Here is a 245,564-nt window from a genome sequence, read left to right as displayed (position 1 = left end):
GTCAGGTTAAGGTGAAGACTTTTTTAATGGTCCACTGGTGCACAACTTTGTTTAACCTGTAATAACAGGTAATGTAACCTGCTGCTAATTAAAAAATAAGAAATAATAATACATATATTATACATATGTAAGCAGGATGTATAGTCACTTTATACCAAAACTCTGCTACCTGGGTATATTTACGGGTGAGTTCCCCACTAAGCAAGCCATTATGAGTTTTGTACACAACTTAAACAATTATATATATTATTATGTGCTTAACGTCATTTGAAGTACTTTTTTTTAATCTATTTCTGCTTTTAATTTTTAATAAATTACTAAATCCATTTTTTATCCATTATTACGTAAAAAATAGTTTGTAACCAAGTTACTATTATGTAATTTTATGCTACAAAGGATATCTAATTTATTAAAATTTATTAGTGTAATTATCATTAATAATTCTAAATAAAAAATCAAGTATTTGGATAATATCATGACCTCGATCAAAATATTTGTCTTTATCTTGTCTAAGACATCTTTCATTGTACTTAGACTAAAGTAATTTGACCTTGATTTAAGTCAAAGCATTTTTATATTTGTTTTAGACAAAATATTTTTAACTCGTTCATAGTCTTAACTAAAATATCTTCACCTCAACTTAAAACAACATAATTTAAACTTTGACTTCATTGGAGTAAGTTTACCTCAACTTATGTTGAAGTATCTTTAACTCTACCTAGAACTAGGCATTTGGGTTTGGACCCATGGGCACAGCTTCTTTAAACTATAAGATTTTAGTCGGATCCGTTTAACCCATAGGTTAAACAAGTTTTATTTGTGAGCTTCCATGGACTTTTTATAATTTAATATAACAAAATACAATACTAATAAATAATGGGTGTAAAATAAGTAATTTTGTTTTAAAAGCATAGAATTTAAGTACTTTTAATATGGTTCAATGGTTGGTGAATAGTGATAATATCTTTGATTTAGTATAGAAATATAGGTTAAGTAAACATGATGTAGAAAAATATTTTTTAGGTGGCTTAGATGTAAATTATATTTTTTAGGTGGCTTAGTTGGTTTTTAAATGATTTAAAATTGATCAAATTTTACACTTTAAAATATAAGTTTCTATTACTTTTTTTTTGTCAAATGCGAGTCAAGCCACTAAACTTATGGGCTATGTAGAGCTAGTGCGGACTAACTAAAAATGAGCTCGTTTGGAATGCGAGCTTCATGGGATGTGTTTTTGTGGGTTGTGAGCTTCGTGGGCAAACTTACCTGCATGCCTAACTCTACTTTTACCTTAATAAAAGTATATTTAGCTCAATGCCAACCTCAATTAAAGTATCTTTAAGACTTTAACTTAGCCTTAACCAAAGTAATTACACCTTTGCCTTAGGTAAAGTATATTGACTTCAACATAAGTCGAGGAATCTTCACATCTTCCATTACCAGTAACATACTACTTGTTTTAGTTGTGTACAAAACTCATAATTGCTTATTGGGAAATTCATTAGTAAATATACCTAGGTAGTAGGGTTTGAATCCCAATTCCTAGGTGGTCCTCTTCTTTACTATCTTTCTTTCCGAAATAAATAGATGAACTTTAAAAAAACCTAAAACCATGGCTGAGAGGAATCGAACCTGAAACCTAGTCGAAACGAAAATCAGATTTACTACTACACTATAATAAAAGATGAGTGGTTTCAAATCTGTTACACGTCATATGAAAATCAACTTAGTTTTCTACCATTTTCAACAATGGACAAAACATTTCAAATCACCAAAACTACACATTTCTTATTGATTTCTAATTTTATTTTTTATTAAAAACATTTGAAACATAATACCCATACATCTATTTTCTACTCCTCCATTACTGAACTACAATTTTTTTGTCACCACTCGCCAAAAGGATATCCTTTTCCGGTAGACACAACTGTTAATCACAAAAAAACTTGATTAAAACATCACACACACAAACGTGCGTGCATAACTCAAACCATAGAAGGGGAAAATAGGGGATCTGCATCGAGTTCAGTGATACACTGTAGATGGGATAAATAGGATAGATGAACTTGTATCTGACTTTCTTTGCTCGAAGTTAACAAAGAGGTACAAAGTATAAAGGCACAATATAAAGTGAGTATACATTCTGCTTACATATGTATAATACATGTATTATTATTTTGGCTTAATTGTAAAATTCGTCCCCCTATTTTTTAATTCACTATTTGAATTTCCTATATTTCAAAATTCATTATCTTAGTCCCAAAGCCCCAAAGCTGATTTTTACTTATTGTTAAATTTTAAATATTGATTAGACTAGAAAGTTGATCAATATTTTCTTAAAAAATAAAAATTTTAGAAAATGTTTGAGGAAACACTAAAACCATGATCTTTGGAGTGAATGACACATTCTTTTATCACTACATCACATGACCATTTTAAAATTTGGTACAAAATATAATATTAATATAAGTTTTATGCGAAAATAGTTCAACATTCAAACTTTTTTTTTAATCTAAAATCTCACACTAAAATATATCAATATTCTAAAGATAACAAATTAACAATGACAACCTAAATTAAATATCAAGATCTCAACATAGTAAATTAACAATACTTGCACATTGGATTTAGACAAATTATGCTGGTAGTTTGTGACCCCTATGTCTACAAGCTTAATGAATCGATCTCAAAAACTCAATATAACTATGTAAATTTTTTTTAAAAAATAGGATCGTTATCCGCAAGATCCTAGGACTTAACCAGCTAATCCACAAATATGAGTTTGTATACCCACTCCTAATTGTAGCATTAGTTTGCTTTACCTTCGTAACAATTGTGTGAATGAAGTTATTTACATCAATATCTCCAAAAAATAATATCACATTCGATGTTGATTGAAAATAATTTTGCACATAAATAAAAAATAATTATGAATGAGGTTTGCAAAATAGCCCCAACCTAATTATTGATTGAAAATTTCCAGTTTGATCAATTTTGATCTATTAATTATTGATTGAAAAATTCATTGAATTTTAAAAACAATAAATAAATAGTTAACCACCCATATAATAGATGAATGAATCGGATCAAATCCATTTTCATTTGTAATGGATAAATTTATTTAGGTTATATTTGATAAAGAGAAATAATATATCAAAAAAATTTATACTTTATTTCATAAAATTTACATCTTATACACTCTATTTTAATTAATTTTTTTTCTTCTTTAAATCAAACACACCCTATTATAATGGGATGAAGAATGGTGGACACCCTAGCAATGGGGAGTAAAAAAATAAAAACGGGGTCGTCTCATTCTGACTGATTTGAGTGTGGGCGTTGGTGCGCACGCTAATGTTGGGAGTTATCGGAGCTGGAACGTGGTTGCGATATTCAAAGGCCCTTCTTCAACCATGGAAGGTAGGGTTCTCCTCTTTGTCCGCTGTCGACGGCCGGAAACACCACCTTCTGGATTTGCAGGAGATCGAGACGGTTCTCACCGACGTTAAAGCTGACAACGTTAAGGTTATACCAGTTCCCAAGCACTGCGATTGGGCTGATTTCATGGTACTCGCCACTGGCAGGTCCACCTGGCACGTCAAGAACATCGCCCAAGCCCTAATTTACAAGGCAATGCACCTTCCTTCGTTCCTTTACTATCAAACTGAAAATTACTTTTCATTTCATTTTTTTTTATCCCCTAACTTTTTTAATTATATTTTTTGTGTAAATAACCAGGCTAAGCAGAAACAGAGAGGAGTTGAACGAATGATGCTACCAAGTGTGGAAGGTCAAGCAGGAGGAAAGTGGATCGTCATTGACTCTGGTTGTTATCTCATGCTTTTTTAACTTTATTTTTTTGTTTTGTTTTGTTTTGTTTTGTTTTGTTGAATTTGGAAATTCCACTATGTGAAACTCTAAGGAAGCAAAATGATAGTAATGAGAATCGCCTGTAATTTATACAATATCATTCCTTAGCATCTTGAAATGTTGTATGATGTCATCAGTAATACCTCACACCAAGAGCTACTCATGAAGTTTAAGTGGGGGCTCATATTCTTTCCAAATTAATTACACATGCTAGGTGTTACTAGTTAGAGCATGTTTGGAAATCAGGTGAAAAATTACTTTTGAGGCAAAAATACTTTTGCGAGAGGATCAGGACCCTCACTTTTGCTTTTATCCGTCTGATCTGCGTTGAAACGTGTGCCACAACAATTTCAATTACAAACCAAACATGCACTTAATTAGTAACACACTGACTATTAACATGTTAATTAGGTTGTTGACTCTGTAACATTACTCGAGCATAACATTGTGTATACTACTTGTATTTAAGCACATGCTACTTTTTGATATAAGATATTCATTCAATCAATAAGATACTGAGTTTATTCTCGATATGGTGTTAGTTTCCACCTTGTGCAACCTCATATTTTGTTTCCACTCTATTGCTTTTTTTATCGTTTTCTATCTGGTTCTTCCATGGAATCCATGGCTTCGAACCCTGTTCTTGAGCTTCAGAATCCTTACTTTCTCCATCTAAACACAAATGTTGCCCTCATTCTCATTTCTTCACCATTGAATGGAGCAAATTACCATTCTTGGGTGCATGTGTCATACTCGTGAGTCATGACTCTTATTGAAGAGTAAACTGAAGTTTGTCTGTTACAACTACTCCAACATTGTTGTTTAACCCTATGTACCCACCACGGGGGTGTTGAAATATAACAAATCTTTCATGGATCACTTACATGTTCATTCCTTCCAATACTCCATTGCTCAGAGCATCTTGTGGTTCGGGGAAAAGAATCTTTTTATTATTTGATTTTAGGTTTTAGTAGTTCTTTTCCCTGTCATTTTCCAGCTAAAGAGTAGTTTTTCTATCAATCTGTTATTTTTAGATGATGTATGATATTCTAGATTAGTGATCATTTCTTATATTCTGTTATGAAAATGTCAAATTGATTGATTTATAGTTCTAACATGCCTTTTCCATATTGATTCATTTCTTTATGTTTAGGTAAAGTGATAGTTCATGCACTTGATGAAAAGGCTAGAGCTTACTACAATTTGGAGGGTCTTTGGACCCCAGGGACAATTCAAAATGAACGTGAAGAGGTAAGTACGAGGCTAGCTTATATTGGTCTCACTTGTAAGTTCGATTTAGTTATGGTATATAAGTTTAATATTTAGTCCGAGATATTTGAAGTTTGCTGAATAATTTTGGAAGCTACTATTTTACATTTGAATTTATTAAGTTTTGCTCTATTACATTATCAATAGGAAATTATTATAAATCTTGAGAACTGCATTCATAAATTTAGGCTTTATTACATTTTTGATCCATCTACTATGACCAATTTTTTATGATACTTTGTAAGATGTGAGATTTGGGTTATAAAGAGGGAGGGGGGAGTTTAGATTTTTTTATTTATTTTGGGTAAAATATGATACTTTGACTGGTGATTTTGAGCAAAGAGGGTTTAATCAGTTTAGTTTATGAAAAAATTGAATAAAGAAATAGATTGGATTAGTTGGGATTTATATTATGACATCTCTATACCAAATCTTAACTTTCATTCACTACTTGGATTTATATTATGATATCCCTATACCAAATCTTCCAATGGATGAGTTGGGGTTAGATTAGATGATGGTGTCGACTACTGGGCAAGCATTTAAGTTTATGCCTTGTGAATTGTGATTGTGGCCAATTCTCGAGCCAGTTGACTTAAGAGTGGTTCAAAATGATGTGAGAGTGGCTACCAACTGGAAGTTCTGCTTGGTGGAGGTCTTGGGGCAGGCATTTGTATGCTTAGGCAACCGGGGCTAGATTTTGAGTCATCTGGTTAGGCTTAATGGCTTATAGTGGACGTCTTGGATGAATATGGCTTTGAGGAATTACACATGTAATTCTTTATTATTGTTGTTATGATGATGATGTATTCTTGAGATAAATTTTGTAGCATGACTGATTCGAATGATTTACATTTTTCTTTCTATGTTTTTAGGATTTACAAAAAGCTTTGGTGAAGGTTCGTCGGAAAAACAATTCAAAGAAACCTGCACAAAAGAATGCTTAATTGGTGTTCTATGCTAGAGCCTAGAGGGGCTAAAGAGACCTGCACAAAAGAATGCTTAATTTGTGTTTCTATGCAAGAGGGCTACAAATACCATTTAAAACTATGGTTTCTGACTCTGCATTAGATGTAGTTTTACGTGTTCTGAATTACAATTTTTGACAGGTTATCTTGCTGCAATGTCAAAGTTAGAAAAGAGGTAAAGCTGAAGTTTTCATGTTATCCTACTATCGTTTTACGGGATTGGTCATAAAAAAATTTCTGCAAAAAATAACAGAAAACTGAGATAATTGCGAGCTAATATACAACGGAAAACTGGAGCTTTGCTTGGACTTTCTTTATATTCATAATACGTGAATAAAATAAGCTTTTGGTGGCAGACAGAAAATTGAAAATTACTCTATAATTCCTTTATTTTATTAAACAATAGATAGAGATAGATGTATACGTATTAAACATTACCGCTGCTGTCATATTCTTTAGCTAAATGTCCTGGGCAAAATCCCCAGAACCACGACCGTTGCTATCATATTTCACAAATTACATTGAAGATAGACATTTTTATGTCGTGATCGTTAACATCTATCTTGTTTTAGAGAATGACTAGGATGCTTTCATTTCATATAAAGAGTGTATTTGGAAGTGGAATTTTGAAGAAAAAGAAAGGACGCTTTTATTTTAAAAAATAATTATATGTTTCTAAAAATAAATAAAAAATAATATGCTAATATTTTATATTATAAATTAGAATATTTATTTAATAAATTATAAGGGAAGTACATCATTTGCGGTATTTTTATAAGTATTTATTTATTATTAATTTTAATTAATATAAAGTAAATATTTATCTTTTGTAATGCAAGGACTAAAACACGTTTTTTCTCATACATTTTTTTTTATTATTGACCGGATTTGTTTTTTAAATTACAAAACTTTATGTCTCTTTTTAATAAGTTTCACTCATAATTTTATAAATTTTAATCAATAATAAAAAAAATACAGTAAAAATATGTATTTTTTTAACTAAACATATTAATTAATTAAGGACTGTGCCATAAGGATTTTTTTTATTATTGAAAATAACAAGCAAGTGTATATTATTGGTGGGTGAGACACGGGTGTAGGTTAGTTTTAATTTAGGTGAACAGTGTATCTTCAATTTTAATCTACATGTTTCATTCACTATGAATGAAAGCGATGCTCCCAAGTGGAAAGAAGACCTCCATTTACACTTTTACCCTCGACATGCTCAAATAGTCTCGCACGATATTAGGGCCCACACGGTAATTGCACATCCTTCCCACCCCAGTCCGCACTCACAGACCACACTCCCTTCTTCGTTACCATCGCCCTCTCACTAGCAACATTCACACTCTGCGGAGCTCCCAAAGCAAGCACTAATCTAACAAACGCAATTTAAAAACCGCAACAAACTTTTCTCTCTTTCGTTCACACACTTATTCTCTGGCTTCTTTTTCTTCTTCCATTTTCGCTTCTCGTAGCATTTTCGGAACACTCATGGCTTCCATTGCCGGATCCAGCTGCGTCGCTCTCCGAACCGCCAATTTCGCCTCCTCCGATAACCGGAAAATCGGTCAGATCCGGCAATGGTCTCCAATTCTCACTAATCTCCGTCCTGTTTCCGGTCTTCGCCACCGATCAAATACTCCGTTTAGCTCCTCCGGTACCGATTTCTTTTCCTTTCTTTCTTTCTTTTTTTTTTTTTGCTTTTCGATCATTATGTTAAGCTTCTGGTTGATTTTATTCGTGTAAGTGTAGGTGTAAGAGCACAGGTTGCTACTCTGGAGGAAGCAGGAACCGGAGCAACTCAAAAAGTGGAATCGCCGGTTGTAGTGGTGACCGGAGCTTCCAGAGGCATTGGAAAAGCGATTGCACTGTCGTTAGGTAAAGCAGGTTGCAAGGTTTGTCTTCGCAAATCCTTGAGCATAATCTGATAGTGAACGATTCACTGTTGCAGTAAAATAAGATAAAATAAACGGTTGACGATTGTTTTTGGTGAATTTCACGTAGTATATCTCAAATTTCTCAATATGCGTATCTCGTTTGCAAATTGTTTTCAACGTAGCGATTTAAGTTGCTTTATATTACTTTTGGTTAGCAAAAAGGAATTGTTTGCAATTCAAGTTACTTAAACTTATTTATATTTAAAATTTAGAGGTTAACTGTCATACACTATCTGTGTAATTTTTTTTACAATATCAACTAACTAGGAATCATACTTGAAATGACTTTTAAGGTAGTTGTTATAGAAGTTAACAAACTTGTCATGATGATTTGACATTGAAGGATAGTGTAAAAAAAAACCTTTATACTGTGCATTGAAATTAAATTCTAAAATTAAACACATAAGAAATATGTTTCTGGTGATAGTGATGCAATGCTGAAGATCAAGTTATTATGTGATTCTCTTTTTGTCAGTTTCTGTCACGATATGGAGCATTCCATGGAACTTTTTTTATAAAGTTAAAGTTGTCTTCATTGCTGTAATACTGTCGTGATTTACTTTGGGATTCTGATGTTTAGTTTCACTGGCCTTATATTGCAGGTTCTGGTCAACTATGCAAGGTCATCCAAGGAAGCTGAGGAGGTTTCCAAGGAGGTAAAATTTGCCTCCTGAAATTTGTGTGATTATTAAAAAAACAAACTTGTGCATTGTTGCTTTTTATGTCATAGTTTTCAGGCAGATCTCATCTTGGGGCCATAATGTAGACTTATTTACAATGTCTGAAATGAACTTATGTGATTACTTTCAAATTTTTGTACATTTTCTTCATTGGCAATGTACTTGAGACTGGGATATCCTATGACATCAACATATCTGTTAGTATAACTGTTAGCAATTTTGTTGTGTCTCAAATGCTTGTTACGATTATAAGCTGGCAGTACCACGCTAGATGCTTGTCTATAAATTTTACACTTTGATGCTCATCTTTTTCTTTTACCAAGGAGAAAGGAGTGGTTGCCTGAATTACATTAGTTTGTGTAGTTACCATTATTTATATATTATTTTACTTGTGCATTAATTTGTCTGACTATTTCCTTGTAGATTGAGGAGTTTGGTGGGCAAGCTCTTACATTTGGTGGAGATGTTTCTAATGAGGATGACGTGGAGTCTATGATTAAAACTGTGAGCAGCTACTCTTGAATCATTAGATTGACCTTATTCTACCCTGGCTGCTTCATGATTTTCACATCTGCAGGCAGTTGATGCTTGGGGAACAGTTGATGTATTAATAAACAATGCAGGTAAGTTGGAAAGCTCCTGTGCTTGAGCTCTCTCTCTCTTTCTCTAATCATTCTCAAGTAGTCATATTATGATTTCAGGAATAACTAGAGATGGTTTATTAATGAGAATGAAGAAATCTCAATGGCAGGATGTTATTGATCTAAATCTCACTGGTGTTTTTCTTTGCACCCAGGTAAATATGTCTACAACCTGAGTTTATGTGAGATTCTTGTTTAGTTTAAGAAAACATTTTCTGTTTTCTCATATAAAATTTCAAAAATGACACCTTTTTTTCACTTAATTTATTGTTTACAAAGATTTGTACATGAAAATTGAAATAGTAAAAAAAGTCCTGTTTACAGTGTTTACTACACAAATCTTTGGAAACAACAAGCAAAATTAAAATATGTAGGCATTTTTGTAATTATTTGTGAAAACAAATAAAATCAGAGAAATGTTTTCTCAAACCAAACAAGCATAGGTTTTTCTTTTCAATTGGATCTGAGATAGTTTATTTTTGCAGGCTGCTGCTAAGATTATGATGAAGAAAAGAAAGGTAACATACCACTTCATTGTTCTTTTATGATTTTTTTTTTTGAGAAATTCTTGGTAAAAAGTTCAATTGACAACTCAAGTGGTTAATTCAATGACTGGTTACCCATTAACCATTGTAATATCATTAATCTGTTTAGTGATTAATTATTCCCATAGTGAAAATATTTTTACCAACAATTCCTTTTTTGTAAATTTTAGTGTTTTTAGCATTCATTCTATTGCTAACTTGATTCACGATTTGCAAGATGACAGCCAGTGGTCACTAAGATCTCTACTTTTATGATACTTGTGTTTTTGCAGGGAAGAATTGTCAATATTGCATCAGTTGTTGGTTTGGTTGGCAATGTTGGACAAGCCAATTATAGTGCTGCGAAAGCAGGAGTAATTGGCCTGACAAAAACTGTTGCAAAGGAATATGCTAGCAGAAACATCACTGTACTTTTCTAAAAATCTATGCATTTCTTTCTAGCATCAAAGGTTTGCAATATCAGTTGATGGAATTAACTTAAACCTTGTTTTCCTTGCCAGGTTAATGCAGTTGCTCCAGGGTTTATTGCATCCGACATGACTGCCAAGCTAGGACAAGACATTGAGAAAAAGATTTTGGAGACGATCCCATTAGGTGAACATTAGAAATACTTTAATGGAAGTTTTAATTTGTTGAATATGTTGTTAACTTGCTATTTTCAACTTGGATTCAGGAAGATATGGCCAACCAGAAGAAGTTGCCGGACTGGTTGAATTCTTGGCTCTTAATCAAGCTGCCAGTTACATCACTGGGCAGGTCGTTTATTTATTCTGCTATAAAATGAAATAAAAAAGGATCACCTGGTTAAACTAGCTAACTACTAGTTCTAATCCATAAAATTATATAGACATTATGACTCATTTGGATAAATTTCTCCATTAGCACTTGAGAAATTATGAGGTAAAAGGAGTAAAACTTTTTTTACAAGTTAAAATTAAGTTATGCACTTCAATTTTTAGAAAAGTTAAATGAGAGTTTTTAAATGACTAAGGTGCATAAGTTGATTTTAACTTAAGTTTGATTCATTTTTATCTTTTTATTTTATTTCCTCCTATAAGTGCTTGTTAAGAACTTTATCCAAACATTATCATTCTCAAGTTTATTAGTTGGGTCTAATAACCTGTCCTGTCCTCTCATCTCAGGGTTCTGTTGTTTACCTGTATTTCCTTCCCTTTTATTTGTTTGGGTAAAATCTGTAATTATCTTCCAGGTATCACTTAAAGTGTTTATTTATCATAGAATTGCTTGTTGCAGGTTTTCACCATTGATGGAGGTATGGTGATGTAAATCAGCAACCTGTTTACCTGGCAACATGAACTTTTGCACTTTTGAACTACTCTTGTACTATGATAGTTTGTTCTTTGCTGAGTTTTGCTTAAAGATAGTTTTACCATGTGATTTATCGTAGAATCTCAGTTGAGCTTACTGATGAAATGCAAGGTGTCCCGCTTCTTGTAGCATTTTGGTATTCATGGTCATGTTAGCAGAATAGGCATAATTCTTGTAAGCAATTCAGTCACATTTGGCATTAGCTTTTCTTTCTTGGATGTTCTTATAAGCATATCTCATTTAAGCAAGCATTATGTTTATTGTCTGGTTCCCCGAAAAGGGATATGCTCTTAGGCCATTTCCTATTGCCGAATTACTATTTGCTATTAGCTATTTTCTCGACATATATTTGCAATCGTGCATAATTGTACCCATGATTTTTCCTCACTCTCAAGCTTCGATTTGCAATAATGTTCATTCGGTTGCGTGGTTTGCAAGCTTGGAAATTTTTACAATATCTTATGATTGAGTTACTGCAAAATTATTCATATGAAAGCTATCAGGAGACGAAGCATTTTTATATTGCTAAAATCACATTCGACCAGTCAGTTCGGTTCAATCGGAGAGCTAACGAATGGGTTGGGTTCAATCTATTTGTTCTCAGTTGAATAATACCTAAAAAACATTCACTAATTAGAAATCTACAAAACTCCATTAACAGGTCCAAATATTGACCGATTTCATTTGAACCCGTTATTTTATGTTACTTTTGGTAATCTATAAAATATTCAATAAAAATATTCTTTAAAATAAATAAAACATTAAGTGATAAAATCAGTCAATATTAGGACTATTAATGTATGAAATTTACTTATTGTGATTATTAACATTTTACTATTGATATTTTACTGAATAAATGGTTATTTTATATTTAAAACTTACTGAATAAATTGTATTTTGAGTTATCCTCCTTTTTTTATTCCTCTATGAAAAATTATGTTCACTTTTAGTCTCTAAAAAGTTTGTCCAATATTGATTCCTCTGATTTTTAAATGCACTATTTTTTTAACTTTCAAGTGTTATTTAAATCACTTTTGACCCCTCAAAGAGTCATCTAAACTACATGAAAGACTGATGGTGGTGCATTTCAAAATTAGAGACCAAAGTTCTAAAAAAAAAATTATAGGAAAAATTAAAGAAAATCCTACAAAAAAATTGTAGGACTAAATATATTTTACTTTTATTTAAGTTTCATCTCCATTTTTTCAAATTAATACATGGGGAAATAAATAATTTAAAATATATATTTAATTAGCAACACACATTTTATTGTTTGAAATTTCTTGAAAATTAAAAGAATGAGTCTCATTTTATTTAATGACTCTCATGATTTTATAGTTTTCAATCAATTTTAACCTAAGTGTGTTAGCCTTAAATACAAATTAACATTAACCACATTTAAACAATGTGCAAATAAAACAAAAACTATACTATACTTGCAAATAAACAAGGCATGACTTCCTGAAAAATCATAATAAAGACTAAATTTATAGTATAAAAGTGAATTGTTCTTAACTCATTTTTTTTATTGGAAGTGATCAAAATTATATCGACTTCACCTATTCATACCAATTTATATGGCTGTTGAAATGAGAGATGCAAAATGTTGTTTAATCAGTAAGAATTAAAGTATTAGAAATTTTTAACCTACTAAGCTATATCCCTTAGTAAAGATATGCCTAATTTGATTAAGCTCAAGAAAAATCAGCAAAAATCTCCCTAGTAAATAAACTGTAACTAATGTCTTCGTCAATTAAATGGCTGGTCCGGCCTGTGTGGTTTTTTGTAGGAATTAACTTTACAGTTTTCGTTTAACTTAAATATTACGCAGATTACAAACTATATAATACAAAGGTGCACGAGTCATAAGCAGTTTCTGTGCCTCGGCGACTATAGCTAAATTAAGTGGTTACCTTAACAAAAACGCATCTCCAATTTTCATATGCCAACAATTGAAGCGTTAATTTGGTCGGAAGCCCCACAGTAATCAAGCTCAACAAAAGTTCCCCCTCCTTCTCCCTTAGCTAGTCTTCCCGGATTGATAGCTATGCATTTCGTGTGGTTTATCCCTTCATTTTCGCTACTAAGCACCTGTGCAACGGTGAATTAATTTCTACATGTTCCATCATAAAATAGAATCCATCACTCTTTTCAGACAGCCCTGATTATTTGATAGTTTTTAAAAGAAAATGATGCGTATAATAGGTGAATACAAATCATTTTACCTTGACAAAGTACTTGATGTCGGAAGGTAGGATAAGTATGTCTGGAACAAACGAGAGTTGAAGGGCTTCTGGAGCAAGCGAAAAGTCCAAGGGAACACTTTCTGCTGGTGTGTAAAGTGGATAGAAGCTGGCTCAAAAATTGAAAGACATTCTGATCATTTCTGAACCCAACACAAAGCACAAAGATCACAAGATAACAGTATTACCTTTGTTGGTTAAGAATATGGTTTGCAAGTCTACTCAAGCGATCAATGGGTTTTCCATCTGCAGCAGTTCGTGATATCTCCTCCCCACTGATTTGCTTGAGAATATCCACGGTGCAGCAGCCAACCTTAACCTGGAAATCAATCAATAATGATCTATTTCTCACTTGCTCCTCTCCAGACACAGCATCCACCTAAACCCTATGACTTAACTTTTTGCTTTTGTTTGAAAGAAAATCAGCAAGTGGAAAATAAAACCTACAAGAACTTTCTTCAGTTCCTTGAACAACATGCTGTGTACAACAGATGTAAGAGTAGTGACATGGACAAGGTTAGAATGAGAAGTCATTCAAACTAAGACTAAAGTTTTGTTACAAAATATATTTCTCGTGTCATCCAGATTTTTATTTATACAAAACCCAAAGGTATAATGCAGAACTCAAGAAAGCAACATGGGTAAGTAACAAAATGTGACTACCAATGCTATACCTTATTTGCCTCAAAGATTCCGGGATTACTGAGACTGACTATCTGAATAATAAAACAAAATTATGTAAGAAGCATCACGTCCAAATTGTGCAGTACTGAATAATATTCTTCTAGTTCAAGGAACTGTTCTGAAGATGAATTCTACCTGAGATTTGATGTCGAATGCAGGCTACAAAAACAAATGATTGAAATCAAATTTTAGATCTATGATTAAACTGATACACTAACTAGAACAAAAATAATGATATCCATATTGATTCAATTAACAATTACTTGAGGAAAAACAAAATCATGGTTAGCATCACGTATAGATGGAACAAGAAGGACACGTGTAGCTGAATCTACATATTCTTCCAACTGGAATTGGCATAGTGCACCACGGGAGAAGTTAGAGGAGAAAAGAGAAAATTCCAAAAACAAATCCAATCATTTAAGTTATTACCTTCTTCAGGATTTCCTCAAATATTTCATCAAAACTAGTGTCTACAGTTCCTTTCTTAATGTCTGGGTGCTCAGAGTCAACAAATGGTCCCAGCTGAGACAAAACCAGTTGTCAACATCAACTTTGCACCCTTACATGATCTAGCACATAGTGTCTAAGGCATAATAAAATAATAATGATAAAAAGATGCATATTGCAGTATAGGTGGTATTTACCAATACAAGCAACTGTGGTGGTCTTAGTTTTGCATGTTTCAGCAGTTCTATAAGAGGCTCAAACAACAAATTGTCTGTTGTAGTAAAGGGGCCAGCAGCAATAATCTGTGAAGCACCAAGAGCTCATGTAAAAGATAAAATACTAACAGACGCGCAATATGTATAAAATTATACCAAAAATATTTGAGAAAGAGCTGGTGATCTTTTAAAATCTGAAATAGCTCAAGTGTCAACTGTAACATAATGAAGACAAGATTGCATGCATTGCTTGTATGCCTTAACACAATTCCTTAGCTAGCTAACTAAGATGTTAGGCATTTGATCATTGTTAAGAAATGAGCCTTTGGTAGTAAAACTGTAAGAGCAAAATTTCTAAATGTCCTGGCAATTCACCAAAATGAAATCTAGTGCAATATAGTTCAGAACTCATAAAAAAGGAGATGCATTGTGCATACCATTGATAACTTTCTTTGTTTACAAAGCAGATCAGTTGGCTGATTCTCCTTATCAACAGCTTGCTTCTTTGCAGGATTTGAATCCTCATCAGCAACGGAGGTAGGTATAGAATCCACCAATTTAGTTGCAACGAAGCAATGCCCACTGGGATTATGCCCTCCAATACCAACTATCTGTCAAGATGAAAACTACCTTTTATAATTTGTAAATCTGATACCTTTCACACATTTTAAACCAGAATTTTAACGCATCTTTTGCATTGCTCACCTGGCCAGGAAAAATTGAATAATGGCTTAACCGTTGCAAGTCTAGGCGAACACATTCTCCTCCAGAATGCTCAATACTGTCAAGTTATTAGAAAACAGACCCATGTATGATAGATAAAACTGAAAAGATAAAATGAATCAAATATATGATGTGTAATGTCACCCTTAAACATAGTCAATACCTCAAATGATTTAATGGAACAATATCCACATTAATACCCAAAATAAATAATGGATCACAAAATATTAAGAATTGTACATGACACCCCTCTCATTGACATGAGCTCTGGTCAAGTTGAATAGACTGACTTTGTTTAACACAAATATGTGTTCCATGTTGATTAATACATCCAGCACACCGGCACAGACACATCAGTCTGATGAGATAATAGATACATGCATATTAATGATATTTGGAGATCTAGTAGCTATTACCTGCTCTGCAGCATGACAGACTTCTCATTTAAACGGCCTTCTCCATCACAACAAATCATGCCAACAGCAAAAATGCTTCTCTGACAAATTATATTACTTTAAATTATTAGACAATTTATGCTTATGCAAAGATTATTCAATGCAATCACAGACCAGATAACCAGAAATGATGGCCGAGTTAAACATAAAACAGCATAAGAATTTTGTTAACCAAGAGCCAATAATTAAGTTGCTGTGTATGCATAGGAGAGAGAGAGAGATGCATTATATTTACCTGTGAAGCAGTTGTAGGGTCTGTTGGTTCTTCATGGAGCCCAGAAGCTACAAATGCCCTTGTATGTTTCCTAAGTCGGTTTTCTATTGCATTAAGCTAAAATAACAATAATCAGATCTCAACAAACTAATGTAAAAGGTTAACAACTAAGAGTCGCGCTATATATCACATACCCTATCCTCTGTTCTATCATACAAGAATCTGCAACCTGGTTTGGGTCCTGATCCGTGAATGGACAATGAACTCCTTTCAAAGAGTGGAACTCTTCTAACAACATCATCTTCATTTTCATCATTCTCTACATTAGGGACAGTGTTGATGCTAAATTTCACTGCAAACTTATCTGTTCTTTTTGAAAAGGGTGTTACTAGTTTTGATTTTGATGGTTTTCCAGAAGATAAAACATTCTCATACATTAAAGATGGTGTATCAGGTGCAGGAGATAAAGGATCTTGATGATGATTTATTGGAGTTCCGGGAGTATTGTCCTTTGTATCATCATCATTATTTAAGATCCTGCATATAAGGAGTTTTCATTATAATAAATTGTGGTTAATAGCAATAGCACTTCTTCTAAACTAACAAAAAACAGTTGTTGGCCTTATCAACTACATAACCATACAGGACACAGTGAAAATCAAATACCACTAGAACCAGAGTACTTGGCTTAATATACCAATATGCATGTGCTTTTATATCAAACAAAAGGGGTAGACAAAAGAGCAAAGGCAATTCCAAGGAAAAAAGGGAAGGAGGTTGACAACAGATTGAAGTTGGTACAGATGCAATGACAAAATCATTTACTTCCACAATTACATTATGATGTGATCTATAAGGAGGCATATGCAAACACCATTTACGTTATGCTTGGGAATAAGTTGGGAAGAACCAAAAGCACATTCAACAAGCATCAATCATCGATGCGAATTTGTTCAAAACATCATGTTTCTAGATTATGCCTTAAAAGGTACATATGACAATAAGTAAATGAATGCAGCTTTTGCATTTAGTTGAAAAATTACACTAAATTTTACCACAAAATTGCTTGAGATAAAAGTTTTCAAGCATAAATCACTTCAATTCAAATTCAATAACCAAAATCAATTTTAAAATATCAAAGTGACAAAAAATAAAGTTTGCAACTGCCCTCCCAAACACAGATTAGTGGAGTTAAATTATTATCTTCCTTATTTCTGTGCACTTTTCTTTATTATATGCAGAAGAATTTGTTCATAGAGCTGGGAATTTCCTGTTCTGCAAATGGATTAAAAAATAATATCCCCCAAATTTAGTTGTTAGTGCAGCCAAATAGATGCAATTCAAGCACTGATCGTGAAAGAACCATGGAAATAAATACAAAAACCAAGGACAATATGCTTACATTTCTACGTCTCCGATAGAGTAAATATGCAAGCCAGCTTCCTCCTTCTCCTTTATAACATCCTCTTTCTTCTCATTTTGTAGATGCAACAGAAAGCCATCAATTTCAGCATTTTGTACTACTGGTTCGTTCAGCTGTCTGTCAAAATAATCGTCCATATTCAAACCATAAATTATCTAGAAAACCAAAACACCTATCTCCAAGCCAAATCGTTAAATGAACACTTCCACTTATAAAAAAAATATATATTGGAGTTAGTGCGCATGACATAAACAGTTCTTTGAAACGTTTATTTCAAACTACAGATTATCTAGCAAACCAAAATACCTATCTCAGAACCGAATCATTAAATCAACACTTCCTCTTATAAAAAAAATAATAGAGAAATTCATATTGAAAAAGTAAAGTATTGGAGTTAGTGCGCATGACATAACACAGTTCTTTGAAATGATTATTTCAAACTACAGATTATCTAGCAAAGCGAAACACCTATCTCCGAACCGAATCATTTTTTTTTTGGAGAATTTCGAATAGAATCGTTAAATCAACATTTCCTCTATTAATACAGTTTTTTTGAGATGTTTATTTGATTTCATGTTAAATAAACGACGCATTATTGTCTCCGGAAACTCGTTAGCAACGTAACACGGATCACAGAGTATATATTCTTCTAAACTAAAGAATCACAAACTGCGAGGGCATAACACTTAGTGAAAATGCTAAACGAAAACAGCAGAATAAGACGCAAACCTATTGAGGTAATAAACTTCCCAGCTTGAAACGAGATCAGAAGGAGTGAGACTGTAGTTGATGCAGAAAGTGACACCTACACATTCTCAAAACATTAACAGATAAACTATATCGTGCGTGAATCGAAGAGAAGAGGAAGAATCGCTTACATTTGCTTAGAATCTCTTGTTCGTCTTCGAGGCCGAAACCGCTTCTTTTGAATTCGGACTTGATTTCCTCTTCCATTGCTCTCTCTGTTTCTCTCTCTAGGGTTTCTCTCACTCGAGTTGAAGTGCAAAGAAAGAATGGCGGGAATTTTGCCGGTTTTGGGTTTATAAAGAACATTGGCTTGGTTTTATTACGATTATGCCATCTTCACCGCGCCATATTAACAGACCCACGGAATATTACCGCCTTATCACCATTTCCATTATTTTCTTCTTTTTTCTCTTCATAGGTGATCTTTTTTTAAATATATATACTTCCAAAAGAGATTAATTTTGTGAATGAAAGTTCTTTATAGTAGAAAATTTTGAAATTTCATCTAAGAAATCAATTGTATATAATTTAAACCAATCATTTGTTGATACCGTTAACACTAATTGTTTAAATAAATAAATACACTTATATATAAATGATTTTACGTCATTTAAAATCAAATCAATCTTCTAAATTATTGGTTAAATTGATCCACATGTTCCCATATTTTTTATCAAATTTTTTATTAGATCTCTATTATTTTTTCTTTTGATTGAGTCTTTTAAACTTTTATTTCTTTTTAATTAGGTCTTTCCGCTCAATTGCCTTTATGAAAAATTAACTGCATGCACTTAAGAGTTTTATGCAAAGTTCCAACATTCTGCAAGTTAAATAATTGTGAGAGACTTGAGTTTTTATTTTAGGAAAATAGTTTTAAATTAGTTTTCACTTTTCAGATAGATATAAACGTGGGATTACAAATGGTCCTAAATCTAACAATGATACTTGATAATTAATGATAGGGACTACAACAACAAAAAAATAAAATGCTTGTTTATAGACTAAAACGTGGATTTTATAGGTACAGAAACTAAAACGCAAAATGTGAATAAGTATAAAGACGAAATACGCAAAATGAATAAGTATAAAGACGAAATGGATAAATTGAACCATTAATTTATGATATCATAAACTATTGACGTGATGAATAGAAATGCAGCGTGTGAAAATTTGTAGAGTTTTATAACATATTTTGATGCATGGACTTGGTGAAATACTGTGAAAATATGATCCAATTGTGTGCATTTTCGTAGAGTTGTAGTTAGTCATAATTTGTTTTCAAAAGTTATAGTCTTTGTCATGACACAACATTCTTCTATTTTTCAAGTATTTGAAAACAAATGATATGATTCTTCAATGGTGTTGACAATTATTATCATAAAAAAATGATTCAGTGAATAACATGATTTATTCTAATTAGTTAATTTTAAAACATAATTAATAGAGTTTTTCGTAAAAATATGTTTAACATAGATACCATATTTTTTTATAAATTCACAAAGGTTCTTGATCACATGTGAAATTGGTGATATATTATAATTTGTAATTTTGTGTGTTTAGAAAAAAAGTTTAATTCATTTTCTACGTAAATATATTTTTATTACATCTTCTAAGATATTTTGAAAAAACGCATAATTAGGAATACTTTATATAAAACACATAATTATGAATACTTTGTATGAATTTTGATCTTGTAATTTTTTTCTAATTAAGCTCACCTAAGGAATGCTTGTGTTTTTGCCCACTATTTAGTGGTTGTTTTATTTCGTGAAGGCAGGGTCCATTTTGAAAGTTGTTTTCGGGGGTTGGTGATGCTGCTTCTATAGTAGTATCGGTTCTTGTATATGGTCACTTCTTGTGGCCATTTTAAATTTCTTATGTTTAATGAAATTTTTGCCATTTCAAAAAAAAAAAGCTTTACCTACTAAGGATTTAATGGTAAAGTAGTTTTGTAAAATTGAAGGTCAATTACGTGATTAGAAGAAATTTAGGTTTGAGAAATATTACATTAAGGGATAATTGATTTATTATCAAGAACCAAAAATTAATTATTTATTACTTTATTCATCGCATCAAGAATTTCAGTCTTAATTAAATCTGAAAATAAAATAAAAATTATTTGTTACTTAATTCATTACTTTACTCGATAAAGAAGGTAATTAATCGATTGCATCGGTTATTATACTACAAAATCATAAAAGCAATACTATATTCACTACTTCATTACGGTTACAACCGGTATACTCGTTCAACCGTGTCTCCAATAATGATCTACATTCTACATAGTGAGCAAGATAGTTGCTTCAATTTTGTGCAAGGCTAGTTGTGTGTCTATCACTTCTACAAATCCTATGAAGCTATCTATTATCTATATTCTATGCATAAAGCATGTATGTAAATGCTTTCTTGTTATTTAGTTTCACCCATCTAACTTTTAAAACAGTTGGGAAATCAATGATTGCATCAATAGTCTACGAGAAGAACTTGTAGTTCTTGGCCGATAGTATGATATTCCTTAGAGCACCAATTGGAGATAATATCATCAACACTACCCCAAGAATAATGCAGATCTGAAATTTAAAAGATGGAGAAGAAAATTATTTAAAGCTTTAACAATTTGATAAATTGAAGAGGTGTCTACTAAAATGACAATTAACATACCCAGTTAATTGTCCAAGACAAGCCAAATTTCTTGGGCTTTTTAAGCTTAAGCCATATGATACAGGGCAACTGCAAGTAGGATAAAAATAACACTACATTAAGCAAGTGCATTAATTGGATTGATAATACATATTCTCAATGATCTATATTCAATAATATATTTTAAAAGTTGAGAAATAAAAAATAAGTATGTTTTCTACTTACAAAATATGATGTCGGGGCAAACGCAAAGCCTCCAAGAAATCCAAGAAGAGAGCCAAAGAACGGAACACATATGCCAATTAACATTGTCACCGCTGAAAAAACAACAAGTATTGACCAATTGTCCAAGCCAACAATCTAGCCACTCAAAAGAAAGTGTCCATAAGCAATCACTGATAATAATCACATACCAACATAAATAGTGCGAGTTGTTACTCGGAGTGCAGTAGAAGGTGGAAAATTTAATTTTGTAACCATGCAGGTTTCGATCATATCAAACACTGGCATGGCAAACACCTGTGTTTACAAAGAAAACACAATGAGAACATTGGCTAGCTAAAAACAACAACAATAATCACTAAAATTGAAAGTTGAAACTTTCCTGGTAGCCTCCAACAACGTGGACAAAGACAAAAAGGTTAGCAGCGGCAATGAGCCAAGCGGGGCGTTCTAGTGTGATGAGGATGTTATCATCAACTGAGTTTCCAAACATATAGTATCCAATGAAGGCAACAGGTAAGTAGCAGAATGCAACTCCTATGTATGCCAAAATAACTCCTCTCCACATGGGTTTCTTGGAAGGTGTATCTTCAGATGAAGGCATGGTTGCTTGAATTTCCAAAACCACATTATGACCTGCATAGGCAAATGCTACATCACCCAAGGCAGAAAAGAAGTTGAATACAGCATCAGCAGTGCTAGTGGCTCTGGAGCCATAATCCACATTTGCGTCAATCCCCTTGTTTATAGAAGCACACCAAGCGATGGTTGAGTATCTGTTTAAATTAAACAGTTCACCCTCAACATTAATCATTTGCTAATAATTGTAAGATTAGATCAAGGACAAAATTTGGCTGTAATTTAAGTGTTGTTCTCCTATCATAATGAGAGTATCACCTTAGTAGCCTATGTTGATTTTTAGTGTATATATATATACATTGTTCCCGTGTGAAAATTAGAGTAATCTATACCTCAATAACCTACATTGATCTTTAATGCAAATCCTTATTATGCCAATTATTGAGATGATGCCCTAATTATGATTGGAGAACAACAGAGGTAGAAAAGGAGTTTGGTTACATCAAAGACATGACAGCTGCAGCAAAAGAGATAGCAGAGATGTCGTTTAAGTTGGGGCATTGCGCAAGAGCGAAGTTCACAGAAGCGAAGATAACAATCCAATATGAGGTCTTAATATCTTTGCAATCGGGACAAAGGGTATCATGAACTTTCTTCAATGACTTGCCCCCAGTAACCATATAGACAATGCACGTGCCAACTTCAACAACAACTTGTTGGGGAACCACAATCCAGAGACCTAGTTTTTCTCCGAAGGCATGTTGTCCCAACTCATGGTACCTATCAAATCTTTTTCCGGGCACCATTTCGTGCATCTCAACCATTTGCCACAGGGTGTAGAGGGTGATTACCCATGACAAGATAAGCACGGTGGAACCGGCACCCCTATTATTTTTAAATGATGATAATAATGATTAGAAACACAAGTATGTTCAATTAAAATCAAATGGAAGAAGGTTTAAGAAAAAGTAATTCATGATCCGAACCATGTGATCCTAATAAATCTTTAGGTGACATATAATTGTATTTTTTTTAAAATTTATGAAAAAAAAGAATCACGTAGAGATTGATTGGAGCATATTACTCAGTTTTAAAAAATGTGACTTGAGGGAGAAATTCTTATGTGCCCCAATAGCACCACATACTATTCATGGTTATGTGACACCTACATAACATAATATTTTAAATTGAAAAAGATACCTTCAATCAAGAATAACATACTTAATTTTTGTTAGATAATTATTAAGTGTATCATATATCTTTAACTCTCTCCATGTCACGTGATTATTGGTCGAGATTATGAATAACGCAATGGTTGTGGACTTAATAATTTCTTCACTTTGAGTTTTTGATTTCCCAAAATTATAGGTTGCGAAATTTAGTTTCCCATGTTTAATATGGTTTTAAAAAAATAACATTTTTAGGAAAATAATATTTTCCAAAAATATTTTTAATCATTTTTCTCCAAAATTTTCTCAAGAGGTGAGAATCTTATTTTCTTGAGCTTAATTTTTTATTTACTACAATAAAAACATAATGTTATTCTTTATTAAATTATATAATATGATAAATAATCAAAATATTCAATAAAAATATACATAAATTTCAAATTTCTTAAAAACTTGTCTAAAGATTCTTAATGTCAATTAAACAAATTTTATTTTTTCAAAAAATATAATTCATAAGATTCATGATTGGTTATAGATTGATTGGGACCTACGACTACATGGATTCGAAGTATATAATAATTTCTCAAAAGATAGGTGATATTAAAGAATGCATGTACCAGCCCATATTTGACATGGCAAAGGGAAGGCTGAGGACACCTGCACCAACCATTGCTGTGAGATTGTGGAAAGCTGAAGACCACCATTTGGCAGTTCGGGAACCAGTGACTGGAAGCCAATCATCAATTGCCTTCTGCTTGGCAGCAACATCACTATTTTCCTTAGAGTGCCCCATTTTCCCACCCCCACACGCAGTATTTGATTAATTTCTTTGCCATTCACTTGAATTCATATAGCAAAGAGTAATGTGTCTGCGTGTTTTTTGGGGGAGGGTGGGGGTTACGCAACGAAATCTGAACAACGAACACGGTTTTATAGAAACTGAAAGGACAAATGTGAAGCAACTATAATTAGAAAAGTTTAAGTTGGTTTTTTTACTAAGAACGTCGTTTCTGATTTTTCTTTGGCTCTAAATACTTTCTCGGTGGATTCTCACCATCCAGATTATGGACATCAAATATGGGGTGTATATTCTTTTTGGTGGAAGTCTGGTTTGAATTGAAATAGAGAAGAAACAATACATTCTACTTGTGGTGGCTTTAACAATAATGGTATATTCCTGAGAAGGGTTTATACAATATAGAAGTTTTTTTTTTTTTTTTTTTGTTACAAGAGTATGGAAGTTTACGTAAGAATTATTAAATCAATTTGACTATACATTCTAAAGAACTAACCAAAAAATTTGAAGATGCAACATACTCTTGCACCAAGTACGATTGATACATAGAAGTCAATTTTTTTATAAGTAGATGTCCAATTGTTTTAGGAGTGTTAATAATCATTCACCCTTTTTGGGGAGAATTTATCAAGTGGTGGTCTTTATGATTTCAATCAATGTCTACATTAATACATACTTAAATTTTATAATTTACGATGAAAAATAATATCACTTGATTTTGATGATGTGTTATGTAAAAATTAGTGTAAACTAATAGCATTTAATAATTTCTCAAGACTTAATTAAAGTGAAAGATGAGAGAAATAAGGAGAAAAAAGAAAAGGTGGTGAGAGAAAAAAATATAATAAGTGATGGATTGAAAAAGGAAAGAAAAAAAAAGAAAAAAAAAATCAAAATCAAATAAATAAATAAGTAGATGTATATTTATAATATTTAGATAAGAGGGAGTACCACTTTAGCAGATTATGCGAGGAATTTGATTTGTAGTTTTATACTTTCATTTCATTGTCAGTCGTGTAATCGGAGCATGTTACACCTTGAAAAGAGTACAACATACATTGCAAAAAAAAAAAATTGTAGCAAGAAGATCCAGAGTAAATAACATATGTCTAACAAGAAAGCAACACAAACATGTTACACCTGTGTGCATATTTGTGCCGTAACTTTTACAAACTTGTCATTACAAGCTAAGTAGTATGTAATCTATAGTTTTCATGTTCTCACCAAATTGATCACAACCGTTAGGCAACTATGGAACTTAAACGTTTGTAGCTGCTGTTTGACTTTGCGCAGCTATTGGAATCTTCAACAGCAAGGCCCTGTGCTCCAAAAGAAAAATACCCATTCATCAATTTCTTATTGAAGGAACACTGTTTGTAGTTCAATAGAAGTGTGCCGTCATCTATTGATCGATTAGAGCAAGAGGGTCCCATTATTTCAACACCCTTTTGTTTCTTGATGTATGAAAGAGAAGACACTGATAATTCCTGGAAAGGACTAGGAGTTGAATGAGCAGAATGTGGCTTTAGCTGAATTACACCTTGCATTAAGCCTGCACTGAATTTCACATTGGAGGATGGGCTAGGAAGAGAAGTCCTCATAGGTTGTGTTCTTTTGTTGTTTGGAAGGGAGCATGGTTGTGAGTATCTTTGCCGCAACGGGATTGGAAACTCTTCCAGGTTTCTACTTGAACTGAAAGGATCATGAGAATCATCATCATCTTCCAATTCTGAGGCAGCTGCTTTTGTCTCTCTTCTCCTAGGCCAGTGGAGACGAAACTTTGAGCGCCTTGCATTGACAGAATTAGACTTCTTGTTATGTGGGGAATTGGCTGAGTCAGAATTGTTTAGTTCGTTTGAGCAGGAATATGATTCCACACTTGCTTGATCATAATTGGTGGCGTCTGATGAATTCTCAATGCCAGTGTACAAGAATATCTCTGCATCTGGTATTCTAAATGAAGTTCCAGGACTGCCTCCAATGACATGAGCTTTTTGATGAGTGCAAAGGGCATTTCCTGCCACAACATCCAGACATTTAGAGACCCCTCCAGAGGAAATCATTTGCTTGATTAGAATATCAGATGATGCTGATCGCGCCCTTTGCTTTAAAAGATCCAAAGGGGTCATCCCATCAGCATCACAAATGTTCAAATCAATTGATGACACAGACATCAACAATTCCACTTGTTCACATTGAATATTATCAATCACGGATACATGAAGAGCCGTTCTTCCATCGTTGTTCTTAACATTGATAATGTCCCGTAAGTTCACAATCTTTCCACTTACCAATCGCTTCATGAGCTCAGTGTGCTTGTCCAGTCTACGGAAACCGGGACTTCTGAAACCAGCCACCGCCATATGAAGAAAAGTATCTCCGTAGTGATTGGTAAACAATGCTAGCGAGGGAGACGCAAGAATCAGAATCTCAACCACTGGTAAGTGACCCCCGTAAGAAGCTATATGTAATGCTGTGTTCCCTTGATCATCTGTTAAGTTTACAACATCAAATGATGCAAGTAGATTTCTCACCACCTGCATCATTGAAATGATTAAGATAAGGGATAGTGAAAACTGAAAATGCAGGACGTACACCAGTTTGGACATATTGAACTTCTGTAGAATTAACTATGACGCACATATACGATACCTACCTGATACAAATATAATATGATTATTCTAAAAACCTATAACATATGATACGAGTATGATACATGTTTAGATGCAAATAAAAACTTATAAAATGTAGTAAATATATATAATTGAATCCAAATTAAGACCAAATTTCTTACATTACTAAAAACAAAATTATAAATCATTGTTATCATGTCTTATATGCAATTATATTAAATTTTAATAATTTTTTCAAAGACTTGAATACTTCACAGTGAAATATCCAAAAATACCAGTTTTGATACACATACATATTGGATTACGAATAGGTAAAGTAAATAAAAGCATTGGTACTTCACAGAGGATTAACATTTAATGAAAACTTTTATCAAGCAGACTACTAAGATGAAACTCTAATTCTTGATAGAGAACAGTAACAAAAAGCATCCATAAAACTACATTTTGTGCAAATGTCCAATCCGAATGCAAATCAGCTTAAAGCAAAAAGGGTAAAATGTAGGATGAATTCACCCAAATATGGATAGTATAATTTGAACAGTATACTTGATATCTTATATTTAATACTCATCATCCTCGAGGAATCAGATATAATCTGCTAATTATATTCATTCAAATCATAGAATGAAAGGATTAAATTGTATGAAACAAGCTGGTCAAGATTCAGAGTAAAGTAAAGTAAATGTCTCACCTCAACCTGTCCTCTAGCAGCTGCAGTATGAAGAACAGTGCATCCTTGAGTATCTCTAAACCCCAAAACGCCAGAACCGTTCCTCACAAGCCGTTTCAGCATCTCCCAGTTCCCTCCTCTGGCAGCAGCATGAACCGCTCTATTCATCATGTCCCTCTCATAAACATCCTCCATTTGCGGCGGCGAGAGAGCAGAACGAAGCAGAAGCTCAAACACCTCGCAAGAATTGCTCCTCGCAGCAGCATACAGTATATCAGTGACTCCATACTCTCCTTCACCAAACACGAGAGCAGGGTACTTCCCCAACAGCTCCTTAACGAAATCCACGTCACCGGCCGAGGCAGCAGTGTAGAGTAGCCACCCGCCGTAGCCGGCGCGAATGAGAGAATTGTGTGCTCTTCCTGCCTCGCATTCCAGCATCAGATTCCTGGCAACCTGTGAGCGGCATTTCGCGACGTCCTCGAAGTGTTTCTCGTCGTCCCACACGGTTTCCAGGCGGCGGATTCTGCGTAGGGAAGTGAGCTTGATGAGGAGGTTAGCGTCCAGATGGAGAAGCTCCACCACCAGATCATAGTGGCCATTCGCGGCGGCGCAATCAATGGGAGATGCATACCACCATTGTTCTCCCGTACTCTCCCACCGAAGAGGCAAATAAGGAGGCATTGCACATTTGCAATTCTCGCGCTCCAAAACACACCTTTTAAAAAATAAAACAAAATAAACCTGTGCAAGTGCAACACACTATTATCTGCAGCAAACTTGAAGTCAGAACTGGTGGTTGTTGTTTAGCTAATGGTGTGATTGTGTGAAAATTGTTGGTGTGAGAATTCAGATTCATAGAGTCAAGTGTGTGTAAAGGTCGGTGGGGATGGCATAATTAATGGCGAACATCAACCTAACTACCGTTCTCTGCTGAATTTGATGGCAAAATGATGAGAAAAAAAAAACAGAGTGAAAACACATGTCACACACGGTGTATGATGTTAAGATGACCAGGGTTTTGTCTCTGAGTGACGGAGACTTGTGTGTCAATGCTGCAGAAGAAAAGTTGAAAAGAGAGCATAGAAAGATTAAGATTCTCTGGTCCGTGAACATATGGCCAAAGGGCATTTATTTAATTATGATTATCTGACCCCAGTAACCAACTGGTAACATTTAACAATCTTGCGTCTGTGTCTACCTAAAATTAAAATCTTGCGTGTAGAGAACAGACTCTGTGTAAGCATAGTTAATTAAAAAAAAATCAATTATATTAAAGTAATTTTAGCATGGATTAACATCAAAATACGAAAGTATTATTTAATGTATCTTACACTTTTGATTAGCACAGTTAAAATTTATTGTAATTTAAGCTTATGTAATGATCTCTTAAGTGAGTCTGTGCTGTCAATTTCAACATATCGCTCGCATCCTGTCCCATAATATTGAGAGTGTCTCTATGCTCTGTCACTTTTCATTATATAAAAAAAAGGACTTTTGATTAGGTATAGATATTTGGTTAAGGAAGGATTGCTCTGAAAAGTTGTTTAATTCATTCACTTTAGGAAATTTCAAGGAATTTGTCACACCTGAAACCCTAGATTTGGTACAACATTTAATTGGGTGCAGAGAGACAGAGAGGTTGTGGGCACAGACTATTGAGGCAAATCAAATTTTTCATACATGATTTTCATTTGCATTATTTGCTCTGCAAAGAATAAAGATTATTGCAGTGCTGAAAGCCATAAAGCAAACAGCTATAAACTTATGTGAGCATAAACATTTGCTTGATAGGAATAGAGATGTCAGTCAGTTAAGATTGGGACAAACCCTATAGCTACGGCCATGTACTCGTTTTTTACTTACACCAGCTAAATGCTGAAAACTATAACTTGAAAAAAAAAAAAAAGAATGAGGTTTCCATATCATTGTTTGACTTTTGTTGATTGAAAAAAGTGCCAACTTCCTTAAATTCTCACTTCTGTTTCTCTTTTTGGGATGTTTAAACTTTTCAAAATTTGACATCCTTGCTTAAATACTAAATAAATATAGTGATAATTTTTAACCATAAAGTCATCATTATTCATAACTTAAATTGCTGTATAATTTAATATTATTGTCGATCTCAATTGGACGGAAATGATTTAATTGCTGTAATTTTAACGATTGAAGGATGTAATTAGAATATTTTAAAATTTGGAAACGATACTAACACATTTTAAATAATTTATAATTTAGTAATCAAATTGGTAAGTAAGCCTTTTTTTCTTGAAAATACTTCTTGCCCAAGCAAATTTAGATCATGACGGGTGGCTGCCATCTCTATGGAGTTTGGAAGTGGCCTAACCATTGGGATAGATCCATAAAATTAATTGCCTGGTTTATTTACTTATTTTAAGGGAAACATATCATGATGGAGAGGTTGATCATTTTAATGAAAATGAAAGAGCACAACACATGAGACAAGTGAAAGTGGCTTACGATTTTTCCCTTTATTTGCTCTTCTAGATGGAAATGGATGAATTCAAACACATGGGTTCATTTCTCCATATGAGGAGATTTTTCCCATACGTAATGTAAAGTATTTTTAACTTCCATAAAAAAAATGTAAAGTGTTTTTTATAATATTATTTAACTGAACAGAAATGTCATATGTTGAAATTAACATTAAAGTCTTTATTTAACTTTTTTACAACATTAAAAATGTATACGCTATAACCAAGGGGGGCTTTCGTTATTTTCGACAGAAAAAAGTCATATTTGTGATTTGTGAAACCAAATTTAAAGATGTCATAACAATAAAAAGTGTAACTCAGTTGAAAACATATCCTGTTATTCACTCAAGCTTCTCAGGCTATCTCTGTTAACATGATTATGATTAGGCATTTGTTAGGCCTTCAAATCCAATGAATCTAGATTTTCAAGGATTATAAACTGCTGTAAAATGCAGCTTCTTCAAAGGCCACTGACAATTAAATGCAAGAAAAACTAGCTACATGATACATGGTTGAAATAAGTGGGAAGAAAAAGGAAATTAACTATATGCTACGTATATTCTGGTATACAACTATACACATGCACGTGAACACAAACCTTTATTATTTCTCTCTTCCATCACCATCAGTATATTGTATTTTCAAGGATGTCTTGCAGTAGCTGACTCTTTGAAATCTTGTCCTTAGCTTTTTGAAGGACATGAATGAACTGAAAAGAGCTGTATTAAAAAACTGATACAGTGATACCAGCCTCTTATCTCTATGTGTTGATCCCAAATTAATTACGATGAGTTAAATTTTAAAAATTAAACTTAATTAGTGTATTTTTTATTTCCTACATATTTCTTCTCTAATTATCTCTTCTTTTTTTTGGAGAGACTCTAATTATCTCTCTTTTATTTTCATCAACAATGTTTCTCTCCTCAACCAAATAAAGTTTATGTAATCAGGCACACGTTACATTTGAGGGGAAAAAATGACAGCATGAAATTAAAAAAAAATGATGAGAAATGTGATTAATCAAATTACGTAGTAAATAGAAAATGGCTCTCCTTTGTCAAAAAAGGAAAAAAAAAAAAGAAAAGGGTTCTCCAAAAAGTTTTTGAAAGCATATGTAGAAAGAAAAATAATAATGAAAACTAAGAAATTATAATCTTAATAATGCTTTTTTTAAAAAATTGTTTGAAAAGTTATCTCTTTTTTGGATTAGATTATATCAAGTCTAATGTAGGAAGGAAAAAATATTGATCCAATTAATAAGAATTAGATTTATATATGCATGATAAGAATAAAAGTTCAACTTAATAAGAATTAGATTTATATATGAGAATCTTGTTAGATAATCTATATATATCTACATTTATAAGTAGTTTTTGAACTAACTTCAACTCTACTTACTTAAGAAAAAACTCTCAAGTATGAGAAAATAAAATAAAATTTATAGTACATTTAAAAGTTATAAATCATCCAATTTGGACCGCATATTAAACTGCGGGGCATCGCAATTCAACCCTTTTCACGTGGAAGGTGACTCTGGCGAAGGAATCGAGGAGCAATGTGGGGCTTCTTCACTCACTCATCTATATGTTTCTGTTTCAGCATTTCTATTCAACTGCTAGATCTACATCATGGGATCACCATATTTGATTTATATATCTGTCTACCTCTTCTTTAATCAAATCAAATGAGACGTGCATCATCCATGTGCCACCGCCATATAATCATAATATCAATAGTGCAACAAGTCTTAAAACAATTGCGTAAGACAAAATCTGGCTTGGCAATTCCAAAAAAAATGGATCAAATTAACATTATTTGTTCATAGATTCCTACTCCATAAGTATATTAATGAGAGATAGATCAGCTTTACTAATTTCTTTCGAGAGTTTAATGGTCGTATCGATGAGTGTAATATTATTTTATATTATTAACCAATTATAACTCATAGTATACATAACTTTAAAATAGGTTTTGCCGTCAATGATTTTATTATTTATGTCGATTTCTGATAAAATGACAGTGAAATTTTTTAAAAAATCTTTGCATAGTTGGTGTATGAAGTTCTTTTTCTCTTTTCATTGAAAGCTACCTTTTAATTTGTAAAAAGAAAGAACATGGTTTAATATTACTTCCCAATAATACCTTTTTCTTTTTTTCTGGGAGGGTATCTCTTAATAGATGTTTAAAAACTTCACTTTTGTAGTTTTAGTTGTTTTCTTATCCGTGTAAAAAACGCTCATTCGTTTAAATATCAAGTAGGAAATTGGAACAAAACCCAATCAGAAGAGACAAAGCTGGTCTGCTGTGGTAAATTAAACGAGCCCAACAAGAGTACACTGCTCTTTTCTATTTTTCATTTTTGTAATTTTGTTCAGTGAGGATATTTTAGTAAATTTTATATTACTTTATATGTGTTGTTCATGGTCTATCAAGAAAAAAAGTTATCCTGTAAGTTAAGTATTTATGTTGTGTTATTCTCCTTTTGTGATGTACCTTTGTGTGTGAACCTTGGTTTGGGGCTTAGTTTTTGCTCTTCTTGGGTTTTGAAAAATGACAAAGGGCCATTAGGTGCGGAACCTCTCCCATTCCGCACACCCGTGTGACCCAACTACCCATTTTATCCCTTCCCGGAAACAAAATAACCAAATATTAAAGGAAGGATATTTGTTCAATTGTACCTCTCTTTTCTCTTTACACTCCCGATATTTTTTTCTTTTGGTTTTTAATATTTTTAAAATAACTTCCTCTCTCTCCCCCTTTTCTGCTGGCTCTGCACGACCTTCCTTTCCATATCAACTAGGGGTGTTTTTGACCCAATCCATCTCATTGATTCGATATGCTTCAAAGAAACTTTTGACAGGTTTATGTTTGAGAAATTAGACAGTTTATTTTTAGGTAGGTTTTGGATTATACTTCGGGTCATTTCAATACATATTCCTTCCCGTCCTTACAAATAGGCAACTTACTTAATTTTAATAATGTCAGAAATTAAAAAATTATTTAAAAAATACTCAGAATTAAATGATTTACGTAGTAACCATAATACTGCAATATTTAATGTGAATTAAGACCAACAAAATGGACTCATGTTTTTTTTTTCTTCATGTAAAAAGACCGAAAAAAGTATTAAAATTGACATAACGTATTCTCTTTTTTATTTTAAGAAACATAATACATTCTAGAAATAAGCTTCTAGAATTTTTCCAAATATACTAATTGCATTATGAACACTAATTTTCGAGATATCTACAAATTCCTTAATATATTTTCCAGAAGTTGATTTTTAGAAGGACAAAATACATTTTAGAATTAAGTTCAAGGCATCTAAAATTTTCTAAAAATTGTCCTATAACTCAAAGATAATTTTTTACAATAAAAAATGAAGGATATGAACAGAATGAGTCAATAAAATGAAATGTATTCACACCCTCACTCCTTCCTAAATCCCAATAACCCCATAATAAAAAGGGCTAAACTACAAATTTTAGCAAATTACATAAGAAAAAACAGTAATATGTTCGATATGACTTTGGTTTGCCACAATAACAAGTATTTGGTCATAATAAATATCAAAATATTTCTAATGTCAACAATATTATTATCTTATATGATAACAAAAGAGGGAAGAGTGATCGAAGAGATATGGAAAACAAAATAATGTTGCTTATATTATGATTGTGATGACGAAACAGAATAGTCAACCGTCCCTTACAAGAGGAGGAAAAACCTAAGGCCGTCTATCAAACTCAAAAATATAAATACAAATATTGCACTGTGTTTTTCAATGATATCACACACAGCAACACATGTGTTTATTCCGAATTCACACTAAAATAAACTCGATTAAGATAAAAATTTGGAACGGTTTAGCGATGATATCCAAGATCAGCCTCAACTGTTTAAGCCACGGATGCAATGTGGGCAATTAAATCAATCACACGGGAACTGCAAAAAAAGAAACAAAATTGTCCTCATTAGTCATTACTGAGTAACAAAGAAGAATAAAAAAGAACACATTTCCTCGTCCTTGTATTCAAGGAGAGATTATGAGAACAAGGTATAGAGTAGTTTACCTGTAACCCCATTCGTTGTCATACCAGGAAACAAGTTTTACAAAGTTTTCATTCAAAGAAATTCCGGCCTTGGCGTCAAATATGCTAGACCTGCAGATGAAAGTAACATTCAACATGGTAAGTCATTATAGACTAAGAGAACACCAAAAAAGTGATCATGATAGTTTATCTTCCAATGTTGCTTCAAAACACAACATCACCTGTTATCACCAACAAAATCAGTAGACACAACATCATCTTCGGTGTATCCCAAAATACCCTTCAGTTTGCCCTCTGATTCCTCCCTGAAATTTGAACACAAAGAGTTGTTGGGTCAACGGGGAAAAAACATGATTCGATTTGCCAAATGCAAAGATTTTCAAAAAGGTTCAAAAACTTACTTGATAGCAGCTTTGATTTGCTCATAGGTTGCTGGCTTCTCTAGCCTGACAGTTAGGTCAACAACTGAAACATCAACAGTGGGGACTCGGAAGGACATTCCAGTCAATTTACCATTCAGCGCTGGAAGAACTTTTCCTACAGCCTGTTGTTCATCCCAAATTCAACATTCAATAAAGAACAAAAAGCTTTAGAATAAAATTTACACCATCCAACTAAAGGAGAAATGTATGTATAATTTTAAATATAACAATTAGGTAGTACCTTAGCAGCTCCAGTGCTGCTAGGAATTATATTGAACGAAGCAGCTCTTCCACCTCTCCAGTCCTTGTTTGAAGGACCATCAACAGTCTTCTGAGTAGCTGATTCATCACAAAAAAAGTGTAGATAATGAATACCAATTTCATCTTAAATTGAAAAAAGATCAGAGATTAATTCAAGAAGTTGATAATATAGCCAAGTGGTAAACCTGTGATGGCGTGAACAGTGGTCATAAGACCCTCCACAATTCCAAATCGGTCGTTGATAACCTGTGCAAAATTAAGATTAATAATTTCATTTTAAAAAATGGAAGCAGAAATAAATAAATATATCACAACTACAAGGGGTATAATAAAACAAAATAAACCTTGGCGAGGGGAGCAAGGCAATTGGTAGTGCAGCTAGCATTAGAAACAATGTCAAGCTCTGGCTTGTACTCCTTCTCGTTAACACCAACAACAAACATGGGTGCATCTTTGCTTGGGGCAGAGATGACAACCTTCTTGGCACCACCCTGATCATAACCCATTAATCCAAAATTATATACTCATTTCATATCACTAATTAATATTCCTAGACAGGTGATTAGTATTCAAAAAATCAAAAGATCCAAAAACCAAAAGACAGAAATATGAGAGATCACAACAAACCTTCAAGTGAGCAGCAGCCTTGTCCTTGTCAGTGAATACGCCAGTTGACTCAACAACATAATCAGCACCAACCTCACCCCATGGAATTTCCTCAGGGTTCCTGAGGCAACAAATTAGATCAACGAATTAGATTAAAAAAAGAACATGAATCATAGGCTTAATTAAAACACAAGAAAGAGGCATGTTTTACCTGAATCCAAAAACGGTGACGGGCTTCTCACCGAAGAGAAGGGTCTTAGAGTCCTTCAGCTTCACATCAAAATGCTTCCACTGCCCATGAACGGTGTCGTACTTGAACATGTATGTCTGCCAGAACAATCAACGTAACAACGTTTAAAACATTAAACAATGCACATTATTAGAAAAGCTACTACTCTAGTATGCAATATTTTAACCCTTGTTTTTACCATGTAATCAGTGGTGATGAAAGGATCGTTGACAGCAACAAGTTCAACGTCATTCCTCTGAAGAGCAACCCTGGCCACCAAACGGCCAATCCTTCCAAATCCTGCATACACAATCTTCTTCTTCTTAGTACAAAAACAAACAAACAAACACTGAAAAAGTCACATGAAACAAAACCAATTCATTACCGTTGATGCCGATCCTAATCTTCTTGTCTGATGCTGCTCAACAAAAAAAAAAAAAAAGAACATTAGAAAACGATGGATTAAGATGTTAAGAAAATTAAAATAAAAACAAAAAAAATGAAGCTGTGAATGAGTAATAGACTAGACATGAGTGAGTACCCATGAGAGTGTTTGAACCGAACGAAAATGAGATAGAAAGTGTAATTAGAGCGTGATTTGGTGAGGAAAAGAAGGGTTAAGGAAGGGGTATATTTAAAGGGGTTGTGTCTGAAGATCACGTGAGGGTCATGACCGCTTTTTGCTTGGGGAAAAAGAAAAAAAGTAGCTTCGAGCCGCTGATTTACTAAGCATTGAAAAAATGAAAAACGAAAACCAAGGCTTGCCCATGGTTCGTCAAAAGGGTTAAACGTTGGGTGAGCTATATAATGCGTTATATTAGCATGATTTTGGACCTTCCTAATTAATAATATTCATTGCTTTCATTTAATAAGAACTTCAAAAAAAAAAAAAACTCAATCATCTATTTAACATGTTAAAATTTAGACTTTTTATCTACTGTTTAAAATATTTTATTTGTTATTTAACATCTTTTTAATAATAATCTTTTAATAAAACTTCTAAAAGCATATGGCAATGGTTGCCGGAATTGTAAATTGGAATCCGAGAATATTCGGGTGTTGAGCTGTCTCTATGCTGAGACTTGTCAAGTTTTAATGGTTTTTTTTTTTTTTTTACCTTTAGCTATTGTTGTTTTCTAATAGGAAGTTCATAGTAAAGTAAAGTTTTTTTTCTAGCTTTATGAATAAATTCAATTAAAATTGCAGTTAATTTTATCACTATCAATTCCTATTCGGTTTGACAGCATAGCTTCTAGGTTGTTCTATGGCGATGACATGTACAGAGAAGAAACAATGTTTTATTTGGAAAAATTAAAGAAAAATACAAAAAATTGACATAATCGATGTATTTGGGGGATGTCTCAACAAATGAAGCCTTACAGCCTACAAGGATCATCCATAGTCCATACTACCTTCAACTTCAAGTGTTATAAAGCAATAGTATTAGATTTTGTATTTTATAAATTATAAAGCAATTTTTATAATTCAAATCATAATTAAAATTATTAAATAAAATTCAATTAAAATTCAAGTTAATTTTATTACCATCAAGTTGCTTTTTATAATAATATAAAATTGCTTTTTTTACTAAAATTGTATAGAATAGAACTTATGACACAAATTCTCATTTAATCTAATTTTTACAAGTATTTTACATTAAAGATATTTAGGTTTACATTTTTAATTTATTTCAAATTTAATGATTTTGTGTATTAAATGTAAATTGAATATATTGCTTATAAAAAAATCAATACGAATAAAAATATTATTATCTTATGTTATGTTCAACAAAACTAACTCAAAAGTTAAGTGTAAGTTGAAAAAATAACTTTTTAAATTTAAGTGTTTGATAAAATCAACGGTTGAAGTAGTTAACAAATGTAAAATGACTTAAAAGCAATAAAATCATTATTTAATTAAAATGGGCAAGCATGAATTTGATAAATATATTAAGGTCATGTTCGGTAAGATATTTTAACAAACTTCTAACTTTTTTTTACTAACTGAAAATATCATTTGATTGTTCGGTAAATAATTTTTTTTAGCAGTTTTTGTGTTTTTTGAAATACTACTTAAAATAATGCTTTTTAAAGAATTAGCTTCTAACTTTTTTTTCCTTTTCATCCTTGATATATTTATCAAAAAAAAAAATTCTTACCCTTTTTGAATAAATCCTTGTTTTATTGTTTTCAATCATTTTATACTTTTTAGTTACTTCAACGATTAGTTTTATTGAACACTTGTAATTTAATAAGTTAACTTTTCAGTTTTCAGCCAACTTGTGAGCTAGTTTTTCCAAATATAGCCTAAGGATAAAAAATGAAAAAAAAAAACTAAAAGTTAGAAGCTAATATTTTAAAAAATATCACTTAAAGTAACGCTTCAGACAATAGTAAAAACTATTAAGAAGTTACTAAAAACGTTTGTTTACTGAACAATCAAATGAAAATTTAAGCAAATCAAATTAATCATAATCTAGTTTAGTATGGTTTTTACTTGTCACAAATTGTATAGAATATAACTCATCACACAAATTCTCATTTACTCTAGTTTTTACAAGTATCTCATATCAAAGATATTTATGTTTACATTTCAGTCAGTAAAAAAAAATAAAAATGAATTAAAATATCTTATCGAATATAATTATAATCTTTCATTCACCTTACTATATATAGAATATGATATGATTTGGTAGGACAAAACTTAAGCAAATCAAATTCCTATATATGTTTGTTGAACTATGTTAATGAATCTCAAAATTTTTTATCATAACAAATCATAGTTTTAATGGAATTCATCATACAAAAAGTAAGTTAGGTCAAGAAAAAAATGTTATATTTAAGATTGTTTTAATATTTTTATTTGATTAACAATGTAAAAAAAAAGTTTACACCAACAATATATAAAAATTAAATTAAAAAAGAAACTTAACACGCGAAGCAGAATAAGAAAAAGTTTATGAAAATAATTACTATTGCATGTACCAATGAGGTAAATGAAATTAATTACTATTATATGTATCAACAAGATGTATTTTATTTTCGAGAGCTCATGTCTCAATGTCGGCAAGGTAAAACATGTTTTATTAGGGTAATTTTGGGAGAAATGACCTCTTTGAAAGTTTTATGTTAACTTGCGAGGAGGATGTTCATGATTTTGATAAATTTAAGATTAATAAATATTAGACTTGATATATTTTGAAAACATGTGTTAGTTATACTTTAGGTCATCTAAAACCAATCTAATGTTATATATTCTTTTAAAAGGTATAATTTTTAAAAAAATTATGTATTAATATGCATGTCCTTAACTTAATAAACAATGACTTCTCTAAAATTATATTATAATGACAAGATATTTTAGTATGTTTAATTTTATAATTTAGTTATATATAATGTTAAACTTAATATATTGTGCCAATAAGTTGGGCTCATTTAGTATCATTCAAAATGTTATCAATTTTAATTGAGACAAATTTAGATTCATATAATTAATCCTATTAAAATTTTGAGTCATGTGGGACCTAAGTTAACCAATTCCACAAATATCCCTATATGTTAGTGAGGGAAAAATATATTTAAAAGATTTCATATTGATTTATGAATCACATGACATCATATTGTTTTAACTTATTATTTGCAATTTGAATGTTTGAAAATTCATTTGCCTCAAAATTTATTAAAATTACTATTTTATTCAATTATTTTTAATTCACATTCGAACTGTTATGTCTAATGTACCATTCATATATGAAGGTCTTACAAAGACTTTAAACTACTCCGTGCTTCAACTTAAAATAGCTAACTACTAAAGCGCTTAATTACATTGTTTGTTTGTTTCAATTTGTAATTACTTGTTTGGTTGACTCCTTTGTATTCCATTATATTCGCCTATTTTATGTCATCGTGTATATATTGAAATATGGTGAGGCCAGGCTTGAGCGTGATGCTTGACATCAGTCTTCACGTTCTGTTAATCAATAATCATATGCTTCAAGGTTCAATGCCTTACTAATTATTTTATATGCTAGTTCAGTATTTATATACCAAGATAGGAATACCAAGGTTATGCTGCATGCGAGGCATGGAGCATGAACTCACCAGTGAAACTCCCAACTTTATTTAAATATATTGTGCTGGGATCATAAACAATTGAAATATTGAATATCGGTCAACAAATACAGTTTTTCTAGATCTATGATAAAATAGAATCAAAGTCAAGCAAGGAACTGCTTTATATCAATTTTCCATCCCCTGATGTACATTTTAGATCGCCCAATATTTGACAACTGTATCGTGACTAAAATTACATCTCGTGAATTATGTGATGGGTTGATTTGTATTCAAACGAATCAACAAAGGCTAGTACAAAATTCAAAACATCCAGAAGGTCCTGGAAAAAAAATAAAAATCGAGAAGATCGAACTCTAAGGATGATTTGATTTTGAACTTGGAAAAGAACCAATGAAACTCAATAACTTTCATCATAAAAAAAAAGAAAGAAAGAAAGAAACTCATTAACCCAGTAATTAAAAAAAAGAATCATTACCGATAGAGTACCAAAATATTAAAGAGGTATTCGATGTCACAGAAATGTTTCTCTAGCAACTACACCACGACACCATATAAAGAATTTTCTAAAACGTCCTTATATGTTTCTTTATAATTTAATTACGCCATTTTATTTTTCTGAATGTCACAAGCGAAAGTGTTTCTACTTCCCGCTAATACATCCCTACTTTGGAATTCACTTATCTTTTTTGATAAAAAGTTTCATTACATTAGAAACATGAGTTTAAGTTTTTTTTTTTCTGGTAAGAATTGAATACCATATAAGTTAGATCCTCTTGATCAGATGAGTTTAAGGTCCCGTATGGTTATAATAAGAATATAGCATTAACTAAGTATAATTTATAAGATTGAGTGGCATAGCTATATAATGTTGTGTTTATATGTGAAAATGACATGTAAACACATTATGAGCGTGTTTGATTTTATTTTTTTCTATGAATTTTTTTAGATTAGTAATATTTATATATTATGAACGAAATATCTTTAATTTAATGAATTGAAAACATTTATAATCTCTACGGAAGACACAAAAAATAACATTACTAATTATACATTGATTATTCAAATATTTCAACTTTTATAATTGTTCCAAACATGCCCGTTCCAATTAAAAATTATAGTAAATATAAATTTTATGAAAATAATAAATTTACCATATATAATAATTTCTTATTAATTGATAATATAAAATATCTTTAGACAATCATAGACTATTTTTATTAAAAATATAATCATTCAAATATTTGAGTTAAATATATATTTTTTACTCTTAAATTTGAGTCGCTTTTGTGTTGATATTTCAAGTTTAGATTTACTTTTTTAGTCTTCAATTTTAAAAAATATCATTTTTATTTCATCTCCATAAAAAAAACAAACTTCCCAGTTATCCAAAATCAATTTGAGTTTTTTTTTTATATAGATGGAATATTTTATAGAAATGGTTAAAAAGAATATTTTTTTAAATTAAGAGATTAAAAAAATAAATTTAAATTTGAGACACAGAAAGAATTAAAAAAAAAATAAGTCATAAACTCTTAATAAAATATGCATTAAAGATTTATGATCATGGCAGTTATGGAAACATTTAAAAATACATAGCCGGACATTTTATAGCAGTTGTTTGATGGTCATACGCACAGACAGGCTGTTCAAGTTGGATTCTTCCACCACCTTGGTCCTCTCCTCACGCATATTTAGAATGCTGCACTTTGACGCTTTTAGAAAAAAGTTTACAAAACGTATTATTATTCAAAAGGAAGTGTCACTTTGGCCAATAAAAAAGCAGTAATTAGGCACATACTAAAATACTACTACTAATAATCAAGATCTAAAAATTAAAGAAAACCATATTGCAAAAAGGAAGGGCCCAAAATGAACCAAGAAAGTAGGAACCCGACCATTCATTTCATTGATTCACAATTCAACAAAAACAAGTAAGCGGCGGTGACACGTTGCTGACCAATTCTTTGAATTAATGGAAGTCATCTTTAGGCATCCCTGCACATATGGTTACCGAATTTCTCGGGTTATTACATTAACCCCGTGATTTTCGTATCAAATTCACACTTATAAACATGCCCCCACATTCCTCATTGGCACATCACTTTATTGCTCCGCGTCCTTCTTGTTTCACAAGTTTCCTTGGAAGCGGAGCGTATTACCCTCTCTCCCTTTCTTCTATTTTCTCATTCCTGCCTCTCTTCTCAACATGGCCGCCAACAGATGGTTGAAACCTGAGGTACTTAATTTCTTCTTTCTTGTATTGGTATGCATATTAATATACACCTCAACCCTATGAAGCACGCATACTCCAGCCCCTTGTTGTGTCTGGTGTCCGACACGCGTCCGTGTCAGTGTCCGACACCGACGTGACACCCGTATTACATTCTATATTTTGGATATTACAGGTATCACGTATTTGTGTTCGTGTTCGTGTTCGGTGTCGGTGCTTCATAGTCTCAACCTATAAAAAGAGAATTTGTTACTATAATATACCATCTTGGGTTTCAATCTCATGTATAAGCAACAAGTTATAATATATTTTACAGTTTCTTGTGAATAAGACCAGAGAAAATACACCAAATTAACATAATAGAAATGCTGACATACAAACAATACTTGTGTTTTCTCCCAAATAGCATAGTAAATTTTGTTTAATATGTGAACTGTGAAGCATTTAAAATTTGATGTGAATGTGATGATATCCTAAACGGGTTTTGTTGCGTGAATAGGTATACCCACTCTTCGCTTCAGTTGGTGTGGCTGTTGGAATCTGCGGTATGCAACTTGTTAGGAATATAACCACCAATCCTGAAGTCAGGTATATATGGATCTTTCATATTTGTATACAACAAGTTGTTGGTTTGGACTTCTTTTGATCTTCATTGTCCAAATCCAATGTTTTCCTCTATCAAAATACAATTCCACATGTAAATTATTGTCAGACATGTAGCTATGTATAATTGCACAATAATTTTTTAAAACATGCATAATTCTTTTCTTTGGATCTATTCCCCATATTATCGAAATTTATTGATATCTAGGTATACTTTATGTTATTTTTTCATCATCAGCAATAGAACTATTTGAATTAATGCAAGAAAAAATGTATGAGGGAATGAAGATTGAGATTGAAGCTAGGTACATGTGTAAAAATATTTGCTTATTTTGGAACTGCTCTTATCTGTGTTTATTGAATTTGATTATGCTCTCAGGGTGACCAAACGGAACAGAACTGCAGGAATTCTTGAGAATTTTGCAGAGGGAGAGAAATATTCACAACATAGCCTGAGGAAGTATGTTCGCGGCAAGCAGCCTCAGATTATGCCATCCGTCAACAACTTCTTCTCTGATCCATCAAACTAAAGCAAATGCCAAACTTTTTGTTCTTGAGATTTGATTTCTGGGATTAAATTTTTTGCTTTCCAGTATTGGGAATTGAGAAGTAGGACAACGGGATTTGATTTTTCAGATAAAGATGTACTATGATTCTGTAATTTGTTGGTGGATGACATTCAATCTGTCTAATAATAAAATTCTATACTTTCACATTTATAAATGATCTTCATCAGTTTTCTACGATGCTGTTAATAGAAATTTTCACGCAGTGTTATTTCCTCTTAAAATTTCAATTGATAATTTAATTTAGATAATAAAAATAAGAACTTACTAATAAACCCAAACATTGGGTCATGACTCATAAGTAATAGTTTTTAGTGAATCAAATAAATATGCCATCGTTTATATTAAACTACTAAACATATGAGTTGCATGCCTATTGACAATATTGTTTCAATATACACCAATAATTTCTTCACTAGATAAATTCTAATACGAACCTCCAAAAGTTCTTGATCTGAATGTTGTTTATCTATTAAAATACATAAATTTTATACTGTTTTAGAGGAACCAAGTTGTCCTCACATGCCAAACTTAGATCTTAAATCCAGCAGAGTAATTTTGCAAATATTTATGTGATCAATAAGTATCCACCAATCAGAGCTTCCTGCAATACGACTCAGTAATTCACACATATAAAAGAGGGCTTTTGATCGTTAGAGGGTAACTTTTTTTTGGAATTTACCAAATAAGGACTAAGTCGTATGAATTATTACGACTTCAAATATTGAAGTCTTTTGGGACTTCTAATTTATTTTTATTTTTTTTAACGAAGTTATATAAATCATCGCGACTTTTATTATATTTTTTTTTATAAAATTACTTATGACTTTGAAGATGTGTGTAACCTTCCCATTTCAAAGTCGTGCACTTATTTTCCGTTTTTGCAACTTATTTATTTAATGATATAAATTATTATTTGTAAGGGAATTAAAAAAATATAAACAAATACTTTAATTTTTAAAAAAAGTTAATGCACATTGATTTTTTTTTTAAAATAGTAATAGTGAAATAATGTCCCACAAGTTCTTCTAGATATATAATATGGTTTTCTCCAATTAAGTGAATTGAGATTTAATATTGTGTGTACTTTTTAATTTTATATTTGTGGTTAATTTGTATTTTTTATTTTATATTAATGTATTATGTTATTTTTATTTTTAGAAGTTTATTTTTCTTAGTTTAATTCAGTTTAAATTATTTTATTTTTCTCAGTTTAAAGTCTTGTACGCCTATACAACTTTAATGCATTGAATTAAAAAATAAATATAAAATAACAAAAACTGAGATCACACAAAGCATATGACTTGTGTGCTTATAGTCGCAATCATCCATACCAATTACCCCATTGGCAAATAATTCAAAATCTGTCCCCATTTCTTAAATTAAAAAAAAAAAAATTGTCCCCTAAAAGTTGAAACTTATACAAAATAAAATTTACTTTTGTTCATTGTTAGTTCATTTGTTTCATGCACAGTGGATTCAAATATTCAAGGCTAAAAGCCGCTGTCAAATCATTTTCCCTTCTAATCGGCTTATTGGGAAAGTAGCAGACATATTTAAAAATAACATAATTAAAGTTCAACAACAAAATCGTAAATCCCGACACTTAATATGACAAAATAACATATTTAAATATAAATTTATATTTTCAAATATTTATAAATTTTATTCTTTAAATTTAATTTAGATTTCGGATTTTGTCAAAATATTAATTTGTAGCTTAGCTTTTGAGTTATTAATTATAGCAATATATTAATTAAATAATTTTAGATATTGACATTATTAAATAGTATTTAAATAATTTGTTTTTTAACTTCCAAGAATATTATTGAACATTAATGTAAAAGTTTTTAAATATTTTATTTTTTAAAATTAATGCATAAATCTATTTAATTAGTATTATATGATAATATATTTTTAAATAATTTGAAATTTAATATGTATTAATTAATATAAGTTTTTAAATCTTTAAAATTTAAATTTATATATTTTAATACTTTTATGTATTTTTGTTATCAATAAAAAAATTATGTTGATTAATTATTTTTTTAATATTTTTATTTTTATCAATACATTATTTCATTGAGTGAGGCTATTAGTTTTAAACAAAAATTTAATTTAATTTAATTTTCTTATGATATTTTAAAACTAACAAAATATATAAATTACTAAATATTTTCTATATTTTTTTAATGCTCTTATTTGAGCTTAATTTAATTTCGAAGTTACTTTTATGCACACAAAAAAGTAAAACACAACTGAAATGTATAAAATTATTTAATAATAAATTACCTTGTAATAAAAAAATGTATTAATTATTAAAATTTCAAATTCAGAGTAATTTTTTATTAAATTTTTATACACTATAGGGTAAAAAATTTAAATTATATACAAAATAAAAATTGCTATAATTTTAATTTTTAATAACTAATACAATATTAAACTTTAATGAGCTATTATTATAATTTTATACTTTAAACTAATCAGAAAAATATTATTAGAATAAAATGTAAATAATTATTCCATAAGTTGACAAATTTACCATTACATTAATTTGTGAATTGGGATTGAATGCTAGTTTACATGCACTATTTACTCTAAAAATTAAACTCATTGAATTTGATACAATTTACAAACATAGAAATGAACTTAAGTTAATGAGATGAGAGCATTTTATAATTGATTAAAATTTATTGAAAATTATAAATTTTATTAAAAGACTCATATGAGAAGTGAAACTCAGGAGAATTTATAATTTTTAATAAATATTAACAAAAATAAAGAATATATTTAAAATATTTTTTTACTTCATATTTAAAGTCATAAACTAGCATTTCTCAAATAACATATACAGTAATTTGAAAGGATTTATTTTCTTGTCATAATTATAAATTCTAAAATCTATTCTATTCTATCATCTAAATAATAAAGGAGTATGCTTCCAAAATAACATCATTAACCTATCTAAATAAGTAATGGTGAATGACAACAAAAATAATAAATAATTTTAATAAAGTAAAAAGTAAATGAATATAAAATTCAAAACATTATTTTTTATTTAAAATAATCTTTTAAAATCCTAAAATTCTATACACCACCTTAGTATAAAATAAAGCACTAGTATGCAAAAGTACCCACTTATATACCCGTAGACTTGCACTCAAAATTAGTGGGAATCTCAAAAGGCAAATTCCTTTCACTTGACCGTTAAATAGGCAGATTTAAAATAATATTGTCGTTGCCATCATGGGCCAACAAAGGCCCAATAGAAGCCACCAAAAAAAAAATCAAACTAGCCGTTATGACGCTTCCCCATCAAGTTTCATTCTTTCCACTTCCAATCCCTAATTTATTGCCATCATTTCCCCCTTTCCAAAGCAGTTGTTCAGTTCATTTCGCTCACAAGTGCTCCTCCGAAAACCGAAATAAAACCGTTCCCATCGTGCGAACAAGTTCAATCGATTCCAAAGTCTAAAACTGTGAACGTTCTTTATTGTGAACTCTCTGATAACCGAAGAAAAGGACATGGCCTCAAGAACAGTTGCAAAAGACATAATCACTCTTCGCGGTTCCGCAGCAATTGTTAGCGAGTTCTTCGGTATTCACATCCCTCTTCTCTTTTTCCTTCCTCGTTTTTCTCCGATTTCTTTCATTTTCGCATATTTGTGTATTTTCTTATGAACTTTTGCCTGATTTTTGTTTACTGGTGATTTTTCAAATCAGGATATGCTGCTAACAGGTTTGATCCTTGTGTCCTGCATTTTTTGAATTTTTTTTATTTTGGGCCTTATTTTTCGCATTGCAATTATGTATGTGGCCGGAAAAATTGTGATATTTATAAGTATTTGAATTTGGGAATTTGATCAGCATTCTTTACAACCGTGGAGTTTATCCAGAAGAAAGCTTTGTGAAGGTTAAGAAATATGGCCTCCCCATGTTGCTTACTGAAGATGAGGGTGTCAAAACTTTTTTAGCCAATCTAACTGCTCAGCTCTCTGGTAACTAGCACCCCTAATTTGTTTCTTCTGTTGTGGTTCTCTTTTCATATCTTAGAAGCTGTAGAGAAAAATGTCAATTTCATTGTTTACTTGGGAATTATTGTTTTGGATTAATCTATTCATAGTATAAAAGTTCATTTTAAGAAATTGTTTTGAATTCGTATCGTTTTTTAGATTTCCTTGTTTATTGTAATGCTTTAGTTAGTAGCAGTTCAGTTGGTGTATCATTGTTGATCATTGCTTTTGAATTTTGAAAAGAATGGCTTGAAGCTGGCAAGTTGCAGAGGGTTGTCCTTGTTATAATGAGCAAGGCCACCAGTGAAGTGCTTGAAAGGTGGAACTTCAGCATTGAGACTGACTGCGAGGTTGTTGAGAAGGGGTGGGTAACTTGACATAACTAAGGCTCTGTTTAGATAAACTTCTCTATGAACACTTATAAAAGAAGGAGATAATAAGGTAAATTAAGTTGAGCTTCTCCCATAAGTTAAAATTGACTTATGCACTTAACTTGTATATAAACTCCCTCATCTAATTTCTCCTAAAGTTGAGGTTCATAACTTGATTTTAACTGGCCCGAGAAGCTCATTTTACCTTTTTATTCGTCTAAGTGTATGGAAAAGTTTATTCAAACAGTGCCTAATCCCAGACTTAATTATCTTCCTTTAAAACTCCCTTGGTTTATGCTTTTCATTTTTTTCATTTGCTTTTTTTAATCTTTCAGTGTCTCGAGGGAAAAGAGTGACAAGGAGATCATGAGAGAGATACAAGCCATTATGAGGCAGATTGCTTCAAGTATCACTTATTTGCCATGCCTGGATGAACCTTGTAAGAACCACGTGCTTTGCCTATGATCATGAGTAACAGTTGTCATGCCCTTGCATCTCATCTCTTTCTACTTTTCATCTCTTATTCCTTTAACATTCATTTTATCTCCCAGCTAAGCATATCCATCTTGTTTCAGGCATTTTTGATGTGTTAGCGTATACTGACAAGGATGTGGCAGTTCCATTCACATGGGTTGAGAGTGATCCAAAACTCATTGCAAATCCGCAAATGGTGAAATTGCATTCCTTTGATACTAAGGTGAATTTGGACTTGCAATTTGGTTTATTTATCTGACTCACATACTTTGTTTAATTAAGCTAATACTAGTATTTCTGTTCTGGCTATTGCAGATTCACAAGGTTGACACACTTGTATCATACAAGAATGACGAATGGGATGAGCAGTAATGGCAGTCCGTGTCTTGTATTTTTTTGTTCAGCTTCTTGCGTTTTGTTTCTTCAGGTCTTGAGTGAATTTCCTGTTTTGTTAGACCTGTAAATTGTGAATTTTCTATTCACATTGTTAGATGTGTGTACTACTCTGGGATTCAACGGGTATTTATTATTAATCCTCCCTTTTGTATGTTTGACTTGTTGTGGCAGTAAGAATTGCCATGTGGGATCTCAAGAAATCTCCCTGTTGTTTTCAGAAGGTTGGATTTATCAATCATTTCAGTCTTATGAAACAAATGCCGCATTCCGAGTATTAATTCACTTCTGGTCTGGTTGTTGAAACTCTAAGCATCATCTAAGTAACGTGGGATCATAAATAACAAATGAGGATTGCATCCAAAATATGATAATAATTAGTGAAAACATGTTCGAAATGATTTAAGTTCTATGAATGTTCTATGACAAAAGATTGAAGGACAGTGAGACTATATAAATAATATAGTGGGGGGGGGGGGGCAGAGATGGGTTTTCAATAGAGGCATTGTTGTTTACCATAGATGAGGGGAATGGTAAATTTTAGAATATCACCTATTAGTATTTCGATGCAGTTTCAAATTTGACCTTTAAGAAAGGATTAAGAATGAATGGTAGAGAATTTTTTTAAATCCTTCCATGAAATACTTACAGTTGGAAACGTTCTGGAGACAATAATCAGCAAACCTAGTTTCAGCAATTGCTTCAGCAAAACTAATTATTATTTTAATTATGTAATTTTTTATTAATTATTGTCTTCTATGCCGTGTTATTTTTGTTAGGTTAGCTATTTTTATCATTTTTATTAAAATAATTTGCTTTTTTCATTATGCCAATTTTTTTAGGTAATAATAGTCTAAATATTTTCTTAATTAATTAAAAATTAATAAGTTATTAATAAAATAGAATGATGTAAGCTTTTTAGTGGGACTCATTGGAAACAGCTAGAGAGAGTTATTTCATTATAGAAATTTACATATTTAATTTTCAGGTGAAAAAGTAATTTTGAAGTTAGCTTTTTAATAAAATATGATGAAATAAGCTTTTTAGTGGGATTCATTAAACACACTTAAAAGAGTTATTCCCTTATATCCCTTATAGAGATTTACATATTTAATTTTTAGGTGAAAAAGTACTCAAGGCAAAAATAAAAATTGTTAAAAAATCAGAACGTTTTCATTTTTGCTTTTAATTTATTCATTGAAATTACATTGGAATACACATGCACACCATTTCTAACTTCAATCCAAATATTCATTTATCATTTAGAAGGGCTTGTATTGGAAAGAGTAAAAATAAATTATGTGTACAAGTGAATCCAAGCACCCAAAGAGGATTGTTCCATTGTGAATGCTCTAAATGATTTACCTTTTTAAACCAACTTATGTTTTTGCAATAACAAACCTAAAAGAAAAGGCAAGACACTATTTTTTTTAATATTTTTATACTATATTTTAAGCTGACTTTTCTAAAAAATGATATTAATGTGTGCCCGTCCATATGGAAGTATCGATTCAAGTATTTGAGTTGCGTAAAGGTGAGCATATTTTTTAATTGGACACCTAAAAGAGTTGAACAAGAAAGGTGTGTGCTTCATAATATGCATCTGTCCAACTTAGCTACATAGAGTTAAGAGTGATGAAAATGATCCACTATAAAATTAGACAATATGTTCTCACTGCAAATGCATATTTACAGACATGTTAAGGCCAATGATTGGAACGGAATTTGTGCAAAGGGACTACTTCCTTTTCCTATATAAAACTATAAACAGCATTATCAAAACTTAAAACAAATACAATTCCAGGTTAGTGCCGCACATACATCAAAGATCTGAACAGTCCCCACCACAGTTCTCCAGACATTTTATGGTAGCTGAACATTGACCACACCATGTACCTGCTTTCAACTCACACCACGATATATGGCACCAGGTCGAAGATCATCCATGTTGTCAATATTTCTGTAGCTGTCAAATTCTCTTAGACATATCCAACCCCGGCGGGTCAGAAAATCACGGAAATCGTCTTCAGTGTAAAATATCTTATCTTCAGTATGCACAGGTATATGGTCAGGCTCATCATAGAGAGGTAATTTAATGGCCATTCCTGCAGTGATAATTTATAATTTAGTGTTATAGCAATCATACACTTCAAATATAAAGGGCATGAAGGATGCTTTCTTAATATTTAATCACAATGTTTGAGTAAAATATAATTTATCCCCTGTATTTAATGAGGAAACCAACATGTGAACCTTAGAACTAGACCAATTGACTAAAGCTCCTTAGACATTAAAATTAAAATGAGACAATTAAATTTGTATAAATCACAAAAATAGCTAGAAGAATAAAGTGAATCTAACCTTCATCAATGTGAAGAGTGTAATTTCCTAAAGGCATTTCACGGTCAATACTTCTGATAATCTGATCTTCATCCTCCAACCAAAATGTACGTTTAGTTCTCAACCTAAAAGCAGCCCTAATTGCTTCTTTAATGGCTTCTGGGGTGCCATCAATACCTATTCGCCTTGTATAATCACCCCATTTAACTGATATAACCCTTCCACAACATGACTGACTTTCTCCACCTGCCAAAATACAAAGAATTAGTTGCAGAAATAAGAAAGCAATTAAACTAAAGAGGGGGGATGGGACTAAACTTATTCGTTTCCATAATTTGAGGTATGGAATAACTAAATTTATTTTACCATGTTTTTCAGGTTCTACAAAACTTGCTTCCAAAAATTAACCAAAGCTGCTGCCATAAATACCAAGACAAAATGATTGACCTTTGTGTTCTTTGTCATTTTCTCTTTCATGGGTGAGCAAGCATGCATCAAACTATGAAGCTTTACATAGCTTACCGTTTCCAGGAGTCTCTCTCCAATTCCAAGGAGGGACTCCACTTGCTGCAACAGCATCAGCTGTGGTAATGGCAAGAGGATGTCCATCATGATCCAAACTTCTCTCAAGATTCAGTGTTGGTCTTCCAGTAGCTATATGCCAAGTATTCGAGAATTATGGTAAACATGAAGTAGCAAAACTTCTATGGAAAGAATGAATGAGCAAACATCTAAATGAGATCAAATGTACATCAAGATCCTTATCAATAAAGACTCCCTCTCCTGAAATGTTAAGGATCTGTTGACTTCAGTTTTCATTTCCTGCTTTAACTTTTAATTACAAAATTGTCGACGGGTTTTCAATTTGTTTCCTTTTTTCAAAGAGTTGTATAGGAAACAAGGAAAAAAAATGTTGTTTCACTGTTTAGTGTACAAATATTTGAAAACAAGGTGGCATTTTTGTAATTAAAAGTGAAAACAAAAAAACATTTTCTCAAAGTAAACTAACTGGCCCTAAAATCTTCATTTTCATTTCTAAAATGTTAAAAATACTAATTTTGGATTAAAATGCTGCAAAAGATAGACACTAGACTATAGAAGAACTGATAATGCTAAGCAGCAGTATGAATACTTCCTCTCACCATATGATCAAAAACCGGTTCGGTAAAGAACCCAAACCAAACCATTTTAACAGGTTTGGTTCTTAAAAATCCAAATGTCTGAACTGTTTTAGAGAACCAGTTTGAAACCAAACTGATTTTAAAGAACTGGTTATGAATTGAACAGGTTCTAAACCGGTTTCGAACTGGTTTAAGAACCGAACCGGTTTTCAAACTACTTTTTCTATTAAAACAAAAATAAAACTGATTTAGTAGAAAAACAGTCTGATTAACCAAACTTGTTTTAAAAACCAATTCAGTTCGTTTTAATGTCACTGGTTTGACTCCAAATGGGTCGGTTCAAAACCAGTTTGACTCTTCTATATGAATACTTCGCACTATATGGATGCTCGACATTTTAATTAAGTGAAACTGAAAAACAATAACCAATAAGCAACAAGAATATTTTTTTTCCCACCATGTGCAGAAATAACTATCTGGCCACACATTACGGTATGAGTTCCTAGTAAATAATGATAACCAGAGCATTCCTAAAAAGTACAGTGTTTGAACTATCATTTTCAATATTTTATGGAAACATATGCCCAAAAGAAACATAAGAATGGTGAAAAGTTGCCTATAGTAGTGGTGGTTAAATTTCCATGCGATGCATGTGACTGCGTATGTACATTAGCAAAGTTTTTCATACAGTAGTTTAAAATTCCAAAGTTATGTCTTAAGTGACTTGAATGTGGTGTATATTAGTTACCTACCAGTAGAAGAATCAAGATCTAAACCAAAACACCACATGGAAATAAAATCCCACAGGAGTCATGAGCTATGAAATTTTAAATAATCAAGAACACAAGTGAACAACAATACAGAGTAAGTACGAAGCTGAAAGCTGGATTACAATGACATACCTTCGACAGGCCCAAAAGAGATACTGGTATCGTCAATACCTGCATATCAACATAACCAGTCAAATTATTGTTCCTAAAGATCAAATAAGTGAAATTGTAACTTTGGCATATATCCAATGTCATGACCTAGGAATGACAACCCAGTAAAATTTACCAAGGCTTCACTTGAGAGCAAGGTTTTTAAAACCAGACCGGTCAAGGTACTGATTTAAGGTTCAATGGTAGTAAACTGTGGTTGAACCGGTATTAATATTATTTTTATTTTTTAATATTAAATAAAAATAATATATAGTATGATAATATTTTTACACTATAGTGACTATACATTGTATGATAACATGGTATAATAATATTGACAATAGTTATCCATTGATCTTTTAATTTAATTATACAATTACTCCATAACAAAAAATGTTGAATTCGGTAATTCCATTTCTCAAATATGCACTCTGAAACTTTATTTCAATAGAAAAAAAATGATTCTCATAATTTTCTATTAAATGCCAAATAAAATTACAATGTAAGCTTGAAATTGGTGCTGAAAAAAAAAGCTGAATTTATGATCTCTTTACTGCACCATTGTACTTTTATAATATTATTATACTAAGATATTACAGATTTGGGGTTAAAAGTCTATGAGGTCTACAGGTCGACGTGACAAGAGCCTGCCACTTTTCAAAATAGATGTGACTAAAATTAATTAAAAGTAAAATAATACTTTTTTAAGAAAAGGAAATAACTTCAGAGACACATTTGTATTTCAGTTTTCACCTAAATGAACAAAGAAGTCACCATATTCTCTCCTCCTCCTAACCCCGCACCATGGCAGTCATTGAGACCCACCATTTCAATTCCTTCTCCATGTGCATTATCAGGAGTTTTCTCATCCTCTGACGTCTTTGCACTGTATCACCACCATGGTATTTGCCATCAAAGTTGCAACTAAAGATTTTTAAGATTTTTTTTTCGTTTCCCTGCTTTGCATATTCATCTTTTTTCTTTGTCTAAGTGTCAAACTGCTTCCACCCAGAATAACTAGTCAAAACCGGTTTTCACCGGTTTCAGTCCGTTTTGTAGCGAGGCGGTTTTATGGTTTATTTGGACAGGAGGCCAGACCGGTTCCGGTTCAAACAGCCAGTCCGGTCCAGTTTTGATTACCTTGCTTGAGAGTGACAGTTTAACAGTATTTCATAGGAGTTAAATCCCACTTTTAAATTGTTGAGAATTATATGGTCCTTTGTCAAAAAAATCAAATGCATAGAGACAATACAGCTATCAAGCCTATGATCCATGGATATAAGCTGATGCTGCCCACTAAAGGGTGGGGAACATCGCATTCGAACTCGTAGAATTGTACGAGTCTACGTACGATTCTAAGGTGCTGCTTCGCGCACGTCCACACATGGAGTTGGCTATTGGTGGAATTGTCACTGAATCAAACTCGTGGGAACGGTGTCTCAATACATGCTTGAACGTTCACTTTAGATGGGTTAAAATTGGGATTTTTTAAGTCTTGGCCTTCTAAAACTTTAAGCCCACAAGACCAAACCTAAAACTTTTTAGTTGCTGCCCGAAACACCTAATAAAGTAATAAACTAATAATATAATATACCCCTCGAACTTGCGAACGCCAATACGTCATTATTTTTTAACTAATACCACTTACAGAGTCTCTTCCAAACAAACAATCAACACATCCACATCAGATATCAAACATCCCCACTTCCTCCCAAACTCAGAGATACAGCTTCACAAGCAATTTGCTAACAAAGGTTGTCCGATTAATATTCCGGAAGAATCCTCAGACTAACTTACTTCAAGCTCTTTTTAGGCCCAACCCAGTGCATGGTTGTAACAACAAGCACAGTAACCTAACCAGTTAAGTTTAACTCCCTGCCAGTGTAAAAAGATTTATGATTTAATTAATCATTTGATCCCTATATCTAAACATTCTCTAGCTTTTAGTAAAAATTATCCGTTTTAGTCTCTACACTTACTTTTTAATCTGTTTCAACCCCTACAATTTTGTACAGCAGGACTATCACTGATCATTAAATCACACATTGCAAAAACAAGTTTGACTCTCACTGTGAATTAAATTACTTCAGGAGTCAGATTCCCAACCTAAACTGTACCTCAGGCAATAAAATCAAACACCAAAGCATTGATCCAGTTGAAGGAATCCCAAACCCTAACACTTACTAGAAGTGATATAGATACACTTTTTAATCCGTTTCAGTCCCTAAAATTATGGACAGCAGGACTATCACTGATCATTAAATCACACATTGCGAAAACAAGTTTGACTCTCACACTAATTAAATTACCTCAGAAGTCAGATTCCTAGCCAAAACTATAAAATCAAACACCAAAGCATTGATCCAAGCGAAGGAATCTCAAACCCTAACCTAACACTTACTAGAAGTGATGAATTAGAGAATTGAATGATTTACCTTTATCAGCAAACTGCATAAAGGAATCAACCTTGGGCGGAGGAGTAGGGCTTTTATACTGCACATTCTTGCTCCTCTCTCTGAGGATCTCGTCAATCTCCTTGTAATACGACATCTTGGCGGAACCACTCCCTCGGTCCTGGTGCTTGGCCTTCTTGAACTCCTTCAAGAGGTTGCGCCACTTATCGGTGCACATGGTTGGAGAACGATCGAAACCTTTCTCCCTCATCTTCGCCGATATCTGCTCCCACAGGTGCTTGTTGGACTTGGAGGTGTTGAAGAGCGCGTCCATCTCGCGGCGAAGGCCAATGAGAGAGCGCGTCTCGTCCTGGACCCAGGTCTCGGCGCGCTTCTTCGGGGCCTTGATCTCGACCTCGGGGTCCTCGCCGCTGCTCTCGCCGAGAATCATCGGCGGCGGCGGCGGAGGAGGAGGGAGGTCGCCGTTGGAGACGACCTCGATCATCATGTCGCGCGCGCCTTCCTCCTTGTAGAAATCGATGGGACGAGGCTTCTCCGATAAATACATGGTTTTCTTGCTTCGACTGAGAGGGGATTGGATTGGATTGAGGAAGAGAAAGAGAGATGGTAAATTCTAATAGTAAAATTGTAAAAGTTGGGGATTTGGAAGGGTGAAATTTTGAAGCGAAGTGAAGGAGTAGTAGTGAATGGAAGGAAGGAAGGAAAGTTAGGGGTTTGTGTAGTGTGTGTCAGCGTGAAGTAAAAGCTTTTCGATGCGGTGGAATGGAAAGAAAGAGGAGACGAAGGAAGAGGGGGACGTGTCTGTCTCTTCCTGACAATTTCATTTTTTTTAACAATTAATATTAATAATATAGTCCTTTATTATATAAATTTTATTTTTTCTGTAGGCCTCCTCTTCACCATAAAAAAGCACCCTTACTCATTATCATTTAAGGAAAATTTGATTAATACTCATTTTTATAAAAAATTCAATAAATATTATTTAAATAATTTAATTTTAACTTTAACACATTAATTACTTCTATTCAATCATTTGGTTATATTTTTCTTTTATTTCTATATAAAGATTCATGAGAATATTAATTTTTTTCTCAATTAATAATGATACATTTTTGTGATTGTTCAAAAATCAGAAGAGATTTTCTGAAGAAAAAAAAAATTGAATGTAAGTTATTTTATAAGATTTATTTTAGTTGAAAATTTAGATTATGAATATTGGAATGTTAAAATTTTAAAAGTAAGTTAGTAATAAAATATAGTAAAAAAATTATCTGACATAAAAGCTCCATGAAATTACTTTAATTTAAAATTAATTTTGGACACAAAATTAATTCTTTATCAAGGAGTCTAACTTGTGAGAATATTACAAACCCTTGATAGCATTTTTAATTCTTACACATCAAAAAATATTTGGGTATCATGTAATTAGTGTTTAGTTTTTTTATGTTATCCAAAATTTTCAGCTGATTTTATTTAAGAGAATAATGAAACGAATCAATAAGTCAAGTACGCGTGGAGTTAGACACGCATGGTCTTTGAACTATGACAAGAAAAAATATTTTGTTCTAGTAGGTTTTTTTTTTTTTTGGTTCTGAATTCCTTTTCTATTTGAGCCTTGGTTCTGAATTCAAAATAGTAAACAGTCAATAAATATTTTTTAAAGAACATCTTGACATTTTGATTAAGTTTTTTTTTTTTTTGAAAATAAACAAATTTAAACTCGTTTATGCAAGAAGTCAAAAACGAAAATTTTCTATCCAATGTAAATAAAGGTAAAAAGTCTTTACATTTTCTTTACATTGCACTAAAATGAAGTCTTTATTACTGTATAAAAAAAGGAGACAGAAATTTAGTATGTTCTTTGTGCTTGGTACATGATATGTGCTGCCACTAGGTGCAGGAGATCTAGACGGGTTGTTTGTCCCTAATTGGTTGGTTCTTCCTAATAATAAAAATGGGTAATGAGTTATTTATCTCTTTAACCTTGCAAGATTTAAAAGGGTAGCATGTTGATGATTGGATCTGCAATGGCCCATTCAATCATGATCCTATCCAAAACAAACCAATTACTATTATATAAGCCACCCATTCATTTCTTTGTCAGCCTCGATTGAAAGGTTAATCACTTCTTTGCCATTTATTTATTCACTCATTAATCTGTGGAATACCTAGAGTCCCTACGTTGTGGACCTGCTAGGCATATATTTGGCCTTCTATAAAAATTAAAAAAACCAAAGAACCACGGAACTGGTGAACCACCTTATCTAATATTCAACCATCCTAATTAAGTTGATAGAAGCAGACACATTAATTAGAACCATTTGTACAACCCACAAGAGTTGTTGCCCAACCACACACTGATTCACGTAAACTTCCCTGTTAGTGTGGATGCTTTACCCACAAGCAATAGTCCAATGCAGCCTAACCCCATTGACAAGAAAGCTCTACCAGACTACCAGTAACCAAAAAGCTTCCCACATAACACAAGTAACAAGCCATATCATGTTATAGTTTTTTTATTGATAAATGTTAGTTTTTTTAAAAAAATATGAGTTTGAGGGATTTGAACCTATGGTATTTTTTCTCTTCCCACGGACTCTCCTCTTTTCCTTTTTTCTTCCTTTCAACTACTGGATCAACTTTATTTCTCCATTGTATCATGCCATAGTATTCCATTAACATATATCCGAGTTTAAAACTCGTATGAGATGTTAATGCGATTGTAGCTAATTACTTTTATCATCCCTCTATTAACACTTGTTCAATTTTGTAGCAAAACTAATCAACCATCAATGCTAATTAGATCATAGCCCTTCGCAATATAAAATGGGATTTGAGTGGCCTGTTTGTTAATTTAGGAGGGTCTGACGTAGAATTTTACTGCATTTGTTTATTTTTAAATAGCACCTTCTAATTCTAAGCTAATTTTCCATTTAGAGAGTGGAGACACTTTTCTACTACTTATGTACGTAGTAATATTGTGTTATGTGGTTATCTGGGACTGTTAGAATTGTTAAATTCTATTTTCTGAAGTAATGGCATTAAGTTTTTGCCAAGTTAGGACTTATGCGTAAAATTGAAACACTATTGAACAGTTTCATTTTGTTAATTTCAACTATCAAGAGAAAGTTAGCATACATGTATTGTTTATCAAATACCAATTAATGTTGTTCAGGATAATCTAATAATGAACATTTTCTTCTGAAATTAGATCAGCAAAAATGTTGCTGATTGGCATCAAGTATGGATTAATACCAAAAACAAAATCACGTCATAAGGTGAGCTAAATGATAGAGATTTGCAATTCATTCAAGAGTTCATTTTGATATGGTTTTAGTACTTCCTCCATGGTGTTAGTGAATACTGGATATGCTTCCTGGGAGGTTGGATATTGGAATTCAAGTATTCTTATAATTAACAAGGTTTTCACTTCTACTGATCCACCTGCAATGCAATGAAATATTGACCAAATATGTTTTGGTGGTAAAAATAGTTAAATGATATACATAAAATTATTGAGAGTATTGTATATAAAAGAATATATGTTTATTTTTTTATAAAAAAAAAAAAACGGGAAAGGAGGGGTGGGCATGGCGCTAGCTAGCTCTCCCATTCTGAAGTAGTCAATACCGCATCTTTTGTTTTTACACGTCAAAGGAGATGGATTGATTCTTTAAAAAACAGGATTACAAGGTCAAATTAAGAGCTTAAGTTAAAAAAAGAGGCTAGCTTTAACTTGAATTTAAGAAAATAAATTTGAGAAAATCATAATATGTGAATTATTTTAACTTGAATTTAATGAGTTTTTATTGAATTAACGTATGAGATTTATTCACGTGATATTATATTTGACTTGAAATATTAACCTTAGCATCTTTGGATAGGGAAAATTAATATTATAATTTTTTAAGTAATAAAATAGTAGAATGTGAGTGAGTATCCTCCCCAAAAGAAATAATGTTAAATGGGAAGTAAACCTTCTCAATTTCATGAATTTCAATATTTTTTTATTAATAGTGTGTGCTAGCAAATGCTCCTCTGGTTTATTAGAAGCAACAGGTGTAACCAAGTTCAACCATGGAATCATTTTTTTTTCCTTTCTACCCTTTGGTTTCTATTATATTTCTCTAATTGTCAATTTAAACAGGCAGAACATTTCGTATTTAAGGTTTACTAGAGGCAACTTGTTGTCATATTTCATCTCCAAAGCAACATTCATAGAATGTGATGTCATGGTGCCCTCCATACGAATGTAAGATAAATAAAGGAGGAAAGAACTTATGCTTGCAATAAGACTTGGTCAATACAGTATATATTATTATTAGTCAAGAGAAAATAATCTAAAAAGTGCAACCATAAAATTATATAGAGTTGTGTAGTTACGTACTTCATAAATAGATACGCAATTAATTCATCCATCCACAATGACACAGGTGATCGAAATTTAAGGACAACATAAATTTAAATGCCATCGAGTTTAATTTAGATAAGGTGTGTCCCAAATAAGACCATCCAACTTAACTTTTTACCAAAAATATTCATTGGTTCATTGGAAAGGAAATGATCCATCACATCCTACAAGAAGGTATAAATATTTCTCAAAATTGCAAAAAGTAAATTTTTCTCTGATAAAAAATAACACAAAGCGAAAAACATGGATTCCGGCATGTCCTGGGCTGATCAATGGGACAACAACCCAGACCCTTCTCCTGCATCAGACAAAGACAAGAAGGGAAAGGATGGGTCAGGCAAGAACAATAAATTTGGGAAGACTATGCTGAGCTTCAAATGGGTGAAAGAACTCCGCAAGAAAACTCAAAAGTGATGAAAACATTGTGATGGTAATTATTAATATTATTTAAGAAGCCTTTGGCTCTTATAAATTAAGAACGCTGTAATGTAATTGACTTTGTCATTATCTCAAACTACCTTGTTGAAATTAAATAAATTCCACCTTCTTTTTCTTTAATTTGTTGCCATAATATATTAAAATCTTAATGCATCTTTTATCTTTTATCTTTTAGTTTATACATGCAATTTGTTCTCGTAGTGTTATAATAAAATTTTGGCTATAGTTTCCCAATTAATTTTTTTAGATACACTATAGGATATAATAATTGCTGGTTTTAACTCTTCCCTTGGTCGTGGTTTTTTTTTCCTTTGTGTTACGTAATGAAATATATATGATCATTGGACAAGAATATATATATATTATATGCTTAGTCGGAAAATTCAAGTCAAAGTTAGAGTTGGTACCGATAAAATGAATTCAAGTCATTGGATTGGCATTTGGCACATGTTTGGGTGGTAGTTAGATACTTAGATTTGCTTCAGCGTTCATGGTCTCAACACATAAGCAATGCTGTGCATCCTTTTGCCAACATATGTTTGCGGATTGAGAATGATAACACAAACATAATCATCTAAATATGATAAAATGGATTATTTTAAAAAAAAAATGATGAAATGGATCTGAGACAGGTTGAGTTGTTATTTTTTTAATATGACCACTTTCTTAATGTTGTTTTTTTAGCAATTCATAAGTCATATTTAACACAATAAAATTTAAGTAATATATATATAAAATATATAACACTAAAATACATAAAATTAAATCTTGAAAATTATAATTTTTTGACAATTTTTTTTAATAATTACATATCAAACATGAGAATCATAATTTTTTAATCTAAGATTCTTAGAAAATAAAAATTTTATATCTTAGATTAAAAAAATTATGATTTCCACATTTGATATGTAATTATTAAAAAAAATTGTCAGAAAATTATAATTTTTAAGATTTAATTTTATGTATTTTAGTGTTATATATTTTATATATATATTACTTAAATTTTATTGTGTTTTATAATGAAACTTATACAATATAAATAACTTTTTTAGATGATTTTTTAAGATATATTTGATTTAAAATAAATAAAATTTGACAGATTTTTATTATATAATATTTAGAATATTAATAAGTTTCTTTAGTTGTGGTTGTCAAATTTTTTTAATGTAACTTAATTTAAAAGATGAAAGAAAATATAAATTTGAATAAATTAATATTTTAATAAAATCAAACCTTGTTTTGATTCAAATTTTATTTTAAATAAAAATTGAACTAAAACAATTTTATTATTTTAAATTTGATTCGGATAATTTTTTTATAAAAAATTGAATCAAAGTCACCAACATGTACTTGATGGACGTGAATCTCGAAACTGAGAGAAATGCTCCATTGTCATGAACTCAAAACACTTTCATACACAAATTGTGTAGCAAGTCATTAAAATCATTCATCTTAGTAGAAGTTATTCATTGTAACTTATGCGTATAGCGTGATACATTATGATTTTAATGTGTTCCCAAGCACATGCTAAATGTGTGTTTGGAAATGCAATCAAAACACAAAATTATGTTGAATTTTTTTAAGAAAATTAAGTTGTATATTTTATAATGTTTATTATAAATATTTATTGAAAAATTCTCATACTCGTCAGCACTTAATAACATTTAACACAACTACACAAGTACACAACTGACAAGACCAACATTCACCGACAAAACAAAAAACTGACAAGACATCATTGTTTGACAGCATTAACTACATTTTTAGTTTTTTTACTATTACTATCAATTTTGCGAGATTTTCCATTTTTCCGTCACTGCCCACCATTGTACAACTACAAACATAATAGTATAATAAAATGTTATGTCAAAATTTGAGTGGATTCTGTGGTGGACCATCAAACAAGTGCTCCACTGGTGGATCATCATTTAGAACCATTAGATATATTATATAATATTCAACGTACCAGATTCAAATATTACAAATTTTATAATCAATTCTTATTACTTAATTAAATATAATTTATCCAATTATCCATAAGAAGAATTAGGAACACACTCTTCTCTCTCATTTTGTTGTGTCTTCTGTTGCCCTCTTCGTCGCCAGCAACAACAACAGGTTCCATTTTTCCTCTGACCACAATCTAATTTGCTCCTTCTGTAATGCACGACAATCCATTTCCGTTGGCTTCATAATCCCCCACTTTACGCTTTGAACGGGACAACGAAACAGATACATCCACATCCGGATTTTAAGAACAAAGAAAATTAGAATAATTAAACCCATTGTCAAATTGATAAAAAAAAAAAACACATAAGATATAATGAAAACAGAATATAATCACAGACCCAAAAATGAAAAAGCTTCAAGCATCAAACATATAAGATCCAATAAGTCACAAACTTAAAGACCCATTTGTAGATACATCCTTGTGTTAACGCTCTCCCTAATTGAAGATCTTAAAATTACAAATTTTGCTCTGATTCAGTGACTTTGAACGCAGTGTCGAGGAGGGGCCCAAGGGAGGTGAAGAAGAAGAGTGTTTATGGTCTTTGATTTTCAGCGCACATCTGGTAGAGGAAACTGGGAAGCAACTCGAGGTTTGAGGCCGGAAGAGAGAAGAAAGATTAATGAATTTAATTGCATTTAATCAATAAATAATAACTGATTACAAATTTTATAATTAGTTGAATCTGATACATTGGTTTTATTATAATATATCCAACGGTGACTATAAGTGGTGCACGGGTGGACCATATGTAATGGTAGTCCACCACAGACTTCAGCAGATCAATAATTTTAGATGTTGAATTAAAAGATAGGAAACTAATTTCGCAAAATAAAAATACGGATAAACCAAAGTTGATGTAACTTGTAGGTCCTTTTCATATTTCGTGAATTTCGAATGCGTCATCTCATTTTTCCGCCCAAAAACAAATCCTCTCTTCGCGCCCGTCGAGGGAGAGAAAGAGAAAAGAAAAGAAGACAAAACAAGCAGAGGAAATGACTGAGTGAGGGAAAGGGTAAGAAAATGGGCAAAGAGAAGAGACGTGGAATCATCCTCGCCTTCACCGGAGCTGCGGCGGTGCTCGCAATTGCGGCGAACCTAGCCATCACCGCAATCAAGTACCAGAAGGCAAAAAATGCTAAGAAGAAAGGTACTCCTTCTCATTCTCAACTCTTCAATTTTCTTCTCAATGTGTGCTTAGTGAATAAGCTTTTAAAATTTCAAGATCGTTTCACTGAATCCAGTAGTGGAAACTTGCAGATCTTGCAGGTTCTATGGTGCGCGTTAATCTATCTGCATCTGAGATTCTTAAGCTAGCAGAGCAAATCATTGCTAACTCAAACAAGGTCCATAATTCTGTTGCGTCGGTGCCTCTCGACAAGGTATTATCGATTTGCATCTCTATGCTTCAGTGGATACTGATCTCATTTATTTACTGAATTAATATTTCTTACAAATAAAAAGCATCGTCGCATTTGTTAAGAAACGTCGGCATTCTCTCTTTCACTGGAGAAATAATCTTCCAGCTATTGAAGCATTTTGCTCGTTATCTAATTTTGCAATTGGATCAAGGTGAAGCTGCGTCAATTTTTTTTAGTAGGCCACCGTTTTAGTCCCTGAAAGTATATAACACTGGCATTAGTCCTGAAACTAAGTAAATTACAAATAAGTGTAATATGTCAATCATGTTAGTCCAATTTTTTTTTAAAAAAGTGTGATTTAGGTAATAATATTAATACATGTTTAGGGATCCAAATAGCAGTTGGTAACAACCGGAAATTTTCTTAATTTCAAGGACTATTGTGACAGTGCGTTATATTTTTAGGCACTAAATGGCGGCTTACTCTTTTTTTTTTTTTCAAATCATATTTTGATATGCTATGTATTTACTGTTGCTTGTGTTTGATTATTTGATATGTATTTTCCTTTGATGTACTGTTTTTTTGAGATGATTGTCTTCTGTTGACAATAAGTGCAGGTTACGCATGCAAATGTTATATCACCTCTGGCAGAACTGCAAGCGCAGCAATTCCCACTGGTCCAGTGTGTTTCCGAAGATGGTATCTACTCGGGAGGATGTACGCAAACCAAGTGCAGAAGCAGTGCGAAGACTAGATGCTCATTTTGATACGTGCAGGTTTGCTAACATTGATTTATAATTTCTTATACTATTTATGATTTCTTTGAAGTTCTTGCCATGTGCTTTTGATGGGGCAGAAATGCCCTACCAACTCAGGGAATATATGGTGCATTTGACATTTGACAATGATTAAAGCTTGCTTACTCTTACTGGTTTCAAAGTTTTCTGAAAGCAAATAATGAGGACAGTGAGTAAAAACTCACTACACTACTTTTAAGCTGCATGATATTATTAATTTGTTTGTATCACCTGCCAAAAGTGGTTTAATGGTTATTGTTTGTTTGTCTTTATGAGACCACATGTCTTTTCATTTCATCAAATTATGAAACTTAATATTGTGTTGTTCCATGCAAGTGGATCAGCAAACGTGAAGATGTGTATCTTGTCATTAAAGCATTTGCAGTAAGTGGGGAGTGGATGAATGCTGAAGCCAAGCTTTGTTCAAATTCTGGTAAGAGCTAAGAACCAAGGAGTTCTCTGGAATGTAGTCTTGTTTTAATTTATTTTTCTGGTGAGAGACTTGTCTGGAAAAGCAATGGCCTTAATAAAGTGATTAATATACTTTTCCATGATCAGTATGAAATCCAGATTTGATTCTTTTTTAACCAGTGACAGGTGAGAGACTTTGAGCGAAATGGATTGAACCTCACAGCAAGCAAAAGAGAAGAGTTGCAGCGTCTAAGGGATCAGATTGATGAATTAAGCTTTAAATATATCCAAAATCTCAATGATGATAGCAGGTTTATTCTCTTCACCAAGGCAGAGTTAGCTGGATTGCCTCCAGAGTTTCTCAAGGTTTAGTATGATTATTCCTCCCTTCAATTAAAAAGAATTTAGAGGTCAATTATTTGTCTATAGATATAATTTGCAGCAGAACATTTTGGCATCACTTCATCCATGTAGCCAAGCCCATCTTGTCGGAAAAGGCTTGGCTGTGTTGTTGTATTCTTCCATCAATCCACTTAACTATGAACTTTGAAGTTTATGGCTTATATTATTGAATCAAATGCATTTCTCCACAGGGTTTAGATAAATCGGACAATGGAAAATTTAAAATTTCCCTGAGAAGTCATCATGTTGCAGCTGTACTTGAATTTTGCAAGGTATGGTCAATGAATATTAACTAATAGTTGTACATTTATTAGCTAAATAAGTGCTATATTATGGAGTGAGATGAAATTGGCTCTTGCACCACCTGTAAAATAATAGTGAGAAGAAGCAGAAATTCAGTTGTATATGGTTTAATATAATGGCATTCTTGTCTCAGTAAAGGTTTAAACTTAGTGAATTGAACATGTGACAAATACTTTCTGTGGGAGTTTGATTTGGAAAAGGCATAGATCAGGAAACTAGAATGGTGTCCTTCCCTTTATGATAAAATCATTTTTTGCAAAGAGCTACTGTGTTTTTATTTTGTCGCAATGGTTTTTTATTTTTATTTTTGATTAATAGTTCACAATGAATGATCATTTTTTAATTATTGAATTGGTTGCAAAAATTAATTAATTGTTCTTGTTGCTTAATGTGACACAAAAAGAAAGTAGCTAAGCTGCCAATGGATTTATTACATGGAACATATTGGTACATTAGACCACTTGAATATTTGCATAGGCATAAGCACAGATATCAATCTTCTCAGAACATCAGTGCTACATCATAAGCACAAATATCATTCTTTTCGGAATATCATTACACAAATATCACTAATATTACTACATTAGGCCACCAAAATATTTCTATAGAATGTCATTTTTTCTCCTACGGACTTGGTAGATCTTTTGTGTATATTTTCATTTATTTGGGGAAACTATACTAACAAGGTCTATAATTCTATATTGATCACATGAAGGTTGGAACCACCAGGCAGGTGGTATCAGGGGCATATGGGAATCGGTGTGGAGAAATCAATGTCTCTATCTTAGAAAGACTGGTAAGTTTCATTGATGACATTACTCTTTAAGGAGTAAGGACTCCACTTATTTATGTACTATCAAATACTTCTATCCTGATTTCAAGCAATAACTTGAGAAATTATCTTGTAATTGGACTTTGAAACAGGTCATTGACAATTTGACATGTACTCAACCTCTAGTTATTTTACTTCAATTAATAGTTTGGTAGAAAGAGAATAGTTCCTATGTAATTTTGTAGTTCTATATTTTTGCTAAATTTGTATTAAGACAGTTGAATTTATTTGTGCTACATCATAAGCACCAATATCATTCTTTTTGGAATATCATTGACAATTTGAGAAATTACCAATGAATAATGATTATTAAGACAGTTGAATTTGTTGTATTTGAATGGATATAGTTCAGTTGTAAATTTGTATATGACTATCAGATTATGACAAATATTTCTTGTAGGTTTGTTATTCAGCTTAAATCTTATAATGTTTATGGGGTTTATTTTGACATCTTTCATATTGCTTTCTATGGTTCTTGATTTTGTTAATTCTGGACATGTCTATTGGCATTAATCATATTAAAGTTTGTTCTTGTTGATATTTCATTGGCATGATTCAGGTGCAACAGCGCCATAAATATGCTCGTTTACTTGGCTATTCATGCTATGCAGAGTATGTCATCGATGTTAGAATGGCGAAGACACCAAAAAAGGTTGGTAATTTTGTCATAGAGATGTAATAATGTATTTTTAATCAGAAGCACTAGAAGTCTAGAAAGCTAGTGCCACAAATATGCTCGTTTTGTAACGGATAATGTGGGAGGGTAGCAAGGATCAGTAGTCAGTAATTATCATAAAATAAAAATGGGTAGTTTTCTGAAATAATTATTTTAAATGAATATCTGAAAATTGTAACGTAGATTGTAATAGCTTACACAAAAAGATGTACCAGATGGTCATGACTAATTGTGAAACAACTATATATGATAATCACGCACGAGATTCATAGGAAATTCTTTCTAAATGTACTCTTTTTGGGTTTGGTTATGATGACTACCAGTGTGGGACATCTCTAATTTAAAATTAAAAGAAATGTTTGACAAACTTTCCCAGCTCAGTCTTGTCTAATAAGTAATAACTGTGCCCTGCTGATTGATATTGGGAAAACAAAAAATGAAATTATAATTGGTGATGCTGTCTTGTTTCTTTGCCATAAACTCAGTGTATTTTGAGAAATTACTATAGTTAATCTTGTACTGTATATACACTCTGTGTGATGCTGATATATCTCATTTTGGATTTTTTTTTTTAATTTCTGAATTTCATCCAGGTGTTTGAGTTCCTGAAAGACATATCGACAAGTTTAACTGGCTTGGCCTTGAAAGAACTTAATATCTTGAAAGATGTGAAGGTTTGCACATTTTTGCTGTATGTTGTTTGCTTTAATTTAAATTTCCCTCATTACAAATTTATTATGACATCAGAAGAAAGAGGAAGGGGAGTTTCCATTTGGAATTGAGGACCTACTGTATTATGTAAAACGGGTTGAAGAGCAGGATTATGATTTGGACTTTGGAGAGATCAAGCAATACTTGCCAATTAGTGTGGTTTTATCGGGGATCTTCAAAATTATCCAAGATCTATTTGGTAATTTTATATCTGACAATTTATTTGTCCTTATGTTTTATTGCCTCGATCATCAGATATTCAGTTAATGTGCAAAAGTGCAAAGTAATTGGAAAGAAATTCATGATAATATATGTTCAGTTTAGGAATAATGAACCATTCAACCGGTCAATAACGTTAATACAATAGTTCACGGCTAACCATTTGCTGACTCGATTAGCTGCTTGGGTTTTTAATTCTTATTTGGCTGAAATATTTTTTATTTTTAATTTTGAATTTTCTGGTGTTTGATTTCTCTGTCATAGAATGTATATTGATACTTATTCTTTTTATTTTCACGTAGGCTTAAGGTTTGAGGAAATTGCACGAGCTGATGTTTGGCATGGTGATGTTCGTGTTTTTTAAGTGCTGGACTTGGGTTCTGGTGAACTCTTAGGTTATTGCTACCTTGATTTGTTCTCAAGGTCAAGCTTTTTAGCTATTTGTGCTTCATCAATTTTTATTTGCTAGTGAAAAATGAAAACTTGTTCATATTGTTTATTTTTATTACAGGGAGGGAAAATATGGTCATACTTGTGTGTTGGCTCTCCAGAACAGTGCATTAACAAGCAGTGGGGCACATCAGGTTTCTTTTAGTGAATCTTTTAATATTCTGATTGTAAGCACCATTTCCTATGTATTGTAAGATACTTTTCCAACATGAAAGGACACAGCCAGGATTCAGTAAACTCAAAAAAGATTATTTCACAAGATGTGGTTGTAATCAATCCTATTGAGAACTGTTGTCAAGAGAAAAAAAAGTTGGACTTGAAGTTCTAGTCTTGACCTTAGAGGGCATTTCTCTTTTCTTATAGTTTAAGTCTTTAAATTGAGAAAGCACTTTATAGATGCAATGTTTGCTTATTACTTAGAGCTGGTAGATCTTTTATGCATGCTGGCGGTGAGGTATCTCTTTAGTTTTTGTTTTGTTTAAATCCTTATGGTGGCTATGACACTATGTTCTTCATGCACGGTTGTTTATCAATAAGTTTTGGATCTTGGAAATAGTATGAATAAAAAATATGGGTTTCTTTCTCTTTCTTAATTTTTGCCCCTTTTTAATGTTTATGTAGATACCAGTTGCATTGCTAATATCTCAGTGTCAGAAGGATGCTGATGGTAGTTCTGGATTATTACGGTTTTCTGAAGTGGTCAGTCTTTTCCATGAGTTTGGCCATGTGGTATGTTTTTTCTTTTGCTTCCATGAAAGTGATGAAACATGATTTCCTAATGAGAATTATATCTTTATCTATTATGATTTGCATTATAATTCTCCTATTTGCTTGTCTGGGTCTGGGGAAAAGGTAAATAAAATGAAAGTTGTGTATAACTGAGATCTTTTTTGTAAAATGAAACACTCAAGTCAACTCACAGACTAGTTTGAGTTGTCTAGGTAGAGACATTGTGTTAACTTCCTTTCAAACTCATTTCTCTATTAAGTCCATTAGACTTGGTAAACTTGTGCAAATTTGTGTATAATTGCATATCAAGAGGTGGCTTTAGGGTTGAAAGCATACTATTGAACAGATGAAAATTATATTTCTTTGGGAGAATTAGGGTAGAATAGAAATTAGAGAAATGAAGGTTCATTGGATTTGTGAGGCAGAGAATGTACATCATTTACCTTCGTCCTTTCTTCTGAAGTTTCTTTAAAATCACTGTTAGGTTCAACAAATTTGCAACCGTGCATCATTTACCAGAATTTCTGGATTATGTGTTGATGCTGACTTTGTGGAAATACCTGCTCAACTGTTAGAAAACTGGTAACAAAATTAATGCATATTAATCGTAGATTCATTCTATCAAAAAAATAAATTAAACATAGATTCATTCTTCCTACTTGTGGAAATTGTAGGTGTTATGAAAGCTATTCTCTCAAGTTGATTTCGGGATTTCATCAGGTGAGTTTCACCAATTGTTTGCTCCATACTCTTCTGAAATTATGTAGTCATTGTTTTTTGAGGTCAACTCAATCTGATACGTCTACTTTATGCTTCTTTGAACTAATTAATATATTAATCGTCACTTGCAGGATATTACAAAACCGTTAACGGATGACATATGCAAATCAATTAAAAGATGGAGGACTTCTTTTTCTGCACTTAAATTGAAGCAAGATATTCTATGCTGTATGTTTTACATTTTCATTGTTACATTTGACCTCAATATTTCCTAAATTTTCTTATACTTTTACTTTATACTACTTAATGCTTATTCAGATTATCTTACTCTGCTATGGGGAGTCAATTACACTATAAACTGTAGTCCCTTTTAGATGGTAGTTACATTGTCATATACATAGGTTTGACCTCAACAAAGCAGGGAATAATTCTTATTGGCTGGGATTTGATATAGAGTCTATTAATTTTGATTCAAATTTACATTTTTGTTGTGAAAAATCATTGTGTTTGGTTTATATTTTGGTTCTCAACATGAATTATACAGCAAGTAAATTAGATCTTGAGAGGAGTGAAGATTTCTAGCTTTTCTAGTAATTGGAAATTGGAACTGCTTTTGGTTGTGGAGCTGTTAATATTTTTTTAAAACATCTATATTTTTATCCTTCAAAAAGTAACTTTACCATACAAATAGAATAAATTTTTTTAAACCTACTTTTAAAATATTACTCCTAAACATAAATTGATTTTTTAAGCATAATTTCTTTCAAAATCAATTCTACTAAAATCTAAACCAAACATATCAGCTGGCTAATATTTCTTTTGGGTGGGCTAGGCTATGGGGCATGATTGATGTTTACAAACATTGAACATTCTAGTTGCTTCGCATCATTTTAAGATCTGCTTCATTTCAGGTCTTTTTGACCAAATCATACATTCTGCGGATAACATAGACATTCAGGAATTATTCAAGTATCTTCATCCCATGGTAAATGATTTAACATCAGTTCTAATTTTAAGTTCAATGTTTTTGATAAAAGAGTGAAAGGAAATTCTATGTAAATTTCATTTCCCAGGAGATGTTAGGCTTGCCGATATTAGAAGGAACCAATCCAGCGTCATATTTTCCTTCTACTGTCGTTGGTTATGAGGCAGCTTGCTACAGTCGTATATGGAGTGAGGTTTGAATAACTCGCTACTTCTTTATGTGATACGCTTGTCAAAATCAATAATCAGTTTTCATTTTCTAGCATCTTTTAATTTGCGATCATTCATGGGTAGTTTTCTCACTTTTCTGATTATTTGTTTCTGGAGAAAGTCTTCCCTGATCATTGAATTTGAAAAATAAACCGAAGCCTAAAATGTTTCAGGTTTTTGCTGCTGATATATTCACCTCAAAGTTCTGCAACGATGTTTCAAACCAGCAAGCCGGCATGCAATTCAGGAACAAGGTTAGTGATGACAATGACATTCTGCTTTTCGCCCAGAAATATATTAACCATCTGTTTATATATCCCTTTAAAAATGGGAGTCGAAAAGCATAAAAATTATATGAAAAATTGTAAAAAATAAATAAATGCATTCCTATATTTCCATTTCCAGTCATACGGTGTTCTAATTGTTTGTTCTTGGTAATAACGATCGCATGCAGCAATATATTGGTTTGTTAAAGCAAATTTCAGAGAAAGCAATTGTAAGTTTAGTAGTATTTATTTGCATACTTTGATTTAAAACAATTGCAGGTATTGGCCTCGGCAGGAGTGAAAGATCCTATTGATGTGTTATTAGACTTCCTAGGAAGAGAACCATCAATCCAAGCTTACATTGAGAACAAAGTCAAGTATGTTTTGTAAGGCATTATGGCCGGAGATGTACATTGACAAATTTTTTTGGCAACATTTAGTCTATAGTATTGACAGTTTATTGTTTTATTGTTTTTTTGGAATGGGTCAATGTAAAAATTAGTACATATTATTTTTATTATATAAAATAAATGAAAAATGTAATATACGTGTAAAGAATTTCACTTAATTAAAGTCGGTTCAAATCATAAGCTGCTATAATAAAAAAAATATAATGATTATATACTGAAAATATAGAAACTTTACATTATTAATCAATAAGAAATTGTTTTTAGTATAACTTTTAAAATTATTATTATAAAAATTAATAAATTTATCAATTTTTGTGATTAAACATAAGTTATTTTCTCCTTTTTTATATATGAAATCATATTTAGTAACCTTTATAAAAAAAATAATTAGTGTCTAAGATTTGTTTATGTTAAAATATTGTCTAACATTTTTTAAGAAAAAATCAAAATAAATGTGAGAATTTTATGGTTTAACAATTTATGTAGATAGAAATGTGTGCATGTGTATATATAAAAGGAATATCAAATATAAGGTTGATAGCTAAATTAATTAACTTTTTTAAAATTTGAATTAATTAACAATTTCTTATAATTAGGAATGCAAGGTTTAAAATAAGAAAAACGAATTTTAGTCATATAATTACTATGGATAAGATTGATTTTGATTTAAATTAATACTTTTTCATTTATTAAGGTGACATTTTTAAGAATGTTTTCTTTTTTTGAAAATTTGCTTCTATTTTAAGGTCATATTCACGCACAATTTAAATAAAAACGATATTTGAAAATTTTCTCTTTTATTTTTTACACAATTTAGAAAGTTTTCTTTTATTTATCTACATTACTGTAGCACTACTATATCAAAACGTTTGTGCTTAGCTGATCTATTATGCTACTGACCACTTGAGCTAGTCAGTCTAACTACATGTATATTTTCCGAGAAAGACACCAAACAAGTTACCTCTTATTTCGACAGCCAACAACTCATTTCCTTGGTAATGGATAAGTATTTTTCTCGTAATTTCACATATTAAAATCGTTCATGGAACAAACTAGATAAAAAAAAAAAAAAAAAAAAACATATTCCACGAGGAAGGAATACAAAACTGAGTTTATGTAGATCCCAGACCCCTAATTGTCACTGATAAAATAGTCCAAAGTAAAATTTAACACATTTTCCTGCCAAAGGATTAAAGCACATGACCGATCTTGTTAACAACTTTATCCATATCATAAGATATGTCAAATCAAAACATCCATTAGCCAAAATAACAAAACATATGTGCAGGCTCAAACTCAAAAGAGGTTTAAAAGAGAAACCCTAATCCTAAAACCACAACACAACAAAACAATTGATACTGCATATAAAGATTGATTCAATCGAGGTCCTTGACGATCTTGATCCCCATGCTGTTGGCGGTTCCAATGATGGACTTTGAAATGGACTCGAGAGGCATGTTCTGGAGGTACGGATCTGACTGTTTCGCCTTCGCGATCTCGTACACGTGCCGCACGGACACCGAGGACGAGGTCACGTGACCGGGCCGGCTGCTGCCGGATTCCACGCCGGCGGCTTTCTTCAGGTACCACGACACCGGCGGCGACTTAACGGCGAACTCGAAGGTGTTGTCCTTGTACGCCGTTATCGTGACGGCCATGGGCGTGTCCGCCTTGTACTTCTGGGTCCGCGCGTTGAAGTCCTTGCAGAACGCCATCAGGTTCAGCCGGTACTGTCCCAGCGCCGGTCCAACCGGTGGAGCTGGCCGAGCCCCTCCGGCCGGCACCGTGAGCCGGATCGTCGCTGCCACTGCCTTTGGTATGCTCATCTTCGTGGATGGGATTTCGGAGGAGCAGTGAGGGTTTAAGCCTTAAGATTCTATTTCATGGGCCAGGTCTAGAAACAAAGAGGGGTTATTCTTGCTGCATCATTAACATATTTTTTTAACTTTCAAACCTTTATCCTTTTTTACTTCGTTCCTTCTCTTCTGGTTTTTTTTTTTTTTCCTTATCTTCGGTTACATACGGATTGGGTCGGTTCATCTGGCCCAATCCTTCGTATGTTGATATGAATTCTTAAAAATATATTTTTATAAAATAATTTAAAATTAATAATTTATACATGTTTTAAATATGTGACTTTTACGATATTTTAACCAAATTAATAGGTTAATTATATTAAAAAAAATAATTAATGTTATTATATATAATACTTAAATTTTTAATATATATTTAATAAATATATAAATTTATATAATAAAATTTATAATTATTAATTTTGATCTAATAATTAATTTATTAGATCAGTTCTTTAAAATATTATGTTAATAATACCAACTATTTTGGTAATTCATATCTGATTATATGTATGGGTATTTTTAATTTTTCCTTTTCTTATTATAGAATGTATTGGAAAAGTGATAGGTGCACAAAGAAAATCCAAAAAAAAATAGTACTAAGTAGTTTTGTGGGCTACGGAGGAACAAGTGAAAAGAGAGTCTTGGGAATTGGGAGGATTTTCATTATTAAGGAGTAAGGACTCCACTTATTTAGGTTAATTTAATCGGCAGGTCTTGAATTATTTGACTGTTTTTTTAGTTATTTTATTTAATTAAAAAATATAATTTTGGAAACTTAGTTTAAAATTGTCAAATAGTTTAAAGATATGCAAATTAATTTAACCAGATATTTACTACTATCAAATATCAGGAAAAAAGTTTTTATGTATATTTTTAATCAAGAGTTTATTTAAATGTAATTTTAACATGTTTTAAATTTTAGTTCTCATAATATCGTAAATATTTTAAAAAAATGGTAAGAGGGGTACATCTTTCAATTTTGAGGTCGGGTATATTTTTTTTTTTTGGTAAAATTAACAGTGCTTTGTAGTTCAATTTTATACAAAAATATTTTATGCTGACAAATTAAATTTAAAAATTTATACTAATTACATAATAATATGAAAGTAAATTTTATAAAATTGTCATGTAGAATTATTACTTGACTTCAAAACTTTTTATTGTTTATTCAGGCACACTTGAACATAATCCTCACGTCGTGTTTGAACGCGTTTTTGGTTGGTAAGAGTAAGAGTATATTTTTAGGAGTAGTTGATCGTTTTCTGGTGATGGACAATGAAGTCCGGAAGATTCTTCCGATTTTGTTGAAAGCAAGGGTGAAAGCAGTAACCTTTTTTAAATAAAATAAAAGAGTAATGTCAGTAATTTTATGTTAATTAAGAGTACACTTTATATAAATCGTTTAAAGTTGTTACACATATATTAAAAAAATAATTAATTTATTGTATTTAAAAAAAATATTAATGATTTTTTAATATACCTTTTATCTTTAATTAAATAGTATTTCTATTCATTTACTCCCATTTCTTATTAATAGTAACAAATTCCTATAGAAATTTGATGAATTAAAACCTTGATACATCATCTAATTCCTTATATCCGGTGGTGTTACCGGTGGAAAAAAACAAGTGATTTTTAAAATTAATCAGCCATATAAATGCATGAATAAATACTAATGATTTAAGAAAAAAAATTCATGAAAAAAAAATTGTTGTATTAATGCATGAAATATTGATTGAGGGCAATTTTGAAAAAAAAAAATACTTAATGCAGTATTTATTTTTTAAAATAACTTTTTTTCTCTAAAATTACTTTTATTCTAGAATAGAGGAAGTAACTTTGTTTAGATTTTTCCTAAAGCAAGTTCTATACTGAAAGAATAAAAAAAATTTGAATGTAACTTTAAAAAAAAAACAACAAAGGAGTTAATATGTGGTTGGTACAATGATAGGTTCGAAAGTGGACTATTATGAATAAAAAAAATATAATTAATAAGAGAGATTTAATAGAAGTAGTTAACTAAATTTTTTTAAAAATTACTCATAGAGTTGAAAAAAATTTCACATCAATGGCATGATTGTCCAATACATAATAATTAATAAAGTAATATTAATTATTATCTTGGATTTTTTTTTATCCATTTCATAGTAATTGTATAAGTGAAGTGAGAGAGTGTATTAAGGGAGTGCATTGGAATAAGATTTCAAAAGATTTTTCTTTTACAATATTTATAAAAAATATTGTAGTATTAACCAAGATTTTTAAATAATATAAATAAATCTTGTGGTATTTAATTAAAATTTTTAAGATTTTTTAAGAAAAATAACAAAATTTAGTGGTATTCAATTAAAATTTTATATAATTTATAAAAAAATCTGTTGGTACTCAATAATATACAAATTTCAATGGATTACTTTTTAAGAAGGATTTCGATGAATTTCATTAGACTTTTTAGTATAAAATATCTATCAAACAATCTCACCCAAACCTTTGAGATTTTGTTAGATTTGTTTCTTTCTTTTTCTATTAGTTACCGGATTTTCTTTTCTATCATTAGACATGCCTTATTTTTTCTTTAATATTATTCAAGATGCGTGTGTTATATATATTTTCTCATTAGAGAGTGCTTTATCGTTTGTTTGAGTTTCATATTTTGGATAAAATACTGTCACGTTGGAAATTTCATAACAACAAATAGATTGTGCTCATTAATCAATATTGTACTTATTATTATATTTATTCTATCTTATGTTTTTTTTTCTTATTTTTTTAAGTGTTTATTATAATGTTATGCTTGGAAAGATAAAAAAGGGAAATATAAAGAATAAATTATATTTTACCTTTAAATTAAACGAGATTTGAAGTTTGAAAAATTAGTCCATTGGAAATGTACTAACATTTTGGTCCAATGGAAATGTACTGACATCTTGGTAAAATAAAAATTATTAACATTTTGGTCCAATAAAAAATTACTAACATTTTGGTTTAATGGTAATTTATTAACATTTTGGTTCAATGATAATTTACTTACATTTTGGTCTAACTTATTAGTAATCATATTGACAATTATTTTTGTGATATTTTTGTCTCTCTGTGTCTCCTAAACTTTTTCATTAACGATAACGGATGTAAGTTAATGAATAGATGAATTTGTCACAAATTTTTTATTCTTAGAGACTAAAATTTGAATTTCCATCTCTAAGAGACGAATTTGTGTTCTACGCATTTAGGAACGAAAACGACTATTTGCTCTATATTTCTCATATTATTTTGGAATAAAAAAATGTCTAGTGTACTCTTTCTCTTTGTACTTTTTTTCTTTGTTTTCTAAATTAAATTAATGTTTGTCTTATGTGTTAAGACTAACCATTTTTGTTCTTATACTGATTATGTTCATCACATGTTCAATGCAATATTTTCGTGACTATCATCCTTAATTTGTCATTTACACAACAGTAATCCTCCTACCAATTTTTCTCCCTTACTACTCCCTTCTAATATATGTTTATTATCACACTCCATTTAAACATGTCATTAGATTTATTATAAAATAATTATAATAATTAAAAAAATAAAAAAATTAACATATAACTTTAAATTTATCTAAAAACCTCATCATTTCTTATTATTTTTTTCCACTAACTCTTATTATTTGAACGTGTTTTTAAAAATTCACATACTCCTCTCAAATCTTATAGATTTATAAAATCCTTTCAAATCCTTTAAATTCTTATGATATAAATTTATTAAAATTCAAACTATTATAAAAATTTTATAAAGAAATCTATTAAGTCATAATATTGCTCCATAAACTTTAAAATTTACAAGAATTCTTTATACTAAAGTATTTTTTTGATATCTCTTAATATAATAAAATTTATTTGTCAAATATATTTATGATTATGTTAAATTAACGGCATTTAATGATTTTAAAAGTTTGTATGGAGTATTAAATATTAGCATTTATTAACTTTGAAAAAGATATTCTTAATTTTGTCAAACTACCTTTGTCTATTTTATCAATAGTATTCCATTTTTTAATAAAAAAATGTAATATATAAGATTAAATTAAAAATAATATTTATTAATTATTGAATATTTACTTAATTTAAAAACAATACATAAAATGAAATGTTTTTTTTAATAATGATATTGTACGGTAGATGAAGTGGTTTATATATAACTCACATAAAGAGGTGGATATTTTATATAGTAGAGAGATAAAAAGAATACACTAAAGTTAAACGTATTTAAATACTAATATTTTATCAATTCTATAAAATCATAAATAAAATAAAATATCGTCTTTAAAGTTACTGATAAAGCTGATGAAATAATTTTATAAATAACATAATGATTAGGATCACGAATGAAGAAAAGCTTACGGTAACGGTGAAATTTATATGTTACGGGACAAAAAGCTTACGAATAAAGCATGTACAAAGTCTAACACTTAGCTATCTGCGATCGAATTTAAACTGAAAAGTGAAAATCTTGAAAAGACGAGTGGATTTTTTTTTGGTTGTTGTCAAACAGTATTGTGCAATTAACGAATTGTTGGTTCAGAGTGATAATATATTTTATTTTTTTAATCAAAATCTTAAATTCAAATTCAATATTATAAATGAAAAAATAAGATTGAAAAAAAAAAAAACCCACTAGAGGTGCTGAGCATAATTGATTGGACAAAATCCAAGATATTTCGTAGCAAATAGTATGATAACACAAAAATACTGTTGTGTTGTGTGGTCAAATTCATTCATTGTAATTTGTAACGAAGGCTTACGACGTCGTTTAGGCATTTGACATGTTCTGGTGCCTAGCGTATGGTTTGGGTGCAGACTTCAAGTTGGTCGAAAATATCACATATTGTAATTGTACAGACTTGACTACGTCTCTGGAATTATCATTATAATTAAAAACACAAAATTCATAGGTCAATAAACAACCACAAAGACCACAAAACCGTGTTTGCTTCCTTTTCTTTTATTATTAAGGGTTTTGAAAACGCTGATTAAAGACTTTTTCACTTTTGTTTTTTAATTAACACCTTGCAAATGTTAGTTAACATTTATTTTATTAAAATTTTAATCATTTTAATAAGCATTACCCTGTGTTTTTACCTTAATGTGAGTTTCATTTTTACATAAAAGATTATTAAATTTAAATAGGAATTTTAAAATAAAACTTTTTTTAGGGCGTCGTTCGGTGTTTGTTAAAAGGGAAATTTTCATGTTAAAGAGAATTGTGATTTCTAAAAATAATTAAAATCTGTTTAATTAGTGGTAACATTTTTTTTTCACTCAATTGGTCATAACATTTTGTTGAATGTTGATTAGTACATGTTTCATAATAAAGAAAAAAAATTATTTATTGCTTTTATTAAAGATAATTGTCTTATGACTTTCAATGATGGGATATCTTATTGTAAAAAAAAAATTAAAGGGCCAGTAAATGTTTCTACAGTGTTAAATCTTTTCTCATAGATAAGTTACATTCTCACCTCCCTTTAAAAATAATTATGTGAAAAATATTGGTAGAAAATATTATTGAGAAACAACATTTCTTGGAAATGTGTTTTTATTTTAAACGATAAACAAAATACAGAAAATATATATTTCCAACATTTCATTTTAATTGCCGTATAAAAAAAATAATTTATCCTAAAATAATTATCATTTTAACTTTTTAATATAATAATGTTTTTTTACTTATATTTCTTGTATATTAATTTCTTATATATTAATGATGAATTATAAAATTTATAATAAATTAATGATGATATAAGATTATTTTTATAAAATTAATATTTTTTAAAATAAGAATTGTTCTAAGTTATTTTATGAAAACCAAGAAAAATTAATATATAAATGAAAAATAATAATAGTTTTACCTAACTAACTTTATTAAATAAATGAAAAAGAATAATATTAATATTAAATTCAAAAACTAAAATAACATTTGTTTGGATTGGTAGACAAGAACAATTAATATTATATTAAAAAGTAAAATATGACATTTATTTTTTACCAAATATTTTTCTCATATATAATACTTAATATAAAATGTTTATTGACTTTGGTAACGATTAATTTCTATTAAAAAAATTCATATGATTATTTTTAATAAAATTTCTCCTTCTAACATCTTTTTTTCATCAACAATGTTTAAACTCAATATATTATTTAAAGAATTTGAGTTAATGCCACTTTAATCAACAACTAATTGATAAACCCTTCATTAATATAAAGACTTTGATGGAAGTCTTTCAAAATATTTAAAAAGATAAAATAAATAATTTCAGTCGATAAAGAAAAAAAAATCTATTAATATTTTTATACATTTATGATTTACTATGTATATGCAAATAATATTAACTGTTTCTTTTTTTTTTTTTTTATCGTCAGTGACTATATTTACTTACTTGTTTTTATCATTTAAGGCGAGTTGCTCACTCAGCGATAAAAACTAACAATGTTAGTACTATATTTGATAATTTATATTTAGATAATGTTATAATTATTTACATTATCAATTTATTTTAATTAGATTCTTAGAATAATTACAATAAAATTTATATACGACAATCTATATAAAAAGACTTTAAAAATTTCAATATTTCAATACATTATAATTAAATCATATTTCATATTATATTTTTAATATTTTTCTCAAATAAACAATAAATACAAATATTTAACATTTTTTTGACAAATTGTCATAGTAACATTTAAGAACACTCTTCAACTTTAAGTTTAATGGCAGAATTCGACTTTGTGTTAAAAAAACTGGGAGTTTTTGATTTAGTTTTAATTTCATTGGATTTGGTCTAACTATATTCTAATTAAATTCTGTAATTATTATTTTATTTCTTCTATTTTTCTGGTGATTATTAATTCGCAGTCGGTATATGCTTGCCCCGCATGTGCTTTCGATTTTTATCCGACTTTTTCTTTGTTTTCCAATTATTTTAATTTTATATTATCTACAAAACGCATACAAAATAGTTGGATTTGACTTTTTCACTGTTTTTTTTTATATTGTTCTTTGTTATGTTATTTTTGTATTGTTCCATTAAAATAATAATATATAAAAATTATGTTAATATTTAATAATAATATTTAATTTTAAAAATTATGAAAACGGTATAATATTAAAAACCACAAGAACAATATAGAAAAATACAATAGAGAAAGTAAATGATAAGATCACATATGCTTCCAAGTTGAAATTCTCATTTATTTATTTTTTAAGTTAAACCGAATTATATATATTCGAAAAAAACAAAAAAAAAAAAACGAAAAAGGGAAATCTGCAGAACATTCTTTGTTTCGCTCTCGCTTTTCAGGTCCAACAACGCCGAAGAAGAAGAAGATTGTGTCTCCGATTATTATTTGAAGATTTCTGAAACACCAGAGTGTTTCTGATCATCGTCGTCGCTGATCTCTGTTTCCTCCGTTACTGTTTCTGATTGCAGAGGCGAAAAGGTTTTCCGCATCAAAATCGAATTTTGTTTGCTCCATCATCACCATGGGTAGAATCACGAAACTGGGTTTTCTTCTTCTACCCAGATAAGTAAAAGGGTTTTCTTCTTTCTCATTTATTCCGACAAGTGCACAAATAACAACATCATCATCGTATCAATCATCGGACAAGTGCACAGACAAACAACATTTGTGTCTGGTTGGTTATCGTTCCAATTGCGTGATTCTTATTATCGTGTTGAGATTGTGAAGTTAACAAGGTTTTAGGGATCTCTTTTTTAATATTTTTAATTTTAATTTTTGTTCTATATTTTATTTTATTTTATTTCAGATTAGCAGAAAAAGGGGTAAAGGGTTGTTCCGTGTTTGTTTGATGAATTATGTTCAAACAGATATTCAGTAAACTCCCTCGGAAGTCATCGAAAGGTTCCGAACACGGTGGAAGTGGGAGAACACATCATGGTGTTACCACTTCTTCGAAGAGCAGTGATTCCGTTAGTGTTACCCCTGGTGGCACCAAACCCGGGAATTCTTCCTCTGCGGGACAGAATCATGGTAACAGAGTTCCGTTACCGAATGTTGTGAATGAGAACAACATTCACAACAACCCCAACAATGGGAATTTTGGTTCCTATGAGGCATTGCCTGCTTTTAGGGATGTTCCCTCTTCTGAGAAGCCAACTTTGTTCATCAAGAAACTTAGGATGTGTTGTGTGGTGTTTGACTTCACTGACCCCGCCAAGCACCTCAAGGAGAAGGAGATTAAGCGGCAGACGTTGGTGGAGCTCGTGGATTATGTGTCTAACGCGAATGCCAAGTTCGTGGAGAATATGATGCAGGAGGTTGTGAAAATGGTGTCTGCAAATATATTCAGGACGCTCAGTCCTCAGCCGCGCGAGAATAAGATTGTTGATGGTGTTGACATGGACGAGGAGGAGCCTTCTATGGATCCTGCCTGGCCTCATTTGCAGATTGTGTATGAGCTTTTTCTGAGGTTTGTGGCGTCTCCCGAGCTGGATGCGAAGTTGGCCAAGAGATACATTGATCAGTCATTCATTTTGAGGCTGCTGGATTTGTTCGACTCTGAGGATCCGAGGGAGCGCGAGTACTTGAAGATGACGCTGCACCGCATCTATGGGAAATTCATGGCACATCGCCCTTTCATCAGGAAGGCCATCAATAATGTGTTCTTTAATTTTATTTTTGAGACTGAGAAGCACAATGGGATTGCTGAGTTCCTGGAGATTCTTGGGAGCATCATTAATGGTTTTGCACTGCCATTGAAGGAAGAGCACAAACTGTTTCTTGTTCGTATACTGATTCCGTTGCACAAGCCAAAGTGCTTAGCAATGTATCATCAACAGTTATCTTATTGCATTACCCAATTTGTAGAGAAAGACTGCAAGCTTGCTGATACAATTATTAGGGGATTGTTGAAGTACTGGCCTATAACAAATAGTCCAAAGGAGGTTATGTTCCTGGGTGAGTTGGAAGAAGTCTTGGAAGCAACTCAACCCCCAGAATTTCAGCGTTGTATGGTGCCATTGTTTCGTCGCATTGCACGTTGTTTGAATAGCCCTCATTTTCAGGTTTGAATTTTTCAATACTTTCCTCTGGCTCCTTTTCTGTTTCTCCTCTTATTTCATGATGAAAATACACCTGAATTTCAAATTAATTCTCTCTGGCAACTTCCTTCATACTGATTACTGAATCCTATATCTCAATTCACTTCCTCTAGTTGATAAGTTGTTTTAATTAGCAAGAAAAGGACTAACCTTTTTGCATCATCCTATAGCTAAATGCATATTGTCTTATGGTTTTGAAGTGACATAATATCAATGACAAAATAAAGAAACTTAAATCCTTTTGTTTCCTCATGCCTTCTTAAAACATGGAAATCATTCAAATCTATGCTTTCCAATGACTTGGTCTTTAAAATTAAATAATCACATATCGGGAGGGAGTTTTTATGGTTATCTTATGTTAGGATCCAATTGCAAGGTATGGGAAATGTCTCAAATGAGTCTCACATGGAACCATGAGATTTCAGTGTGGGGTTTAAAAGTCTTGTGTTCTCCAACTATAACTGCTAGCTTTTGTAGTGTGGTTCTCACATGGTTCTTATCAATTGGTATCAAAGCTTTCTATCAGCATTGTTTGCCCAAGACTAGGCGAAGGGCTAGTGCACCACTAGCCTGGTGGGTGTCAGGGCTGCTGACTGTTGTGGGACATTAGGATTTATTATCCATTTGGCATTTGCAAGGTATGGGACTTGAATCCCACAAAAGGCCTTGGACTCTTTAACTATAACGGATAGCTTTTGTGGTGTGCTTTTCCCAAGGTTCTTATTAGGTTACTCATGTTAGTAACCATTCCAACATGCAACATTCATCTAGTAATTTGCAATTTAGTGCAGCCTACAATTTAAAAGACCATGTGATGTGAATAGATGCAATTAATAACAGTACTGTTAGGCAACATCAAAGTCAGTGAGTATAAGTTGGTGTTTGTACATAGTTATTAATTCTCTACAGTAGTCCACTCTTCAAATTTAAGTTGAAATCCACTGGTAATGGTATGTAATATGTATCTGATTTGACTTTCCTTTATCAAATTTAGACTCTTATAATTTTGCAGTGATTATTATGTAGTGCTCAACATGTGTGTAGTGGGCTGTGAACAAGATGAATTAATCCTGATTAAATGAGCCTTATAATATTAATTCTTATTCTGCTTAACACTATGATGATGACAATTGACAACTATCACCCAGCAAGTTGAATATTTGGAGCTTCTATTTCATTCTTTTTGACTGGATTAACCGTGTCTTCAGGCATTTTCTCAGAGAAATTAAATACAATTTTACTTCTGTTATGTTAATGGGAAAGGGATCCATCCTTCCCTGCACCCCACCCTCCCCATAAACCTAGTAAATGAAAAGAAAGTGTGTAAACTGTTTAGACTTTAGATGGTGCTTATTTCATTTAGAAGTGTTTGCACAAATGGGGAATGCTCCATAGCTTTCTCACAATATTTTTTATTCTAGTGGATTTTCTGAATTGCTGTTGCATTATCTACTGCAATTTGCATGAGTTTGTTGATACAATAATTCCACTGCAGGATGTTTCAATTGCTCATGTAATGCTACTAAATTAATATTATACATGCATTGAATGATATAGTGTCATGTGAAAGCACCAAATTTGAGTCTTCAAAACTGAACAATGATAAGTTTAGTTTTATTTGTCATGTTGTCTAAGGACAAATCATAGGCGTTGTACTTGAGATGTTTTATGGTGTTGATCTCCAATAGAGTTTGACTTTGGTAACAAACACTGTTTTTTAACACTGACCTTTAATATGCAGGTTACTTAGGTTTCACTCTAATTTTAATTAAGAAACAACACCATAAACCCATACATTGCTGCTCCTAATTCTTGTCCTTTGTCTTGAATTAGTAGAGTTGCAGTTGTAATATTCTATTTCCCCTAGAAAGTCTACAAACATGTATCTTGTTTTTTTTCCCCCTCAGGTGGCAGAGAGAGCCTTGTTCTTGTGGAACAATGATCACATCATGAGCTTGATCAAACAAAACCGAAAAGTGATACTGCCCATCATATTCCCTGCATTGGAGAGAAATGCTAGAAGTCATTGGAACCAAGCTGTCCATGGTTTGACCTTGAATGTGCGGAAGGTTTTTAATGATGTCGATCCCGACCTATCTAAAGAATGTTTACAAAAGTTTGAGGAAGATGAGTCAAAGAAAAGTGAAGTCATAGCAGGGCGTGAAGCCACGTGGAAACGCTTGGAGGAGCTTGCTGCAAAGAAAGCTGCAAGTGGTGAAGCAGTGCTTATTGGTAAGGCACCAACTCGCAACTCTGCAGGTTAGATAGAACTGGAATATATGTATTCTGCTCCAATAGCTTCATTTTTTTTAAACAAAGATTATAGTATTTTGTTTTTTTTGTTTGCATGTGGTGGGTTGGCCAAGAGGGGCAATTTCTTGAAATACTTCTTATTCACTTCTTATAGAAGGCTATGATTAGTAGCAAATATCTCATGCAACGCAACATCCAAATCTTAATTAGTATATACTACATACTATATAGCTTATACTTTTGTACCCAAGAAGCACATTTGGGCACTTCCCCTTTTAATGAATTTCCAATGAACATTTCATTTCAAGACCAGTAGTAATCTGATAATAAAGGTTGAATAAAGAAAAAGAGACAACATCCGATGGATGTGGCTCAGTTGGCAACACGCCTTGAGTTTGAGGAGGAGGACATGAGTTCATTCCTCTCAAAATACATTATTGGAAAATGAACTTTAAGTGACACAAAGATCCTAATTACTGTGATTTTTTTGACAAAAAAGACTACTATTAGAGGAGATGTGATACACCAGCCTGAAGAGTCTCTCTTGGAGTTCAATTTGCCACGAAAGGCAAGTTGAGAAAAACTGAGAAACTAGAAAGAGACAAAGCTATTATAAACTTTGTTTCCACTTGACCTGTTTGGGCCCACAGTGGAGTGTATTGTATGTATGGGTTGAACTCGAATTGCATGTTGGCCTTTCCCGTGGGGCAATTGTGGTTGTGGTTGTGTGCTGTTCCCACCAAGTCTTGGATTGGATAGAGAAATTACATTTCCCAAGGGACAATCCCTTCTTCAAAGATGTGGATTTTTTTGCTTTATTATTATTTTTTAATTTAAAATTTTAGGAGGAAGGCATGGTGCTTGAAAAGTTCAGACTCAAAATATACTTAGAGAGGATTTAAATTACTTCATCCAAGTAAATGAGTAAAGGTTTAAACTCGCAACCTCTCAAGATGTAAGATTTTAACTTGATTCACTCGATTAACCACTTCTAGTTCTATACGCTCAGATGTGATGCAACAAATCTGGTGCAATCCCAGCTGTGCTGCTACTTGTGGCTAAATTGGTATTAAATGGAAACATTGGGTTAGATTGATTTTATAACAACAAAGTCTTATATTCACCAAAAAAAAAATTAAGAAAGTCTTATCTCACCAAATTAGGTAGATGATACAATGTCATTTGACACTATTAAAAATTAAAATTTTCAAAATATTACTTAGTTTAAGATCTTTTTTATGATCTTTTCCGACGTCCTTTTCGTTTTTTTTTCTTTTTATCGGATTAAAAATCATCCAATCTATTCTTTTAATTGATGTCTCTTGTGTTTTTTTTTTTACATGTTCAAACCATTTAACTGTTATTTTATCATCTTTTTTAATGGATGTTATATCAATGTCCTCTCATTTATAAGAGAAAAACAATCAATATAATTTAATCATATTTGTTATAATATCGTTTAAATTAATTTAATTAACAATGTAAGTGTGTTTATTTATTTTAATTTGATATGAATTGGATTGATTTTTTTTTTACCTTAATTCAACAGGATACATTAATACACAAATATACATTCAAAGTATAATTTCAATTTTTGTAAACCCTCGTACATATCTTTCATTTCTACAAATAAAAAGAGTATAATTTCAATTAATTAGCAATCTATCCGAAATACATTGAATCACATTTGATTCAACACATTTTCATGGCCAAAAAACTGTTTCTAGATTTCTTGGATAACAATGTTTTTGTGAATTATTTCGTTTTATCTTTTTTCTTACATGCTTGTGTAAAAAAGTTGCATAAAAATTCTATTTATAAATTTTGTAAAATAAAATTTATCATCACACAATGATATTTAATTACTTGAAAATAATTTATCATCACACGATTTATATATATAAAGTGCATTATAATCAAATATTAATAAGTACTATTTAAAAAAATGATAAAAAAAAGTTTAAATATTCCAAATTAAATAAAACCAAGTTTATAAAAAGTAAAAAAAAACGTAATTAGTATTTTTTTAAATTTTTTTCTTTAAAAAAGTATTTTTTGTATTTATTTTTCGATATTGAGAAGTATGAGTATAAAACTTGAGAAGGAAGCAATTAGAACATTTTAACGTAGGCCGACTCACTAGTGAGTTGCTCTTCTCCTCAATGCTACTAAAAAATTATTTATCGTTGAGAAACACAAGAAACCTAGAATTTTTAAGGAGGAGAATTTCTTATATTTTTGTTTGTAGAAAAAAAAATGGTGTGTGCGTTTCCTTTTGCCACGTGTATGGCCTACTTTCCTCCCAATTATTATTATTTGAATTAAAAAAAAAAAAGCAAGAAAATTGATACGGATAAGGAAGAGTATTCAGTGTCTCGTGTAGAATCATCAATGGAAGTAGGAATGTCTCTGAACGCGCTGGTTCGTCTTCCTCTCTCGAATTCACGCTTCCACGACGATGCTGCTCCGATGATTATTAGGCACTCTCTGTTTTCGAGCCGAAAGCAACAGCAGCAGAGTTATAAGGTTCCACAGCGTCATCAAGTGTTCGTGGTTGAAGCCAAGGGCAAAAAGGGAATGATGTCTCGTCAATTTCAGCGCAATGCTCCTCCTCCTTTACCCAAGATTGAAGACGATGGCAATCCCAAATTCGTCATCTTCATTCGCATGGCCAATGTAATCTTACAATACCTTACCATTTCTTAATTGATTATATATTTATGACTAACCTTGCTTCGCAGGTATACCTTTGGTACCCTCTTAGTATCGTATCAGGCGGCACCACTGCTAAAATAATGGTTGCAGCTAAAGATAATTTTCTCGGCAAGTATATCTACAAAGACACTCTTGATAGAAATCTCGCTGCTGTTATCTACAGAGTAAGATTCACCCCCCCCCCTTCAATTTTTTTATTTTATATTTTATCTCTGTGTGGCTTGTGATACTGCTATATAATGCTATTAATGTTTATTTAATAGGAAATTTGAAGAATTTAATTCATTTAAATACTCCAACATTTTATTTATGTTGATTAGCGTGTTTTATAATTTATATTTTATTGCATTGGTATTTGGTAACCAGAGGCAACTAATATGTTAATGGAAGAAGTGAATTTTTTTTATGAAATTGATTAAAAAAAAAAGAAGAAAGAAAGATGAAAGGGGGCATTCCGAGAATTGAACCTGGGACCTCTCGCACCCTTAGCGAGAATAATCATACCACTAGGCCAATGCCCACCTTGGTTGAAGTGAATTGTTATAACATTGTGAAGCATTTTCTGAATGGAATATGTGCTACCTTTGTGAAATTTACTATTGTCATTTTAAAAATGAATAATGCTTGGTTTGTGATAGCATCAAGCACAACACATCTCATCTATATCTATGTGAGATGGTAAAATTATAGTGCATTTAGGTGAGTGTTTGCAAAATTGATTTTGAAGCAAAATGGTTTATGTTTTCATTCTAAATAGAAGCAAGTTAGCAATAAAACTATATATATAATTTTTTATTCAATGCATAGGCATTTATCTAAAATCATATTAGTTGATATTTCAATGTGATTTTGGATAATTCAAAGTGAATCCGAACATGAACAGGGTGTACGGGTTTGTATGATTTGAGGAGAGATTAACTTTTTGGATGACATTATTCTTAAAAAATTGATGAGTTGTGAGTCCTTTATCACCGGGTTTGGATATTTATTCAACAATGATTTATCACATGACTACATGAGAGTTCATTCATAAGCATAAAATAAGCTAAACACAGTTTATTTTGTTTAATTTCACTGTAAAATTCATTGAAATAAAAGATGAGTTAATAGCAGAGTCAGAAGCTGGTTTCAGATGTCCAAATAAGCTCTCTTTGTAAGTTCTTCCAAACAAAATAGAGATCTTGTGTAATCACTATACCAGTGTGCTTTCTTAGTTTTGTGTTGTCCTGTATTTGTTATCTACCGAGGAAGCTTTTTCCCCATTTTCTGTCTGTGTGCCTACTGCCATATAAAATTACTTTTATGCTAATTTTTCTATAATAGCAACTTTGGGGAAGGGAATTCATTTACAAACATGTTATTTCTGTCTCCCTCTTATGTTGCTAAGCGTTTTTTATATTTTACTTTTGTGTTATATGGCATGGGTCGGAGAGGTAACTAATATGTTAATGGAAGATGTATATTTTTTTTAATGAAATTGAAAGAAAAAAAAGGGAAAAGGGGCATTCCGAGAATTGAACTCGGGACCTCTCACACCCTAAGCGAGAATCATACCACTAGACCAAATGCCCACCTTGAACAAATTAAATTATTATAACAATGTGAATATTTTCTTATTGGCATATGTTCTGCCTCAATTAAATTTACTGTTGTCATTTTAAAAATGAATACTGCTTGGTTTGTCTAATTGTCTCAGTATGGAGCACAACACGTCACATCTATATCTATGTGAGATGGAAAAATTAGAGTGTTGGGTGTTTAGGAAATGAGGTGAGACCAACTAGACATATATCAGGTGATGTGCTCTTAAAAAATTGATGTTTGTTTGGTCCCTTAAGCCCGCGTTTGGCTATTTATTCAACAAATATTTATCACGAGAGCTCATTCATAAGTTGATCAGCATGATCCTGAAGCTTACTAAAATTAGCTAAACAAAGTTTGTGTTGTTAAATTTCACTGTGAAACTCGTTGAAATAAATTAGCAAAAGCCAATAGTAAAGTCATAAGCTACTTTCATGTCCAAATAAGCCCTTTGTAAGTTCTCCCAAAAACACAAGAGATCTTGTGTAATTACTAATTACTAGGCTGTGCTTTCTTAATTTCTCATTGTCTTGTTTTTGTTACTGACTCCTTTGCTTCAATTCAAATAGGATGAGAAGGAGGTACAGAAATCTGCATTCAAACAGTACCGTGTATTGCGAACAGCTACTGATTTCAGATACGGCTACAAACTTGTTGTAATGCACCTATACTTTCTTTTATGCTATATCTCAATAAATGTTTTATATCCAATTTCACTTTTTACAGAGTTGAAATTTTATACATTACAGAAGTTAGAAGACCATTCCCATTTTTTTAACTGTTTTGTATGATGAATTTACAGGAGAATGGCAATATAAGAGCTGCACTTTCTACCACTGATGTTATTGAGGTAACATTCTTGACATGTTTGTTGTTGCTTGTTATAATCATAATGTTTTTTAAAGTTTCACACAGAATTTTAAACCTCTCAGCATTAGAGATGTATATCGTTGGATTTGAGATTTATATTTTTGACGCTTGTAGATTGATAATAGTCTACATTATAAAATGTATACTTTCTACTTAATTGTATGTTTTTTTTATCAAAATATTCGGGAAGAATATTTTGATACTTTCTCTCTAATATATTATGTTTGCATATCTAAATTGAAGCTTCCAACACAAGATAAACTAAAAACCGTGCTTGACAAAGTGAAAGACTTTTTTGGAGATGCAAAGGAATCTTTTGGAAAGATAACATCATTGGGCACTACTGAAACAGAGGAGTCAGAGGAAGACACAAAAGAAAAAGCCAAGTGAGTTTTACATCTTATTGCCTGAAGAGAAACTCTCAATATTGATTATCAGAGGAATTTCATCTTTTTTTTCCCTATTTTCTTCTAGATTTACCTCCACTTCATCATTATGGTGCAACATTTGATGGAGTATATCCAATTTTATGCACTTCTATGAACATGATTCAATTAGTTTTTAAAAAAAAATAACATTATTCAATTTACATGAACATGGTAGGTAATTTCAAAATTTCTGATGGCTTAGATTATTTTTGTGCCAATGCCAGGGTTAAAGGATGAAACTATAGCTGGAAATGATTTGCTTGAATTGTTATGAGTAGCCTGTGGCCCTATGAGATCAGAAAGCTCAATTATGTTTATGGATTGGTTAATGGGGAAACTTCTGTGCACAACAATGCTACTCCAGGTTTTGTTCTTAGATCTGTAACCATCAAAATTGTTTTATATTCTGCAGAGTGAACACCATCTTTACGATACTGATTGATCACTCGTGTATGTTGTAATCCATGATGCTTTGGAATGGATAGCATGTAGGATGACATGTAATGGCACCGTTATCAGTTCAAGAGATTCCTGGAATTGTTGTGTAAATTACGGGTTGTAATATCTATGCATTTTATTTGACAGGAATTTACTTAGAGATTGCATTTCAACTAGACCAATTTACTCTAGAATTGTGATCTTCTAAACTCGATGCAATCTGGAAAATTTGTAGAATTCACAACGTATGTTCGTCTTATGGCTATAGTATTAGCTAGCTGTTTATGTAAATTATATTTGCACATAAAAACGATAAGCTAAAGTATAATATTCACGTGCGATTAACCCTTGAATTTTAAGAACGAGTTATTTACATAAGCTTCTTGATTTTTATTTTTTTTTATTAAACTGGGGAAAAATAACAAGACTATTCTAAGATATCCCTCAGCAAGAGTTTGAGGAGGATCATTTCAAAAACAAAAACGTTGGGTTTGCCGAACCACATTAGAAAGAAAGTGAGCAATAGTGCAGGGCCATTTCTTGATTTGCCTTCTCGTTCTTCTTCTTGTTTGCTAAATAATGGTGGAATAACATATCTTAGGAAAGAATTCTGAAATAATTAAATTTCTATTTTATTAGATAAAAATCTAAAATTAAGTTAAAGAGGCAAGATTTTAAAATTAAGGAAAGAATTATGAAAATAAATTATAAATTATTTAAATGAAAGCATACAATTTATACATGTGCCAATTTAAAAATGGTATATTATAATTATAATTTTAAAATTTAATTCAAAATTAAATTAGCATTAACTAAATTGAAGTAATGGTATTAAAAAAAGAGATACTTAATTGATGATAAATTACGTGAATTAATGAAAAGCTAGTTTCTAAAAATCTTTTATTTAATAATAAATATTGAGATATATTTATAATATGGAAATAGGTCAATTTAATATGAAATAAACCTTTTTGCAATCTTAGAAAAGAATATGCTAAAATATAAACCCTTTTAGAAATTATTCGGATAGCTAGAAGAAATTTCTAGCAGAAAAAAGAGAGACTTTTTTCTTCTTCAGTTAATATGGGAGGTTTCGGTTTGTATCCGACTCTTGCAAATTGTGGTCCAAAATATGTCAATCTTATTCGATTAAGTGAAGATTGAAACACCTCATTTTTTTAGTAAATTGAAACACCTCATTATGAGGTGGAAACCATTATGGATAAATCTTATGTGGCACTGCATTACTGCACGTTTTCAAAATTTAAGTATTTAAACGAATGAGATAAAGTTTAAGGAGGTAGGTTATATTTTATATTAATTTTTATACTTCAATTATTTAAAGAAAAAAAAATGAAAAACGTTATTTTATTATAGTAATGTAAACTTAATTTTTTTATTCTAAAAAATTATTTTTTTTATAAAATTGCTTGAAATTTTAAAAAATCATTACTATTGTATAATAAATTAGCCCAATTTTAATAAGTTTATACATAAAAACTTAATAAGAGAAAAAGACAAGACGGAAATATATATATATATATATATATATATATATATATATATATATGAGTGAAAATTATGTATATATATTTTAATAAGTTTATGTATGAGTGAAAATTAACTTTTTAGAAAAGCTAAAATTATTTAGTATCTCGTTAATGTTAACTTCTACATAAGTTAGTTTTAATTTATAATTTTTTTCATTTTTTTCTATATGTGTTTGTGGTGAAATTTATCTTAAAAAGACTTAAATTGAGTGATTCACTTTAAAAAAGAAATAAAAACTCTCAACAAATCCATAAATTTTTATCATTAGTTCATTTTTATATTAATAATTATAACCATTGTTTCTTATTTTTCTCTTAAAAACAACCATTAATATTAAAATCTAGTCCCTTAATTTTCTCACCAAATATTCGGATTTTTATTTTTCTATTTAAGGTAAAATGCTCCTCACTTTGAGGAGCTTCATTCTAATGTACAAATCAAAATCAGACATGGTATTACCGAGTGTGTATAGTAGATTTGTAGTGAAGATTGGATATGGAACGCCTCTCATATAAAACGTGGTCAAAAGCTTATCTAACAAGATCAAAAGGTGGAAAGGATCTGCTATAAGAATGTCTGGTTCCGGAAAATTCTGGAAAGCAAAATAATGCTTCAAATTGGAATCTCAATGTTAACCCATGACCCCACTTTATGCTGCCGATGATGTCGAGCTTTCCAGAATTCTCTATCTCTCGTTGTCCAAATTTCTATATATTTCATTTCACACCACTCCCACTTCATCTAAACATTGACAACCTTAATAATTTATTCTGTTTGTGGTCTCACTAGCTAGAAACAACATCACTACACACAAATGGCACATACTTTATCCACTAATCTGGCTCTTAACCTTCCCACATCGAGGTATGTTCGTCCCTCGAGACCAACCCAGGTGAAGCCCATGAAGGTCATGATGGGTGATGCAAGAGAAAAGCTAGAACATGTCCATGTGCCTAAACACAACAAGCACCACCAGCCCCTCCCCAAAAACAAAGTTGCTCCTACCCCACCCGTAGGTAATTAATTAAGCTCAATCACTCTTTCACATAAATTATTATATACATTAAATTCTAATTGAGCTATTCAACTTACAAGTAAAATTAATAAAACTCAATTATGTTTCAGCTAAAAATTTGTTTTAGATCTTGTTCACCTTTGGATCGACCTTGAATCATATAATAGTCCTATGTCCACGTATAAGTTGAAATTGTTCTAAACGATATATTAATTTCTGGCACTCTGTGGATTTGTATATGCTATGTTATTGACTAAGTGCAAACTTAATTATTCTTCTTCTTAATTTTCTAGTTAGCACTAAATATATGACTATATACTGTGTATTAATTCAGTTAACATGGGGAATTGAATAAACGCAGGGTTGTGGGATCGATTTCCTACGGCAAGGACAGTGCAAGAGATGATGGAGACGATGGAGAGAATGATGGAGGACCCTTTTGCATTTAGCACACTTGAGTGGCCTTCATCACCCCTTCCAAGTGAGGGAGTGGGAGGGTATCGAAGAAGGGGAAGGGCACCATGGGAAATTAAAGAGTGTGAGAGTGAATACAAGATGAGGTTTGATATGCCTGGGATGAACAAGGAGGATGTGAAGGTGTGGGTGGAGGAGAAGATGCTTGTGGTCAAGGCTGAGAAGGCACAAAAGAAGAAGCAAGAGAATGAGATTGTGGAATTACAACAAGAAAAGCAGCAAGAAGAGGAGGAATGGTCTGCTAAGAGTTATGGTAGGTATAGCAGTAGGATTGCTTTGCCTGATAATGTGCAGTTTGAGAATATTAAGGCAGAGGTTAAGGATGGTATGCTTTACATAACCATACCCAAGGCTACCAGCTACTCCAACATCCTTGATATCCAAGTTCAATGATTCATTTTGTTTTGAGGTCTTTTCTTAGTTTTTTTGTTTTGGATTTTCCACATGTCTCTTCCTTTGGAGACAATCCTGTTAGAGGTATGATCAGATATTAAATATAAACATCTTTTTTAACAGAGATTTAAACATTAATTTATCACTTTATGAAAGACTAACCTCTTCTCTTAGACCTAATTATTGGTCTTTTATTAGTTTGATAGACAACTTTCCTCTAAATAAATAGAAAATATGTGTAGATATTTTTTTTTTAATACTTGTTACTTATCTTTGCTCTGCTAAAGACCCTGCAATGAATAATGTTATGATTAAAATGGTGTAAGTAAGGGATAATTTTCAGTCATAAACTAAAATTAGATTTTATGTTGAGTGAAGTCAACCACAAATTTTAAAACTTGCGCTGGGTAACAATGAATGGCAAAATTTTAGGGAAAAAAAAATCAAATGTGTATTTATTGTTATGATCAGTCAATCAAGACTAATACGAATGAACAACCTAAATTATTATGACGTGCTACTCAAAGAAATTATGTAGATTGCACTTGCAGCATGGGATAACTCAATTGTTAGTTGTGACACTGCCTAACTATTTCATAATCTGGTTTAATCGTATGCTCTTGCAATTTGAAAAAGAACTGAACTGTGATAATTACGAAGAGAGTTTCGCTCTCACTTGAATTGAAATTATTAACTTTTTTAGTTTATATGATATTGAACACTCGATTCACAATACTTTGTGTTTGTAAGAGAAGAATCTGAATTTTATCCTTAAAGAATAATCTCATAATCAATAAAAAAAATCAAAGCTTATGAAAATTTATTGGTGTAGGACTGAAGAGTTTAAGATCCTAATTATAGTGATATGAAATAAAAAAATATGATATTAGAGAGTAATTAATAAAATAATTAGTTGTTTAAGAAAGCAATTATTTGCTTTTCATTTTTTTATTCGATTATATTGTCATACAAAATGTTTTTTTTTCAGTCAGACGGTGGGAATTATTTAATTAATGAATTTGACAAGAATATAAAAATATATCATGTATAAGACATCATGATAAGGGTGTGTTTGATTTATTGTTTTAACATATAAACTGAGATTTATTTCTTAAAAAAAATTACACTTATTTTTTTTTTGGACAAATCATTTTTTGGGATTAGCTGAACGTGATTTTCACTCAAAGAATTTACTTAAAAACTCGTTTTTCTCTTACTTTTTCGTTACTTCAAACATAAATCAAATTACATTAAATTTGTAACTAAACCTAACTGTAAAGTTCAACCAACACATAAAGCGGCAAGGTAATGAGATTATTATCTCAAATTACTCTAATAGACACACCATCTTTATTATGTCAAAGTTAATTGATTTTCAACATAAGTCAACACATAAAGCGGCAAGGTAATGAGATTATTAGAGTGATTAATTTTAAAAAGTCAAAATAAAAAAAAAGATATTTGCATAATCAAAAGCTGATTGTGATAAAAAATTTCTGAGTGATTCATTATGATAATTATTTTTTGGTTTAATTGATTCAACGGTGTCAATCAATTTCTTTAAATATCACAAATGCAGTGATATATATATATATATATATATATATATATATATATATATATATATATATATTAACAAGAATAATATTAGTATAGGGAAAAGAGACACTAAAATTGAATTTAAGTATATGAAAGACTCAATTGATACAATTAAAATATGAAAAACTAAAATTGTATATTTGTGATACATAACAAATCAAAAGTACTAATCAGTTTTGCTTTTTAAAAAAATTAATTTTAATTATTATGAATTTTTTTCACAATTTTTTTATTTTATTTTGCTTTATTTTTTTTAAATCGTAAACAAATTTATTAATTTAATTATTAAATAAATAATTTTAATTTTACTTGTTATTAATTTTATTTAATATGTTATATATTTTTCTAGTGTTTTATTATTTAAAATATATTATTTTTTAAATATTATTTTATTTAAATATTTTTATTTATTTAAAATTTAGATAATATTTTATTTAATATGTTATAACTTATTAACACATTAAACCCTAAAATAATAATAAGAGTTGCAATATTCTAATATGTAATATTATAAAATTTGAAAAAAAAGTAAATAGTCAAGTCATGGAGAGGCTCACGACTTTACTAGCCTCCATGACAGTCCATTCCTCTCCATGCACCAATCCTAGCTGTCCAAATTAAAAAAAATATTATGACTTTGAAGTTACAATACAAAAAAAAAAAACTTTTCAAATTCGTAAAATAAAATAATTACATTAAAATCATAAATAATTTTACGACTCTAGTTTTCTTTTTTAAAAAAAGATTACAACTTTTTTTAAAAAAATTATGACTTCAGTTTAAAAAAAAATAAAAATCATAATACTTAGTACGATTTATTTCTTTTGATAAATAATTTAAAAACAACTCATATGAAAAAAAAGAAAAAAAAATACCCTTTTGGGTAAAAAAGCCGCCGGCACGTTGTTGGGCTGGCCTGGATGTAACAACCATAATTGCAGAAATGGCCGTTGGAGATTATTATTTATCTATACTTGATTTAGATCTACCTCCGCTTATATTTCCTTGGTCCAAATTCAAACTATAATAACAGTCCTACTTTGGTAAAAAAATAAAAAATAACAATCCTACTAAATTAACCATAAAAAATATTATTTAATATGATCTTATGAATTCTTTTTGTAGGAAGCTAATTATTGTTTGGACCGTGAATAAAGTTGTGTTTGTTTAGTCAATACACAATAAACAAATAACATATCTACTAATAATGTAAAAAAACATTATAATGTTATTTCATCACTAATTATCATTTATAACAAGTTTATTTATTAAAAATAATTGATTAATAGTATAATCTCTTACTGCAATCCTATTAAACTACTATTTACAAAATAATCTTTGACCAGTATTGAAACATGTTAACAACATATTTTTATTAATAATTAAAAACTGACAAAATTTGTGAAATGCATTTAATATTTAAGGAGTCTCATTTATAATTTTAACCAATAATACAAAAGTATCTAAGCAAATCTCCATTAGCAAATATAATGTTACCAACCCTCAACTTCTCATTATTGACCAAAACCCACATTTATTAGTAAAGTTCATCACAAATAATTTTTTTCATTTTTTATACATAAGACTCAATTATGTAATTCATCAAAATTAAAAAAAAAATAATTAATTTAGTTGATAATAATAATATTTCTTTTAAATTTATAATATTTTTTAAGATTATCTTTGTAATTAATACTTCTATCTTTTCTAGTTGCTTGTCAATACATTTTATCTTTTATTTAAATTAGGAATATTTTTAATATAAAAATAATTAATATAATAAATATTATAAATTGAGTCTTATAAAAAAATACAATAATTTTAAATTTTTATTTTATAAATAAGAATGAAAGGAGTAATATTTGAAAAAAATGGAATAATTTTTTTTAGTTGAAAAAATGGAATGTCAATGCAACAGGAAAAAAATCTAACGGCCAAAAATGAAAAATAAAAGAAAAAGAAAAAGATTAGGAAAACTAGACGTTAGGGAAAAGAGGATTAGCACAAAATAAATTCAACATTGTGGGCCAAATCCGTAAAATAAAATTAAAAAAAAAAGTGTCCTTATGACACGAAGATTCATATTAGGGCCAGAATCCAGGTCGTGTCCAATTCATACCCCAACCAAGGAGCCTAGTGAGTCAGTAGTATAAATACCAAACTAAAATTTAAAAACCTCAACGTTACTCAAACCGATATAAAAATAAAGCGGTTCCATTTTTTCTTTTCTCCATATGCCATTGAGATTTTGTGTATTGGGAATTATATTTATTGGACCGTTTAATTTGTGATTCACATTAATTTCTCAAGCACCAGAGTTTTTAGATTCACTCTTCTGAATGTGGTTGTAGTGAGAGAGAAAAAAAAGAGGCCAAAATTGTTTGTTTGTTTGTTTGTTGAGTAAGGGTTTTGCGTTGCGTTATGGCTGAATCATCGGCGTGTCTTGTTCGATCCTTCTCCTCTCCCGCAGAAACTACTTGTTACGAGGTGAGTTTTTTTTTTTTTTTTTGGTTTCGTAATCTCAACTTTTTATGTTTTTTTTTTGTTGCGTTGGTTACTGAGAATTGGTGTTATGCTATGTTTGGTTTTTGGTTGTTGAGAGAATGAGAGGGAGGTTGTAGTGTCTGTAACTGCATTTTGTTTCGATTTTAGATTTTTTTAGAATTGCGTTTCCTTCTGCAACTTAACTATTCAGTTAAAAGCGTTGGTATAATTATACCATGCACTGAACTGTAGAACTTCTCGCCGCCTTCATTTTATGGATTCATTTGCCAAAGTTTTGAAAATTTCTATAATTCAATCTCACGTTGTTTTTGTCGAGGAAAGCAACCACGCATGGGTTTCGATGTCACTGGTAAATTCATCAATGCTATTGTTCTGTTATGGATATATATATATATACATTTTTAATTTAAGATTTATATCAATATTACGATTTTGCAGTTTCTTCTGCAGTGTTGAGTCTGTGGTGTGGTGACTTGTTATATATATTGGTATTTATTTATTTTTTATTTTCTTTGTGATTCCAGGGTAACCCCATTCTTGCGCTTGGAGAATCTATCTCGTTTGGGAGGTTTATGACAGAGAGCCTGGATTGGGAGAAATGGTCAACATTTTCACACAATCGCTACGTAGAAGAAGCCGAGAAATATTCCAAGCCGGGTTCTGTTGCCGCTAAGAAAGCCTACTTTGAGGCTCATTACAAAAGAAAGGCTGCAGAGCGAGCAGCTGCTGTGATCCAAGAAGCAAACGCTCAGGCTAATGGAACTTTTGAGGCACAAGTTCATGAAGGAAACTGTGCCGATTCATCCTCTGAGACAAGTTCAAATGTGGAAAACACTGTGGCCGCCAATGAACAGCCGGATAATGAAACTGTTAATTACCAAGTTGTTGAATGTGCTGATAGAGACCAACATAAATGTGATGCCCGACAAAGTGATTTGGACATTTCTAATGTGGAAGGAGCAGAGGATGTGCCGCGTCATCACACTGCTACGGATCTTAATGTGGAAAGTTGCAGATTTGTTGATAATTCTAATTCTAACCAGCTTTATCTTGTTGAGGACAATACAGATATTGCTGTCCCTGCAGAAGAGATGACACTAGATCATGTAAATCTATGCTTTCTCTTCTTTGTTTTTATGTGATTTCCTTTTGTTTCTTCTGATGAGTAAATTTATAATTTTGGCAACTCTTCACATTTATCATACTGATGCTGCAGGTTCCTGTTGATCAGGAAGTTTTGGCTTTGCCTGTCAAGGGAAGAGAAGTAAACTCTTCTCCAAAATTATCAACCAAAACTGGGGTTGCCAATCATTCTCGTTCTTTTGATGAAAGGAAGGCTGCTGTGCCACCCAGAAGTGGAATAAACAGTGGTCCGATGGGTAAGAAGTCTGTTGGAGGCTTAGTTGAGAAGAAGAGACTAACTGCACAGTCAGTCCACATGTCAATCAATCTTCCATCTGGTACCGGTGAAACACGCAAAAGAACTGCTGCAGCTTCACAGTCCAGAAATGGCTTAAACAATTTTTCAACAAGTAAGAAGTCTGTTGGAGGGTTGGTTGAGAAGAAAAGAATAACTGCACCATCACTTTACATGTCAATCAATCTCCCATCTGGTGCCGGTATCACAAGCAAAACAGCTACTGTAGTTACTAAACCCAGAAATGGAATAAACTTTGCTGCAAAAAGTTTGAAGTCTGTTGGAGACTCAGTGGAGAAGGGACCAACTAAAAGGTCACTCCACATGTCAATCAATCTGCCTTCTGGTGCAGGTGAAACAAGTAAAACAGCTTCAGTGTTGGAACAGAACAGAATTAAAAAAAATCATTCCAACATTCCAAAAAATAATCCAGGGGCGTTGCGGACATCGACAAAGGTATTAACATATCCACTTTTTTTTTGTACCTACATTTACATCAGTGGTTTTTCTGGAGAAATTAAAAACATTTGAAATGGTACACTTGCTAGTAAATTATGCTGGTTGCTAAAGATTTTTCCCCCTTCTTTAGGTATCTCATGGTTTGCTAAATCAAGCTTCAGCTAATCCCCCTTCTCGGGATAGAAGGTATGTTGCCTTCTGAGCCTCCTTTTTTTAAAGTTGTGTGTTTAAATATCTTCCTTGTTAGTTATGTATGTTGCCTTCTGAGCCTTCTTTTTTTAAAGTTATGTGTGTTTAAATATCTTCCTTGTTAGTTATGTATGTTGCCTTCTGAGCCTTCTTTTTTTAAAGTTATGTGTGTTTAAATATCTTCCTTGTGAGCTATGGCTTCAGCTGTGTGCATCATTAGAAAATTTCACTGACATAATCAAATTTGTGTATGCCAGGACTGAAAGACCACTTAATAAGTCTGTATCTTTAATGTACACTTTTGTGGGTTGCTAAATTTAATGAATCTCTGTTTGCTGCTCCATTAAGAGCTACAAACTTTTGCTAACAAGCATGCTTTCACTTTTTGAAATTCAGAATAAAAAGTTCAAACATCCATAAAAATATGCGAGGTCTCATTTATACTTTTTTGTTGTTGTTGCATAAATGTGGGAACAGCTGCCTGAAATCTTCAAGCCCCACCAAAAGCAACCCCCAATCAGCTACCATATCTGCACCTTTTAGATTCAGAAGTGAGGAAAGAGCAGTTAAACGCAAAGAGGCAAGTTCTTTTCCTTGCCCCTTAAATTAGCCGTGCAATTTATGGTAGAACTATAGGTCTTACTGGCTTTCCCTTTTTTTTTTCTTTTCTGTATTTCAGTTCTTGCAGAGGATGGATGAAACTAAATCCAAGGAAGAAGAGAAAGTTAAGTTGCAAAGGACTCTCAAGGTGAATAATTTTATAATAACGGTTCTGCTGGTACATGATTTACCTTTTCTCTAGGCAAAACTATTGGTGCCAATAACTGATAGAAAAATGTTATAAAGCTGGAATTTGATCTGATATATAAGCAAGTAATTCTTAAATGTATGTTTCTTTTTTCTTTTGTGCTGATGGCCCTGTGGCACTACAATTTAGGAATAAAGGAGTTAGTCAAGAGTCAAGACATAGCTTCATAATTCATTTTCAACTGCTCTTTATTGCTTAATAAAAAGGCGATTCAACATCTTTAATTTGATGTTGATGCAGGGTAAAACAGAGCATGATCACAAGAAGCTGCAGCAGAGCAGTGGCTCTATATCCAAACTTAATGAAGACAAGCCTGGTGAATCACAATCTCCAAGCAATCAGACTAGAAAGGTATATTTACTTATTACATCTGATGTTGAAAATAACTCCATTGACTAAATGCTATTTAACAGCAACAGCAACCATAATTTTGTTGAACCTTTGATTAAATGATGCCCTTTTGTTGAATCATCTTGATGCTTCTGTGCCGGATTAGCTATAAGTCCTTGTTTGTGGCTTTTTTTTTTTTATATTCTAAAGGATGTTGCTTGTCAATCAATTCTGTTCACTTTACAAAGGCTTTATGACCAATGACCATCACAGTTCCACATAATCTGTCAACCATTAATCTCTGTTGGTTCATTCCTACCTGGAGATGCTTTCAACTTGTGATTTATAATATTGTACTTGCATTTTCTTTGATTTTGGGTGATGCTTTCAACTTGTGATTTATAATATTGTACTTGCATTTTCTTTGATTCTGGGTGATGCTTTCAACTTGTGATTTATAATATTGTACTTGCATTATCTTCTGTTTTGACCTTTTAATTTTATTTATTTATTCTTTTCCAGATCTCGCTTACGCTGCCCCGGTCACCAAAACTTGGGAGGAAAGCAAGTTCTAGTTCTAGCACAGTCCAGGACAAAAGCTTAGGAAATTCATGGAAGCCTCCTATCAGCACCTCCAAGCGTACTACAGAAAAAAATAACCGAACAACACGGCAATCAGTAACTTTATTATCAAATAATACAAGAGAAAATGCTTCACCAAATATTCAGCAATGAGAACAAGGAGCATCTGACTGAGCATGTGATCTGAAGAAAAAAGCTGTCAAAGAGACTGAAAACACTAGTGTTTAGACAGCCTAAAATACCCCGATGTGTTCACATTTAGAAGGATAATTTTGTAGTCTTTTGTTAGTTATATCTAGGACTCAATAAGTTTTGACCTAGGAGCATTAGCATATATGTTGAAACCTAAGTTTGTAAAAAAATAGGTTTAGGCTATATACGTAAAGGTAAATAGGACTTGTATTACCTTTAGTTGCATTCAACTTTGATTCGCCACTTTGTTACGCACCATTCAAATATTAAGCGTTGAGGACATGAATATATTTTTTTTCTGTGAGTGTGTTTTAAGAATTTTACCCGTACATAAAAGAGTGCGGTTCATGGATGTGCTGCGTTCCCTTTTTTCTTTTTGTCCCCCATAGACCAAAAGGTAGTACTTCCTACCTAAAGGGAAAGAGGAGTTCAATGTTTATTCTTGTAAATTTAAGACAATAATGATTTACACTTAGAGCATTTAGTACCCTTATTACTGTTGAGAAAATCTCTTTAAGCTTCTCTATTTAACTTTTTCTGCTCATTGCTTGCCTTCTAAAACTACTCTTCCAATCAATCACTTCAAAGTTTGTTCCCGTGAACTATGCGCACGGCTCCTAATTTTCAGCTAGTACCATATGATTATCATGTAAAAATGTACATAATTAAATATACGCAAGTTCCCTTGAGGCAAGACTTCGTTTACATGTGTTTGGCTAGAGGCAATCTATTATTTACACTTTACACTATAATATGCAATTAGACTATTCCTGCGTCACCCATTTCTTTTAAAAAAAATAAAATCTTGTTTACACGTTCTTTTCATTACATTATTGTTGGTAATTTTTTTTATGCGAGTCTTACCAAATTATTTGAGTCCATTTTATTTCAGTAAAAACTCAAACGAAGTTCATTCAATAATATAATATGTTGAAAAACAGTTTGCCAAATAATGCGAGTTAGTAGCACTTTTATCTTTTTTACTTTAAGCAAGAATAAATAAGAAGGAAACAAGCTTATTAAGTAAGCTCAATACTTGTCAGCACCCATTTTTATACATACTGCAATATATATCTAAATCCTCGATGATTGGAAAAAAGAATACCCCAACCCTTGAGGTTGAAATTCTCCAATAAAGATGTAGTTAGCTACAAGAAACACTAAATTGTCCTTTCATGAGTAAATTTTGATTTTTGTTGAAGATGCAGGAAAGGCAAAGCAGATCATGCTATGAATAGACCTTGATCTATAACTGAGTAATCAGCTGAATCATATAAGTGTGTTGGAGCTTCTGAAATAAGTCCTGGATCATAATATTCAGACATTCCTATATTCTGCAGACTGAAGTTCATATTATTATAGCATTCACCTTGTAGCCAATAGAAATGCAAGTCCTCATCCAATGATGGTGCAGAAGCTACCTCACCTCCCAAAAGAAGGTTGCTTTGGTAAATTTCCAGATCAGAAATGCTACTGAGATTATTATATCCCTGTGTTTTCAATCCAGAATTTGTGGTGGAAATGGGTTCTGAAGATTGACCATTCATAATAAGACTTCCTGGTTGAATAGGAAAGGTGCCAACTGCATTCCCTATTGAACTCACAGAATTGGCATAATCATTCTTGTAATCTGCAAACAAAGGTTTTGGCTCTTTACAAGCAGCAACCTCTTCCTCCGTTATCAAGGGAGCGGAACTAATTGAAGCAACTGATTGTGATTGATCCACTTGGATGTGTTGCTGCTGCTTACCATGTAATGGCAACTGATTGAAGCTATCTTCTAAATGAACAATTGACTTGTGTTCTTCTTTGAGTTGCATGTGTGGAACTTCAGTCCAAGTGTATGGTGTTGGCATGGAACAATCAAATACTGCATGGTTTTCTTCTGACTCCAGAGGGGCAAAAGTTTGATTAAGGCCAACCCTTAAACTCTCTCTCATATTTGTGTCAGCAATGTTACCAGTCAAAATCCTTCCTTTTTTCGCTATGGTGGACTGTGAAACAATTCCCTTGGGATCCGCTTCGTGACTTTTAGTTTCCACATTCTGAAGTTGTAATGATCCATCCGAATGATTGTAGCTGTCAATGGCAACATCGTTTTGTTGCTGGTTGTTTACTGAGTTCTGAAAACCAAAACTTCTCATATCTTTTAAAGGAAAATCTGAATGCTTCAATCCACTTGAGGAAGATCTCTGATCGTTTTCTTTCTGAATCCTACTCAAATAAAGCCTGTATTTCTGCATAACACAATATTTCTTATTAAGAACCTTAGTTTCAAACTTCAAACTTACAAAACATTATAGAAACATACATTTTTTTTCTATGGAAAAAACTTATATACAGTTCTATAGGTTTTTTAATCTAATTAGAATTGCAGTTTCATCTTAGTAATCTGAGTAATTAAGGTTTGCATTAAAGGATTGTGCAAATTATCAAGATGAAACTTCAATTCTGATTAGAAAATAGTACAAACAGCACATGAGGAATTGTATATAAGTTATGTCCCTTTTCTATCCTATTATTTTCTTTATTGAATTTATGAGAGGATCTGCATCTTCTTGGAGGGCAAGTTTGAGTAAGAAAACCTACATTAGATAGAGATGGACATGCTGAGTAACGTGTAAGTTGTAATGTTTCTGAGAAACATTTGTACAGGACCAATGGTTTGGAGGTTACCACTTACACCCTATTGTATTAAAGTGAAGCTTTGTTGTGATTCTAAGTCTACCAAACGGGGATATAAATGAGATGTAATCATGCATACAGTAAAAAATATTAAAAACTAGATGCTCATTTGAATGAAAGATAACATTCAGGTGTGAAATTATAGCATCACCTGCAAGTGGCTAGCAACGTTCTCTCTAGTCAGCCATGGGACATTCATCAGATCTAGTATTTTCTTCGGCCCCACTTCTGCCAAACAAATATGATTTGTTACAATTTTTTGTGTGCGTGAAAGATATAAGATGTCTGCATGCAACAAAAGATAATGCCTGACAGTCACAATTTAATTCATCGATGAAATGTTAATCATAACAACAAGCTTTATAGAAGTCACAGTGATGATTGCAAATAACACTTTATGCAGAACTTTGAAAAGAAACTTACTATCAAATCCAATCTGATTCACCGCTTTAACAAACTTCTGATGAAGATCCACAGACCAGACTACTCTAGCTTTCTTGGTGGATGATGGATCCAAACATTCTTTGTCATCGTGTTTGTTATCTGCATCTTTTCTTTTCTTTGTTGAGGTAACATCTTCTACCGCAAACAGGTTCCCATCATCTGATAGCTCTGATCCATTTCTCATCAAGTGAATGCTCTCAAAACTCTCAAAACTTTCAAATTCTTTGGCCTCATGTATCCTTTTTCTTAAGACATGCTGCCATATGTTTCTCAGTTCTTTCATCCTTATAGGCTTAAGGAGATAATCACAGGCTCCATGTTGAACACCTTTCATCACCCTGCTTGTTTCCCCATCCACAGACATCACTGAACAGCATTGTAAAGTGTGACTTGTCAGAGCTTGGAGTTTCAATCAATGCGATCAAAGGATTACAATGATATCATATAACTAAAAACTTGAATATATTATTAATAGAGAACTGACTAATGACAGGAAGATCCATCTCAAGCCCAACATGCTCAAGAAGTTTAAAACCATCCATGTCGGGCATGTTTACATCGCTGATCACTATATCATATCCATCCTTCCTTTCACGAAGCAAGCTTAGAGCATGCCTTGCTAAACAACATGTAGTCACTGATGCAAATGATAGAGAAGAGTCAGAATAACATTAAGAAATCAGCCATCATAGCAGAGAATACATAAAAAGTTATGTGTGCTTGCTTTCCAAAATTTTCTATTTGTATGAAATCTCATTCATATGAACAGAGAGACAGATCATAGAGGAAAAAGAAAAAAGCACAGATAGGGGACTGAAAATCAGTAAAGATGTTGACATAACAAAAAGTTTTAAAAGTCTCCAGTTACTGATATCTCTCATATTACCTAAGTTCATGATCACTGTTGCATGATGTAAAGACCACATAACCTGAGACATAAGCTCTTACTGCTACCTATGACATTTAGACTAACCCTCAGAGATGTCTCTTCATATATTATAGCATCTTATTGCAATCATAATATTACTCATTTGGATTGTGCTTCTATTGATGTTTTCTTATCTGAATCATATATAACTATATAAGCACTAAAATCTGGACCTTCCATTTATGACAACAACTTTTTGCAATCTACTGAGAACAAATGCTCAATCTAAGTGAGTTTAGTGCATGTTATTAATGGATGAGTGTGGGATTTCCAACATGGAATATTAGTTCCTAAGATACCATAAATAAACAAGGTCAAGAGACAGTAAATTTAGACCAGGAAGAATCAAATTCGACAAGGGAACTTCTTTATGCTACTCTCTAGATTTTTTTATTATTAACAGACGTGGAAGCACAGAAGATAGAAGCGGAACTAATAATCTGATTATAACCTGCCCCATCTAATAATAACTTCGCAATCTGAACTTCTCTGCAATTCAAGTTTTTGCTTCTTGAAACATGAAAAGGGTCCTCCTTTAAAAAGTTGAAATATCAATTTATCAAGTACTAGTAATAGCTAAAACGAACCCAATTATTTTTTAAAAATATAGCTATAAAAAAATGCTGCAAAAACGTGAGTACTTAGCATTAACTAGCTATTTAAAATTTTAAATGTCATCAGTCTAATAGAAGGATTTGTTTTCCCTAAAAAAAGAAGCACATTCCTTAGAAACTGACCCATGACAAATATGACCACAACCTACCACATACTAAAGCTTAAAAAAAAAAAAAACCAAAACTTGGAGACGCATGATCTCTTAGACTGCATAGTAACAGTTTACAAGAAATTTTTATAGATCTTTAGTACATCAAACTAGCTAATATTGGAAACTTAATCAGCACATAACATAAGTGTCAGTGTGTGGAAAAAAAGGAGCCACTCATGAGTTAAAACATACCAACCTTCATAATTGCACTTTTTGAGCATCTTCTCAAGGATCTTGAGCCACGTTGGATCATCATCCACAACTAGAACTCTCAGACCAGCAGGAAAATCACGTCTTGGGGAAGAGAAACAACCATTATCCATTTTTGCGAGAGAGACACAGAATAGAGGGCCAAGCTAGGATCAGTGTGCTTGTGTTAGTGAGTTCAAAAAAAGGTTGAGTTTGTTTGTGGGGGTTATAATAAGTTAAGGAGTTAAAAAATATCAAAGGAAAGACACAGAAGAGAGAGAGAGAGAGCACCAACACCAACGAATATTGGCGCCGCACAGCTAACGGTCCCTGTGGCGTACGTTAGTATATATCCCTTTGGTTTTGTTTGGTCCTACCTAGCTACAACAATTCAGTTCTATACTACTTGTTATAGAATTGCATTACATTAGTATTATGGGAACTAGGAACAGTGATGCAGTTTTTTTTAAGTTTAATGCCGAAACACGTTGGGCGGCTTTAATTTAAATTGAAAATATATAACCTAACTCGATTGACAACCTATATTAAATTTATGATGACTTGAATTTGATATATGCAGAATACACTTTTAGAGAATAATAATAAACTTTTAAATGTGATTATGTTGAGATTAAATATTAATCTGATAATCAATTTAAATATAATCAAAACTTGTAGGAATACCATTTCACCAAAAACATTAATATAAAAGTGAACTGAACTGAGTGGGAAGATTGTTCAGGCATCCCAGGGAAAGTGAGTGAGGCTTCTTGTCAAAATATGCAAAAGCTATTATTATGTACTATTATACTGAGATAACCTAGGGAAAACAAACAGTGCTTCTACTTTCTACTATACTTCTGGAACCTGCGTTGTGTAGTGCTGCGGTGCAGATGCATTTCTAAAAGCCAGTAAGTGGCACTTTTGCTTATTTGAAGTATATATTTTATATGCTTTGGCTTGTATGGTGTTATCGTTTTGTTTTTAAAAAGGGTTTTAGTGGGACTGTTATCTATGTAGAGTGCTATTTTGGTGTATCAGAATAGTAATTTTTCAATTGAGGCTAAAGGACTAAAAAGCCTTGTGGTTTACCTGTTCTTTCTATTATTAATGTTTGCACCTCAATTCCGCTCAATTATTTAGGATTATTGTATATGAGATATTGTTTATTTTAACTTGCATGAGTCTCCTAATTTTAAATCATCTATCTAAAGTGTTATACACTTTAGCTCGTATATGTTTTATAATTTTATCTTTAAAAAATGTCTTTATGAGTTAAGAGAACAATACTTATGAAATACTAGTTTTGATTTTTTTTTGCTGAATAAATATTAGTTTTGATCTCCATTTTTAAACAATGTGATAAAAAATGAATTATAGCAATTTGTTATAAAAATATGTATTAATATATTATTATGACGATGATGAGGCAGGAGAGGTTGCGGTTCATTTTATTAGTGGGAAATTTATGGTTTGCAATTTGCATAGGGTGGGAAGAAAACAGAGAATGAAAACCAGATTCTGTTTTGGAAAAATGCATGAGAAGGAAATTTATGAAGAAAAAGTAAGGGGACAAGAAATATATATATAAAAAAAATCACCTCTTTTTGTTTTGTCAGCTAAGAATTCACTGAAGATGGAATCTTAATTTATTTATGGAAATGAAAAAAAAGGTAAGATGGACAACGTGAAAATTCATTTCATGACTGACAAAGTTATGGTGGAAATGCACGTGGAATGCATTTGAGAGACATGATGGGAAAGTTGGTGGAGAGAAGAGAAATTGTTAGACTTAGACATGCCCATTGCCCAATATCATCTGAACTTGGATCTCCAATTCCAATCACTGAATGATCAATTCAATCCAATTGGGTCCAGACTTCAGAGAAACAAACAACACCCAACTTCCCTTCCCTATTGAACTGGACTAGCTAGTACTACCCTCCTTGGCAAATGTGCTTATGTTATGCACTATGAAATATTTTTTTATTGATAAATATTAATTTATTAATTTTATTCAAAATATAAATAAGAAAATTTGAATTTAAGACCTTTTTTCTTTCTTTTCCTTTATTCTTAAGCCTTTCTTCTCAAGCATCAGGTAAATTTTATATCTCTTCTATGGATTAAGACTATAGGGTAAGAATAAGATTTGGGTGTGGTTTTAAATCTTTAAATTTTTTTTAGATTTTTTTGTTTTCAATTTTTAATTTGTTTTGTTAATTTTAGTTTTTTAAAAAAATTGTATTTATTTTAGTACTTAATTAAGGATGAAAAAAGTAAAAAAAAAATAAAAGTAAGAACTAATAAAAAATAAAAAATATTTATCAGTCAAAATAGATAGAAAATTATACGTAGCCGGTACCACCCTCCCCCGGCATCATGTTGCTTTCCAACGTGTCAATATTAATGGACCCAAAAAAGGTAATTGAATTGAACAAAGACAAAGCACAAAGGCAGAGGGACAAAACATCAGTGTCAGGTCAAAAATAAAAAAAATACCTGAAGGTTCTGTCGCCGTACCATTGGTGCGTGTTTCCACGCTTGGTTAATACTGTAAATAATAACCCTTTCAAAAGTAACCAAATGCCAAATGGAAGTGTTGAGTTAGGAAATTTAAATTTGACAGTGATTATTAGTTTATTTTCACCACAATTTTTTGGGTGAAAAGGTCAAAAGTATATTATTTGAAAGTAAAATTGATTTGAAATCATGTTTAAATATACGTTTCAGAGTAAAATTTTATATGCAAATTCAGCTTTTGAGAAACAAAATTTAGGCTTTTTTTACAAAGTCATTTTGCAAACGTAAATTTAACCAAATTTAAATATGTAAACTTTAATTTAAAGATACACTTAAATTAGTAAGTAAATACGTAGAAATAAGAATTCAATTCTAAATAAGTTAATATTATGTCATTTAAATTATTACAAAAGTTTAAGCGATTAAAAAAAAGGCATATAAAGAGTTATATATATATTCTATAACTTCAACCATTCGTTTACACCCTCATAGTATATGTGGAGTTCAATAACCTATAAGAAAAAACAAATTGATCAAGCTAAACGCCTCACACATTCACTTTACCCACAGAATATTTAAGTAGAAACTGAGTGAAAGAAGATTAAAAAAAAAATAGAGAAAGATAGAATAGAAAAAAAAATTAATGCAAAATAAGATTCAAGCTCTTGAAAACATGAAGTCGTAGGAGTGAAGTGTTTACTTCTTGGAAAGAAGTGACTTGATTGTAAATGAGTGTATAGGATAAAACACCATTGAGATGGAATTATGGACTGGGTTAAGGTTAGGTTGGTGATCTTCGGCAACCACAGAGTTGAAGGTGTTGCTTATACAAGACACATTTGAATTGGTTGTTAAGAATTAAGATTTACAATGTGCATTATGCACTTAGTTATGGTTGCAACAAAGGTTTGAAAGTTGCAATATACTCCATGTGAACATTGTTTTTCTTCAAGGTGACCTAAGAAAAGGTGTCCGTGAAAATGTCTCTAGGCTTTTAATGTGTAGCAACTAGCAGCCAAGCATGGTATATAAATCACTTTATGGGTGAAAAATAATGTCCAACTTATTTGTTGCATTGAAAGGTATGCTTTCAAATAATCTTATTTGGACCATTCATTGTTCAGCTTGCAACAAGGAAGTGTGCAAATTGTTGTGCTTGTTTGTGTTGATGATTTGATAAATCTTGAAAAAGAATCAGTGTCATTCAACAATTTAAAGCTTATTTAAGTGACTAGTTTCACATGAAAGATATGGGAATGTTGAAGTATTTTTTAGGTGTTAAGGCTGCTAGGAATCCTTCTAACATTTTTCTTTGTCAACATATATAAATATGTCTTCAATATCATATATGAAGTTGGGTTGCTAGGAGCCAAATCTGCGAACATTCATTTGAAGCAAAATCATCAATTGGCATTGGCTAATGGTGGTTTACTTAATAATCCAAAAAGATATCATCACTTGGTAAGTGGTCTCGTATATATTTCCTTTACTTGACCTGAATTTATTGTGTTCACACTCTTTCATAATTTATGCCACAACCAAAGTACGAACATTATTAGGAATTGAAGTTGCATTGCAAGTAGTCTACTATTTGAAAAGAAACCTAAGACAATGCATTATGCTGCGTTAAAACTGTGATTTGGAATTGTAAGGATGGTGTGATTCAAGTTGGGCAAGTTGCCTTTTGACTTGGAAATCATTCACTAAGTGTTTCGTGCTCTTAGGAAATTCTACAATTTCTAAGAAGACCAAGAAACAACAAATATTGTTTTAATCATTAGCAAAAACAAAATATAGATCCGTGGTAATAACAATATGTGAATTAAAGTGGTTGAAAGAAATACTATTTAACTTTGGTGTGGCACACTCCACTCTCATGCACCTTTGTTATGAATTTATGATAGTTAGAATACATTCCATATAACTAAAAATGTTGTTTTTCATGAACGAATCAAACATATTGAAGTAAATTTGTCATTTTATCTAAGACAAAATACCGAAAACTAACATCAACACCTAATCAACCTCTGCATGATATATTTACAAAGACATTGGACTAATCACAATTTAATTATTTTCTTGACAAGGTGAATATTGAAAATTCTAATGCAACTTTGAGGGTTATTAAGCTGAATATGTAAATATGTGTGAGTGATATGATAGGTAATATAATTGTGGTAGGAGAATATTTAACACCAGGTATAACAGGTAATCTATTTATTTATTTATAATATATAAAAGTCGAGCTCCTCACTATTATGCCGCCAAGTTAGTAAAATTGATGATTTGGAGAAAGAAGAACATTCTCCTTTTGTGTTTATCATTTCTTTTTTTTTTTCTTCAATGTTACTCACAACATAACAAAACTTATATTAAAACATCTCAATTTAATCTTACTGACCTCCAAATGTTTCGCATGTTCATGACCCTCATTCTTCAATGTTCTATATTACATTATATAACCATCTTCTTTTACATTTTATATATCATTCAAAATTTTCATATTAATAATTTCTAAATTCTAATATATTTTTTGCTTTATAAATATAAATAAAAATAAATATTTCACATCAACAAAGTTCATGATCTAAAATTAGTTTTCAATCTAATCTATAAAAAAAATATGTTGGTTAAACAAAGTTGAAATTTATTTATTTTTCACATTAACCTGTAAAAATATATATTTCACATCAACTTTAACTATTACAAATCTAATTTTATTTACTATCTCCAATATTACATATCACAAAATGTAAAACAAAAAATCACATTAAATTACTTTAAACAAATTTTATATTGATATATTAAATTTATTTAATATTTTTAATTTTAATATGATTTGCACTTTTAAATATATTGTGACCGGAAGCTCTATTACATGTAGCGATACGGGAGAATATAATTTCAAAATTCAATGATATTTTACAATAGGAGAACTTATACACCATATATAATTTAAGAATTATCTCAACAAATGATGCATACAAATCATTTAAAGGAACATTCAAAAGATAATATATAAAAGTTGAGCTCCTTATTATTACGTTGTCACATCAGCAATGATGATTTGGAAAAAGAAGAACATTCTCCTTTTGTGTCTATTACTTCTCTTTTCTTTATTTCTTCTTTCATGTTACTCACAACATAGCAAAACCTATATCAAAACATTTCAATTTAATCTTAGTGACCTCCAAATGTTTTTCATATTCGCGATCCTCATTCTTCAATGTTCTATATTACATTCTATAATCATTTTCTTTTACATTTTATATATCATTAAATTTAAAAAAGCAATCAACATCCAAGAAGAAGGCTCAAAGATAGTTGTAATCACTTCTATCATAGTTAAAAAATTCAAAGGTTTGATTACTTTCACACATTTAAAATCCTTAACAAAATTTATATTCTACACGTTATATATGTTAATACGTTGTTTCTTTTCTTTTCTTTATATATAGATAATTCAGCTAAAAAAATATGGATAACTAGATAAATAGGTGGTTAAATTGTACTTAATGTTTACATTAAGCGATTATCATATATCATTTCACTAAGAAAATTGAAATTATTTTTCTAAATTTAATTTTTATATTAAGTTATATATATATATATATATATATATATAATCAAATCTTTAAATAACATTTAAATAAAAATTGATCCATAATTTTCTATCCCTTTATTTTTATTTAATTTGATATTTATTTATTTGAGATGTTTCTTTACTATCTTAAGCATTATTTTCAATTCAACTTATTTAATAAATAAATAATTTTAATTCAATTAAGTCTATATCATACTTTTTGCTTACAATAATTTTTTATATATTTTATTTACTATAATAATTTTAATTTACTAACAATTATATTCTAATAATTTTTTTCATATGAATATTCAATCAACTCAACTTCAATTACAAGGATCTATATCAACCTAGATAATCTTGATCTTGTAAAGTTTAAGATAGGATAAAATGAACTTCATTCTTTTATTTTATTTTATTTTATTATACACATTTTGTAACATTCAACGAACAAAATCGTTAATTTATTTTAATTCTTTGATTGATATAGTTAAAAAATTATAAATTTTATTCTAAATAACTACTTTGTAGTAAAAAATGAAACTACAAATGAAAGAACTATCTTCTCCAAGTTCTGCCAACACTGATCTTGACAGGAAAATGTCCAAAAATAGAAGATCCTTGCAATATATAATGTCCATGAAATGGGTATGAGAATCACAAATATGCTAACTTACCATGACCTTCATATTCATAATATTCAATAATACTTTATTTTTTCTTAGTTTTAACATATATAAAATAATAGGATAATGTGTTCACAATTCATGCAATAATCAATGAGATCAACGATATGTTTGATGGAATTATGTTGCATGTGAGAAATGCCAAAAGAAAGTTACAAAAGAGGGAAATCAATACACTCGTAGATAATGCAAACAACCATCCAAGTACCAAACAACAAGGTTTAATATTTTGTATATAATGAATTATTTTTTATAACATAATTAAATAAATATTAGCATTTTTAAAACCTTTTTTAGGTTCAAGATATAATTGAAAGTCTCTAATGACACTGGTGTAACAAGATTCACAATGTTCTATCGAGATGCACAACAAATTCTAAACATAACAACGTTTGAACTCCTTCACACCCAAAATGCAAATAAGGCTGACATACTCCAATATTGTATAGTCTTTACAAACACACTTTTATTTTTTGAAATCATACTCACAATTCACAACTTGAAGGAAGGATTTCAAACCTATACTGTCAGAAGGATTTTTATCCCAAAAAATATCATTCAGCATGATCCTCTCCTCAAAGAAATTAAACAGGTAACCATATTTATAATTTATTTTCATTTTTACTTCTTGTACAAAATATTAATAGTTTTATCCACTAAATAATATTTTTATTAAAAAAGGGGTCCACTTCATCACAAAAAATATCATCAGATGATTAGGTGAAGAATTAGTTATAAGTCAAAGTACAAAGCTATAAGCATCCAACAAGTTAAAAGGTGCATCTTTATCATGAAGAAGTTTATCAAATATCATAAAGTCCATTAAAAATCAGACAAATAAACAAACTATTACAAGTCAAAGTCCAAAGTTACAACTATCCAAGAAGTCAAAAAACGTATCTTCATCATCAAAAGAAAAAGAAAGTCCATTACAGAAAAATGTGAAAAAAAATCTATCATAAGTAAAAGTTCAAAACTACAAGCATCCATTAAATCAAAAGATGCATCTTCATCATCAAATGAAGTTTATTCAATCTTAGAAAGTTCATCAAGGAGAAAAGCGAATAAACAAACTGTTTTGATATCCTCTGATGAAAAGTCAATCTTACTTCAAAGTTTAAAAAGGAGCACACAAAAAAAAACAAAAATTCATCAGAAAAAGAAAATAAATACAAAAAGTCTATTTAAATATACAATTTTCGGTGTCTTATTCACATTATTTTTATGTTTTTACCATTATGATTGACTATTTTTCTTTCATTAAATATATTTCTCATATTATGTCAATTTTTATGTTTTTACCATTATGGTTGATTATTATGTCATTAAATATATTATGTCAATTCCACTTGATTCTTATATTACTCTTATAAAATTTATATATAACGCTTACATTTAGTTTCACATTAATCAATTTTAGTCAAGTAGTCAGTCTTTAATTCTAAAATATTTCATTATAAATATATTAATAAATAAAAAATATCTTAATTTATACATAATTTTTAACTTCTTTAATAAAGAATGACATAAAATATGATTAATAATTATATTTTAAATTTAATTTATCAAACAAATAATTTATTTAATTATTTATAAATCCACACAACACACGGGTCTGTCTCTAGTAATTAATAATGTTTAGGAATAATTGTATGAGAATATTCAAGACTAATTATTGGAGACGGTAATTAAGGATTTGCATAAAAAATTATATATAGGGATGATAATAATAATCTTTTATATATGTTGAGCTTATATCAAAGGAAGTTCACATCACGTGCACCTGTTAATGTGTGTGTCTAGTGTTTTGGGTGAAATTGGAAAGTTGAATCACCGTAAATACTAATTAAATATTAATGGAGGTTGCACTAAAAAAAAAAGAAAGATGTGAGAACACATAATTAAATCAAAATCAAAAGGTATCCAATTATGCCATCTTAATGATCTATATTCTATAGAATCTCATAGTCCCATTACGTGCACCATAATGACGTAAGATTACCCAATCAGTGTAACTTGTAACCCAAATTTGATTAACATCAACTTGATAGAGGTCACGATACCCCTACCAATATTACATTTGAAGGCCAAGATAGCTCCATTTGCTGCGCATAACAAGCGATAAGGTGGCATCTTCTTTAAAACTCTATTAAACAATGACTTAATTGAACTAATTATGACTTAATTAAGTTCCATGATCAATAAATGTTTTTTTATTGATAAATATTAATTTATTAATTTTGTTTTAAAAAAAAACAATTGAGAGGATTCGAATCCGTCTGTTTTTTCTCTCACTTTTCCATGATCAATAGAAGTAATGCCAACTTCTTCCTTCTTGTTCCTTTATTTTATCTCACACTTCGATTGGAAGTGCACTTGGTGGTTGAGGTTCATTCACAGAGGGACTACAATGTTACCAAGGAAGAAAAAGTTAGTTTTGGGGGTTTCACTTTGAAGTTTTAACCAAGGGGGTTTAAAGGTAAGCCTGTGTGGTGTGGAGTACATAAGGGATTTTGGGATAGCAAAAGAACTATAGTGAGCAAAAACTAAATGACCCTAAAAGGAAAATTCCCACTAAGAAATTCTTTTTGATAAGGGGAATTATATTTTAAATAAAGGAATGGGTAGTGAGCCCGGGCATGATTGAATGAATACTCACATAATAGAAAAGGGATCAACTCCATGCAACTAATTCAGCTAAGTGGAGCACAGCTTTTCATTTGTTTAATGAAAAAAGTTAAGAAAATGGGTCTGCCTTATTCCCCCCATGATGCTTCATCAGTTGCTCTTTACCTGTTTTATTCTCTCTTTTTTTCTTTCTTGCTTTTTAACTTTACATTGTTAAAATTTTCACTATTTTCCCTGTAACTAGGAGCGGTTTGAGTAATGCAATGAGCGAGTTGCGTCTGGAGAATATGCTTGTGCTTAATCATTTTAGCCACTTGCCATAGCAAGACCCTTCTTTTTTGTCATAAAATAAAACAACACATTTGACATATGTATGTAAAACACACACACACACACACACATATATATATATATATATATATATATATATATATATATATATATATATATATATATATATATATATATATTCCAAAGGATTATTCATTCAACCGCACTTATAAAAGTGTAGGAAGTTTAATGAAGAACATTATAACAGTAGTGCACATAAAATATACAACAACTAATCAGGCACACGTGACATATAGTTTGTGTTTGAATATACTTTCTGACAGTCAAAATCATGGTATGATTATGAAAAATCAAAAACAACAAAAGATTACTTCAATATGACCTTTAGTTAAAGATTATATATATGGTTTTGTTACCTTGACTAAAGATATGGGCTTAGTGAAATAATTTAGTTATTTTTAAAAGGTAAAATTATTTTTGGTGCTTTAGTTGTCTTTAATTTCAATTTTAGTCTTTCTTTAAATTTATTCACGAATTTAGTCTCTAAGTTATGTTAAATGTGGTCTCAAATACAAATTTGAATGTTGACTGTCATAAAGAAACGTTGACGATCATGTGTCACATTCTGATTGTACATGAAAAGGTACGTCCAAGAGCCAACTCTAACATTTTTCTTTTTATAGTCCAATCAGAACGCAACACGTGGTCGTCACCATTTCTTTATGACAGTCAACGTTTAAATCTGGACTTAAGAATCATATTTTTAGGATTTGATATAACTGGGGGACTAAATTCATAAATAAATTTAAAAAAAATTAAAATTGAAATTGAAAACAATTAAAAACAACAAAAATACAATTTTACCTCTCCAAAACATGTTGTAGTAATACTAATAGTCCAGGAGTATAACTGAGTCATTTGGGCTGTTAATGATCTTTGACCAAACACTGGGCCAGTTAAACATAGACCATAACTGCAAAAGGTTTCTAGAAATAAAACCAGCTCAGCATGACATCATCTCTCAAATTTCTTTACTTCTCATCATATTGTGAAAATAGTTACTGTTTAACTGTCTATGATGACTCCGTATACCATAATTCAGCCGTTGATTATTATTGTATTAAAAGCTAGAACGTGTCAATTTCCAAGCCATTCAACGAGAACTTTAGACTTCATAAGTGTAAAAAATTCAAAATATCTATGATGCCTTTCATAGTTTGTGCTTTGTACCACTTCAATAGTATAACAATAAAGCATGAGGCTGCGGTATTAGTATTACATTATCTTCCTACTCACACAGGAAAAGCATGTTTGTATAATTGTATTCTTTCAATTGCATAATAATAATTATAATTAACATTTAGCACCGTTTTTCTTCAAGTTATTGCATGTAATTGAATGTATGTACATGTGCATCCGATATGATTGGAGGCAGAGTTTCAATGTAAAGGTAGAGACATCTTAAATTCTCCTTTGCAATGGTAATCCTGTCAACCACATCACTGCTGCCAATAACCACCCATAAATCTCTAGGATTGATCCTCCTCAGGTTTCCACGGCAAAATGGGCATGATTCTGATCTCATATACCTGAAATTTTCATCTGTTACATTTTGCAATGTCAACGAAATAATCTTCTGTCCTACCACAACATCTGCTGCCAATAACCACCGTTTTTTTTTTTACTGAAAAAAAAAATCTTCATATTATATACTTTGTGTTTCTAAAATATTGCATGCATGTACATTTTTATTTATTATTTTTTTATCAAGTATTAAAAAGACTAGAGATTTGGATCAAGTAAAGTGTGTTAAGGATGAAGAAGGCAAAATCTTAGTGCATGAAAAAGATATCAAGGAAAGGTGGAAGGCGTATTTCCACAACTTATTTAATGATGGATATGGATATGACTCTAGCAGTCTAGACACAAGAGAAGAGGACCGGAACTATAAGTACTATCGTCGGATTCTGAAACAGGAAGTAAAGGAAGCGTTGAAAAGAATGAGTAATGGTAAGGCGGTGGGGCCAGACAACATACCTATTGAAGTGTGGAAAACTCTTGGAGATAGAGGTCTTGAGTGGCTCACCGAACTCTTTAATGAAATTATGAGGTCAAAACGCATGCCGGAGGAATGGAGGAGAAGCACGTTAGTGCCAATCTATAAGAACAAGGGGGATATACAAAATTGTGCAAATTATAGGGGAATCAAGCTCATGAGTCATACCATGAAATTATGGGAAAGAGTGATCGAACGGAGATTAAGAAAGGAGACTCAAGTTACTGAGAATCAATTTGGTTTCATGCCGGGAAGGTCGACCATGGAAGCGATTTATTTATTACGGCGGGTGATGGAGCAATATCGCATGGCCCAACAAGACTTGCACTTGATTTTTATTGACTTGGAGAAAGCGTATGATAGAGTGCCTAGAGAGATTTTGTGGAAAGCTCTAGAGAAGAAAGGGGTTAGGGTTGCATATATTCGAGCTATCCAAGATATGTATGATAGGGTATCGACTAGTGTTAGGACACAGGGTGGAGAGTCAGACGATTTTCCCATCACAATTGGTTTACATCAAGGGTCAACCCTTAGCCCCTACCTTTTTAACTTAATTCTGGATGTCCTCACGGAACAAATCCAAGAGATAGCGCCGAGATGCATGCTTTTTGCAGATGACATAGTCCTCCTTAGAGAGTCGAGGGAGGAGTTGAATGAGAGGTTGGAAACTTGGAGACGAGCTCTAGAAACACATGGCTTTCGCCTAAGCAGAAGCAAATCGGAGTATATGGAATGTAAGTTCAACAAAAGAAGGAGGGTTTCTAACTCAGAGGTGAAAATAGGAGACCATATTATCCCTCAAGTCACACGGTTTAAATATCTTGGGTCTGTAATATAGGATGATGGGGAAATTGAAGGGGATGTGAATCATCGCATTCAAGCAGGATGGATGAAATGGAGAAAAGCATCGGGGGTGTTATGTGATGCAAAGGTACCGATCAAGCTAAAGGGAAAGTTTTATCGGACTGCGGTAAGACCGACGATTTTGTACGAAACAGAATGTTGGGCGGTCAAGAGCCAACATGAGAATAAAGTAGGTGTAGCGGAGATGAGGATGTTGCGGTGGATGTGTGGTAAGACTCGACAGGATAAAATTAGAAACGAAGCTATTAGAGAGAGGGTTGGAGTAGCGCCTATTGTAGAGAAGATGGTGGAAAATAGACTTAGGTGGTTTGGGCATGTAGAGAGAAGACCGGTAGACTCTGTAGTGAGGAGAGTAGACCAGATGGAGAGAAGACAAACAATTCGAGGCAGAGGAAGACCCAAAAAGACTATAAGAGAGGTTATCAAAAAGGATCTCGAACTTAATGATTTGGATAGAAGTATGGTACTTGATAGAACATTATGGCGGAAGTTGATCCATGTAGCCGACCCCACCTAGTGGGATAAGGCGTTGTTGTTGTTGTTGTATTAAAAAGAGAAAAATGCTAGCCGCTATTTGTGACACTCTTTTTAACATTTACTTTGTGATTCGTTAAAATTTGTTAAAAGAATCACAAATTTTGGTGGGCATTCCTCTTGAAAAGATTAATAAGATGATGTTGTAGACATTGTGGCATTTGACAGTACCAATCATGGAAGCAGCTAATGCACAAAGAATGTCCACAATTAGGCAGAACCATCTTCATGCCGTTTTCCATGCATATGCCACATTCCTCATCTCCCTCTAGATCTTTACTGAGAACCTTTTCAAGCCTCTTTCTGCTCAGTTCTGCACAACTGTTTCTTTTATCATTATTAAACTCGCCTTGAAGTAACCTTAATGAAGGGTATATGACAGCTGCAAAAACATATGCCATCATCAAAGTTTAAGAGAAAAAGGCAGCAAGATAAGATACATGTAAATATGTTTTTTATCGGTAAATATTAATTGTTAGTCTTTTAATTTGTTAGTAAAAAAAATCAAACTCGAGATCTTCTCCTCCTTTTTTTTTTCTTAATCACCTGATCAACCTTATATCTCTGATACATGTAAATACGTAACATTATGACATATCATAAAATTCCTTTATAGTTGCTTTCCTTTTTTTTGAGGAAATAGAGGGCATTCCATGTATACCTGGACTAGGACAAACAAAGCACAGCTAAATTCATTTACATTTCCACGGGCAAAGTAGACTTCGAACGGGGGAACATAAAAGAGAAGAAATTAACCAGAAGTGATAGTGACAACTAAATACATGGGCAAAGTGTCTGTACAACTAAAATCCAACCATTCGATCAAGTACAAAAAAATAGGAGCAAAGGGGCTGTAAGATAATTTCATCTGAAAATAGTTCCCATCATAATATCGAGGAAGTGTTGATGCCCTGCATTTTTTTTAAATGTCAATAACATGAACCACAGCTAGCATAAATCATTGATTAGTCACACAAAATATAGCAAGTTTAAATTCCATGTATTGTCAAGGTAAAAAAAATTTATATTATCAATCAATCCTAAATTAATATTGATATAATTTGTATGATAATTATTGTATATCTCAATAAACTTATTATACTTAACAATTTGTGATTAGATAAGAGTGAAAAAATCCTTTCAATCATTGATGTATACACTATAATTAAGATATAATTTTAGAACACACTGGCACTCTAGCAATTTTACAACCCACCGAAAAAATTGAGCAAACCAAAGGAAAACTGTGACATAAGGGGATGGCTTTCCTTTGTAGGTAGTTCTGCTAGATGATTAAAATTGGCATTTCGGGCCATGGCTTGTGACTAAAATTCATTTCTCTGTAGGATACACACACACATTCATATATTCAAGATTGTTTTTTGAATTGAGTCTTGATGGTTCATTTTGATTGTGCAGTTAACACTGGCTCCTCTAATATTCTCAAACTCTAACCAAACTTCAACCATGTTAAATTGTACAGATACCGATCATACCATGTTGTTTCTGTGATAATGCAGCCCTTTAAATTTGTTATCCATAAAATGGAAACAGGAAAAAATGATGGCCAAATGATTCTACCTTAAAAGCGGGAATGAGATAATGTATAACTAAAATATACCCTTGAAAAATAAAATAAAATAAAAAGAACGAGGATCTTACAGGGTATTAGCATGTTGCATATCATCTTCGAGAGCCTTGACGGAATCACTGTAAGAAGAATTGTTGGGCTGATTTTGCCACATTCTAAGTCTCCACAAGAAAAATGTAGCATAAAGTTTGAAAGAAAAAGAGTTTATGGAACCAGTTTGGTTTCTTAAATCAAATTCAAAGGGGATATTTGAAGCATGAAATTAGAAGGAAGCAAGGAAGGAGGGTACTGCACTGCACTGGCATGGTTTTACCATTGACATTTGTATTTTTTTTTTTTTGACAAAGTTCTATTATATACTTTTGTACAATTACTCCATCCGTTCCTAAGTTCGTTTTAATTAATTGATGTCTTTTAAGAAAAGTCATTATCGTATCAAATTTATCGTTTATATTATCATTTTAAAATTATTTTTTATTTTTTTATCCACTTATTTGTTTCTTTCTTATTAATGTTTAAAGAAAAAAATAATAAAATAAAAATATATATGAAAAAATAATTAATATATTTAAAATTAAGAAAAAATATTATAAAAAAAGATAAACAAATTTTAGAAGAGAAAATAATATTATTCCTTGTACCTCACATCATACTGTTCCTTTGGACCCTTTAATAAATGTTGTGCCTACTCTTATTTACTTTTTGATTAGTTTCTCAAACTTTCTGCTACAAGGAACATTAATATTAATGGTGCTGCTACCAGCATTTTGTGGTGAAAACAAGTTTGCTATTCCAACCGTGACCAATTCATTTTATTCCCATGAAAAGGACCAAAAGCTAAAGCTAGACAGCATATCACACACACCCTTTTGCATTTGCAGCGGTAAAACAATTCAGAAATTGCAAGTGGGGAGGTCACGAGACGAGACTGCATGGCTGATATTACATATGCTAAACTTTTCCAAGGCTTAGGTAAATATATAGGGAAAAGCAACAATTTTTTTTCCCCCCACTAAAATTGATAAATTATGTATTAATTGAAACATGATTGAAATGTTATTGTCTTAATTATTTTTTTAATAATGTGATACAAATAATTAAATAACAGGTTGAAAATATATTAAAACTCAAATTATTTAAAGTTAACGAAAAAGCACTTTATCTTTTGTAGTTTTAGTTTCAAAATTTTCTAACTTATTGTAATTTTTTTGCCTCCGAATATTATATATTCTTCGTTAAATTTATATTTAATGAGTTTAAAATCATAACTAAGTTAAGTAAAAATAAGAAAATTTAACTTTTTTTTACTTTAACTTAAATTTATAAGAGTTTAGAAATAATTTTTTTTAAAAATGCAATTTATCCCATAAATTATTATAAATTCTTTAAGTATTTAATGAATATATATATATATATATATATATATATATATATATATATATATATATATATATATATATATATATATATATATATATATCACTTAATATGTATTTTTTTTAAGTTAATCTAATTTATCCGATCAATAAATATTGACACAAGTGACAACAGTATGTATCCTTTAATCAGGTGACACATATTTAAATTAATCTTTAGGTATAAAATAAATTATTTTGATAAGAAAATATTTATCTTTTATGCACTCGTTTCTATATAAATTAATCATTATTTTTGGATTAAATATTGATAACTCGGTCAGAAAAAGAAAAAGAAAAAAAAAACTAACGTCCCCAATAAATATACATCACATCATTCCAAATATGGGCCAAGTCATTGACGTTAGCTAAGGCCCAAATGTTTCAAAGAAGCTAAATATCCATATAGTAACTATTATACTTGTAGGACCTAAGGAGGGAGGGAGGTTCGGGAATGTAGCCATATTAGCATTTTGAACGAAAAGATTGCAGAAATGAGATTATGATACCATTAAAATTTTAATTGTGAATTCTACTATTGAGCTTGGTTAACTTTCTTTACCATCAATAATTTGCATAAAGCAATGAATGCATCATGGCACCACTGTATACAAAATACTAGCACATGGCATCCTCGCAAAGGGGGGTGATGATGCATACAACTACAAGTGATACTACCTAATACATACACTCTAAGTCCCAAACATACCAGACCTAACAATCTCACATTGAATATGATATACAAGAAAGTATCGGCTTTTTATGTTTTGACTGAATGGCGTGCTTCCACAAATTTCAATTGAAACAGAGTAATAATGTAGAGATAGGAAAATGATACTGGTATGAAACTGATGGCTTAACACCTCATTGGGGTATTTATACCATTTTGAGAAAAAAAATGATGCATGATGTGGTGGAAAAAGAAGACACAGATAGAGAAAGGTTTAAAAGTAAAAATAAAAATGTACGGAAATTATGGATGATAGAAGAAGAACAACCCCTAAAAAAAAGAAGTAGAACAAATAAAAGGAAAAATAGCTTCCTTTTTACATTAAAGGTGAACATGGTTAGAAACCTAAAATATATTATAACTTATTTTTAAAAACAGGATCAAAGATAATATTGATATCCTTAATCAATATCATGTAATTAAGGGAGTCTAACTGAACTCAGTTAGTTGAATATAATATGTGAGTGTTATAAGTGTAATAAATTCGTTGATATTATTTTTAATTTTAATGGAAAAAAATTGATACCATTTATTTTTGTTGTTGGTATTATTAAAAGGAAATGAAAGAAGGGAAATGAGATAGATAAGGAATATAAAAAAATATTTTATTTTTGTTTTGAAGAAAAAAAAAATATAAATCAGGGAAAATATTATGCAACCCACTCAAATACTATTTCTTCTGGCGTAAGAAGAAAATGAAAAAAATGAAGAAATTTAATCAAAATGTGAAATTAATATATTTACTTATTATTATGTTTAAAAATATAAAATTTAATTTAATTTAACTAATAATATAAAAATAATGGAAAGTTATTATAGGTTTAAAGAAAAAAAAATAAAAATTAAAGAAGTTGTTTAAGAATAAAATTGTCCATCATTATTATTAGTATATATTATTTTGTTTTTAATCAAATAAGAAGATTGGTTATCTTTGTCTAAATATATTTTTTCTTTTTAAATAAACACAAGGGTACGTAAGATCTAGAATAGGAGCTTGGGAAGTGTAAAGTTTGACTACGAAGATTCTACCGTCTCATGACAATACAGATTAATACATGTGATTAAGGATGAGAACAAACTTTCATCTATCTTATAAATGTAAGTTTAAATTCCTCTTGAAATCACTAAAATCACATTTAGTAACAACTCTCTCGAAAGAGATCCTTTGACACTAGAAGTTAATCAAGTAATTTTGACAGGATAAAGTTATTTATAATTTAGGTCTATATAATTTTTTTAGTTGACTTTTGTTAGTAGCCTCAACATACCATTAGCGCTTTAACAATAATATTGGAGGCGTTTTTTCATTATACCACTATTATTAAAAAAAATGAAACTACCTCGTTGCAATTAAGTTATAATTTTAAATATATATATGCTTAAAAGGTGAAATTTGTTAAAATGTTCTTTTAAAAGTAAATGGATGTACATTAATTAACCAAATAATATTTTCAATAACATTAACTCTTTTTTTTTTCATTTCTCTTCGTTACAATTTGCATAAACTATTTTATCACGCGCTTTTCTTTTTCTTCTTTCCATTACTCTTTTTGTTTTACGAATTTTATATAGAAAAAGAATATAAATACAACCGTGTTTTGTGCTTGTCTCTTCTTGGTGGGGAGAGTTTAAGCAAAAAAGAAAAAAATCAATAGGATCTTTTTCTAAATATTTTAGATGAGTTCACAACGAATAAGAGAAAAGTTAGTTTGTATAAACTTTATGAAAGGATCATCATTCTGATTTTATTCCTCCCAACGAAGATTGAAAAAAAAAACGGATTCTTTTGTCCACTTATATGATACTAGTTGTAAGCATCTCTTTCAATTGTTGGTTTTTTTTTTTTTCTTTCCATATTGTAGTCTGAGCCTATGTTAGAATTTGATACTAGTTGTAAGGGAAAACAAGCTGAAGAAGGCTAGTTGCATTTAATGGACAGAGTAAATCTGTGCATATTGGACCACTGAATTTATTGCATCGAGATTAGAGAGGGGACCGCACAATATCTGTGTACTTTTTCAAGCATGAAAAAGCATAAAGACAACAACATGGTCTAAAGTTGCACCATTGATAAGATTATGCCTTATGCAGTCAGCCAAAGCACAAATTAAATTACATAATGTAATGTAATATTAACATCTCATTAGTTTTGGATTTAGATCTTTAAATAAGATATCAGATTCGAGATTCGTATATAAAAAAAAACATGATTAAAATAAAATATTTCACCAAGTAATAAATCAGATTATCAAAGTTAGTAAAAACTTTGTATGAATATCATGCTATAAAAAAATTACAATAAATTAATAATCCTTCCATTCCAATCATGCACCTGTTTTTCATCTTTTGGCTTTGGCCACTGCTTTTGGCACGTTTAAGGTTGTATCTAACACAATTTTTACAGTAGATAGCATTTTCATACCATGATATCATCTATCGACTTATGTCAATATATTAAAAGGGACGGTACAATTTCAGTACAAAACATTAGTAATACTTAATAACAAAGAAAAGTGGTGGATCTTACCATAATGTGTTGTCGTATAGCCAAAAGACAGCTTATTTTACCCAACTTGTCGTAGCTTCTTCCAATGAAAACAAACTAGTAGGTTCACATTAATTTCCTCATTTTTTTTCCCGTAGAGTGACTGATTGAGCCTGTGCCTTGTGTGTCACACTTTTTTTAAGGGGAAAGAGAAAAAAGAAAAGGAGAACATGAAGTCATATTTTCTTAAAGAAAAAGAAGATTCCAACATCAGATAAAGATATAACAAAGGCGAATGAACAATCAATAAACTCATCAATCAAAAAAGTTAAAGTTAAGTGGGAGAAAGCTGGTTGTGATGCTGAACTCAAACTACAAGCAGTTAATTTTATCCATCACCCAAAATTCTTGATGCAAATTATTACTTTCTGTTCCTCATTTCAATGGGTTTATGTTCTCTTTTTTTGGTTACACTTCTTCTGCTAACATCATTTGCGGTATGCCAACTTGAAGGTATGTTTTCTTTAGTAGATCACAACAACTCAGGTAGTTAGTTCTGAATATATACAATTTAAGTTCAAGCAACCATGCATCATAAAAAACTTCTACTCTTTTTTTATCAACACAAAATTCTCAAGTAGAATATGTTTATTTTCCAAAATATCATGTCATTTTATGACAGAAGGCAGAAGAGAGAAGGACAAAACTCAGATGCAATTCCTCAAGTGCTTTTAGTACTGTGTTCTTCAATTAGAATTGAAGTTTCTTCTCGGTAATCTGCATAATAAATGTTTGTATTGAAGATCAATATAAGATACGAAGTAAGACTCCAATTTTAATTGAAGAACAACACCAAAAAACACCAATTTAATTGGGCTATAAACCTGTGAGATATTTGATTTTGGATTGCAGAATTTATCAGCATTGACTGTGGAGGGACAAGTAACTACACCGATAAAAGCACAGGGCTTGCATGGATATCAGACTCTGGGATCATGAAACATGGCAAGCCAGTGGAGGTACAAAATCCAAGTGGAAACAAGTTTCAGTATCAGAGACGCCGAGAGTTTCCTATAGACAGCAGAAAATACTGCTATACACTTGTCACTGAGGAGAGAAGAAGGTATCTGGTGCGAGCAACGTTTAAATATGGTAACTTGGATGATGGAGACACATACCCTCAGTTTCAGCTCTATTTGGATGCAACCAAATGGGCTACTGTGTCAATCTATGATGCCTCAAGAATCTATGCGAAGGAAATGATCTTCAGGGCACCCTCAAACTCTATTGATGTTTGCATGTGTTGTGCTACCACTGGTTCTCCCTTCATATCTACCCTCGAGCTAAGGCCCTTGAATCTTTCTATGTATGCCACAGATTTTGAAGGCAGTTTTTTCTTGAAAGTGGCTGCAAGAATTAACTTTGGTGCTCCAAGTGAGGATGTTGTCAGGTATGGAACTCCCCCTTATAGTATTTTGGTTTCTACTTCTTCTAAAGTTTTTGGCAAGAATGGAGAGTTTCAAATATTTGACATGATAGAATAAAGTTCTTAACTTCTAATGGAATCTATGTTTAAAATTTTGCATCATTGATATCTTGATTGGAAAAAAAAATCAATATATTTGGTGCCATTGGCTTGATTTGTTTATTTATTTGTTTATTAACAAATATTTTATCAGGTATCCAGATGACCCATATGATAGAATTTGGGAGTCTGATCTTATTAAAAGACAAAATTATCTTGTTGGGGTGGCCCCAGGCACTGAAAGAATTAACACAACAAAGAAAATAGAAATAGAGACAAGAGAAAACCCACCTGTTAAAGTGATGCAAACTGCAGTTGTTGGCACCAAAGGAATACTTAGCTATAGACTAAACCTGGAAGACTTCCCTGGCAATGCTAGAGCTTACGCATATTTCGCGGAGATTGAAGATCTGCCTAAGAATGAGACTAGAAAATTCAAATTGGAGCAACCTTACATAGCTGACTATAGCAATGCAGTGGTGAACATAGCTGAGAATGCCAATGGGAGCTACACTCTCTATGAACCAAGTTACATGAATGTGAGTCTGGAGTTTGTGCTTTCGTTCTCCTTTGTTAAGACCCGGGATTCCACTCAAGGACCTCTTCTAAATGCAATGGAAATTAGCAAATACATGCCGATTGCTTCAAAGACTGACAGGCAAGACTGTAAGTTCTTAATATCAGTTTATGTTTGAGAAAATTGATCTTTTCTTGTATGTCCAAAATAGCTTATCTGAAAGGGTAACTACACCAAAGATCAAATAATTCAAGTTTGATCACTAAGTTACAACAATGTTACAACAATTGCATTGTTGTAATGACTGAACAGGATGCTAACCATACTTTAATTTTACAGCAAATTTTGTAAATGCATTTCGTTTCTTATCTGCTGAAAGTGTCCTGAAGAATGAAGGTGATCCCTGTGTTCCAACTCCCTGGGAGTGGGTAAATTGTAGCACAACTACACCTCCAAGAATTACAAAGATGTAACATCTCCATACCTTTTTGTTGATGCTTCTGTTTTATGCTAACTTCTAGCCTAGTGAATAATTGTCATTCTGTTAAAGAGTCTCTCTGGCAGCAATTTTTATACACACAAGAATGTTGAATTCCAAAAGTTGGTATTAAAGAATGCCAGACACTGGAATAATTATATTTGTAAAACCAATTAGGCAGAAGCAAAATGGAAAATTATTATCAATATTCCATTGTCCACATAACATTTTTCCATAGAAAATATTTACTGGAATTTCAAGCAGTACAAATATATACTAATTGTGATAAGTTGTATCAGAAACCTGTCAAGAAGGAATCTCAAGGGTGAAATCCCAGGGAAGCTCAACAACATGGAAGCATTGACAGAACTGTAAGTAAGCCACCTTCAAATAAACATGTTTTTTTCTTAAAAAAATATTTATTTTGTAAATCATGGTTGTTTTCATAGGTGGTTAGATGGCAACATGCTCACCGGACAACTTCCTGACATGAGCAATCTTATCAATGTAAAGATTATGTAAGTTCTTTAGTTTCACACATAGCCTTTTATGATCGAAGGTTTGGGATGGAATCAATATTTGGCAAACACAATTCTATGTTCCTTTTTTCTTATTTTAATTTTTTCAACTAATGACATGCAGGCATCTAGAGAACAACAAATTGACTGGTCCATTGCCATCTTACTTGGGTAGCTTGCCAAGTTTACAAGCACTGTATGTAGCACTTAACCATCCATGTTTATCATCTCTACTTCGAGAGTTTGAAGCATTTTCCTAGTTAACCCTGAATTTCTCCAACTAAACACATTTGTTATCCTCAGACATTTATGCACCATGCACATCTGTGGGTCTATGACAGGTTCATACAGAATAACTCATTTAGTGGGGTAATACCATCAGGATTACTGTCTGGAAAAATCATTTTCAAGTAAGTATCTTCATCAAAAACATTTTTTTTCCTAGTATCAGGTCAATTTAAGTGAAGAAGCTAAACACCGGATTGAATTTGAATTTGAATCAACTTAAGTGTGAATATAATAGGATGAGGATCTTTTTTTATTAGTTTAGTACCAAGATTGAAGTAACAGATATCTGTTTTTCCTTCCAGCTTTGATGATAATCCTGAACTACATAAAGGGAACAAGAAGCATTTTCAATTGATGCTAGGAATTTCTATTGGAGTACTAGTGATTCTATTAATATTGTTCTTAACAAGTTTGGTGCTATTGCTTATTCTGCGGAGAAAGACATCTCAACAGAAACGTGACGAAAAGGGTTAGTCCACCTAGTCAAATTTATTACTTTTAAATTGACAAATATCAAGTTCTATCATCAAACCATTGTTGTACACTGCAGGTGTTTCTGGACGCAGCAGCACTAAACCTTTAACTGGATACTCATTTGGTCGGGATGGGAATATAATGGATGAAGGTACTGCTTACTATATTACACTCTCAGAGCTGAAAGAAGCTACTAATAATTTTTCAAAGAATATTGGCAAGGGAAGCTTTGGATCTGTTTACTATGGGAAAATGAAAGACGGAAAAGAGGTGGCAGTTAAGACTATGACTGATCCATCCAGCTATGGGAACCAGCAATTTGTAAATGAGGTAGCATTTCCATATTTGAATTCTGATTGAGAATTGGTTCTGTATAATCAATCTGTCAGAATCCTACTAAAGATTTTTTGCTGCCATTCAATTAAAAAGATTGTATTCCTTGAGTTAGAGATACAATAATATCAATGCTCAAACAGCTTAAGAAATTGAGAAAACCTTAATTTTCAGCTCATTGATTGTAGAATCACAAATGCAGGTAGCCCTCTTATCAAGAATTCATCACAGAAACTTGGTTCCTCTGATTGGATATTGTGAAGAAGAATATCAGCATATTCTAGTTTATGAATATATGCACAATGGCACTTTAAGGGAGTACATTCATGGTCTAATTCCTCACCTTTTTGTTCATTTATTTACCTAGTTGTAAAGTTTTTGTCATGAAAATAATTCTAATGTCGTGACAGAATGTTCGAGTCAGAAGCAATTAGATTGGTTAGCTCGCCTTCGAATTGCAGAAGATGCAGCTAAAGGTTGATTAGTAACTAGCTTCTTGGTCCACAAGTAATTTTAGCATTTCACTTCCAACTTAACAGTTAAAGAGCAATTTTCTATTTCTGTAGGTCTTGAATACTTACACACAGGATGTAATCCTAGTATCATTCACCGCGATGTGAAGACAAGCAATATTCTTCTTGACATCAATATGAGAGCAAAAGTGTCTGACTTTGGACTCTCAAGGCTAGCTGAAGAAGATTTAACTCACATATCAAGTGTTGCAAGGGGAACTGTAGGTTACCTGGATCCTGAGTAAGCCATGGTTCTCATGTGTCCTATGATCATCAAAATATCATTTCTCCTTAACTCCTTGAACTCAGGTTTTCCCCATGAACAGGTACTATGCAAATCAACAATTGACTGAAAAGAGTGACGTGTACAGTTTTGGAGTTGTTCTGCTGGAATTGCTATCAGGAAAAAAGGCTGTATCATCAGAAGACTATGGTCCTGAAATGAATATCGTTCACTGGGTATGTTAGCCTTTTTCTCAACAACCTAAAGTTGAAAAAATAGTATCCTCAAAGTTTGCCAAACCAGAAGCTGAAACACGAGCATATGCAACAATAGCATTTGATTTTGAAGCAACTAACTTTGGCTAAAATACAGTCCCTAAGTTTAACAAGTTTAGACCCTCAAAGTTTATGATCTGATAGATCAAATTGAATATTTCGCCAATTTTTTGCACCAATGGTATTACTTTTGACTAATGTGACAAACACCTATTTGATATGGTCTCGGTTTGTCATATTTCACTAAATTGACAAAGGTAGTGTGGTAAACTAATAGAAAGACCAACTTGGTCTTAAAAAATTACACTTTAAGAGAACAAAGTGAAACTCTTAAACTTCGGAAACCAAATTGAAAAAAAAAAAAAACAGACAAGAGACCAAACTAGTATATTTTTGTCATTAATTTTGCTAGGAATGTACCTCTTAGCAATTTTGTTGCATACTTTAATGTCAACCTCGCATGCAAATTTTACGTGTGTTTGCAGGCTAGATCTTTAATTCGTAAAGGAGATGTGATAAGCATCATGGATCCTTCCCTTGTGGGGAATCTGAAAACTGAGTCAGTTTGGAGGGTTGCAGAAATTGCCATGCAATGTGTAGAACAACATGGTGCATGCAGGCCAAGGATGCAAGAGGTAATTTTGGCTATACAAGATGCTTCTAACATTGAAAAGGGGACAGAAAGTCAACTGAAGCTATCTTCTTCAGGTGGTAATTCAAAGCCACAGTCTTCACGTAAGACTTTACTTGCAAGCTTTCTTGAAATTGAGAGCCCTGACTTGTCAAATAGTTGCCTCCCCTCAGCCAGATAATTTTTCTTTTTCTTTTTTCATATCAAGGTGGGTTTTGTACATTACTTAATATCATTACTAATATGTTAATACTAGTGACACTCACTGACTTGTGACGGTATAATCTTCAATTCTTAGAACAAATCAACGAAAGTGTAATATTCTTACTCAATATTTGACTGCCTGTAGGAATTAACAAGTAATTTGAATTTCATTCCGTTATATGGGCAAAAAACAATCAAAATTGATAATTTATTTTTTAACTATATTAATTGGTTAATTAATTTTAAACAATTACTTTACATGTTCATTTTTGTTACTCACATAAAAAATTCATGTGATAAGCGATGTGTATAATTATTAATGGAGGGACATTTATTAAGGAATTTTGTTTCATGCAATCTTTTTAATTTTTGGAAAAAAAAATTATAGTTACACTTTCTTTTACACTCTTTCTAATGATATTCTCTTTTTAAGACTTATTGTTTAGAATTTATTGAAAATTACTATTTTAGTAGATTTTGTTTTTCATTTAATGTTTTTTCTATTGATTTATATATTAGTAAATGAGAAACAAAACTTATGAAAATTAATGATTTTTACTAATTTTAATCGATCTTAAGGAGGAATGTCGGAGAAATTATCAGTAACACTAGCATTTTTCTTCCTCAGAATGTGGAGAGGAGAATATAATAACTACTCCATATTTGAATATTTTTCAGCGGAGGCTCGCTCCAGATCCATCTCTGTCTATTTATTTTATTTCTCTATTTTCTACCCTTTTCTCTTTATTTTCTTTGTATTTGCCTTTTAGATTTTCTTGAGTGTAGATGTAGATTGAGGATGTGTTTTGTTTAGGTTACCTTATTTTCCGATTCCCAGTTGTCACTTACTTGTCAGTTTCTCCATTTTTGGGCCGAAACTTTACATGATTTGAACCATTTGAATAACTTTATTACTTGAAAGTGGAAACACTACCAATAATTCTCCTTCGTCGCTGTCGCATTAATTGAGCGTGTTATAGCATAGCTATAGCTAGAACAATTTATCAGATTATGAGCATTCATTTGAAGAACCGTGAATATTATAACGTTTACTCATCTTTATTATTGGAATAAAATAAAATATGAGTAGATTTGACTTTATATTGATGGATTATACATCGCATAAGCCTAATCTGGGCACCTAAAATAAAATAATATAATAATGTAATATAATGCCAGTTCACTAGCATATTCATCAGTAACGTAATGTTTTCTATTGAGCAGCCAACCCATGCGTGTCTTACAAAAAGATGAGGATAAGAAACATAAATATCATATAGGAAAAGAAAAATATAATTTGAAGATTCATTCAACTTCAACTTGTTTTCAACACCTCCTTTACTTGGGAAGTATTTAATAATGCAACAAGTTTTTAACATTAATTTGAAGATGAATTGATTTTTTTATTTTGAAGAATCGTAAATACGAAATTAATATAAAGAAGTGAGTTGTTTTTCAACACTTTGAAATCATTTTTTATCTTGAAAAAAGGTTTTATAATAGACTTAATTAAAGTTCTAAAAGAGATAAATGAAGAGATAAATACAAAATTTTTATACTAATTCATCTTATCTCAAGACTATGCCTACTCTTGGTACTGTCAAGACTTTTACTAACATATTCTTTAACATAAGTATTTTTAGACTCCAATACAATATGAAAGATAGAGGAATGAAGATGAAAAAAGACGAAAGTATAAAATTACGTGGGCTTGAAAAAAAAATGGATCTCACTGCGCTATATTTCACTACAAAATAAGAAGAAAAGAGATGAAAGTTCATGCAAAACAAAACGAAAAAACAGTGTTGCCAAAGCCTTCTTTTTTACCCTGATCACAAGCTCCTAATGGCCATGATCCGTTATATGATTTTGCTAACCGATTATGGCCACATGCTTTCGGCCTAGACTCATTCAAATGACAGTGGATGGACCATTCTTAATTATACAACAACAACATAATAATAATAATAATAATAATGATAGATATTATTAATAATAAATAATATTGATAAAAAATAATACTAAATAATTATATTAATGATAAAAAATATAATAATATATTTTTATCTAATATTTTTTTCTTATCTAACAAATTATATTAATTCAAATATTTTCTCTTTTTTTAATTTTTTTCATCTCAAACAATCTTATTTCCATCATGTTTTTAATTTTCTTTAATATATTTTTATTCATTTTCATTCTTCACACTTTTATTAATCAAAATCATTTTTTCTTGGCACTTTTTTTTATACTGAAAAGGTAAGATTAAACATACACATATTTACAAGATTATATGTTTAATGATGTATTGCGTTTTACCCTATCGTCTTAGTAAGACGCTTGTATTTTTCTTTCGTAAAAAAAATGCTTCTATCTTAGTTTTTAAAACTTATTTTCTTTATTTATTAAGTTAAAACATTTAATGTACATACTAAATTATTTTTTTTAAAAAAAATCTAAACGCAAAGTCATGTTTAAGCACCCAACTAATCCGATTAAACGAATTTCATCATATATCAAATATTCAGATTCAGAAAATTTTAATATAATATTGGTTGAATCTCTCGTCGAAAAAAAAAAGATCGTATATTAAATTTAAATTAAAAAAAAAACTAGTACGGTGCGATACGACAACGGAAAACCTAGATAAGTTAGCTATGGTCCATGGCCATACTAGGATGAGGAGAGAGAAAAAATAACAACATAAGTACTTAATACAATCGACAAATTATCCAACACGGTGAGATTCCTACCATGGATAGGCACACATTATTTGATCATTGTTTTTATTATCATTAAAGTTTACAACCAAATTTGAATTTGATTTTTCTTTCGATATTTAATGAAATTTATTTATAATTCTGTAGTATCTCTTAATTTACTCAGTTGGCTCTTGAATTATTAGGAATTTTCAAATACATTTCTAAACTAAAACAATATTTGATCTTGTGAATTTTTTAATTGAGTCTTTAGAGTTTTAGACTGTCATGAATTGTATTTTGTTAACCGTTTCAAACTATTTAAAATAATCTGACAGACTTATTTTTTTAGTGTAAAACTCAATTAATATTCTTTTAATTTGGGAACTTATTTACTAACAAACATTTTGGATCAATAGATTGAAGGTTATTTCGATTTAATGAAAAGTTTTAAATTTAAGTTCTATGAAATTATAGTTAAAGAAAAAGTTTTATAGTTCAATAACTACTTCCGTGGAGGCTCTATAAAAAAATTTAAAAAAATATGAATTGAATGAATTAATCATTTGCTATATATTTTATAATTTGAATGAATAATAAAAAATGTACAAAAGTATATTAAACTAGTATGTTTTATTAATATTGTTTCCTTACAAAGGCTAGTTATCTGTTTTAATTTTCTTGTTGTCTGGTATATCTTATGATTCTGTTAGTCGTAGGTGTGATCATATAATGGGAAGACGCATCGTTTGTCTTACGGCATTCCTTACCTCACCCACCGCAACACAATACCCATAAACCAAAGCCCCAACCCGACTCTCTTCTCATTTATCCTCCCTAAAGCTTCAACCTTTGGGACGCCCCTCCCACTTTGTTTTCTTCTCTTTCTTCATTTTCCTTTTCGGTGGGGATTAGGATAACCCTCCTCTATTTTTCAACTCTAATTTTGATCATCATCACCTTCACCCACTTCACTCTTACAAGGAAGAACAACCCTTTCTCTCTCTCTCTCTCTGTTCTGTGTTGATTCTGTGCTTCAGCTTTCCACAAAGTAAAGGGAAAGATGGCAATGATTCCGTACCACCTTTGCCGTTTACCTTACCAGGATTCCCTCAAAGCACTTGAAGCTGATATACAGCACGCCAATGCTTTGTGAGTTTTCTTGTTAGTTTTTTTTTTTTCCTCCCCTTTAAATTTTCTTCACCAATTTATTAACTTTCCCTTTTTTTTGGGTACTAGGAAAAAAGTGGGAATGAAGGGTCTTCTGATAATCGTTGATTATTTCCCTTAATCGTTTTGTACTTGATTAGTTTTGCAAATAGAAGGAACATGCTCAGCTTACAAAGAATTTGTTACTAATAATAAGAATTTGCTTATCCACCTGTGATCAATTTGATTGTGATTTTTTATTTTTGTCCCCACTCTGAATTTGGATTGTGTGTTGTGCCCTCTTCTAGGGCTGCTGCAATTCCCAGAGCCAAGGGTGGAACTCTTCTTCAAATGAAATTGGTTTACAATCACTTGGCTCCTCTCTTCCTGTTATTTCTACAATGGATGGATTGTTCTTGTGCAGGCTTTCTCCATAGGTATCTCAACCTCTTCCACATACTTGTATACAAGGTATCTATCTATCTATTTATTTCTGTTTTACTGTTTTGGAATTTGGATAATAATAATAATAATAATACCTATAGACTATATATGTTTGATTCATGTTTTTCTTTTGATGTTTTTGCTCTCGTATTTTACCAAAGGTACATAATGATGGTAGATCAATCATGTCTACTCATGGAAGGAAGGCTACCATTGGTGACTTTTATGGTGGGTGAATGTTTGACTTTCAGAAAAGAAAAAAAAAATTGTATATTTTTTTTAATAAAAGATGTACTGTAATTAATTTGTGGCTGCCATTGCTGACTATTCCTCACATTGTTTATGTTATATCTGTACGCTGAACTTTTAGCCGTTATATTGCCATCTCTCCAACGGCTTCATGGTAGTTTGGAGAAGTTGGAGGTTGTTGAAGAAGAAGAAGGACAGTCAAGCATAGAAGGTCCAAGTTATGGCAAGAAGGTCATTGAAGGTGTGAAACTAACCACCAATGTTGATTTGCAAAGAGAAGATGAATGTGGTATTTGCTTAGAGCCTTGCACCAAAATGGTTTTACCTGGTTGCTGCCATGCCATGTGTATTAAATGCTACCGCAAGTGGTAACAAATACCAACATTTGTTTATGGTCAACTTCCAAATTTATATGCCATTACCAACAATGGTTTATCTTTTTTGACACTTGTGCTGGACTTATTCAACTTGCAGGAACAGAAAGTCAGAGTCTTGTCCTTTTTGCCGTGGTAGCTTGAGGAGAGTTAATTCGGAGGATCTATGGGTATTAACTTGTAATGATGATGTTGTTGATGCTGAAACAGTTTCTAAGGAGGATTTGTTGCGGTTTTACCTCTATATCAGCAAGCTTCCTAAAGATCACCCAGATGCACTTTTCCTAATGTATTATGAATACCTCATTTAATTTTCTTCTAAATAAGAAGAAGAAGAAAAAAAATGTACAGATAGGAAATTCCGGACTGCAAATGTGAATAGAGTCTGGTACAAAAAGAAAATACTCTGGTAATTTAATCACAGTTGTTATGGTAAGAGAAATTTCTGGTTTTTTAGCCCAGAAAAACCATTCTTCTTACCCCTGTGATATATCTCCATTGTAGACCATTGTTCTTGCTATTAACTTGGAAGTCCTTGCATAAAGGATCCATTAAGTTAAATCTTCTTCTTGTATGTTAGTTGTTGACACAGACTGATATTGAGAAGATGAATCTGTTCTGTGTGATTGTATTGGATGTTGGAAATGTTTGGATAGTATCAGAGGTAAATTTAAATAATTGGTGCTTATAATTTAAAATATATCACAAATAAGTAGTGCATGTTTGAATTTCAAATAATTTATTCTTTATTTATTTTGTGCATTGAAATTCAGAAATATGTACTGGAATTTGTAAAAATCCTTTTTCAAATTTTATTCAACCATAACCTAAACTGTAAGAAAAGGTTGAATTGTATGTTCGATTTTATTATATCTTTGATCTTATTATGTCTTGACTCTTGACTCATGATTTAATTATCTTTAATGCTTTAGCATTTAGGTGTGGAAAGTATGTGAATGCTTTTATATCCAGTGACGTTGTTGTCTTTGAAATTTTGCACAGAAGTTTGAATTGATATTCGTATTGTGCTTTAATACATAGCTGCTTTATTTCCTTTTTAATTTCGCCTGCCCATTTTTTTTTGTTCCCATTCCTACCACAGTACCACGGCATTATTGTTAATGTTGGTGGAAGGCCGAAATGCTTCAACTTTTCATGTCATAACGACTTTTTATATATGAATTTATTCCTTAATTTTCTAGGCTTCAACTTTATCTATATTTTAAAATAATCGTAATAGAATATATATGAATATGATACGGAGGCTTACATCATAACGGAGTTGAAGTTAAAAAAAATTGGCCGTGAAGTTTGATATATTTGATATGAGAGGAGATTTTTCATTATGTAAGCGTGTCATATATTATTATTATTATAATATTTATTAAAGGTGACTTAATGACATTATTATTGAATCATATTTTATAAGCTAATTAATTTTCAACAAGTATTGCATACCAGTCAATCCAATCCATTGAAGTGAAAGCATATGAAAGACAAGACCAGTTACCAAAAACGCCAAAAAGGAAAAAGAGGGAAATGGCCGAAAGAAAGTGTAAAACAATAAACGACAAAAGAGCAAACGAAGCCTTGTCCAACTAAACGCGCGTTTTATCTTTTACATCTAAAATTAATATTAACAAAATAAATTCTAATTCTGTAACCAAAAAATCAATTCTAATTATTCACTACCGAAAAATAAATAATTATAATTCATAGAAAATTAGAAAGTGACGTATTAGGTCAACGACGAGTCTCGCAACGTTGGCGTTTACCAATCCAAAACCATAAAATAAAGAAAATAAAATCTCCTTTCTAAATTTCATTTTTCTTGCAATCCGGATTTCGTCGTCATAACTCATAACAGACAGGTGCGCATTTACAGTTTGTTTGGCTCTCACTCTGCTATTTCAGGTTTTCTAAGTCAATTTCATTTTTAGGGTTTCTCTTATTAAACTACAATTCTTCTAGCTCGTTTGCTTGATTTTAGATTGAAGCGATTTGATATTGAATTTAATTGGTTTTATTGCTTTTTAAGTTATCATTTGCGTCTTGTAAATTTTTTAGGGAAGAAACAGAAATTGCAGATTAAAATCTCGATTTGGAGTGAGGAATTTGAATGTTGAGATGTCTGAGAATCACGTAGCAGAGCAGGTTTCGGATTCTGGTCATGGTGTTGTGCACGACGAATCAAATGTGGATACCGAATCAAACATTGATACTTATAATCAAGATCAGGTACTTACCGGTTTCAAATTATTGATTACCTAAGCTATGAAAATTGGTGCAATGCCAGGTTTTGGTTTTTAAATAATGCGATTGAGTGAAGCAGGGAGAGCGTGCTGATCTCAGAGGTCCTGAAGATGGAAAATCTACAGAGGATGCTGCCAGAGATGACATGTTTGTTGATTGCCCTGATGAGTTAAGCACATTTGATGGTAGGCAAAGGGAGGAAGACGCTGCAGCTGTGGAAAATGAAGATGACCGGTCGGAGGAAAATGAAGTTATGCAACAACAGCAGAGTCATTTTGATAAATTGGGCAATGGAGTGGGAGATGCTTACTCCTCAGGCCAGCTGGAGAAAGTTGTTGCCGAGAAGGAATGTATTTTGAAGGAATATCAGGTTTGTGGTTGTATTAAAAAATGAATAGTTTTAGCTAGCACGGATTGAGTTTGTTATCAAGTGCTCATGCTTTGTTTTTTGGGTGGGTCAGGAAGAAAGACAAACTGTTACTCAAGGTGTGCTTGATCTTCGATGTCAGCTGAAGACTCTCACTGGTCAACATAATGAAGCTCAAGTTGAAGATAGGGAAGCGACTGATGTTCCGTTGAGGGAGATGATAAAGGAATGTTTGGAGTCTGTGAAGACTGCCTCAGAAGAATGGTCAAACAGTGAAACTACTATAAATAATCTTCGCGAACATCTATCTACGAAGGACCGTGAGATAGAAGATCTTAATGCAAAGCTTGCCCAATTAATGGTATCTAATGAAAGTTTGCAAGTTTCATCCAAAGCTCAACTTGAAAAGGATCGTATTGTTGAGATTGTGATAGATAAGACGATATCCTCTCTTGCAACAGTTGTTACTCGAGAGCAAGTATTGGATGATTCTATTAGTGGGAAAATAGTTTATATTGAGGAAGGCACTATGCATGTAGTTGAAAAGTATAATCAGATGCTTTCTGAAATTTATCAACTTGGGCAATCTTTCTCTGAGGTAGGCTTGGAGACTAACGACCAGGAATACGGGAACATACTCGCTGATGCTCGTGGTGGGTTACTGGAGCTCAAAAGAAAGGAAACAGAATTGGTTGAAAAACTGGCTCATTTAGAAGATGAAAATCAGAAACTAGTTGATGAGCTTGACAAGGAAAAGGTGATGATAGGGACATTAAATACTGAACTTGGAAAACTGAAAATAGAACTCGAGCAGGAAAAGGCTAAATGTGCTAATACGAAAGAAAAGCTCAGTATGGCTGTGACAAAAGGAAAGGCATTGGTACAGCAGCGAGATTCATTAAAGAAGTCTCTGGCTGATAAATCCGGTGAGCTTGAGAAATGTTTGATTGAATTGCAAGAGAAGTCAGTTGCACTACAAGCTGCTGAACTTGCTAAGGAGGAGTTATCCCAAAGTAAAAATATGGTTGCATCCCTAGAGAACTCATTACTAGAAAAGAATGCAATTTTTGATCAAGTGGAAGAAATCTTGTCTCGGGCCAAACTTAATGAACCTGAAATGTTTGATATGCCAGAGAAACTAAGATGGCTTGTGGATGACAGAAACACTCTGAAGGAAGCCTTCCTAGAGCTATGCAAATTGAAGGAAGCTATATCTCTAGTGGACCTACCGGAGCCTGTTTCATCATCTGATTTGGAATCACAAATGAATTGGCTTGCAGATTCTTTGCTTAGTGCCCGGGGCAACATGCATACTCTACAGGAAGAAATTTCCACAATCAAGGAAGCATCCCGTGACTATGTTGATCAGCTTAGTGTTTCTCTTTTGCTGGCATTGCAGGAAAAAGATTACCTTCTGTCAGAATTAACTGACTTGAGGTTCAAATATGATGAGCTTGTTAACAAGAACCATCAGATTTCTTTGGAGAAGGATCAGATAGTGAATATGTTAGTCGATCTTTGTGGCCTGAACTTGGAAGATGAAGGGATTGATCAAATCTCTTCCAGCACCTCTATGATCATTGATTTATGCTTTAAAGTTATCAAAGGACAGGGTGGTCCCTTGTCTAGAGCATCCCATATTGATGCTGAGTTGTTTGAAAGGATTCAAAGTCTCTTGTATGTTAGAGATCAGGGATTAATACTCTATGAAGATATACTGGAAGAGGAGATGCTAATTAGATCAGATGAGAATAAGCTGTCAAATGAGTTGAAAGTGGCATCTGAGGAAATTATAGCACTGAAAGAGGAAAGGAGTTCTCTGCTGCAAGATCTTGAACGATCAGAGGAGAAGACTGCCATGCTTAGGGACAAGTTGTCCATGGCAGTTAAGAAAGGAAAGGGGCTGTTTCAAGATAGGGACAATCTAAAAGGTCTTGTAAATGAAAAGAAATCAGAGATTGAGCAGTTGAAGGCTGATTTGCAGAAGCAAGAATCTGCAGTTTCTGAATACAGGGATGAGATCAATAGATTGTCCAGTGATGTGGAAAGCATCCCGAAGCTGGAGGCTGATTTTCTGGAAATGAAAAGGGAGAAGAATCAGTTTGAACAGTTCTTAATGGAGAGCAATAACATGTTACAGAAAGTGATGGAGTGTATTGATGGTGTTGCTCTTCCAGTTGCTCCAGTTTTTGATGAACCAATAGAGAAGGTGAAGTGGCTTGCTGGTTATGTCAATGAATGCCAAGATGCTAAGGTACACATAGAACAAGAGTTGCAGCTAGTGAAGGAGAGTGCCAGTATACTTGAAATTCAATTAGCAGAAGCCCAAGCAACTGTAAAATCCCTTGAGCGGGAATTATCTTCTTCAGATGACAATGTTTCTCAACTTGCTGAAGAAAAAACAGAGTTAGAACATGGCAAAGAGAAAGTTGAGGAAGAGTTACAGAAAGTTAAAGAAAAAGTCGCTGAAGTTTGTAATACGACTAAGTCACTTGAAGATGCCTTATCACAAGCAGAAAAAGATATTTCTATTCTTTCCGAAGAGAAAGAGCAAGCTCAAGTTAGCAGAGTTGCTGCAGAGAGAGAGTTAGAGATTTTTAAAGATGAAGCAGCTATGCAAACAAGCAAACTGGCAGAGGCCAGCAAGACCATAAAGGATCTAGAAGATAAACTATCTCAGGTTGAGGGTAATGCCAATTTATTGACTGAAAAGTATAATGCTGATCAAGTTGTCAAAATTGACATGGAAAATGAATTGAAGAAGCTACAAGATGAAGCTTCAAATCATGCTAGTAAATTGGCAGGTGCCTCTGCAACTATAAAATCACTGGAGGATGCATTATCGAAGGCGCAAGATGATATTTCTGCCTTAGAAGATGCAAATAAAATTGCTAAACAGGAGATATCTTCACTTGGCTTTAAGTTAAATTCATGCATGGACGAGTTAGCTGGAAAGAATGGCAGCTTAGAAAACAAGTCCTTACAGCTCATTGGACTCCTTAATGATCTTCAGGGGCTCATGAAAGACACTACTCTATTTCCCAGAATTAAACAATGCTTTGAGAGCAAATGTGAGACACTGAAGAATATGACTCTCATTCTGAACAAAATAAGAGATAATGTTGCCATGACTGCAAAGGATTCAAAGGGGCAGCCTGTGATGGAGGTAATATTTTTACCACTCTTTTTTGGTTTTATTATTTCCTCTTGTTCTGTGCATTCAATGCTGAATTAATCTATGCATATACTGTCCTAGTCTTCTGACCAATAAGAGATATGTATCCACATATAATTTGAAAAATTTATGGTGATTAATGGATAATGGCTTGAACTTTGAAGTGTCTACTGATAAGAAATTTACACAGGGCTTTTGATATCAGATATGTGACATTTTAAATCTTTTTGTTCTGTTAAATCATTGAGTGTGTGTGTATTTGGTGTTTTGTTACTATGGATTTGTCTTCTTTTTTTTCCATTGTATGTATTTTTCTTAATAGGTGGTGTTGTTTGTTCCAGGAAAATCCACTTATGAGAGAAACATTCTTGGATGGCCCTGAAAATTTTGAAGTTGAACTGGACATTACAGAGATTGATGGTGCTGATATTGACACCATAATCTCATCATTTGGAAAGATTGTGAAAGGATTTCAGTCAAGAAACAAACACATTGCAGATAAGTTTCATGAATTTTCAGATTGTATGGATGAGTTTATTTCTCCTCTCCATGAAAAACTACTGGAAACAGAGACCATGTCAACGACTATTGTTGAGAACATGGAAATTATGAAAATAAAAGCAAATAGCATGGGAAAATTGAAAGAACAGGAAAATATTATTGCCACTTTAGAAAACAATGTCAGTGTATTGCTATCTGCATGCACGGATTCTACCATTGCACTTCAGAGTGAAGTTGACAAGAATGGGCAGCCAGGCTCCATTTCTGAGGTTGAACAGTTAAACCTGGAAGCAGGTGCACAAGTAGAGCATCATGAGAACAACAAATACACGGAAGCCACACATAAGTTGATGAATGCTTCTAGAAAAGCTCAAACTTTGATTAGACAGTTTGGATGTAGAAGTGAGCAAGTAGATGCAACAATTGAAGATTTGCAGAATAAATTGAAAGAAACAACAGTTGCTTTTGAATTAGTCACAGATGAGAGAGACTTGAATAAAAACAGAGTTTCAGAACTGGAGTCTGGTATTCAATCACTGCAAAGTGCTTGCAGTGAGCTTAAGGATAAGTTAGAGGGTTATCGTGCCTTAGAAGAAAAATTGGAGGACAAAGAGGCTGAGATTTCATCGATGCACAATGCTATGTTGGCAAAAGAAGAAGGTAAAAAAATTGAAATATTTCTTGACTTAACCATTTTGGGTATTTTGATTTGATTTAACTTTATATGTTGATTTACTTGTTTATGACTTGATTTCCTTTTTCTGTTGGCAGAAAACTTCCTCCTTCCAGCATCTCAAATGAGAGATCTCTTTGACAAGATAGATTGGATCAAAATCCCTATTGTAGAGTCTGAAGAAGATGATTTGGAGCCACATACTTCAGCCCCTATGAAAAAACTCTTTTATATTATTGATAGTGTTACTAGGTTGCATGATCAAATAAACTCTCTGTCTCATGATAAAGAAAAGCTGCAATCAATCCTTGAAACTAAGGATCTTGAAATTAAGGATCTGAATGAGGAAGTCAAACAACTCGATAGAAATTGTGAAGACTCTAAAATGATCAAGAATGAATTGTCTGACCTCACCTATGTATTAGAAAAAATTATGGATATTTTGGGAGCTGGTGAATGGGTTGTAGATAGGAAATCTAAAGGTTTGAAGGAATTAATACCAGCACTGGAAAAGCATATCATTGCCATTCTTTCAGAATCTGAAAATTCAAAATCCAAGGCCCAGGAACTTGATATTAAGTTAGTTGGAAGTCAGAAGGTTATTGATGAATTAACGACCAAGGTTAAAGTACTTGAAGATTCACTCCAAGATAGGACTTCTCAGCCAGACATTGTCCAGGAAAGGAGCATATATGAAGCACCCTCATTACCTGCTGGGTCTGAGATAATTGAAGTTGAAGAGGTAGTTTTCTAAGCTTAAATTTCTTACATGAATATAAGTAGTGAGTCGGCAGTGCTACTTAAGTTCAAATGTTCAATTGTTTATTCAGTGATTCATAATTTTTTTAAATGACAAACATATTTCCTGTCATCCTTTTCCTGAAATAGATACATAATATAGATGGTTTAATGTGTTATGAATTAATTGCTTCTGAAATATGACAAATAGATATGTCTATCCACCGGTGCCTTTTTTTTTCTTGAACTAAATGCAGATGAACTAGAAGTTTGTTTTGAAGGGTTATTTTTCACCTATACAAATTGATTTCTGGTTGACCATGTCTTGTTTATCTTTTATGAATTCATTAATATTATGGCACATTCTCAAATTAAGTATGAAAGTGATCAAGGGAAATGCATATGTAAAGTGTTTGATTCTTTACACAGGGATCATCACTTGGCAAGAAAGCAATATCTCCTGTCCCATCGGCTGCTCATGTGCGGAATATGCGAAAAGGATCTAATGACCATCTTGCACTTGATATTAGTGTGGAGTCTGATAATCTGATTAACAGGGTAGATAAGGATGACGATAAAGGTAATTATGAGTTTCTCATTTTTGTGAATTTCTTGATTTGAAAATTTGAACAGCTAATTCTAGATTACTTTGCAGGTCATGTATTCAAGTCTCTGAACACTTCTGGATTCGTACCAAAACAGGGAAAGCTCATTGCAGATCGTATTGATGGACTCTGGTAAAATTGCATTTTGTTATATATATTTTTTTACCAATGGTAAAGAATGAGTATTAGAAATTGCTTGTTTTAGCTTTTTAAAATGGTAGAATTTACATGGTAAAAGTGATGGCCATACATTGAAATGTTGAAAGCAGAAGACGTAAAATTAAAATCCTTAAAGATGATACTTTGCGTAGAATCTTAATCAACGCCAGACTGTTGAGTAGTGTTGAGTAGTATGGCCCACAAGATGCTAAAGATCCATGGTTTGGAGTTATTTGGGGAAAAAATTATCTTTCTCATAGTATCAAATCACCATACTCCTAATGACATTTTCCTTGGAATAAATGGGTTAAAGATTTGTTTAAAAACTAAATTTTCGTATTGAAGGTGATTCAGCCCTGAATAATTGAAATTGATATATTGGCGTTGTTTAATTTGTTTAAGAAGTATAAAACTGCTGAAATCATTTAACATGAGAGGTAAATGTATTCAATTGCATTATAGCAACCATTTTTTTAATAAATCAATAAATGATAATTTAGTAAATTCATCTCTATTATCTTAATGCTAATAGTTCCTTTTAATTGAATTTCAATACTTTAAAAGAAAGCACTTTCAGACTTCACAAATTAAATATTTTTGTTCCTTTATCATTGAGAATTCAACACTAAATTTTTGCTGTTGCAAATTTTCATTTATTTTTATTTTGATCGAAACACTCTTAAACTTGGAATTTAATTTCCCTATGCAGGGTATCTGGTGGACGGGTTCTCATGAGTCGTCCTAGAGCAAGATTAGGACTAATTGGTTATTTGTTTATCATGCATATATGGCTACTGGGGACGATCTTGTAGAAAAGTTGTGACCAAACCTACCTGGACTGCTCAACATTGAATGGCCCGCGTCTGCAAATTGTATTATAGATATAAAATTGTTCCTTTTTTATTCATGCCTTTCTTTTTGCTTCTTAATGAAGCCTAACCTGTTTTTCTTTAGTCTCATCAAATTCACTATTTGTTCTCTGCAATCACATTTTAGGGATTCAGAGATTCTGGTCTTCAATGTTTGGGGTCATTTTTTGACAGCCTTCTTTTTCTTTAAAATCGAAGCCCCTCCATTGTATTAGCCTACAATTGTTTCAATATTAAAGGATGTGGTGGGTAGAAAATAGGTAGATGAATTCTTTCGAACGTTAATGTAATAAAAATGTAGAAAGATTTTAAGAGTGACCCATTTATATCTCAAGCAGTGAATGAGAATGAAGATACAAAGATCAATTGAAGGATGACTCATTTCTCTCTCTTTTTGAAGGAAAACTCAAATTTGTGTTTTGTTTGCTGTTTTCATATTATGAACCATCTGAATTTAGTGATTGTAAATAGTTAGCTGTGATTTTGCAACAGAAACAGGTTTTTGGAGAGGTTATGTGTGTGTGTGAGTTTTATCATATAAATTATACCATATATATGATAAAGATTAGGTGGTTAGTAATTCCTATATAGTATTGAATGATCAATGTTTTTGAGTCTTTTTTCATAATTTACCTAATATATATAACTGGTATTTTAGACGAGTTGTTAGCTAACATATTTCTTCATATTTTGTTCTTAGGCATTCATTTATTTTCCTCAATTTCTAGTTTTACTGAATAAGTGAATATTACAAAACTTCATTCTCATAGCTTCAGTATGCATGATCATTTTGTATATATATATATATATAGAAAATAGAAAATTAGAAAGGATTAAAAAAAGAAAAAGCTTCCAATATTTTAGTCTTCCCCAAGCATCTTTTTCTCAAAGATTGGAAGCTTTTTTTTCTCTCCTAAAAAAAAGAAATTATAGAATATGGACATTTTTTAATGTTAATTATAAAGTACAAAATAGAAGTTAAAATTTTGACAAAGCTAAAATTCACGTTTTAGTTTTTTGTTCTAATGTGGATTGCTATATCAATTTATTTACTATATATAGTTAATCGTTATTTTGGAACGGAAACAGGTCATGGGAAAGGGATTCAACATTTAATTTGTGCTATTGTTAACAAAAAAAAATGATGATAATTAAAATAACCCGTGGTTTGGATGAGTTGGCCACGCAAGCCCAACAGCTAATTTTCGTTGCACTTCGTTTCCTCTTCCTGTATAACTTTTATAACCTGATTGCATTTTCACAATATTCAATTTCACTTCTTCCCTTGTGTTTTCATCTTCTTAGGTGTCTATTCAATTTCCTCAGAATTTCCGGTTTTGTTGAATATCACAAAGCTTCAATCTCATGGCCTCGGTATGATCTTCTTCTTCTCCTCCACATTCTCAATCACTATGCATTGCAATGCATGTAGGCCTTTTTTGGTTATGCCATTTCTAACATTTAGAATTCTCCTTCTTTTCTTTAGAACAAAATAGCTAGTCACAAATGATAAAAAAAAAAAAAAACAAACAAACTTCCAATTTTATAGACTCAAAGGATAGAATGCAAATATATGGTTGGATAGAATTTAGCTGGATTCAATGATAGATTGTCTGGTGAAATAAAGAATCAATATTTATAAATAACCATGCTTTTCATCATATTTTTTTTCGAAATTTTATGTTTTTGTTCTTTCTAAGATATCTAGGCAGAAATGAACTTTAGATATAAATATTCTTCCCTTTGTTGTCTAAAGTTAAAGATGATGCGCTATAATATGCATTACGCAATAGCAGAAGCATTCATTAATCAATTAATCATTAATTTGTTTGATTACGTGCATGCAGTACGATGAGAAACAAGGAAAGCCTTTACCCAAGTTTGGGGAATGGGATGTGAATGATCCTGCGTCAGCTGAAGGATTCACTGTTATATTCAACAAGGCCAGAGATGAAAAGAAAATTGCCTCAGCATCAGGACGATTCCCTTCTCAGCGAAGATATGATTCTCGAAAGCACAAGGATCAACAAAAGTGCAAGAGTTCCTCCTCCACCTCAAAGGTAAGTACCTAATTATATATGCTGTTTCTAAACCCTTCTTAATGTACAAGAAAAATATTTTTATTAAACATTGTTCAAGTTTCTGATCATATAATAATCTCTTCTTAATACATATTATTTTTAAGAGGATTAATTTATTTCAAGTATAATTCTTTTAAGGTTATTTTTTTATTCTTATCATTCATTTACTTAAAAAATCTGATTGTAATATGTGAGAAAATGAATGATAGGGATGAATAATTTATAATTTATAATGTATATATTGGTAATGACGACCACCACCACGATGATGATATTTGTGTTCATCATTGTGAGCTGAATTGTATATGCATGGTTTTGGTTGCAGAAAAAATGGTTTTGTTTTGGCCCTTAGACATGGATAAGGACGTGTTTTTTGATGCCACAACTAATATTGATTCTATATCTTTATATGTCACTTAATTTCTTCCAAGGACGTACACACGTACGGCTGAAGCTTGAAGCAGTGCGAAAAGAAAATAGTGCAGCCTGCTCAAGTCTTCGTTTTAGCTTCTAGTTGTTTCATGTATCGTGTTAAATGCAACATCCTAAAACTAATGTAAATAAATGAATCAATGAGAGGCTTTTGTCAATGTCAATCTTTTACTTTTTAATTAATTAGTACATATACAATACTTTCTTCGTACCAAAACTATTTTATGTTTTAATGATTTACACACGATCCAGCACAGACATACCACACATCATTTAAATGAATGGATTTTTTGTTCTTTACTATATAAAAATAAAAAAGCTTTTTTTTTGTCCAAACACGAAACTTAAATTATTGGAAGATCAAAATCATATATTTTATATTATAAAGACAAGAAATATAATTAAACCTAAAAAAATAACTTTCTCATCATTTTCATACTTTCACATGATTATATTTAACAATTCATAATTTATTTTTTCTATATACACAGTGTAGCATTATTTTAGTTGAAAAATATTGATTATTCAGACTAATTAACATGAATTTCTTTTCTCAAGTTTTTCAAAAATTTAAAAATATAATACTACTCTCAATCATCCAAACCAACTCCATGTTAATAAAGTTAATTTAGTTTAGATTTTGATGAGACGTACTGCTATAAAACTAAACTGGATCAATTATTTTAGTGCAACATTAAAAAATTGAATGGAGTTTTTTGAAACACTGAAAAAAGCTATTCATTTACTCATTTATTCAAATAAAAACTATTATGATTAATAAAAGCTCAAGTAGACGTCGCACACGTCTATAGACCCTCTCAAATTCGTCTAAAATGATTGAGTTCACGTTGATTTAGATTTATTTTTTTTCAAATCAACCCTAAACGTACGTCTTGATATTTGCTAACTAATGCCCTTTAATTAAGAAATTTTAAATACATTTTAGTATTAAGTATCAACCACTACTAGTCTCCTACTGCGTGTATTAAGTTCTAATTTTAATATTCATCATCAACAAATACCTTTTTAATAATCAACAAAGTTAAATTTAGAAGAAGTTAGTTTCTATGCTTAAGATTTCAATCTTCATCGAGAAATGTCTATATTTAACATTGACTATACTCCGAATATGTTCGTTTCCAAATTAAGTATAATATTGGAGGGAAAAGAAGTGCATTTTAATCAAAAATATATTTACATGGTTAATAAATCAAAATCTCTTATCACTATAATATTTAAAATAATTATTATAAAAATTAGTATGATAATTTGGAATTGAATGATGATATAAAAATATAATTATTTTTTAATAAAAAAAACTTTTTTCACAACTAAACTAATTATGAAAGTACGGACAACATGAAGATTTATAATAGATTGGTTTATGATTTCCGTACACGTCAAGGTCTTTACTACTAACACTTTGATATGGATTATTAAATGAAATAATAATTATTCTGTAAGGAAAAAAATTATTTAAAAATAAGTGTTGTATTTAATTTTTTAATATAATATTAATTATTTTTACATTAATTTATTTAATAAATGTCAATTTAATTTTTAAATTTAATATTAATATTATTCTCTTTTATTTATTTAATATTAATATTATGTAAAATAGCACTAGAGGATACACTTATTTTGAAACGAAATATTAAAAATAGAGTGATGTATTATGGGAAATTCCGAAGCAAGCAAAGTGTGGTGAAGCAAACATCACGTGGAAGTGAAGGACCATGTTTGACTGCATAATTAACGAGTCACAGAACAGAACATAACCGCAAAGTGCCAGCTTCGATTCAATGCAACTGTTTGAACTCTGAATATCTGTAGATTGTACTGTAGTGTGCCAAATGAAACCAGAATGGTGACCTGTGCCGTGAAAGGAGGCTGCCCCAGTGACTACATAGCCATTGCCCTATCCATTCTTTCCATCACTGTGTAGGTTTCTCTCTTTGCCCCTATCTAAGTAATGGGTCTTTTTTATTCTGCCAAATTGGTCACTATACCTGTTTGATCTTATGACCCTATGAATTTTGAGCTCTGATTAACAAATTATAATCTTAATTATATACCCTTTTCCCCTTGCTTTTGCAAGTTGGTTTCCCACCATGCCCATGAATCAAAAATTGCTTCTTTCCCTCCTACCCGATCTGCTTATAGGTTAAAGGAGTTTCCTTGGTTGGACTCTCTTTTTGATGATTCACGTGATTCCATTGTTGGGGTTATTTAGTTTGTCCTTTAGTCTCATCTTTATAGTTTCATTTGTTTCAATTTTCAAAATGATGTATGTATAAAATAATAAAAACAAAAAACTATGTATGTGACATTTGTTTTCTTATGCATATGCTATTGGTTGGCCTCTATTTTTCAGGCTTCTCTTATGGTCAATTTTTCCCTTCCTAGTTCACAAGGTTCCTCGTACCAAAGGCAGTGGCTTTTGGTTACCTGTAATTCAAGTTGTTGCCAGCTTCAACCTTCTTCTATCAATTGTGGTAAATAAGTTCTTTATGTCTATGTCATTTATTTTCTGTGACAACTTAAAAAAGAATCCCAATTTTTCTAGTTGTTCAGTTTTACTACAGTATCAGCTTAGCATTGCCTTGTTCTCAAGCTTAGTGATTCTATATTTGTTTTTTATGCAGATGTCAAATAATTTCTTGAAAATGGGAAAGAGACATTGGTTGCGGTCATGCTACCTATGGGGAGGTTATCCTTCTTTTTTCCATCTTTTCTGACTTGTTGATACTTACGTATTAAAAAGATGAATACTTGTTAGTATAACCATGTTTTTTTTTTTTGGTGAAAGTTAGTATAACCTGGTTTTTCCTGTTTATTTTCAGTCTGGGTTGAAGGTCCACTAGGGTTTGGTTTGCTGTTGAGCTGTCGCATAACACAAGCTTCACAATTATATTTTATCTTTGTCAAGTAAGTGACAGCTTGATATTGATTTTTTAGGCCACATTGGTGCAAGTTGCTGCTACAGTACCTCTTAACTGTTCAAGTCAACAAGATGGCTTAAGGGTGTGGTTGGATAAACAATTTAATTAATTGCTTATTGGATAAATGCTTATCATGCAAGCGCTTATGTATAAGCTATTTCTGTAATCTAAGAGGAAATAGGATTAAACTCTTTTAATACAAGTTGTAAGTTATTTTCACAAGTTATCATGGAGATTGGAGAGCTTATTGAAATAAGCTGAAAACAAATTATGGAGAGATCATAAGCTATGTCCATATGCTCTCCCAAACACTTATACAAGTTCTTATGTCATAAGATAAGACCAAACAAACTGTAAATAAGTTGTTCTAAAGGCACCTTAAAGTTCGTCATCCATAGCTTAAAGCAGTTAGTTTGTATTTTTCACGACCACAACGCATAGCAAACATGTTGAATGTATTATCATAACATTCTATTTGTCTGATTGGTTTTCAGTGGTGAAGCTATTATTCACTTGAGCTCATGGACGCTTGTGGATTTTTTATGGATTTCATTATTTGTAGGAATTATTGACCATAATTAATTGGCACTTCGCCTGTCACTGCAATTCTTAACCAGTGCTAAAGGAGTTATCATCCATTTATGACTTGTGTGTTCAATTTCCTTCTTTGTTGATCTTTCAGGAGGCGCTTACCATTGATAAGATCATATATTTTTCTTCCACTTATTCTACTTCCCTGGATTGCTGCTGGTGGTGGTAAGAATCTAAATTAATTTTTACTTATTGCTGTAATTTCTATTACATTGAATTTACTACTTGACTTAGAGGTAGGAGGTGTAAATTTATCACTTTTGTCAGTAGAATTGCATTTCCTTTTCTCTCTTTTTATCTAATATTTCAAAAAAAAATTTGGACTTTGTCTCTTCAGTTGACTCAGTTATTAGTTATTACATTTCAAGTGTATGTGCTTTGTGTGCATGATTTTCTCAAGATCTTGTGGAATTTCTGAAAATGATTACCAGAACCCATTCCCCTTTCTTTCCCTAGTCCTGTCTCTTTTGTTTACTTTCTTTCCACTATTTATTTCTAACAAAACTATCATTCACTCTCTAGTTATCCATTCAATGAAGCCTCTAAGCAGTCGCTGTCACATGAAAGCTCAATGGACCATCCCAGTTGTATGCCTCCATTCATTGTATATTGCCATTTTGGTTGGGGTTACAGCTGCAGTTCATCACATAGAGTTCAGGTTTGATGAACTCAAAGACCTCTGGCGGGGAATACTTGTATCAGTTGTGTCCATTGGTACACTTTTTCTTAGATTTTATAAGAAACTCCTTTATTTATCTATATATTTTAAAGTTCCCAGCTTCTTACTAACCTGTGCTCCAAGGCTGTTATTAAGGTAACAAATTCACCATTAAGTCGATAATAATTCAGGTTTTCTGTTTTCAGCAAATAGATTGCCTACCTAAATCTAAATGTGTAACATTCAAGATAAAATCTGATGCCAAAATTATTAACTCATCAATGCATATTTGCAAATGTTATAGATATCTCATATTCTTTAACTAGTGTGCTTAGCAAACTAGTTTTGCAGAAGCTTTACCCTAAATACAATATAGTTTACTTTCTGAGAAGAGATTCCATACTATGTAATCTTGTAATTAGCCACAATTTTTTAATCAAATTTAATTATGGCTTGCTGAACTAAAACCAACCCATTCATTTTGCATTGCATGATCCTATATCCACATAGTTATTTTCAAACTATATTTCTAAAATATGAGCTTGGATATTTTCTGGATGGCTTATCTCGGTGGTCTCTATAATTTATTCTGGCAGCTGTGTGGGTTACTGCTTACATACTAAATGAAATTTATGACAATATCTCATGGATTGAAGTTGCCTCCAGATTTCTGCTTTTAGTTGTGGTATGCTTCCGTGTCACATCTTTTGTTTCATAACTATGAAATGTCAGATATTTTCAATACATTGAAAGTTAAAATCCAAGTCAGCACTTTGTGAATCTCTTATTTATTTCCATCCTATGTTGGTTTTGTTTAAAGGCTAGCATACTTGTGGTGGCTTTCTTTTCAATATCAAGTTCACAACCACTTCTCTCACAAATCAGCTTGAGGAGAAGAGAATCCAGAGAATTTCGCACAATGAGTCAGGCTCTGGGCATACCTGATAGTGGGGTACTAGCAGAAAGTGAACCCATTTCAAGGATAGATCCTAATGAACCATTGGATAAGCTTCTCCTGAATAAGAGATTCCGGCAGTCTTTTATGGCGTTTGCTGATAGGTAAATATTGTTTACTCCAGTATGTTGGCTGACATTTGTACGAATTATAGTTTCTCTAGAGGACTTAAGGAATGACTTATTTAAGAGAAACAATTCTGACAAAATGGGTAATATTTTCTACACATTAAATGGAAGATAACAGATGTTAAATTTGCACAATGTAATATTGATTGAGAAGAATGAATCCTCTTTACTTGTCCCCACAAAATGGGTAATATTTTCTACACATTAAACATCAAAGTTGAATTAAAGAATGCAGAAAAAAAACGTATCTTTGTTTAAACTAAAAAATGTAATATTGTTTTAATATATATACAGTTGCTTGGCTGGGGAGAGTGTGCACTTCTTTGATGAAGTATATGAGCTTAGTAAAATACCTGAAGATGACTGTGTTAAAAGGATCTACATGGCACGACATATTATTGAGAAATACATAGTTGCAGGTTTGTAATTCTAATTCCAGGTGGCTTCCTTCTTTTATCCTTTCCCTTGGTTTTTTCCATGATGCCCAGGTCTTTCCATATTCAAAATTGTAAGATCATTTTTCTGTCAATCCTTTTATGAACATAGCTATTTGATTTAGACACAGTTGCATGTCTCATCTTATGGGGTTCCAGTGAATGAGTTGAAATAGCAAGAGCTATAAAAAAAATCACATGCTTGTGATCGTTTCTTCCAAATTTGGGGTGCTTCGTTTAATATTTTCTAGAATGTAATTTTACAGGTGCGGCTATGGAGGTGAACATCTCTCATAGAAGCAGACAAGAAATTTTATCAACTTCCAACCTCACACGCCCTGATCTCTTCCATAATGCACTTAATGAGATCATTCAGCTGATGAGAACAGTAAGTTCCTTAGATTCAAAACAATTTGACGAGATGCCCTTGATTAAAATTGAGTAATGTTATATCTTCGCATAACATCCTCCTAACACTTTTATAAAGAAAATATTTAATCAAAAGGTACAGACATTTAATGTCTAGTAGAAAACATAAAAAAAAAAAAAAACATTATGTTAAGCGATGATTTAAAAAATTAAAATTATTGCTTAAAATTAGCTTGGCTGTGGTTGTATAGTTTTCATCTAAATTGCACATTCCTCCACTTGTGCAGAATCTGGCCCGAGATTACTGGTCTTCGATGTTCTTCCTGAAGTTCCAGGAAGACTCCAATGTAAGATCTAATGAGTACGAGCTGGAGCAAATAACAGGGTGGAACTTTTCTCCAAGGTTGAGTTCTGTGCATGGTACAGACGATCCTTTTCACCAGGACCATCTTCTCAAGAGCTCAGGCTGTAGCAATGATACAACTAATTTATGACTTGTTAGCACTTATGCACACAGTTTCTCTGGTTTGGTAATGCCTTGCCAAACCAGTTTCACTTGAAAAAATCAAATTACTGATATGCTTTTTTTCCCTACAAAATATATGATTTATGTCCGTAGAAGATGAACAGTAGAGGAGAGTGTGGAGGTATAAGGAAGAAGTAACATTATTTATTTATTTTTATTTTCAATCCATAAGACATAAGTAACATCTGTACAGAATCACAGATTTCATTTGAACCCTGAATAGCTTCTGCGGTTATTTTAAGTCTTCAACCATGCTTTAGTTCTAGCATTTTAAGCGTACAAGATATCAAAATGCTGTATCATTTAATTGAATGCAGCTTACAACCACCTTGATATGATGTGCCTTTCATTCTGATAATTACTGGTATTGCTCTTAGCCTTGTGTATTATCATCGATACAACTGTGTAAGAGTATAAAAGGAAAATGTAACCTATCTATCACATTTGAGTAACTGAGAGAAGTGGGTTTTTCTTTTTAAGAACTGAGTATTGGAATTTTTGTGGTTTGACATTATTTAATTATTGGATAACCTTTGGATTATCAAATAATATCACTTGGTTTTGTATAAGAAAAAAAAATATTGAATACACAACTTGAAGAGTGAGACTTTAGTACTCTTTATTAGGTATGCTAAATGCTCTTTCTTATGATTATCTCCTTCGAATTTGAATGTATACTTCAAACATTATCTCAATAACTAGTAACAAAATCTGTCTACCAAATTAACTTTATTTTTCCTATATAAAAAAATTAACTTTTTTTATCCTCTTAAAAAGAAACTTTTTTTTTTATTTTATCTGTGTAATATCTCTATATTGGATTTTTTTTTTAAAATAACAGTTAAAAATAACCTCATATAACTAATATTGTTCACTATAAATCCAAAATATAATTTATATTTAAAAATGATTATATTAAAAAATACTTGTTTTATATTAATGTTTATTACCACTTTTTCTTTTTTGAAATAAGTTTTTTCTATAAGTTGTAAAATAAGTATATTAATCTAAATACTCACGAAGAGTTAGTTTAACTGTTGTTGAAAGAGTTAATCTCATCATACGTCTAGATATTCTCAACTCAAATAAGATTATATTTCATGTACGGTTAGAAATACTAAAATATAACATTTTAATTTAATTTCTTATTTTAAAAATTATAGAAACATTGAAAAAACAATATTTTATTTTTGTTAAAAAATATATTTTCAATATCTTTCATACAATAATTTTAAAATAAAAAATGCAACAGCTTTATTATTATAATTATTTATAAAAATCAGAAATGAAAATATATACTTTTAATATTTTCGGAAAGTTAGTTTCCTTTGAAGACAAAAATCTTAGAGAATTATATAATACATTATTTTTTCTTAGATTTAATAACTGTATTATTAAAATTTAAATGTTTACCTACTCTGTAAACTTTCATCCGATATTTTTTTTAACAGCCAAAAAGATAAGATAAGTATGCAATCGTTAGCCCCTGTCCCCACCCCACAGGCCCATACCAATGACATGACCTGATGACCCACTCACATCATCTGAAGTTGTTTCCTAAGGTTAATGAAACATTTACTAATAGAAACTAAAGTATTCCTATTTTCGATGGCGACATAATTGTTAAAGTCTTATAAATTTAGAAAATTTTCTTGGAGTTTGTTTAGAATGAAAATGGAGTGGCTGGATTTGTTCATAGTAGCAACAAATAGGCTTCATTTGTGTGTGCAGTTCCCTTATCAAATTTCTCAAGTGGGTATGGGTGATGTTCTTGAGGACACCAAAGAATCTCATCAAAGAGTATGGTTCATGGGCTATGATCACTGGCTTCACTGATGGAATTGGCAAGGCCATGGCCTTTGAATTGGCATCTAAGGGACTCAACCTTCTCTTGGTTGGTAGAAACCCTCTAAAACTTGAGGCAACATCAAAGGAAATAAGAGATGGACATGATGTTGAGGTCAAGTTTGTGGTCATAGACATGCAAAAAGTTTAAGGAGAGGAAATAGTACAAAAAGTGGAGGAAGCAATAGATGGTTTGGATATAGGTTTGCTAGTTAATGGTGCAGGCTTGGCTTACCCTTATGCTTGATTCTTTCATGAGGTTGATTTGGAGCTTATAAAAGTTATTATAAAAGTGAACTTGGAGGGAGCAACTTAGGTCATAAACTTGGGTCACAAAGGCTGTGCCTCCATCTATGATCAAGAAGAAAAAGGGAGCAATAGTGAACATTGGCTCTGGTTCCACTGTTGTGCTTCCTTCATATCCTCTAGTCACACTCTATGCTGCTACAAAAGCGTAAGTGGTCCATAAATATAATTTTGTTCCATTTTCCAACATTCCAATGTAGGATTTTTTTGGTGGTCTTTTTTCTTCTTCTTTTTAAGGGTCTTCTTTTATTGATCGACTACACGCAGAAATATGCTTACATTAATGTTTTGTTGGGGAAATTTGTTCAGTTTTATGCCTTTTTTTTTCTTCTTTTGATATAGGAGTATAGTTTTTGTCTTTCTTGTATCTATCTAAACCATGCTTAGAACAGAAAAGTGACTTCATTTCATTTGCTCAGAGGAGTCAAGACTTTATTGGGGGAAATCTCCTGTGCGTTTTCTCCTTGTCCTTAACTACAAATTTAATAGTTTCACTACATTGAATTTTGTGCTCATATAACTATAAGATCTGCTGCAATCAAATTAGTGTGTTTGGGGAAAGTGTTTATTTATAGAAATTCATTTTACAAAACCTATTTTGATAAAAAAAAATGTAGTGAATGGGTTTATGTTTTAGTGTTTTTATTCTAATTTTTTTTATTTAACACAAAAACTACCTAAATTTGTTTAAACTCAATCAATTTTCGGTTCAAAGTAAATTCTTCAATTGGATTAAACATATAAACATTTGCCTACTTTTGTATTATCTTGTTCTTTTCCTACCAAGTCAGTTGAAAAATAGATGGAAAAAAAACAACTAAAAAAGTTTTGATGTTTATATAAGAAATCATTTTATTTTCAATTGAGAAAAACAAATCTGAATCCAGATCTGATATCTATTTGCCTTTTTTATAGATACCTTGCAATGTTCTCGAGATGCATCAGTTTAAAATACCAGCATCAAGGAATTGACATCCAGTGTCAGGTTCTCTGTTGCCTCTCCTCTTCTCTTTCCGTTTGGTGGAGATTATGGGATATTGCCTAGTCATTGACAATTGATACCCTTTTAACTTTTAAGGGCCTCACTGTTTTGTTTTAGAGTATTACTAGAAAAAGGATCCATTAATTAATGGTGGAAACCACTTTACATAGATGCTTATTTTTTCTTTTTAGAGAATGGGAATCATAAGGCCATTGATTTGAGACAAAAACTTAGGGTCTCATCGCTAAAGTGAAAAGAAATTGAAAAAAAAAATTAAGATAAAATTTTTAAATTAAATTAGAGTATAAAAGTATGAGTTTTATATTATTTTATTGTTTATTTCTTTTCTTTTTTCTCTACAAATGAACACACCCTTACAGAAAGTACTTGATCCTTGAGTATTTGTGTTCTTAAACTAGGAGGAAAAACATTATGTAGAAAAATAATTCTCCACTTCTAATTTTAAGGAAACATAACAATCTTTGTATCTAACTCTTGGTAATATTTTTTGATATGGTGCTGAGCTATACACACAGGTTCCATTATTTGTATCAACAAAGATGACCAAAATGAAGACATCGCTTTTTGTACCAACGCCGGATATGCATAGTAAAACATGCACAAGATAGATTGGCTACGAAAAACTGGTTGAGCCATACTTCTTAGATTCTGTGCAGGGGTTTCTCATAAGGGCAATTCCTGATTCATTTGTGAATTCCTATATGCTGCGCTATTTTCTTTGTTGGCGCAGAAGAGGACTCCAACATTAAAACATCAACAGCATCTAATTCTGAAAAGGGAAACAAATTAAATGTTATTTCCTATAACAACATTTATGTAAAATTATACAAGAATGGTTGAGAGAAATGGTAGTTACGCATGTCTTTTAACTAAATGATCAAGGGAAAAATATTTAGAGAAAAATATTTAACTTGTATATATTTATGGTTTCCCACAAAAATTAATTATTACTTTAGACTATTTTGTACCAATATCATATCATGATGATGGAAAAAAAAAAATGTAAAATTGTGGTTGATCATCAGGCCCTAATGAATTAATTGTATTTTCCTTCCTTGTTTTCTTCTCTTTCTAGATTTGCCTTTCTGTCTAGTCGTTTACCTACTTGCCATTATTGTTAGTTTTATACTTTTATCTGCAATTGGTCTGCGTTTACTTATTCTAGTTATTATTTGAATATTTGCTTTGCCATCTTTCTGGTTAACTTCTAATAACTAAGATGTGTGTTGGTTTGATGTCTAACCATCTAAACTGAGATTTACTTTTCATAGAAAGTTGTATCCGTTTGTTTGATAAATTGTTTTTCCAGTTAAGTTAAATATAATTTCCTCCTAAACTGAGGTTTATTCCAGAGTTCTTTTTTTCTTGCTTTTACGATGAATGTGAAAACTTTAAACATAAATCAAGTTACATTAAATTTAAGTTTACAAAATTAAATTCAATCAAATTATATTTTTTTAATTGTAATCCAAACGCAGTCAATCATCTCTATCGGTGGGAAGAAATTATAAAACTTAAATATGTGTTACATAAATATTTGCCAGGACCATGAGAAGGTAGTCATCTAAGACTATCTGATAATTTCTCGTGCATAGGAGCAACTATTTAATCAAAAATATTTTCCCTAGGGTTGTCACATAGACTCATAGGGGATGTTTGCTAATTTAATTGATTAAAATATAAAAGAAATCAACTTTGCAAAAATGAGAATTGAATTAAAATTGTAGATTTTCTAAAATGTAAAAATACTAAAATTACAAAACAAATATATAAGGATCAAAATCACACATTTAGAATTAAGGGGGTCTAAAATTATAATTTAATTCATTTAAAAATGATTATGCTAAATAATTATCTTGTCAATGTTGTTTGGTTATGTTTTAATATGAATTTTTAAGTTAGTCCCAATTTTTTTAATTAATATTTTTTTATTGATCTTACACTTAAGTAAAATGTGGGCAACATATGTGAGTACTTAGTACCCAACAAGTATAAAAATGAATAGTAAAATTGCTATCATCACAAGTAGGAAGGTGAATACGAGTATTTACTTTTCAGTCACCACTATAAAGATGTTTACTATAATATTCTACGGAAAGTTGAAACCAAATATATAACAATTTGATGAAATTATACTTTTGGTCTCTTGTTTTTTTTACTTACTTTTAGATTCGCATACCATACTGGCCAGGAAGAAGACACTCAAGGAATGGTCACTACTCTGTCAAGTCAGCATACTAGCCATATCATGGAGTCTATCATTGATAATTCAGAATTCAGAGTCCAGGGTGATTGGAAGAGTGTTGTTTGGTCTCTTTGAACAAAAGGTGTTATGTACCCCATTACTTGCCCAATGTGTGAAGTTGATATATTACTTTCTCTTGGTGATGCGTGTGTGTTAAAAAATAAGCTAATCCTTTATATTTTAAATTTGAGTCAATTTCATCATTTACTTAGTTTAAAACTAATGTTATTAATAATTTTCAGATAATGTCCGTTAAAAATTATTACAAAAATGGTCCTTTTGAGAAGTATCCCTTTGTGAAGAACTATTTCCTTTTTATGCTCGATTTTTCTCATTTTGTTGCATGAATGCTAAAATTAATACTCCACGTGAAAGAAAAGATAAAGGAACGGACTCAAATTTGAGTCACTTTGGACTACATCAATATTTTTCACCATCCAATCTAATCTAATTATAAGTTATAACTAACTCCACGTGAAAGGAGATGTTGGGCAAATTTTGTAGTATTTTTTTTAGTTGGTTGAATACGTATCTTAGAACCAAAACATATACGGCCGCGTCCACTGTACTAGTACCATTCTATATACCTGTTTTGGACGTTAACCCCTCATTAGTTTTAGACCAATCATCGTACTATGCACCATGCAGCATCATTAAACGTCTTAACTCACAATATACACTTTTTATCTTCTGGCCCACGATAGTATGCACTTACAACACAACACCTTCCCGTTTTCCTGATTTACAGTTTTACACCATTCACTTGGCCAAACCAAATTATATATATATATATATATATGAACATATTGCGTTTTTTTTTATATTTTTGTTTCAAAACACATTACAATAAAAAATATATATGAACATGTTCCTGTTTTATTTCTATATTTTTTCTATATAGAAAATTTACTTTTATATGAGCACTCTTATATATCATACACTTTACTGATATTCTTTCTTTCTTTTTATCTGTCTTTCTATCGTGTTATATCACATATCATGTTTAAATTTTTTTCCCGTGTGTCAAATAACACTTAAATATCCATGAATTATTTTCTAAAGAAGTATTAACAACACACCTTAATATATTCTCTATTATAATTTACAAATTACTATTGAAACTCATAAAAAATGTGTTAGTAACAAAATATTTATCATTTCAAGAATAAAAATCAAAACAAAAACAATGTTGATCTAGTGGGTAAGAATCAAATTATTAGAAAGTCCTATTTCACTACCCATATATTTATTTGATAATTTTACTTAAAACCAATGTTAAGTTGAAATCTAATATAATATTACAGTCTATTATTTATTCTGGTTGTAATCTAATAGGCTCGCCTGTCTCAGATTTTAAGATGTAACTTATAAGAACACATATAAGTACTTTGTAAGTGATTGGTGAGTTCCACAAGTAACGACCCACAGCTTGTACAATGAAACGGGGCAAACCCAAACTACCCGTTTTTCTGTTGACTCCGCCACCCATTTTATTTTGTCTGCAATTTGGGCATTTGGCGAATCAGTATTCATTGAATGCCCCTCGTAATACCCCCAACCCCAACCTTTCTATATACTTAATTCTGGTTGTTTTCCGCTCATCTACCTCACCCACACTTCTCTCTCTCTCTCTCTCTCTCTCTCTCTCTCTCTCTCTCTCTCTCAATATATATATATATATATATATATATATATATATATATATATATATATATATATATATATATATATCACCATAAATTCAATGCTCTTCTCATTTTCCTCATAAACAGCTTTCTCGTCTCGTATCACAGTAGTAGTATCTATCTCATCATTCCCACTTCCCAATATGGAATGCTGCATAATCTCCAGGCTCAAGACCCAACCCATATGGTTCGCGCTTCTCTTTATTGTGGGATTGTTAACGATTCTCAAATTGGCATTCGTTGTTCTCAGATGGGTCTACGTCAATTTCCTCAGACCACCGAAGAATCTCAAAAAGTACGGATCTTGGGCCGTGGTTACTGGACCCACCGACGGCATTGGAAAGAGCTTCGCCTTCGAGCTCGCTCGCAAGGGCTTGAACCTCGTCCTTGTCGGAAGAAACCCCGACAAGCTCAAAGACGTGTCGGATTCCATCGCGGCGAGGTTCGGAAAAACCGAGGTTAAGACCGTCGTGGTTGATTTCTTCGGGGATCTGGACGAGGGCGTCAAGAAGATCAGCGAAGCGATTCAAGGGTTGGAAGTTGGAGTGCTCGTTAACAATGTGGGTGTTTCGTACCCTTACGCGAGATTCTTCCATGAAGTGGACGAGGGGCTTCTTAACAACCTTATTAAGCTTAACGTTGTTGGAACTACTAAGGTAACGCAAGCTGTTCTTCCCGGGATGCTGAAGAGAAAGAAGGGTGCGATTGTTAACATGGGTTCTGGAGCTGCTATTGTTATTCCTTCGGATCCTCTTTATGCTGTTTATGCTGCCACCAAAGCGTGAGTTTTTTATTATTGCAATTGTTGTTGTGTTTCCTCTTTGTGATATGTTTTGTTGTTTGTTGAGGTTTTTTGTGATCCCTTGTTTCAGGTACATCGATCAGTTTTCGAGATGTCTCTATGTTGAATACAAGAGGAGTGGAATTGACGTTCAGTGTCAGGTATTGTGCTGTTCTTTTGAGTAGTTAGCTTCTTGCTTGCTTAGCACTCTTTTATTGGATAGAAAGTATCATTTTTCCCCTTTTTTCTTCTTCTTAATTCCACATATCAAGTTTCAGCCATTTAGTTTAGTTATTGATCTGTATTCGAGCTGAATAGCTCTAGTCTCAAGTGTTTTAAATTGCGGTTGTGGTCGTGGTTTTTGTTGTAATTCTTAAGATAAAGGTTTTAAATTACGGTTGCAATTTCGTCCCGGTGCTTGATATCGCGGGAAATTGACTGCAGTCAATGTGGCTACAATTGTGGTTATGCTACTGAGGCAGTCTTGCAAAGGAGACCCAAAAACTTTGGTCTTTGCAGTTGAAATTGCAATCATGGACTGTTTTTTAAAACCTTTGTTAATATTGTAGAAATTATGGACATCCGCTGATATGGCCATGGGAGACCCAAAAATCTTTACGTTACGGCTGAAATTTCTGTCACTGACCCTTTTTTTATATATATATAAAACCTTTTCAAACTAAGTCAATTGGAGTTTTCGGGTGATGAAAAGAGAGGATAAGCCTTGGTGGACTTGCCTTTTTCATTTTTATTTTTTTTATATATGAGAATTGAAGAGAGTGGTAGGAGTTTACAATAATTCACACATCCTACTCAACCAGCTGAGCTAGACCTCTTGAACATTTTCCTTTTTCATTATTATGGGCTTTAGCAGGCTGGAACTATTATCGTACTGTAGAACTTTTATTTAATTTGGTGAAGGCAGGTATGGTTATAAATCTTGATGAAAGTTGAAGATATGTTGTGATTCTGTTTAATACTGATATTTGTGTACAATTTGTTCATGATAAGAATTCTAGTCCGTGTGTTTGTATCTGTGTGTAATTTTTTTCAACCATTGCCATAGGTAGGTGGTAGCAACTGCACTTGTTTTTTTCTCTTTAGCTTATTTTGATGCTTTGTTTTAATGTTACGTGGGTGCTATGGTGTGGCATCCTATTTTGTTTTTTTTTTCTGGGGTTACCGTTGTATTTTGTTCTTGTATACCAAGTTTGTCCGGTCAATGTTTTGGTTTTCTTCTGCAGTTGGAAAACTGTCCACCTAAATAATCTGTGTAGGAAAGAGTTGACTCTGTGGAAATAGATTGGTTTGCTGTTAAAGTTGACTATACTTGCTATGATTTTTTGTCATTTCTGATTGAGATTTTCCTGATGCAGGTTCCATTATATGTGGCAACCAAGATGGCATCAATCAGGAAATCTTCATTCTTTGTTCCATCAACAGATGGCTATGCCAAAGCAGGTGTGAAATGGATAGGCTATGAGCCTCGCTGCACACCATACTGGCCGCATACTCTTCTTTGGGCCGTGGCGTGCTCATTGCCTGAGTTTGTCGTCGATGCTTGGCGCCTGTGGTTTTGCTTGGGTATTCGAAAGAGGGGACAGCGCAAGGATTCCATGAAGAAGGAATAAAAGGATGCTTGGTTCTGCTGTGTAGGCAAATAGATGCTCTACTCATCTCATACATATGCAGATTGTTAGCTGATTAAGGATTCCAAGTTCCTGCTGCGTTCCTGATTTTCATCATACTGTTGTTACTCTTTTGTGCTAGTATCAGTTGTGTGGCATATTCTTTTTACTCACCCGTTTTGGGTGTTTCTGTTCACTGTTTTAGTAGTGTGTTGAACTGATATGATATATTGGCATATCGCTTAACCCGGTTTTCTCTGGTGTCATTCCTTCCTTTTCTCTTATTCTGAGCTTTTGGGAAGCCTTTGTGCTTCAAGTGAAAACTGAGCAGGAAATTAAACTGAATAAATGATTGATCACATTTTGAATTAAATTTGCTTATTTACTTCTTTTTTTTTATCTATAGGAATTAAAAAATGAGTAAAAGAAGGTTTATACTACTCTCTTGGTATTGTTCACTTAGGTTATGCTTTTGTTTGGTTCAAATTATTAATTCAAAACTTTTGTATTTAAATCTATGTATGTATTCTGCTATAAACCAAAAACTTCTAAATAAAAGCATTAAAAGAATAATGAGACTTTTTAATTTATTATTTTTTTATTATAATTTAAAATAAAAAAGAATAACATAAATAGTATTAGATCTTGTTTTGATTATTTTAATGTATTTTAAAAAAATAAATTACATTACATGAATAATATTATATTAGGATAAATTTAAATTTGTGTTGATATGAAACTTTTTAATTTATTAATATAGCTTTACAATTTAAAATTAATTTAAGATAAAAAAATCACATGGAGATAAGAAGAGTGAGAGAATATTCACCCAAAAAAAATCGAAGGGTGAGAGAATTTTCCTACTCTAAGTGATTGTTAAAAAATTACAATCAAAAGAAGAAAGAAAAAAGAAAATAGATAATGAATTAATTGAGGGAGTAAGAAAAATTAGAGTTTCACTTTCTAAGTTATATACAAACAAGGGAAGAAAATTGTTTCATTCATCTTTCAAAAAAAAAAAAAAACCATTAATTGATAGAAGAATTAAGGGGGCGTTTCTTTGATATTATAGAAGTTTTGGTTTTATGAGAATTATAGATTGAATTTTTTTTATATCAATTTTAAAATAATAACATTTATGAAAAATGATGTTTCTTGAAAATATTTTTTAATCGGTTTCTCAAAAAAAAAATTCATAGGAAGAATGAGAATCTTATTTTTTTCAAGTAACTTTTTTTACTAAAATAAAAATATTATCTTACCTTTTATTAAATTATTTAATATGATAAAAATATCATGTAACTTTTTAATTTCCATGAAATTTATCTTAAAATTTATTTAAATGATCAACCAAATAAATTTTATTCATTCTAAGAATATAATTTATAGGATTCATGATTTTTGAAAATAAAAAAAAAAAAATCTCCTACCAAACACCCTAAAGTGATAAAATGAGTTAGATAATATGAAAGATTTAAAGTAATTCATACATTCTATTCAATTAGCTTAGATCTTTTTATATTTTGATATTTCTATTTAAATGCACACAAGATAAATTTTAAAAAAAATAACTATAATGATATTTATATAAATAATTTAATTTTTTAATGAATACAAATTTTTATCCATAAAAATTGATTAGTAAAATTTATAACAAGTCACACGTATATTTTGAATGAAAGTATCAAGTTTTTTTTCATAATAAAGAATACGTAAAAGGCTGAGAAAAACAAGTTAACTCATTAACAACAAAATTATAAAAGTTGATTAATTTTTATTTTGAAAAAAATGCAAAAGTTAATCGTAATATATAAGTGTAAGGATGGAAGGGTATATAACCTGAAGCAGAGGCGAAGTGGCGCCGTGCCGTCATGCCATAAACCCCAGAGCGCATGGCGACTTCGACTCCTAAAACCAACGTCGTTTTCATAGACACCAACCTCGATACCCACTTGGCCCTCGTCGTTTCCGACCTCGACACTGTCTCCAACCTCAAAAGTAATATTCTTTTTCTTGTTCTTTTTTAATCTCTTCTTCAATTTTTAGTGACTTGTTCTGGAACAATTCATAATGTTTCTCTTCTTTTATAGTTCATGCAGATCCTTCTTTCATCTTCTTGTTAACAGTTTTTGTTCTTAGTATATCGGTTTTGGTTCTATGTTCTTAATAGTGATGACCTTTTATTTAACTTTAAATGCATTTCTTTATGTAGAGAGTATTCTGTCGGAACATCCCTTATGCTTTCCGAAAATTGGGAAAATTCAGATTCATGGGATAAAGGTAGGTATTTTACCACTGTTCAAACCTTGGCCTTGTCTTGTTCACTATATGTACAATTAAACTTTATGTTTTTTTATTTGATATAATAGGTTGAGCGCAAGGGGTACTTTTACCACCTTACAGATTCCATGCCTGTGAGAAGTGCCTTCAGTGGTGTCAAAGAGAGCTGGTTTCTCACTGTTGATGTTTCTGTGTTGAGGGAGTGTGCTCAGAATGACCAATTATTTTCTCTTGGCATTGCAAATAATGCTTTGACTGTTGGTTCTCCATCCAAGAGGGGGTGCACCTTTGACAATTTCAAGTTGCCTCAGTTGGACAATAGACCAGTTGAAAATGAAGAAATTCCTGTTGCTAGTCCACATGTTTTGAAACATACTGGCAAAGGAGTTAAGTCATCTGGCCACCACGACACTGGAACCCCATTACCTGGTTCTATTCCTGAGACGGAGGACCATTGCTTTGTAAATCGCAAACTGCCAAGTTTGAATACTGAGTGTGAAGTAGATGGATCTGGTAAAGGCATTAAGGATGATCGTAATGTATGTGAAGAGGCTCCTGTATCAAGTGCAAAGAAAATACGAAAGAGTAACAGGAAAAAACAAGACATGGTGCAAGATGATAATTCAAAAGATGCTGCTGCTGTAGACAATGCTCTTAGTTTTCCATCCAAAAGGGCATCCAGTGCAAATAATGAACTTCCAGGTTCACGTATTGAATGCGAGGTAGATGGAACCAATGAAGGCATTAAGGATGCTTGTATTGTACATGAGGAGGGAAATTGTAAATCTGTATCAAGTGTGAAGAAAAAACAGAAAGGTAAAAGGAAAAAAGAAGATGCGGTGCAGCATGACACTTCAAAAGTAAATGATTCTTCTGTTGTTGGATCTGGTGATTATACAATTCAGCAGGATATTCAGGTAGTAGCAAATCCTTCAGAGGATGCAGATAAAGAAGTAATTAAGGAAACTGAAATTTTAAAGGAGCATCAGCACGCTGATGGCAGCAATAATAACACTAAGAATGACATTGATGTTGCTGCATCTGCAAATAAGAAGCATAAGAAAAGGAAGAGGTCTTTGACTGTTGATTCTAAAGAAATGTTCAAGGTAGAGACAGCAATTCAGAAGGATGAAATGCATAAGTCTGATGAAGCACATAAGGAAAGGAAAGAATCAAAAGAGCAGTTTGAACTTAAAAATGAAAAATCTAGGGATGATGTTGAATATAAGCAAGATCAGGTAACTGAAGACATTTTAAATACTGGACCTCCTGCAAAGAAAAAGAGGAATGGCAAAGAGAAAAGTGGAGAAGAAAGTTTGTCCAAGGCAAACTTGATTAATGATTTCAATGTAGACAGTACTTCTCACCACATTTTGGAGGACCAACAGAAGATTAAAAACAGCAATGCTGACCAATCAGCTGAACATTTTGATGACACTAATCCACCGCGAACTAGTGTGCGGGGTAGGAGGAAGAAAGGGAAGATAAATTCATCAAATCCATATGAAACACCTGTAGTTACTTCTTCCAGGAAAGATGAAGAAGCAGATTGTTCCAGTATTCAAAGAGGTGTTCAGAAGGAAATATCCGAAGATGGCCTATCCTCTAAAGGTGATACTACTTGCAAACGGGTGAAAATAGAAAAGTACCTGCCTTTTAGGTGCTAACCCTGATTCATGTTAAGATTAGTTTGATATGTTTATTTTTAATGAGATCAAATTAATAAAAGAAGTCAATTTTAGAATTGTGAAAGAAATATTTTATCTATTACTGATGTCTTTTCTTTTTTGGGGCAGATCTTGGTATGAGCAAAGCTACTATTAACAACATGGAGACTGGAACAGATGCATGCAAAGAAGGCTTTCAATCTACGGAAAGAACAACAGCAAATTATAAAAACCATTCTGACATTGGAATAAAAGCACACACTGCTGATGTGGATGAGCCTATGGAGCTGACTGAGAATAATGAGAATGTTGTCCTTGATCAATGTCATAAAAATGAAGCTGATCAGATTGAGGGAGCTGAGGAAGGAAGAGAAGTATCACCACATAATGATCCTAAGTTAGTGCAGTTGGAAAAGTCCACATCATCCAGCCAGGATAAAACAGATGCAAACATCGGAGAATTAAATGTGACTTCAAAAGGTGTGGATGTCAATGGAATGACTGAACCTATAAAATCAGTGAAGGAAAAAAGGACGAGAAAAGCTAAGAATTCAGGTGGAGGGTCTGCACTTAGAGAAGGTATTGGCCTTGTGGATGCTTCTGAGCATGAAACTGTTATTATGAAATCTCTTAGTGCAAAAAATTGTGATCCTAAGTCAGGAAATACAGAGACAGAGGAGAACCCTTTAAATCAAACAGAAGGGGGGAAAAATCAGCAGGAGAAAGTGCAAGGGACTTCTGATAAGGAAGATGATTCTGGTGTTGATAATGCTGATTCCTTGGAACAAATTAAAACTAAATCTAATGCTGAACACATGGACAAGAGACAGAGAAAGAAATCAAACAGCAAACAGACTTCAACCTCAAAGAGCATATCAAGTATGCTAACAAAAGATCAAGTTCTTGATAGCAAGAAGCCATCACCATCTTCTGGCAGTGGAACACATGGCAAACCTTCAGTTGCAGTGACAAAGAAGAGTAAATCTACAAGCACGAAGTCCACTAACAAATCAAGCAAAACAAATTTGGAACTGGTGGAAGACTCTGTTAGACTTGAACTTTCTGATTCTCGGTTTAATTCTGGGGGTAAAGATGCTGCCCAGCATTCAACATGCTCTCCTGGAGAGAAAGATGATGATAACTTGGAAGCAATAAATGGACATACTCATGCTGAGGATTTAAGCTCCTCACAGCAATTATCATCAAAGGAAAAGCTTGATGTAAGGAGTGACCTTGGTAAGAAGGTTCCAAATGTACACAGGACTGGACAAGATTCAAAATTGTCTGGTAGATCTGACAGGGCTGTGTCCTTAATTGGAGAAAACAGAAAGGCTCATGTCAATGCTTTTGGGAAAAGTATGGATTTGGAGAAACAAAGAAAACGTGCTCCTGTATCAAACTTAAAGCTGGAAGGTTCCATAAAAATGGTTCAAAATAAAGCAGGAAAAGCTTCTGGGAACAACGTTCGTGGAGTTGCAAGTAAAACACAACAAGAGAAGAGCTTGTTATCAGGAGCAATTTTCAAGGATGACAGTAGCAGCACCTCTGAAGATGAAGTTGATAATTCTGATGCCAGCACTAGAACTCCATCATATAATCCACTGATGTCTGATTTTTCTGATGGGGATAGCAGTTCAGGTCTGAATTCACAAGTAGATGGTATCTGTAATATATTTTAAATTTTTATTTGGGAGTGTGCCTTTATGATTTAATAAGTTGATACAATGTGTATAAATATTCTTCAATCTCTGAGTGGCTGGGTTGTTGTTGGACAAGTGAGTTTCTGCTGGGTTAGTTGGAGTTACCTTTTTTTTTTATTATCTTTCTGAGATCTGGAAATATTCTTCATGATCATATTTATCAAGATTGAAAATGTTGTAATTTCTGAAGTAGAGATGGAAAGCTTGCTTGTTCCCCACTAATTTTGAGAATACTATATGTTTTTAAGTTATTACTTTGTTAGTGTTGGAAGATGAATGAACAATCATTATTCTTGAAATTTGGATTTAGAGCTTAACTCAACTCTATAAATTCGGCTTGTAAGGTGAGTACGACTTAAGCCTTATAGGGACTACATTGGCCATATCTCTAGCTGATGAGGGATCTCAACACACTCCCTCTCATCTGGGATTGGACATCTGAGTGTGGAGAAATGTGAGTGACCCAATCAATAACAACACTTCCCTGCTGCCTAGGAATAGAAATCTAAAGTGTAGACAAATATGGATGACCCAATAACATTCTAGGATAAACTTTGATACATCTAAGAATTTGGACTTAAGGCTTAACTCAACCCCACAAAATTAGCATGTAACGTGAAGACTGCCTTAGCCTTATGAGGACTACATTGGCTATATTTCTAGTCAATGAGGGATCTAACAGTTTATAATTCAGAATTTTGTGATTCTGATTGATACTTGTTCTTTTGTATTCCAAGAAATTATAGGCGGGCGGTCAGAATAGTTTATGTATATTTGTAGCTCACCACTTTCCTCTAGATTGGTAGTGGAAACTATTTCTCTGACAACTACTTCGTACTTAGTGCATTGCTGATAGCCACTGTTTTTCTTATTTGTTAAATCTATGGTATTAATATCCACTATTCCGTTTTTATCTTTTTGTTTTCCTCTAGAATATGTATCTTGTTATGCCTTTTTTAATTTTGATGTTGGAATTGATGACAAGCTTGAATTAAAGATTTATATATGGAATGCTCAGTTTGTCTTGTTTCTTCATAAAAATGGTGATGCTACAATTTGGAACCAATTTCTTTCATTTTTTTTTATCAGTTTCATATGGTGGGAGAAGTCAGGAAAATGGTGCAAGAAGTTCCGTAAAAGCAAGGTAAGTTAATGAATTGCATTTCTGACCAATAACTGTATTTTTCACATCGAAACAGAACATAGCTAGAATTACCGTGAGTATTTTCTTTTGGCCCTATATTGGTTTTTGGCTATTTACATGAGTAACGAAAATTAGAGCTGTAGTGTATCTTTAAAAATAAATTGGTCATTTTGTTTAAGTTTATTGTATAAATGTGTTTAAACGATAAGATCTGATCACTCAATTAGAATGTGTAATCTTTCAGATGGGTGGTTTATTCATAGTTAATTGGGCCATTCACATCCACCCTTGTGGGGGAGATGCAAACTAATTACCTTGTTCTCATGCATCAGGGGCCATGATTTGTTGCTCTATCCTCCAAAAAACATGAATCTGTATCAAAAGATTTTCATCTACTTGTTTTTGTCTTTAGCCGGTTTTAAAATCCCATTCTTTCATAACATCATTACAGAAAACACTAGTTTTTTGGAGCTTTTCTTTTGTTTTAGGTTTCATGATCATTCATGTATCATATTGCATATTTGACATAGCAGTAGGCGAGTTCTGAAATTGTTCTTTGGTCAGCTTTTCAGGCACAAAAGGGATGTCAATCGATGATGTTCTTAGAAGCTCAAGCAGGTTTAAGAAGGCCAGAACAGCCTCTCTTTTGGAAGAGACTCAAAGCCAGCCCGAATTTGTTCCAGACAGCCTGGCCGAGTAATCACACATTTCAGCAGAAGAAAGGAAAAAGGACACGTAACCACAACAGTGGTATTTTTGTTCATTTTTGTGTCCTTACAGAGCTCTCTGTCTCTCTGTTTGTTGCCCTATTACTTTGTAGGTTTATATCTGGTTCTTACCATTCCATAATCCAAACAGAACATTATTTTGCCGTGTAAGAGTGTTTACCAATCAAGTTGGTGACTTATGTCACGAATCTAGTTTAAGGAGAACAATGTGATATATTACTACTACAATTTATATGTTACACTAAATTACTTATATCCGTTGTGATGTATCTTTCAATTCTGTTGATGATTAATCTTTGCTGAAATTTTTTACTGATAACCTTTAGTAGAGTTTTCTTTTCTGAACACATTTTTTCTACTTATGAGAATGAAACTTGAAGCAGTTTTATATTGAGAGAGAGAGAGAGAGAGAGAGAGAGAGCAATAGATACAAGTTACAAGCAGGAAGTGGTACAAGGAAAAAAGCATTGGAACGAATCGGGTGCACAAAATTCCATTCCCTTAGCCTTAGCATAGCAAAGTCACTCTACTCGGATCTCATTCTGTTAAGCTGGTTGAGTGCCGGTTGCAAAATGTTGTACAGAACCCAAACAATCGCTGGTGTAACCACAAACAGCAGAAGCTGTCCCCTGTTGTCACTGGCAGCAGCATCGGCAATCATAGCAATCTCACTAGCCGACGCTTCTGGGCCGGACATCATGCCCGATGCACAGAGCCCTAGCCCGAGCCCAACGATGACCCCCTTGCTGTTACGCATGCGGTTCAGTTGGTTCAGTGCTGGCTGCAGAATGTTGAACAGCACCCACGCTATGGCTGGAATCAACGGCAACAACAATGCCAGCCCGCGGTTATCACCTTCGGCTAATTCAGCAATTTGCGATGCAGCTAAGGCTGCGTCGCAGTTTGCGAGTGAGGAGAATATTGCGCCTGCGATGGCAGTGCCTGCTGTGGAAGTTGAGACGTGGGAGGTTAGGCCCTTTGGGAGGTTCTGAAGGGAGAAAAGGGAGAGGGTGGGTTTTGAGGGTGGGAGCTTGGGGTTGTGCAACTTGTGTGATGACCCTGTTGTGTTGATGCACTTTGAGTTGATCATAGCCATTGTTGTTGCTATGGTTGCTGCCATTATGGAACTTGAATGCAGAGTGTCGAGGCAAAGAGAACACAGAGGAACTTGGCACGTCTATTAACTACACTTTGGAAGAATGTAGATGAGAATTCATGTGGAGAAATTTGGTCCAATAAGATTGTGATATCTGGATTCTACTCTTATCCGAATAGTGTCATTCGTGAGATTTGTACCTCATGTTCCTATGTTTCTTATCACTTCACATGCTTACACAAATGCAATAATATATACTAATGTAATGTCTTGCTAATGCTCGGGAGACTTGTTAAAATATATATGCAAGGATTCAAGTAAACTACCATTTTAATAATCTCTCAATCACATTAATCCAAAAAAAAAAGTGATATATTTAGGAATTAACATGATAATAAGTAAGTAGTTAAATTCAAATATTTAGATGGAAAAAAAAATTAAAATCTTAAAAATTTATTTAAAATTGTCTTAATTTTAAGAACTAATGAGAATGATGTAGACAAAAATAGTGATTTGCTTGGGATGACTTACCGTTTAGCCTGCAAGCATGAAATAGTATGTGTTTAGTTGGGCTTCGCTCAGTTCACATAGAAACTACGAATGCAAGCCCAAATCATTGACGGGCTCAAGTCAAACAGTCTAATATAATGTCTTGACTTTTGACTCCGATGGAGTATTTTTTTTTCTTCTATATATATCGAGATTAGATTTTTTGAGTCTGATTTTGTCACGTTACAAAGGTGATAATATGTTCGGTGCCGATGTACATCAATCATATAGTTTGAAAAAAAAAATGATCACGTGAAATTAAGAAAGCATGATGAAACCTAGTTAGGAGAGTTGACCAAAAAAAGAAGTAGAAAATACTAGGATTAGTGTAATTATTTTATACTGTTTTTAAATTATAAATTCATGTATATAATATATATATTATTTTTTACAATAATTATCTTAGTGATTTTAATAATAATTTTAATTAATTAACAGCATAGATATATATATATTTTTTTACAGTAACAGTTTATTACAGTTTTTCTAGTTTCTAGAGTGGTGATATTTTATTTTTATATTTGTTAAATATGATATTGGTGGGCCCTTTGAATTTCTAAAACCCAAGAAAGGAGGAGAGGAACTCCAACAATATCACCACAATCTCTTCGCATTTGTGTTGCGCTGCTGCTATCTACTTTCAACCGAACCGGGGAGTACTTTGTTTCTTTTATTTCTTCCTTTGAACCGTCCGGTTCGTTGCGAACCGAATATCATGGCAGCTCTGTTACCTTGCGCGCCGAACATAGTCTATGGTCCGTTGTTGGGGAACCGGAGCACGAGCCACCTCCCGCACCGACCTCACTCCCATGCTTTCTCCGGTTCGACCACCAGACACTTTCTTCGCGGTTCGCTTACCGTCGCCCGGTTCGGATTCAAACCCGATTTCTTGCCCGAGCCGGATGAAGCTGAAGGCGTTCTCAGAGAACTGTTCGGCCGAGCGGAGGGACTTCTTTACACGATTGCCGATGCCGCCGTTTCTTCGTCTTCTTCTTCTTCTTCCGATACGGTTGCGGCTTCCTATGCCGCCAAACAGAGCAACGATTGGCTTTCCGGAATTGCCAATTACATGGAGACGGTTCTCAAGGTATTGCTCCCTCAAGCTCCGAACTCTTCGATTTGATTTGGTTTTCTTGATGAGTGAAATCCAAACTGCAATTTGAATTGTCAATTTATCATCGCACTGGACGGAGCTTGTGATTCTGTGTTTGGAGAGAATGTAATTAGAATCATAGAATGGAAAAGTGGAATAAGATTATAGCTCTCTACAGTGTGCAATTATTGCTAGTTGTAGGTAGGATAGGGTTCCAGTGCGGTTGGTTTGTGGTATTCGCTGTTGTAGCTGAGAAATGCGAAATATCATTATTTCCACTTTGATTCTAGCGATTTAATTTCCCGTACTAGGTCTAGTTGCCACAGAAAGGACTTTGAAGTTATGATGATGATAACGAGCATGTTTGGTTTTCAGTTCAAAATTACGTTTGAGGCAAAAGTAATTCTGCCAAAGGATCAGGACTCTTGCTCCTGCGCTCATTTTACTTTTATTCGTTGGACTTACATTGGAATGTGCACCGCAACATTACCAACTGCAAACCAAACATGCACAATTTTGCATAGTAATGAAGTAATTTATTCCGGTCAAATTTCACCTTGTATAAGTTTTACTGTTTGAAGACTGCTAACTTGACAAACTTAATCAAAGAAAGTTGCAGTTTATTGTTATCAGTCATGCATGAAGTATTATTCTTATAGAGTAGAATGATTAACAGGAGGATATAGCATTGCTTGTGATTTATTGTTATGTGTGAATTAGATTGCTATTTTGATTCAAAATTGTACTTTTATAAGTACACACGGGTCTACTTTTGCGATTACATACTGTTTCAGTAATTCTGAGGGGAAGTAATTTACATTTTTTCAGGTACTCAAGGACGGGCTTTCTGCTTTGCATGTCCCGTATGCTTATGGTTTTGCAATTATACTGCTCACGGTTCTTGTAAAAGCTGCCACTTTTCCATTAACCAAAAAACAGGTTTGTATGTACTATGTAGTTGTTGAAATGTGTTGAAAATCATCAGTAACTATGTAGTTGTTGAAATATGTTGAAAATCATCAATACAGGCCGTGATCTTTTGAATCTCATACATTTATCACTGTTAACTGACTATTATTGCTTTTGACATTAAAAAACTTGGTAATAGATAGAATATTCTTCCATTTATCATATTCATCATGATTCAGTTACATAAAATTCTGAGTGATTATTCTCAGGTAGAATCTTCCTTAGCTATGCGAACTTTGCAACCACAAGTAAAGGCCATCCAGCAGCGTTATGCTGGTGATCAGGTATTTTAAGTGTTACTTTCTCCAATAAAATCTCTTTTATAACAATTAAACTACTGCAGGAACTACCATTGGGTAAATATTTAGATATTGCCTGGAAACTTTAACCATAGAAGCATGACTTTCATCCTTGATTTGATTTTTAAACTCCATGGATCTCTTTTGATTTTTTACGAATCCTATCAAATTGAGCAGGATTTGTGAGAATTGATTCATTTTACCCTTACTGAATATCCTTGTTGATAAAATAAAAATCAATTTCATTTTTATGAGTTCCAAACATAGGATTTGATTTTAAATCAGTTCAAATCCCATTTTTTATAAAAGGGTTCTATCATAGATTTTTTTATTTAGAAATCTAATCAAATAATTTGCTACTTTTGAGGATTCCAAACATTTTGACTCTGCAACCTCTAACGAATGGAATTCTATAAAATAGTTCAAATGTGAAGATTTATATATTGTCTTCTTGCAGGAGAGAATTCAACTCGAAACTGCTCGGTTGTATAAACTAGCCAACATTAATCCTCTAGCAGGTATTCATTCCGTTATTGCCCTTGCTGCAAATGATTTATTGATATTTCTTTTGGCTTTGAGGATGGTGCCTTCCGAAGCTTTCATATCACAAGTGTTGTTGTTTTCCAAGTTATTTCCATAATTTTCCTCCTAATGTTTCTTTGGCTATTCTATGGAACTATAAGCATTATCTGATTTTTTAAACATGAAGTTGGTAATTCTTGTTAGTATGTCTTTATTTTTTCCCAGGATGCCTGCCTACACTCGCAACAATACCAGTGTGGATTGGGCTATATCGAGCCCTTTCAAGTGTGGCAGATGAGGTATGCAGCTTGTAATGTTGATTGGATATTTGATAGTCAACTATACCATTTTTTGGGGTATATATGACTCTTATCTTCCATGGCTAATGTTATGCATTTGTCTGATATACAAAGGGGCTCCTTACTGAAGGCTTCTTCTGGATACCTTCCCTTGCTGGTCCAACTACAGTTGCAGCTCGTCAGAATGGCAGTGGTATCTCTTGGCTTTTTCCTTTCGTGGTGAGTATCTCTCATAGAAAGTAAACTTTCATATGTTATAGATATTAATTTTGTAATCTTGTGGTTTTTTGTTTTGCCATTTTTTTTAAGGTTATGCCATTGGCAACTTGATGTTATTTTCATTGTTTATAATAGGAGAATGCTTAACTCTCCATTGTTCTAATTGTGGTGCCCACTCTTATATAAGAAAAGTTCTTTGTCTGTCGCAAGTTACCCAGATCATAGGGAAGCCTCCACCTTTGGGGGTGCACAAATCACAATCTTATATGTACCAAAGTTGAATGCATTCTGGACTTCAGAGGGTGTGTTAGGTAAAATATATGCTTGTGAAAATATTCTCAAAGCAAACTGTGGCATATGTCTTAGTATAAGCTGGTGTGTGTGTGTGTGTGTGTGTATTGGTCCACTAGTGTCTCTAGTGTGGGTTACACAATGAGAAAAGGCAGGATAGCTGTGTAACAATTGAATGAATGCTTATGTTCAGTTTGTCAAGTGGGACAGATACTTTTAGAATTTTAATTCGCTTTCATTGATCTAGATTATTGTATGAAATTTGCCATATATTATTTTGGTTTTTGTTCACATTGTTGGTGATTTATTGCAGATTCTAGGTGGATATAAATGTGAATTTTGTTTTAATGTTTTTTTTTCTTTACTCCTTTGTCTTCAGGATGGTCACCCTCCCCTCGGATGGTCAGATACATTGGCTTACCTGGTCTTGCCTGTGTTGCTGGTCGTCTCTCAGTACATCTCTGTCCAAATAATGCAGTCATCACAGGTCAGTCATGTTGCATGCACAATTAAACCAGATGCATCTAGGTTCTGTTCTAATCCTAATTCTATTCATGAACCTTATTGTGCTTTATAAGAGTTTTATTATAGCTTTAAGTAGAATGCATTTCAAGCTGCTTGCCAATTAACACTATATGTTGGTATATTGGATTAATTTTGGCCTTTTTGTATCCATAGTGTGGCTACCTAACCAGATTACCTTTTCATCTAATATGTGGATTTACTTTATGTGTCAACACATTAAAGTGCATCTTTGTGTTTACATTGGTAGCTGAGTTATTTGTCATTTTCCATGTCAACTTCCAGCCTAATGATCCCAACATGAAAAGTTCTCAAGCCTTGACCAATTTCCTTCCATTAATGATTGGTTACTTTGCTCTCTCAGTTCCTTCTGGTCTTAGCCTTTACTGGTGAGCATAGGTAAAGCTTACAGTTGGTTTTGTTTATTTAACCTTATCTATCTATATTTACCTGTTATGTTTATGCTGTGCAGGTTAACAAATAATATATTGAGCACTGCACAACAAGTATGGCTTCAAAAGTTAGGAGGTGCTAAAAATCCTGTGAGGCAAGTCCCAGATGATATCATGAAGAATGACCTAACACAGGTTCAGAAGTCAATGTCTAAACTAAATTCCACAACAGCGGAAGAAGCCAGACTAAGTGAGAAAACATCAGAGGGGCCACAACCTGGTGAAAGGTTAGTAATTGTAGGTAGTTACACTCATTTCATATGCTATTTAGTTTATTTTCATCTGTTGTAATTGTGCTCCTGTTTCTGTTGCAGATTTAAGCTAATAAAAGAGCAAGAGGCAAGAAGAAAACAACAAAGAGAAGAAGAAGAAGAAAAAAGGAAAGCCTTGGAAGCAGCAGCTAGAGAAACTAAAGTAGACAAGACACTTGAGGAAACAGTTGAAGTGGAGAATCAAACTGGAGGTGATTTAGTTGTTGAAAAATCTCGGTCTTTGGCTTCAGATACTGATCCCTCCATATCTGGAGTAGTAAATGGTAATCCATTAAGTAAAGACTTGGAGGGAAATCAGAATTCTACATCTACATCTGAGACAGAAAATAATGAAGGTTCTGCTCATTTCAACAATGTTGAGATAAACGAGAAAATTTTAGACAAGGTATTATTGCACTCATGAATATAGGGCATTTTTCCTAATATTTATTTGTTAAATATACATTTGCTTCATTCGTGGATATGCTAGAATAAGAGATTATTTCTTAAAAAAAATGAATCAAACATGCATATTACTGTAAGGGCTGTAAGTAATTATTGATTGAATTTCATGTAAATTTTATTAAAAACAATAAATTCAATTTTTTAATAATTCCTATATAAAATTTACATTATAATGAAAATACATTAAAGAGGAGGTTGCTAATATACTCCAACCTGAGCAACCTCTTTTAGTTGGAGTATATTAGCATTGCACACCAAGATTTAATGACCAAAAACCTGGATTTCATTTAAATGCAACAACCTCCCTTAAGGGGAATTTAAGTGAACTCTTTTTCTTAAATAAAAAATTGAAAACTCTGCATTTTCCCACTTCTTCCCCAATATTTACTCATCTTCCCTCCATAGCCTTTCAGCATCCCACCATGAACAATTCATTTTATTTCAAAAAATTTAAAGAACAATCTCAGCATTTTTTTTCTCTCCATGTCTGGAGTAGTAAATGGACAACAAAAAGTTGCCTCATTTGATTTTGTAGCATATATTTGAAATGTATTTATGCAAAACAAAATATATATATATATATATATATATATGATCACTCACAAAATCAATATTTGGATTTTCAAATACACTAAATTATAGTGTGCAATATAATGCTAGTCTTGAGTTATGATTTGATACAAAGTCAGTGGATAATAAGTTGTATTTTTTTTTTCTTTTTTTCCCTTTATATTGTTTCTCTGGTGCTGAGAGGAACCATTCTTTTAGCATCAGCTTAAAAATTACAACCTCATGAATTGAACAATTATCAGTGGCTAATCCATAATTTTACAGGAACCAAGAGAAGTATTAACAACTACAACCACCACAAACAAACAACCTCCTGCGGAAGAGACAAAGGATTGACTATCTAAAAGAGATTGATCTGCTTGGAGATTGACTGGCCCAGTTGCCATCTATATGCCATATGGGAAACGCAACCTCCCTTTCAATTTGGGGTCTGCCTGGTTAAAGACTGTACATTGCCACAGAAATGGTGGAATGAATGAGATTCAATGTTTCTATATTGGCAGAGGGAGTGCTTGGATTTGATGGCTGATTTTACAGCCATATAGTGCTAGTTTGTATTATACTCTTTTTATCAATTTTCATTGACAAAGATGGATGAATTCCCATTAGAACAGATGTTTCACAATACCCTTTATAGTCAGCTTGTCATCTTTGGTACTATTTTTGTTTGTCACTGTAATGGTTCAACAAATGCAGGCCTGGGTCTGTATATCCCGGAGAAACCGTGATAGGAAAATATCCATAATGCTTTTTTTTCTCCTTAAAATATCGTCACGTAACAGGACTAAATAGTGGGCTTTTTATATTTTGTCGTGATATTTTTAGCTATTGACTTGCACAGTTGTACCAATTTTGACGGTTTAAAATGATGAGGTTTAATGGGAATTTATCCAAGCCATACCTTTGACGTGAAGTTAAGGTATATTTTCTTTGAGACACTAGTTTTTAGAAAGTAATAAGCTCATTGTATTTTAGTGCTTTAAGTCGTTGCCCCAGCAAAGTGAAGCTTTTGAATGCCATGTTCCAATTGTTGACGCAATTCTCCGCATTGGACGGATTGTTCAACACTTTCCTTGTTAATGTGGTCCATTGTGTGTTCAGCACACGCACTTTTGAGGTGGACGTTGCGTGTGTGCCTCAATTTCATTAGTTTTGTTGAATTGTACAAATGTTCTGGTTGACAACTATCCTATATAATAAAAATTTGTCTTAAATATATTTAAGATCACTGATAAATTATCAAATTTGATTATTTCGAGACTTTAAACATATTTAATCTTAAAACTTTTAACTGTCCTATGCCCCTATCCGCCTGTTATATTTTCAATTTGGAAACTATGATATGATAACGACATCAAGTTGGTGTGGCCTAAATTGACATACTCATGCATACGGCATCTCACGAGTATTCACAGTATTTGTCATTGGATTTGAATTAGTCATTTTATTTGTAACATGCCTACGTTCCTTATTCTGCTATTTTTCGTTTATGCGAGGCAATGTCGCTGGTACCGAAATACATTAAAAGTAGAGATCTTCCTCCTTGTTTATCGCGTTCTTAAGTGAATGTTTGGTTCCATATCTTGATCGTAATTTTTTTCATCTTGGCTGTGATTTTGAAAAGTTACGTATAGCTTTCGATGACTTTAAACGTGATTCTTTTATTATCAATGAATTTTCAAACAAGCTATACATTGCCTTTGGGTGAAGTCATAGATTTTAACAAAGTAACGGCCAAATGCCAATGTATCATTTGCATCACCATGCAGTGCTAGCAGCAAGAAGTCTTTTTTTTACACGCTAGTAAAGCATAGCAGTTGGCAATTGGCATACATGTGCGCGCACTTCAGCATTAAAATCTTCTTGGTCGATGAGGATGAGCCGCAAAATGTGTTTCGTACTAATAGTGTAGTCTATAAGCATGTACAACATTCTGAAGGATAAACTAGAAGATGGTGTAAATAAGTACGTTCAAGAAGGAGATTCGGTGTAATGCATAAATAGTTTATGGGTAATCCAAAGGATTAGTATAATGGTGTAAGGTCTTACGTTCACCTATGTGGAAACAATTTATTTAGTGAGAGAATAATATTCGATTCTCATGTGTAAAATTTTTTTAAACCAGTAGTCACACACTATAAGTAAAACTAATCTCTAATTAAGTAGATTGAAGGAGACTCTTATGGGTAAATGAAAAAGTCCTAAGTCCCAAGTCTCAACTACGAATCTATGACGGAATGCGGAAGAGGAGACAGATTTGAGACTGATCGAGCATGCCTAGCACGTCATAATTATAATGAGTAATGTTTTTTTACCTACGAGGCTACATTTTATTTGGTTCCGAGGATTTTTCCGTACTTTTTAAGTTGATGGAATGGAGCATTTTGTTCATTAGAAAAACACAGTTTGCTTTACTAACCTCCTTAACTCATGAGTAGAATGTAAGTTGTTTTATGAACTGAAGTGATATATAAAGTTTGATTTTGATTAATGTATGATTGATAGAGTTTCTTTGTTGGTGACAAGTGACAATACACTGAACAGAGATGGTCCACGATTGTAGGACAGGGCCGGACAAGCATTCTTCAACCCTAAGTGTAACAAATATTTGATGCTTCACCCTTTCTTCTTCTTCAACAGCTGGCACACATGCTAGTTATTACAACTTGAGAATCAATGTTCATGTTCCATTTTTATTACCTTTTTTTACACGACCCGAGTAAAAAGTATTTTTATCTCTTTCTTCTGTCAACATTTTCGTTTTCCTGAAAATGCCTTTTGTATTTTTTCATGTCTTATTTCACCAGAAATAGAGAGAGAGAGGGGAATAGATTAAATTACACTGCAATAGTGTTATATCTTATTTTTAGAAGTTACTTCAATTCACTTTGAGATGATGCATTATTAAAAGTGATGTATACTACTAATTTATATGTTTCTATTTAATCAACTACTTTACAAACTTTTATGTTTTTCAAGTCTAATTTATATGTTTTCAATTACCTTATGAGTAGTACACACCTTATAGTCAAATAAACTTTTGAAACTAAAAAAAAAAACACTATAAACTATCTTAAAATATTTCTCAAAGATACTCAAAATCAAAATGCATTTGACAAAAAATCCAAATTTAAATGACAAAATTGTAAGCAAAATAATTTTACTCATTCAATTGGGTCGTTAAATACCTTAATACCTTAAAAAGCTGGGTTTTTTTTTCTTCCTCAGTTTTGCCAATCATATGATTTTGTGATTATTGTATTTAACGCCATTGAATCTGAGATATTCAAAGGTGATAGAAAGGTCAACTTTGACCACACCTCAACTGACTTATCTTTTTCACAAATTAAAGCACCGAAATATGAATGGTGAAGATGCTAAAGCGTGCATTTAATTAAAGATGTGGGAGAACAAGATTCGCAAAAGCAAGTAACTGGCGGAAATCATATCTAAGCCTTTTTATTTCCCTTTAAAAAAGCGTAAATTAAATTACAGTTCTCAATCTTCACCGTGGCCAAAAAGCAGTGTTTTTTAATTAGTTTTTTTGCAGCTGAACACTTAATTAACTGATTTATGTGTTTGTGGCTAGTACTATTCTACCACATTTCTCTGTTACTTTGCTCTGGCCAGTTTTCAGAAACCATAATATTTATTATTTAAATTAATAAAAAAATAGGTTATGCGTGTAAAATAATTATATATTATCATTCAATTATATTTTATTATATATTACCAATTTATTGATTTTTATAAAAATTATTTTAAAATTATACTACCAGTGATTTATATTTGAGTGATCGTCTAAATTTTTTTACTGCATAATCATTAAATTTTTGAATTAATCATGATTCATGACAACTGACAACACCTAAGAGACATGCTGTCATTATTGAGCAACTTAACCATGCGTGCATGTTTATTTTCTACCTAGCTAGGTCCTTTGGACGTGAATGAAAGTGCCAGCAGAAGGAAAATTACAGGAACATTTAGTACTGATAGTGCGTGTGTTTACATATATGTAAGATTTCTTTGTCACGCTTTGGCCAGCAAATTACACCACACCATGAGGCATGCATGAGGTAAAAGCTGTAGATGATTTTCTTAGTCCTGAAGTGACCCGCTACATGCTATAATTTCAACACGTGGGTCTTTTGTCCATGATAAATTACCCTTCTTTTTTCCAACATTGAGGGGCAAAACAATTTCTTTTGTTTAAGAAATAAAGAACAGCAGGAAAATGGAACTTTCGTTCATGCACTACTCTTGGGATTTGAGAAAATTATGTGTTCCTTGTGGCTTCAAGAATAACCGGGAGGGGAAATATACGTATACACATTAATTGCAAAAATGAAAGGTTGGAAGGAACGGTGCAAATTTAATTATGTCAATGATAGTCCAAGATTGTTTATCGTTTTGGTGTAAACCGTACATGAGTAAAATTACAGTAGTCTCTGTTAATTTTACTTCTCCCACCCCATGTCAAACCAAATATATCAATGTCACTGTGTCTCACTGTCTCATGATCTCATCCATTCAGTTTTTGTCAGATACACATATAAAAGGCGATTAGCATGTTTGTGCATATTAACAGTTACCAATTTAAAAAAAGCTTAGGTGCTGTATTATTTGATTTCATACCGGTGCATTAAGGAGGGAGATACAAAGGATTCAATTTCATCTGTTAACCAAATTATGCATTTAAAAAAAAGTTACAAAGGGATCAGTATTTGATGCAAATAAGTCGCCCTGAAATAGAATTCTGAAATGGCTCTAGTCACGCTAGTGACCCATATCAATTTTTAAGAAACACCATGAATATGATGCCTAAGACTATTTTCTGACTTTCCATCTCTCTGGAGTCAACAAAATTGAATCTATCCACCTTGTCCAATCTTTAATTTACTTAAATGGACAAGTAAAACTGTTTTGTTTTCTGTGTTTTTGCTAGAGTAACGATTGGAATCGGACTTTTAGGTCTATCACAGTTATTTACAAAATAAGTATTTAGAATAAGCTGTTTGATTAGAGTCTATCACAGCATAGGTATTCTGAATGTGTTGTTTGATTGAATGACAATATTAGATGACATTAATTTCTAGCAAAAAAAATAAATGATTGATGATTTATAATGCCAGATATGTCATTTTTAAAATTTTGAGAATATGTTAAAACATATATTTCGAGAATCAATTTTATCTTTATTATTAAAATTTCAGATTGATAATTTATAATTTTCTATTTTTCTATTTTATTAATTTCAAAAACCAATTTAATTGATTATTACAATTTTAAGACTCAATTAATGATTCACTCATATTTTATATTATATTCTATCAGTTTTAATTAAACACAAAATATAATGATATATATTATTTAACAATTTTTCTTCTATACATCAAAGATCAAATATTATACATTATAGGGGTTTATAATATACTTTTATTTTATCTTATTCTTATTTAACTAGTATATCATTTAGTATTTATGTATAAAAAATACTATTTTCTATCTTATAAAAAATATCTATATTTAGTATACACATTTTTTGGACTATTTATTTTTAAACTGATTTTGAAAATTATCTCTCGATCATACAAATAACTCCTCAGTCATCACAGTTATTTATATTTCTCAACTAAAAAAAATTAAAATGTAGATAGTTTATAATGAAAAATATGGGTTCGGGTTTTGTTTTGTCTGGGAGCAGAATGGGCGACGTGAGCATGGGTAACAAGCCTCTGGACAACGGAGGGGGAAACGACAACCGTCCTATGAAGATCTCATTCCGAGACAAGGTTATGGACAATATTGAGAAGCCTCCTGTGAAGGAAAATTTGGCTAAGATCGTATATGAGGATGACAATCCAATGAAGCCTATGGTCATTATTGAAGATTCAGTCTTTGAAGGACTTTGCGCACCGTGGAAGGATGCCCTAATGGTGAAGCATATCTCACGATGAAAGACAGACTCTCCATGCAGGCTCTGTGGAAAGTTGAAAGCAGGTTTTGACATAAATTTAATGAGGTGGGGTAAGGAAATTTTAATGACAACAACGATCCTACACACGGTGAATGGATGATAGTCAAGAGGAAGAATAATAAAAAAAGCCAATCTAGCACAGAAACAAAAAGTGAAGGATTCATCAGGGAATAAAGGAATGGAGGAAAAAATATTGGAGATAATATTACCAATCACGTGCAGTCTAAAGTGGCCCCCCATATACTAATGCTAATGGTGCTTCTTCCTCCAAATATGTGACAAAAAACAAAAGGGCCCGCAATGGAACATCAAAAAAGCAATCCTCAAAAGGAAAGAAATCAACCAAATCAAATACAAATCCAAAGGTTTCGCAGTCTAATGAAGACTCCGCCAAAGATCAAGGGGTCAATATTATGACTACAAACCATGCTGGGGTAGAGATATATGAGTCCAGCATGCCCTTCGAAGAAATTTCGAATGGACACATACAAGATTCTTTCATGCTCAGACCGTGCAAGAAGAAGAAGAAACAAGATCACGAGTCTCATGATTAAATATACCTAGTGTGGTAAAAGATAAACAAGGGCAGGTAAAAGATACCTCTCATGCTTTGGTATGATAGATGGAGTATCAAGGGCATTATTGGTAAACAGCTTGGTGGTGTTAAGATTCAGTTGCAAGATGTTGGTATCACTTTAAAGGACTTGTGGAATGGTGGTAATTGGAATTGGGACAGGGTATCTACAACCATTCCTGATTGGTTGAAGGGAGAAGTCCATAGCCTTTCAGATGAGATCACATGGGACATTCCTCTGATGTTGCTTACACTACCTCTTCTGCATTCCATTGGCTAACCCAACCTCACCAATCCACTGCTAGCTCCACAAGAAGGAGTTTTTGGGTGTGAGCTCTTAGGCTCCCAGAAAATATTAAACACTTTCTTTGGTTGACTAATCATTAAAGTCTCCCAACTAATCTTTTCCGCACTAACAAGCATATTGTCAATGAATGCTCTTATTGCATGTGTGGTTATTTGCATTAGTTTATCCTACATCTTCTTCTTCATTGCCCAAAGGCTGCTATGATTTGGAATCTTCTTCAGCTGGATGTTCAAGTTCATGCTTTAGATGATAATAGCTCGACTTGGCTTCAAAGGATCTGCTTGGCAGACCATGGAGTTCGATCTTTTTGTTATTTCTTGTTGGCACATTTGGAAGGCAAGGAACAAGGAAGTCTTTTCGGATCTTGTCATTCGTGTCGTATTAGTGATGAACCAGATCCTTAGTTTACTCGAAATAGTTACCAAGACCTGCAACAACAACAAAGGCTCATCCAGTGGCAACCACCTTAACCTAGAGAGCACAAACTCAACGTTCCATGGCAGCTCTTTTGGTAACCCGGGCAAGGCGGGGTTTGGCAGTCTTATTCAGGACAATCATGGTCATTGGATCATGTGGAATTTCATCCAACACAAATGCAAAACATCAAGTTATATACCATGGCATTGGTGTGGCTTGGCTCGAAGGATCTCACCATCTAACTTGTGAATCAAATTCAAAAGTGGCTCTTTAACTCATCACAGATGGAGTAATTTCATTTCATATCTTCTATCCTCTTATTCAAAAGATTAGAAGCTTCCTCCACCTTCATTGGAAGTTCACGTTCAGGCACTCCCTTCATGAAAGGAACGCTTGTGTTGATTGGCTCGCAAAAAAGGAAATTGTAGAAAACGATCATCTTCTTATTTTGAATACTTGTCGTCCTAAACTAAACATATATTAATGATTGATGTCCTAGGAAATTTGTTTATTAGACATGTCTATAGTCTTTTATTTGTTCCTTCTTTTAATTTTCTTTTTTTTACTTTCGCATCATAAAAAAAGTGTCAAAATGATAAAAATAAAAAATCAATAAAATTGAATGAGTTTATTCTCTAAACTGACTTGATTTAACAGGCAAACACTCTAAATAATCTTAACCGCTTATTATACTGAAAATAGTTAATTCCTACAATCAATGATTTAACATTTGAATTGAATAATATGCTTCATTCGACAACCATTCAACTCCTTAAACTCTATGCGGTGTCCTTTTTCAACGTGTGCAGTGATTTTTTTATCTATTTATTTATATTTTTTGGAAAATTTTATCTATTTATTCAGCACAAACGACAAAGCAAATAAATAACATGAATTTTGCTATATTATCTCAAATTATTGACAAATAAAATGAGAAGTAAATTTTTTGTGCTTGTTGTTAAATGCATTTATTTTAAAATTATTGACAAATGACTACACTCTTCCGTCATATATTGTTATTATTAATTCTTGATTTTTTTAAAACATTCAAATTAAAATTAGAACTATTTAAAAAAAATAATAGATCGAAAGAGATAAAAAAAAATAAGTTAAACTCTTCAATTAATATAAATATAAATATCATGGAATCATATCTCTAGGAGCGTAATTGAATTGCAAAATATTTGAAATTGATTTTTAATATTCGGTTATCACTTACTAAACAATTCAGTTGATATTAAAAACATAATATGAGACTCATTTAAGGAAAGTGAAGTTCACCACATTGATAGGAGGAATATTCAAATAAGAATCGTTTTGAAGGAGAGTGGTGTAATGAGAGAGTATAGATAAAATTAGTGATGTTTGATTTAGTGTTGTAGAATTTGATTTTGGATTTCTAATTGATTTTAGATATATTTTTATATGTTTGATTTTATGTTAAAAAAATTATAATTGATTTTAAGTTGAAATAACTTTGAATAACTTATGTGTTATATCTAAATTTTTTATTAACTTTTATTCCTAACTTAATTTTATAATAAATAAATCACATTAGTTCAATATCAATATTTTTAACTAAAATCAATTTTATTAACTTTTATCCAAACATATGCTTATACATTTACCTATATAAGGAGACATATTTATATATTCAAGTGTATTTATTTATTATAAACTTTATTTATATAAGATAATATTTATTTATGAATCGTATACATTAAATTTTTTTAATTAATTTATAATTTATAATATAGAAACAAGTAGAATTGAGAGATGTTACATGCACAAGGTGATTATTTATTTATTAGAAAAATGCCAAAATTATATTTGGAGTTTACCAAACCTGGCTTGAAGTTAGGTTGAACCAGGGGTATGGCATAGGAAAACTAAAAGAGTTAGCTTTGGTGTAAGATGCCCACACTAATATAAATATAAGAAATATTAATTAGTATTTTTAGGATATTAATTAAAAAATTTAAAATAAAAATATTTTTATTGAAAATAAAAAATTAAATTTTTTTATAATATTTTTATTCTTTCTTATAATTTTTATATTAAATATTTTTCTTTTTAATCAACATCCCCCTATGAATATTAGGAGGCATAGCATTTCCTGCTTCATTGTCAAAGCGACACATCACCACCACTTCATCATATATAAATATAAACAAAAATAAATAAAAGAGGAAGAAATCAGATATAATAAAGAAGAGAAGAAGATAAAAGCTAAAAAATCATTCATTCCGTTTCATTCATTCACTCTCTCAACAAAACTCTCTCTCTCAATCTCCTTACCTTGCAAGCACCCCACCCACACACTGTCCAACGTTAACCGATCAAAAACCCATCTCTGTCTACCTTTGTTTGATCTCAAAGTTGGCTCTCACAAAAACGTGAAAAAATTTCATTCCCGTGAGATTCTCCTCCACCGATGCAGATTGAATTTCAGGAATCCTGGGTGTCTACGATACGTAATCACCCTTTTCCATGTTTTTATTCATTCGATCTGTGATGATCATAATGTCACTCATCGGAAACTTGTTGATCATATGATTTTGTTCTTCCTTCCCCTGAATCCCCTGTTTTTTCTTTTACCTTTTTTTTTTCTGGTTGCGTATTCAGCAAGTGTACTTGATGAATTGGATTAAACTGATAATTCTACGATCTGGGAAAGTCATACCCAAAATACAAAAATCAAAATATATTATAAAAAAATGTTTTTTTTTCACCTATCCTTGAATAATTGGTTGCAAAAGCGGTTCCATTTACAAGCCCCTGTTTCTGGGTGTTTGGCCATGGAAGATGATTTTGCTGGGTCGATTATTCCTTTTCATTGGGGTGATCTCACTTTGATGAATTACGATGACTTCACGTGAATAGAGATTTTTAACTTGGATTAAAAAATTGGCAAAATTCCTTTCTTTTTTGTTTTGGAATATCCCACCGTTTGGGGGAATGAATACCATACTTCCCCTCAAAGTTTTTATCTTTGGATTCACCTTCAAATATTCTGTTTGTTTTCTCTTTTTGCATGTTTTTTTCTTCATCTGGGTCATCTAACATCTAAATCAAGCGTTTTATACAACGATCGGTGTGGATTTCCTTCTCTGATTCTGATTTTTTTTTCTATCTCGTATTTGTTATTTTATTTTTATTTTTTTGGTCTTGTTGTTCCTCCTCTTTCATAGGAGATTCATGATTTTGTGGGTCTAAAATCTAAATGCGTGCCTTGTGATGATTGTAGCTCGTAAATCATAATTGATAATGCCACAATAAATGGAGACAGTTGGTCATATAATTCAGTTTTTTCCCTTTTTTGTGTGTGTCACATAATGGGTTTATGTAAGTATGTTTTTGTTTGTAGGTTTGAGACCTGAGATTTGCTAGTCAGTTATATTTTTGAGGTACACACTTTTTTGCAAGAGTTGCTACTATAAATTTAGAGAAACAGAGAAATTAATGAATGTAAAGTAGTAATAAATTTGCACATATTTTCCATAATTCCCAGAACAGTTTAGATCTTTTCTTCTGCAAAGTTTGGGCACTGCATAAGGTTTGGCAGTGCCCATGATGGATGCCACAACCAGCGGAACCCCAACTATCCAATACCATAACATCCCTGACCAGCCAATTACTGCCATTATTGCCACTCCACTTCCAACATTTCAAAGGCAGCAACGCCATTGCTTTGGGGACTCCACTCCTGGAGAGTTTCCCTTGTCTGCTAATCCCTCCATTGTCCTTCATGTTCTCACTGCATGCAATTTGGACCCTCAAGACCTTGCTAAACTAGAGGCAAGTGTTATCATGCTTTGCTTATGTGAACTTGTGATTGTGAATAGTACCAAACAAAAACAATCAATGTGGCAATAATGTTGTATGCTGGCTTTTCTTTTTGTTTTTTTATGTGCCTGTTGCAGGCAACATGCTCCTTCTTCAGGCAGCCGGCAAACTTTGCTCCGGATTCGGACTTGTCCTTATCTGAGCTCGCCGCACTGGACATGTGCCAGAAGAGAGCCATATTCAAGCCAATGACAACTGAACAACGCCAGGATTTGAAGCTAAGGTGTGGAGGTTCATGGAAACTGGTGCTGAGGTATTTGATGGCTGGAGAGGCATGTTGCAGGAGGGAGAAATCTCAGGCTATAGCAGGTCCTGGTCACAGCATTGCTGTGACATCAAAAGGGATTGTTTATTCATTTGGTTCCAACAGTTCTGGACAACTTGGACATGGCACCACTGAGGAGGAATGGCGACCTCGACCGATAAGGTTGGAACATGTGGATTATATGGCAACTTAAGGCTAGCTAACTGCCAAGTGAACTAGTTGATTTTAAACAATTAATTAATGGAACTGCATTGTGTTTCAGAACTTTGCAAGGCATTCGAATTATACAAGCTGCCGCTGGGGCTGGGAGGACAATGTTGGTAAGTGATTCTGGTCAGGTTTATGCATTTGGGGAAGCTGAGTATGGAGTTCAAGGTTCTAAAACTGTTGCAGCTCCACAGATAGTGGAGTCTTTGAAAAACATATTTGTTGTCCAAGCTGCAATTGGTAACTTTTTCACAGCTGTGTTATCAAGAGAAGGCAGGGTTTATACATTTTCTTGGGGCAGTGATGAAAAACTTGGTCATCACACTGATCAAAGTGATGTGGAACCTCATCCCTTGTTAGGTGCTCTTGAAAACATACCAGTGGTGCAAATTGCTGCTGGATATTGCTATCTGCTTTGTCTGGCTTGTCAACCCAGTGGAATGTGAGCTCCAGCTATATTCTCCTTTTCTTCCTATTGCTATTTTTTTTTATAAAGAGCAACTCTAATTGGTAGTTATATTATACAAATTAGGGAAGTTTTGCATGCTCATTTTTAAGCATACTAAGGTGCTGGAGGGAAAAGACAATTTCTTTTCATTATGATGTATTCTTTAACTGACAAACATATCTTCCCTCTTTTTTAATTTTCATTTGTTACATGTATGTGCACGAGAAGTCTGGATCCTCAACCTCAAGATTCATGACAGTGGTCAAACATTATTGATTCTTATATCTAGCTTCATTCTTACTGTGATAATATTTGAATGTTCATTATGTTGTCCTTCCTTGAAAATTTACAGGTCAGTGTATTCTGTTGGGTGTGGCTTGGGGGGCAAGCTTGGACATGGCTCAAGAACTGATGAAGAGTACCCTCGTTTGATCGAACAGTTCGGACTGCTGAACCTCCAACCCATGGTCGTTGCAGCTGGTGCTTGGCATGCTGCTGTGGTGGGACGGGATGGCCGTGTTTGCACGTGGGGATGGGGGCGATATGGTTGCTTGGGGCATGGGAATGAAGAATGTGAATCAGTACCTAAGGTGGTGGAAGCATTGAGCAATGTCAAAGCTGTTCATGTTGCAACAGGAGATTACACGACCTTTGTAGTGTCTGATGATGGTGATGTGTATTCATTTGGCTGTGGACAATCTGCTAGTCTTGGGCATAATGCTGCTGGAAATGATGAGCAGGTCTGTTTTGCTTCCTGCCTTTTTCCATGTTTTGATTTGAGTTTGTTATTTAACTTGGTTCAAGTGATGTGTTTCACATATTTTCTTCCCCTCTTTCGTTTTCCACAATCATGACACCATGAACTCTAGTCAATTTGGTATTGCAATAAGAGGAATGCTAGCAAGTAGCAACACAGTCTCTAACACACTCTTTCAGCCAGTAGTACAGATTGTGTTCAAAAGTATGCGTCAGAGAGTGTTGTCAGCATTTCTCTTATAATAAATTGAAACTTGTAGAAGTTCCACTTGTACATATTATGTGGTAATGATCGTTTCATATTCAAATCTAAATGATGGACGTAAGCATTAGCCAGCCCTTAGAAGCCAGAGGACAAATACCACAAAACCTATATGAGATGTTGATATTAGTGACTTTATCATACTCAATTATAAATTAGTTGATATTAGTGACTTTATCATACTCAATTATAAATTAATCTCTATACAACAAGTATTAACTATGTTGTGATTGTACATATACAGGGCAACAGGCATGCAAAAGTGTTAGATCCAGAGCTTGTCACTTCACTGAAACAGATCAATGAAAGGGTGGTACAGATTAGTCTGACCAATTGCAATTACTGGAATGCTCATACCTTTGCCCTCACTGAATCAGGGAAGCTGTATGCATTTGGTGCTGGAGACAAAGGACAGCTAGGAATTGAACTTGTTGCTAACCAGACTGAAAGGGGAAATCCAGAAAGGGTTGAAATTGATCTTGGTTAATTGTTTGTGCCTTTACACAACCCCCCCCCCCCCCCCCCCCCCACCCCAGTCCTCCACAATTCTTTACACCATGCTGTCCTCTAATTTATGGTCATCATGCATAGCATTTTAGTATTTAAATTCCTTGTCTATTTTGTAAATATAATCAAAAGAATGCATCTTGAAGGTCCAAGGTAGGTAAACAGCTAACAAGGGCCTTAGTAGCTTCTGTCTTATGGTTGTTGATATCTCATCATCACTCTTAGGCTTTCATCTGGTTGTTGATAGTTGATACATTGGTGAAGGTTCATTTATAGCCTAGTTGTCTTGAATTGTTTTCATAGATCATTTGCTTAGATACAGATTGTTAAATTTGGCATTCATTCATCATCCTAAGTCAAAACCCTCATGGTTTGGATCATTTACTCCGTGTGTCCCAGTGATCAAGAACCGGTAGCAATTATTAACAAGACAAAAATTAAGATCGATTTTTTTTATGTCAGTATTAAGTTCTCAAATCAAATGATGATATGTAGATTGGTTTAGAAATAAAATTGGATAAAAATATTCTTATATCGTTATTTGATTTTAGAACCTGATAGATAGCAGAACATAATAAGGAGTTTGATCCATTTTTTTTAAGTGGGGGCTACTTAGTAGATATACTTGGGAAACTCCGTAAATAGAATGTGGGTGATTCAACTTGACACATTTAACACCACTATCCGCAACAGAGATTCTTTCATAACTGTCTAAAAAAAGATTATTTCATAAAGTTAAAACTACTCCGTCACTTAAACATTGGTTCACTAAAGTTGTAGCAGATTACTATTTTTTTTTTATCAAACATTAGTTTCGACTTATTCATGATTATAAATATAGGATATTTTAGTCCTTGGTTCGTTTCAGTTAATTTTTTGAAAGACCAATTTCGATCATTATTATTGAGATTAAATTACTTTTAAAGATACTAATTATATTAAAAATAGAAGGAAAATGTTTACTGGCTTATAATGTCTGGTTTGTATTTTTATTGATTGATTATTTGTTTATTTTAGAATATTTTTGGAAATTAAATTGTGATTTTTTCAGAACCCGGATTAGGAGTTTATAGTGATCATAAAGTCTTTGACATTAATTATACTTGTTGGTTGTGCACTTGTGCTTTGTTGGTAAAAACTTCTTTCTTGATTTTGTGGTTAAGTCCAATTTCCATTTTGATTGAGAGGTGAGTATGATTATGTGTAATAAATAAGTCACACCTTGACCTTGAGTGTTCTTGTCCTTGTCCTGATGGCATTTTGATAGAGCTTCATTTTGATCTTGTCCAATCGTGCTTGTAGTCATCTTCCCAAGAGGTTGGTGAGCCTTTTATGAGTTGGGTTAAATTATTCCGAGCCTTTAATTGTATGAACGGGTAAGATGTCTTTATCTACAATCTATATCTACAATTATATTATGAAAGGATACTGAGGTTTTGGTGTACACAATTTTGTGTTTTATTTTATTCATAAATTATTCTCTCTTTTACGATCTTACTTTTCATTTAGCTTTTGTTTTCTCTCTTGCTCCTCCTTTATGATTACACTCCTTAAATCACTCACACTCTTCAATTGTACTCTACAAACTAATTATTATTGTTATTATCTTTAGATTTATGTGATTTTAGTTAATATTAATGAGACATAATTACAGTTTTTTAAATTTTTAGAAGGGTTTAATAAGGTATTACAAGATTACATGGTCTTGAATCATATAATAAATTATTGAAGTATAATTTTCTGTCCAAATGAGGATAATTATTTTTAGACTTTCGTGTCACAATAAATTTATTTAATTTATTATGAATTAGTCTTTTATAACCCAAGAGTTTGGCACAATGGTGTGAGTTTCTACTGTATTTACATAAGTGAAAAGGATTTATTTAGTGGGAGAATCCGTAATTGATTCTCACAGTATTTAAAATTCTTTTGGATCAACGGTAGTAACACGTCATGAGTGTAGGATTAATCTTTGACTTAACGAGTTGGGGGACGTCTTTTGTCTCTTGTCTAGGACCAAAAAGAATTAGTATTTTGTATTTATTGTTTTAGGATAAAAAAGAATTAATGTTTTGTATTTATTGTTTTCAAGAGTAATTATCTTCTTCTCTCAAAAAATAAATTAAAATAGTAGTTATCTTCTTGACTAAACTTTGTGTTCAGCAATAATGTTAATGGAGTTTCTTTTTTAAAGATTGCTTCAATTTTGAAAATGTTTTTAACATTTAATTAAATAATGTTTCTACATCTGTATCAATATTGTTAAAGTTCTTATAATTTTTTTAAAAAAAATATATACTTATTATTATTATCATTATCATTTTATAAAGTTTAATTAAAGATTAAATATTTATAAAATTGATGTGTTTATTTATAATTTTAAATTCTAAAATTTTGTTATCAATTTTGTTTGTTCTTTATCTTTGCATCTGGATTGAAAAATAAAAGGCGAGAGCATTTGAATTCATTTAAACATTTTATTTTTAGAATTTAGATTAAGGAAATAAATGTTTATATCACTGTATTATAATATATTTAAATTATACTAATAAAATTATTTTTTATATTCCATGCTTCCATTGTTATGAAAATTTTTACTCTTATTTTTATACTGGTTGATTTATCTAAAAGTGTATATAGTATTACAATTATGGTCTTCCAATAGTGTTTTCAAGGCAGTTGATTTAATTAAGAAATGACTATAAGATATTTAAATGATTTATGTACTCTAATTTTAAATTAAAACAACATTTGAGCTATAAGTCTATAACAATGTCAATGTTTGAATTTTATTGTTATTTATTTAATACTTTTATTAATTTTTTAATGATTTATTCCTTATGCTTGCCTTTTTTTTTACCATTTTTATTATTAATATTTTTAATTGAAAATGTAATTTTTTGGATAAACTATGGAAATTGTAAGAATTTATAGTTATAATGAGTGTGATTTGTAATTTTTTAATAAGGTAAATGTTATTTTTGATCATTTATTTACATTATTTAATTGTTTTAATGTACATCTATTTTATAGAAATAAAGTAAAAAACAATAATTGATATTTTATCTACAAATATTGTTTAATAAGGATGTCACAAATACTTGTAATGGCTCTTAAAAAAATACTTGTAAATGAGTTATATCACAATATTTCAAATCTTGCCATGCTTGTTGAACATGCTCGTAGCTAAATTGAAGATCAAATATAATGATGGTTTGCTTTCCTACCTTAGCCTCCATCTGCAATTGCTAGTTAGTTTTGGTTTTCCTTAAGCTTTGGAACTTTACACTATATATGTTTGGATTCGGTGATGGGAGGGAGAGAAATTGTGTGATTTTCACCCATTTTTTGGTTAGAAAATAAATGGAATGGATATGTTGTCAAATTTTGTGGGGGTACCATTTAAGAATTCCTTTCTCTTTTGCCAGGAAAAGAGAGGTGATTTCCGGTGTCTCTTTTTTTTTAGTTTTTTAAAAATAAAATAAATTTGATTATAATATAAAATAATAAATAATTTTTTGTTATGAAAATGGTGGAGTAAAAAAATTATTTTTTAGTTAGTATAAATATTTTTATATAATTTATTTATTTCTTCCCTCTCTTTTTTACTTATCCAAGATTTTTTTTTAACTTCTTTGCATACTATTTTTATCCGCCTAAACAACAAAATTTTCTTAACAACAGAATTTTCTCTCTTTTTTATTTAGAAAAAAACGAATTTTGTTATAAAAAAAACTTGTAATAATTGGATTATTCTTAATTTCTTCCCTTGTTGCACAAAACGTTCAAGCCCAATAATCACTAAGCAAGGGAAGAGGGAGATAGCCCTAGAGTTTCTTCTCTGCGTTTTCCTTCTCTGGCTTGACTATTGATTAATGAATGAAATATCCCATCGCAGAGAATGCAGTCTGTATACAATGTACGGTATACCATAACAGCACATTACTACTGCTTTTTTTTTTTACAAAATTAAAAATTTAGTCTCTCCATTTTTCTCAGAATTTTAGTTTCATATAATTTAATTCACAAATTTAATTTTCAACCCTAAAATTGGACATTGACGATTAATTGTTTACCTTAATCGTCACATGTCGTATTTTTATTGGATATTGTCAATCACGTGTTGTGATTTTATTGGAAGTTGACATTAATTAAGTGTACAAAATTAATGTTTAATCGCGACACGTGACAGTCAAACTAAGTACCTAACGGTCAACATTTGGATTGAAAATTGAAATAACGGGATTGTAAAGAACTAGAGAACTAAATTCGTAAATTAAGTTATTGAGGGAATAATAATCTAGAAAAATAATAATCTTGGACTTTTTCCCATTCTTCCTCCCATATATGTTTTGTTGAAAATTTTCTATAATTAGATTCGTAAGAAATAAAATATATGTGAAAATATTTACACACACAATTGATAATAGGGTTCCATCACATATATCTACATCTTTGGACGCTCCAGGTGTATTATTATAAAAAAATTATAAACAAGTGGTTACTTAACTCACAACCCTATTGTAAAAAGAAAAAAACAATTAAGCTTACAAATAATAATGAATAGTAATTACTCTGAATAATTTTTATAAATAATGAAAATAGCATTGTTATATATAATTATTATAAGAGATTAAAAACTATTATGGTTATCTATAATTGCTATAAATAATTAAAAGAATGATAATAATAGTCTCTTTTTTTTACCATAACACGCATTTTAAAATCTTAAAGTCTAGAAGGAACTTACTGATTAAATCATCAATCATAACTAATTCTTATTTTGGCGGCAATTTTGAAATTTCTCTCTCAATATAGCAGGATCAATCGAAATCAAGAAGACCACAAAGAAAAAAAAATAATTTAAAAAATCTTATAAAATAAGAAATCTTGAATATAATTTAAAAATAATAATATTGGACCTTTTCCCATTCTTCATCCCATGTATGTTTTGTTGGAAAATTATACACAAGTTATAGAGGGATTGTAAAATAATAAATCTTGAATATAATTTAAAAATAATAATCTTGGACCTTTTCCCACTCTTCCTCCCATATATGTTTTGCTGGAAAATTACACACAAATTTCTATAATCAAATTTGTAAGAAACAAAGTATATATGGAATTATTTACACGCGTGTACTTGATTAGAGAGTTCCATCAGTTATATCTACATTTCTGGATGTTACAAATATTTTATTATAAAGAGAAAATTATAAATAAGTGATTACTCAACTCACAATCCTATTGTAAAAAGAAAAATATAATTAAGTCTACAAATAATAATTAATAGTAATTACTGTAAATAATTCTTATAAATAATGAAAATAGCATTGTTATATATAATTATTATAAGAGATTAAAAACTATTGTGGTTATCTGTAATTGTTATAAACAATTAAAAGAATGCCTGTAATACTCATTTTTATTTTTATACCATAAGGTGTCTTTTGAAATCTTAAAGTCTCAAAAAAACTTTCTTATTAAATAATCAATCATAACTAACTCTCATTTTGGTGGCAATTTTGAAATTTCTCTACCAATATAACAGGATCAATCAAAATCAAGAAAACCACAAAGGAAAAAATAATAGTTTAAAAAATCTTGTAAAATAATAAATCTTGAATATAATTTAAAAATAATAATCTTGGACCTTTTCTCATTCTTCATCCCATATATGTTTTGTTGGAAAATTACACACAAGTTATAGAGGGATTGCAAAATAATAAATCTTGAATGTAATTTAAAAATAATAATCTTGGATCTTTTCCCATTCCTCCTCCCATATATGTTTTGTTGGAAAATTACACACAAATTTCTATAATCAAATTTGTAAGAAACAAGGTATATACAGAAATATTTACACACATAATTGATAACAGAGTTCCATTAGTTATATTTATATCTTTGGACACTGCAGATATTTTATTATAAAAAGAAAATTATAAACAAGTGGTTACTTAACTCACAACCCTATTGTAAAAAGAAAAATACAATTAAGCCTGCAAATAATAATTAATAGTAATTACTGTAAATAATTTTTATAAATAATGAAAATAGCATTGTTATATATAATTATTATAAGAGATTAAAAATTATTGTGGTTATCTATAATTGTTATAAATAATTAAAAGAATGACTATAATAGTCTTTTTTTTATTTTTTTTTTACCATAACGAGCCTTTTGAAATCTTAAAGTCTCAAAAGAATTTACTCATTAAATAGTCAATCATAACTAACTCTCATCTTATAGACAATTTTGAAATTTCTATCTCAATATGACAGATCAATCGAAATCAAGAAAATCACATAGGAAAAAAATAATAATTTAAAAAATCTTGTAAAATAATAAATTTTGAATATAATTTAAAAATAATAATCTTGGACCTTTTCCTATTCTTCATCCCATATATGTTTTGTTGGAAAATTAGACACAAGTTATAGAGGGATTGCAAAATAATAAATCTTGAATATAAGTTAAAAATGCACACAGTAGAATTAAATTACACACAAGCCAACAGAATTTTTTCTTTTTCATTTAGAAAAAACGACTTTTGTTATAAAAAAAACTTGTAATAATTGGATTATTCTTAATTTCTTCCCTTGTTGCACAAAACTTTCAAGCCCAATAATCACTAAGCAAGGGAAGAGGGACATAGCCCTAGAGTTTCTTATCTGCTTTTCCTTCTCTGGCTTGACTATTGATTAATGAATGAAATATCGCATCTTAGAGAATGCAGTCTGTATACAATGTACGGTATACCATAACAGCACATTACTACTGCTTTTTCTTTTCGTTTTTTTTTTACAAAATTATAAATTTAGTCTCTGGTCTCATAATTCGATTTTAGTCTTATATAATTTAATTCACGAATTTAGTCTCTAATCCTGAAGTTGAACGTTAAAAATTAATTACTTACCTTAACTGTTACGTGTCGTATTTTTATTGGATATTGTGAATCACATGTTGTAATTTTATTGGAGGTTAACATTAACTAGGTGTACAAAACTAATGTCTAATCACAACACATGACCGTTAAGGTAAATAATTAACTATCAACATCCAATTTCGGGATTGAGAACTGAAATAATAAGTTTGTAAAAAAGTGAAGAACTAATTCATGATTAAGTTATAGAGGGAAAAATAATCCTCGAAAATAATAATCTTGGACCTTTTTCCCATTCTTCCTCCCATATATGTTTTGTTGGAAAATTATACACAAATTTCTATAATCAAATTTGTAAGAAACAAAGTATATGTAAAAATATTTACACACGCACAATTGATAAGAGAGTTCCATCAATTATATCTATATCTTTGGACGTTGCAGATATTTTATTATAAAGAGAAAATTATAAACAAGTGGTTACTCAACTCACAACCCTATTGTAAAAAGAAAAATACAATTAAGCCTACAAATAACAATTAATAGTAATTACTGTAAATAATTCTTATAAATAATGAAAATAGCATTGTTATATATAATTATTATAAGAGATCAAAAATTATTGTGGTTATCTATAATTGTTATAAATAATTAAAAAAATGATGGTAATAGTCATTTTTATTTTTTGACCATAACAAGTCTTTTGAAATCTTAAAGTCTCGAAAAAACTTACCGATTAAATCATCAATCATAACTAACTCTCATTTTGATGATAATTTTAAAATTTCTCTCCCAATACGACAGGATCAATCGAAATCAAGAAAACCACAAAGGAAAAAAATAATAATTTAAAAAATCTTGTAAAGTAATAAATTTAAAATATAATTTAAAAATAATAATCTTGGACCTTTTCCCATTCTTCATTCCATATATGTTTTGTTGGAAAATTACATACAAGTTATAGAGGGATTGTAAAATAATAAATCTTGAATATAATTTAAAAATAATAATCTTGGACCTTTTCCCATTCTTCCTCCCATATATGTTTTGTTGGAAAATTACACACAAATTTCTATAATCAAATTTGTAAGAAACAAAGTATATATGAAAATATTTAATATTTACACATGCACAATTGATAACAGAGTTCCATCACTTATATGTACATCTTTGGACGCTGCAAATATTTTATTATAAAAAGAAAATTATAAACAAGTGATTACTCAACTCATAACCCTATTGTAAAAAGAAAAATACAATTAAACCTAAAAATAATAATTAATAGTAATTACTGTAAATAATTCTTATAAATAATGAAAATAGCATTGTTATATATAATTATTATAAGAGATTAAAAACTATTGTGGTTATCTATAATTGTTATAAATAATTAAAAGAATAACTGTAATAGTCATTTTTATTTTTTTACCATAATGCTCACTTTGAAATATTAAAGTATTGAAGGAATTTATTAATTAAATAATTAATTATAACTAACTCTCATTTTGACGGCAATCTTGAAATTTCTTTTTTAATATAACAAGATCAATTAAAATCAAGAAAATCACAAAGAAAAAAATAATAATTTTAATTGTAAAATTATAAATCTTGAATATAATTTAAAAATAATAATCTTGTACATTTTTTCATTCTTCCTCCCATATATGTTTTGTTGGAAATTTACACACTCGTTGTAGAGGGATTGTAAAATAATAAATCTTGAATATAATTTAGAAATTCACACAATAGAATTAAATTACACACAAGCCAACAGGATTTTCTCTCTTTTTAACAATAGAATTTTCTCTCTTTTTTATTTAGAAAAACGACTTTGTTATAAAAAAAATCTTGTAATAATTGGATTATTCTTAATTTCTTCCCTTGTTGCACAAAACGTTCAAGCCATTGTCACTAAGCAAGGGAAGAGGGAGATAGCCCTAGAGTTTCTTCTCTGCGTTTTCCTTCTCTGGATTAACTATTGATTAATTAATGAAATATCACATAGTAGAGAATGCAGTCTGTATACAATGTATGGTATACCATAACAGCATATTACTATTGCTTTTTCTTTTCGTTTTTTATTTTACAAAATTATAAATTTGGTCTTTCTGTTTTGTCTCATAATTTGATTTTGGTCCAGTATAATTTAATTCATAAATTTAGTTCACAACCTTGAAATTAACGTTGGTGATTAATTACTTACCTTAACCATCAGGTGTCATGTTTTTATTGGACGTTGATAATCACATGTTATGATTTTATTGGAGATTGACGTTAATTAGATGTCACGATTAATGTCTAATAAAAACACAACACACGACGGTCGACGTAAGTAATTAATTATCAATGTCTAATTTAAGAATTGAGGACTAAAATAAGAGAATTGCAGAAAAATGGAAGATTAAATTCATAAATTAAGTTAGGAGACTAAATTATGAGAGAAATATAGAGATCAAATTTGTAATTTTTTTTTTATAAAGAACGGAATCTAAGCTAAGCCACTAAACTCGAAACACACGGGCACAAAGGACCCCAGTGAAATCCTGCCATAACAGGTTCATACAAAAAAGGGGTGATTGGGAAAACTTTTCTCTTGGAGTTTATCTATGACAACGATTAAGTTTTAATAAGAATATCATATTATTTGTAAAATATTTTTTTGTAATATTTATAATACTATTCTTTTTTATTTCTTTCTATCACTACAACCATCTTTTCTCACGTTTTTATTTTCATTTACATTTCTGTTGTATAACTTGTTATAGGTTTAAGATAATCTCACTTTTGATTCAATACGTTTTATAGTTATTTTGTTTTGATATATTAAATTTTAAAAATTTTATTATGATCCTTTATGTTTTTAAAATGTATCATTTTGATAATTTATTCAATTTTTCATTAAAAATGTTCAAAGTTTCACTTTCGTTCTTTTATATTTTTAAAATATATCATTTTAGTCTTTTTTTTAAAATTTCGGTAGAAACTTTATGTCTGTCAATGTTTTAATTCTTACTTGAATTTGTTTCTTCTATTTTTAATAGCATAATTGTATGAAAAGTTTTAATTTTCCGGTGAGGAGTATAGAATTTTTTTATGATTTCAGCGATATTATGTGTTAAGGTCATTTAAGTTGTGAGGTTTTTTTAATTATTTTTTAAAAATAAAATAAAGATAATTTTAGTCATTACTATAAACTTAATTATTTTAAAAATTTTAATATCACTTTTTGGTCTATTATACTTTACAGATTTTTTGGTTTAATACAATAAATTTTAAAATTTTAATTCTAAACTTTTAGGGTTTCAAAATATATCATTTTAATCATTTTTTAAAATTTAAAGGTTATCAGAATATTAATATTTCTAAATGGAAAGCTGAAAAAATGATTAAAACAATATATTTCGAAAATATAAACGGTAGGAATAAATTTTTTAAAACATAAAAAATGAAATAATTATCAAACATACTAAATAAAAAGTGATATTAACCGCTTTTTATATGATAAGATTGCATAAATATAATTTCTCTTTTATATGATAATTAGACATATCTGCAATCTCGCAAGTCACAAGCCAACGAAAAGAGCTTCTTTCTTGGGAATTGGGACGACGTTGGGGTATGTATTCTTTATTTTATTTTATTTGGCTCGAGGGGTATGTATTCTTTCGTAATGCATGTTTGAAGCTTTTGCATTGAACGAGAGAAACATGCTAATGTTAATTACTTGTATTGCCTAGCACATGATCGAATCATTAATTAAAGAGAAGTTTACTTCTCTATTCGCATGATTTTTTTCAGCACAAATTACTTTTTGTTATAGTAGTAATAGTATGTTCCACAAGTCAATTATTTATCTTTGACATGAAGTCAGTTAGTTGATGTTAGTTCACAAGCAACGCTATATAATTCATAAATATGCTCGCATTAAATATGTTCACAGGAAAAATCAGAAAACTCTGTTGAAAATAAGATCAAAGATAAAAAAAACAAAAGAAAGTCACCACTCACAAGTGATCAAAACAAAAGAATATATATATTTAATCCCTAATTCCCTCAATTAGGATCCGTAAATATATAACCCCTCCATTAGCTTATATCTTATGTGCCTACAGGTCCTGGAAAGGAAAAAAAAAAAAAAAAAGTAACGACACGAGTAGCATAGTTTGTCAACATTATGCTTTATCCAAAAAATATTTCATATATGCTCAGTGATTTATCATTTCATATAGGAGTACTAATTAATTTATCATGCATTTGTTTACTTTAATTTATGCTCATGAGCCATAATTGCTCACTTTTCATCATTCCAGTATCATTGAGTATATAATCATAAAAGCCGTGTAATATATATCTGGCTGGCATATCAATGGAAAATCAAACAAAAAAATATATAAGATAAAGTAAGCTTTATATCTCTGAAATATTAATTTGTTCAAACAAAATTTGTGTGTACCAACTTGAAATCTTACAAAAAAATTGTAAGTTTATTTTACTAAATTTAAATTATATAAGGAGGTAAGTTAGTTTGTCCTAAAAGTTAAGAAAATAAAAAAATGACTGCGGAGCCTCTACCAATATACATATTGTTCATCAATGGGAATATTGAATTGGACGCTGAGGACATGCATGATGCCATGATTGCTCATTAACTATAGCAACAGTTGTGCCACTACCAAAGAATGAATATATAAAATTTGGTAGCATAATATTATTGCCAATGGCAATGGCAGCTAGCTTCGCACATGGTTTGCTCATGATAAGCTATATGAGTTATATATCCTAATCCATATCTAATAATGCCATCACATGCACGTTTTGACAAAACTCATCACCAAAATGTGTACACGTCTTGGATACGGTGCTATACGGCCCCATTGATCCTTTTAATCAATAACAATTTTCCTTTTGTTAATTAATTCATGTTATCAAATTAAACTACGCTCGTCATATGCATCCAAAGGACATGATTTGTACAAGAAATTGAGACCAACTACCTCAAATTTTCGTTATATGTACATACCATTGCATTCGGCTTTGCACACAAAGACTTGTGAGCACATTAATTGCAATTGCTTTTTGTATTTTTAGTTTACAAGAGACGCAGACAGACACGGAGAGAAAAGTGTTGACGCCAAACCAATATCAATCACAGTCAATATACTCAACCATCCCCAAAAAAATTAAATCTGGATCACATGCATTATTATTCCCCTAATATTAATATTAATATTAATATTAATATATTATGACAAACTCACATAGTTATACTATTACACAAATTAAGTCACGAATACATATTTGCTTATAGAATCCAATCATGCAAGTTAATATCAAATTGCTCTTTTCTTGACTTGACTGAAACACATCCTCATCAGATTAATGAATATTAGCGTATGACAGGAGAAAACCTTTCCGTAAGATACCTTTCTTGTACTTATGCATGCAATCAACTAATCATGCATGCACATATGAAAGCAACAACCTGTTTAAAAAAAAAATCAACTAATTTTATTTTGTTTCTTAAGTCAATTACTTGAACAGAATTTCTGTCCAACTAAACAACGTGATATTTCTGTTAACGTGAAAGAAGCCAACACTATAATATAACTACTAAACAAATAAGACTTCCGATAATGATGATCATATTAAGCAACCTTATATTTTCCAACTTTGGAATTCATCTAAATTATACTAGTAATTATCATATTTTTACCACACCATTTCATTTCATTTTATTTGTTGAAATACTGTGCCATGTGGCACTTCACACTTGCAACAAATCAAATCACACTTTTGAATTGAAGTGGATGAGGTGAGGGAGAGGGATGGATATAGCTAGTTAGCTACTAGCTAGCACACCTTTTCTTCTTTAATAATTTATTTATTTGGGCCATGGATGAATGGATGTAGCATTTAAGGCTAAGCTTCGTTGTCCATCACCCAATTGGAATAATCCTGCTGGTATTGGTCAGTTTTGCCGAAAAAGTTTCCCACCCAAAATCTAGAATGGGTTAGTTTTTGGCCCAAAATCTGGGTCTGAGATGAGGTCAAAGAAATGAGGGGCAGGGATTTCACACAGAACCATGAACCAGTAGGTCCCACTCAAAAGTAAACACAGTCCACATGGGCTAACATGCATAATGCTGCATGTCACCACATTCACGGATGCTAGTACGGTCCTCCCATGTGTCCTCTTAAGTGTTTGTGTCTCATGATATACCTCCTTTAATTTACTCTAATTTTTCTTTCCTTTTTATGAGAAAACATAAATAAGTTTAGCCAAGTTAATATGAGAGTGCAAACATTTCATGTTGTAGCATAGTATTGTTTTTTTGGTCTTGTTGAGAGATTATAAATATTTTTTAATTTACTGAGTGAGAGATTAATTTTATTTATGATCTATAATTACCAATCTTTTGAGTTATATTGTAGTATAGTATAAAATTATAAATGATCATTATGTTAAAAAATTAACATATCTTATGTTTAAATATTGATGTGTTTGATGTTAAATTTATCATAGATCAATTGAAAACTTTTTTTATGTTTTAGTATTTATTATTGATAGGAAATATATTATGAAGAACAGTAGTCTGAAAACGGAAGGTCAAGAAGCAAGAAGAAAAAAAAATCAGTTAAATTCCATTTTAGCACATTTCATTTCCCTGCGCAGTTCACGCTAATGCATGTGTTCTGGTCAGATCATTAAGTGTGCATCATTTTCTTCCTTGTAAAAATTTATGATTGTCACAATTAAATCTCATTCTATCGTGATCCCATCACTTTGCGTACCGCTCATGGATCATGGCACGGAAATAAATGCACATTTTTCATTTCATATAAAGCTTAAAGCCAAAGATTGGAAGAATTGCAATGGTGAATTGCAAAGCATGATTGTTCTTGAGAAATGAAATCTAAACAAAAGAAACATATTAAATACCAATATAAATAGTACATGGAAGAGTTGAATTGCAGGAGGAAGTAAAGTCACAAGAGGAAATTGGAACAGGAATAGGTGTGGACGTTTATAAAATACTACATGGATATTGGTAAGAGAATTACCCGTCATTAATGATGTTAATGTATGTAAGTAATGTGTAACGGCCATAGCGAAATCAGATGCAGCTGAATGAAAGTGATCATGAGTTGAAGTGGGGCCTGCTTGCTGTAACTATTAGAGTAGCTCACTACATATATAAACCAAATTGCCGACAAAGATTTCATCTATACAAATGTAAGTGTCGGCGCACAGTTAATTGGTGATTAAACTTTTGAAACAACATTTCATAACACTTAATTTCGAATAGTGGATTAGACCTAGCACTAATGCACTATAACAAATTGAGTGGTTTTTTACTATACATTAAACAATGAGTAACAACTAGCAAACTAGCTAGCGTTTGGAAATACAGATTACAGAGAATTAGAGAGCTTACTTAAATAGTTAGCAGATTACTAATAATGTGTCGTATGAAGGTTTTTTATTGATTAGTGATTACCTTAAATCATGGAAATCTCGGATCTTACACACCAATATTTAATTTATTTTAATTTATATTTATATACTATATGGCACGGTTTTCCAGTTTGTTCCCTATATATAGTCTAAAATGTCCTTACATTTCTTCACAGGCATACTATTCCTTTATCCTCCTTGCTTATTAGTACTACTCCTACTCCTCTTAAGTTTTTTATTCTGAGGGCAGATCAAGCTAGCACGTATGGAAATTCCAATTCCGCTCTCATTTATGTTACTCTTACTACTTGTACCTTCCTGCATTTGCTCTTCCCCACTTCAAGATCCTGAACTAGTGGTTGAAGATGTACAAAAGTAGGAAGCAAGCTGCTTTTCTCACTATCAACATTTTTAAGACTGTGCTTACATAGTTACATGTACTTGCATATTTATTCGAGCATCGTAGTGAAAAGGGTAACAAAACTTATGTCCTATTATTTTTATTGCAGGAGCATTAATGCCTCAAGGAGGAACTTAGCATTTCTTTCTTGTGGAACGGGGAACCCCATTGATGATTGTTGGAGATGTGACCCCAATTGGGAAAAGAACCGGAAGCGTCTAGCAGATTGTTCCATTGGGTTTGGTAAGCATGCCGTTGGGGGAAGGGATGGTAAAATATATGTGGTGACTGACCCCGGTGATCACCCTGTGAACCCCAAGCCAGGAACACTAAGATATGGTGTGATCCAAGAGGAGCCATTGTGGATCATATTCAAGCGTGACATGGTGATCAAGCTCAAGCAAGAGCTTATGATGAATTCTTTCAAGACAATTGACGGTAGAGGAGCAAGTGTGCACATTGCTGGTGGACCTTGCATCACTATACAGTATGTGACCAACATTATCATTCATGGGATTAACATCCATGACTGCAAGCAAGGAGGGAATGCCTATGTGAGGGATTCCCCTACACATTATGGGTGGAGGACACTCTCGGATGGTGATGGAGTGTCAATCTTTGGTGGGAGTCATGTTTGGGTGGACCACTGCTCTCTCTCCAATTGCCGTGATGGGTTAATTGATGCCATCCATGGATCCACAGGCATCACCATATCCAACAATTACTTGACCCACCATAACAAGGTCATGCTTTTGGGCCACAGTGACACTTTCACTAGGGACAAGAACATGCAAGTCACCATTGCCTTCAACCATTTTGGAGAAGGGCTAGTGCAGAGAATGCCAAGGTAAGAAAGATCTATATTTGGATCGCATGATACTTTAATTAGAGCTACCTATAGCTACACTTATAGGCTATAGGCTAAAGTTTTAAAAAATAGACTAATTTTGGTCGCAAAGCCAAGATTTTTTTTTGAGGTCGCATTTGTTTACAATTTCTCTCAATATCAAAAAACTTAACAAAATTGCAATTGGAATTTAAAACCTTGTCTATAGGCATAGCTATATGAGTGTTTTTCACTTAATTTTGACTCTTTTTTACTTGAAATCATGTTAACTAATGTTTGAATAAGATTCCATCATTCGAGGTAAATTCAAACACGCACTTATGTGGACAATCTCTACATTGGCAGATGCAGGCATGGATACTTCCATGTGGTGAACAATGACTACACCCATTGGAGAATGTATGCCATAGGGGGGAGTGCTGCCCCAACTATCAATAGCCAAGGGAATAGATTTCTTGCTCCCAATGACAATACCTTCAAAGAGGTTAGTGGGAGAAAAATAAGTTTTTTCCTCTGTTGACTTTTAATTATAGCTTACTTTATAAAGTAACATATAAATTATGTCACACGCATTCACTAAGAGGATTGAAATATAATAATTGGTTTTAGAATTTAGGTAGATATAATTATTACAGTTGGTGGTAATTATTAATTTAGAATAACTAATTTCAGGTGACAAAGAGGGAGAATTCAGCACAGAGCAAGTGGAAGAATTGGAATTGGAGGTCAAGTGGAGATTTGATGTTAAACGGTGCGTTTTTTACGGCATCAGGAGCAGGTGCATCTTCAAGCTATGCAAGAGCATCTAGTTTGGCAGCAAAATCATCTTCACTTGTGAGTTCTATAACAGCATCAGCTGGATCACTTAGCTGCAGAAAGGGTTCACGCTGCTGAGCTGAATGAATGATTCAGGAGGAACGAACACACCCCATATTATTAGTATATGATATGATATATTACATAGTAATAAAGGCAAATAATGCATGCCAAGTAACTGCATGTACCTACTTCTGGGGGAAAAAAGTGATTCAACTTTTTTGTATATGCAACTTTTTAGACATTTTTTCTTTTTTTGTAACGACAACCTTAGCTTGTGTTCACAACACAAACGATCCGCTTTGTGGTATCGTACATTACTAAATAGTAAGACCAATACCGAGTGGGTTGATGAACACAACACAAGCGAAAGAGTTGATTGATATAATTGAATGTTCAATGAATGGAGAAAATTAAGTAGGTTCAATGAAATGCTTAATTATCTTATACTTCTGTTCTGTTTCTGCCTCGATTTGGTTATCCCATACTGTATCTATTTAACTGTTTTAGCATTTTAATTGTTACAAAATTATAGATGTCTTGTAATTTGTAAATTTAACACTAAATTTACAACTTTTTTTTTTCAACTATTCCCTTGTTTACATTGAATTTTTTTGTTATTCAAAGATAGACACCACCGGCTAATCACTCATCAATGAAAATGTCAACTTAACATTTTCTCTAGACTCTCCACTGCACAAATATTTATAGATAATGGTGATTCTAATAACATAATTAAATAGGGATATTTTAATCTAAAATTTTAACATTTAATATTTTTTAATGGATGCACAATAACCTTAAACATCTATAATTTTGAAACGGAGGAAGTATTAGTTAAAAAGTTAAATACATTTTATTATTTTTGTCTAATTATTTAAAATAACTTGATTAATTTTTAAAAATATTCTTAATGCACTTTGTTGTAATTTTTAATACATCTTAATATAATTTAAAATAAAAAATTAAATAAATAATTATTTTAGTACCTGAATATGTAAATCAATAATAAATTAATCATAAAAGAATAATTTTTTTTAGTCTTTAAATATATAATTATCACATTTTGTACACATTTAATAATTAAATTAAAATTTTTATTTTTTCACAAACTAAATTTTTACCGATTTATACATTAAGATATCAAAATAATCATTTATTCTAAAAAAAAATCTTTATTTCTAATTCTTCAAGAGGAATCTTACAAGAACTTTTAATCAATGAACTTAGAAAGATGGTTTATCATATAGTAGACGATAAGGCTCACATGGAGTGGAAGGGAAGGGAAACATATATATCGTCATTGGAAATTGGAACCACGTAGTTGAAAGATAGGGCCATTATCTGGGGACAAGCATCTTTAATGACTTGTGAATGCATTAATGAATTTGACACACAGCATCTATTGTTTAGACGGATTGATTGATTTTCTTCTGACATACAAGGCAATGAGTTTGAAACGCAACAAGTTATTTTTCTGACACTTAATTATCGCATTACAAAGTGGCAATGGTTGAAGTTTAGTATTATGTGTCTCCGACAAGATACTGAATGCTATAAATGTCACCACCAAACACTAATTTTCAGAATGCATTGCACAATGGAAGATTTGGCATTTTTTGTCCTCTGTCTCCTCTAATTTACTCCAGATTCAAGTTTACCATCTGACTTATTTTTCTGTTATAAAGTTCAATTGTCTGTGATGATTATAATGGCACAGTTAATTAGGTGGGCCTTATTTTGTTCTATTTATTTTTCTCCATAATATATATTAAAAACAATAAACGAGTATTAAAAAAAATACAATCTAGATTAGATTCATATTTGTGTATGCAATAATATATATCGATGATAAGAAAACGTTCGAGCTCTTTCATTAATACTTACAATCTTACTAACCAGCATTTTAAGATATCAGTTGATGAATCAATTATAAAAAATTATTGAAAATTGTACTAAGGGTGTATTGAAAAATATAATGGAAGTACTTTAATAACATTCTTAATGAAGTATTTTTACTTTTGATTTCTAAACTAGTACATTAACACTTTTTTTCTATTGAATATGAAAAACAGATTGATGCGGTAAAAACGAAATCCCTCATTCGTTTGATAGCAGGAGAAAGAAAGAGTCTGATAAAGTTCATCTTGTTTATATCACATTTTATTCTTATTTATTGTATTTATGTCAATTTGCATGCATATATTTTTCTTTTCTTTCATTTTCTACACAATAAAACATGGTGGATCATATCTTTCTTTCCTTTTTTTTTTTTTTTATCAAACAACTTAAAAGATTATCTTACTTTTTACTCTTTTCTTTTCACTTTTTTTCATAAACCAAACATTTTCCTAATACTTATTACAAGCTGGAAAATAAAAACTTTTTTTTTATCGGCAAAAGAAAAGAAAACTTACTACAAGAATGACAAGAAAAACATCTACTAGAAATATGTTGTGTTCAAATTGTGTGATAGAGATTTGATCAAACCATCAATGATCAAGCACACTAATGCTGCAGCCTGCAGATACACAAAACCATTTAGATATCAAGAAGTTAAGCCAATAGTTGCGCGGAGTCACCTTTCATTGAGTTATTAGGATGAGATTGAGAAGCAGTGTTCACTGTGTGCATTTTGGTTGCTAGATGCAATATATATGCTCTCATCCTTTGACACTTGTTTTTCTAGGGGCGTTCCCACTTTCTACAATCTACATGTAGGACCAAAATTATTATAAATCCATCCCAATATGAGGGGCCTATGATTTAACCACTAATAATTTGCCCACATGAACAAATGAGGGGTTTCAGTTCAGACACAATGGCTTGGCTGTATAGAAAAGAAGATGGATTACAGTATGTATGCTTATATATTTAGTCATCCCTTCACAGTACTTCATTTACTGCAAAGTATTGACATAATTAAATAATTTAAAAAGTATCACTTTATTTACCGATGTTAATTTTAATATGTTGACTCTCTCTGATAATTAAATATTTGTGTCTTTATGTTAATTTTGTAGGTTGTATACATACATTGTACTATCATATCTTATTTGTGCCTTAGAATTTAGATTTAGGCCTGATGCCTTGATATATATGATTCTTAATTTATATATTTGCGACAAACTTTTAGGAAAAGGCAAGTTTATGGATAAAAAGAAAAATCATGTTCTGTGTCTCTTGCTTGATAAATCAAAGCTCTCCCCAAGCTGGATACTTGGATAGAAATTTAAATAAATAATTTTGTATAACCATTATATTATATTATTGGAGGTCTCATATGTCATTTAGTGATATAGTAAAAAATAGTGTGTATAAGTGAGAATAACTCCTACTCTATAAGTTAGTTCTTGTGATTAAATTAAACTTAAATCTAAATTATAAGATGATATTGGTATCAGAGTCTATCATATTAATTGTTGTTAAACTTGTCATATTGTTTATTATCATATCACTCATACACATATGCTCCACATGGGATCTGGATTTCTTGCCGTTAGAAAACTCACGTATTCAATTAATTACAACCGTTAAATATAGATCGAACTACTCATTTTATCTCAATAAATTTAATTTAAAAAATCATTATTCATTCAAAGGCTTTTATTCACAAATGTGTGAATGTATAGAATCCATTTCGTAGGACATGAAGGATGTGTGTCGGATAACTCACATTGTTTAATGATATGACAAAAGATAATATATATATAAAAAGGGAACCCTCACTTTACGTTTTAAATCTAAATCCATATTTTGAGAGATATCCTTACCATTTAAAAGAAAATTGATAATATTCCTTGGTTATTTAACATCACCAATTTGGTGATATTGTACTAATGGATGTCACTTGAGATAATCACTTGACCTTCATTAAGCACATAAATAGTTAAGAGTGTTACACCACCGGAAAGACAAAAATAATGACTTTAAATATTTTAGGGATGAAAAAAAAATACATAGATAAAAATCAAAGAAAATTATTTTCAAGCACTTGAATCAAATTTTGCTCATTTTAGGGGGACCAAAGTGAGTGATTTTAGATTTTTGAAGGATAAAATCAAAGAATTCTTTTACAAAGATCAAAATCAAAATTTCCTAATTTATAAGAGGCAGAAACATAATTAAATTAACTTCCTTCAATAAATTTAACTTTTCACTTCTGAGCATGAGATAACACTTTTAATTTTAGTATCAAGTTTTAATATAAAGAATTCAAGCAAAGAAAAATTATAATATAAAGGCTTTTTATAATTTTATCTAATTATAAATTATATATATAATAAAATTATTGGCATTTTAATTACTTATAAATTGATTTTAATTGGTTGACAATATATCAAAATTAAGGCGTGAGTTCTCTAAATTAAGTAACTCACTTTGAAGGGTAAAATAAATAATCTTAGTTGTTGATAAATGATAATATAAAAAAATCAACAACCTATAATTAATTAATATATATATATATATATATATATATATATATATATATATATATATATATTGAGTCCTTGAAATTATTATTATTATTTTAAATTTCTGATATATTTTGAGTCCTATAATTAATTAATATATAAATGTCACTCATTTATTTTATTTAAGAAGTTACACTATCTCAGTAACTCTTTTATAAATTGTCGTATCATTATGTAATTAATGAAACAACTGAAATTGTGTCATATTATCATGTAACTAACGAAACAAAACTTTTAATATATTATAAATTCAAAATATAAAAAATCTTTTGAAACTCAAAATAAAATCAAATATATACCGGAAACCTAAATATTATTTAAACCTAAATTATAAATGAAAGTTATTAATGTCACTCATTTATTTTATTTAAAAAAAAATGTAACAATCCACACTCAAATGTATTTTCAGATCAATTAAACCTCATTACAATTTTATTGAAATATCACTAGTTAATTTTCTTGATATTATTTTTTTATTGTTCTCTTTTATAAGACTCAAATTAAAAAATTAAACTCTACAAATAAGAAGGGAGTCTGAAAAAATAATTTATAGTAATCAAAGGTTGCTTTTTATCCTGCGAGGCAGGGAACAAAGAATTTCTCAACTATATGCAACGCCGGCTTTTCATGGTTTCTAAAGAAAGCATTTGAACTGTATATAAATTTATTCTTTCCGGTGATAACAATGATTTGTCACTCTAATTTTATATGTGAAAAGTTGTTATAAATGGAAATAAATACCAGAAAATAATGTGAGGCAATCTACACGACTACACCCACAACATAGAATAGTTTGCTGGAAAATTATGCATTTAACCATTTTTAATTTCTTGAGAGAAACCAGACGGCAGTTTAGCCTCCAAAAGTAAAAGGAATTATGATTTGTTGATTATTATAAATTTAATAAACAAGCCAGCTATGGAACTCTGAATCATGCTGAGCAATTCGATCACAATCCGAGGATTACTAGGAATTCTCATACACATTCATTCACTATTGTTGAACATGCAATACATATAGGGACGTTTCACTAAGAACGAAGGACACAACAAATTTGTACAATTATTTAGCGGGAGTAATTTGACATGAAAGCAACATGTAACTTTTCTTGAGCCAATATTACTATTCATCAAAATAAAATGATAGGTGAATTATTATCAATTGGTGCGAGTTGTTTCAGTTTAACCGGTGATCTCGAGTATGAATCTCTGAATATGTGGTTGGCCAATTACATTAAGTATTCTTAGATCTTTGTCATTCATGTCAGATTGAACAAAATTGTCTCCAATAAAAAAAATGTGATGATGTGAAAAAAACAATGATAGGATGGACATATTACATATATGTGCCGGTGAGAGTGAAAATGTGAAATATATCAATCATCAATTAAAAAAAACAAAACTGTACCTCATTTAACAACCAATACTACGTGCAGCATAATTGATGGATGATAGACAAAGAAAGTGCCAGATTCTGATGCTGTCAAGTGTCAACTCCAACGGTACCTCTTAGGCGCGAATACAGACAGATACTTCATAAATCTCAAATTTCATCAGTGTATTGTGATTTTTTTCTTCTTATCAGCATAATTTGCTGATTAAAGTAATGGTCTATAGACTCTATAATAATGTGCAAATTGACCTTGGAATTTTTAATGTACAAATCCCGGACATTAAACAAGCTTCTCTAGTTTAATCAGGAATTCAGAATCCTTGATCTCTCAGTTTAATTACTACCTATATAAGCTCAAGTTCTATCACTTTTATACATATAGAGCAAGTCATATATAACTGTATAATTTCCCTCTATTAATGTTCCTCTTATTCTTCCCTCCATTTAGGTAGTTCTAGACATTATGGCATTTTCATTCACATTTCTGTTCCAGTTCTTGCTTCTTGCCCCATCTGTGATCTATGCTTCTCCAGTTCAAGACCCTGAATTAGTGGTCCAGGAAGTGCAAAAGTATGTTATATTCAGTAATTTGTTTTCGACATGTTACAGTCTTACACACTACTCCCTCCCCCGTGGCCCGTGTGGTATCTTTTAAAATGTTCCATCTTCAAACAAAATTACGCTGTCTTATTCTACCAAAATCTTAGGTTGCTGAACAGAAAGATCTTTTATCTTTTGTTTTGATTCATTTTTCTTTTTTACCACATAAACTGCATCTTGCATTACCAGTTGGTTTGTACTATTTTACTACAGTCAATTACCATGAAAATACGACAAAAAGTATTTGGAGACAATAAACTCTTGTGTTAAACTTAGATGCTATATTTTTTATAAGTAACAACTATTCATCCCTATATATTAAACTAAAGTCTTGAGTTATCTTTTAATTTATTTATCCTTAAAGAATGGCGCTGTGGTTTTTAACTTTTGTATATCATATATCTTAAATTTTAAATTCAAATTCTTTTAATTTAAACTAATTATGTATATTATTCTTATGCACTTCCATGAATGAATAAAGTAGAATATTCTCCGCATGCCTTATGTGATGAAGCATGTCACAGTGACCACAACTTATTGTCGACATGAGAGCACTAGGAATAGAACAAACACATGTTAATGTTAGTGACCACAACCTTTTATGATGAAACATATGTACCAGCGACCTCAGCACAATTGCATTTTTTTTTCCATAGGAGCAATCGATTACCATAGGAGAAATTTGAGTTTTCATTCTCATTAATGATCAACATTTTTCAATGGAATTAAGCATGATGACACTGAAATTAAGGAGCATGTTCTTTAACTTTACTGTACAGGAGCATCAATGGATCAAGGAGAAACTTGGGGTATCTTTCTTGTGGAACAGGGAACCCCATTGATGATTGTTGGAGGTGTGACCCTAATTGGGAAAGAAACCGCAAGCGTTTAGCTAGTTGTGCAATTGGGTTTGGTAAGCATGCCATAGGTGGAAAAGATGGAAAAATATATGTGGTGACTGACTCTAGTGATAACCCTGTGAACCCGAAGCCAGGAACATTGAGACATGGCGTTATTCAACAAGAGCCATTGTGGATAATTTTCAAGCATGACATGGTGATCAAGCTACACAAGGATCTCTTAGTTAATTCTTACAAAACCATTGATGGAAGAGGAGCAACCATCCACATTGCTGGAGGAGGACCTTGCATTAGAGTGCACAAGAAGACCAATATCATAATCCATGGCATACACATCCATGATTGCAAAAGGGGTGGCAGTGGTTATGTGAGTGACTCTCCTAACCATCGTAGCTGGAGTGCGAGATCGGATGGTGATGGGATCACAATCTTTGGTGGGAGTCATATTTGGGTGGACCATTGCTCCTTGTCAAACTGTTTTGATGGCCTCATTGATGTTGTTCATGGCTCAACGGCCATCACCATTTCCAACAATTACATGATACACCATAACAAGGTCATGCTCTTGGGACACAGTGATTCCTATAAAGCTGACAAGAATATGCAAGTCACCATTGCCTTCAACCATTTTGGAGAAGGGCTTGGAGGAAGAATGCCGAGGTAATTAATTAGTTGTTCTGTGCCAAAAGATATATAAGCCTAAGCCTTGTATAGCTTGTGCTATAATTCTTTGTATTAGAAATTAAGAGGGGCAGCATCTTGATTTAATTAATTTCCTACACAAATTTGCAGATGCAGGTTTGGATATTTCCATGTTGTGAACAATGATTACACACATTGGCAACATTATGCAATAGGTGGGAGTTCATCCCCAACTATTTTCAGCCAAGGCAATAGATTTCTTGCTCCAAATGATGATGACCACAAAGAGGTGAAAGATACATAATAAATGAATAGATAAATAAACTAAGGATTTAATTTTTATGCATTAACATTGTAAACTAATTTTAGATTATGATGCATTCACAAATTATTATTTAAAAAGACAACAAACTTATTATACATCATAGGGTTATGATTAGATGACTCTTTAAAAGTTTTCATATAATCAAAAGATTGTCTTTCATAGTATATTCAATAAATTGAAAAAAAAAAGTGATTGGGTGATTTCAGGTGACCAAACATTTTAAATCATCAAAGAGTGAGTGGAGGAAATGGAATTGGAGGTCTGAAGGAGATATAATGTTGAATGGTGCCTTCTTCACGCCGTCCGGAGCGGGGGCAACTGCTAGGTATGATAAAGCGTCAAGCATGGCAGCACGACCACCTATGCTTTTGTCTTACATGACAGCTGGGGCTGGAGCGCTTAGATGCAACAAGGGCAATCTATGCCACTAGACTGCCAGTAGTATCGATAGTTCTTAGAAAACAATTAATTAATTGAACTATGCTACAACTTTTTGGCTTGCCAAAATTTCCATTTTTCTAGTTTAAGTGTTAAAATACTACATCAGCTGTGACATCCATTCCCATTAAGGGGCAATGAATGATAGAACCGTGCTGTAGAACAGGGAATCGAACAGAGTATTAAGAGGGGGGGGAAATTGCTCTCTGTTGATCAAGTAGCCTTCATAGTCCATAGTTTAAATTGAAGCTGCTGTAATCAAGTGACTAAGTGTAAGTGGTTAATGTGTTAAAAGTAAAATCATTTAGATATTATTTGAATTTGATCCAAAAATAATTTATGATTAGATTTTATTTACTTTCGAATTGAATTCTGAATTAATTTGGATTCATTTTCCTTGATGAACTAAAGGTTAAGAAAAAAAAATCCTGAAAGGCCACTAAGGTTGACACTACACTTAATAATAGACTTAATTCCTCCATACAGAGTCTTTAGGCATTCATGATTGGAGCCGAACCACTCGTTCGCTACAATAATGCGCATTACATTTACTCCACCTCAAGGCCTAGAGAATGAACCAGCACCATTTGATTAAAAATTGTTTAATCCTGATGCCACAATAAACTGATTTTTTTGAAGGGCTATATAATTAACTGCTTAATTTTTTAAAGGGCCATAATTACTGCTTTTAACTTGTTATTAACCTTTCTAAAAAAAAACTTGTTATTAACCATTCCCTCGGTTGAGTCAGTTCCAATTAATTTTTCAAGAATTATTTTTTAAATAAATTGCACTCCCATCGGACAAACACAAGGTCCATAACTACATTAAATAAAAGGATTTTAAAGCACTTTAACACTTTCAACTAGACTTCAACCGCTGAGTCACACAACCAATCAAACAACCATCATAAGGGCCCAAAACAAGAGAGTCTCATGTATGTTTAATTTTAAGTTGAAAAATTAATTCTGAGATTAAACTTGATTTTAGACCAATTTTAACATATTTTGTTACACTTTAAAAAAAATTCAAAATTAATTCTGAGTTCAAGCAACTTGAACTACTTTGTGTTGGATCCAAAATTTTATAATAAGTTTTACTTCTAATCTTCATTCTATAATAAAAACATTAAAACATAAATCATCACTTCAAAATCAATTTTGATAACACTTATGCAAACACATACTAAGACAAATTTTCACTCTGTCAACAAACTAAGATTAAAACGTCTACAAAAAAAATAACTAATCCGTAATGTTAAATATCAAAAGCATTGCAATTGCATTAAACAAAACAAAAACAATCGCCCAACTCCGATACAAACCGGGCCAAAATCTTGCATTTCAAGTGAACGTACGGACTCTTACTACAACCAAACCGATCGAAACAAAATAGTATCACCAATTCAGCATCTTGACGTAGACCATGACTGAGTTTAAAAATATCAGTACTCAGATGGGGAGATGACATCATCAATTTTCAGTATCATCTTGACAACTTGAGTAGCGAGTAGGAGCTGTTGCTGCTTTCCGATCAAAGTTTCAAAGACATTTTGCTCACGCATGTCATTAGTGCCAACATCATTACAATCAATGCCAAAGTGAGGGTTATTATCCTGAAAGCAGAGTTAAGGTCAGCGCCATGATATACATAAAAGTATATCAACATTAAGTCCAGATGTTTAACATAGTCAAAGCAATCATCATGTTCAATCTATATTACCTTTATTTGCTGAGACTTAACAGCAGATAATGTTTCAATTGGTTGCAGGCCACTATTTTCAGCAAGGGCCATTGGGATGGCCTCCAAAGCATCCCCAAATGCTCTAATTGCATACTGCACGGAAAGAAAATAAGCAATCAATAATGCTTTTGGAATACATTAAAAAAATGTTTGTTTAAGCAATGACATTACTTTGATCCATAGTCAATAACTCAGTATCGCTTCTATAAACTATAAGTGAATAACAATGATTTTTAATAGCTTCTTTAAACAGGTGGGTTCATTGGATTCACTGAAAATGTAAAAACTCAGTTTATTCTATCAATAAAAATTAAACCACTTGAGTTTAATAATATCCATACCTGTTCTACTCCAGGGTATCTATCAGCAGCTGCCTCCACAGCTATAGAGCAAGAAATCTCAGCTGAACCACCACCATAGACAATAGAGTTGTTCCGGATAAGATTCCTAGCCACGCACAAGGCATCATGAAGGCTGCGCTTTGTCTCCTCAATGATCATTTTGTTACCTACCAAACAAGAGAGATACTTTTAATTTGTCAAGGTTTATTAGACATTTATCAGTCTGAAAAGTCTATTTTAAAAAGCTCCACAAAATATCCATAACTTGAAAGTTGCAAAGCCTTATACAGGCAGTATTTAAAGCTGCATTTTGGATTGATGGAATGCAGAGGAATGGAATGGAATAGATTTAAGATCCATTATTTGAATTGAAAATAAAGAATGGAAGAGAATGGCAAGTGATGGAACCTATTCCATCTGTTTCCATCATTTTTTGTGTCTTTTTTACCACTCAAATTGGAGGTATTGGATGGAACCCATAATTGATTTCTTATTTTAATTATAATACTGTATTTTCATTGAGTATGTATTCACTCGAACATCTCCAGAAACTCCAAGTCTACTGTATTTATATCCCATTCCACTTCATTCCATTGTAATTCATTCCATCCATGTCTTTCAATCAATTCACACACAAATGTAATAAAGAAATAAATACAATATTGAACAACAGTACAGTTAAAAAATTATCTTTCTCCAAGTGGGTAACTAAAACTTCAAAGAAAAACAGTTAAACAAAGGAATCAAACAGTGTGTCTTTACCTCCACGAATGAATATAGTTACAGCCCTTGAGTTTGCACAATGTTCAATGTACAGCATTCGGTCTTTTGTTGTACCAAAGGACTTTTCTCGAACCATACCAGCCTTAAAAAATAAATCACAAATCATTGTTGCTTTGCTTGTTGTCAAATTCAAATGTACAAACAAAGCATGAAAATAACCACCCCCCAGCAAAGGATACAGGAAAATGTTACCACTGCTACATGTTCTGAATTACTAACCACCAAAATTGCAAGTGAATTCAAAATGACAACAGACTGCAAAAAAATTTAATTTGCAGGTCCTGTAATCCCACGAAAGGAAATCAAGAGCAAGATTATACCTTTCCCAACTTTTCTGGAGATAACTCCTGAAACCTAGGAACAATTCTTCCACCTGTATTTGCAAATAGATCATTGCTTTGTTAGTAGGCATAGAAGAATATCTACAAACCCACAATGTACAGCCTTACAAAGAATCCACAAATTTTCAAACATACATATGATAGTTTAATTACAACATACCAGTTGCTATAGCTATCAATTCCAACTCTACACCACCAACCCATCTAACAGCTGGCAAGTTCCTGTGCATTAAGAGATGATTTGCTTCATCGTCAAAACCCCATTGGCAAATGACAAGGGTTGCACCCACATCCTGCACAACCATTTGTCAGTTCCTAAATACAAACACATTCTAATTTCTAGGGAGACATAAAGGGTGCCGAGGGGGTTAAAAAAGATAAATTAAAATTTAAATCCCAAAACTAAGTAAGGAGGCAGGCATTACAATTAAAATTATTAGAAAGTTAAAACAAGAGTAAATTGAAACCTCACCTTGCATTTCTGAACCATGTCATCAAAATACTTCTGTTCCTGCAACCTCAACGTCTGGAACTTCTCCACTGTATCAATGTCAACCTTATGCTTAGTCTTTGGCTTGGGAGGCTCAAAGGGGCATGTGAGGATAGCAATTTTAGCATCCTCAATTTGCTTAGGCATTTGAGGATGACTCATATCCTTGTCCACAACAATCCCATAGATCAACTCGGTATCCTCCAATTTACCCCCAACTTTCCCTTCCACTTTAATTAGATCCAAATTAACATCCTTCCTCGCCAGATCAGCAACAGCAAGAACAGCCTTAACAGCAATCTCAGCCAAGCTACGCTTACACCGATTCACACTACACCATCAAAACAAACAAGAAAGCCATCATGATAAATAAGCACGTTACCAATGCAAGTTATGGACGAGCAATTATTAGGTTAAAAGAATAATAATTGCAGTTACATTTTGGAGGAGAGGGTGGTCATGCAAGTTTGAATGAGGGGCTCCAAATTGGACTCGTCGAACTCGAACTTGTTGGCGACGCGCTCGAGATGCTCGACGGCGATCCTGGACGCCATTTCGTAACCCTCGGCGATCCTGATGGGGTGAATTCCCCGCTCGAGGAGGCGCTCGGCCTTCTCGAGAAGCGCGCCGGCCATGACGACGACGCCGGTGGTTCCGTCGCCGATTTCGTAGTCCTGACTCCGCGAGAGCTCCACCATCAGCTTCGCGATTTGGTTGTCCACGTCCATCTGGTCAAGGATCGTGGCACCGTCGTTCGCTGCAAAAACAAAAACAAAAGTGAAGTGAGAACTGAACTTAACGCACTTGCGAGCGAGGGATTTGGAAGTTACTTACTGATAGTGACGTCGCCGTCGGGGCTCTGGAGCATCTTGTCCATGCCTTTGGGGCCGAGGGAGGTTCGGAGGATGCGAGCGACGGCTTTGCCGGCGGAGATGTTGGCTTTCTGAGCGTCCAAACCTCGAAGTCTGCTCTTCTGCTCCTGTTCCTTCAGGATTATGAAAGGCCTTCCGAACTCGTCGAAAGCCAACGCCATTTTCGATCTCTCTTCTTTCAGTCGCACAACAGAACAATCGCGATTCAACGAAGAAGAAGAAGAAGAAAAAGAAGAAAAGACACTCTAAAGCCCTAACCCCACAACCTTCTATTATGCTTCCTTCCTTCCCACCTTTTTCTGATATTTCAATTACAGAAACCCCCAACCCGAAACAAACATAGGGCTCACGCTCATGTTTGTGTCAACTGGGCTGGGCTGGGCTGGGCTGGGCTAGAAAGTCCAGGCCCATTTATCTACTATTAGCTAAGGCACTTGCTATATACAAACCTTTTGCTACGTACACCCTACCCCCTTCTTATATTTAAATTGACCATTATACCCTTTTTAACAATAGTTTGCACCCCCTGGTGTATCACTCTGTTACACGCCTTCCATAACCCCAAACTTCACGTTAAAACAGGGGAGGCAGTAGCAATAAGTTCTATTCTGCAGTTGCACTTCTTTTGGGCCTTGGATGATGATCCCTCCCATCCCAACCCCCTTTTTTTCTTCCGTAAACCCCACCCTTCCTTCGGTGTCGTGGTTGTCTTCGTCTTCTGTAACCCCATAACAGGTCGTCCTAAACCCTATCTTATTTCGCACCCTTTCTTTCTAGAAACGTTGTTCCGCAGTTTTGTTCACGGCTTTCCTTAGTTCCTCTCACTTGCATGGACAGGTATGTGACATTATAATTTTAATTTTGTTTTCGATTGAAAGCGTGGTCAAATTTAATTTTAATAATTTAATTTTGTTTTTGTTTATCCTTTTTTTTGTGCCATATGCAAAATAATAAAAGTGAATTTGGATTCATATTATTAAAGTGAAAAAGGAAAAATTCAAGTGAATATCAATTAATAGAATACTTATGTTTGCAATTTGCTTTTTCTATTGGAGATTTTACAGTTCTAGTTTTGTTTTGGGAAGTAATAGTGGATTGTGGTCTTGCTAGGGAGTTTTACATTGGGAAAATATGATGATGGGTTATTTGGCACTGCACAATAAATTAGACAAACAATTCAGCAACTAATAGAGAATCAGATGCATTTACTTTGAGATTATTGGAGGTTATATGCTGAATGATTTTTTCAAAGGAAGTTTTGTGTGAGTGGTGCGAGTTCATTGTTTTGTGTTGCATAGTTGACAAATATACACAATCAGTTATGAGCAGATATCTTTTTAAAAGCCCAAGGCTTACCATGTGTTTGGATGGGGGATTTAAAAATTTCTAAAAAATTTAAATACACAGCATTTTGATTGTCTTGATTTAAATTCTTTTCATTTTGTAAATATTTTGTTTGGATGAAGCAATTCAATTTCTTGTATTTTAATTTTCTTGTTTGGACAAAGTAATTTAATTTCAAAGTAATTCAAATTTTCACAACTCGCGATTCACGACAAAGATGGGGCAGTGGCGACCAATGAGGTCCTGCCACACGGTTCGCGACTGCAATCACAAAAGGGGAAAAAATAATGAGAGATGCAACGACATTGTATGGAAGGAAGAGAAAATCACAAAGAGTGAAAGGGGAAATGGGAACAAACGAAGTGGTATTAACCCATGCAGTTCATGGGAACGATGTCGCCGGATCTGTAAGCGACAGTGATTGGAAGAAACGCGGTAACAAAAGTATAAATGATAGTGACATAAGTGGTTTCGCGGTAGCTGCTGCAGCTATGGCTACCAACAATCAATTATAACTCCAACTCAGCTTCAACGTTTCAGGATTCAGACTCTGACTCACGGTGTCATTTTGGAGCTTAAAGCACTTTGCCAAAGGAAACCCAACTCAGAATGATGGTGTGGATCAATAAGGTGCAGACGAACCTGGAATCAGAGAGCAAAGAGAGAGAGAGGGAGGTGGTAATTGTGCGTTGAGAGGGAGGGAGAGAGAGTGTTGGATCAATAAGGTGCAAACCTAGAATCAAAGAGCAGAGAGAGAGGGAGGTGGTAGTTGTACGTTGAGAGGGAGGGAGAGAGAGAGCACTAGCTGGTGTGTTGTATGTGGCTGAGGAATTTTAATTTATTTATTTTAATTTCTTTATTTTTGGTGAGAATTTAAAATTCTGTGAAGTTACTATAGTAAAATGCTTTATAAAAATGATAGTATTTTAATTACTTTTAAAATTTCCCCATCCAAACAGATTATATTATAAGGAGGCATTTTAATATCTTTGTTGAAATACTTTACCTAGTTTAATTTTCCCATCCAAACATATTGTTAGTTTCAAAGGTAGAATGGTGTTTTGTTTGGAATTGTGTGGTGCTTTTTATGGGTCCGGGGTTGGTATTTATAATTGGGAGAGGAACTTACGAGACCACAGATTCCTTATTTGTATATATGATTGTATGCTTATTTGCTAATAAGGTACAACTTGCTTTGTTTGTTTCTTAATAAAATATTCATTTGCTTAGGAAAAATCTTAATCCTTAAGAGGGTGTTTGGATAAGGACATTTAAAATTATGAGAAATTTTAAATTCTAAGAATTTCAAATACTTTAATTGAAATTCTTTTATTTTCAAAATTTTGTGTTTGGATAAAAAAATAAAAATTGTGAGGGTGAAAGAAAATGAATGCAGAGATAAGAGAAAATATGATTGGTGTGCTTCCAAAGAGAAGAATATTGATGCGGCATGGAGAGTCACAGGGAAACTGGGACACGACGGTATACACCACCATACCCGACCACAACATTCAGTCAACGGTGCAAGGCATGGCCCAGACCCTCTATGTCGACGAGCACCTCCACCGCGTGATAGGCAGCCACGACTGCTCTCCTGATTGGCGGGTGCAGTTCTACGTGTCCTCCTATGCTCGCACTCGATCAACACTTCGCGAGTTCAGATGGTGTTTCTTGAATAAGAGGATCATCAGCGTGAGGGAAGAGTCATGAGTTCGAGAATGAGATTTAAGGAATTTTCAAGTGGAAGAGACGATGAAGGTTATAAAGAAAATACATAAACAGTTTGGAAGGTTCTTCTACCAAAAAGAGAATTTCAATTTTTCATCTTTTAGAAGGAAATTAAAATTCGACATTTTTAGTTGTTTAAAATTTCAAAAATTTAAATTTTTCATAAAAAAATTCAAACAATGAATTTTAGATTAAAGAAATTTAATTTCTCTAATAAATTACTTTCATCATTTAAAATGTTTTATCCAAACGCATTCTAAGCGATATTTTATTCCTACTAGAAATGTTTTTTCGAAATGACATACCAGAAATGTCTTTTCAGAATAGTATTAAGTCAAAAGGCATATATATCTTAAAGATACCAATCTTATATGCAAATTCATTCATTCATTATTTTATAAAGCTTTATAAAGCTTTATGTAAATTTTTGTATAACTCAAAAAGCTCCCAAAATATTTCATATATCTTGAGAGAATAAACTAAAGAGTTGAGTATTATATCTCAAAATACTTTGTATATTATAACAATGAATAATCTATCATAAGTAATTTTGATGATATGCATAAACCATAAAGCTAAACCTACTTGGTGAGTCTCTAGAAAGCCTTACATTCTACTTGTCCCAAGGCATGACAAATCATGGAAACTATCTCAAAGGGAAGCCTTTAAAAACTTTGAGGCTACTTTATCATGGTTTCCGGTTGAGAAAATTTTCACTTGGCAGCTATTTCAGCAATTCTTGAAATCATGCAACATAATTGTGATGTTGTACACATAATGGACTTTTGTATTGGACATGGTGTTCAATGGCCTACAATGATTGAGGTTGTTCCACATATGCACAAAACATTGAAAATGACATCAATCAAATGTGATGGTGGGGTCTTGAATGTGTTTCTAGTCCCTCAAATTTTGAAGAAACCAGAATGCATCTCTATGAGCATGTCAAATATTATGATTTGAAGTTGAAGGTTTGAGATTAAGAAAATGAATAAAAGGAGTGGGAGGGAGAGTTCTTTCTACCTTCAATTGCATTATTAATTTGTCCCAAATGGAAAGAGTAAGTGGTAGAAAACATGCATTAGAGTTTCAAACAATAATATTTTGCATGATGACTGATTTATTTCAAGCGTGTTATGCTTAAATATTCTTTAGGTAAGAGTTTACTTTTTACGATTGTGTGTGTATGATATGAAGTACATAGTTCAAGCTAGTCGTTAAATAGATGATTATTTTAATTGACTTTAATTCTTTTGATACATGACACTATATCATAACTATTGTGTACTATTGATATGTTAGGTGCAATTTTTAATATGTGGAATGTATGATGGTGAATTGATGATGTTTACAAATTTTACTTGTTTTCTATATTTTTATTTTATTATTTTTTTCTATCTTATGTTACAACGTTTATATATATTTTTTACGAGATAAAAATTATAATTAATCATAATTTAAAATCAATTTGGTTTTCAAACGAGGTATCAAATTGAGCTTAAGAGTAAAAAATAAATAAAATATACAAGTTAAAAAAAGTATTATTTCAAATAATGTTAAAAAAATAAAAACTTATAGTCAAATAAATATTTTCATTAAAGTAACTTATGGAACATTACCCATTGAACAAACCCAAACATGGCAGTAGCATATAGCAATATAGCAGCACCAATCACGATCTATATATCTTTTTACGAGCACCAAAAGGTTCCACCTCAAATTGACCCCAACGGATATCCAAACCATCGTTCAACAATCGCTTTCGTTGACGCGATATTACCCGGACACCCTCGTTCCCATCGCTATCGCGGACAGACACCCAAGGGCAGAAACGAGATTTCACATGATGGGCATGGGCCTGGCCCAAAGAAAAAAAGAGGCGTTTTCCCCTCCCCTGCGCACGTTAGCTGTCCCCTCTGAGTAATTAAAGAGTGGTATGGGGAATGAGAATGGTGTGAGAGTGGTGAGTGACTAGTGCCTTAAATGGGATGTGCGTGGGCAGTGGTTCAGCTCTTTATAGATTGTTGGCCTGCCACAACCAAAACTGTACCTCACTCACTCACTCCCCTTTCGATCACCACCACACACTTTCATGTCTTGCTCTTTTGATTCAGTCAGAATATGAATCCTCTGTGCTGCATTGCTCCGGTTTCCATCGATCGGGACCGCCCCAACCACGTGCTGGCAAAATCGCCCGCTCAGTGTCAGTTAGGGCTCGATGCGTCCATCAGGACGGTGAACCACGCCTCCAAATCCAGCTCCTCCACGCAGGATTCCTCCGTCGCCGTCGACTCCGTCAAGGCCACCTCCGCCGTCGCGGATCTCCCGGAGGAGGAGGAGCCACGCGATTCCAAGGCCTTCTCCGGCGGGAACGGCGGCGGAGTGGCTGGGAGTGTCGCCGGGATCCTGTACAAGTGGGTGAATTACGGGAAGGGGTGGAGATCGAGGTGGTTCGTGTTGGAAGATGGAGTGCTTTCGTATTACAAGATTCACGGACCGGACAAGATCTTGATGAGTCCGGCGAAGGATAGGAGCGTCAGGGTGATCGGAGAAGAGTCATCGAAGTTTGTGAAGAAAGCGAATTGGAATCTGAATCTGAATCGAGCATCTTCTGGTGGAGGAGTAGGAGGAGGTAATAGCAGTAACAACGGGAAGCAATGCAAACCGTTCGGTGAGATACATTTGAAGGTTTGTTCTTATGATATTATTTTTATTCCGATGCTGACAAAGTTTATATATATATCTTTTGCCATACTTAGTTTAGTTACTTACCATGAGCGTAACTAAGCTCCATCATAGATGGATGCACTCTTTATTTTTTATTTTTTTTCTGGTCCCAATCACTTGCACTAAAATATTGGAATGCCTTTTTGTACTTTATGATTTTGCTGCTGTTTTGTTTATCTGTGTCATGGAATCGTTTTTATTTTTTTTATTTTATTGTTTTTTCTTGTTTGAAGTTGTATTTTAACGGGTTCTTTTGCTATCGGAGTTTAAATCACCGCTTTAGTTATGTGTGTGTATGTACAAAGTGAAGTTTTGTGAGTCTCTCTCCATGCTGTTTGGTCAAGGGTTATCAGTTATCAGGTCAGAGGAGTAAGACATTGATTGTTCGCGTGTCAATTAACGCAGGGTGTTGAATGAAACGTCCAGAACTGACGCTTACACGTTACTTTTGCATTTGCATGCAAGCATGCATCCACTCTGAAATGTGTTTAAAATATGTATTTGAAATATTGAGTAAACAATCCTTATTTGTTTGCCCATATAACTTGATGTTTGAGTTAAGTTGAGTAATTGACTATTGGTTAAATTATATCTGGGTCTGGCACTCGCGCTTTTGAAATATGGGTTCTGCAATGTCTTTCACTAGCTGCTGCTGAAATTGACATCTGCAGAAGTAGTATTTTACTGTGTTTTGATTGTATCCTTGCACTTTTATCATTGACAAACAAAAATGATTCATTTTTTTTTTCAATTTTAATACATGTATCAGCTTTCCTTGCTTGTCTGTTCCAGTGAGTGCTAAATCTAAATATGTCTTGTTCACAGGTTTCTTCAGTTCGTTCCAGCAAGTCTGATGATAAGCGGCTTTCCATATTTACTGGGACAAAAACTCTTCACTTGAGGTGCGTGTCTAGAGAAGACAGAGCCATGTGGATTGAGGCCTTGCAGTCTGCAAAAGATCTTTTTCCTAGAGCTCTAACAAGTAGCGATCTTGCAACTTCAGAAGATATCGTAGTTTCAACAGAGAAGCTGCGATCACGATTGTCACAGGAAAGCATAAGTGAAACAATCATTAATGACTGTGAGTCTATTATGCTTTCCGAAGTCTCTTATCTTCAAAGCAAGTTGAAGTTTCTTCAGCAGAAACATGTTATGTTGCTGGACACCTTAAAACAACTGGAGGTATATCAGTCTTTCCTTTGGAACACGTCCTCTCCTAATTAGTAAGCTGCAATTTTATTATAGATGGTTATAACACAATAGTGGTTATATGGCCTGGCCATGCTAGCAGTTTAAAAGTTTTCCCAGCTCCTCTTGTTTGGCTTAAGATTTTAAATATAACTGTAGGAATTAGTACCTAATGATGGAAGCATTGGATGTTACATTTACATGGCTTTCAGTTCTGCATTAACTTTCTAGGTAATTCAAAATGTGCAGAAAGATATTGAGACAAATATTGACATTTTATTCCATGTAAAGCATATTGTAGGGATTAGGATATATTGTTTGAACCTCCCTCAGTAGCTTAAAGTAATGCTTCTGTTTACAACAAAAAAAGTAATATTTCTCTATCACTGATGTGGTCATTCCTCACCTGGATTACTTAGATTTGGCTTACCCCTAGGTCAATCACTGTATTCCACTATGAAAAAAAGCACAATCAATGTACCACTTTTTATAGTAATGAAGATTTGTTTTTTTCTAGCAATTTATCACTTCAGCCTGTTATCATTATTGAATGAGTGCATACTAGTGTTCTGGAATTGGTCATGGAATTTATTCAATTCACATCCCATTTGCTCCTATATATGCTGTCAGTGCCATGTTAAATGATGATTCTTACTAGTTTTCTCTTAAAAATAATTCATGCAGACAGAGAAAATAGAGTTGGAAACTACTGTAGTGGATGAAACAAAGGAACGTGAATCATACTGTGGACAAGGAAATAGAAGGTTTAGTGGTGAGTATTAATGTCCATTGTCATGTCTTTTGCCTTGAATTACCTTTAAAATCTGTACTTGCAAAGGAAGTCAATATGAATGCCATTTTGGATTGTTGTGTTTAATCTGATCATATATTTTAATTCAAGCAGATCTTTCAATGGTAATGCCATTCTGAGATTGAATAACCACCTATCATCTAAAGCATTCATTTTCAACTTTATTTATTTGTGGTGGTTGTATCTTGTATGAATGAAGTATTAGGAAGTTGATGATGTATCTGTATCTACAAACTGGTTGTTTTGATTATGAAGTCTTCATGTTAGTAGCAGTCCACTTACTCCTTGATCTCTTTATTTCTCAGATTTCTATTCCGTCATGTCGGAGGGCAGTGCTACTGATTCAGTGGCGGATAATGAAAGTCAAGATGGAGCAGATGTTGAAACAGATGATGAGGATAGAACATATTTTGACACAAATGAATTTTTGTATTCTGATGCCCTAAGAAGTGCTTCCTATCGAAGTAGGGAAGGTATGGGCAATGCTAGTATATTCGATAGAGATTATATTTGTTATGATGGTGTGCATGGGTTTGACAAGGAGATCAAAGATGTAAGTTATCCATATGTCAAAAGAAGGGATAACCTACCAGAGCCAAAAGAAAAAGAGAAGCCTGTTGGTTTGTGGTCAATTATTAAAGACAATATTGGGAAGGATCTTTCTGGAGTTTGTCTCCCTGTTTATTTTAACGAACCACTGTCTTCATTGCAAAAGTGTTTTGAAGACCTAGAGTATTCATACCTGGTTGATAGAGCACTGGAGTGGGGAAAGCAGGTCAGGTCCTCAGCTGTGCTTTCTTTTGTCACAAAGCAGTTTTAAAAGCATGATCTCCTAGGTTCATTTTATCAAGGTAGATAATATGCTTGGTTAAATTTTAGGAAATTGCTACTTATAAAGATTTCAAAAATTCAATTGCTTGATAGTTTGCACTTGATCCACATGTTCTAAACTAGTATAATCAGAATTCATCCTGTCTAGTATTTAGGCTTATTGAATCTGTCTTCACTTCTGTTTTAAAGTTAGTCTCTCTCTCACTCAATTTGATTTCTAGTACCATTACCTGATTTGCCATTTCTACAGATGCTAGAAGAAAGAAATGAATTTGCCTCACATTTACAAATTTTCTATTATACAGCTGCTGTCTGGCTATTCCGCTGCTTGACTTATGCCTCAGACTGAAAAAAAAGACTTTTTTGTTCTGTATTTCTTGTTAGTTTTGACTGCCCATAAAAACTCGAGTTTTTATAGGATAAACATGTTGGTCAATATAGATTCAAAATTGTTCTCAGCTGCTATACAGCCAAAACATTAGGATTAATGAGTTGGTTTAGAATTTTCCTGGGTAAATTAAGGGTATGGCTTTGTCAATTATGGCCTATGGGTTATGGTGGAGGTAATGGCAGGAGTGGTCTGAGAGTTAGCTACTTGGCCTTGATCAGTGCCTTCCAAATTACAATTTTTGGCTTGATGGGGTTTATGAATAAAATGAAGCTCAATTAATGATATAAAAGGTATTTTGAATATTAAAATTAGGCCTGTAATCATAACACATAAATAAACCATAATGCTTGGACAAGGTTGGAATATAAACAAAGTATGCTTTGCTAGGGCATGAACAATATTAATGTGAAATGCAGTATCATTCAGCTATCCAAGTTTACTGTTGTAGAACAAAGTTGAGAAATGAAAAAAAAATATATATATTCAGCTTCACACTTTAAGTGCATGCTTTGTATGTTTCTAGTTTATTGAATTAGCATTGTTTGAAAATTATGTTTTGTATTGTGCAGGGGAATGACTTGATGAGAATTCTAAACATTGCAGCTTTTGCTGTGTCTAGCTATGCGTCAACTGAAGGTCGACAATGTAAACCTTTTAATCCTTTACTTGGGGAGACCTACGAAGCTGACTATCCAGATAAAGGACTTAAGTTTTTTTCTGAAAAGGTAACTGGGTTTTTCCTTTTAACTTTTCAATCAAGGTTAATGGGAATGAGTCAAAGTTTACAGGCAAATGCGGCAAAAAATAGACTAATAAATTTGTTGCTTCATTCTTGCCTTTTGTTATTGAATCTGAAAAAGGGCAGTGATTTGTGTCTATTGTATGCTGCTAATTTTCATCTAACAAGAAGCTTGTTCCAGGTTAGTCATCATCCAATGATTGTTGCTTGTCACTGTGAGGGAAGGGGTTGGAAGTTTTGGGCAGATTCTAATTTGAAAGGAAAATTCTGGGGGCGTTCTATCCAGTTAGATCCTGTGGGTGTCCTCACTCTACAGTTTGAGGATGGTGAAACATTTCAGTGGAGCAAGGTCACCACTTCCATATACAATATCATACTAGGTAAAATTTATTGTGACCACTACGGTACCATGCACATCAAGGGCAGTGGCAACTATTCTTGCAAACTGAAATTCAAGGAGCAATCCATTATTGACAGAAATCCACATCAGGTAGGATTATAAATGCAACTAGGACTGAGACTGCATGAATTATTTGTTGTTTAAATTTGAATGATTCGATAGATAAGTAATAAACTTTGTTTTCTTGAATGTATTATGTTTTCCCTTATTTTATCTGGACAAAACACCTTTCTTTATCCTTTTTTCTCCCCAACTTTATCATTCAACTTAATTCACTATCAAAATTCTGTTTGTACTTTCTAAGTGGAAAATAAAGAACTCCGTCTAGCAGGATTTTCTTACCTGCTGCACTTTCAATTCAGTTAGCACATTTATAAGACTGAAAGAACTTTTAATCTTATATAACAGGTCCATGGGTTTGTTCAAGACAACAGAACTGGAGAGAAGGTAGCGATGTTAATTGGGAAGTGGGATGAAGCAATGTACTATGTACTTGGGGATCCAACCACCAAGCCAAAAGGTTATGATCCGATGACAGAAGCTGCATTATTGTGGGAAAGGGACAACCATTTACCGAAGACAAGATACAACCTCTCTCCTTTTGCAATTTCCTTGAATGAAATATTACCTGGTTTATCAGAGAAGTTGCCTCCAACTGACTCAAGGTTGAGACCAGATCAAAGACATTTAGAAAATGGAGAATATGAGCTGGCAAATGCAGAAAAACTAAGACTTGAACAGTTGCAGAGACAGGTAAATTACCCACAACTCTCGACTTTTGATCCATGGAATCTAGAGTTTATTGGAATATGCTGCTTCAGGATGTCCCATTTTTTCATCTTCGTAACCTTATCTTCTTCCGTCTCTAATTATAAGACTCTTTCAATGAACTTATGCTTGTTTCATGGTTCAGGCAAGAAAGATGCAAGAAAGAGGATGGCAACCGAGATGGTTTAAGAAGGAAGAGGATGGTTGTTACCGATATATTGGTGGCTATTGGGAAACAAGAGAAAAGAATAATTGGGACGGAATCCCTGATATATTTGGACAGAGTTGTGATTTACCTTCATGCTCGGAAGAGACTGCATCCTACTGAATACTGGTTTTCTTTTTTTTCACAGTCCTTAAAAATATCATGTTTTGTTAAATGTGAATTTGGTTGTAGGTTGTAAGTTATATAAAGATCCTTTCAAAAAGTGTTAATTCCTTTTCTGGCTGGGCTGGGCGTTTTGGGCATTTGTCATTAATCTCCGAAAGTAATTTTATGTTGATGCTTACTTTACTAGTATATTAATAATATCAGGTTTTCAGAGTAATAACAAAGTCTTTGTTCTTCATCGCTCATTAATTCTGTAGCTCTATAAGGATTGAATGGGAAAGATTTGCAGTCAGCCTAAACGTGAGTTTCATTACAAAATTTATCTACTATCGATATATTTCTACAAATTTTGATGAAACTCAAACCCATCTATTTAATTTCCAACAAGGTAAAAGAGTCATTTTACATTGAACTTATTCAAGTACAGAGAAGATAAAGTTTTTAATACTTATGTCATCATCCATTGTCATTAACGACAAGTTTATTGATTTTTATAATCCTTTTAATAAATAGTTTGTGCAATTAATCACAATGTTATTTTTCATAATAAGTATTTTACGAGTCATCAATTGATTGACCCGTACAAAAAATTTTATATGATAAAAAAGCATTAAAAAGTTGGTAAAATAAAATCATTAGCATTTCTAATTAATAATTTCTTTAAAAACCCTTTTAGTATTCATTGTTTAGTATTAACCAAATAACTTCTAAGATCTTTATAAAAATAGTGTAACATTTTACACTTTCACCACATAAACTACTAATATAAAAATTAACAAACTTATTGTGATTATTTGACAGCACAAATTCTAATATTAACATGCTATATTATCGTAATAAACATGATCATTTTTCACATTGAATAATATTTGTCGGGAGTTTTCTTGTCATGCGGATTATGCCGATGAAATGGGAAAGAGAAAATTTTCTATTAACGAAACGCTGTAACAAAGAAACAACCATTACCATCATCTACCGGTTGCGGACGGAAATGAGATTGGGAACAACAATAATAATAAATAAATAATGCTTGAAAAGGATTCGTTAACAAAAATCTCAGTCCATATTTATTGCTTCCACGCTTTCTTTCCACGGAACTGTTTGCCAGATCGCTGATTTTTCCTCTTTTTCTCTATCCGAGTTCTTGATACCTTATCTCTCTTTGCAGCCAAGGGCATTTTCTTCTTGTGTTCCTTTTGTCTGTTGCTTAACCCACCCGTCTGTTCACAGGAAATAACACTTGTTCATTGGATTTGATTACAATCAAACAGCAAGATCATTATACAATATGCTCTTCTATCCACTTTCAAATTCGAATTTATACAATTTAGAAGTTAAAAAAACTTTATTGAAGTATGTTAAGGTCAAGTGAGTAGTTCAAGTACTGCAGAATTGTTTGTTAATTTAACTTTTGTCACAAGTCATAACCAAAGTATATTTTTAAAAAGAGCAAACGACATACCTTATTCTGTTTCACAGCAGTTCGAGCTTGGTATTTTCCTCTTTCCTCCCTTCCTGCTCTAACCAATGCCAACCTTTCATCCTTGTTCAACTTTTTCCTTATGTGAGCCTTAGAAGGTGCATAATATAAATTTGATTACTGACGTATACAAGAAATACAAAATATTGTTTTAAAGAAAATCTAGAAATGTTTCTCATTTAAACAAAGGCTTGTATTTCTTCCTTTTGGAATGAAATAATTTACAGAACTAAAGCTACTTACTTCAAGCATGGTACCATCCACTCGCTTTAGATTTAGTTGACCAGAGCTTGGAACCTTAGTTGCAGCTGACTTCGCTAGCCCTTGCTGAGCCAACGCATTTTTTGCCTCACTTTTTGCCTATAAATTACATAAATAAATTCAACAGAAAAAAAAGCTACAAATGTTAGAAATTGAAAGGTACTGAATAAGCCAAACAAACCTTCAGTTCTTTGATCCTCTTGAAGTCTTCGTTAGAAAGAATTCCGTCGTTAGATTCTGGTATGACATCCCCCATTTGTCTCCCAGCTAATTTCTTCAGAGCCCGGAGACTTGTATCAGCAGCTATCAGTTGACCATTAAAATCAGTAAACTTCCTCTTTTTTGCTGAGTCTTTCATTGTACTTTTTGTCACAAGTCCATCATCACTTAAAGAATGCAGATCACCATCTTCTTCATGTTCTGAAACATCACTATCCTCTCCATCAGCTTGTTCATTGTCTTCAATGTCATCCCCCTTAACTTCATCAGCATCACTAACATCAGCTTCGTCATCAGAACTTCTCTCGTCGTCATCGTCTGATATAACATCACTATCTTTGGCTTCATCATCACTTTCAGGATCATCACTGCATAACTGGTTCTCATCATCATTGTCATCGTCATCATTTATACTCATCAAATCATTTTCCTGGTCATTGTCAGAGACACTGCATGCAGAACCATCAGAATGATCACTCTCCTGCTCATCATCATTGTCAATAGCCATCTGCAATAACTCAACATCAGGAACGTCAGTCGCAACATTCTGCTCTCCATAGGCCTTTGGTCTTGCCTTAGGGTCAATAGGCCGCCCACGGTCCTTCTTAACTAGCAGTGAGGGGCAAACCTGCAAATGAACAAATTAATTAAATGTTGTGATGAGCATGCTATTGTGCTTAAGCACACAAGAAGACATCCCCTCATAAAGGAGCCAGGGGTAACTACCTCTCTGAATAACCCAATCAGAGATCGAGCTGCTATTGAAACTGCCTTCTCACGTGACTTCTTATATAGCGCAAGGTCTTGTAGCAAGTCTTCATTCATTAACTACAGTCCAAAATCAAAATATGAGAATAGCACAAAAAAAGGGGTTAGGGAACTAAAAAAAAAAAAAAACACAGGATATTGGTTATAAAAATTTAGCAGCAAATGAGGTTGTCCCATTCCAAGATCCATGACACAAGCCTACTAAACAAGGTGCTCACTCATGGATGACCTACCAATTATGGGACACTAGTAGGAATCAAACCCGTACACCATTTCAGTGACATAGTTTGAATTACAAGTTAACCAGCCTTAGTGGTGGCACACGATATATATTTTGCAAAAAGCATAAATGAGTAAGATGCAGATGTCTAAAGGGTGATGAGATTGCAGTAGTTACCAATGGCATGCGCATGCATATCTCCCTGACTGCATTTATTCCAACAGTAATAGCCTAAAAATTACCAACCAAATTCATCAACAAAGCAAACCTGAGTGTCCCTACAATAAAAAAAATAAAAAATGTAGCAACATATGCAATGTTAGTCATCCCCGAAAAATTACCTCTGGACGTGAACGGTCATGTACAAATTGATTTACTATTTGTTTGAACAAGGGTTCAACTGCATCAGGAGGAACCTGAATCCAAATAACACATTGAATGAGATAGGATACAGATAAAAACATACGAGAACGACATGCTTTATATCTACTAAACAGTCAGCTTTTTGAATGAAAAAGCTATTAATAATTAATTATAAATAAAACTGATTGAAAACAAATCACAATCATACTATACCATATCATGGCAAGCCTGAACCACTGCTGCAAGCAAATTTGTAATGTCTCGTTGATGTGGCTGATTGCACAATGCATATATCACAATTGTCACACTTCAGTTATAAACAGAATACCAAATTTCACCAAACTTATCAAATGATACCTGAATATATTTCTGAAGAAAAGAATAGAACTCTAGCAATATTAACTGGTGAAGTCCAACTGTTCGAGCAATTAATTTCAAGATCATCATCTTTACCTAAAAATTACAGAGGGTAATTGTAAAACCAAATAAATGTACTTCTGAATAACCACAAGAAGATTTGAAAAGGAATTGCAAGTCTTCTTTTTTAAGAATTTAATTAGAGTATGCACCTCAAATCGTTCATTACAACTCCTAAGACGTGAGAACAGCTTCTCAGCAAAACCCTGTAGATCATATGGAATCAAGATGTTGGGTTGATAAAACAAAACTCAAACCCAAAATGTATCTCCGATGTTGATAGAAAATTTTACAAACCTGAGCATCTTTCAGATGGTTAAGTGGTGAATAATAACTGTTTTTGCTCCTATCAGATGATACACGCTGATGCCTTTTCATGCTGCGTATTGCACGTTGTAGTTTTGCTTTCTTTTTCTTTTTGCTTGCTGCTGTACCTTGGTGGCTTGCCTAAAATTTTGTAAGAATGACCAACAATTACCATCAATTAAGAGCAATTTACTATGGGGCTAATAGGTAAATTTCAGAGAACAAAGCTCTAAGTACCAAGGAAATATGTAGCAGAAATAAGAAAAGTTCTGAGCAAAAATAAATCAGAGAAGAAAATTTCTTTTCCATGTAGCAACACAACAGCTACCCCAACAATTACCCCAGTGATTGCCTCCCCCCTCCCCCCTCCACTCCTATCCTTTCTCTCTCATATTCACGTTCCCCTTCACATCTCCCATTCCTCCCCCCTTGCTGCCTTGATTAGGATCCAACATAACAGAATTCCCTCCACTAGTAACAGACTTCTATCGACAAATTTCCATGTCATTTCCTATTTTACCTGGGTTCTTTTTTCTTCTTCTGTGATATAACTTGATGGGAGGCCCATCAAAATATATATGAAAGCCACTGATTAAAATATAACACAATGTTACGGTTAATTAAACAGTTATCACTTGACCTCACCTTATAAACTGTCTCCCTGCTAAGGACAACTTGAGGTGATTCCGTCTTTTCATCATCACTGTCTGAATTATCACTGTCGTCATCATCTTGAATCTTCTCATAATCAAGCAGAAATGATAAAGTTGCTATCATAATCCTGAGAGACAGATAAAAACTCACAACCATTAGGCCTATGATAACTTTTGCAACAGTAACCCAACAACAAATACAACACAGAACAAAGGAAAAAAAAAACCTAGATGTTGGATGGAAGGAAGCAGTACAGATTGCATTTGCTGTTCTCTCATCAAACCACACTTTTCTCCTGTGAAGCTCACACAGAGTCACGAGTGCCCTCTTGGCCGGCTCTTCAGCCTCTTTCTATTCAAATACACAAAATTCATTCACAACTTAGAAGAATTGTGTGTTTAGATTAGTTTGCTTTGTGTGTTAAACCACTTGTAGTAAATTTTTTTTATCAAAACCAAACTTGCACGCAAAATACCATAGATAATAATAAAAGCAAAAGATTGACAAACCTGAAGCAAGTCAAACAAGACATTCTGAAGCGCTCTGTTCTTAGCTTCGTTCTTATGCTTTTGGTTCATACGCCTTATACTATGAACAACATGATCAAACGCCAACTTCTTGAGCACTCTGTCACCTAGGGTTTGAAGCTCCATGAACAACGACAGCGTTTCTCCAATGTCAACAATCTACACAGAAATAAAATCAAATACAACATCAAATCCAACGACAACACTACTTTCTTTCACGAAATAATAGAATGTAACTTAAAAACAACACCATTACTTTCACGGAACGAAATCAAATCGAATGCAACATCAAATCAAACCACGACACTACATTCTTTCACGAAACAAAATTGAATTGAATGTAACATCAAAACCACTAACACTACTTTCACGGAACGAAATTGAATCGAATGCAACATCACAAATCGAACCACGACACTACTTTTTTCACGAATTCAAACCTTTCGATTGGATAAGAGAATGAGCGCGTGAGCGAGGTGGCAGCGAAGGCCGGAAGGCAGCGTGCGGGCGGCGCAGCGGAGCAAATCGGCGAGTTTTTTGGGGAAATCGGCGAGGTGTTTGGGGTAGAAAGGAGTGACGTGGGCGAGGAACATGGCCCTGTCGCCGAGGTCCTTGGCGACGGTGGGGTCGCTGCCGATGCCGGAGATGGAGGTGAAGTTCATGGCGGCTTGTTTCTGAAAGAGTTCGAGCGAGGAATTGAATTGGTTGTAGAGAAGCAGTAGCTCCGATTCGTAGCCTTCGGGATCGCACTTCATTTTGGATTGGAGTGATGGAAGGCTCAGCTTCTCCGAACTCCGACCCGACGCCATAAGCGCCTCCGCCGCGACCACGCCGTCGGGATCCATACTACTCTGTTCGCTGTCCCACACCACCAAGGGAAGGAATGAAAACCCTAACATAAACCCTACTTATTTATTTTGGATTTTTTTACCGCCCAAAACAAAAAGGTAAAGACTGTAAAAGTTAAAATCCAGCAAAAACAACCTATAAAAGTTTAAGTATTTCCTTTTTTTTTTCTCTAAAAAATGTTAAATTTAAGACGGACATTTCTTTTTTATAATCAAATGTTAATGGCTAGTTTTTGTTAGCAGATGATTGACATTTTTTTCCCTTTCTCTCCTTTCTTTCTTAGGTTGACGTAAATAAAACTATTTTTCCTAAAATAATTACATGTACTCTACAAAAATTACATTATTTAGTTTATTGCATTTGTATCTTTATTTCTCAAATTTAGTTCTCCATTTTTTATATTAATAGATAACTAAAAAAATGTCATTAAAATAGTGGTGCGACCAAATTTATATATAAATAACAAATTAAAAAAAAGTAAAATAACAAAATGAAAATAATAATAATAATAATAAAGTACAATTAAATTAGTTTTATTAAATAAAATATATACATGTGATTTTAGCTTAACAAGTTGTGAAACTCAAGTCAAAGGATAATATGATGAAGTGAATGTGTATCTGATATGAGGCTTCGACTTCCCAGTACTTCAGCCGCCATGATTCATTCTAACTCTCTTCACAAACGGGTTCGTCCTCTGTTTTTTTTTTTTTTTTTTGGCTTTTGCTCCTGGTTTCAATCTTTCTCTGTTAACTCATTCCATTTTAAAGTAGATTGTTTCAAAACCGGAACTGGGAAATGAGGAGTTCACGCAAAAGGTACTCAACAACAGAAGATGGACATTGCCAAGCCCCGAAGCAAAAATTCACCAACTAATACATACACAAGGTCCTACTTTCCTGTTGAACACCCATCCATCTTTTGGCGATGCCAATCGCGTGAATGAACAAAGGAAGTACTTTTATGTGGTTCGGGATGATTTGTTGCACCCACTTGTTAATGGCAACAAAGCAAGAAAACTAGATGGACTACTTCCTCTGCTTCAACATTATTCTGTCACTGATGTGGTACAATACAATACAATATTCCACCAACTCATTACTGTATACTGTTATTTTATTTGGTCCTTTCCTTTATTGCCTTCAAATAACATTCAACAGGGACATTTTCTAGGTTACATGTGGAGGCTGTCAGAGTGCTCACACAGCTGCTATTGGTAAGTAGCTTCCTTGGTTGAATTGTGCTGTGAGTTTTTAGAGGGGAAGTATACTTTTGGTAGAGCTTTGTTATATTCTTAATGCATGTTTGGTTTCACGTTGAAATGCTAACACATAAATGTTTATATGTTTGGTCTCATGTTGAAAATTTTAATTTTGAACCCAAAATTGTTTTTGAGTTGAAACAACTTTAGGTAGTTTTTATGTTGGATTAAAAAATTTATATTGAGTTTTAGTACTAACTTGCTTTTAAAATAAAGACACTCGTATATAAAATACTTCACTTCAAAATCAGTTCTAATCAGAATCAATTTCATTCGAAACCGATTTTGCAAATGTTCAACCACGCACACTTATTGGTAATACTATTCTTTCCAAACCATGATTTACTTATTTTGCAGCTGTTCTGTGTGCTGAGAGAGGAATTGTGTCACATCTGCTTCTACGAGGAGAGCAGCCTGAAATCTTGACAGGCTATAACTTGATGTCTACAATGTATGGAAATGTCACGTATGTTCCAAGAACTGTTTATGCCAACAGGGAAGAGATGCTAAAGAGCTATGCCGAGTCAGTGGCTGGTAACGACGGTTCTGTCCTATGGTTCGGTGATATCGTTCAAGCTTCTTCAGCAACCGAATTGTTTACTGATCCAAACTTTATGCAAATGGATGTAAGTAGAAGTGAGGAAAACCATCTACGAAAGATTTTAGTTGTCAATGAAGGTGCTGGTGATTCTGTTGCTCTACTAGGTAATGAGAAGATGGAGTTTCAAAAAACAACAATGAATTCAGGAACATTCTCTTTTAACTAGGTAAAAATTCAGATAGAATTGGGCTTGAGCAATCAGAAGTCTTGCTTAGGTGGTGCCTATATATGTTTTTCTAGATAAAAATCATTTCTCTTTTATTAGAAAAAAATATTTTTTGTTTGCAGATGCACATATCTTGTGGATTCTTAGTGAACATGTAAAAAGCCTTAAGATCAAGTGAGGTTTGGATCCTAGTATAATCACAAAGAAGCAAGCTTCTTATTTACACACGAAATTCGTAAATGATTATTGAATTGGTTTCAAAGGACAGTAAAATTCATATGCAACTGTGCAAGGAATAATGTGAAACATGTCTTCTGCCTGACATGCACATTCATGTGATTTAGCTGTTTGTTGCACTGTCTTGTCTAGGCAGGCTATAGGTTTTTTCAGAATTTACCTCCTGACATCTTTTTCATGTTCAAACTACTGGCATTTTTTTTCTTAAAAAGAAAATTATTTGTTGGTATTTATTCATTTCATTTAATTCTCTAAGTTGGTGCTTAACTTTAATGGTTGATTGTTCAATAACTTTATGAAAAAATTGTTTCTTTGCATAGGTGTTATTCGCTTAGTGCAATACTTATCACAGAATCATTTACTTGGAAAACAAAGGCTCATGAAATTTGTTGTAGATGCTGGTACTGGCACAACAGCTATTGGTTTAGGACTTGCAGCCCGTTGCTTAGGGTGAGGATCAGCTTGTAGAATGCCATTTTAATTTATTTATGTTTATTAGTAAATGTTAGTTTTGTTAGAAATAGTAGTTGGGGGTTCTCCCCCCTCTCTTCTCCCTTCACTCTTCTCCAACCACTGGGTCAACATTATATCTCCATTTTAATTGACAATATTTTTGAATCATTTTACAACTGCTTATGTGTTGAGTTTAGAATCACAATAGAAAGGCAGGAATTAAATAAGTCATGGTAAAAGTAGTTGTTGCTTCCTTGCAGACTCCCATGGGAGGTATATGCTGTCATGTTGGCTGACAAAATTGATGGGTACAGAAAACAGGAGGAGCGTTTGCTTTCTGAATTCAAGAAGCATTTTAACATTGAGTTTATTGACCACAATGTAAACAGAGAAGATGCAGGGATTGTGAATTGGGTGGAGCGTGGCCGTCCAAGAAAGTAAGATTTTGCACTCCTTTTTTTGGTATAATCATGTTATAGACTTTACTGGTACAACAATGTTAGAGTTATCAAAAAAAATAATTTTTAATTTTTATATAATTTAATAAATTATTTGCACAGAATATTGATAATGATTAAAATTTAAATTTTACTTTATTTGTAATTTTGTAAAATTATAATTTTAAAAAGTGTCATATTATCAATGAGTTTTTCAATTAATAAGATACTAATGAATATTTTATTTTTTTTAATTGATTGTGAAATAGTAACATTTTAAAAAATAAATTGTAGGATTTGTTATAGTTGACTCATGCTAAATTTTAATGACACATTAATATTATAAGCTGAAACTATCACTTTGTTTAATTTTATAAACTCAGTTTTTTGTCAGTAATAGTATTGAATATTGATTATTAGAGTGGATAGTGTCTTCATTTCAATACTATCATTGAATGTTGATTATTTCATCATCATTAAATTGGTTATTGGGTTTCTTAAATGCGAATTAGACGACTAAGCATCCTGCAATATAAAGACAAACGACTCCTATAGTTAGCTGCTACAACAGGAGTCATGCCTAAATATCTTTATATCATAGAGGAAAAATACTAGTTGTATGGAATCTTATGATGACAATTTATAGTTGGTCTTTCTAACTAATTGTTTTGTTCCCTCTCAATCACACAAATGCAAATTCTAGATTTGGTAATGTCTTGGAAGGGGAAGTGGAAGCATGTCAGCAAATTGCCCAACAAACTGGGATTTTGGTGGATCCTGTGTATACATTAGCTGCTTGGGAAACAGCAATGCTTCTCTCCAGCAACGAAGCTGAAGGAGGACCAGAAGTGGTGTTGCTTCACACTGGAGGCACGTTGGGTATGTTTGGGTTGGCCCAAAGGTACAAAAAATATTTTGGCATGCTCAAAAAAGGACACAGTCATTAATAATAGAAAAAAGGGTTGTTGTAGTTTAGATGACAGGTTGAGAGGCTTTATGTTTTTTCTCCCATGTATAAATTCTAGTAAGCTGCTATTGACACTTTGGATTGATGGATGCTCATTCTAATCTGACACCGATGAGTTTTATTGTACTTGGAAACTGATAGCATGAAAGGTTGTTCAAGAGATTTTTTTCATTCATATCTAGGAGGAAATAGACTGTGTTTGTATCATTCAGCATGGGGTTTATTATTGTATCTGTCTGTTTACTCGTAACTTACTAAGGATATTATGATGAATATTTGGTCTATTCCAAACTATATAGGCTTGTCATATGATTCGATGGGAGCTTTAGTTTTCCGGCAACAAAATCTGTAATCTCCTCAGATTAATAATAAATATGGATAGCAGGGAAACGAAGTTTTCACTCAATAACCCACTGCTTACTTATTTATCGACCTTTGCCATGTTCACCATTTATTTATATTACTAGCTTTGACTTGTACATGTTTGGATTAAAATTTACAAATTTAAGTTTGAATGAATTTTATTTTGCAAATTTAGTGCATGTTTTGAGTACTATCTGCACTCTTCTAAAAGTATGTTGAGAGTAAAAGATGCAACAGAAGTTTATTTTCTAAAATATTTTTAGCACTCTCCAACAGATTTCACGTGTAATTCAATAGTAACTTTAGTTACCAACATGTAATTGGTCCAAGTGAG

General features: G+C 32.2%; 32 protein-coding genes, 2 long non-coding RNA genes, 1 other non-coding gene and 2 pseudogenes across 46 annotated transcripts; 24 read left to right on the top strand and 13 right to left on the bottom strand.

Moving 5' to 3' along the window:
* The first annotated feature begins 3,267 nt into the window (after positions 1-3,267).
* Positions 3,268-6,305, top strand: LOC114381163 (protein Iojap-related, mitochondrial-like). Its single transcript, XM_028340350.1, has 4 exons — positions 3,268-3,630; positions 3,739-3,826; positions 5,024-5,121; positions 6,015-6,305. The coding sequence occupies exons 1-4, from the start codon at positions 3,355-3,357 to the stop codon at positions 6,084-6,086; spliced, it is 534 nt and encodes a 177-aa protein (XP_028196151.1). The 5' UTR covers positions 3,268-3,354; the 3' UTR covers positions 6,087-6,305.
* Positions 6,306-7,536: 1,231 nt separating this feature from the next.
* Positions 7,537-11,584, top strand: LOC114382578 (3-oxoacyl-[acyl-carrier-protein] reductase 4-like). Its single transcript, XM_028342099.1, has 11 exons — positions 7,537-7,767; positions 7,863-8,005; positions 8,650-8,703; positions 9,151-9,231; positions 9,305-9,350; positions 9,429-9,523; positions 9,854-9,886; positions 10,186-10,320; positions 10,414-10,507; positions 10,587-10,669; positions 11,168-11,584. Exons 1-11 carry the CDS (start codon positions 7,602-7,604, stop codon positions 11,198-11,200), a joined length of 963 nt encoding a protein of 320 aa, XP_028197900.1. The 5' UTR covers positions 7,537-7,601; the 3' UTR covers positions 11,201-11,584.
* A 1,322-nt stretch (positions 11,585-12,906) lies between these two features.
* LOC114381375 (DNA polymerase alpha subunit B-like) lies at positions 12,907-18,673 on the bottom strand. 3 transcript variants are annotated; one of them, XM_028340616.1, is made up of 16 exons: positions 18,528-18,673; positions 18,379-18,454; positions 17,629-17,766; positions 16,421-16,763; positions 16,248-16,343; positions 15,974-16,053; positions 15,540-15,615; positions 15,272-15,445; positions 14,817-14,921; positions 14,602-14,694; positions 14,433-14,516; positions 14,305-14,328; positions 14,160-14,201; positions 13,674-13,804; positions 13,468-13,594; positions 12,907-13,333 (listed from the first exon to the last, which is right to left on the bottom strand). In XM_028340616.1, exons 1-16 carry the CDS (start codon positions 18,601-18,603, stop codon positions 13,181-13,183), a joined length of 1,818 nt encoding a protein of 605 aa, XP_028196417.1. In that variant the 5' UTR covers positions 18,604-18,673; the 3' UTR covers positions 12,907-13,180. The 3 variants fall into 3 exon arrangements, with proteins under 3 accessions (XP_028196417.1, XP_028196418.1, XP_028196419.1); XM_028340618.1 differs by having other exon boundaries at positions 13,240-13,355; XM_028340617.1 differs by lacking the exon at positions 14,433-14,516.
* A 1,902-nt stretch (positions 18,674-20,575) lies between these two features.
* Positions 20,576-23,889, bottom strand: LOC114380896 (lysine histidine transporter 2-like). The gene is made up of 7 exons (XM_028340012.1): positions 23,624-23,889; positions 22,339-22,722; positions 21,644-22,034; positions 21,450-21,558; positions 21,262-21,353; positions 21,058-21,126; positions 20,576-20,966 (listed from the first exon to the last, which is right to left on the bottom strand). Exons 1-7 carry the CDS (start codon positions 23,797-23,799, stop codon positions 20,868-20,870), a joined length of 1,320 nt encoding a protein of 439 aa, XP_028195813.1. The 5' UTR covers positions 23,800-23,889; the 3' UTR covers positions 20,576-20,867.
* Positions 23,890-24,777: 888 nt separating this feature from the next.
* LOC114380925 (ankyrin repeat domain-containing protein 50-like) lies at positions 24,778-28,201 on the bottom strand. Its single transcript, XM_028340056.1, has 2 exons — positions 27,127-28,201; positions 24,778-26,339 (listed from the first exon to the last, which is right to left on the bottom strand). Exons 1-2 carry the CDS (start codon positions 27,787-27,789, stop codon positions 25,044-25,046), a joined length of 1,959 nt encoding a protein of 652 aa, XP_028195857.1. The 5' UTR covers positions 27,790-28,201; the 3' UTR covers positions 24,778-25,043.
* A 5,040-nt stretch (positions 28,202-33,241) lies between these two features.
* LOC114380758 (glyceraldehyde-3-phosphate dehydrogenase 2, cytosolic-like) lies at positions 33,242-35,842 on the bottom strand. The gene is made up of 12 exons (XM_028339795.1): positions 35,712-35,842; positions 35,556-35,588; positions 35,370-35,470; positions 35,153-35,268; positions 34,963-35,062; positions 34,680-34,826; positions 34,521-34,581; positions 34,316-34,413; positions 34,054-34,196; positions 33,874-33,957; positions 33,674-33,763; positions 33,242-33,545 (listed from the first exon to the last, which is right to left on the bottom strand). The coding sequence occupies exons 1-12, from the start codon at positions 35,713-35,715 to the stop codon at positions 33,500-33,502; spliced, it is 1,023 nt and encodes a 340-aa protein (XP_028195596.1). The 5' UTR covers positions 35,716-35,842; the 3' UTR covers positions 33,242-33,499.
* Positions 35,843-41,305: 5,463 nt separating this feature from the next.
* On the top strand, positions 41,306-42,817 carry LOC114381378. Its single transcript, XM_028340620.1, has 3 exons — positions 41,306-41,479; positions 41,973-42,061; positions 42,456-42,817. Exons 1-3 carry the CDS (start codon positions 41,450-41,452, stop codon positions 42,604-42,606), a joined length of 270 nt encoding a protein of 89 aa, XP_028196421.1. The 5' UTR covers positions 41,306-41,449; the 3' UTR covers positions 42,607-42,817.
* A 3,163-nt stretch (positions 42,818-45,980) lies between these two features.
* Positions 45,981-48,178, top strand: LOC114381467 (mitotic spindle checkpoint protein MAD2-like). Its single transcript, XM_028340727.1, has 7 exons — positions 45,981-46,240; positions 46,366-46,381; positions 46,510-46,640; positions 46,899-47,019; positions 47,362-47,465; positions 47,602-47,723; positions 47,816-48,178. Exons 1-7 carry the CDS (start codon positions 46,168-46,170, stop codon positions 47,870-47,872), a joined length of 624 nt encoding a protein of 207 aa, XP_028196528.1. The 5' UTR covers positions 45,981-46,167; the 3' UTR covers positions 47,873-48,178.
* A 1,283-nt stretch (positions 48,179-49,461) lies between these two features.
* On the bottom strand, positions 49,462-55,507 carry LOC114382263 (trihelix transcription factor GT-1-like). 2 transcript variants are annotated; one of them, XM_028341554.1, is made up of 5 exons: positions 54,710-55,507; positions 52,257-52,295; positions 50,756-50,887; positions 50,255-50,479; positions 49,462-49,998 (listed from the first exon to the last, which is right to left on the bottom strand). In XM_028341554.1, the coding sequence occupies exons 1-5, from the start codon at positions 55,233-55,235 to the stop codon at positions 49,796-49,798; spliced, it is 1,125 nt and encodes a 374-aa protein (XP_028197355.1). In that variant the 5' UTR covers positions 55,236-55,507; the 3' UTR covers positions 49,462-49,795. The 2 variants fall into 2 exon arrangements, with proteins under 2 accessions (XP_028197355.1, XP_028197356.1); XM_028341555.1 differs by lacking the exon at positions 50,756-50,887.
* A 3,779-nt stretch (positions 55,508-59,286) lies between these two features.
* On the top strand, positions 59,287-59,657 carry LOC114381221. Its single transcript, XM_028340426.1, has one exon. The coding sequence runs from the start codon at positions 59,343-59,345 to the stop codon at positions 59,511-59,513; it is 171 nt and encodes a 56-aa protein (XP_028196227.1). The 5' UTR covers positions 59,287-59,342; the 3' UTR covers positions 59,514-59,657.
* A 1,807-nt stretch (positions 59,658-61,464) lies between these two features.
* On the bottom strand, positions 61,465-62,179 carry LOC114380874. Its single transcript, XR_003659878.1, has 2 exons — positions 61,886-62,179; positions 61,465-61,746 (listed from the first exon to the last, which is right to left on the bottom strand). It is a non-coding gene; the product is annotated as an uncharacterized LOC114380874 (long non-coding RNA).
* Positions 62,180-62,544: 365 nt separating this feature from the next.
* LOC114381431 lies at positions 62,545-71,163 on the top strand (annotated as a pseudogene). Its single transcript, XR_003660043.1, has 20 exons — positions 62,545-62,695; positions 62,806-62,927; positions 63,524-63,682; positions 64,048-64,136; positions 64,301-64,480; positions 64,708-64,788; positions 65,535-65,615; positions 66,211-66,303; positions 66,921-67,001; positions 67,075-67,237; positions 67,560-67,680; positions 67,769-67,841; positions 68,329-68,436; positions 68,921-69,018; positions 69,111-69,156; positions 69,288-69,384; positions 70,068-70,141; positions 70,230-70,334; positions 70,524-70,604; positions 70,896-71,163. The product of XR_003660043.1 is annotated as a probable thimet oligopeptidase (transcript).
* A 959-nt stretch (positions 71,164-72,122) lies between these two features.
* Positions 72,123-72,969, bottom strand: LOC114381183 (50S ribosomal protein L11-like). Its single transcript, XM_028340376.1, has one exon. The coding sequence runs from the start codon at positions 72,850-72,852 to the stop codon at positions 72,403-72,405; it is 450 nt and encodes a 149-aa protein (XP_028196177.1). The 5' UTR covers positions 72,853-72,969; the 3' UTR covers positions 72,123-72,402.
* Positions 72,970-80,169: 7,200 nt separating this feature from the next.
* LOC114382152 (serine/threonine protein phosphatase 2A 59 kDa regulatory subunit B' eta isoform-like) lies at positions 80,170-84,551 on the top strand. The gene is made up of 3 exons (XM_028341386.1): positions 80,170-80,565; positions 80,698-81,955; positions 83,899-84,551. Exons 2-3 carry the CDS (start codon positions 80,747-80,749, stop codon positions 84,253-84,255), a joined length of 1,566 nt encoding a protein of 521 aa, XP_028197187.1. The 5' UTR covers positions 80,170-80,565; positions 80,698-80,746; the 3' UTR covers positions 84,256-84,551.
* Positions 84,552-86,592: 2,041 nt separating this feature from the next.
* LOC114382519 (protein HHL1, chloroplastic) lies at positions 86,593-90,535 on the top strand. 2 transcript variants are annotated; one of them, XM_028341996.1, is made up of 6 exons: positions 86,595-86,920; positions 86,986-87,123; positions 89,110-89,196; positions 89,343-89,390; positions 89,654-89,796; positions 90,063-90,535. In XM_028341996.1, exons 1-6 carry the CDS (start codon positions 86,636-86,638, stop codon positions 90,073-90,075), a joined length of 714 nt encoding a protein of 237 aa, XP_028197797.1. In that variant the 5' UTR covers positions 86,595-86,635; the 3' UTR covers positions 90,076-90,535. The 2 variants fall into 2 exon arrangements, with proteins under 2 accessions (XP_028197798.1, XP_028197797.1); XM_028341997.1 differs by lacking the exon at positions 90,063-90,535 and having other exon boundaries at positions 86,593-86,920; positions 89,654-89,800.
* Positions 88,459-88,530, bottom strand: TRNAP-AGG. The gene has a single exon. It is a non-coding gene; the product is annotated as a tRNA-Pro (tRNA).
* A 1,886-nt stretch (positions 90,536-92,421) lies between the features above and the next one.
* Positions 92,422-93,857, top strand: LOC114381260 (small heat shock protein, chloroplastic-like). The gene is made up of 2 exons (XM_028340478.1): positions 92,422-92,843; positions 93,204-93,857. Exons 1-2 carry the CDS (start codon positions 92,642-92,644, stop codon positions 93,707-93,709), a joined length of 708 nt encoding a protein of 235 aa, XP_028196279.1. The 5' UTR covers positions 92,422-92,641; the 3' UTR covers positions 93,710-93,857.
* Positions 93,858-97,437: 3,580 nt separating this feature from the next.
* LOC114381181 (protein WVD2-like 4) lies at positions 97,438-102,089 on the top strand. The gene is made up of 8 exons (XM_028340373.1): positions 97,438-97,795; positions 98,338-98,919; positions 99,030-99,686; positions 99,820-99,875; positions 100,356-100,458; positions 100,558-100,626; positions 100,927-101,037; positions 101,539-102,089. Exons 1-8 carry the CDS (start codon positions 97,730-97,732, stop codon positions 101,749-101,751), a joined length of 1,857 nt encoding a protein of 618 aa, XP_028196174.1. The 5' UTR covers positions 97,438-97,729; the 3' UTR covers positions 101,752-102,089.
* Positions 102,090-102,790: 701 nt separating this feature from the next.
* On the bottom strand, positions 102,791-107,194 carry LOC114381171 (two-component response regulator ARR11-like). Of its 2 annotated transcripts, none has more exons than XM_028340357.1 (5): positions 106,810-107,194; positions 105,404-105,556; positions 104,899-105,285; positions 104,627-104,760; positions 102,791-104,027 (listed from the first exon to the last, which is right to left on the bottom strand). In XM_028340357.1, exons 1-5 carry the CDS (start codon positions 106,934-106,936, stop codon positions 103,014-103,016), a joined length of 1,815 nt encoding a protein of 604 aa, XP_028196158.1. In that variant the 5' UTR covers positions 106,937-107,194; the 3' UTR covers positions 102,791-103,013. The 2 variants fall into 2 exon arrangements, with proteins under 2 accessions (XP_028196158.1, XP_028196159.1); XM_028340358.1 differs by having other exon boundaries at positions 104,627-104,703; positions 106,810-107,192.
* Positions 107,195-117,827: 10,633 nt separating this feature from the next.
* On the bottom strand, positions 117,828-120,367 carry LOC114381224. Its single transcript, XR_003659970.1, has 2 exons — positions 120,139-120,367; positions 117,828-118,102 (listed from the first exon to the last, which is right to left on the bottom strand). It is a non-coding gene; the product is annotated as an uncharacterized LOC114381224 (long non-coding RNA).
* Positions 120,368-126,400: 6,033 nt separating this feature from the next.
* On the top strand, positions 126,401-132,296 carry LOC114382664 (probable LRR receptor-like serine/threonine-protein kinase At1g67720). Of its 2 annotated transcripts, none has more exons than XR_003660277.1 (15): positions 126,401-126,701; positions 127,101-127,638; positions 127,868-128,379; positions 128,570-128,699; positions 129,008-129,079; positions 129,158-129,226; positions 129,351-129,422; positions 129,568-129,636; positions 129,817-129,983; positions 130,065-130,318; positions 130,524-130,650; positions 130,732-130,797; positions 130,888-131,054; positions 131,160-131,292; positions 131,817-131,954. XR_003660277.1 is itself a non-coding variant. In XM_028342232.1 (15 exons), the coding sequence occupies exons 1-15, from the start codon at positions 126,632-126,634 to the stop codon at positions 132,141-132,143; spliced, it is 2,793 nt and encodes a 930-aa protein (XP_028198033.1). In that variant the 5' UTR covers positions 126,407-126,631; the 3' UTR covers positions 132,144-132,296. The 2 variants fall into 2 exon arrangements, 1 of the variants encoding a protein (XP_028198033.1); XM_028342232.1 differs by having other exon boundaries at positions 126,407-126,701; positions 130,888-131,074; positions 131,817-132,296.
* Positions 132,297-135,556: 3,260 nt separating this feature from the next.
* On the top strand, positions 135,557-137,736 carry LOC114380860 (E3 ubiquitin-protein ligase AIRP2-like). The gene is made up of 5 exons (XM_028339950.1): positions 135,557-136,017; positions 136,323-136,485; positions 136,620-136,686; positions 136,829-137,075; positions 137,182-137,736. Exons 1-5 carry the CDS (start codon positions 135,929-135,931, stop codon positions 137,390-137,392), a joined length of 777 nt encoding a protein of 258 aa, XP_028195751.1. The 5' UTR covers positions 135,557-135,928; the 3' UTR covers positions 137,393-137,736.
* Positions 137,737-138,859: 1,123 nt separating this feature from the next.
* Positions 138,860-146,802, top strand: LOC114380761 (myosin-11-like). 3 transcript variants are annotated; one of them, XM_028339802.1, is made up of 9 exons: positions 138,860-138,952; positions 139,149-139,319; positions 139,414-139,704; positions 139,796-142,867; positions 143,218-144,037; positions 144,149-144,792; positions 145,218-145,368; positions 145,444-145,525; positions 146,262-146,802. In XM_028339802.1, the coding sequence occupies exons 2-9, from the start codon at positions 139,209-139,211 to the stop codon at positions 146,362-146,364; spliced, it is 5,274 nt and encodes a 1,757-aa protein (XP_028195603.1). In that variant the 5' UTR covers positions 138,860-138,952; positions 139,149-139,208; the 3' UTR covers positions 146,365-146,802. The 3 variants fall into 3 exon arrangements, with proteins under 3 accessions (XP_028195603.1, XP_028195601.1, XP_028195602.1); XM_028339800.1 differs by having other exon boundaries at positions 139,411-139,704; XM_028339801.1 differs by having other exon boundaries at positions 138,898-138,995; positions 139,411-139,704.
* A 630-nt stretch (positions 146,803-147,432) lies between these two features.
* LOC114380763 (protein NOI4-like) lies at positions 147,433-149,098 on the top strand. Its single transcript, XM_028339803.1, has 3 exons — positions 147,433-147,795; positions 148,269-148,481; positions 148,828-149,098. Exons 1-3 carry the CDS (start codon positions 147,787-147,789, stop codon positions 148,852-148,854), a joined length of 249 nt encoding a protein of 82 aa, XP_028195604.1. The 5' UTR covers positions 147,433-147,786; the 3' UTR covers positions 148,855-149,098.
* Positions 149,099-150,632: 1,534 nt separating this feature from the next.
* On the top strand, positions 150,633-155,870 carry LOC114381051 (regulator of G-protein signaling 1-like). The gene is made up of 11 exons (XM_028340227.1): positions 150,633-150,875; positions 151,309-151,429; positions 151,580-151,643; positions 151,778-151,862; positions 152,559-152,632; positions 152,990-153,181; positions 153,722-153,810; positions 153,946-154,184; positions 154,503-154,627; positions 154,909-155,030; positions 155,299-155,870. Exons 1-11 carry the CDS (start codon positions 150,799-150,801, stop codon positions 155,503-155,505), a joined length of 1,395 nt encoding a protein of 464 aa, XP_028196028.1. The 5' UTR covers positions 150,633-150,798; the 3' UTR covers positions 155,506-155,870.
* A 1,193-nt stretch (positions 155,871-157,063) lies between these two features.
* LOC114381778 lies at positions 157,064-161,139 on the top strand (annotated as a pseudogene).
* A 1,518-nt stretch (positions 161,140-162,657) lies between these two features.
* Positions 162,658-165,299, top strand: LOC114382720 (very-long-chain 3-oxoacyl-CoA reductase 1-like). The gene is made up of 3 exons (XM_028342303.1): positions 162,658-163,402; positions 163,494-163,563; positions 164,779-165,299. The coding sequence occupies exons 1-3, from the start codon at positions 162,765-162,767 to the stop codon at positions 165,031-165,033; spliced, it is 963 nt and encodes a 320-aa protein (XP_028198104.1). The 5' UTR covers positions 162,658-162,764; the 3' UTR covers positions 165,034-165,299.
* A 1,562-nt stretch (positions 165,300-166,861) lies between these two features.
* LOC114380764 (midasin-like) lies at positions 166,862-172,802 on the top strand. Its single transcript, XM_028339805.1, has 6 exons — positions 166,862-167,028; positions 167,243-167,310; positions 167,400-168,921; positions 169,107-170,615; positions 171,767-171,821; positions 172,386-172,802. The coding sequence occupies exons 1-6, from the start codon at positions 166,923-166,925 to the stop codon at positions 172,519-172,521; spliced, it is 3,396 nt and encodes a 1,131-aa protein (XP_028195606.1). The 5' UTR covers positions 166,862-166,922; the 3' UTR covers positions 172,522-172,802.
* A 106-nt stretch (positions 172,803-172,908) lies between these two features.
* On the bottom strand, positions 172,909-173,796 carry LOC114380765 (photosystem II core complex proteins psbY, chloroplastic-like). The gene has a single exon (XM_028339806.1). The coding sequence runs from the start codon at positions 173,667-173,669 to the stop codon at positions 173,076-173,078; it is 594 nt and encodes a 197-aa protein (XP_028195607.1). The 5' UTR covers positions 173,670-173,796; the 3' UTR covers positions 172,909-173,075.
* A 976-nt stretch (positions 173,797-174,772) lies between these two features.
* LOC114382402 (ALBINO3-like protein 1, chloroplastic) lies at positions 174,773-180,912 on the top strand. Its single transcript, XM_028341790.1, has 11 exons — positions 174,773-175,281; positions 176,116-176,226; positions 176,466-176,540; positions 177,013-177,073; positions 177,303-177,376; positions 177,491-177,595; positions 178,266-178,373; positions 178,694-178,797; positions 178,881-179,087; positions 179,175-179,517; positions 180,411-180,912. The coding sequence occupies exons 1-11, from the start codon at positions 174,910-174,912 to the stop codon at positions 180,480-180,482; spliced, it is 1,632 nt and encodes a 543-aa protein (XP_028197591.1). The 5' UTR covers positions 174,773-174,909; the 3' UTR covers positions 180,483-180,912.
* Positions 180,913-189,650: 8,738 nt separating this feature from the next.
* Positions 189,651-194,099, top strand: LOC114382769 (ultraviolet-B receptor UVR8-like). Its single transcript, XM_028342373.1, has 7 exons — positions 189,651-189,898; positions 190,792-190,831; positions 190,936-191,222; positions 191,348-191,697; positions 191,798-192,184; positions 192,543-192,930; positions 193,453-194,099. The coding sequence occupies exons 3-7, from the start codon at positions 190,995-190,997 to the stop codon at positions 193,693-193,695; spliced, it is 1,596 nt and encodes a 531-aa protein (XP_028198174.1). The 5' UTR covers positions 189,651-189,898; positions 190,792-190,831; positions 190,936-190,994; the 3' UTR covers positions 193,696-194,099.
* Positions 194,100-208,217: 14,118 nt separating this feature from the next.
* On the top strand, positions 208,218-210,570 carry LOC114381104 (probable pectate lyase 5). Its single transcript, XM_028340286.1, has 4 exons — positions 208,218-208,433; positions 208,568-209,305; positions 209,651-209,789; positions 209,978-210,570. The coding sequence occupies exons 1-4, from the start codon at positions 208,324-208,326 to the stop codon at positions 210,197-210,199; spliced, it is 1,209 nt and encodes a 402-aa protein (XP_028196087.1). The 5' UTR covers positions 208,218-208,323; the 3' UTR covers positions 210,200-210,570.
* Positions 210,571-216,381: 5,811 nt separating this feature from the next.
* Positions 216,382-219,173, top strand: LOC114382104 (probable pectate lyase 5). Its single transcript, XM_028341342.1, has 4 exons — positions 216,382-216,558; positions 217,368-218,108; positions 218,241-218,379; positions 218,622-219,173. The coding sequence occupies exons 1-4, from the start codon at positions 216,452-216,454 to the stop codon at positions 218,844-218,846; spliced, it is 1,212 nt and encodes a 403-aa protein (XP_028197143.1). The 5' UTR covers positions 216,382-216,451; the 3' UTR covers positions 218,847-219,173.
* An 823-nt stretch (positions 219,174-219,996) lies between these two features.
* Positions 219,997-223,721, bottom strand: LOC114381964 (T-complex protein 1 subunit epsilon). Its single transcript, XM_028341192.1, has 9 exons — positions 223,386-223,721; positions 222,990-223,308; positions 222,534-222,882; positions 222,222-222,354; positions 222,041-222,093; positions 221,700-221,802; positions 220,938-221,104; positions 220,576-220,689; positions 219,997-220,468 (listed from the first exon to the last, which is right to left on the bottom strand). The coding sequence occupies exons 1-9, from the start codon at positions 223,582-223,584 to the stop codon at positions 220,298-220,300; spliced, it is 1,608 nt and encodes a 535-aa protein (XP_028196993.1). The 5' UTR covers positions 223,585-223,721; the 3' UTR covers positions 219,997-220,297.
* Positions 223,722-228,425: 4,704 nt separating this feature from the next.
* Positions 228,426-234,898, top strand: LOC114381963 (oxysterol-binding protein-related protein 1D-like). Its single transcript, XM_028341191.1, has 8 exons — positions 228,426-229,183; positions 230,048-230,404; positions 231,095-231,182; positions 231,527-231,996; positions 233,013-233,168; positions 233,364-233,672; positions 233,991-234,335; positions 234,496-234,898. The coding sequence occupies exons 1-8, from the start codon at positions 228,617-228,619 to the stop codon at positions 234,676-234,678; spliced, it is 2,475 nt and encodes an 824-aa protein (XP_028196992.1). The 5' UTR covers positions 228,426-228,616; the 3' UTR covers positions 234,679-234,898.
* A 576-nt stretch (positions 234,899-235,474) lies between these two features.
* LOC114382187 (protein SDA1 homolog) lies at positions 235,475-240,788 on the bottom strand. 2 transcript variants are annotated; one of them, XR_003660206.1, is made up of 16 exons: positions 240,337-240,788; positions 239,879-240,055; positions 239,596-239,720; positions 239,361-239,496; positions 238,707-238,856; positions 238,562-238,615; positions 238,350-238,445; positions 238,206-238,265; positions 237,971-238,045; positions 237,807-237,860; positions 237,368-237,469; positions 236,604-237,269; positions 236,405-236,521; positions 236,144-236,251; positions 235,628-235,901; positions 235,475-235,569 (listed from the first exon to the last, which is right to left on the bottom strand). XR_003660206.1 is itself a non-coding variant. In XM_028341443.1 (15 exons), the coding sequence occupies exons 1-15, from the start codon at positions 240,739-240,741 to the stop codon at positions 235,749-235,751; spliced, it is 2,478 nt and encodes an 825-aa protein (XP_028197244.1). In that variant the 5' UTR covers positions 240,742-240,788; the 3' UTR covers positions 235,590-235,748. The 2 variants fall into 2 exon arrangements, 1 of the variants encoding a protein (XP_028197244.1); XM_028341443.1 differs by lacking the exon at positions 235,475-235,569 and having other exon boundaries at positions 235,590-235,901.
* Positions 240,789-241,326: 538 nt separating this feature from the next.
* On the top strand, positions 241,327-245,176 carry LOC114381294 (D-cysteine desulfhydrase 2, mitochondrial). Of its 2 annotated transcripts, none has more exons than XM_028340516.1 (7): positions 241,327-241,433; positions 241,519-241,812; positions 241,919-241,961; positions 242,364-242,711; positions 243,331-243,460; positions 243,778-243,900; positions 244,604-245,176. In XM_028340516.1, exons 1-7 carry the CDS (start codon positions 241,371-241,373, stop codon positions 244,845-244,847), a joined length of 1,245 nt encoding a protein of 414 aa, XP_028196317.1. In that variant the 5' UTR covers positions 241,327-241,370; the 3' UTR covers positions 244,848-245,176. The 2 variants fall into 2 exon arrangements, with proteins under 2 accessions (XP_028196317.1, XP_028196316.1); XM_028340515.1 differs by having other exon boundaries at positions 243,724-243,900.
* The last annotated feature ends 388 nt before the right edge of the window (positions 245,177-245,564 follow it).

Source organism: Glycine soja, chromosome 13, assembly GCF_004193775.1.
Source record: "Glycine soja cultivar W05 chromosome 13, ASM419377v2, whole genome shotgun sequence".
In the NCBI taxonomy this organism is placed as follows: domain Eukaryota; kingdom Viridiplantae; phylum Streptophyta; class Magnoliopsida; order Fabales; family Fabaceae; genus Glycine; species Glycine soja.
This window is presented reverse-complemented; position numbering and strand designations above follow the sequence as displayed.

Coding starts and splice junctions, on each gene's coding strand:
- LOC114380925 (XM_028340056.1), bottom strand. CDS start 27,789: ATGCCTCCTTATTTGCCTCTTCGGTGGGAGAGTACGGGAGAACAATGG. Junction 26,340..27,126: donor CTGCTAGAGGACAGGTTGAG/GTGAGACATTTA, acceptor TCAATGATGCAG/GTGGTGAGAAATCTACTTGC.
- LOC114381171 (XM_028340357.1), bottom strand. CDS start 106,936: ATGGATAATGGTTGTTTCTCTTCCCCAAGACGTGATTTTCCTGCTGGT. Junction 105,286..105,403: donor GATGGATCTTCCTGTCATTA/GTCAGTTCTCTA, acceptor AATGCTGTTCAG/TGATGTCTGTGGATGGGGAA. Junction 104,028..104,626: donor ACGTTGCTAGCCACTTGCAG/GTGATGCTATAA, acceptor TGTGTTATGCAG/AAATACAGGCTTTATTTGAG.
- LOC114381051 (XM_028340227.1), top strand. CDS start 150,799: ATGGTGACCTGTGCCGTGAAAGGAGGCTGCCCCAGTGACTACATAGCC. Junction 150,876..151,308: donor TCCATTCTTTCCATCACTGT/GTAGGTTTCTCT, acceptor TCTATTTTTCAG/GCTTCTCTTATGGTCAATTT. Junction 151,430..151,579: donor ACCTTCTTCTATCAATTGTG/GTAAATAAGTTC, acceptor TTTTTTATGCAG/ATGTCAAATAATTTCTTGAA.
- LOC114380896 (XM_028340012.1), bottom strand. CDS start 23,799: ATGGGGCACTCTAAGGAAAATAGTGATGTTGCTGCCAAGCAGAAGGCA. Junction 21,354..21,449: donor AACTCGCACTATTTATGTTG/GTATGTGATTAT, acceptor TTGTTTTTTCAG/CGGTGACAATGTTAATTGGC. Junction 21,127..21,261: donor TTGCCCCGACATCATATTTT/GTAAGTAGAAAA, acceptor TCCTACTTGCAG/TTGCCCTGTATCATATGGCT.
- LOC114382578 (XM_028342099.1), top strand. CDS start 7,602: ATGGCTTCCATTGCCGGATCCAGCTGCGTCGCTCTCCGAACCGCCAAT. Junction 10,508..10,586: donor TTTGGAGACGATCCCATTAG/GTGAACATTAGA, acceptor ACTTGGATTCAG/GAAGATATGGCCAACCAGAA. Junction 10,670..11,167: donor CCAGTTACATCACTGGGCAG/GTCGTTTATTTA, acceptor TGCTTGTTGCAG/GTTTTCACCATTGATGGAGG.
- LOC114382720 (XM_028342303.1), top strand. CDS start 162,765: ATGGAATGCTGCATAATCTCCAGGCTCAAGACCCAACCCATATGGTTC. Junction 163,403..163,493: donor GTTTATGCTGCCACCAAAGC/GTGAGTTTTTTA, acceptor CCCTTGTTTCAG/GTACATCGATCAGTTTTCGA. Junction 163,564..164,778: donor GAATTGACGTTCAGTGTCAG/GTATTGTGCTGT, acceptor TTCCTGATGCAG/GTTCCATTATATGTGGCAAC.
- LOC114380764 (XM_028339805.1), top strand. CDS start 166,923: ATGGCGACTTCGACTCCTAAAACCAACGTCGTTTTCATAGACACCAAC. Junction 167,029..167,242: donor CACTGTCTCCAACCTCAAAA/GTAATATTCTTT, acceptor TTCTTTATGTAG/AGAGTATTCTGTCGGAACAT. Junction 168,922..169,106: donor AGATGGCCTATCCTCTAAAG/GTGATACTACTT, acceptor TTTTTGGGGCAG/ATCTTGGTATGAGCAAAGCT.
- LOC114381163 (XM_028340350.1), top strand. CDS start 3,355: ATGTTGGGAGTTATCGGAGCTGGAACGTGGTTGCGATATTCAAAGGCC. Junction 3,827..5,023: donor GTGGATCGTCATTGACTCTG/GTTGTTATCTCA, acceptor CTTTATGTTTAG/GTAAAGTGATAGTTCATGCA. Junction 5,122..6,014: donor TTCAAAATGAACGTGAAGAG/GTAAGTACGAGG, acceptor CTATGTTTTTAG/GATTTACAAAAAGCTTTGGT.
- LOC114382769 (XM_028342373.1), top strand. CDS start 190,995: ATGATGGATGCCACAACCAGCGGAACCCCAACTATCCAATACCATAAC. Junction 191,698..191,797: donor TGGCGACCTCGACCGATAAG/GTTGGAACATGT, acceptor ATTGTGTTTCAG/AACTTTGCAAGGCATTCGAA. Junction 192,931..193,452: donor CTGCTGGAAATGATGAGCAG/GTCTGTTTTGCT, acceptor GTACATATACAG/GGCAACAGGCATGCAAAAGT.
- LOC114382187 (XM_028341443.1), bottom strand. CDS start 240,741: ATGGATCCCGACGGCGTGGTCGCGGCGGAGGCGCTTATGGCGTCGGGT. Junction 236,252..236,404: donor TGGATGGTACCATGCTTGAA/GTAAGTAGCTTT, acceptor GCACCTTCTAAG/GCTCACATAAGGAAAAAGTT. Junction 235,902..236,143: donor CTGCTGTGAAACAGAATAAG/GTATGTCGTTTG, acceptor TCCTGTGAACAG/ACGGGTGGGTTAAGCAACAG.
- LOC114380761 (XM_028339800.1), top strand. CDS start 139,209: ATGTCTGAGAATCACGTAGCAGAGCAGGTTTCGGATTCTGGTCATGGT. Junction 139,320..139,410: donor ATACTTATAATCAAGATCAG/GTACTTACCGGT, acceptor GATTGAGTGAAG/CAGGGAGAGCGTGCTGATCT. Junction 139,705..139,795: donor GTATTTTGAAGGAATATCAG/GTTTGTGGTTGT, acceptor TGGGTGGGTCAG/GAAGAAAGACAAACTGTTAC.
- LOC114381378 (XM_028340620.1), top strand. CDS start 41,450: ATGGCCGCCAACAGATGGTTGAAACCTGAG. Junction 41,480..41,972: donor ACAGATGGTTGAAACCTGAG/GTACTTAATTTC, acceptor TTGCGTGAATAG/GTATACCCACTCTTCGCTTC. Junction 42,062..42,455: donor ACCACCAATCCTGAAGTCAG/GTATATATGGAT, acceptor TTATGCTCTCAG/GGTGACCAAACGGAACAGAA.
- LOC114381467 (XM_028340727.1), top strand. CDS start 46,168: ATGGCCTCAAGAACAGTTGCAAAAGACATAATCACTCTTCGCGGTTCC. Junction 47,020..47,361: donor TGCGAGGTTGTTGAGAAGGG/GTGGGTAACTTG, acceptor TTAATCTTTCAG/TGTCTCGAGGGAAAAGAGTG. Junction 47,724..47,815: donor TGCATTCCTTTGATACTAAG/GTGAATTTGGAC, acceptor TGGCTATTGCAG/ATTCACAAGGTTGACACACT.
- LOC114381104 (XM_028340286.1), top strand. CDS start 208,324: ATGGAAATTCCAATTCCGCTCTCATTTATGTTACTCTTACTACTTGTA. Junction 209,306..209,650: donor CTAGTGCAGAGAATGCCAAG/GTAAGAAAGATC, acceptor CTACATTGGCAG/ATGCAGGCATGGATACTTCC. Junction 209,790..209,977: donor ATGACAATACCTTCAAAGAG/GTTAGTGGGAGA, acceptor AACTAATTTCAG/GTGACAAAGAGGGAGAATTC.
- LOC114382664 (XM_028342232.1), top strand. CDS start 126,632: ATGGGTTTATGTTCTCTTTTTTTGGTTACACTTCTTCTGCTAACATCA. Junction 129,227..129,350: donor CTTATCAATGTAAAGATTAT/GTAAGTTCTTTA, acceptor AATGACATGCAG/GCATCTAGAGAACAACAAAT. Junction 131,293..131,816: donor AAATGAATATCGTTCACTGG/GTATGTTAGCCT, acceptor GTGTGTTTGCAG/GCTAGATCTTTAATTCGTAA.
- LOC114382402 (XM_028341790.1), top strand. CDS start 174,910: ATGGCAGCTCTGTTACCTTGCGCGCCGAACATAGTCTATGGTCCGTTG. Junction 175,282..176,115: donor ACATGGAGACGGTTCTCAAG/GTATTGCTCCCT, acceptor ACATTTTTTCAG/GTACTCAAGGACGGGCTTTC. Junction 177,377..177,490: donor TTTCAAGTGTGGCAGATGAG/GTATGCAGCTTG, acceptor TGATATACAAAG/GGGCTCCTTACTGAAGGCTT.
- LOC114381183 (XM_028340376.1), bottom strand. CDS start 72,852: ATGAGCATACCAAAGGCAGTGGCAGCGACGATCCGGCTCACGGTGCCG.
- LOC114380763 (XM_028339803.1), top strand. Junction 148,482..148,827: donor GTTCCTCCTCCACCTCAAAG/GTAAGTACCTAA, acceptor TTTTGGTTGCAG/AAAAAATGGTTTTGTTTTGG.
- LOC114381964 (XM_028341192.1), bottom strand. CDS start 223,584: ATGGCGTTGGCTTTCGACGAGTTCGGAAGGCCTTTCATAATCCTGAAG. Junction 223,309..223,385: donor CGACGGCGACGTCACTATCA/GTAAGTAACTTC, acceptor TTGTTTTTGCAG/CGAACGACGGTGCCACGATC. Junction 220,690..220,937: donor GATACCCTGGAGTAGAACAG/GTATGGATATTA, acceptor CTTTCCGTGCAG/TATGCAATTAGAGCATTTGG.
- LOC114382263 (XM_028341554.1), bottom strand. CDS start 55,235: ATGTATTTATCGGAGAAGCCTCGTCCCATCGATTTCTACAAGGAGGAA. Junction 50,480..50,755: donor GAGAGAGACTCCTGGAAACG/GTAAGCTATGTA, acceptor GTATTTTGGCAG/GTGGAGAAAGTCAGTCATGT. Junction 49,999..50,254: donor CACTCTTCACATTGATGAAG/GTTAGATTCACT, acceptor TTATCACTGCAG/GAATGGCCATTAAATTACCT.
- LOC114381181 (XM_028340373.1), top strand. CDS start 97,730: ATGGCTGAATCATCGGCGTGTCTTGTTCGATCCTTCTCCTCTCCCGCA. Junction 99,687..99,819: donor CGTTGCGGACATCGACAAAG/GTATTAACATAT, acceptor CCCCTTCTTTAG/GTATCTCATGGTTTGCTAAA. Junction 99,876..100,355: donor CCCCCTTCTCGGGATAGAAG/GTATGTTGCCTT, acceptor ATGTGGGAACAG/CTGCCTGAAATCTTCAAGCC.
- LOC114381221 (XM_028340426.1), top strand. CDS start 59,343: ATGGATTCCGGCATGTCCTGGGCTGATCAATGGGACAACAACCCAGAC.
- LOC114381963 (XM_028341191.1), top strand. CDS start 228,617: ATGAATCCTCTGTGCTGCATTGCTCCGGTTTCCATCGATCGGGACCGC. Junction 231,183..231,526: donor AGGAAATAGAAGGTTTAGTG/GTGAGTATTAAT, acceptor TTTATTTCTCAG/ATTTCTATTCCGTCATGTCG. Junction 233,169..233,363: donor TTAAGTTTTTTTCTGAAAAG/GTAACTGGGTTT, acceptor AGCTTGTTCCAG/GTTAGTCATCATCCAATGAT.
- LOC114380860 (XM_028339950.1), top strand. CDS start 135,929: ATGGCAATGATTCCGTACCACCTTTGCCGTTTACCTTACCAGGATTCC. Junction 136,486..136,619: donor TCCACATACTTGTATACAAG/GTATCTATCTAT, acceptor ATTTTACCAAAG/GTACATAATGATGGTAGATC. Junction 137,076..137,181: donor ATTAAATGCTACCGCAAGTG/GTAACAAATACC, acceptor TTCAACTTGCAG/GAACAGAAAGTCAGAGTCTT.
- LOC114382519 (XM_028341996.1), top strand. CDS start 86,636: ATGGAAGTAGGAATGTCTCTGAACGCGCTGGTTCGTCTTCCTCTCTCG. Junction 86,921..86,985: donor TCTTCATTCGCATGGCCAAT/GTAATCTTACAA, acceptor CTTGCTTCGCAG/GTATACCTTTGGTACCCTCT. Junction 89,391..89,653: donor CTACCACTGATGTTATTGAG/GTAACATTCTTG, acceptor TCTAAATTGAAG/CTTCCAACACAAGATAAACT.
- LOC114380765 (XM_028339806.1), bottom strand. CDS start 173,669: ATGGCAGCAACCATAGCAACAACAATGGCTATGATCAACTCAAAGTGC.
- LOC114381294 (XM_028340515.1), top strand. CDS start 241,371: ATGAGGCTTCGACTTCCCAGTACTTCAGCCGCCATGATTCATTCTAAC. Junction 241,813..241,918: donor ATTATTCTGTCACTGATGTG/GTACAATACAAT, acceptor GACATTTTCTAG/GTTACATGTGGAGGCTGTCA. Junction 243,901..244,603: donor GAGCGTGGCCGTCCAAGAAA/GTAAGATTTTGC, acceptor TGCAAATTCTAG/ATTTGGTAATGTCTTGGAAG.
- LOC114382152 (XM_028341386.1), top strand. CDS start 80,747: ATGTTCAAACAGATATTCAGTAAACTCCCTCGGAAGTCATCGAAAGGT. Junction 81,956..83,898: donor TGAATAGCCCTCATTTTCAG/GTTTGAATTTTT, acceptor TTTCCCCCTCAG/GTGGCAGAGAGAGCCTTGTT.
- LOC114381375 (XM_028340616.1), bottom strand. CDS start 18,603: ATGGAAGAGGAAATCAAGTCCGAATTCAAAAGAAGCGGTTTCGGCCTC. Junction 15,616..15,973: donor TCTGTCATGCTGCAGAGCAG/GTAATAGCTACT, acceptor ATAACTTGACAG/TATTGAGCATTCTGGAGGAG. Junction 13,334..13,467: donor ACATCAAGTACTTTGTCAAG/GTAAAATGATTT, acceptor ACCGTTGCACAG/GTGCTTAGTAGCGAAAATGA.
- LOC114382104 (XM_028341342.1), top strand. CDS start 216,452: ATGGCATTTTCATTCACATTTCTGTTCCAGTTCTTGCTTCTTGCCCCA. Junction 216,559..217,367: donor GTGGTCCAGGAAGTGCAAAA/GTATGTTATATT, acceptor TTTACTGTACAG/GAGCATCAATGGATCAAGGA. Junction 218,380..218,621: donor ATGATGATGACCACAAAGAG/GTGAAAGATACA, acceptor GGGTGATTTCAG/GTGACCAAACATTTTAAATC.
- LOC114381260 (XM_028340478.1), top strand. CDS start 92,642: ATGGCACATACTTTATCCACTAATCTGGCTCTTAACCTTCCCACATCG. Junction 92,844..93,203: donor TGCTCCTACCCCACCCGTAG/GTAATTAATTAA, acceptor GAATAAACGCAG/GGTTGTGGGATCGATTTCCT.
- LOC114380758 (XM_028339795.1), bottom strand. Junction 35,471..35,555: donor GATTAGGATCGGCATCAACG/GTAATGAATTGG, acceptor TTGTGTATGCAG/GATTTGGAAGGATTGGCCGT. Junction 33,546..33,673: donor GACAACGAATGGGGTTACAG/GTAAACTACTCT, acceptor CTTTTTTTGCAG/TTCCCGTGTGATTGATTTAA.